The sequence below is a fragment of the Rhinolophus ferrumequinum genome, chromosome 21 (genome assembly GCF_004115265.2).
Source record: "Rhinolophus ferrumequinum isolate MPI-CBG mRhiFer1 chromosome 21, mRhiFer1_v1.p, whole genome shotgun sequence".
Lineage (NCBI taxonomy): Eukaryota > Metazoa > Chordata > Mammalia > Chiroptera > Rhinolophidae > Rhinolophus > Rhinolophus ferrumequinum.
The window spans coordinates 34996147-35274918 of record NC_046304.1 but is presented as its reverse complement, the minus strand read 5'-3'; the positions used below and the strand labels follow the sequence as shown (position 1 = coordinate 35274918).

The 278772-nt window shown below is 49.2% G+C and overlaps 12 protein-coding genes, 2 long non-coding RNA genes, 1 other non-coding gene and 1 pseudogene across 26 annotated transcripts; 9 read left to right on the top strand and 7 right to left on the bottom strand.

The window, feature by feature from the left end:
• Positions 1–19016: 19016 nt before the first annotated feature.
• KPNB1 (karyopherin subunit beta 1) lies at positions 19017–43907 on the top strand. Its single transcript, XM_033090047.1, has 22 exons — positions 19017–19398; positions 19498–19556; positions 21639–21821; positions 24882–25082; positions 25996–26148; positions 27841–27900; positions 28516–28605; positions 28958–29068; positions 29838–29939; positions 31437–31661; positions 32475–32666; positions 33426–33556; positions 34477–34624; positions 34969–35040; positions 36749–36893; positions 38055–38137; positions 39107–39214; positions 39637–39780; positions 39894–39999; positions 40675–40789; positions 41394–41555; positions 42700–43907. Coding segments are annotated over exons 1-22 (2631 nt in total). The 5' UTR covers positions 19017–19358; the 3' UTR covers positions 42701–43907.
• Positions 43908–51559: 7652 nt separating this feature from the next.
• On the top strand, positions 51560–68868 carry TBKBP1 (TBK1 binding protein 1). 4 transcript variants are annotated; one of them, XM_033091896.1, is made up of 11 exons: positions 51566–51690; positions 53056–53194; positions 53566–53824; positions 54244–54366; positions 54610–54714; positions 55748–55928; positions 56488–56663; positions 56862–56923; positions 65280–65398; positions 65634–66364; positions 67338–68868. In XM_033091896.1, exons 3-11 carry the CDS (start codon positions 53600–53602, stop codon positions 67464–67466), a joined length of 1851 nt encoding a protein of 616 aa, XP_032947787.1. In that variant the 5' UTR covers positions 51566–51690; positions 53056–53194; positions 53566–53599; the 3' UTR covers positions 67467–68868. The 4 variants fall into 4 exon arrangements, with proteins under 4 accessions (XP_032947789.1, XP_032947787.1, XP_032947786.1 ...); XM_033091898.1 differs by lacking the exon at positions 53056–53194 and having other exon boundaries at positions 51560–51654; XM_033091895.1 differs by lacking the exon at positions 53056–53194.
• A 19734-nt stretch (positions 68869–88602) lies between these two features.
• On the top strand, positions 88603–99298 carry TBX21 (T-box transcription factor 21). The gene is made up of 6 exons (XM_033090864.1): positions 88603–89295; positions 96198–96352; positions 96703–96824; positions 97365–97523; positions 97684–97745; positions 97975–99298. The coding sequence occupies exons 1-6, from the start codon at positions 88811–88813 to the stop codon at positions 98591–98593; spliced, it is 1602 nt and encodes a 533-aa protein (XP_032946755.1). The 5' UTR covers positions 88603–88810; the 3' UTR covers positions 98594–99298.
• Positions 99299–110162: 10864 nt separating this feature from the next.
• Positions 110163–110255, top strand: LOC117014179 (uncharacterized; annotated as a pseudogene).
• A 10515-nt stretch (positions 110256–120770) lies between these two features.
• Positions 120771–122982, bottom strand: LOC117012902 (uncharacterized). The gene is made up of 3 exons (XR_004421241.1): positions 122847–122982; positions 122265–122439; positions 120771–120897 (listed from the first exon to the last, which is right to left on the bottom strand). It is a non-coding gene; the product is annotated as an uncharacterized LOC117012902 (long non-coding RNA).
• A 7614-nt stretch (positions 122983–130596) lies between these two features.
• On the top strand, positions 130597–130704 carry LOC117014124 (small nucleolar RNA SNORA1). The gene has a single exon (XR_004421429.1). It is a non-coding gene; the product is annotated as a small nucleolar RNA SNORA1 (small nucleolar RNA).
• A 6754-nt stretch (positions 130705–137458) lies between these two features.
• On the bottom strand, positions 137459–149845 carry OSBPL7 (oxysterol binding protein like 7). Of its 2 annotated transcripts, XM_033091498.1 has the most exons (22): positions 149699–149845; positions 149484–149609; positions 149273–149326; positions 148575–148688; positions 148110–148220; positions 147879–147996; positions 147108–147211; positions 146651–146743; positions 146435–146567; positions 146257–146351; positions 145973–146068; positions 145138–145275; positions 144455–144548; positions 143593–143840; positions 143255–143392; positions 140686–140749; positions 140493–140571; positions 139435–139579; positions 139182–139326; positions 138970–139096; positions 138644–138766; positions 137459–138489 (listed from the first exon to the last, which is right to left on the bottom strand). In XM_033091498.1, exons 1-22 carry the CDS (start codon positions 149771–149773, stop codon positions 138381–138383), a joined length of 2529 nt encoding a protein of 842 aa, XP_032947389.1. In that variant the 5' UTR covers positions 149774–149845; the 3' UTR covers positions 137459–138380. The 2 variants fall into 2 exon arrangements, 1 of the variants encoding a protein (XP_032947389.1); XR_004421385.1 differs by lacking the exon at positions 137459–138489 and having other exon boundaries at positions 138970–139052.
• A 3152-nt stretch (positions 149846–152997) lies between these two features.
• Positions 152998–159561, bottom strand: MRPL10 (mitochondrial ribosomal protein L10). Of its 3 annotated transcripts, XM_033091045.1 has the most exons (6): positions 159453–159546; positions 158256–158368; positions 156978–157147; positions 155072–155236; positions 154690–154834; positions 152998–153925 (listed from the first exon to the last, which is right to left on the bottom strand). In XM_033091045.1, exons 3-6 carry the CDS (start codon positions 157080–157082, stop codon positions 153669–153671), a joined length of 672 nt encoding a protein of 223 aa, XP_032946936.1. In that variant the 5' UTR covers positions 157083–157147; positions 158256–158368; positions 159453–159546; the 3' UTR covers positions 152998–153668. The 3 variants fall into 3 exon arrangements, with proteins under 3 accessions (XP_032946936.1, XP_032946934.1, XP_032946935.1); XM_033091043.1 differs by lacking the exon at positions 158256–158368 and having other exon boundaries at positions 159453–159561; XM_033091044.1 differs by lacking the exons at positions 158256–158368; positions 159453–159546 and adding an exon at positions 159181–159380.
• A 118-nt stretch (positions 159562–159679) lies between these two features.
• LRRC46 (leucine rich repeat containing 46) lies at positions 159680–164306 on the top strand. Its single transcript, XM_033091046.1, has 8 exons — positions 159680–159960; positions 160061–160166; positions 161509–161617; positions 162413–162459; positions 162739–162848; positions 163023–163092; positions 163407–163546; positions 163800–164306. The coding sequence occupies exons 1-8, from the start codon at positions 159951–159953 to the stop codon at positions 164168–164170; spliced, it is 963 nt and encodes a 320-aa protein (XP_032946937.1). The 5' UTR covers positions 159680–159950; the 3' UTR covers positions 164171–164306.
• Positions 164307–164344: 38 nt separating this feature from the next.
• Positions 164345–167998, bottom strand: SCRN2 (secernin 2). The gene is made up of 8 exons (XM_033091041.1): positions 167922–167998; positions 167375–167548; positions 166905–167086; positions 166160–166359; positions 165491–165706; positions 165183–165348; positions 164914–165094; positions 164345–164656 (listed from the first exon to the last, which is right to left on the bottom strand). The coding sequence occupies exons 2-8, from the start codon at positions 167546–167548 to the stop codon at positions 164498–164500; spliced, it is 1278 nt and encodes a 425-aa protein (XP_032946932.1). The 5' UTR covers positions 167922–167998; the 3' UTR covers positions 164345–164497.
• A 3690-nt stretch (positions 167999–171688) lies between these two features.
• Positions 171689–213919, bottom strand: SP6 (Sp6 transcription factor). 2 transcript variants are annotated; one of them, XM_033089036.1, is made up of 2 exons: positions 213804–213919; positions 171689–175181 (listed from the first exon to the last, which is right to left on the bottom strand). In XM_033089036.1, the coding sequence occupies exon 2, from the start codon at positions 175121–175123 to the stop codon at positions 173993–173995; it is 1131 nt and encodes a 376-aa protein (XP_032944927.1). In that variant the 5' UTR covers positions 175124–175181; positions 213804–213919; the 3' UTR covers positions 171689–173992. The 2 variants fall into 2 exon arrangements, with proteins under 2 accessions (XP_032944927.1, XP_032944926.1); XM_033089035.1 differs by lacking the exon at positions 213804–213919 and adding an exon at positions 177606–177824.
• Positions 213822–239276, top strand: SP2 (Sp2 transcription factor). 2 transcript variants are annotated; one of them, XM_033089032.1, is made up of 7 exons: positions 213822–213936; positions 227949–228025; positions 228824–229798; positions 234669–234981; positions 236083–236257; positions 236488–236681; positions 238059–239276. In XM_033089032.1, exons 1-7 carry the CDS (start codon positions 213930–213932, stop codon positions 238157–238159), a joined length of 1842 nt encoding a protein of 613 aa, XP_032944923.1. In that variant the 5' UTR covers positions 213822–213929; the 3' UTR covers positions 238160–239276. The 2 variants fall into 2 exon arrangements, with proteins under 2 accessions (XP_032944923.1, XP_032944925.1); XM_033089034.1 differs by lacking the exon at positions 213822–213936 and adding an exon at positions 222856–222906 and having other exon boundaries at positions 238059–238987.
• LOC117012657 (uncharacterized) lies at positions 213943–246142 on the bottom strand. Of its 3 annotated transcripts, none has more exons than XR_004421214.1 (3): positions 246007–246142; positions 230818–230931; positions 213943–214732 (listed from the first exon to the last, which is right to left on the bottom strand). It is a non-coding gene; the product is annotated as an uncharacterized LOC117012657 (long non-coding RNA). The 3 variants fall into 3 exon arrangements; XR_004421216.1 differs by lacking the exon at positions 246007–246142 and adding an exon at positions 245112–245582 and having other exon boundaries at positions 230258–230931; XR_004421215.1 differs by lacking the exon at positions 246007–246142 and adding an exon at positions 245112–245582.
• A 149-nt stretch (positions 246143–246291) lies between these two features.
• PNPO (pyridoxamine 5'-phosphate oxidase) lies at positions 246292–252862 on the top strand. 2 transcript variants are annotated; one of them, XR_004421213.1, is made up of 8 exons: positions 246292–246464; positions 247407–247531; positions 248704–248803; positions 249674–249727; positions 249978–250106; positions 250430–250500; positions 250717–251096; positions 252305–252862. XR_004421213.1 is itself a non-coding variant. In XM_033089037.1 (7 exons), the coding sequence occupies exons 1-7, from the start codon at positions 246327–246329 to the stop codon at positions 250883–250885; spliced, it is 786 nt and encodes a 261-aa protein (XP_032944928.1). In that variant the 5' UTR covers positions 246292–246326; the 3' UTR covers positions 250886–252862. The 2 variants fall into 2 exon arrangements, 1 of the variants encoding a protein (XP_032944928.1); XM_033089037.1 differs by having other exon boundaries at positions 250717–252862.
• A 2150-nt stretch (positions 252863–255012) lies between these two features.
• PRR15L (proline rich 15 like) lies at positions 255013–259688 on the bottom strand. Its single transcript, XM_033089011.1, has 2 exons — positions 259454–259688; positions 255013–256164 (listed from the first exon to the last, which is right to left on the bottom strand). The coding sequence occupies exon 2, from the start codon at positions 256133–256135 to the stop codon at positions 255833–255835; it is 303 nt and encodes a 100-aa protein (XP_032944902.1). The 5' UTR covers positions 256136–256164; positions 259454–259688; the 3' UTR covers positions 255013–255832.
• A 9845-nt stretch (positions 259689–269533) lies between these two features.
• Positions 269534–278384, top strand: CDK5RAP3 (CDK5 regulatory subunit associated protein 3). The gene is made up of 14 exons (XM_033091749.1): positions 269534–269672; positions 269902–269947; positions 271681–271812; positions 272092–272192; positions 272533–272581; positions 273266–273444; positions 273670–273806; positions 274032–274176; positions 274572–274682; positions 275096–275174; positions 275751–275839; positions 277210–277415; positions 277766–277937; positions 278039–278384. Exons 1-14 carry the CDS (start codon positions 269667–269669, stop codon positions 278102–278104), a joined length of 1518 nt encoding a protein of 505 aa, XP_032947640.1. The 5' UTR covers positions 269534–269666; the 3' UTR covers positions 278105–278384.
• The last annotated feature ends 388 nt before the right edge of the window (positions 278385–278772 follow it).

The window sequence follows — 278772 nt, the reverse complement described above, 5'->3', positions numbered from 1 at the left end:
TTCTCTGTTTTCTATTAATATCTTGACTGATTTGAGTACCATTGTCCTGATCTTTAAAGATCTTAATCTAGGTTTTTTTTTTGTATCAGACATTTTAATTTATTGTCTTCCAAATAGCTCCCTATCGTAGGTAATATACTCATTTTATAGATGAGAAAGCAGGCTCAGAAAAATTAGGCAGCCATACTACAAATGACATTCAGAACCGATGGTTAACCCGAGCTTGACAATCTACCTGTGTCCTTCCAGGTAAATGTCATGTCTCCACAATTAGAAGATCATACAATCAGACTGGATCCAGGCAATAGCTTTAAAGATATTAAATGATTTTCCTTTTCCCTAATATTTCTTGGTTTAAATTTGTAGTGGATATCAGAAGGTTGGGAAGAAAGGTGAATGTGTTGATACTTCCTATAAAGAATTTTGTATTAATTTTTTATTAATGTGGAGCAGTAAACCCTTTTGGGAACAGTGGGTGGTGGATGAATTCTTAACTTGAAATTTCTAAGGGTGGGTTTCAGGGAGCAAGGAACCCTTTGAAATCACTTGTAAAGGATGTACAAGTATTTCTCTGTAGTATGCAGTTTGAAGGTATGATAGGAGTTCTGTTCTATTATCCAAACAGGTCCTAGAATTTTATCAGAATTTTGGAACCACATCTGTAGGGTTAGTGATTATTTTTTCTCAGCAAGTCAGAAAACAAAAAGACACTTTTGATAATAAAGTGCTGAATCTGTACTTACAGTCAGCATCATTTTTGACTAATAACTTCCATGATGAGAATTGAATCTCCTCTTACTTAGATAACTAGTTTTAGGATCTCAGAGTTGGGTTTTGTATAAGACTATCTTTTGTCTTAGACTGCAAAATACCCACCCAAGATGGGCCATGCCTTCTTGTACCAACCCTGGTGTATGCAAAGTGGTCAAGGTGTTTGATTTCAAATGCAAGAGTGAGAGGAGAACCTGATACTATTAATAAAACAGTGGGCCAAACAACGGCTTTCCCTGGGAAAGCAAATCAGAGAATTGGTAGTTCTACCAGTACATTTGATGGCAAACGTTGTGATAGATGGCAGTGTCAGAGGAAGGAAAGTTGATTAGGTTGTTAACTGCCGTTTGTAAAGATCTATGTTTGCTCCTGTGATGCTATTGCTGGCATCTGGCAGCTGTAGCTTTCACTATTGAACTTCTGGTTTCAACATTGGGGTGGAATTAGCAACAGAGAAGGAACATAGCTTACTATCATAATCTGTGCTTTCTCGGGGAAAGTTGCCAAGCAGCTGACAGCAGACATGCTATACACTAATTAAGACGACAACTGGGAAGAAAAATATAATTAAATCTTGCTATGGTTTCGCTGACCATACCAGTATGGTCCTCTGAGACATCTACCTATCCCCCAACTCCACAACCCCCTTAACCTTTATCATCCATTTGACAAATTGTGCAGGTATATTACACTACAATTTCAATCCACTCTATTAGGGGACTGATTATCTACCTTGTATTATATAATCTAATCTTACGGCTATTTTCTTAATGCTTGTTAGACTTGGACTTCTACTCCCCTTAAAGAAGTTAGGGTGTAGAAGAAAACAGTATACTGAATAGCTGATGGTTTAATGGGAGAAGTCTCAAGACAAGAACGTAGAACACAAGATAATGGAGGGGAGATGGAGAGAAACAATTTATAAGGAGTACAAAACATTTAAAGTATTTTAGATGAATGAGGATGGATGACATTGTTGCTTTTCTAATAGGTCAGTTCCCTCTTCTATCGGTGGAGCACTTAAAAGTCAGGAAACTGTAAAGGGGTGTTGTAAGATTACGTTAATGTCGCCTTTTCAAGCATAAAGGAGTGCCTCCTCTCACTTCATTCTTAAAACAGTAATAGAGTACAGAGACTGTCTCTACTGGAAAGACAACAAAACAGTTACTGACTTATGTAAATCTCTTGGCTTCAAAATCTGGTCTTCTCTCCCTGGCCTTGCTGCTACTTTTTTCTTATTCTCAGCAAATGGAAGGTTTTAGACCTGTATATCCAAATACAGTGTGTCTGTAACAGCCATGTGCAGCTATTTAAGTTTAAATAAAAATGAAGTTTCTCAGTTCACTAGCCACATTTCAAGGGCTCAGTAGCCATATATGGCTAGTGGCTACAACTGTGTTGGGTAGCACAGAAACAGATCATATCCGTCCCTGAAGAAAGTTCTATTGGACCACCCTGTTCTACATCTAGTATATGCAAGTGTATTTTTCTGTGTGTAGTAGAAAATTATTACATCATGTTTTCTTTACCAAACTCATTGTAACAATTTGCTCTTCAGCTAAGAACATTGTATCACTAACCCCAATCCACTTTTTTTTTTTATTGGGGAGGGGGAACAGGACTTTCTTGGGGAACAGTGTGTACTTCCAGGACTTTTTTCCAAGTCAAGTTGTTGTCCTTTCAATCTTAGTTGTGGAGGGTGCCATTCAGCTTCAAGTTGTTGTCTTTTCAGTCTTAGTTGTGGAGGGCGCAGCTCAGCTCCAGGTCCAGTTGCCGTTACTAGTTTCAGGGGGCACAGCCCACTATCCCTTGTGGGAGTGGAACCGGCAACCTTGTGGTTGAGAGGACACGCGCCAACCAACTGAGCCATCCGGGAGCTCAGCAGCAGCTCAGTTTAAGGTGCCGTGTTCAATCTTAGTTGCAGGGGGCACAGCCCACCATCCGTTGTGGGATCGAGGAATTGAACCGGCAACCTTGTGGTTGAGAGCCCACTGGCCCATGTGGGAATCAAACCGGCAGCCTTTGGAGTTAGGAGCCTGGAGCTCTAACCGCCTGAGCCACCGGGCCGGCCCCCCAATCCACTTTAAAATTCCTTTCTGTTCATAAATGTAATATACATTCATTTTCCAAAATTTGAAGGAAAACAAAAACATAGGCAATGATTATTCCTGCTTATAAACCCACCTCCCGGAGATAACCACAATTAACGGATAAGTGTGGGGCATATTCTTCCAGTTAGGTTTCTATATTGTATGCATTCAGTTATTTCTAGTAACGAAGACAGGTTGTGCCCTCTTGGCTTGTTCCTCTTTGTAACCAGCACCACACATTTTCAGTCGTTGCCTCATGAAGCTAAGTGTGCCAGGCTCAGACCTATGACCCTGAAGTCATGCTCTGTCATGAGACTAAATCACCAAAGAGGACTGGAGAACAAAGTAACAGTTGGCAATTGCATACCTGGAGAAGCATTTCTTCCTGGTTTAGATTCATCGGTTCGTGAATGTTTTCCAGCCTGACTGCCTGATGTTAAATACCCGTTTTGTGGAATGCACACCTTTGAGGAATGTGGGTTTAAGCTCCTGGCTCAGTTGAAATGGTTTGTGTAATTAATGAATTCGCTCAATGTTCTTTCCTCACTGGAGATGTGAACTGCACTGTTTTTGGAACATTTGCAAGCCTATCCAGTGCTGCCTGGGTGTTTAGCTACAAATTTTGATTATTATCACCATTAACTGGATTTAGGAAGTTCATATGGTTATGGATTTCACAAAGACTTTGGTGAGGAGAGATGTAGCTGGCTTGGGGGGAAAAAAAGTACCCTTTTCACAGATTGCAACCTGTAGGGACTTCAGCTTGCTGCAGTGGTTGAAGTGAGGCCACGAGTGCCTTCCCCTGGGCCCTGCTTACCTGCTGAACACCTGCTGCGTGAGCCTGAGTGAGCAACTGTGTTAGGTTCACTCCTATACATGCACCATTAATTTGGTGACTAGATGTCACCACTTCCAACAAATCTATGTGCCACCCATCTGTAAATGACCCAAGTGTGCACCAAACCAAGGAAAGACCTGAGACAGGAATAGTCTGAACAGCTTTAAAAGCCCCTCATCTGTGATCTACGCCCAACCAAATTAGATGCTGGGCAAAGGTTCTCACTGGTATGTGAGTCTCGCAGAGACCACAGGAAGGGTGAGAACACCAGGCTTTTCTAGTCGGTTATCAAATAATACACTCACAACCTGTGAGTGGCACTGTGCTCTCACCTCACAACCTGCTACGTGATGTGGGAGGCTTGTGTTTTGGTCACTAATCAAAGGACTTGGTTATTGAATTATCGGAAGAAGCTTGTCGGTAAAGCCCCTCAGCACTGGACTTGAGGTCAAGGTTCTGACACATTAGTTCCATGGCTGTGGAATCCGGACAGCAGATAGTGGTTATGAAAGCTTTCAGGGCAAAAGGCTATTGTACTAGGAACTGAGGTTACAGTGTCCAATTAGGCAGATTTTGGTCTTACGAGTACAGTCTAGCAGGAACAAGAAATACTGAATGAGTAAGTTTCACTATGTTGACTTTAGAATGGCAAGTGCACAGTGGTATAAGAGGATTTTACTAATGAGTCCAACGTAGCCTGAATGTGCAGGAAAGGCTCCCATGAAGAAATGATAGTAAACTGAGACCTGAAAGATGAGTAGTTGCTAGCCAGACACAGAAGAGATGGAAAAGTGGTCTAGGCAGAAGAAACAGCATGTGCAATGGGCCTGTGGCTGGAAAGAACCTGACCTGTTTAAGGAACCAAAAGAAATCCAGGATAGCTGGAACATAGAAAGGCTTGGGAAAGTGGTGAAAGAGGAATCTAGAGAGACAGGCAAGGGCCAGACTAGGGAGGGACTTAGGCCACGTTAAGAGTCTAAACTTTAGCTAAAGGACAATGGGAAACCATCAGTTTCCTCATTTGTAAAGTAAGAAGAATAATTGCTATCTCTTAAAGTTACCAGAAAAAGGATCAAATATATGGTGATGGAAGGAGAACTGAATCTGGGTGGTGAACACACAGTGGGATTTATAGATGATGTAATACAGAATTGTACACCTGAAATCTATGTAATTTTACTAACAATTGTCACCCCAATAAATTAAAAAAAAAAAACTATAAAAAAAAAAGTTACCAGAAAAAAAATGAGACTACAAGTGAAAGGTCTTGTCATAAAACATTATAGGAATATAGGAAGCTATGTTGCCTTCTTAAGTAATAGGAATAATAGTTCAAATCTTGTAAGTGGGAACATGAAATAGTATATTAAACCCTGACTTACTCAAGGTAGCTGATGGAAAGGTCAGAAGTTTATTTTAGTCGAAACTTCCCATGTGAGGTTCATGAAGCCGAGAGGTAAACTCAGATGTTTGGAGAAGCATCACACCAAGTGTGGGCGACTCCACACCGACTCCCAGCGCCACTTCCAAAGAAATCAGTGTTCTGCCTCCTCAAACCCACCAGAGCAGAACCACGAAGTTATTCTTTCCTCCTGATTTCTTCCAGCCAGAGCTTGGGCCCAGCATCTTTCCTACGTCAGCTTTTGTAGAAACTGTCATCATTCCAAAAACAATCTGAATTGTTCATGGCAAAATAATTACCGCAGTTAGCACCTGCATTACATTTTAGGAAAAATTCATCAGCTTTCCAAATCTGTGACATTTTGATCTTGCAATGATTCTGTGAAGGAGGCACAACCCAATCGCACAGAATGGATGAGAAAACGGGGGTCTACCTCCCCCAGTCTGACCAGCACTGATAGACTACCATGGAGAACCTGATGGTTCATTTGGGGCCATTTCCTCTCTGCCTGCAACGCATGAGACATTACCTAAATACAGAAGGGCAGAACTTTGGCAGGTGTAGGCATTGGATCACAGTCCCATCGCCACAGCCATCTTTCCAGCTCTGGTGAAGGAAACCAGACAAAATTCTCCAGAGGTCACTGACTATACCATCAACGGTACACACCCGGCAATACAAACTTGCATTTTCTCTTTGACCTACATAATGCTTTGTTCATCTTTTTGAAAATTGAAATGCCAACTTTTAAAAATCAAGACATTTCACATAAAAAATCCAGATATCCAACTTTTCTTGGAAAATCAGATCTGGCATAAATGTCTGGAGGTGAGTATGGTCTTATGATCAGCATATTATGCCACAGTCCCCACTCTTCCTAGATCCTTTACGGAGGTCCTGTGACAGGCCCAGAATATCTGCACTTGTACCCCTGCCCCCATGGATAGACCAAATCTTAGGAATACTGTATCCCTCCTTTGTGACCCTTTCAAATGTAGAGGGCTTATACACTGTTTGAATGAAACTTTGGGAATGTTTTGGAGATCTGTGTGTAGATAAGAAAACAAGGGTTGGCCATTCCAGTCTATCTCTGATGGATCTTAAGTTTATTTGCAGCTACTTCTCGAGGGTAAAAATGAAAAGCTTACTCCATCAAAGATGTCTGTTAGGTCTCTCCTTTCTATTGTCTCCTCCGTTCCATTCTGGCCCCTTTGTTCATTCGTTCATTCAAGATTCAGAACATTTTTTAAAATACTTATAAAGGTGCTGAGATAGTGGCCTCAAATAATTTTTGGAATTAGATGGAGAATTTAAATCCCACTTCTGGGCTCACACCCAAAAGAATTGAAAGGAAGGTCTTGAAGAGATGTTTGCACACACATGTTCACAGCAGTGTTATTCACAACAGCCAATAGGTAGAAACAACCCAAGTGTCCATTGACATGAATAGATAAATAAAATGTGGTACATACATACATGGACTATTATTCAGCCTTAAGAAGTAAGGAAATTCTGACACATGGATGAACCCTGAGGACACTACGCTAAGTGAAGTACGTCCATCACAAAAAGACATATACTGTAAGATTCATTCCACTTCCAGAAGGGACCTAGTGTAGTCAAATTTATAGAGACAGAAAGTAGAATGGTGGTTACCCAAGGCTGGAGTGAGAGGTAAACGGGGAGTTGTTCTTTTAATAGAGTTTTCAGTTTTGCAATATGAAAAAGGTCTGGAGCTCTGTTGTTGCACAATAATGTGAACATACTAACAACTAAGCTATACACTTTAAAAAGGTTAAAATGGTAATATTTTTAAACCTCGACTAAAATATAAAAATGCAGTACTGGGTGTCAGGAGACCTGGATTCTGCTAGAGGCTCCAGCACTGACATGTGCGACCTTGGGCAAGACACTCTTAGGAACTCAGGTCGTTTTCTGCAAAATGGGAGAGGAGAAGAGATGACAATACAAACACGAAGCTCAGCACAGGGCAGATGGACCGGATAGCACCAGGTGAATGACTGAACGCTCTGCAAATATCAGATGTGGTCATCATCTCAAACGGGGGTTTCTGTGGTGACTCAATAAATCTTAGATTTAAAAAAAAAAAAAGCCAAGGTCTATGTTAGGTGCCAGAATCTTACAGAGGAAAGAACAAAAGCCTGCCCTCAAATTGCTCACTGCCTAGTGGAAAAAATAAAAATAGAACTAGAAAAAAACCAACAAACAATATAATGCGTTAAGGGTCAGTCTAACATATGCTGGATTCAAGTATGTACAACGTAACTTCCCTATAAAGGGATGAAGGTTGGGTATAAATTGTGATATGTTATCTGGGTAAATCAAAGTTCTCAAATTGCTCAGCAGGACACAAGTTTAAAGCTTTAGAAAATCTTTTCCAGGTGTTTAGTCTAAAGGGGGGGGGTAGTGGGGGGGCCGGCCCGGTGGCTCAGGCGGTTAGAGCTCCATGCTCCTAACTCCGAAGGCTGCCAGTTCGATTCCCACATAGGCCAGTGGGCTCTCAACCACAAGGTTGCCAGTTCAATTCCTCGAGTCCCACAAGGGATGGTGGGCTGTGCCCCCTGCAACTAAGATTGAACACGGCACCTTGAGCTGAGCTGCCGCTGAGCTCCTGGATGGCTCAGTTGGTTGGAGCGCGTCCTCTCAACCACAAGGTTGCTGGGTTCGACTCCTGCACTCCTGCAAGGGATGGTGGGCTCTGCCCCCTGCAACTAGCAACGGCAACTGGACCTGGAGCTGAGCTGCACCCTCCACAACTAAGATTGAAAGGACAACAACTTGACTTGGAAAAAAGGCCTAGAAGTACACACTGTTCCCCAACAAAGTCCTGTTCCCCTTCCCCAATTAAAAAAAATAAAATAAAATAAATAAAAAGGGGGGGTGTACTTTCATCCACAGCCTTTTGCTTAGACCCATTTTTCTTATTAATATTTTAATTCAACAATTAATTTATTAATGCATTAATTTACCAGTTGAATTTAATTAACTCAATTCCTGCTTAACCAAAAGAAACCCAGGAGAACGGAACAGAGATCCCCTGCTGGCTGGCATGTAGTCTGCAGGAGGAAGCCAGTGTTGGGGCCGGTGATCAATACACTGTTTACACAATTATGCCTCCATAAATATTATTCACAGCCAAGCTGCTTGGTCTACAATGATTGAGCTTCTTTCTTCTTCAGTTTCTTTCTTTTTTAAAATTTTCCTGGAGTTAGTTATTAATAAAAACAATAGTTTTCCATGTCCCTATAATGAGTTTATTCTCTACTATCACCAAAAGTGTAACTTTTCCCTCTATTCATTTCACCTTATTTCTTGGAGACATCCCTTCTGGGCGTTTTTTCCTCCTGCCCCAATCTTGACTGACTCCTCTCTAGGCCTTCTGCCAAGCCATCTGTCACCCTAGGATTTCCCTTCATCATAGTCTTGGGGGTTCTCTTCATTTCTCACCTATGTTGAATATCCTGTTTCCAGGACCACATGTCTTCCTGTTTCTTGATGTATTTTCTCCTTTTGGTGTACCACATCCTCCAGTAGTTTCCTAAGGGAGGGTACATGGGTAGGAAGTAAACATTTTGAGATTTTATACATCTGAAAATGTGCTTACTTCACTGAATTCACAATTTGGTTAATTCCTAAAATTATTAGGTCATAAATAATTTGTCTTCCAGCATGGCTGATGAGAAGCATGGTGCCATTCTGATGGTTGTTCCTTTGAACGTGACCTGCTGTTTCTCTCTGGAAAGTTTTTGTAACCTTCCTATTTTCTCACTCATCTGAAATTCCATGATCTCTCTTTCATCCATTATGTTGGGCACTCAGTGGTCCTCTCACTGTGGATATCTAGGACATTTGGTTCTGAAATGATTTCTTGAATGATTCCTTCAATGGTTGCTTTTCCTCCATTATTCTTTCTACGTCTCTTTAACCTTTCTTAGTTAAATGTTAGTCCTCCTAGGCTACATGTAGGTATTTAAAAAATCTTTTCATGCCTATTTTCCAGCTTTCTTTTTTTTTAGGATAGTTCCTCAATTTTATCTTCCAACCCCTTTTATTGAAGTTTTATTCCCTGATGTTATTTTTATAACCTTCTGTTCTTGTTTCATGGGTGCAACATCTCCATATCATTCTGAGAATATCATCTTTTTTTTTTAAGTTTAGATTTTGTATTGTTCTGTTCTCTGTGCTGTTTCTGTATTCTCCGATTTTTTTTTCTTGTTTATTTGTTTGGTCTTTGTCTCTTATGTTAGAGACTTTCTTCAATTACCTGGTGATCCTTTATAGTCCATTCTTGGATAAGACTGAGGCAATAAAATTGTCTGGAAGCTCTGTTCTTGAAACAGGGCTTCTCAGTTGGTAGGCATTACTGGAGTGAGCTGACTTTCACTGAGGATTCTCAGCAATTAGTATCTTTAGTGGGTTGAATGCTGGCCCTCCCAACCCAAAATATGTCCACAACCTAATCTCCAGGACCTGTGAATGTGACCTTATTTGGAAATAGTGTCTTTGCAAAAGTAAGTTAAGAATTTTGAGATAAGACCATCCTGGATTATTTGGGTGGACCCTAAATCCTATAACAAATATCTGTATGAGACAGAGCGGAGACACACAGAGAGAAGAGGAGAACGTTAAGTAAAGATGGAGGCAGATTGGAGTAACTCTGCTACAAGCAAGGGATACCTGGAGCCACCGGAAGCTGGAAGAGGCAAGAAAAGGAATGCTTCCAAGCCTCTGGAGGGAACATGTCCTTTCACACCTTGATTTTGGACTTCTACCCTCCAGAACTGTGAGAGAATAAATGTATTCTGTTTTAAGCCACTAAGTTTCAGTAATTTGTTACAGCAGCCCTAGGAAACTAATACAGTATTCACAGGTATTTTCTCTTGGGCTGGTCAGTGTTCCCACAGGAGGATCCTCCAGCCTATTAATTGGAGGGTATTAGTCTGGCTATGAGAATCTTAGGGCCACATGTGGAAAGGGGTCCACATCCTGGGGCCTTGCTGATGCTGGAGAGACTGCCCATCTCAGGGTTATAGCCAATTCTTTTTTTTTTTTTTTTTAATTTATTGGGGTGACAATTGTTAGTAAAATTACATAGATTTCAGGTGTACAATTCTGTATTACATCATCTATAAATCCCATTGTGTGTTCACCACCCAGAGTCAGTTCTCCTTCCATCACCATATATTTGATCCCCCTTACCCTCATCTCCCACCCCCCAACCCCCTTACCCTCTGGTAACCACTAAACTATTGTCTGTGTCTATGAGTTTTTGTTTCTCATTTGTTTGTCTTGTTCTCTTGTTGTTTTTGGTTTATATACCACATATCAGTGAAATCATATGGTTCTCTGCTTTTTCTGTCTGACTTATTTCGCTTAGCATCATACTCTCAAGATCCATCCATGTTGTCACAAATGTTCCTATATCATCTTTTCTTACCGCCGAATAGTATTCCATTGTGTATATGGAATACTTCTTTATCCATTCATCTATCAAAGGACAATATAGCCAATTCTTAGGGATAATAAATTCTTCTCCTGCCGTGTACCTTTTATATACAAACCACCCAATCCAAAGCTCTTATTCCAACCATCTGCTTTATCAGGCTCTCACCCTTCAGTCACTGTTTCTCTGCCTTAATCACTCCAGGGCTAGGTACCAGACAACTAGAAACAGTCCCTATATCCCAGGGTCCAGTGAAATTATTAAACTAGCCAATCCTAAGCCTCACCTGTTCCTGCCTGTGGAAGCCACAATAAAGGCTGCAGCCACCTTGTATATCCACACAATGGAATACAGTACAGTACAGTTAAAAGGAATGAACTATTGATATGTGCCACAATGCTGACGAATCTCAGGAATATGCTGAGTAAAAGAAGCGAGGCACAACCGACCATATACTGCATGATTTTATTTATATAGAATTCTAAAAAACCCAAAATGTCAGAAAGCAGTCTGATTAGAGGATGGAGGGTTGACCACAAAGGAGTGTAAGTTGTGGTGCTGGTTCTCAAAAAAAAGGGGGCGGGGAAGCCCTGATTTGTGGCACTTTACCAATTTCTGTGGTGTAAATACTCCCATGGTGGCCAATTTTGAGCTGCTACATGCAGATTTGAGATGTACACAATTGCTTCTCCCAAGCTGGCACTCGGGTATTAGTCCACTTCAGCACACAACTACAGAAAGGAACAAAGGTGATGAAAATGTCCTATATCTTGATTGTGTTAGTGGTAGCATGGGTTTATACATCTGTCAAAACTTATCAAACTGTACCCGTAAAATGGGTGCACTTTATCGCGTGTAAATTCTACTTCAAAAATTGAGTATGATGTTTCAAATGAAATTTTGGGTACAAAAATGCCCAATAAGGGACTGATTTTGTTAGTTTATTGTCTATCCTCTCAATGGAATATGATGCAGCCATTCAAACAATTTAGAAGACTTTTGCAACATGGCAAAATGCTTTGCTATATCATGTTCTGTGAAAAAGGCAGAATAGGAAATTTTATTTTTACCATGTGTTTGTCTATGCAAATGTTGTAGGCAGATGGAGAATGTCTGACTTTTTTTATGTTGATTTTTTTTCTTTGTATTTGAAATCAGTAGATAGCAACATGATTGAGAGCCCTGAATCTGCAGCTGGACTGCCTGGTTAGGGTTCAAATTCTAGGTGTCTCTTCCCAATTAGGTGACCTTGAGTAACTAACCTAACCTCTTTGAGCCTTAGCTTCTTGACTGTAAACAGAGCATAAGAGTAGGACCTATCTCATAGGGTTGTTGTGAGGATTAAGTGAGTTAATATAGGTAAAAAGCTCAGAACAGTACAAAGAGTAAGGGCTTTATAAATATTAAATAGGTATCATAATATTTTCATGAAGCCATGATACTGTTTGGATAATAAAAAGGCTTATTATGTGCTATGCATTTTAGAGAATACAGGGATTTATAAGATATAGCCTCTGACTTCAAGGAACCACTGCAGTCGTTCTCTACCGCAAGGGATAGGGGAGTGATTTTTGCTACCAGAGACATTTAGCAAGGCCTGGAAGGAGACAGAAGGGTCTGGTACTGGTACCTAGTGGGTAGAGAGGCCAGGGATGCTGCTAAAAAATGCTGTAATGCACAGGACAGCCCCCAATAACAAAGAATTCTTTGATCCAAAATATCAAGAGCAAAGAAGCTGAGAAACCCTGAGTTATAGTCTAACAGGGGACAAAAGATACGTGTGCATAAAAAAATGTACAAATGTGAGATAATAGAAAATACATAAGTGGCCCCCAGTTCCTGGCACAGAGCTCCTAAAACCCTTGTAATTCCCTAAGTGATAGGGGCACTAGGGCATCTCTTGTTCTAATATTTGGTCTTTGACTCCATCCCTGACACTGGGCTCCTAAAACCCTTGTGCATCCCATGTGGTAAGAAACCTAAGATCACTTTCTGTTCTAATGAGGCAACTCTGGGCAGGCTCCTGGATGGGGGTTGGTCACAACGACCAAGCCATAATTAGAAGCGTGGAATTTTCAGCCCCCCTCCCCCGCAACTTCTTTAGAGGGGACGGGGGCTAGAAATTGAGTTAGTAATTGATCATGCCTACGTGAAGATGCTTTCAAGAAAAATCTCACTAGTAGGGGGTCTGGGGAGCTTCCAGTGGGTGAACACGACCATGAAGTGGAAGCATGATGCACTCCAACTCCACAGGGACAGAAGCTCCTGCGCTAGGGACCATCCCAGACCTCACCCCACATATCTCTTCATCTGGCTGTTCATCTGCATCCCTTATCATATCCTTTAATAACCTGGTAAATGTAGGTAAGTGCTTCCCTGAGTTCTGTCAGCTGCTCCAGCGGAACCCAAGGAGGGGGTCGTGGGATCCTCTGATATTGTAGCCAAGTCAGACAGAAGTGGTGGGTAATCGGGGCCCACTACTTGTGATTGGCACCCGAACCGGGGGTCAGTCTCATGGGACTGAGCCCTTATCCCGTGGGGTGGGAGCTGATGCTATCTTCAGGTGGTGTGAGAATTGAGTTAAACTGTAGGACACCCAGCTAGTATCAGAGAATTTCTTGATGGGGGCAAAGCCTACACATCTGGTGTCGAAAGTGTTGTGTGGTAGTAGTGTGAGAATAAAGGAGACACACAGGAAGAAAAGAGCTGGGGTTTCCCTAAAATAACAACGCAGATAATGGAAATTTAGTATGTATTCAATTAAAGAAAGAAGAAAACAGAAATATGAGAAGAGCCCTGGCCCAAAATATAAGATTCCCTGTAACACCTGGCCAGGGAGAGAAGCCTTAGTGAGCTTTATAGGGTTAGTGACTCAGCGGGCATACTTCAGTGATTTTTCAATTTTCAGCTTTTTCTATTGGTGCTTAAAAAAAAAAAAAAGTTTAAGATGAAATTAAAAGGCTTTATTTACTTCTGTGTTGCACTTTCAGAGCCAGTTCAAATATGTTTAGTTCATACTATTAATGCAACCCGATAAAGAGTTGAACCAATTTAAAATTCTTAAAAGTTACATTTAGGGGGTGACAAAAATGTTACATAGTAATACTTTGGTTTTCATTTACAATTGAACTTTTTGGGAAAAATATACCAATTATTTTAATAGATACAATTTGGGATTACAGGTGATTTCTGCTTACCCTTGATGCTTTTCAAAATTTACACAGTGAGGAGCATGTGTTACTTTGATAACCGGAAGGACAAAGGAAGAGAATAAAGAATTGAATAAATGAAAGGAGAGAGGCTGAGGGTGTTTGGTCTGTCTCCAGGCTCTCTGGCAAACACAGGAGGGGGTTTGGATTAAGACTCATTAAATAATTTGCTCCACTTCCCTCATGTCTCTCAGAGGCCCTCCTAACTCAGGAGTCAGGCTTCTATATTCTTGCTTTTCCCCCCTTCCTTCTGTCTATGTCCCCAGTACTAAGTCCCTTTCTTCTTTGGAGGAGGGGGATACAATAAAGACAATTATCACCTATGTTCAGAAAATTGTTTAAAAAGGTTTGGTTGTGCCAGGTGCCACAGGGTCCTCACCCCTGAGCTTACAAATCCTTCTAACTTTCTCCCTACCCCTTTTCCTGGATTTTAGAAAACTAAAAAAAATATTTTGCTGATCAAGAAAGTAATACCTGTTTATTGACCACTCCCATGTTATACTTGAAATGCTCTGGAGGGTGGGGGAGACAATCAATTAACGTAGCTGAATGGACGAGTTAACAAGAGGACAACCTTCAAGACAGAGGATGAGGAGGGAGTTTTAGGCAGGCGGCAGCCTAGCACAGCGCTGAGCACTGCTTTAGGATCAAGTGAGATGGTTGGCTTGATGGGAACCAAGGTCCATGTGGGGCAAGTACGGATAACTCTGGAAAAGAAGTGCCTTTCACAAAGTCACTTTTCATGGGCCATAAGGGATCGTTGCATGTTTAGTTACACACGCTTCATTCAGTTAACAAATATGTGAGCACCTGATATGTGAGGCACAATTTTAGCAACCAACGAGACAGACAAGATCCCTGCTCTCATGGAACTTGCATTCTAGTGGGGGTGGGGACTGACAGCAGAGAAAAGATAATTTCAGGTTTTGAGACATGTTCTGCAGACAATCAAATAGGGTCCTGTCCTAAGGAGTATCCACGGAACGCCCTTAGAGTAGCCAGGGAAGGCCTGAAGAAGTGACACCTGATATGCGACAGGAATAATGGGCTAGAACAGCAAATCACAAAATCAGGAGACTCACAGATCATGGTGTGTTAAAGGAAAAGAAGGCTAGAGCCTAGTGAGCACAGGCAAGGCCAGGGGAGACGAGAATTCTTTTATGATAATATTCTGCTTATGGGTATTGAAGATAATAGCAACGTCTTCTTGGCTCCTTTCTCTCCCTTGTCTGTTATTTAGAAGTGTGTGAAAAGTCAGGAAAATGGCTATGATGTTTGCCCCATCGTCACTAAGCAGAGGGACACTCAGCCTTGCGGATGTCATAGTCACCTCCATTCTTCCTCAGCGCTAATGAGGCCAAGGTTTAACCCCTCTCCAGGTCAGTCAGCTTTACGCAGGAGGAGAGAGCACCAGGTCTCAGCCTGACTGCTTCTCCTCTGGCAGTCTTCTCATATACGAGCTGTGGGTTGGGAGGCGGGGTGTGTGTGTGTGTGTGTGGGAGACCTGGGTGGGGAAACTGCAGCTGAGCTCGACCATTCACCAATTCACTTGCTTACCAGGTACTGGTGAGTACCTCCTGGCACAAGCACCTCACAGAGAGGCTCCTGGTTTTGTTTAGACCACCCAACAGTGCGGTGACATTCTCCCATTTCACAGATCCAAAATGTTAAGTAAATTATTCAGGATCTTACAGCAGGAAGTGACAGAGTAAAACGGAAACGAGTTATTCTCTTTAATTTCAGAATTTGTTTATTAGACATGAATATTCCTGACATTCAAAAGTTATAGAGTAACAACAAAACCCATTACTTCATAAATAGCTCAAGAAATACAACTCAAAGCCTCCTTTGTACTTCTCATTCTTAAACGATGTGGACTCCAATTCTTCCCACTTGAGAAACACTAAATGGCATCACCATCCATTTCATAATACAAACCAGAAATCCAAATAGGTACCAGTGACATTGACACTTCTTTCGATCAGTCACCAAGTTCAATTAACTTTGATATCTATCTCTGTTTCCACTATTCTTTCTACCCTTCTCCTTTCTACAAGTATGATCCCTTATTTGGTTACAATGGCCTCCTAACTGGTCTCCCTGCATCCCTGCATCTACAGGCATCCTTCTTAAAACCTTTCAATGGCTGCTCTTTGCTCTTAAGATATAGACAAAATAGGATACAAGGTCTCATATGGGCTTTCCCCTACTCAATAATCTGGCTTTATCTCAATCTCTTGTTCTGTATTTTGGAGGCCCTGGCCTTCTTCCAGTTCGTCCTTAGAATCCCCAAGCTCCCTTTTACCACAGGGCCTTTGCATATGCTGTTCCTCCCTTCTCTACCTGAATAACACTCTTCTATTTCTCAGCTAAGTTTTCCCTGAGCCCCCTAACTAGGTCAGTCCTTAGCATCTGTCACTTTTACAACTTAACATTTGTTTGTGAGATTAACTGATTAGACGATCTTCCTTAATGGGCCAAGGACCACGAACTACTTGCTTGGTGCAACATACATGCTAAATAGCCAATTTATATATAACATATAACACACCAGGCAGTGTTCCTAGCACTGAACATGTATTAACTCAGGACCTCCCAAAAACCCTGTATGAGGAAGGTATAATTAGCCCCATTTTACGTAGTAAGCAATTTAAGTCACATAAGCTAAGAAGTGGCAGAGCTGGAATATGAACTCAGGAAGTCAGTTTCTGGAGTCTGTGTGCTACATTCACACTTCGGTGACTCACTAGCATCTGCTGAAATGAAGAGTGTTGAGTGATTTGATAGAGACTAGACAGCACCATCAGTAACCTTAGTTGAACTAAAAAATCATTTCACTTGGGTTTTGGTAAGGATCTTATATTTGACTGGAACTTTGCTGCAAAGCATTTATCTTCCCAGCATTTTAGTCCAGCTGCTTTAAAAATCCACTTGCGGGCCAGCCCGGTGGCTCAGGTGGTTGGAGCGCTGTGCTCCTAACACCCAGGCAGAGGTCGCCAGTTCGATTCCCACAAGGGCCAGTGAGCTGCACCCTCTACAGCTAAGATTGTGACCAGCAGCTCGCCCTGGAACTAGGCTGCCGTGAGCAGCCGGAGCGTGGCATAAGCTGCCAAGTGGCCAGCAGCCATCGTGTGCAGCCATGAGCAGCTGGTGGCCTGCGTGAGTGGCCGGCAGCCAGCGTGAGTGGCCAGCAGACAGCTTGGGCTGCTGTGTGCTGCCATGAGCGGCTGGTGGCCAGCATGAGTGGCCGGCAGCCATCATGAGCGGCCGGCAGCCGGCGAGAGCTGCCATGAGCTGCTGTGAGCGGCCGGCCGACCAACGACTGGCAATCGACTGCCTCAGTGGGGGGGGGGGGGGGGGAGCGCAAGACTCATAATACCAGCATGGGCCAGGGACTGTGTCCTACACAACTAGACTGAGAAACAACGGCTTGAACCAGAGCGGGGGGGGGGGGGGGGGGGGGGGGGGAAGCGGAAGAAGGGTAAAAAAAACAATCCACTTGCCTTTACTGGTATTATGACTGATGTTGCGCAGAGGAGAAGGCTCAGCAAACTGCTAGAGGGCAGAAGGCTCGGAGTAAGACAAAATTGTGGATCATTTGGAGTATGGGTAATCCACATAAGGACAATTCAAAGATTTTCATGGATGTCATCTCACTTAACCTTCATTGATTCCTAATGAAGTTACACACACAGGGCAGTTCTTCCTCAGTTACTAGATGAAGCAAAGCCTGAGGTTAGGACTGCTAAGCCATAGGAAATCAACTAGTCACAGGATGGTGAGCCTCGCGTTCCCACACGTCAGCTTCAGAATTTCAAAGGTATCTCTAGCAGAGAAATAGCTTTTCCTCTTTTAAGGATTAAAGATAAATGGCCAAACTTGCCTAATTCTTGGGTGGAACCTCTCAGTAAGAACAGTTCCTCCTAGGTTTTCCCAGAATGGCTAGAGTAGGGCAATTACTCCACAAGCTCAAGCTGCATGATGAAGAGGTCTATAAGCTAGTATCTACATCCAATTAACCATGTATCATATGTAACAATTCAGGAAATTCTTCACGTGGAGTCCATGTACCAATGTCAGGGGAAGTCAAGAACTGTACTGTATGCACATTTTCTTTATGAGCATTTTGCTAAGGAAAGGCTTTCATTAGTTTCTTCCAGGGCTTAGAACTTAAAAAGGCTAAGAACCACGATCCTTTAAGCCTGTACAAGCATTCTTTCTGGTTCACGGTTGTGCCTTTAAAGGCACCTTTGCAGAATGAGACATTTTCATTCCTTCAAGTACCTGGTAGCTACAATGGGGGTCTATGAGGAAATCAAATGCCCACGCCACGTGAATTAGACCTTACAGCAGCACAGACCTCAAACCCCATAAATAGATCTGAGGGAAGTGATTAGCATTCACCTCCTTGGAGGGGGAAGCTGGGTGTAAAGCCAAGGGCACTCAGTGCGCTTGAGTCCAGTCCCCAGCAGGCCACTAACCAGCTGTGCAACCGTGCGCAAGTCGCGTACCCTCTCTGGGCTTCAGTTTCCACATCTGCAAATTGGAAATTAAACCGCATGGTCTTCAAGGTCCTAACCAGCCACAAGCCTGGTACCAATGAGGCTTAGCCATTAAAGCAGTTTCCTGTGGGAGCGGTGCAGGGCTTTAACGGTCTCCCCTCCCCCGCTCAAGCCCGCGAAACTGTTCAACACGCCCCTCCGAGTGACTGCGCTTTCCCAACCGCAGCCCGAACACAGCTCCGCCCCCTCCCGGGGGCGTCCCATCGTGCCCCGCGCTGGGCTCCTACAGCGGCGGGGCGCCTGCCGCCTTTCCGCGGCCCCGACCCCGAACTACTCTCCCCAATTCTCCCCGGTGCCCTATCCTATCAACGCCTAGTATCCCAACCAATCACGCAAGCCCGGAGTCTCGCCTTCGGTCCACTCTCCTCCCAACGTTCAGCCGGTCTGAGCGCAAGGACCTTACCAGGCCAATCCAATCAGCAGCCGGCTCTGGCCTGCCCCACCCCGATTTCACTCCCCTCGGCCAATCCATGTGCCCCATTCCGGAGCCCGCCCAGCCAACCCGGGCCTTGAAACCAGCGGGCGAATGGGTGCAGGGCAGCCCTGCAGCGCTGACCGCCTGGCCAATGGGAGATACCGCGTGGCCACGGCGGCAGCCAATCGATGTGGAGCGCGGTGCCGCCGCGGAGAGGTCCGGCCCGAATATCCCTCCGCCTTCCTCCCTCCCTCTCTCTCCCTCCCTGCGAGCCGCCGTTCACTTACCGCCTCCCTTCCTTCTTTCTCCCTCCGCCACCAGAGCACCAGCCGCGCTCTGAGCTGCCCCCGGGGTCCCTCCCCCGCCGCCAGAGGAGCAGCTGCCGCCGCCGCCAGCAGAAAATTGGGAGGGAGGAAGGAAGGAAAGGAGGAAGGAAGGGAAGCCGGAGCGACTACCAAGAGGGAGCCGGTGAATGGGCTGGTGGTGACCCCCGCCCCCCACCCCACCCTCCCTTCCCACCCGACCCCCAACCCCCATCCCCAGTTAGAGCCGCCGCCCGAGAGGCCGGGCCGACGTCTTAGGAGGAGTCGCCGCCGCCACCTCCGCCATGGAGCTGATCACCATCCTCGAGAAGACCGTGTCTCCCGGTAGGACGCGGGGGCCGGGGGTCGGGCTGAGGTGATTGGGTGGGGGGGAAGGGAAGCCCTGGTTCCTCTGACCCTGTCCCCTTTCCCACTTCTCCCCAGATCGGCTGGAACTGGAAGCGGCGCAGAAGTTCCTGGAACGTGCGGCCGTGGAGAACCTGGTGCGTGCCATCCCGCCGTCCCCCATCCCGCGGTCTCCCCATCCCCTGCGTGCGGGCCTTCCCGCCCTCCCGGAGGCCCAGGCCTCGGGAACCCACCCCGCCCCATCCCGTCCCCCTCCCCCCCACCCGGTCCAACCTAACCCCGCCATCGGGAAGCCGGTGGGTGTGTCCCGCCCCGAGCCCCTGCAGCTGGCCAATGGCGCGGCGCGCCGGGGTGACTGCTGTCCAATCGCCGCGCGGCCTGTGGGCGGCGGTGCAGCGGGAGGGAGAAAAAGGGAGGGAAGGGAAGTTAGGTTGCGCCGCGCTGCGTGTTCAGCAAGGGTGGGGGTGGGGGAGCCGGGCCTAGGGGCCATGTGGAAGCTCCGAGCCCAGCTGCCCTCCCTGTTCTGACTGGGGCCAGCTTCTCCTTCCTGTCCCGTGGCCCCTGTGATTTTTCTCCACCTACTTCTCAGAGTTCTACCCTTTCCTATCTCCCTTGGTCTCTGCTCATCGCCAGGCCTGGCACCCGAATGCCTCTTGACCCATTCCGACAATATTTCTCCTTTTCCTTCTTTTCCCGGGGTATTTTTTTTCTTTCTTTTACTTGGATGAGTAAAGACTTAATCTGTACCCACACAACACGCTGAGCTCATCCTTGAGATCGGAACTGTTTCCAGATGAAATCACAGAGAAAAGTTCCTCGTTTTAAATATTTTCAATTTAAGGGGTACAGAAAAAATGAAGCTAAGTCCACTAGAGACCGGACTTCTGCATAAAAATGTGGGATGGATTGGTTGAAATAACCTGTGTGCCAACAGTTTCTCTTTGGTGTTCCTCTCCTGTTGGGAGGATGGGGAGCAGAGGGAAGGGTGGATGTTTCTTGACATCTTTAAAGCTAATAGGTAGTAAGTCTAAATAACACTGTAACCAGATGTGTTCTTTTGTGTTACCTAGGCAAATAAGCAAAAAAAAAAAGGGACAGCATATTTTATACAAACTGTCTTTGATTTTTTCCCCCCTTTATGTGCTAGGTTTTACTAACCTTTTTTTCTTTAACTTTCCATAGAAAGGATTTTTTCGACTGAAAACATTTCCATTTAGGGTATATTCCTGTTTCTGCTTTTGCTAACTTGCAAGAAGCCTTTTACCTTATTCCTAACATTACTTAGTGGTACATAATTAATAAAACTTTTAAGATTTACCTTCTGTGATTGCAGAACTTGTTAATGGTAAGGAACTATCTGCTTTTGGTTTTCCTGATAACTTCAGGCAAAGCTTTTAGACAGCTTTTTGCAAGGTAGAGGAGTGTGTTACATTTTTTAATAATGGGAGTAGTTTTGGGGATCTGCATTACAAAAGATTATGCTGTTTAGAAATCCACTATTTTTAGTGGACAACTCAAGTAGAAAATGTATAGGAGACTTGAGTGTTAACTGGTGGCTCTTAAATATAAAACCATTTTCCTTGACATTTTTATCTTTTCAGTTTTCCCGTTTCTAAATGTTTGCCAGTTTTTTTCTTATGAATCTGCTTTATTCATTGTTCGCCTCTTGCTGAACACTCAACTGAAATACAGAGGACTGGCCTCCTAAGTCTATATTTTAGATTTATAAGTATTTCCCTCTCATACAAGAGTACCTGCTTTCATGAGATCAAAAGCCACCCTGAGTATCATTCCATTCGGACTTAAGTTTTTTTAATTTAGAAAAATTTTTCTACCCAATGGTAACGTAATTCATTCAACAAATATTTGTCGAGTACTGTTCTAGGGACATAGAAAAACCCTCTGACTACCAGATTGTCAAACTTGCTTTATTTCTAGGGGTGTTAATGTGAAGAATAGGGCACTAAGAATGATGATGGTAGGAAAATCTGTAATTACTTGTTAAATGCTGAGGCTCCTTGAGTAGATGGATGACTTCTTCAATGTATTAAGTAACATTTTTATAGGAGTCGTAAAGTTATTTTTGAGTTTTCTGAGTCGTTATGATACATTCTAAAAAATTTAGGTTTTCTCAGTGTTTTTGGTGTTCCATAAGCTATTCTCAGTTGGTGAAATTCTCAAGAGATATTTCCATTCATGGATGCTGCTTCTTTTAACAGCCCACTTTCCTTGTGGAACTGTCCAGAGTGCTAGCAAATCCAGGAAACAGTCAGGTTGCCAGAGTTGCAGCTGGTCTACAAATCAAGAACTCTTTGACATCTAAAGATCCAGATATCAAGGCACAATATCAGCAGAGATGGCTTGCTATTGATGCTAACGCTCGACGGGAAGTCAAGAATTACGTAAGTAACTTTGCTCTCTTTGGTCATATAGCCTAAGGAACAAGAAAAATCTTTTGTCAGCTTTTTTGTCGTTTGCACGGCATAGAGTTATAATACAGATTGCTGGGCTCAAACCTTCACTTGATAAAAATTGTATTTGATTTAAATCTTTCTCAGTTCAGCTTGTCTGTTCCCATTAATGGATCAGAATTGTTTTCAGATAACCGAGGTAGACTGTAGCAGTTTGGGAAACTTAATTAGATGCCAGATTTTGTAGAATGTCTGGAGAATTAGAATAGTATACAAATTGACAGTTCCCAGAGTTGGGTTATAAGAATCACTTAAGGAATTTGTTAATACGCATTTTCCAGTTCCCTCCAGAAATTCTGATTTGGAGTTTGAGGCTCAGGGATATTTTAAAAACTGTCTTCCCAAGCGATTCTCCCACAGTCAGCCAGCACCCCCAACTCTTGTTGAGCTTTTGCCGTAGATGATTCTCGTTGTTTGGTGGTTTAGGCATGGTCCTGTGTGTGGTCAGAAGGGGAATTAAATGATCTCTTGGGCTTTTCAAGCCTTAAGAGTTTGTGAAACAAGATTGGCGTTCATGGTGCTTTTATCTACTTAGCAAATTATGAAAAACTTTCTTTAGAAACATCTGGCTTTTGATCAAGGCATTTAGAGTGGGCTGGTGAATTTTGTGGAAGATTGAATGTCCCTTGTTGATCTGCATCATGGAGTTTCTGTGACTTTTTTTTTTTTGTTGAATTAGAAATCCATAATTGTAACTGCAGCAAAATACTCAAAATACATGGACTGATGTGCTTTGCTTTTTTTTTTTTTTAAATGAGATTTTTTTAATGGTCTGTCTTACATGGATATAAGGCACAAAGGGGGAGTAAGTCGAGCATCGGTGCAGTCATCATTGGTCCTTGGTATTTGAGGGGAAACCAGTGGGGGATTCCATGTATACTTGTACAGATAATGGTTATGCACATATTTGCTATTTCCTGATTCTGGTTGTGAACATTAGGTAAATGAGTGCCCCTTTAGGCAGTAATTTTTCTTTCTAGTTATGTACCTCCTCCTCTCTCCAGTTTTGCATGGAGGTATCCATGATGGGGGGAACGAGGTTATGCAGGCAACTTATTTTCAATCTTCTTTGGAATACATAGAGCTATTTCTGTCTATATTCTGTTTGCCTATGTAGTAACATTGTAATCCCCTCTTCAGTAGTGTGATATAAAGGAAGTTTTTTCCATCAATCACTGCAAATCCTGCTGGTTATACTGTAGTGCCCAAAATGAGATGGCGTGATTAGAATTGTAATTTGACTTTTTTTTTTGGGGCACATCACTCTTAACATCAAAATTTTTCTAAAATTTGAATAATTTGTATAGGCATTGTTGAGCCCTTGTGCATGAAGAAAAAATTAGCAGTTATTTGGGCCTTTTTCCCATTTGTAGCACACCTAGTAATTAATACTTTCTCAGTGCTAGTGGTTTTCTTTTTTGAAGTCTGAGTTGGATTGAGAGCTAGTTTCTTATTTATTTCAGGTCATTGAGTATTATTATTAGGATCAGCCCTAATTTTAAAAAAAATAACTCTCAGTACTTGGCAATTGTACATTTGTAGCCCCTAAATCACCTCAAGTAATATTAATTAAGGGTCTTCCAGAAGCAATTTATAGGAGGAAAGATGAAAGTAGATGGGATTCAGTGCTCGCCACATACGTCCTAGGAGATGTGCAGCGTGGTATAAAGGCCTCTGGGACCGTAATTCTTAGACGCGGGTAATAGCTGTGCAGCCCGTCATTTTGGACAATTCATCCTGACCCTCCCCCCGCCTTAGTCTTTTGACATACAGTTTTTATTAAAGTCCATTCTAGTTCTGGTAGCCCTAGAGAGCAAAACCTCCATTTAGAATCAGTCAGAACTGTTACTGGGTAGAGCTGTTGGGAGTGGGCGGGCCAGGATGATGATATTCTGTGTAAGGGGGTAAAATGGGGAGTTCATTATTACTAGCTACAAAGCAGGATGCTAAGTGACCTGACCAGTCAGCAGAGCTGCCCTGCATATCTGACAGCTACTCTCTGTTCTGTGTTCATGCCAGGACCGGTTAACTGTTTGCCTTTTAAGTGGACTGGTGATTCTTAGTTCATTGATTGAATTAGCTGATCATGGTAATGATTAACCCTGGGTCCATTGTGGCTTCATCCTTTATCTGTACCTGTGCCTTTACCATTTACATAAATGTGTGTATGAATATCATTTCAAACAAGACGTGTTTAACGATAAACGGATCTCATTTTAATTGGCATATCTGACTAGTCCTTGGTATCTGTTGATGCTGGACAGAACAGTTCTCTGATTCTTGGACAAACGGAACAAATCTTTTCAGGTTGGAAATTAAATAGGGATTACTTCTCAAATATTGGTAACATCAGTAACTTTGTATCTGCGTCTAGTGATACTACTTGACCAAGGCCTTGCTATGAAAGTCACCCAGAATGCTAAATTGTCAATGACAGAAGGAAGATTTGTTCCACGTTTCATGAGTGGGAATGTCTCTTCCTTCAATCAGGTTACAGTGATGTACTTGTGAATCAGACCCACTTGGATGTCCCAGAGATGGCCTCATTCTAAAATCCCACTTTTCTGTGCACAAAACATGGCTGTGAGCATCCTTCCATTATTATACAACAAGGAGCAGAGAAGGCGAATTTTGTCATCTCCTCCACCTTTTAATTAATGTTATCGCCCTTCTAACTGCTACTTTCCTACCTTGTGTTGAACATTGAAGTGAATTGAGGTGTCTGGTTTTGAAGAGTTCCATTTGAAAGTAGGGGAAGATTGGTTTTGTTCCTGGGGTCTGGGGCAAGGTTAATTGTTTTGGTGTTGGTATTGAGGCTGGCTCCTTTTCAACAGTTGACCTATACTGTATATGACTTTTTCTACTTATCTGTGTTATATAGAAAATTCAGAGACGGATATCAGAGGTGTTGTGGTAGGTAAAATGGGTTCAAATAGTATTAGAAATTGATATCTTTTATCTTGTTTTTTGTGTGTGTATGTGTGCCTGCAGGTTTTGCAGACTTTGGGCACAGAAACTTACCGACCTAGTTCCGCCTCGCAGTGTGTGGCTGGGATTGCTTGCGCAGAGATCCCAGTGAACCAATGGCCAGAACTCATTCCTCAGCTGGTGGCCAATGTCACAAACCCCAACAGCACAGAGCACATGAAAGAGTCAACATTGGAAGCTATTGGTTACATTTGCCAAGATATAGTAAGTGCTGCCTGATATTATATAACATATGATTCCATCTAACTATGGTCTGCATGGTATTAGGATTGTATTTACCAAACCAAGCTACTGCAGTGTGTTTTGAATATAGGACTGCTTTATTTGTTAGACTTCTATATTTGGATAGTTAACTTACTCTCTCACATTGCTAATCATGCCCTAAAATTAAGAGACTTGAGGATCACAAACTCAAAATGGAAGGCCATGTGTTTGGAGAGGCATAGATTCTAGACTTTTAAGGATACTCTCTGCCTTGGAGTACCCCTGACCTGATCCCCTTTCTCAAGATCTTCAGTGTACCATGGGTGCTGTTTTATATTTTCATTGACTTTTTTACAGAAACATTTTGCCAGCTCTTGCTGTAGTTGTTGGTTTAGTCACTAGAGCCACAACACAGTATGTTAAATGCACCCTTCCTAGGACTGTTGTTGTTGCTGAGGTTACCACTCTTGGTGTCTGTTTTGATACACAGACTTGAAGCAAAGAAGTCCATAGCACTTGACCTGGACTTGTACTCCAGATGTTCTGCCCAGGTGTTGATCGCTGGCCCTTAATGTTCTAAAGCTTTACTTCAGTTGGTACACATGGCCTGGGAAAAAACACCAGGCTTCCATCTTCATTTGCACAGAAGGGGGAAAAAGCCAGCATTACCTCTTGCTCAGAGTCACTATGCTAAGAAGTCGGAGTTGAATTTGATGTGTTTACCTTATTTCAGTTCAATTTTGGACTATCAGACCCTGGGATGTCTTGCAGGTGGTTTGTCCCTAGATGGAAATGTGTGGGAAAAGATCAGAGGAAGTCATTATCCTCACTCAAGTGGATTTTATACTTAAAAGGACTGCTGATTAGTCATGAGCTCATTATTATATTCACTGCACTTCTCTGCTCATTTCAGGACCCAGAGCAGCTACAGGATAAATCCAATGAGATTCTGACTGCCATAATCCAGGGGATGAGGAAAGAAGAGCCTAGTAATAATGTGAAACTGGCAGCTACTAATGCACTCCTGAACTCATTGGAGTTCACCAAAGCAAACTTTGACAAAGAGGTAAGTGCCTATTGACAAAAAGGTGTAGTAGGTTCAGGAGTGAGAATTAAAGGTTTTTTTTTTTTTTTTTTTTTTAAGTTTATGATTTAGAAAGGACTATCTTGTTTAGAAAGAACTTCTTGTTTAGAAGTGTTTGATTCCATTCTAGATAAGATTTGTGTGAGATTTAGCCCTGGAATAGGTGTTTGCCTTTTCTAATCAGGCTTTTGGGAATAATGTGAGCTAAAGGATTTCTAAGCTGAGGTTTTTCCTTTTGCTACCCAAAGTGTGGGTATGCTTGTGGGACTTTTTAAAACAAAAGTTACAGAAATTGGGCTGTTTTCATATACCTCCTGAGGAAGGTGCTTTTGAAAATTAATATAGAAACCGTTTGTTTTGCCTGACAGTATACCCCCCTTGTTACTTATTTTCAGTTGTTAAAATATATAGTAACATAAAATTGGAACCAATCTTTGGAACTTTCTCATATTGTGAAACTGAAACTATATCCATTAAACAACACCCCTTTTTCTCCTTCCCAATTCCTGGCAACAACCTTTCTGCTTCCTGTTTCTATGATTACTTTCTGTGTTTCTGTGATTATTCTAGATAGCTTATGTAAGTGTTTGTCTTTTTGTGGCTGGCTTAATTCACTTAATGTAATGTCTTGGGTTCATGTATGTTGTAGCATGTGTCAGAATTTCCTCTTTTAAGGGAGATTAATAATATCCCACTGTATGTATATACTACATTTTGTTTATCCATTTACTGTTAGTGGACATTTGGGTTGCTTCCTTCCACTTTCTATCTATTATGAACAGTGCTGCTACGAACATGGGTGTATAAGTACATCTTTGAGATTTTGCTTTCAATTCTTTTGGATATACAGAGGATGCCAAAAAAATTAGACACATTTTAAGAAAGGAAAAAACTATTAAAATTGTAATATTCAATATATACCAATAACAAGATGAATACAAGTCATGTGTGTACATTTTTTTTGGCACCTCCAGTATATTCAGAAGTGGAATTTCTGGATTATATATGATCTGAAAGTATTTTTTGGTATATATGTTTGTTGACACTTTAGCTGGGCTTTTTGCTATTTCTTGGCCTTATAGTGGACAAAGTAGGCTGGTCTAAGAAGCCAAAGCAAACTACAATTCTAATTGCTTACAAAATGGGTTTCTTTTAGATTTCAGAAGACTTAGGACAGTAGCAAATAAAGTTCATTATTCTGTTCTCCTGTATCTTACCACATTTATGTTTTTGCCACCTCCCAGGAAACCAATTTTCTTGGTTTATTTTATCTCTGAAATAAAGCAGATACTTTTATTTTTTAATTCTCTTAAGTTTTAAATACAAAGAAAAAGATTTTTCTAACGTAGGTGGGGTTGTTTGTTTTAACTAACCATCTTTAGTTAAACCCTGTTGCCCACATTTGCCTATCTACCTTCTCCCTAAAGTCTTGTAAGTGAGGGTCATTTTGGGGATTAAAAGATTAGGGACCTCCTTTGAGGGCAGGTCATATAGTAGACACTGGAGGCAAACTGTAGCACTTCCTAGTGCCATTACTATGTTAAGGAAAAGCTGCTTGATTGACTAGTCCAGGGTTATGTGGGTCTCTGAGGGAGTGAGAAGTTTTCTTGAAGGGATAGTCGAGCAGTCTTCATATGTATGATTTATACTCTTCTAATTCTCTTATTTTTGCAGTCCGAAAGGCACTTTATTATGCAGGTGGTCTGTGAAGCCACACAGTGTCCAGATACGAGGGTAAGTATGAGGTCACTTAAAAATCTGTCTTCATCATTCATAGGAAATGCCAACTCTAGCATGGTACTGAAATGTTGGAAATCAGGTAACTTCAGAAATTAGGTTTGACTAATAAGAATTTTCTCCAACAAATTGGAGAAAAGGGAAGAACAGGTATTAGAAAGTTAACATAGTGGAAAACTGTCCTCTTAAAAAAGGTTTTAGGGAGAAATAGTTTTTGATAAGCCTTGCTACTTAATTGCCGTAGTTTGTTATTCAAGTGATTCTTTTCCATTATAGTCATTGAAACAGTTTTGCTATTGCTGTAGCCTGAACCTTGACCCTTGAAACATGTGGGAGTAACATCTGCTCTTGAGTGGTATTGGTTTTGTCCTGCCATGGCTTCCACAGGCACCTTTAATGAAAAAAAGAGAGAGAAGGAAAAGAAAAATGGGGATAGTGAAAAAATTGAAGGTAGAGATTGATTTTAGGGGTATGGTAACATTACTCAAATGTACCTTGCTTGACCCTGTAGGTTATTTTAGACCCCTTTTGAGTGAAGTAGTTACTTACCTTTATCAAATTGCTTTGTTAGTAAACTGAATGGTAAACCATTTAATCTGCCCTTTGCAAAAGGTACGAGTGGCTGCCTTACAGAATCTGGTGAAGATAATGTCCTTGTATTATCAGTACATGGAGACATATATGGGTCCCGCTCTTTTTGCAGTAAGTATTTCTATTGTATGTATGTGAACATGCAGCTAATTGCAAAAAGCCCATCATTCTTATTTGCTGTTTTTGTCAGTTCTGTAATTTATTACTCAGTATGATGAGAACAGGACATTTCTTGAGTTCCAGTGTTACGTTTCATATATTCATCAGTAGCGTGCCAAGAAAGAAAACTGTGCTATCTCTGTGCTGGTAAAAAGAGTGTATTTTAAAAATTTGTTTCCTCTTTCTACCTTTCAGACCTAGCTTTCATAAATCTACATTTTTGAAACTTGAATGTGTTTAGAGGAAGGGTCTAACTTGAACCAGCACTTATTTGGGGCTTGGGGTGTCGTGTTTTTTTCTCAAGATCACAATTGAAGCAATGAAAAGTGACATTGATGAAGTGGCCCTACAAGGAATAGAATTCTGGTCCAATGTCTGTGATGAGGAAATGGATTTGGCCATTGAGGCTTCAGAGGTGAGCCTGGGAGAGTTGGTTTGAGGGGAGAGCTGTTCTGTGACTAGGCTTTGGGACGTATGTCCTTTATGGATATTATCCTCCTCTGGGAAAGCTTTGTTCTGACTGGACTTACAGGGTGTCTCCATTTGTAGAGATTTTGATTAGCCAAAGCCCCTCATGAGGGAGACGTATCAGTAATGTGGCATCTCATGTTTTTCCCAGTCAGGCATGATTCTTTGTAAATGTTGATATTAGCATTTGTAAACACAAGGGGGCAGCAGGCAGTCATAGTTCAAGGAGATGACATCTGATTCTGAGTTATTTTCTTTTGGAATCCTAGTACAAGCATGGGATGTAAAATTGATAGTTAACTAACTGGTGAAGGAATTAGATATGTAGAAAGGGGTTGTTAGTTCTGCACTTGGAATCTTTAGATTTAAGCTTTGTTTCCAACCTTGACTGTCTTTACTTTAAGACACAATCTTATTTTTGGCATTCTTATGTAAACTTAGTACATCTCTTGATCCAAAGGTCACTTAGATAACAGCTTGTTAATATGAATTGAGCTTGTGAAAAAAAGAGTAATTCTTAATGTTCCCTTGGTCCTTTAAGTCCTAAAAGAGTCTCATTGAAGTAGAGCAAAAAATGAGCGCCTCCCAACATCACAGTGAATGTCAGCGTTTGTTCCATATATTTCTGTACAGACTCCTGGGCAGCTCTCATTTTATGCCCTTAGTATCATAGCTTGTTTGCTGCTCTCCAGAATTTGCTTTATGTTTGTCCTCAGGCAGCAGAACAAGGACGCCCCCCTGAGCACACCAGCAAGTTTTATGCTAAGGGAGCACTACAGTACCTGGTTCCAATCCTCACACAGACACTAACTAAACAGGTGAGTTACCTTCCAAATCTAGCCAGGTAAGCTATGAAACCTTGTTAAGGGTTGGTTTGCTGGGGAGCCATTTCCTTGAAGGAACTCAGCAAGTCTTCAACTAGTTGATGTTCTTTTATAGATGACTCGGGAACAGCTGAGCTGGATCTGTAAGATACTCTAGACTCTGAGTTGTTTGTGAAGGAGAACTGGGTCTGAACATTTCAGTCTTGTTCGGGAATGAGCCGCACACACTGCTGATTACTGAGTGCTACATTGTTCAAACTAGCAGAAGAGACATGCGCAATAAAAGTTGCAGTAAGAGAGAAGTGCTGGTTTTAGGCCACTCAAATATTTGCTAATATCTGGGATATTTTCATGAGTTCATGGTATATGTATACTTTTAAAATACTGATGAGGTTAGATAAGAATTATTCAGATCCTAATGAGGGAGTCCAACCCATGAAAGAAATCCATGGTCCTTCATGATCATCAACGTCAATGAATCAGATTCAGGACAAAAGTAACGACTTCGTGAAGATGTGGGTCCAAGTAAATACAGAAATTCTTTTATAAGGAGTATATCTTGATTGCCATTGTTCCTTTTGACTTTGTGCATTATAGTCTTCCTTGGTGTGTTTGGAAAGATTCTTGCTTTCTGGTGCATGTAAAATATTACCAAAGAGCTGGCAGTGCTCTGAAGCAGCCATGCTATAACCTTGAGCACTGCAAAGTGTGTTTGTACACAGGAATGTAATTTGTTTTTAGGAAAGTATATGACTCTTTCAATATAGCAATCTCAAAAGATAAGTTGAGGTGTATTTGGTTTGAAATGGACTGGGTGTTCCCTTCAATTTTCATCTCATCTTTCAGTTTTACAGTTGCTATTTTTTATCTTTTGACCTTAGTATCTTTGCTTTTGCATATTTTGGGTTGTGCTTTTCTCATTTGGGAACAAATCATTCTTTAGGTATGTAACTATCTGAATACATCAGTATTCTGCATTAAATACTGTGTGTATGAGTGACCACAATAAGGAAAATTTACCTTGAATTCTAATTTTAGGGGAGCTCTCATTAGAATCGTTTGTTTAACTTTTGAAAATGTTTGTTTAATTTTTGAAATGACTAGCACATCAGAAGCCCCTCTCATGTCTTCCTAGTCTGTAACTCGATAGATTTTTTTTATTCGTTTTTTAACTTATAGCTAGAATGATACAGCATATACATTTTTGTTTCGCCTTTACTGTGTATGTCCAGATCATCCTTATTGCGTGCAGTTGAAATTTGTTCATCTCACTGTAGAGTATTAGAGAGGGCTCTTCCCTGCATCTGCATCCTTTCTAACAGAGGCTGTACTGTGATGTATCTTTTGAAAGAGATTAAAATACAAAGATTTCATGTTTTATTTACATCCCCAAAGTTTGAGTTCTAATTACATTTGGAATAGTTAGAACACTTTTTGAGTTAAAGTGATTCTTTGAACAAAAGAAAAACTAGTGCCACATTCTTTCTCCAGGATGAAAATGATGACGACGACGACTGGAACCCCTGCAAAGCAGCAGGGGTGTGCCTCATGCTTCTAGCCACCTGCTGTGAAGATGACATTGTCCCGCACGTCCTCCCCTTCATTAAAGAACACATCAAGAACCCTGATTGGCGGTACCGGGATGCGGCAGTGATGGCTTTTGGCTGTATCTTGGAAGGACCAGAGCCCAATCAGCTCAAACCACTAGTTATACAGGTGAAACAGAGAGTTTGAGGGTGGAAAGTGAGACATTTATTGTTTGTTAACGCTTTTTTTTTGAAAGTGTGCCTTTATTTTTAAAACACAAAGGTTATCCACAAAGGTTATTTCTAGATAGCTATTTGCTGCCAATGGATGGTAAATTAACTTTTTAATTACAAAAGTCACATAGGACTTTTGAAAATTGCAAAACAGGCCCCAAAAAGTCACCTATAATCCCATTGCCTGGTGATAACACTAACTCTTGGGATTTATTCTTGCATCCTTTTTCTGTGTGTGCATATGTGCAACAGGGTGGAGATCTTACTGTGCAGCAGCTTACAGTGGCCCATGCAGGGATCGAACCGGCAACCTTAGTGCTACCAGCACCACACTAACCAACTGAGCTAACTGGCCACCCCCTAACTTGTTTTTTCACTTACGCTGTATCATAAGCATTTCCTTACAATATTTAATTAAATGATTACTCTGTCCCTAGGATGAAAATGATACCTAATGAGAAATCTTATGGAAATACCGTACTTATTTTGCTATTAAAAATGACAGGAGTTGTTAAAACAGAGTTTAGTACATAACCTTTTAAGATATAACGAGATGCCATCACAGCTGCCTCCTGGGATCTCTAAGTACAGTAAAGACTGCTTGCTGAAAGCATTCATACAAACTCTTAATAAAACTACATTGGGATTTGGTGAAGAGAGGAGGACTTTTAGCAAAACCATCTTGATGCTTTGAGATAAAACCTAACCACCTGAAATTCCTCTTCTGAGGTATTGATCTTTGCTTTGCTAATACCCGTTGTATTTTCAGGCTATGCCCACCCTAATAGAATTAATGAAAGACCCCAGTGTAGTTGTTCGAGATACAACTGCATGGACTGTGGGCAGAATTTGTGAACTGCTCCCGGAAGCGGCCATCAATGATGTCTACTTGACTCCCTTGCTGCAGTGTCTGATCGAGGGCCTCAGTGCTGAACCCAGAGTGGCTTCAAATGTGTGCTGGGTAAGGGATTTTCTTCCTGGTGAGATAAGGGTCTTGCTGATCCATGGGCAAGGAAGTCAGAGATGTGGGAGAGAAATGGGTCTGCCTCACTGGAAGGTGTTTTTTCTGAATAGCATCTCCTTTCTAATTTCTTCAATTAAAATGTGGGGGAGATGTCAACTGCATGAGCCAGTGGGAGCTGTTGACTCATGGTGACTGGTTTCTGAACCATTTAGAACAGTCACGCTAACCCAGGGGGAAAATGGTCTGGACTCAGTTTTCTTTCTTCAGTTGCTTGGGGACAAGAAATTTTGATTAAGGTAGAGAGTTGCTGGCTACAAAAAGTACCATTGCTGAGAATGGGGCAAGCGGGAAGGAAGGTAGGTGGTCTTAAGGGCTGAGTCAGTATAGCCTGCATGGAGTGCATTAGGGACATTTGGGGGTGGGGGAGGAAGCTCAAATAAGGAAGGAGTGGGGCTTAAAGCCTCTCTGTGATTAGAAAGAGAAGTGAAGTAGCAGACATTTGTGGTAGGTGAAAGTACTCTGCTACTTAGAGAGTTGTGAGCAGATTTTTGGGCAGGATGAACAAAATATAAATTATTTAATTTTAAGGATCCTATAAAATTTGAAGTTGTCTTGAGATGACGTTCAGGATTTGCTAGCATTGATTTGTTCTTATATCAGTTGGAAAGGAACACTGCCTAAGGTATCTTAAGAAAAAATGAGGTAGTCCTTGGTTGGGGTTCTTTTCAGCACTAATATTAACTCTCTGGGTTTAAGGCTTTCTCTAGTCTGGCTGAAGCTGCTTATGAAGCTGCAGACGTAGCTGATGATCAGGAAGAACCAGCTACCTATTGCTTGTCGTCTTCTTTTGAACTCATAGTTCAAAAGCTCCTGGAGACCACAGACAGGTAAATGATACCACATAGAAATGGGTGGTATCTTCGCATCCAACTCCTTCTGCCTTCTGTGTGGGGGCTATCTAACCTACCATAGAAACGTTGCAACAGGAAGAATTAATCTTATAGTAGATTATTTGTTTAAAAAAGAAATGTAGATTAGAATTGTTCAGCTTACAATTAAAATTAGAAAATGGTCTAATTTCTCTACTTACAGAGAGTAATTGACCAAGAGAGTCCATTGATTTTGCAGTGTCTCTAGTTAACAGGAATATTTGATTATGGTATAAGAGAAATAGTAGCGCTTGTAATGAATTTAGTTGTCACATGAGATCATTAACTGCCATTTATGATATTGGAAGAAGAACTTGGCATTAGATCCAGTTGTTTTGTAAATGAGCTTTGAAATTTAGTTTTAAGGGGTTATAAATTGGGGACAGCCTTGAATTGTTTTGGTTTTGTGTGACCTATACGTAAAGCCATGCTCAAAAGAACCTTTAAAGAAGAAGGTTGGGTATAAATTCTTCCAAGCTTACCTAGTTCATTTCCACTTCTCTGTTTACGATTGTATGTAAAGGCATCTGTTGCAGATGAAGGAAATTGGGGTATCTTTTTCTTAACTGTTCAGGCAACCTTTTCAGTTCTCCACCTGCGTTCTTCATCATTTAAATCTAATTTTTCCATATAATTTTAGCCCATTTCCAAAAGGGCCATTCTAAAGTTTAAGCAGATTTGGAGACCATATGAACAAAGCCATTGGCTCAAAGGTTGAAAATTCAGTTCCTGGTTGTATTGTGTTGCCAAACTCAAACCAGGTCTGCAACCATTTCAGTTTCTGGGTTCTTATTTTTGGTGAGACGATGTCTACGTTATAACACCTTTGTCCTCTCTCAGATGGGACTTTTAAGATTTTTGCTGTGTGTGCCTTACAGACCTGATGGACACCAGAACAACCTGAGGAGTTCTGCATATGAATCTCTGATGGAAATTGTGAAAAACAGTGCCAAGGATTGTTACCCTGCGGTTCAGAAAACTACCCTAGTCATCATGGAACGACTTCAGCAAGTACTTCAGATGGAGGTGAGAATTAGGGTGTTTCTGGCTATATTGGTGGGCAGGGTGCAGTGCTTCTATCACTCTATTTTCAAGGTTAGTCTCTTTGGTTGTTTATATATTTTCTCAGAAAGATAAAAGGCTTATACAAAAAAAAAATGTTGCAACTTAAAGTTTGTGTTGCTTGTCAGTTTAGCCATACATTTGTTACACTATATACGTAAAAGTTTTTTATTTACTTTCCTACATTAGCATCTGTGAAGATTATTTAATAGTCCTGGCAAACCCAGCAAAAATGGAAGCATTGAAACGGTGTAGAGCCCTTTTAGAAGGTGTTCATTTAGAACATGATGATCTTCTTTGCTTTGTAGTCACATATCCAGAGCACATCGGACAGGATCCAGTTCAATGACCTTCAGTCTTTACTCTGCGCAACTCTTCAGGTATGATGGTGCCGTGTCACTTAATAGCTCCAGAGGAAAGAATCGTGTCCCAGGATGACAAGTTCATGTACACACAGAAATCTGAAATGGTGTAGACGATGCTGATCAGAAGCTCTTCTCAAAAGGCCTTGGTCTGGTCTGTGATTGATTGGGAGAGTAATTTCCCGTTTTCCTTTCTTCTCTGCCCATAAAGATCAAATTTGTCTTGCACAGTGTAGGGAAGGAAACTGGTTGGTTTGTGGTGGTTCTCCCAGCTGTACAACTGTTTTATGTTGGCAACTTTTGGTCTTTGGTTTTCATTGGGTTGTTCAGGTGTAGCCCATTCAGATTTGGTTCCCAGCTGTGGTTCACTGTACTAAAAATACAGCTTTTGAGTTTTACCATCATCTTTGAAAAAACAGTTAACTATTGGCCACTTTGTTATACTTGACATCATTTATAGTGCCTAGTCTTCATAGTAGACTTTCTCAGAGGCTGGGATAATTAAAATGTCACTCTTCACTCATACTGGAGTCATTCAGTGGCTGAGGAGGTAACTTCTTTTTTACCAAAGAACAGGAAAATCCTGGAACTTGTCTAAGACTTTGGTAGGTACTAGATTTTATTTAGTATTGAGTAATGCTAACTAGGTCATCTTACCTGTGAACTCCTCTTTCGCATTCCAAACTTAATTTTTAAAAACATGATGGTTAAGAGTGTTTCCTTATTCATCAGACAAATACAGAAATGATCCAGTAACATTAATTGAAACAAAGAGTAAAGAGGGAAGTTTAAGGAATGTTGAATTAGAAAAGTCAGATTGCTTCATTTTATCAAGACTTACTAATTTTTTTTTTAGATTTTATTGGGGGAGGGGAACAGGACTTTATTGGGGAACAGTGTGTACTTCCAGTACCTCTTTTCCAAGTCAAGTTGTTGTCCTTTCAGTCTTAGTTGTGGAGGGCGCAGCTCAGCTCCAGGTCCAGTTGCCGTTCTCTAGTTGCAGGGGGCACAGCCCACCATCCCTTGTGGGAGTCGAACCAGCAACCTTGTGGTTGAGAGGACGTGCTCCAACCATCTGGGCCATCTGGGAGCTCAGCGGCAGCTCAGCTCAGGGTGCCGTGTTCAATCTTAGTTGAAGGGGCGGAGCCCACCATCCCTTGTAGGACTTGAGTTGAACTGTCAACCTTGTGGTTGAGAGCCCACTGGCCCATGTGGGAATGGAACCGGCAGCCTTCGGAGTTAGGAGCATGGAGCTCCAACTGCCTGAGCCACCGGGCCGGCCCCAAGACTTATTTCTTGACCACCATCTGTAAATGAGTTAGGATATAGAAAGGGTTTTTTCATTTGTTGGTTGTTTGTTGTTCTGTTTTTTAATGAGTAAGAACTCTAATATCACAAGTCCTTTAAAGCTGAAATAATAAGACTGGAATATGGAGGCTGCTTGTCAGACATAGTGGAATGCAGAGGAGATGAATGTATGCACTAGGAAAGATTGTCTCGTGTTCTGAATTGGGAAACAGAAGGGATATTAAAATGTATTTTTTGTTGCAAATGATTTACACTGTCAAAGCTTTTGAACATAAAAAGGATGTTTGGCCTTTCCAAAAAAAAAAAAATTCAAGGGATTTCATTGATTTAAAGAAATAAAAAGGTATAATGTTCTGATTGGAGGGTTTGGAATCCACAGATGCTGAACCCTTCTCCTGTACATTTGTACATTTTATAGAATGTTCTCCGGAAAGTACAACATCAAGATGCTTTGCAGATCTCTGATGTCGTCATGGCCTCCCTCTTAAGGATGTTCCAAAGCACAGCTGGGTCTGGGGGAGTGCAAGAGGATGCCCTAATGGCAGTTAGCACATTGGTGGAAGGTTGGTGAGCCAAAATTGGGCAGGGACTGTCTTTAGAATGCAAGAGTTGCAATGGCTATGAAGAATTTTTGACTGCAGAAAGCTAGTCCTATTTTCTCATTTACTGGGGCACAAGTCAGTTTAAAGTTGGATTGAACATAAGTGTAAATTTGTGTATGACTGCCTTGCCATTCTTTAAAGTAAGTGGGGAGCCATTTTATAACTCAGATTGGCAACCTTTGGTGGGGGGAGAAACTGTTATCTACCTCATGTTTATCAGGTTTCTTTTTCCTCTGAAAGTCTACTTTGCTTTATTGAGGTTTGGCTCCTACCAAGGATGGAGGAAGCAAAGGTTTCTATTTTCTTTCCCGGCACTTTGATACCTCCTGGTTTGGGTTGTAATACATTGGACTCCGGTTGATACATGGTGCCTGCCTGGCATGGGATAGAATGAAACATTGAGGTGTAGGAATTCATTCTTTTCTGGTTGTTACATGTCTGACTATGCAAAATTACTTCGGGGAAGTCATGTCTGCCTTAAGACTCTTTGAAAGGTCATTAAAAGCACATTAAAGAGCACTTTAGAAACCTGGAATGCTTTTTCAGGGGTGGCCTGTAAGGTGTATTATTACTAAGGCCATTATCTGAGGACCACTCCCCTGAGGACAGACCTATTTCTGGCAACATGTGACCACCCTGATAAGGCACAGCAGTTCATTTTGGCTTCTGGAGTGGCTGCTTTGGATATGAAGCCCAGTGCGTTTCCTGACTGGCTTAAGCAAGTCCTTGATGGAATTATCTAGGGGCCCTGCTTTAAAACTGGCTTCCAAAGAGGACATGTTATAATCAGATGAAGATGAAGTAGACAAGAGGCAGTATTGCTAGCTCAGCCAGTTCACGTTAACCTTGGCATTCATTGAGGGCCATACCACTTGTTGTGTGAGCCAGAATGAACCACTCTGGAGGTGTGACATTGTCTTCAGGGCATAAAAGTTAGGCCCTCCTAACAGTTACGAATTTGGCTCATCCAAGGCAGCATTTAATGTCTTCATGATAGACTCAGTAATTAATGTGCTCCATCCAACCTGTTGAGTGGAGTGAGTACATTTTGGGACAGCTAGGATGGTTATTTTTGCTCATTTCTGCGATAACCTGTGGTGGTAATAGTTTGTTTCTTTACAGTGTTGGGTGGTGAATTCCTAAAATACATGGAGGCCTTTAAACCCTTCTTGGGCATTGGACTGAAAAATTATGCTGAGTACCAGGTAGGCTCTGCATTTCAAAATGAAGTTGACCCTTGAACAACATGGGTTTTAACTGTGCGGCTGCCCTTGGCAGAATTTTTTCAATTAATATATTGGAAAATTTTTTTGAGATTTGCAACAGTTTGAAAAAACTTGCAGGTAAAAAATGTAGCCTAGAAATATTAAGAGAAAGTTAAGTGTGTCATGAGTACATAAAATATGTAGATCATTTACTACCATAAAATATACGCAAATCTATTATAAAAGGTTAAAATGTATCAAAACTCACACACACAGACCATATACATTGCTCCATTCACATTGGAGAGAAATGTAAAGAAACGTAAAGATGCAGTATTAAATTCATAACTGCATGAAATTAACTGAAGCACAACCTGTACTACTGTAATAATTTCGTAGCCACCTCCCGTTGCCATTGCAGTGGTCTCAAGTGTTGGCGAAAAAGTTATACGTGGATTTTCAGCTGATCAGGGGCGTCACCCCAACCCCCACATCGTTCAAGGGTCAACTATAATACATTTATCTTCTCATTTATACCTGATATTCATTGTGGTATAAAGTCACTTTCCTGCAGCCCAGGTAGTTCTTCCCTGGTTTTGAGCTCTTTTATTTATTATCCTGAATTCGTGAACTAGAACTAGTCAGTGAGAAACAGGTTAGTAGATACTCCAGAGCAGAGTAGCACCCTGAAGGCAGGGCTTTTTTTTTTTTTTTTTTTTTTTAAACCACCTGTCTCAGCCACTACCGATCCCTGGTGAATAATGTCTTTTTTGTCCTTTCCTAATATCTCTGATAGTATGTCTTCCTGCCGTATTGGTTGTTAAAATAAACAAATTTCAGAGAGGTAAGATTTTTTTTTCTTTGTCTCTAAGTTCCAATGATAAAGGACCAGGAGCTAGGTAAAAATAATGCCTTGTTCCTGCAGGCAGCCTTTTCTGTTTAAGAGATCATTTCCTTGATTCTTTGCAGGTTTGTTTGGCAGCTGTGGGCCTAGTAGGAGACTTGTGCCGTGCCCTGCAATCCAACATCTTACCTTTCTGTGATGAGGTGATGCAGCTCCTCCTGGAGAACTTGGGGGTGAGTGTCTACACACACAATCTAGTTTACCAGTATTTGAAGAAATCGTCGGTTGGAAAGATGGTTAAACATCAAGATCCGTGACAGGGAGCTTTAAGTTCCCAGGATGTTGGCTGTGGGCTTACGAAGAAGGGATTGGTTCGTTTTCACAAGACAATTCTAAAGTAAGACTATAAAGTTAAAGGAATGCATGCTCAACGCACGGAACTTGGGGAGGAAACACCAATAAAATGCAAAGGAAAAATAAATATATAATCCCTAAATCCAGAGATAACCACTGTTAGTTTTTGTGTATGTCCTTAAGGTCTATACTCAGCATATTAGTAGTTGCTTATTATTTAAAAAAAAAAAAATGGAGTATTTGGACAGAACAGATTTTGACTTTTGTTAATAATGGGCTTTTCCTATTGTTTCTTTGTCAGAATGAAAATGTCCACAGGTCTGTGAAGCCACAGATTCTGTCTGTGTTTGGTGATATTGCCCTTGCTATTGGTGGAGAGTTTAAAAAATACCTAGAGGTTGTACTGAATACCCTTCAGCAGGCCTCCCAAGCGCAGGTGGACAAGGTAAGCTCAAAGCTATCTTTCAGTCCAGCCCTGACTGGAGGAATGGGACTTATGACAAACGTACAACTAAAGGTGACAGTATGATGGAGACTGTGTGCTTTTGTCTCTTACAGTCAGACTATGACATGGTGGATTATCTGAATGAGCTAAGGGAAGGCTGCTTGGAAGCCTATACCGGAATTGTCCAGGGATTGAAGGGAGACCAGGAGAACGTACACCGTTGAGTATAACAGCCAATTGATTGAGTCCATTGTGCACTTAGTGAAATGGGCTGTGTCTTTCATTCTGCAGCTTGCTTGCAAACTAACACCTATTGCTTAAAGAACGGGGGGAGGAGGAACAGTGAGCTAATGAAGAGAGAAGCTTTGGGGATGATACAGACTTTTATTATTTCTCCTCCTCCTTCCTCTGCTACTTTATCTCACGTTCCTTGAGCATTGCAAGGGATGGGATATAGCAAGGCTGTTGATGCTGTTTGCTTCTGCACCAACCATGACAGTGGCAGCTGTTGACCACCCGTACTCTCCCTAACCCCCCTCCCACGTTGTGCAACTAAATTGAAGGATTGGGGGATCACATTTCTTCTCACCTGATGTTTCAATTATTGATAGGGAAATATTTGTACTTTACCCCTTTGATATCACAGCCTCGGAGGAAAGTTTCCATTTGTTCCTTCTATGTTACATCTGCTTATAAGAAGAGGAATATCTGCCTCTTGTGTTGACTTGAGAAATGATATCTCAATCTGAGCAAAAATAATTTGGTATAACTCTATCCAGCTCCTTTCCCAGCCTGACACCTGCCTGATGGGGTAGACAATTTGGAACTTTTGAAATGGGGTATAGTCCTGCCAGATGTGGGACAAGTTCATCAGACCTTCTCTTTCTTTTATAGCGGATGTGATGCTGGTACAACCCAGAGTAGAATTTATTCTGTCTTTCATTGACCACATTGCTGGAGATGAGGATCATACAGACGGAGTAGTAGCTTGTGCTGCTGGACTGATAGGGTAGGTTATACCCTGCTTCCAACAGCTGAATAGAACTTCTCGTGGAAAGTGAAAAGATGTGTAATAAAGAATTTTTTAGAGTAGCCTGCATAATAGAACCCATGAGTGTCCTGTTTTGAGTTCTCACAAATAATTCATTCAAGACTATCTCTAGCCTCATTCCAGACCCTCCAGATTTCTAATTTCTTCCACCAAACTCTTTATGAAGTGAGTTCTCAGAGGTGTAGAAGCAGCGTCAGGTCTGTCCATCCTGTATTCTGATGTTGGTCAACAAGTTGCCTGTTTAGCCTTCTCCACTGAAGGTTTTTGAGGCATTATTAGAAGAAAGAACACTGGTCTTGAGCTCGAAGACCAACGTTATGGTTCTGATTTTACTGTGAATTAGCTATGGAAATACTTAGGTAAGTCATTCTGCTTCTTTAGACCTCATTTTTTTCCATCTGTTGAGGTCAAGTGTTAATTTTAGAGATAAATATCTAAAATTTTCTTTCAGTCTTTAAAAGGTGATACTAAGAAACCGATAGGTAGCTTAGCACTGGTTTGGAAGGCTCAGTACCTGGTACAGAGACAGGAGCTCATTTTCAGATGTGTTTGTTTTGCACAGGGACTTGTGTACAGCATTTGGGAAGGATGTACTGAAATTAGTAGAAGCTAGGCCAATGATCCATGAACTGTTAACTGAAGGACGGAGATCGAAGACTAACAAAGCAAAAACCCTTGCTACATGGGCAACAAAAGAACTGAGGAAACTGAAGAACCAAGCTTGGTAAGAGCTTGTCTCCACCACCTTCTTTCTTCTACTTTCTTGGGAAGGAGGGGCGTTTTGTTTAGACTTTTCTGACAAGGGCTGCCTGTCGATATTTTGTTATGTACTCTTTCCCATGTAAACGTTTCTGAGCCAGGCCTTTGTCCCTAAGACTTGTGCTAGTGGAAGGGTCAGGCAACCTCAGTCTTTCATGATGTAGAACAACTTACATAACTAGAATTCACTGAAGATTCCCCCCATCATTTTGGTCCCTAATAAAGTCATTGGGTAATGGCATTTTCTCATAATTTTCCACTCTCCCCCCCCTTCTTCCGCCTCCCCCCAACTCCGGTTCAAGCTGTTGTTTCTCAGTCTAGTTGTATAGGACACAGCTCCCGGGCCCCTGCTGGTTTTATGAGCCTTGCCCTCCCCCCGGCTGAGGCAGTCCGTCGCCAGTTGTGGGTCAACTCACGGCAGCTCTCGCCGGCCGCCGGCCGCTCACGATGGCTGCCGGCCACTCAGTGCTGGCTACCTGTCACTCATGGCAGCCCACGGCCGCTCACGCTAGCTGCCAGCTGCTCCTGGCTGCACACGTTAGCCCACGGCAGCACAGCAGCCCACACCGATCTCCAGCTGCTCACGGCAGCCCAACTCCAGGGAGAGCCATTGTTCATAATCTTAGCTGTAGGGGGTACAGCTCACTGGCCCATGTGGGAATCGAACCAGCAACCTTGGCGTTCCAACCACCTGAGCCACCAGGACGGCCCCAATTTTCCACTTTCTAGTCCCTTCTCCATGCCCTGTTTTCTTGTGCTTTTAGACATTGCATTAGCTCTACAGAAGATATCCAAAGTCAGAGTTGTCTGATCCCTGCTTGGAAATGTAGTTTTAATTTCTTCTCACATACTCAATTATCTTACTTCACAGATCTCAGTAAAATTGGCTATTTTGAGTTTTATTTTTTAACTTAGCCTCTCATCCTCTGATGTAGGTGCTAATGAGAGCAGGTAGATGGCACTTAGGAAGAGAAGATACATAATCAGTCCTTGAAGAGCTGACGAATTCAGTTCAGGCCGATGAACACTTAATTGTAGGAATCAGAGGTGTTTGGCTCTACTGGCTATATGTGATCTCAGAGATTGACCTTTTTTCCGTCTGTTTTTAGATCTGTTACCATTGGGATGATAACCTGAGACCCCCACTGGAAATCTCCAATCTTTTGAAAAACCCGGAAGTGAGGAGTGTGCACGGATGCTGAATGTTTGGGAATGAGAGGATGAGTGAGTGAGGCTTGAAAACACACCACATTGAAAATCCTGCCACAGCAGCAGCCGCAGCCGCCAACAGCAGCGCTGTTAGTGAGCTAAGTAAGCACTGACTTCGTAGAAAACCATAATGTCGGCCATCTTGGAAAAGAAAAATGATGGATTTACTTGCTTAAAAAAAGAAAGCTATCTCTTCCCAGGAGAGGCTAGAACTAGCTTTTCTGTCTTTTGGCCGGTGTCAAGTGGGATGACTAGTTTGGGAGAGGAGGAGGGACTGGGTTCAGCTGTGGTGCTTTGTTGTAAAAGGCAGCCTGGCCTTTGCTACTGATACGAAAGGAGGAGCCTGGGTCTCAAGCCCACCTTTGGTGTACCTTAGCCACACGGTACTGTACGCGGTACTGTATGCGTGCCGGCTAAAAGGAGGGTGAGGGATTCTTTACAGTCTGAGAATGAGTGTGTGTGAGTGAGGCGGTATCCACATTCTCAACTTCAAGTCACTGCAGTTTCTTTTTCCCAGAAAAAGCGAGGGTTAGACATTGCATTTCATAAAACTAACTGAAGTACCGAAGTTCTGTCTACTGATGCAGCACAAGAGATGTAAAAAAAAAAAAAAAAAAAAAAAAAAAAAGGAAAGACGTTCTTTAGGTTGTTTTGTTTTGTTTTGTTTTAATTATCTTCTAGGGAAAACACTGACGAATGTTCAGAGCTCCCATCCTGATCTTTTCATCAAGGCGCCTTTCCTAATAATATGGTTCAACTGTGAATGTAGAAGTGGGGGGGGAGGGGGGAGAAAAAGAAAACTCTGGAGTTAGAGCATATAGAAAAAATACAGTTGTTACAAGTAAAGAATGCAAACTTTGAAAACAAGAAAGCCACAACCCAAACCAAAATTTAAACGCTCAGAATTGGCAGCATAAAACTTCTTTTCTGACATGTATCGTGGCAGTCTGGACACCCCCAGAAAATTGTGCCAAAGAGTTTAGAAAACAAATATACAGTAAAAGTAAACATACACACACAGAACAAACTTCAGGTAACTATTTTGGATTACAAACAAGGGTAAATTTAATGTTTAAACAATCTGATAAAATTAACCATTTGGAAACTGCTTGGCCTTCTGTTCTCTTTTATTTGATTGACTACAATGTGGTATTGGTCTCTTGCTGCACTTCAAAATCAACCAACAAAACAAATATATATATATAGACTAGAACTCTTATGATGAAAGTGGCACTTGAAAAAGGTTATATTTTTCCACTGAAGTTGATGATTAATAAAATGGTGTCAAACATTCCTCTGGTCACACTCTTTAATATTTTTTTAAAAGTGTGATGTGCTGTGATAACCATAAATCAGACTTAACTAATTTCCCTTTTACGAGGGAACAGGGCACCCTGAATTTGGGTTTCAGAATCTTTCAGCAATAAGGAGGGATGTCAATAAGCTTTGATTCTCTTGGTTTTGCAGTTATTAGGAGTCTTTGCTGGCATTTTGAATATGCTGCTTTCAAAAACACCAAGGAAGATTTTTTTAAATGCTTCCTGGTATTTGGAGGATTAAAAAACAAGACCTTATATTCCCACTTTCATTTCCATTCTAGCAAAAAAAAATAATGGGCTTAAGTTTTTTTCTTTGCCATTTTCCCCTCCCTGTCCAAACAGCCTTCCATTCACAAGTGGGATTGGCTCGATTTTTGCCCATCCATATGGCAGCATCTCTAATAGCTCTTGTACAGGGTATCAGATATTGTGCCTTTTGGTGCCAGGTTCAAAGTCAAGTGCCGATCTATGAACCAGTGTACAAAAAAATCCAGGTGTTTGAAGGAAAGACGCTCCATTGTGTATAAAGAGTTTGCACCAGCTCTTAAGCCCTACTAAGAAGAGACATAGCCCTCTAATGCCTTGTTTAAATTTTAGTTGTTCCTTGAGGGAGAGGATGATATACTAACCATTCCTGGTAGATAGGGGTTGCTCAGGGCTTAGGGATGGGGCAGGAATATTGGGGAGAAAAAAAATCTGATCATTCCTCAGTGCTACCCATTTCTGTCCTGTGTGGGCTGCTTAGCTAGACAGCAGGAGAATAAAGTACACCAAGAACCATGATGAAAATAAAACCTTTGCGTGTTTTGTTCCAGGGAAGCAGTTGACAAGTGCTGTTATTAATGCTTTCTCCCAGATCCATTCAATGATGGAGAGGAGGAAAATGGGCAGGTTGGATTTGTGGTCTTGGTGCCTCGCAGTTATTCTGCACTGGTTATGCATTTAATCCTTTTTTCTAGTTACCTTTGGCTCGTGGGTTTTCCGTAGTCTGGGTATTTGTCCTTAATTGATTGTACCATCTAAGGCAACTGGATGCACAGTGCATTGTCCACTCTGTCTGGGCTTTTCCCACCCTAGTCTTGGCACATTACTTCAAGAATGTAGTTACCGTCTGCTTGGGAAGATGTCAGTGCAAATGTGAAGAAAATGGGCATCGGACTAGGCTTTGGTTTGCCACAAGTGGCAGCTGCCTATATAAATTACATTTATTAATTTTGCTTTTCATTTTTTCAGTTCCCCTCAGCTCCCTTCTGTTGAAATGTTGGCTGACAAGAGGCAACTGTAATATTGCCTTAGGGACTTGTGGAGAAAGGGGAATTGCTCAGTACAGTGTTTTCACTTTCAGAACCAAGTAATCTAATCACTCTTATATTTAAGAAGTGTGTTAGTCCGACTTTAAGAGATCCAAACTCCATCAGCTTTTGATAGCATCTTGGTTTTTGAAACAACTTCAGTCTGTAATTGGCATTCAGAATGCCCTTGGCATGCCAGTCTGTGATGGCATTAAAGACCTGTTAAAACACTTGAGCCCAACTTTATTAACCAAAACTGATACCACCACCTTTATCTTCTAAATAAAGTCCGCTTTATTTTTATTTTCAACCTTTTGCTGCTTCATTTTTGGTTCCAGATGGTGTCACCTCCTTGGAGGTGAAATGAATGGTTTGAAAGAAGCTGGAGTGTGTGGTGGCGGTGGTGGTAGATGTGTGTGTGAGTTGGGGAGAGGAAAGACAAACGGATTCTACACTGTAATGGGAAATAAATGAAAAACATTTCCTGCAAAAGTATTACACAGGAGATTTCCTATTTGAAGAGTGATTCTGAAGCTGCTGGAGATTGTCCCGTCTTGTGCATATTTTTCAGGCTTATGATCTGGGCTGTTTAATGGCTCATCCAAAGGTTGGCATTTTACCTAGTTTGCAGTGTGTATTTAATTTCTACTTCCACTTTTGCCCCCAGAAACTTGTGAGAACACTAACTTGGGATTTAAGAAATTGGGTCCTTTCCTTCACCATGCTCTTTATTAGCTTAGTGGCACCAGCAGGCTACTTGATGCACTTTTCTTAGTTTATGTTGGGCAAATGAAATGAGGGCTGACCTTAATTCTCCTGCCTTAGCCTCCATGTGGCCTTTTCACCTTTTCTGAATGCACACCCTTGTCAGTAAGAAATTTAATCATGCATCCCCCCATGTGTTTATAAATTATCTACCTGTACTACTGTACCTATATATTGTGTAATCATAAGACACAAAAATAGATATTAAAAAGCAATTATATGAAAAATATAAATAGAAGTTCTAATATTTTATTTCTATGCCAAATTTTGGAGATTACTGGGTTATATATAGAGGATAACTTGTAATTCTTACCAGACTGCATTAAATCGTGAATGCATTTGACCAAGAACATTTCTCCATTAAAGGTATACTTAGAGGAAAAGGTGATACCAGTTCATTATCAAATGGCAGGGAGGGACTGTTCCGCCCAATTTTTTTTTTTCCTTTTTGACAGTGCTCCAGGTAATAATGCCCCATTCCCATATACCTCCTCCCTAACAAACGCTCAAAAAGAACATAGGAAAAGGTTATAGTTCCACATGGCCTCGCAAGGCTTCTATCCTGAAGTGAAAAAGTAAACGTTAAGATTTTATATGTTCCATCCTCACAACAACCTTAACTGTTCCATTTACTGCTGAGGAAGGATGGGCAGAAAGATGGACTCATCAGACCAAGGTCACATGGAGCTCAAATTCAAACCCAGGTCTGGCAGATAGCAAAACCTGAGCTTTTCTCACGTTTGCCCTAGACAGATGCTGTCAGCATTTTAGCGATATAAACAAGGATTTGTTTTGTACCTATGTATGATAACACCATCCATTTCCTTTACAGCACTATCCAAAAAGTATGTTTGAAATTTGTTGTTTGCTTAGTTTTTGCTGATTTTCTCAACTTGATGTAAGCTTCCTAATGCAGTGACCTTGGATGTTTTATTTACCACTATCCTCAGCCTGGGGCAGCACCCGACGTATAGTAGACCTTCAATAAACATTTGTTGAACTAATGACAGTACAGTTCAGGGAGTTTCTGGAATCTGCCTTTGAAGGGCAGAGCATCCAGAAACCTGGGCCTCAGGACATGGGCTCCTAGCTCTTCTCCCTCATTTGCTGGATGTCTTCAGGCTAGCCTCTTAACCTTTGGTTAATTGGAGGGATGGGAACAGAATTCATCAATAGTCATTATCTAGTGTTCATTTTATGCAGATGGCAGGCTTGTAACAAGCAGAGTAATAAAAGTAATGTGCATCAACACTAACAAAAGTACCATTTTAGTCCCATTTTACAGATGAAACAAACACAGAGGGGCTAAGAACCTTGCCCAAAGTCATGCAGGCCAGCAAGCAGTGCTGCCTACACAGACGGCTTGTCCCACTGGGCTGTTGCATAGCCACATGGTTAGAGGAGGAGCAGATGGGTCTCTGCTCCCAGCGAGTATACGGTTAAGCGGAGCCCTGGATGAAGTGTTTTGGGAATTAAATAGCAAAGCCATTTTGTCTCTATTATGAGGTCCATTGTTAACATTTTGGCATCATCATTTAGGGATTAGGGGGCTGGTAACATTTTTTCCCTAAAGTCAACACTTTCCTCCCATTTGGAGTTTCAACCATCTTCCAGCACTTCTGCTAGGTTTTCCCTTTGAGTTGGTTTTCCGGAGCCAGGGCTGGGGGAGGGGAAGATGTTGGTGCCTGGTGGCCAGAAAGGCCACAGGGCTGCTGAGTAAGCTCCCCATCTGAAGTACCCCAGTGCTGTCAGCTGATCTTGGGCAGGGCAGTGCTGCCCTGCGAAGCCTGAGCTGTTCCCTCTCCCAGGTGTTCCTAGGCCCTAAGTTCCTGAGCTGAGTTCTCAGTGAAATAAATGCACCTTCTTGTCTGAAAGGAGAGTACATCTCAGCTTTGGCACCCGGCCTGAGATGTGGATGCAGAGGGGCAGCCTGTCAGTGCTGAGGGAAAGAATTAAGAAATGGCTCTATGAATAAGCTCTCCATAGCAATGAGCAATGCCTACTATTTTCTGAGCTCTGCCCTTCAAAATATTGTAGTCTTTTGAATATGACCTTGGGCAAATTCCTCAACTTTTCTGATTCTCAGTTTCCTCATCTGTAAAATAGGAATCCCAATCAAAGATAATACGTATAAAATTCTTAGCACAGGGCCTTACATGTGCATGAATTAAATTAATTGGTAAACAACTGTTGTGTGCCAGGCACTATTCAAGGTACTGGGAATATAGAGAGAATGAAGCAAATAAAATCTTATGGAGCTCACATTCTTATGGACAATGCACAGTAACTTCAAAATTGTAATACGATTTTTTTAAATTTTGTTTGGGAGATAGCAGAAATGAACATGGTTGTGGAGAATAGGAAGCAGTTAAAACAGTTTCCACCCAAACTTGGCTAACGTGATTAGAGGATTAGGGATTAGGGGACTGGTAACATTTTTTCCCTAAAGTCAACACTTTCCTCCCATTTGGAGTTTCAACCATCTTCCAGCACTTCTGCTAGGTTTTCCCTTTGAGTTGGTTTTCCGGAGCCAGGGCTGGGGGAGGCCAAAATTTCCCAAGAAATTTTGGGATTCGATGAAGGAATAAATGTCTTTATACCACCGCCCAAACCTCTACTTTGATGGAAGACCTACAGTTGGAGTCTTAGGGTTCTGCACAAACCCTAATTTTCTAAGGTCTAGAACTGGAGGGCTAAGGTGACACCTGGATCCTGCACTGTCACATGTCTAATCAATTTTCATGCCCGCCTGGTTCTATTTGAGTCATCTGGGTTTTACTTTGATTCAGTCTCTTTGCCAGCTGCTAACGCCACCTCCTCCTACTCTTTTCAGGCAAGAACAGGACAGGAAAGACAAAGTCTCCAGAGCAAAAGACCTAGAGTGGGAGACAGTCTCTCCCTGATGGTTCCCAAGGAGGAAACATGCAAGGGTGACTCAGGCCCTGCTTTTGCGCTGTCTCTACCAGTAACTACTGGAGGCGGGTCCTCTCTTACGGTGCCTGTGAATGCCATCTAGAAATGTTTACAACTCATGTGTGACCAGCTGTCCTCCACATTCCCACTTCTCCCACCTCTCCTACCTCACTTCCCCTTTACCATGGCCGTTTTTTCCCTTTTTCTGCGTCCACCGTAATGAGCCCTGATAATATCATGGGTTCTTGGGAGGAATTCAGACCAGTTTCCAGCTTTCTCAGATGATCTAATGCATAGAGAGGGGAAGTAATTAATCCAAAGTCACACTGCTTCATTCATTTATTCACTCAACCAAGAACACTCCTTCGTTTCATTTATTATTTTTTTTTGGTCTGACTCCTCTACTAGAATATAACCTCCATGAGGGCAAGAGACATATTTGTCCTTCAGAGACATGCTCATCACTGTATTCAGCACAGTATCCAGAACATAGTAGGTGTTCAAGAAATCTTTGCTGAATAAATATACAGTGAGCAGGAACCATCAAGGCACCTGGGGATATGAAGATGGATGGGATACAGCCCCTGCTCAGAACTGTCTTATGTGAGCAGTAAAACCAGAAACGGAGAATGCAATGAGATCAGTTCCAAATTGGGGGTGTGGGGAGGGTTACTTTAGGGGCACCTAAAACAGGCCTAATCTCTGTTGGGCTTTTGCCACCAACTACCTAGAACCCAGGATAAACCATTTGGCTGTGACTTAGACCTGTTCCCTGAGCAGCCCAACAGCAGCAGAGGTTGACGAGTCATACACTAGAGCACGTGCTCAGATCGGACCTGGACCTATTACCCTTTCCAGCGAGGAAGGGCTTGCCAGTCTGTTTCACAGGTCCAGTGGGTGGCCAAGTCCATGCTCATCAGGGCACAGAGACAGCCCCACACCTTCTAGCCTAGCTTCCAATCTTTTGCCTGGTCTGCTCCAGAAGAGAACTTGTGCAGCATTAAGGAAGGTGACACCTGCCTAGCCTTTGGGATTAGTGGGGTGACAGATGTCCCAGCCGGGTAGCCTTCATATCTAGAGGGCAGATGGGTTGTCCCACATGGCTCAGAGAAAGCTAGGGCCTGAGAGAGCAAGTGGCTGACCTGCCTTCCTGTTCTGGACTATAAAAGGAAACCAGCAGGAGGAGGAGGAAGGAAGCCAGAGAGAATCCCCTTCTTTGAAGAGAAAAAGTCCAAGGCCTCTGCTGGCTCTTCCTGGGAGGAGAAGCTCACCCCTCAGTCCAATCTCCCTGCAGTGGGGCAAGATGGCAGCTGCTGCTGCTTAAAGCTCACAGCAAGCGAGAAACCTTTCCTCCTCTCCCCCTTCCAGATTCATCCTCCACTCTCTAGGAGCCAGAAAGGTAGGCTCAGGTTCCCAGCAATTTGAACTCTCCTTCCAGATGGGAGGCCTCACAGCTAATGCTGAGCTTATCCAAAGCCCACCTCCTCAGCCTATATACCCTGCTTCCAGGGTTGGCTTGTCAGGGCTTATCCAGAGTCCTCCAGAGTTTCCCCCATCATTTCCTACCTGCAGTTAGGCTGATCAAAATGACTCGTTACTACCTGAAGTGTCACAGCACTTTTAGCTCTGATCTCCATTCTTCCTCCATGGTGGCAGGGGTTGGAAATTATCTCCAACTTTATTCAGAGAGGTTAAATAACTTGCCCAAGGTCACACAGTGGGAAAGTGGGAAAAACAAAACAAAAACCCTTGCGTCTCCTGCTCAGCAGTTTGTTTTGGCAGGTGCTCAAATAATCTTTGTGGAAAGGGTGAAATCTGTTGTTTCTTCATTTCAATGGTCTGCGCGTGCTTCTGTGTGTTGGGGAAGGGGACTGTGTAGGGAGGAGGAAAGCTGTTCCCAGTCCTAAATGAACCTTTGACCTCCCTAGTTCACTTGCACTTCCCAAGAAGTTACTGCTGTAATCTCTCCGACTGGATTCTATGATCAGTGTATTTATTACCAGAGCAATGCCCAAGAGCAATGAAGAGTAGGTCTATTTTCCTTCTCAAAGAGCAAAAACCAAAAAATAAAAATAAATTTAAAAATCCAAATAAATGGCCTCACTTGCCCCCAAAACATACAGCCCCAGAGCAAAAATCAAAGCAGCACCTGAGCCCTGGCACGGTCCGCAGACGGCCCCAACACACACCGCCCCCCGCCAAGCCACAGTGCGTTAGGGAGGCGTCGGGGAGGGGGCGCCGAGCGCTGGCCCCGCGCGGCAGGGAGCCGGTGGGCGCCGGGCACGCTGCCAGGCCGGGCCGCACGGCAGGGGCCGGCCGCCCCTCGCCACGTGGTGGTGGTCGCGACGGGGTCCCGGGCGACTTCCCAGCTGGAGAAACCCGGAGCAGCCGGGGACGAGGAGGAGGCGGCGGCGGAGGAGGAGCGGGGCGGGAGGGAGGGAGGGGGGCTGGGGGGAGGGATGGGGGGTGGGGAGAGACCCGGCGGCGGCGACAGGGCGAGAGCAGAGCGCGGTGCCAGGGGGGTGGGGGCACCGGTGCCCGTCTGGGGAGGGAGCAGGCGGAGGGGGTAAGCTGCGCTTACAAGCAGGAACCCGCGGCAGCTGTGAGTCCCCGGTGGGGCTGGGCGGGGGAGGGAAGCGGCGCCCCGGGCCGGGGGTCGCGGCGGGGGGATGAGGAGGTGGCGGGAGGTTGACCAGCAGTTGGCCCAGGATGGCGGGGAGGGGAAGGATCCGGCGTCGGCCGCCCTCATACCTCCCCTTTCTCCCTGCTCCGCCGCTCCTCAGGCCGCACCGCCTCCCGAACCCCTACCCCGGCCCGGGGATGGCGGACTCCAGGCCCGGCCAGCAGCGGGGGAGGGGGCTGCATGGTCTCGGTCCTCGAGAGGGGAGGGGCGACAATTTCTGTCGGCGGAGCTGAAGGGGTTTAAAGGGCGGCTCTTAAAGGGGCCGCAGAAGGGGCCGGGGCCCGAGGAAGCACCCCCACCCCCATCCGCCTTTCGTGGCTCTCACTCTGGGCCACTGGACGGAGGGGAAAATGCAGAGGAAGGAAACATTTGTCGGGGCGGCCCAGGGGACAGAGCCCCCGCTAGTGGGGTTGGGTCCGAGGTGACAAGCAGGGGGTCTGGGGGGGTGTGGTGAACACTGGCCAGCGAAGTTGGGGGTAGGGGACCGACCTGGGGAGGAAGGGGTTAAAGGTGGGGCCAGCCCTACAAACGCGCACACACTCCTTACTCAGACCTGGTCACACGCGTTTTTCCTGGCACTTAATGAGGGGGGCGGTATGGGGGCCTGGACTTGCGTCCACTTCACTCCAGGCTCTGCCGCCTGGCTTTGGGAGGTCGCGGACCCCACTGTCTCAACTCACAGCTCTAGAGCCCCCTCTCCTACGCGCTCACGGGCCCTGGCGCGCGCACATACACCTTGGACATTCCCATAGTGCCTCACGTGACAGCCGGCCCCGAACGTGCCCACCCTTCACACACGCTTACGCACGCGTGCACACACGCGCACACACAAACACACGGCCACTTCCCAACTCCATCTCGACCCCCACCCAAAGCCCTGAGAAGGCACTCATTGACTGTGACACACCTACACTCATTCACAGACACACACACTCCCCCACACATTCCAACTACAGACACATTCATAAACGGCCAGGAGAAGTACACATGCACCCCCTTGCCTAGCCTACTGTTTCAGGAGCCCTGAGTCATTCCTGCCCCCTCCCAGAGCTCCCCATTTCCCTGTGCGCAAGCCCACAGGCAGGCTTGAGAATTCTTGGACAGTCCTCTTCACCTGAGCCCTGGTCCTCTCCCAGTTCCCCCTTCCCCTCTGTGTACCCTGTGACACTCAGCGAGGACTTCCTGTGGGTCCCAGATCAGGGGTGAGGAGGGCCTGGAGGGTTGCCACAGCCCGGGTGTGAGTGGGGGAGGCATTTCCTTTAACTGAACTCTGGGATCCTGCAGGAGGAAGCCGGGAAGTTGGGCGGGGGCCCAGCAGAGGAAGTGCTGACAGTGGTGGGGCTGACCATCCTAGAAACACTGGGCCTTCCTCAGGGAGGAGCCAGGGGTGCCAGAGGCCTGGGATGAAGAGCTTGACAGAGAGGTATTTGGGGAAGTGAGACCTGGGGTGGAGAAGGGGCTGAGGAGTGAGTCAAGGCAGGCTGCGCTCCATGCTTGGAAGGCAGTTCTCTTCTGTCCACTCTCTGGGTTCTGGAAGGAGCCCTTCGCTGCTCTTCTCTGCTGCTAGCCTGGTTTACTTGTCCCTACTTGTCACTCCAAGTCTTCACCTGGTCCCAGTTCCTTCCCCCAAAGGCTGCAGAGAAGAGGAGATGGGGCTTGGTAGTCTGGGAGGGGTCTGTGGGAAATGGCAGGACCAGGCTGTCTCAGCAGGTCACAGGGTTCCTCAGCCTAGGATGAGTGGTATCAGGGACAAGCTTCAGGCCGCCCTCTACACTGTTGCTCCTGTTCTCCCAGGAGGCCCAGAGGGGCCGCAACCTGAGCCCTTACCATGGAGTCCATGTTTGAGGACGACATCAGCATCCTGACCCAGGAGGCCTTGGGGCCCAGTGAGGTGTGGCTGGATGCCCCTGGAGACCCCTCGCTGGGGGGAGACATGTGCTCCGCTTCCCACTTTGCCCTCATCACAGCTTATGGAGACATAAAGGAGCGGCTAGGGGGCCTCGAGAGGGAGAATGCCACCCTCCGCCACCGTCTGAAAGTCTACGAGATCAAGGTCAGAACCTGGAGATGATGGGGTTCTGGCTGTATGTATGGGGGTGCTGCTGGGTGGTAGGAATGGGGATCCAGCAGAGATTATAGGAATCCAAAAGAGGGGTCAGAGTACAGACTGTTAGAACGTGAGGGTCTCCCATGAGGGATATGGCCGCTCTGATGGGAACTCCAGAGAGCCCATTGCCAATCAGGAAGGGATCAGGAGGGATCCTCTTTGGAGAGGTGGGACCTTGGATCTAAAAAAGATCTGGTTAGTGGGTGACGCCTACAGGCCCATGGAATTGGGATGTACAGATCCCACTGGAGGGTGGAGGGAGAGGCAAGGACTCCAAGGCAGGTGGTGGGGTGGGGGCACAGTGAGGCTGAAGCCTGGGCAGGGAGCTGGGCACCAGCTCTCCTGAGGGCCTACCCTTCCCACAGTACCCGCTGATCAATGACTTTGGAGAGGAGCATGGCTTTTCTCTGTATGAAATCAAGGATGGCTCCCTGTTGGAGGTGGAGAAGGTCAGCCTGCAGCAACGGCTCAATCAGTTCCAGCATGAGGTGAGCCCCTTGCAGGCCTCTGGCCTTCCCTGAATTCCTGGCTCCAATAAATTTCTGGTACCTCCTCCAACCCCCCAGCTTCTGGCCTTTTGTCCCCTAGATCAGAGATGACCATAGTCCTCCCTAGACCTGGCTGCAGCCCTCCACTGGGTGCTGGGAGTGGGGGTGGGAAGCACAGGGAGCTGCTCAGCCCCCAAGTCAAGGGTGGACCTGACTGTGGCATGCACCCCACCCCTTCTTCAGTTGCAGAAGAATAAGGAGCAGGAAGAACAGCTCGGGGAGATGATCCAGGCTTATGAGAAACTCTGTGTGGAAAAGAGCGACCTGGAGACGGAGCTGGGGGAGATGGTGAGGCCCGGAGAGCCAGGGTGCTGGAGGGTATGACCCTGGTTGTGTGATTGTGTGCCACCCCGTGTGTGTGTGTGTGTGTGTGTGTGTGTGTGTGTGTGTGGTGTCACCAAGATGTGTTCGTGTGTGTCTGTGAGTGACTGTTTGGCCCCGTGAATGGGGCTGTATGTGTCGTACAGATGGTGACTGTACATCCTGGCCATGCAGTGACAGGAGATGATTATACGAGTGACCCTATAGAACATTGTGTCTCTATGTGTCTGTTTGGCTCTCCTGCTGGATTGACCCTATGCCTGTGGCAGTGTGCCTGGAATGCTGTGTAGGTGAGGGCAGAAGTGACCAGAGTGTCTGTGGATGCTGGGATAGGTCTTGGTATGTGTGTGATTCTGGATTGGGGTGGGCAGGCATCCGAATCAGGAGACATGGTCTCTGCCAACTCCTAGCTGTGACCTGGGTCCCTTAGCCTCAGTCCCGCCTCTGAAAAATGGGGCAAATAATAATAATCTTGTTGAGCTGTTGTGGGCATTCATGTAAAAATGCTTTGTTTTAATAATCGTAAACACTTACACAGCACTTGCTATGTGCCAGGTACCATTCTTATCTCTTTAGATAAAGTTACTCATTTTCATCCTCCTAACAAGCCTAAGCGATAGGTGTGGTTACCCCCATGTTAGAGATGAGGTAGATGAAGCCAAAGTGGTTGTCCGTATGCAAATGGAAGTTACTGTGCTCCTGGGGGGGGCAGGAGGCTGAGTGGTCTTATCAGTGTCGCTGTGTTAGTGACAGGGAAGAGGCATTAACTCCGACCTTGCACGGGGCAATAGCTGGCAACATCTGCATTGCAGTTGCTGGGAGAGGAGACCTCACACTAATGGCCACTTGGAGGGTAGAGTTGGGATGCATTTCCGGGGGCCTCTGCTCAGTTTGGGGGTGATGACTATCCAGATATGGCAAAGGCCTGGATTGGGGGGGGGCCGAGCACAGGGGCACCCTGGCCCAGTGCAGACCCTCACCCCTTTGTTTCCCCCTGTAGAGGGCCCTGGTAGAGACCCACCTGCGGCAGATCTGTGGTTTGGAGCAGCAGCTGCGGCAGCAACAGGGCCTCCGGGATGCAGCCTTCTCCAGTCTGAGCCCCCCACCTGCCCCTGCCCCACCCTGTGCTGATCTGGACCTGCACTATTTGGCTCTGAGAGGGGGATCTAGCATGAGTCATGGTAAAATCTCAGCAATCCCTGATTTCCCTGCCTCAAACTCCCCAAGCCAAACCCCTATTTCAACACCATTGGACACCTCCAGCTTCTTATAGAATGCCTTAAATTTTCCCCATAATCACCCATCCGTCCTTACCACCTGTTCCCTCACCTCATCCACTATTACCCCAATTTATGCCACTGACGTCTATCTCCCTCATCCCTGGTTACCCCCATGTAATTCCTGTAGCTGCCAGCAGAGGGCACCCCTACCTAGAGTCCCCCTGCCTGTCTTAGGTTTTGATTGGGAGAGGCCCCTGACAATGCTTGGAGACTTGAGTCTGGCCAAGGAAGCCCTTCAAGAAGCCATCTTATTTTTTCCCTGGCCTCTAGGAAGGTTTGAAAACGCAGCTCAGCCCCTCTTTCCTCACTGCCCTCACCCTGGGGTATCTGTCCTCTAGCTGTTTCTCTTTGATCCCTCATGCTGCAGTCCTCACCTCTTTCACTTTGTGCTAATCTGGGAGTCAGTGGAGGGTGCCCAGCAGCTGGACCAGCAGCCTGACACTGTCCTCTCCCCTGCTAGCAGGCTGGCCAGGCCCTACGCCGAGTGTGACTGAGCTAGAGCGGAGGCGCCTGGAAGAGGCTCTGGAGGCTGCCCAGGGAGAGGCCCGGGGGGCTCAGCTTCGGGAGGAGCAGCTCCAGGCTGAGTGTGAGCGGCTACAAGGGGAGCTGAAGCAGCTGCAGGAGACCCGGGCCCAGGTAAACGGCAGTGGGGCACCACCCCCAGGCCTCGACTCTGGCACCTCCGCAGCTCCACAGAGGTCTGGGGACTGCTGGAAACAGCCTTTTGGAGGTTCAGGACTTCCTCACTGGGTACAGACCAGCCCTGGGAATGGTAGAGAAGGGAAGTCAAGGCAAGGTGAGGTTGGCATCTGACTTCTCAATTTTCCCTTTTAGGATCTGGCCTCCAACCAGTCGGAGCGCGACATGGCGTGGGTGAAAAGAGTTGGGGATGATCAGTAAGTCATGTCTGTAATCCTCTCCCTCTTAACCTCTGTACCCCAGGAGTGACAATTCCCAGGTTCTCCCTTTGGTTGACTTCTCCCCCTTGGCGTTGTTTGAGGGACCTCTCTTCCAAGCCATCAGAGCTGTGGGGTTTGGGTTGCTTGTATGGCTCTGCATCCTTCACAGGAAGGAGGTGAGGTTCTTGGGTGCTCACGTTCTGACAGGTTCCCTTTGCTTTCCTCTGGCACCCAAGCCCGTATCTTCTCAAGGTATCAGGGGTTGAGAGAGGCTTCCTCGGTGGCTTTGCCGCTATGTTCTGTATCCCCAGGTAAGTTTTTGGGCCTCTCTGGGGCTGCATTTTCTGTCCCATTAACAAGGCTCAGCCGTTGGGTTAACCCTTCCCTCCCCACACAGAGGAAGGAGATGGTCTCTTTCAGGATTTGTGGTGCCTCATCTCCTATCTCAGGAGAGAGAAAGCAGAGACTTAGAGTTGATGGGGCTTTCTTCAGGGGAATCAGAACATACTCTGCTGGGGTGTCCCTTTGGAATTTTGCCTGGAAAGAGGGGCAGCAGAAAGTAGGGAGGGAGCTATGTCAGTGCGGAGCCTAATGGGGGCTTCTGGGGCAGCACTGGGCAGCAAGGGAGAGGGTGAGTGGTGCCCTGGCAACAGTGAGCCTGATGCCTTTCACATCCGCACCCAACTCATCCTCTCCCATTTTCTGAGAAATAGAACGAAAACCTCCTTCCGCCTAAGCCCTTTCCCCTGAGGTGAGGTATGTGGCACAGACTCCCTACTTTCATTGGAGGGGAAGACCAAGGCCCAGAGAGGGGCAGGAACTCACCCTCTGTCACACAGCATACCAACTATAAGACCCCAGGGGTCCTCCCCCCAGCAGGCTTCCTCCACCTTCCTCCCAGCTTCTGGCCAGTTGGGGATACTCCTCACCTCCCTCAACACCCTGGGGTGAGGGCCTGGGTGGAGCTGTGATAGCTGGGGGGTGACAACCCACTTTGTGGAACTAGTGGGTGGGACCCTTAGCTAGGCTGATGCAGGGTGTTCAGAGCCTCTGTGGAGAGGGTCCACCCTAGCTTGTGGCTGGGGCTCAGTGACAGTCCTCACCCGTGTGCCCGGACATGGAACATGAACACACACACACACACACACACACACACACACACACATTTAGAATCTTAGCTTGCCCCAAAAGTCACACAGGGCCCTTTATGGGTCACCGAGTCAAACCCCTCTTAGAAGTCCAGCAGTGAAGACTCCCCCAGTAGCTGGACTTTTGTGGCAGGGCGGATGTCTGAACAGCCAGGCTTCGAATCCAGGGATGCTGGGGTGCTGAGCGGCTTTGCTTTACTGACTTCAGCTCTCTGGCCCCATGTTGCCCTCATGGGCTCAGAGGTCAGTCATTGCTGAGAGATGTGAGAGGAAGGTGATGAGGGTGTGGGCAGAGGAGGGGTGATAGATCCCACAGGGCCAAGGCTGTGACTGAGTGAGTGACTGAAGGAGAACCCCTCCCATAAGGTGCTTTTGGAGATCGGATCCTCCATGCTGCTCTTCTGGCCTGAAGAGCCCCTTTCTCTCTCCACCCCAAGGCACCTGTCCCACCCAGTCCCGTTGGCCAGAGGGAGCTGGACTCTGCTCAGGGGCTGGCCTGAGCCTGTCTTACCTCCCTTACCTCCTGGCTCCTTCCTTCATCCCGGTGGTTCCCATTCTGCCTCAGGGCCTCCTTGACCTCTCCCTGGGGCCAGCCAGGCCCTGCCTGCCCAGCTTCACACTTCCTTTCAGGCCCAGCATCTCTGGACAGTCTCAGCTTGGCAAGAGTTAATTCTCAGAGGAAGTCCTTACTCCCCCGGTAGTTTTATTTTCTTATAAACTCAGCTCCTTTTGGTAATAGGCCAGTTCCCGAGTGCTGAGTATTCCCTCCCCTGTCCTCCCACCTGAGGAGACCTCAGTCACCTGCTGTCAGCTCACTTTGCCCCACCAGCTCCTCTTCTTCCTTCTACTTCTGCCTGACCCTCCAGGCTGGTGGGAATTTTATGTGTGGGTTTATGCAAGAGAGGAATGCACGGGCTGGATTGTCCAGATAGGGCAGCAAAAGCTGAAGAGAGGGCGATGGAAATTCCTGAGTCCAGCCTACTCTATGGGAATCTCCTGTGTCCCTGAAAGGTTCCCACCCATTCCCGGTTTGGACACCTCCAGAGCAGCCAGTTTTATTTTTGGAATCCTGGCTGTTAAGATACGCTTCACCCCCCATACTGCTCCTGCCTCTATTAATTCTGCTCCATGGGTCCTACCTATGCTGAGGGGCAGGCCTGAGAGGCAGCCTCAGCTCCAAGGTGTCCCCGTCCCTCCCGTCCCAGCCCTTGGCATACAAGCTCTGGTCATCAATATTCCTCAAAAAATAGGCATCCAGACCAGACCAGACTGCCGCCCTCCAGGTCTAACCTCTGGGCAAGATTTCCCTGCCGTTTGGTTAGCCTAGCACCTGGTGGCCAGTCCCCGGAGGGACAAATGGCCCTAGAAGAAGAGCTGCTGGGGGTCACTCAGGAGCCAAAGGCAGGTAGGAGTGGAGACCACTCTGCTCCTGAAGATGCACTGGGAGATAAAGACCCCACGAGGGTCCCAGCTGAGGTGGGAGGTGCAGAACCTGTGGCCCGTCCCTTCTGGACCCACCTCAGAGTCATAGGTCTTTCTGAGGGTGTGGCCAGTGCTGAGTGGAGGAGGGGCTCTTTCACAGGGCTGAGGGCTCCTAGTGGGCAGGGGCTCAGCGAAGAGAATGAGGGCCCAGTGAGGGAGGGGGCTCACCCATGAGAGATCCACATGAGAAGACGTGGAGCTTAGTATGAGTGATGAGGGGGAAAACTATAGGTCTTTCTTTTTCCCCAACGTGGGGGGCTCAGTGTTGCAGCCTGAGCCCTTTTCCGCCCACCCCCCATACCCCTCTCTCCGCCCACAAGCCTCTGCGTGGGCTGCGGTTAGTGGTGGGGGAGAAGTGTGAACTCGGAGAGAGAAGATGGAAACTCTGCACAGAGGTCAAGGGCAGTGTGGGGTGGGTCAGGACGGAAGTCGGAGACCCCCATGTACCCTGAGCTTAGCCTCATGCCCCAGAAGCAGCGGGCCCAGGGCCTCCCCCTTCACGCTTCTCACCCTCCCTACTTCCTTTATTTCAAGTCTCCTTCAGCCAGGGCACCCTGCGGCCCTCTCACAGGAATTAACCCCTGAGTACTTGCAGCCTTGGGGGCTCCCCGCAGGTGGGGAGGGGCTCTGAAATTGGGGCCCACCACTCCCACCTCATTGTGGTCTGAGGGATTGGTGGGCTTTGACTCTGTCTCTGGCCCTTTCCCTGCCAGGGAGGCAGAGAGCAGCTCTTACCGTGCTTTCTCCCTAGATGGGAAACTCCGCATCCTCCCTCCCCTCTTGTCTTCAACCAAAGTCATTGAGCCAGAGTCTCCAGAAAGTGTCAAAACAGTTTCCCCTCCCCCACGCATTGCCTAGGCACTCCCTTGATTCTTCATCCATGCCAGACACTAATGCTAGGCACTTTACCTATAAAATCTCATTTAATTCTCACAATAAACGTGGTGAAGGTATTATCCCCTTTTACAGCTGAGCAAACTGAGGTACAAAGAAGTAATCAGAGAAGTTAAGTGCAGATACCAAGCAGGTCCTGAGCAAGTGGGGCAAGAGTACCTCTGTGGTGTTTTTCTTGTTCAGGTTCTTCTTCAGGTAGGAGGCCCTTACAGGAGGGATGACTAGATGATTTGTTGACCAAACCTCATCACTTTTGAAAGTGAAATGGGGTACTATTACTAATTATGCTGGGGTGACTAGCATGAGTCAGGACAATCTTGGGCACACTGGGATGTGTGTTCCCTCACATAAATGAGGACTCTGGTTCCCGGCCTCTGTTGCGCTGCTCAGTTTGGCTGCATAGGGGATATCTAGACACAGTGAACATCTGGCTGTTCTGGAAGCCTGGCAAGGCTGCCATGAAGAACCAGGCTCTGTGGACCACAAGTCATAGCTGATTAGGGAGCGTGAAGGGGCTCAAGGCGCTTGAAAGGAAGTGGTGGAGCTTTGGGTTGTTGCAAAGCGACTTCCTCCTCTCCCCGGCCCGCAACCTCAAGTCCGCTCCACGGCCTGGTGCCTGTGGTCCCCTCCCCAAGGGTCGGGCTGGAAGACTGATGCTGGGCGTGCCTGTGGGTGGTGGAAAGTTTGGTCCCTAAATTTACCCACAGGGTGAGGTGGCTGGGGGCAGCTGAGGGCAGCTATGGGCAAGGATGGAAAGACTGGAAATGCTGGATTTCTGTTTTCCTCCTGATTTTGAGATAGCCGCTGATTTTGACACATGGCTGGCTCTGATCCTGACCCCAGTCCTAACCCTAATACTGATCCCACCCCAGACTCTAACCCTATCCTCATCCTAACCTGAACTCCATCCACAATCCTGACCAACATGAGCTATTAACCCCAGCCTCAATCCTGACCTCAAGCCTATCCCTAGTTCTAACTCACGCGCCAACTCTGGTCTAAATTTCAACCCTGCTGCATCCTCACTGTGGCTCCAGGGGGGCACAGGGCACCCAGTGAACTTCCCTGGGATAGACTCTCCACTTGGAAGCCCATGTGTCTACCAGTTTGGGGCAGAAAGAGGCCTTTTATAGAGGAGAATCCTTGGGACTCTGACCTTTCTCATCTCGGTAGCTTTATCAACAATAGTGAAGATTATTATTTCCAGAAGAATTTTTGAGATCCCTGAATTACTCGCGGAAAGAATGAATGAAAGGATAAGTCAATGGAGGGTGGAAAGATTTGCAGTGAACGCCTTCCTGCCAGCTCTGCCATTTGTACTCTGGCTCCTCTGAAGGTGCCAGCCAACTCAGCAGGCTGAGGTGCCAAGAGCATGTTTGAATTCGTGCTCTGTGTCACCACTGTTCTGTGACCTTGAGCCAGCCTCTCACTAGCTCTGATCTTCCATTTCCACATATGTCTGGCACCTTCCTCTCCCCTCCCAGGGCAGGTGTGGTGGTGCTCAGGGTTCCCAGGTCACTTTGGAGGTGCCCAGCCTCTTCTTCCTCCTCATCTTTTCCTTCTGCTGCCTTCCTATTTTTCCTTTACCCCTCTTTCCTGATGCTTTTGAAAGGCAGGACATATAGCTGAGTGGTCAGTAGCCTGGACTTTGGAGTCCAGAAGGCCAGAGCTCCTATTCCAGCAACTCCCCTACTACTAGGCTTTATGTCAGGTGACTTAACCTCTGGAAGCCTCAGTTTTCTCATCTGTAAAATGGAGATAATAGTGGCAACGCTGTAAGGTTGTTGTGAAGATTAAGTGAAGCTTTTATTAATAGCACAATGCCTGGCCTCTGATAAGTGCTTATACAGATTATCTGTGATCCTTTTCTCCCTGGGTCCCTCCCAGCTTCTGAAAGACACAGACAGAACTGTCCCCCATAGTTTAAGCAATAAAGAAGCACCAAAATGCAGCTATCTGCTACCGTTCACCTGACCCATTCTTCCTGAACAGTCGCAGGGGTGGAAAATAGCATTCAGGTGTGGGCCATGAAGCCAGGAAATGGAATGTGCATTCAGGTGCACGTGTGCGACTCTTGGTTGTGTTGTGAAGTTGAGATTTTTTTCCACTGAATTGGCAGTGTTTTCTAACGTGAGTCATTCAGGTCGTTAGTGTATTTTGCAGCCCGGGCCAGTGCATCTTGAGGTAGGGAGAGTCGCCTGATGAAGTGGGAGGTCCCAAAGGGCCGTGGGGCATCAAGAGGTCAGGTCCCACCATCTTGTTCAGTCTCAGGGGCTCTGTGCTGCCTGAGGCTCTATCAGGACAGTCACTGCTTGCCCCAGGCACCCAGTCAGAGCTGTGTGAGAGACCGGGCATTCTTGGCCAGGGGTTCCTTCCTTCCATGTCCTGCTGCCCTGTCTGTTTTGCTGAGAGGAGGGTGCCAGGAGCTGGGCAATTGAAACTAGGCTAGCTCCTGACAAGGGGAGGAAGGCCAGCAGGGGAGAGATAGGGACCTGGGAACTGAGTGTGGCAGGTGAGATCTGCGAGGTGGGGTGTGAAGGCAATGACCTGTATCTGTCACCTGAGATACAGCAGTGACTGCGAATAGGGAGAGAAAACGTGGCTGCTTGGTCAGAGGAGGACGCTCCATTATTAGTGCCCTGGCCAGAACCCCTCTAACCTTCACCACTGGGGGGTTAGCATGATACTCCAAAAGCCCCCAGTCTGATGGGAGACACAGCTCCCACCCTCAGATTGCCTAGGTTTGAAGTGGGGAGCCTTCCATTGGGGCGTCCCCAATTTAATGTGGGATACACAGACTGGACCTCCCTGGCTGATGGGGGAGGTGGCATTTCTTCCCATGAGATGAGAGTGGAGGAACAAAGGACACATTTAGCAAATGCAAGGCTGAGATGTACTGGGATTGAGGGCTGCCGGCACCCGGGCAAAGGTTCCCAAAAGGACTCCTTCCTCTTTGCTCCTGTCCACCATCAGATAGGTAGTGAGCACTCCCCCTTTAAAAAATAGGCATGTCCACCAGAATCCCAGCCTGTTTGCAATAATTTGGCTTTGGCTCAAATGGGTTAAAAATAGTTTTGCTGTGGGAGGGGCCATTGTCTCCCCCACCACCCAGCTCTGCCCCAGGATTAGTAAGAGAGAGCCAGCCAGTGAGGGGAGAGTGAGAGCGAGGGAGCTAAGTCACTATCTACCCTCTGCACCTCGGCTTTTCCTGCCCTCTGAAGCTCTAACCTCATGACTTCCCCTCCTCTCCTCTGGGGTCAGACACACTCACACTCACTCACTCACTCACTCACACTGTTCCCTCACACTCCTACTGGCCTCACTCCTACCTTCCCTCCCTCCTATCCACATACATCCTCTCTCACAAGTCTATTACCATGGGATGGGGCCGGGCCCTCAGGGCCTAGAGAACCCTGCACCCCATTCCTGCCCTAGGGCTAAAGGGCCTCCACTGTGAAGAGATCCATCCGGAGTGGCTGAGCCTCTGCCTGCCACTTCCCTCCAGCTCCCATTTCCACCAAGTTTCAGAGTCCCTTCTGGACTCGGAACCAAGAAAACCAAAACTTCCATCTCCCACGCTCTGTCCAAGCCCAGGACCAAGATAAAGGCAGTGACCCAAGGCCATCGTGGAGCACCTGTGAGGTCAGGAAGGGCTCTCTGGAGGTGTGCAGGCCAGGCTGAGAGAGAGGGGAAGGGCAATGCTGAGTGAGAACCTTCAGAGGTTCTGGGTCAAAGTGACCCAACGAGGAAGGAAAAGTAAGTGGGTGAAATCTTTGCCAAGCTCAGAATCTGTTCCAGCTCCAACACGGTAGGTGCCCAGGAGGTCTGAGCGGAAAGTAGAGAAAGAAAGGGAAGAAGAAAGAAAAATTCATTATTCACTTACTGAACATCTGCTGGGTACAGGCCCTGGACAAGGTGTTGGCAATAGAAATACAGTGATATAATCCTCACCTTTGAGGAACTACCAGTGAAATTCCAGAACGGGGCAACCTTTGATAAGTGTTCAATGTGAGTGGCGCCCCCTGGAGGTGTGTGGTCCACAGCAGCTATTCACAGAGATCTCTGCATAAAGGATTCCCTGGAGCTCCTGGGAATTGCAAGGTTGAAAGGAGCTCAGAGGCAGCTTTGAGGAGGAAGCAAGGACAGTGGATCTGGAACTGCGCAGACTTGGGTTCAAGTTTATCAGCTGGCACCTCTGGCAAGGCAGACGGCCATGTCTTCAGTTACAGAATGGGGCTTTTCATAGGCTGTGCAACAGAGGTCCCCAACCTTTCAAAGGTGAGGGTTCTTCACGGACCCCCTGCCCCCAACACACGGATTATGTTTCCACTTTTAGTATGTGCTCTTTGAGAAAATTCACACTGACAAAAGCTACTATAAATTCAGTGCAGCTTTTTGATGAATCTATTTTATTCGTCACCACAGCTTCTGCACAGATTAGAGACACATTCACACATATCTATATGAGATGTGTTTAGGCCACACACAGTGCTCTGTGACACCTGGATTCAGGGACCCCTGGGAATCACTGAGTTCCCCAGCCCACAGCCTGGGAACCCCTGCCCTAGCCCCAGGTACCTTTCACGGGGAGGAGTGAGAGTCTTCCTGGAAGAAGTGGCATTGAAGGTGGACCTTAAAGCCCAAGAGGATTTCTGCAGTGGGGCTAGGCGGGCCATGGCGGGGAGGAGATGCCTGGGCAGAGCCAGTTCTTGCTCCACAGCTGTTACAGTAAACCCATTTCCTTTCTCCTCTTTCCCACTCCCTGCCCTCTGACCCCAGTGTGGCAGGCTGGGTCAAGCTGTGACCTGGGGGTCTTGGCTGTCCTTCAGGGTGAATTTGGCGCTGGCTTACACAGAGCTGACGGAGGAGCTAGGCCGGCTGCGGGAGCTGAGTTCTCTGCAGGGTAGGATTTTGAGGACTCTGCTGCAGGAGCAGGCGCGGAGTAGCGGTGAGATGGGGCAGGGCAGGGGAGGGGACGCTGGAGCCCGCGGTGGGGGGACCGATGGCTGCCATCCTGCATCCTGGGGCCACCCTCCGCTTCCTTGCCGGTGCCTAGTCCTGTTTTCACTCACGCTAGGAGGAGAGTGGGTGGGCTTTGGTCGCAGGCAAACACCTGGCTCCCCAGTTCTGACGTTTCTTCCCACCGCTGTCTCCTGCCTGACCTGGTCCTACTTCTCTTCCAGGCCAAAGGCACTCGCCGCTGTCACAGCGCCACTCCCCGGCCCCCCAGTGCCCCTCACCATCCCCGCCTGCCCGAGCGGCGCCTGCGTGCCCCCCGTGCCAGTCCCCCGTCCCCCAGCGCCGCTCTCCCGGACCCCCTTGCCCCTCGCCCCAGCAGCGCCGCTCGCCGGCGTCGCCCTCCTGCCCGTCGCCCGGTCCTCAGCGCCGCTCGCCGGTGCCGCCGTCCTGCCAGTCCCCCAGCCCGCAGCGCCGCTCCCCGGGGCCGCCAGCCTGTCCGGCCCCGCAGCCCCGGCCGCCGCCGCCGCCGCCCCCGCCGGAGAGGACGCTGGCCGAGCGCGCCTACGCCAAGCCGCCCAGCCACCACGCGAAGGCTGGCTTCCAGGGCCGGCGCAGCTACTCCGAGCTGGCCGAGGGCGCGGGCTACGCGGGCGCCTCCCCGCCCTGGCTGCAGGCCGAGGCGGCCACGCTGCCCAAGCCGCGGGCCTATGGCGCCGCCGAGCTCTATGGCCCCGGCAGGCCGCTCAGCCCGCGGCGCGCCTTCGAGGGCATCCGCCTGCGCTTCGAGAAGCAGCCGTCGGAGGAGGAGGAGTGGGCCGTGCCCCCCAGCCCACCCAGCCCCGAAGCGGGTACCATCCGCTGCGCCTCGTTCTGTGCCAGCTTCCCCATCCCCGATTCCCCCACAGCCACCGCCTATGCCCACGCCGAGCACGCGCAGTCCTGGCCCTCAATCAACGTGAGTGGGACGCCCGCACGGGTAACAGCTGATGAGCTCGGCTCTCTTCCTCTGACCCCTCCCCCTGCTTCCCTGCTGCGTGGGTAGCCTAGCTCCTTCACCTCCCCCTCTCGTGCCCTTCTGTTGGCCTGAATCGGGGCCTGCACCAATAAAACTTGTTCAGGGCTGTGGTGAAGGGCATGGTCTTCAGTGACAGTCCTGGCTTTGATTCCAGACGCCACCATTGAGCAACTGTGGGAACTGGGACAAGTTACTTATCCTCTCTGATCCTGAGTTTTCTCATCTGCATAATCAGGACAATGATTACATTATCGAATTCCTTAAGTGGGAGGGTATGAGTCTATAGCCCTCTGCACAGGGCCCGAGTGGGGTGCTCAGTAGTGAGCATCTGTTATTACGAACGGTGGTGATGAAGGCCATGCTGACCCCGCAGGTCTTGGGCAACACAAGGACAGGCCTGCTCATCCATTCCCTCCATCAGGCCTCAGAGCCCCTGCTCTTTTCAGTCTGTCTTAGAAGACAACCCTATCTCAGGGCTCTATCCTTTCACTGAATAATGAGTTTCCTGAATGTCAGATCTAACCCTTGTCACCTGGAAGGACCAAAATATATTCCAAAGCCAGACAGAAAATTATTTTGGGGATGTACATTGTTTGGGATTATCCATTGCTTTGAGTTATCTGGCAGCAGTGTCTTAGTCACTCTGGGGGCATGTTTGGGTCTTGGCTTCCCTCATTACTGTACATGTCCAGGCAGGCTGAGCATATATACCTCCTCATACACACCTCCTGGGGACCCTATGCCCTGGGTCAGGGAGTGGATGCTGAGCTGACCCAGGTGGAAGGTGGGCAGGGAGCCGGGAGGAAGGAAGAGGTGCTGAACAAAGGGTGCTGCAGCCCTCCCTGCTCTGGGTCCCAGGGAAAGGGGAGGCTGAGATGTGGGGAACGTAAGTGACTTCTCTCTCTCCTCACAGCTGCTGATGGAGACAGTGGGCTCTGATATCCGAAGCTGCCCCCTCTGCCAGCTGGGTTTTCCTGTCGGGTACCCGGATGACGCCCTCATCAAACACATTGACTCCCACCTGGAGAACAGCAAGATCTAGGGTGCCTCCCCCACCCAATGGCTGTTTCTCTGCCCTCTCTCATCACTCCCAAACACTCACTCTGAATGCTGCATGAATCTCGTGGGGGGGCCCCTGCCCCTCGCGACCCCCAGATACCTCCACTAGCTACCGAGTCAACGTGTGTGCCATCTTCCCTGGTCCAGGCACCACTCAGCCCTGGCTCTTCCCAGGAGGTCAGTTGAGGCTCTCCCCAGCTCCCTGGCTTCTGCTAGGAGGTGGGGATCTAGGCTGGGACAGGGAGGGGCATACCCCACCCAGCCTCTCCCTCTGCCTTTCTGTTCTCAAACAGGGTTGGATCCAAGAGGGTGTCTAGTGCTTGGGCCTGGAGGAGGGGGAGAGTATCAGAGGACTCCAGGAGCTCCCCCAGCCTCTCCCCAGACACCCATCTTTCTCAGGCTGTGCTCTGCCCAGGGAACGCCTCCTTGGGGGATCCCAGAGCCTGCCCTGCACACTGATGGCCAGCTCAGGGCTTGGGACGTGGGCCCCCATTGGGGGAAGGAGGCATCTTGTTTCTTGCCATCCCCGGCAGGCTAGCCCTGTTCTCCCTTCTGCCCACCCTGGGGAATAAGGAGGGTGGGAGAAGAGAGGGAGGACCCTTAAGGACCCGAAGGATCCAACCTAAAGAGGATGCCCTATGGGCCAGGGGGCCCTGCACCATGACCCTCAGGTCAGGGGACTATCTGTGCCAACCTTCCAGGCCCATGCCCTCCCCCTGGAGCCCTTGACACCGAGGCACAGATTGTTAAGGCAGATCCTCCCATTCCCCTGTGCTCCACTTGAGCCCCTGACACCGCAGGTGCCCTGGAGCCCGTGTGTGACTCAGCCTCTGTTAGCTGAGTAGGTGTCATGAGCCCTGCTTCCCAGGCCAGAACCTGAGGATGGGCCCAGGGTGCTGTGGAGATCAACTTTAAAAGAGCTAACCCCCTTCCCACACCCCAGCGACCCACATTCCCTCTGTGAAATCTACCTCAGAGTTGTACCCTCAGAAGGACGGGTAAGCAGGAGGCCAGGGGGTCACCGGGGCTGAGGTGGGGAGCTTCCTACAGCAAGAGCCTACCGCCCACGATGAATCCAACCTCCACCCCCACTGCCAACCTCCGCTGGGTGGCAGTGGACGCTATTGTCAGTGCATGTACCATTTTGATCCAACTCTTCCAGGCCCCCCCACCTCCTCACGCTCCTCCCCTCTTCCTCAGTGCAGGGGAGTGAAGAGGTGTGTCAGGCAGGGAAGGGGCCAAGGACTCCAGGGACACATGGCATTGTACCTTGAGTGTTCCCTCGGGGAGGGGAAATGGGGAAGGGGGACCGGAGAGGGGAGGTGGGGGCCCCTGAGCTCTCTGAACAAGTTGGAAGTTCAAATAAAACGTACCTGTTCCATCTGTGCTCGGTCTGTGCCCTCCGTGGGTAGGGTGGGAGAGAACCCTTGGTAGCAGGAGGTCTTGGAAACTGTCTCAAGGATACACCACCATGGGCAAGCAGGGGACGCATGAGGGCACCCAGGTTGGAAGGTGATCCTGGAAATGTGGGTACACAAGTGGGCGCAGACGTCTTGTGATGTGGAGCTTATTTAGGACAGAGAGGGAGCGGCAGAGGGTGTCGTCATGACAAAGCATCCACCCCAACCCTGAGCAGGTGTCAGGGGCTCTTGATTTCTCCCTCACTGCAAGTCTGGCAGGTAGAGGTTCTGAAGCCCTGGGGCTCATTATTAGTAGCAGGTGTTTTCTTCCTCAGGTGATTGCTGCATGCCAGGAACCAGGCTGGGGCTTCAAAGAGGAAGAACATCCGTGTTCCATGTCCTCATGGGTCAGAGCAGGGGGGGGGCTGGGCTCCAGGCTCAGCAGCTGCCTCAGAAGTCTCACAGCCTGGGAGGTCAGAGCCAGGTCATGAACCCATGACTCCTGCCCCAGCCAGGGCTGCCCTTTGTCTGCAGAAAGGGCCTGAGGTCCTTATGCATCAACTCTGGATGTCTCTCATTTGCACATGTCCTTGTTAGCCAAGGATTCACTTAAAAACCAAAGGTTACTCATTGTAGGCCTGAGGTTCAGCTCCAGACCCAGGGCCAACATCCCTTCCTTTTCGGTGCCAAGGTCCAGACACCGCTAGGGAGGCTTCCCAGCCTCCCTTGCTCCTCTGTTGCAGTTAACAACTACAGCTGACCTCTGAAAGTTCATCCAGCCTTGATTCCATCTGCAGCCAAGTGTTGAGCACCAGGAAAGGTAAGAAAAGCCATCCCTATGGGACATGGCTTCACAAGCCATGGGAAAGAAAGTTCTGAAACCTCTGACCCGTGAATGCCCAGTGCCCCGTGGTACTCCTCCACCTCAGTCAACTCCCATGGAGGAAGGCAGCACCCAAGTTTTGCGTCTGGGACCTATTTGGGTCTCTGGAAGCATTTGCTAGAAGGACATGAATGAATGAGGGGTGATACAGGGACACTAGGCAAAGAGAAATCCTAGCCATTGAGAAAAGGGGCAAAGGATGACCTGGAGGCAGAGGCATGACCCAGCTAACCACTTCTGGTCCTTAATTGTGTCTGAAGGTGGGAGAGCACCCAGGGTATCCCACAACCTGGACATTCCCCCTGTCATCAGGCTGAGAGGAGCAAAGGGACATTGGATGCAGATTCTGGCGGCTTGTCTCCTTGATATCTGGAGACCAGGGAAAGGGCTCAGGTGCAGGGCGGAAAGTTGCTGGGGGCTGGAAGTGAGGGAAGTGAGGACGGGAGGAAAAACAAGGATGCCGCAGCCCAGGTCCTGCAGAACCATAGCCTTTCATTTAATGCCCCCCACGGCACACACACACATACCCACTGCCAAAGGACAGGACATTGGGGCTGGGGGACTGGAAGAAGGGCTGGCGAGCCCTGCCAACAGGGCTGTGACCAGATATAAGGACACTGGCTCCTCATTTCTTTATGGGGGGCACAAGCGTCTGAAAGTGTGGGGACAAAGGGGTCTAGATCTCTAGGCTCCTGGAAAGGTAAGGATGGTGGGACAGCTTCCATAGAAGCAAAGTGGAAGGAAGACTCCTATTGAGTCAGGAGAAGGTATACCTGGTGTGCGGGGGACCTTCTCACTCCCACCAGAACAGACAAGAGCCAGCCATAGTGGGGTGAAGGGGACGTGGCGGGGCTAGTGAGGGAGACTTCACAGACCCCAGCTGTCCGTGGTTTGTCTCCAAGTGCCCAGTGAAAGGCCAACACCCAACATTCTCTCCAGGTCTAGCTCCTCTGCCCTCAGTCTCTCCTTCAACCACCAGTTGTCCCTGCCTCATCTTTGGGGACCCTGCAGCCCTGCCCCTCTCCCCCCAGGATTTTCTCGGCCAGAACTACCATGGAGACCCTTGCCTGGCTCCTGGTCCCTGTGCAGGCTGTGTCAGGTGATCAGCTGAGAAGAGCAACAGCTCCTTTGAGAAGCTGGTGGTGTGTGTGTGTGTGTGTGTGTGTGTGTGTGTGTCAGGGAAGAAGCTGATTGCCAACAAAAGGGAGGAGAGTGTGTGAGTCAGCACATTAATGAGAAACACCTCAACCTGCTGATTAGGACTAATGAGGAAGAACAGAGGGGGTGGGGGTTTCACTCAGTGACATCGCTATAGAATGGGGTGGGGGTAGAACAGCTTCCCCAGTCCCATTTCTCCCTCAGCAAGGACAAGAACAGAGCAACTTTGATTACTGCAGGAAGAATTGAGGTCAGACACAAGAATGAAATGTCAAGGGCAAGGGGACTCTAACTGGGACAGGGTGGGCGAAGACATCTGGGGGCAGAGACCAGGTCATGTAGGCAGAGCGTGTGAGATCCTCTAGCACCCTGTCCCCTTTCCTGCCCTTCCCCAGATCTCTCTGTGTTAAGCAGAGAAATTCTTGGCACTCAGACTCCGTGCCCCCTGGTTGCCCAAGTGCCTTCTGAGATCTAACCGACATCTGCAGAGGGCTGTAAGGAGGCTGCTGAGAAAACTCCAGTTTGTGCCCAGTCTGCGAGAGGAGGCTCTGGTTTAGGGCATTGACTGTCTATGTAGATGTTAATGACCCAGGGAGACATGGTAGGGCTGAGGGCACAAGGGGGCTGGGGTAGGAGAGGACCTGAGCATCCACTGGGGCCCTCTCGGTGGCTGCCCGTCCTTGTGGCAGAAGCAGAAGTCCCTGAGAACCAGAAGATGTACCCCGCTCCATGCCAATTCAGCCAAGGGCAAGGATACCAGGCGCATCTCACAGATGTGCCAGTCAACTGTGTGAGTGTGCTCATGGGGGAGGGCGGGGAGGGGTTAGGAGGGGGACAGGATGGGTGTCGCCAGCACCTCCAACACCTCCTAATTTGCATTACCACTGACACCCTTCTTGACCAAGTAAATGGAGCCAGAAATAACAAGGGGGGAAGGTGGTTCCCTGAGGGGCCTTTGAGCCGTCTTTCCTTGCCTCCAATACTCCCACGGTGCTGGGGCCAATAGGTCAGGTCTTTGGCAGCCTCATGGAGGGCCCAGGGAGCGGGGATACACCCACTGTTTCTCCTCCCTCCTTGGACTGGGCAGACACCCCATCCTGGCCTCCCACTTCCCTCAGCCCCAGACACCCCAGCCCTGCCCTTTTCCTTTCTCAGAGCCTGCTCCACACACCCTTCCCTCTTCTGGAAACCTGGTCCCTGGGGTTCCTCTCATATCTGTGAGGACCCCAGCTCTGTGTCCACTGTCAGATGGGGCATTTCCCAGGGCACGGCCCTAACTGCCCCGACCAATCTTGGAGCTGCTCAAAGGGAAGGTTCTGATAAGACACAATAGCAGGGGAACTTGTGAGTAGGTTCTAGAACTGGCATGAGGTGGACCAGGGTCTAGTGTGAGACCTTAGCCCTAGGGCTATGGGGTGGAAGGGAGAGGGGACTCCTGGCTCTGTTAGAGGCCTCTGGTCCAGCTTCATTGGGAGGTAGTTCCTAGGAGTCAGGCCTTTCCCTTGTGAGCTCCTTGGAGAAAAGGACCAGGACTGCTCTATTTAGACATTTTTTTACCCCCGCCCTAGCTACTACCACACAGACTCCCCCAAAACACATTTGGTGCTCAATTTATGTGCATTGAATTTACTTCTGCCCTAAGGAGGGCAGGGAACAATGAAACTGCAGACACGGCTTGGAGGCAGGAGATGGTGGACATGGTGGGCCCCGGGAAAGGGAGGCTCCCTCTCTGCCAAAGGGGTCCTGAGACCTGAGAGGGGCAGGGGGCGAGGTTGGAGGCAGAACAGAAGGGCCTGGCAGGGAAACCAGGTCACGAGAGACAGCCAGAGGGCTGTGAACACACTGTGGAGAGGAGCAAAGGATGAGCTGAGAACTTGCCCCACTTTCCCCCTCCAGAGATGCTATTTTGGAGAGAGACAATATATGCAGTGCAGTGTGCAGGGTGAAGGGAGCACGCCACTTCCACAGGGGTCAGCTGGACCACCTGCTGCCTGCACTCTACCCCGCCAGCCATCTTCACTGGCTCGGCCACAGCACTTCCCTCCCCATTGGGAAAATCTTGCTTTTGAGCACAAGAGGAGAAAGAAGGAGCTAGGAGATTTGCAGCTGGCCTCTGGGCACCCCATTGAGGGCCCCCTGGGCCTCAGACCTAGGGAGAAGCTTCTATTTCCACTACTTCCTCGGAATGAAAATGTGCAGTGTCCTGTGGGGAGTGGGGGGGAGGCAGGTACCAGGTACAGTTCATCGGCCTGAGCACTCCTGGCCCCCAACTCCATGCTTAGGCACTCTGCATGGATTACCCTTGAGCGTGAAATGTCAGAGCGTACTGGGTATTAAAAGACGCCAGGACAGAAGGCACTTCCAGGGCTAGCTGGGTTGGCCGACCTGAGGTCCCAACCCTCCTGGTGGGGAAGCCTATCCTGCCACTTTGGGCCAAGGAGGCTGGACAGAGGTCAGCGTGAAGAGGAGCCCTTGCTTGGCATGAAGGGAAATTCCTGTGCCCTAGCTGAAACCCTCTGAGGAGCCCTGACTCATTTTGGGACGAAAGCTCCAATGCCCTGTGGGTTTCTGTGGTGGCTGGGGGCAGGGGAAGATAGGACGTGTAGATAGATGCAGATAGTACAGAGAGAGAGAGAGCGGGCTGGGGATGAGTGGAGACTTTTGTTTTCGTTTTTGGAGCTTGGCTCTTTTTATGTTGGAGTCCAGCTTCACCTGAAGGAGCAAGGTTGGCTGAGATGGGAAGAAGGCTCACCTTCTAGCCAGTAAGGAGCTGGGCATGGCGGCAGGAGAAGAAACACTAGGTTAGACTTTAGGAAGAACTTTCAGTGAAGACACTGGGGCACACTTCTGAGCTGAAGCAAAGCGTCCAGTTCCCTGGATGTTTCCCCGCAGGAGATCCCTCCCTCCCTCTAAGGCTGAGGAGTTTGGGCTGGCATTGGGGCAGTGCAGGACAGAGGCAAAGAGATGAGCAGAGTGACCCGTTGCAGGCGGTGGTCCTCTGAAGGCTCCAGGGCAGAGGGATGAGGGAGGCTTCAGGCCTCAGAAGACATATGTCCCCAAGCCAGACCGTGTGTAAGGGACTTGAGCTAGATGACCATAGGTGAGAAAGCCTGTCACTTATCTCAGTCCCTCTCCCAAGTCCTATCTTCATGCTTTTCTTTTTCTGGCCTTATAGACAATGCAGGGGACGGGAGGAGGGGAAACAGCTATGGTACAGGGGAGACTGTCTTCTTCCCCCTGTGCCTGGAGCCAGAGGCCTACAGGACTTCTTGGCAGGGGAAATGGGCTCGTGGAGACAAATTCCCTGGGGGGTGGCCAGAAGAGTGGCAGGCGGATGCAGGGAGTCCTCGGCCAGAGCCCCCTGCTCCAGAGGGATGCCCAGGCCAGGCTTGCGGCCCACAGGTGAGTGGGGATGATTGAATGACAATCATTTCACCCCCTTGCCCCCGCCCTCCTGGGGCCCTTGGCCTTGTGGGTGTTGCAGGAGTTGAACTGTCCAGCCCCCAGACAGTAAAAGAAAACTGTGGATGGGAGGTGGGAGGGAGAATCAGGAGATAGTGTAAAGGAGATAGTTCAGCCAGAGGCATGGGTGAGGGGCAGGGAAGAGGACAGTGCCCCCTGGTGCTGGCCTTTCTGGTGTGCCCAGTACACACAGAGAACACACCTGGGGGATCAGCGAGCCCCTTGCCTGCCTTGTCATCCCACAGCCCCCGGGACTGGCAGGTGGTTAAGCCTGAGGACAGAGGGGGGACAGAGGAGAGACTGAGTGGGACTTGGTATAGGGAGTCTCAGCCACCCACCCCCCTTAGTCATCAGAGCTCAGGGATTTGTCTCGGGTGTCAGGCACAGCCCTAGTCTGCTACAGTGGGCACACATGGGTTTCCTCTCACTCTCCTCCAGACTCACCTTGTCACACTTATCTCCTGATACATAAAGTCCACAGTCCCAGGTACACACACACACACCCTTCCTCACTTACCAGGCTCCTAATGACATTCACCTACAGATACACACCTCTTCCCAACACATACAGAGTCTCACATGACCAGGAGCACAGTGCCACACAGGTACGTCCCAGGTGCCACAGGGGCATAAGCACATACTGCCATGTATTCACACATGACCAACACATGTGAAGTCCCACATGCACACGCAGGCGTACGCTCCTGGCTTTGAAGCTGACCTCATTACCCAATGGTGTGCTGGTAAATGCTTAACAAGAGGTTCCCCCGTTTACACTGCCTCTATGACAGCACTGAGCGTTCGGAAAAGACACACATTATCAGCTCCAGCCCACCACTCCGTTATCCTTTATAGAAATCACATGATAAACCTTAAACACAGATGGGCAGCCCCCAGGAGGGCTGCACCTGGGCAGCTGTGACTCATTCGGGTAGCTTCTTTCCCCATGGGGGTGCCTCCTCTTCCCTATCTTCTTGCAATCCCCACTCCTGTCCAGACCCCACTTTGTGCCCCTCTCACTTCTCCTCCTTTCCTGTCACTTGGTGCTGTGAGCTGTGGCTGGTTCTCAGGCAAGTCTCTCACCCTTGCTCCCTCCTTTCTCTCCCTGCCATGGCCACAGATGTGGAGGGTAACAGGCCCACAGCTCATTCAGGCAGGCTTCCAGGAGGAAGAAGATAAGGCGGTGTCACGTGGTCCCAGAAAAATGCTGAACCTTTCTGTGCTCAGATGCGGAGGCCATGTATCTGTCTCCTTGTACCTGGCCCAGTCCTGGCTACCTTATTTGTCTCCCTGGTCATTGGGTCAAGGAGTCTGGTCAATACTAAAAACCACGAAGGGGAGAGAATGCACACCTTGCTGGTCAGTGAGGGGAGGTGGTTAGAGCCTGTTCTGAGAGTGAGGACTTCGTTCTAACCATGCTCTAGGAACATTGCATCACTTCTCAGAGCTTCCGTTCCTCAGTTTGAAAAAAAAAAAAAATGAAGGAACTAGACGAGGCTGTTTTAATTGCCTTCTTGGCTCTGACATTTTTGGCTTTCTGTGTTTCTGAAATTCTTCTAAAATCTACTCTGTGAGACGTAGCCCTTATTGCTAATCCTGATCTTTTCCCAGCTCACGAGGGAGGTGAGCACATGTGGCCTGGGGATTGAGGGGCCATGGGTGCCACAGCTGAAGGGGCTGGAGGCTGGGCCTGGTGTCTGTAGGTTTGGGTTTGGGGCCTGGTAGGCCACGTACATTTGGGGACCTTCCAGCAGCCTCGGTTCTCTTTGCTATGGCTCCTGCATTATTCCTGCCACACATAAATGAGAGGAAAAGCCAGGGGTGGGGGGGAGGGAGAGAGAGAGAGGAGCGAGAGAGGGAGGAGGGAGGAAGGAGGGAGGAAGGAAGGAAGAAAGGAAGGAAGAAAGGAAAGAAGGAAGGAAGGAAGGAAGGAAGGAAGGAAGGAAGGAAAGAAGGAAAGAAGGAAAGAAGGAAAGAAGGAAAGAAGGAAAGAAGGAAAGAAGGAAGGAAGAAGTAGAGGGAGAGAAAAACAGAAGAAAGGAAACATAAAGAAAATGAAATGAAACAAAAAGAAATGAGTTCACCTGGATCCAGGAAGCAGCCAGCCTAATCAGTGAAGTCGCCAGGGGGACATGGAAGGGATGTGGGGGAAGTATTCCTCGCGGTTACAGAAACTTCCATGTGAATCTGTGAAGTAGGGGCAGTTCCAGGCCCTCCTGGGCTTGGGCTGAGTCGTGCCAGGGCAGAGCTGAGTGCCCCTGGGCAGGGGTCCTGTGCTCAGGGACTTTAGCTCTGCTTTGCTGCTCCTGGAAACAACTGAAACCACAAAATTGGCTTGTGGTCGGGTGACTATCAGTCATTGCTACTCAGCTTGGCTTCCTAGGATGACTAAGGAGGTTGGAAACCCTCCTATTCGCCCCCCAAATTTTCAGAAGACTCAGAGACAGAGATGGAAAAGTGGCTTCTTTTGGAGGTTTTTGATGGCTGGCGAGCTCCCAGATGGCAGGGCGACAGGTACTGCATTTTAGCATGTCTGTGGGCCCAGGGGTCTGGACAGTCTTCAAGGTAGGGGTGACATTATTCCAGCGCTGCCTCATCGAATAGTTTGGAGGTGGGGAGGGGCTGAGAATGAGGACCCTTGGGTCCCCCAAAGAGTCACCTTTCAATCTGCCTCTTCCAGCTCCAATTCCCTAGGGAGTGGAGAGCCAAGTTGGTGCTGAGGGTGGGACAGGACACAGTGTGTCACACAAGCAGGGCCAGGGTATCCGCCTGGCAGTCCATTGGCATTCCCCCACCTCCCTCCCAGATGGATGTGTAATCTGGAGGCATCCCCTCCCCTCTCTGGGCCAAGCCCCCCTGCTAGTCTTTCAGGCAGGGGAGGTGCAGATGGAAGAAACCAAGCTGTGTACACGAAGGCCCGGCCACCTCCAAACTCCACGCCCACATCAATGTCACCTAGAGTTTGACAGGGCTACCTCTCCATTTTTCCTGGTCAGGAAGAGAGCACTCCGGTGATCATGAGACCAGGGTTGAATTGGGATGGGTAAAGGAGACTTTCTTTTTTTCTTCTGGATATTCAATGGCTGTGGGTCCCTTTTCCTACCTCCTCCTCCATGTGCATCCGTGGTACCAGCGCCAAGGGAGGAGGTCCCATCCCCGCATCTCAATGCTGTGTCAAGTAGGGTAAACGCATCCTTTAGAAAATTTTGCCATTTTTATTGGTTTGTAACATCTAAAAGGATGAAGTGCGCTTGCCATGCAACTACACATCAAGAGAAGTCTCCAGTCCCCTTCCCCAGGCCACCATCCCGGCCCACCCATAGAGGACACTGGAAGTGCCCAGCTGTGCCCGAGTATCCCAGCTGCCTGGTCCTCCCATTCTCTCTGGGCTGAGAAAATGAGCCTGTCGGGGAGGCAGGAGGCAGGGTCCTACCCTGGCTCAATTTTCCCTTTTGGTGACTCTATCACTCAGCCTCAATTTCCCCTTATTGAGATGAAAGACTTGGATTTTTTTCATCGCTGACCTTTCTAGTATCTGTGATGCTAGTGAAGAAAGGGAAAAGACAGCCATTCCCTGACCCCTTCTGCATGCACCCCCACATCATGGTTCTTACTCCCAAATGCCCGGCCACCCCCACTTCTGCCCTCTGCTCTCTTTTTGACTATCCATTGTCTCAGTTTCTCTCTCTTGCCTGCTTTCATTCTCTGCCTCTCCATCTCTCTTTCTCTTTCAGCTCCCTCACTCTCCTCGCCTTGCCCTCGCCTCCTCGCCTGGGGGTAGGCACACGTGAGTCTTTCAGATTGCTGACTCAGGTCTTTCTCACCACCCCCTCCCCAGGATTCAATTTCCCCGCAGAAGGAGACCCTCCCCAAATCTGCCTGCCCTCATCGAGGGTCTGGGTGTTGGATTCTGATGACTGGAGTTCACCTCTCTTTGAGCCTTTGAGCAGGTGGGAAAGTTGAGGATCTGAAAAACTTGTGACCTGCCCCCAAGCCGAGGGCTCAGAGTCCCCTGGCAGGAGGAAGAGGATCAGTTTTGTGAGATGGGGAGTACCTGCCTTCTCATAGTTGCTGAATCCCCTGATCTTTCGGGAGATGGGGGGTAGGCTTCTTCTCACTTAAGGACGAGGGGGATCTATTTAATGCCCCCAGAATGCAAGGTGGGAAGCTGGGTACCAACCAGACTTGTGATTCTGGGATGGATGGACAAGGAACACATGAAGAACATGTGTGTGGAAAAAATGTATGTCACTCAGAGGCACACCAGAGGCAAGACACCTCCCCTCCTCCACCCCACTCTCACCCTTGGGGGCTAGGGGGCCCACTCAGTATCAATCATACACGTGTGTTAAACACACACACACACACACACACACACACACACACACACACACCCCATGCTCTTGCTCTCTCGCACACATCGCAGGAGCCAGAAGAGCGGGACTGGGGAGCTGGGCTGAAAGCGGGGAGGGGGTGGGACAGGAAGGCAAGGTAGCCCCACCCCCACCCCGTGCCCGTGCCCACCCTCCGCCTCCCCTCCCGGTAGCTGGCGAAGTCTCTGCCCCCTTGACTTTTCCCAGCTTCGAGGAAATACCTCCCTTTAGGGGAAAGCGAGAGATTGTGAGGGGAAGCAGGGGAAGCACTGACTCCGGCAGGGGCATGAGCCTGATTTTCCAGTCTGGGGCGGGGCGAAGGGAGATGGCACTGGGGACGCCCAGCAAGGGGGCCTGACTCAGAGCCAGAACCACAGAGCTCCTCCGCTGTATTGTCGTCGGGGAACAAGAAGCCACCAGGTTTATAAGAAACTGCGATTCATTTCTGCTTCCTTCCACCCCTCTGCAAGAGATCAAGGTTAGACTCGAGGAAGAACTTACAGCCCAGGCAAGGCAGGGTCTCTGTCTCAGATTATCTTTTTGGAAGTCTTCCCTGGGTTTGTTAAAGAAGGATGGCAGGTTTAGGGGTTTTAGATCTTGAGAAGAGTCTGGGGCCAGAGGATGGGGCCCCATATAAGTTGTCAAAGAAAGTCCCATCTTCACTCCCCGCCCAGAACAAGAGCTCTTAAGCCCCATATGCTGTCCCCAGAGCTACTGCTGAGGCTGCAATAGGGGCACACAGGGGTCCCAGAATCACAGGCAGTCGGGTTGGCATGGAGAGGGGTGAGGCAGCTGGTAGCTCCAGCTGGCTCTGCTGTCCCCATCTTGGCCACTGGCTCCCAGGTCCCAAGGTGAGAAGCAAGAGGGAGGAGCATGCAGGTTCTAGTAGCTGAAGGTGTGATGAACCTCGGCGTGGGCAGAGAGAGGGAGGCAGCCCTGCCTGGCAGGGAGCGTGCCCAGTGGCGTCCTCCTCCCATTTCTAAGAGCTGCCGTGCCCCCTCCCCACTCAGACAGAAACACCTAACAGCTTGCATGTGTGGCAGTGGGCCCAGTTGCCACAGCATGGAGTTCAGAGAAGTGAGAAACGCCACTGCCCTCCAGCCCTGCACGACCACAAGTACAGGGTAATGCTCACTAGGTGACCTGGGAAGGCATTGGGGTCTTGCATTTCTCCAGAGCAAGGGGAAGGGCTCGGAGCCAGAATTGGGTTGGGTAGGACATCCTGTGAGGAGAGAGGGGTAGGGGATAAAAATACCAGACTATCAGTTTCCTCATCTTTAAAATGGGAAGCACAAGAGTCTCCTCTTTGCAGGTGGAGTCATGAGAAGGCATGCTGCAAGAGTAGGGGCTCTGCAGTGGGTCACCAGCTGTGCGACCTTGACAAAGTACTCCTCGGTACCTCGGTTTCTTTGTAAAACAGGGACAATGATCCCTGCCCAATTGACCTCAAAGCATTGTTAAGTCTAATGAAATCAAGAGGATGAATTGCCTGGGGTGGGGAAAGTGGGATAATCAGAAAGAACTCCTGTTTTTTCCAGTTACCAAACTCACTGGGAGTCAAGGATGAGACAAAATACAAGCTGGGCTTGGCAATATGTCCAGAATAGTAGGAGCCTGCAGCCCTGAGCCTTGGGTGGTGACCCCAAGTCATTGTGTGCGCGTGTGTATGTGCATGTGTGTGTGTGCGCGCGTGAGTATGTGCATGTGTGTGTGCGTGTGCATGTGCACGTGCGTGCGTGTGTGTGTGTGTATGTGTATGTGTGTAATGCAAAGACCATGGCCCAGTATCTTTATTCCCAGTCACTTCAGTTGCTAAAGTCTTTCCTGACCATAGCCACCCACACAGCACGTCAGGTTCTGGTGTGGGTGATTGGAAAGACATGGAGGCGGGCATGTGGAGGAAAGCAGTGGTGGGCAGCCACACCAGCTTCATGCCCCCTGCGGCTGGAGATACGGGTCTGAAGGCTGTCTCAGGGCCCTGCACAGAACGCCAGCTGCCCATGGCTCTGGTGGAAGGTGGTTGGCAGGACGCCTTGTGACACTTCCTGGGTAACTGAGGAGGGTGAGTAGGAGACAGCAGACTCCCGGGGAAATCTCAGACTTGCGTGTCAGAGCAGATCTGTGTCTGGGGTGGTAAGTGGGGTTAAACTCAAGGTCAGACCTAGTCAATCTATTTCCATACCAACATGGCCTTGGGTGCCATCCCTTGCAGTGGCTGGGCCCCAGGGGCGCCCTCAGTTGGAGATGGCACTGCTAATGCCTGGTCTGTCCCTCTGCTCTGAACACCTAGTTACCCATTTGCTTTCTGCCTGTGCCTGGGATTTATGAGGACTGAAGCGTGACATGGAGAACCTAGACGTCCTTTCCACTCCCAAATTACAGGGTTCAGGGATCTCAGAAAAGGAAATAAATGGGGCTGAGCTGCAGGATGAGCTGCTGTGGGAAGACACTGACAGAACTTCCTAACCTTAAGCGGATGAGGTAGGAGGTAGCTCTAAACTACTCAGATAGAGGGGACAGGACCAGGTGTGTCAGAGTTCTGTATAATCCAGGCAGTCACTTAGCCTCCATTTGATGTCCTGGCGCTCATCAGCCTGCCCCGGGCTTCTGGGTCTTCCACCTCATTCCTCCTTGCTCTCAGCCTTAGACCTTTCCCAGGCCAGTGTTGTGTTTCACGGCAGGAGTTAAGAAGGAGAAAAATGGGAGAAGGAGGGAAAAGGGATCTTTGAGAACATGCTGGACCACAGTGGACTCCAAGCAGGACGCAGTTGGCAAGATGCAGTGGTAGATGAATTTGTCCACCTGGGCAAAAAATGTAGGACAAGTCAGCAACCTTTGCATCAAGAGGACCTGAGGCTAGAAGATACGAGGGTCTTCCAGAAGGGGCAATACTCCTTGTTTCTGGAATAGAATTTGTATATATATTGTGGGTGGGGTGGGGTGGACAGAGGAAGAGCTGCGTCTTCCTGGCTTTGAGGAGGAAGATGATGCACCAAGGAGGTCAGAAGGTGGACTGCAGGGAGAATTCCTAAGTGTCCCCATGTGACAGGGCTGAGGGAGACAGAGAGCCAGCTACTGGGCCTGCAGCCTTCTTGTCCCTACTCCTGGCTCACCCGCCCCCTGCAAACACTCCTCGGCCCCCCCACCCCATTTTGCCCCGCAGCCCTAGGGAAGCTACATGCCATTCTCACTACAAACCCAATGCCGGCTGCGGCTTCTTCCCTCTGACCTATTTTTTAATCATCTGATGGGATTTTCACCCCTCCACACCAAAGCCCCGGCCCCCTGGGCCCGTCAGCTCCACGCGCGTCAAAACTGCCCCTGTCACTTTTCGTTGGTTTCTCAGTCCAGCCAGCCCCTCCCCCAGGGCCTGAGAGCAATGGCTAATTACCCAGCTGCTGAGCCCCCACCCCCATCCTACCCCTCCACCCTCAGCCCCAACAGAGAGGGCCCCAAGACTGCTGGGAGGAGAACCTGGGGCCTCCTCACCCTCCTGCGTGACAGGAAGTCCTTTCTGCTGTCTAATTTCCATTCTTCCCTCTGTCCTGCCCCTAGATGAATCACAGACACAGAGGATATTGGTACTAGAAGGGACTTCGGGATATTCCTCAAGGGAGAGAAAGGGGCAACCAGCCTCCTGCCTTGGGTTTAGGGAAGTCTTCCCTGCCAACCTGCTCTCACAGAATTCTAGAGGACAGTGTCTGCCAACTGTCTCATTTCATAGAGCAGAATCAATACTAAGGCACAGAGAGGGAAAGCGCCTAACCCAAGGTCATCAGGGGTTAGTGGTAGAGTTAGGAGCAGAACCCAGAGCTTCCCATCTGTCTTTCCATTTGCTTCTGGGTCCTCCCCATTTGACATCTGTTTCTGTGCAACTCTGCTCCCGCCCCTGACCATGTGTTCCCTGCCATGTCCCTGTCTCCGTTGCCCACGGGCCTGGCGAAGCTTCACCTTGGCATTTCAGGGCTGTCCCGCTTGCTTCAGGCACCATTTAGGAATGGGATTTGCCCCTCCACTTTTTCCCCCCACTATCCCCTGTGTCCCCCTTTTCCTTCCTTCTTTCATCCATCCCTGGTCCAGCCCATAAGTCTGTCCCCATCTCATCCCCGCCCTACAATGTTAACCAGATGGACAAGCCGAAGGACCTCAAGCCAGAGGCAGACAGGCCCAGGGCAGACTCACAGATGGAGGCCTAGTCCCAGACAGACAGACATGCAGTAGGCACACTGAGACCTGGATAAAGACATGGAGATACAGAGACATAAGCTGACTCAGAGCTCCAGAGAAAGCAGACGGACAGACACAGAGAGATAGGTACAGAATCTACACTCAGGACAAGCAGGCAGATTTCACAGAATCCCCAAGACTGTGATGATGTAAAGACTGTCCCCTGCACTGGGGACAGGCTGACACACAGGGGCCCTGAGAGACGCAGAATCAGACACACGGCAGAGAAGCAGGCTCAGAAGTACCGAGAGTCTAACCGAGTCACAGGGCAAACAGGAAGCTGGGAGAGGGCCTTGGAGTGAGAGGGGCTGAGCAGGGGCTGTTTTGCCGCCCTGTGGCCAAAGGCTGTGCGGGGAGGCCTTACCTGGGAGACCTGGCCCAGCACAGCCCGACTGTGCTAAAGCATTGATTGTTCTGTGTCCAAGAACACAGGATGGGGAGCAGAGAAGAGCCTGGCTGTGAAGGGGTTAATCCTGGGCCTGTAACCCACTCAGCTCTTCTTTTTTGTCCCTCTTTCCCCACCCCTTGCCCCCCCCACCCAGCTCCCTTTACCCAAAGCCCTGGGTATTCCCCCCCACTCCCCACTCCTGGTAACCGGACCCTGCTTCCTGCCTGAGCTTAAGGGCCTGTCTACTGAGATTCCCCAGGAAGGGGGGTGGGGGGAGAACCCAGCCTCTCCCCAGGGCCTCCCTGAAGCTCCAGCTTGCCCATCCCTAACCTGGCATGCCACATGATCACAGAGGTGCTCCAGTGCCCAACATCTTAACCTTGCTTCAGGAGGGTGCAGAAACCCTTGTCTGGGGGCACTGTGGGGGTGGGGTGCTGCATGGGTGTGTGTGTGTGTGGGGGTGTAAGTCTTGTGTGAAGAGCTGGGTCAAGAGTGAATATGTTTAGAGACAAGAGAGAAGAGATGATCCGAGGGGGAAGGACTGAAATGCAGAAGGACCCAAGCGTGGCCTGGAACCAAAGGCTGCCTAGCCTTGAGCGGTGGGTGTAGGGCAGGGGAGGGTGAGCCAGCCTGGGGGAGAGAGCCCAGAGCCCTTGACCTTGGGATGAGCTCACACTGACCACCTGGTGCTGGGTGCTGGGGACAGAGCTCCTGCAGCTGTCACGGGGGGAGGGGGTTCTACAGGTGCCTGTCACTCCCCTTCTGCCCTCCCTGCCTGTTAATCCGATGGTTCCGGCCATGCTCTCTGAAGGACTGGCAGTCTGGACCCAGAGAGGGAGGGAGTTCAGAGTGGGTGGAGGTGAGCCAAGCAGATGCCCAAGGACTCAGAGAGGCTGGATGTGGGACAGGAGAAGAGGGGACGGCTCACAGGGATTTGTCGAGCGTAGCTCCGTGGAGGGTACATGCGCGCACACTTGGGTGTTGTTGTACATGCACAGGCTGGTGTGTGCTGAGTCCGTACCTGAGGGCAAATGGGCTGAGAGGCTTGAGAACTCTAGTCCTTGGGGTCACCTTGCTAGGAGCTGTTGGGGAGCAGGGGCTAAGACTAATTTATCTCTGTGATCCCAGAGTCCCCAGGGTCTCGCTCATCCCAGCCCTCATTACATGAGCCTTCAAGAATGGTATGTAAGTGTTAGGAGGGGAAGCCAGTCCTTTCTGAGAGGGGGTCTTACAAACAGGTTCTCTTTTGGCCCAAGGCCCTTAGTGGAGGCTGTAGACAGGATCTGAAGGATGCTTTGTGGGGACTAATGGATGCCAAAGGAAGGAACGGGAAGATGCAGGCAGCTTGGAGGAGAGGAAAGAGGAGGTAATTCAGCCGCCCAGCCCCGTTCCTCGGTTCTGTTCCTGTCTTGTGGCAGAACCCCTCAGCCTTTACACTACCTCGCACATTACTTGAGACCCAGTTTGTCCTGGCAGAAGGTCTATTAGCTCCACGCACTGACAAAGAAACCAGAGATGTTAAGAGACCTGAACAGGGTTCCCAGCCAGCCACCGTCTCCCTCTGCCCCAGCCTCTGATACCCACAGGGCCCACAGGTGTCCCTGCCTCTGTACAGCTCCCTCTCACTGGCTCAACTCCCTCTCTTTTTCCTTCCTCTCTTGCCTGGCTGAGACTTTCTCACTGAGTCACGCTCTGGGTGTCTGACTTTGTGGTCCCTGTCCCTCTCCATCTCTAAACCTCTCTTTGAGAAATGCAGCCCAGGCCTCTCACTGTGCTCTCATTCCTTTCCTGCCACATCCCCAACATGCTACCCCCATGTCTTTCACTCATCTACCCTCTTACAGCTTCTTAGGCTGTGCCCAGAAGGGTAGAGGGCAGAAATCCTGGGTGCTGGTACCCCTGTGCTCTAAGCTGTCCACTCCCTGACTCTCCCACATACTTGCCGCTCAGCCCTCCCCACACCATGCGGTATGAGCCCTTTCAAGAGCCTTTTGGGTCCCTGGGGGAGCTCAGCACTCCACACATTTTAAGGAGAGGACCCAGGCGGCTGTTAGAGTCTAGGATGAGGACAATTCCTAGAATCTGCTCCTAGAGCTTCGCTGAGAAAGTTGTTTCAATGCCTGTAGCAGCTTTCTTCAGACACTAAAACTTCTCTGCAAGCAAGGTCGGGACTCAGTGACTTTCTTATGCTGGGACAGGTCTTGGAGGTAGAAGAGCAACATAGAAGGGGGCCTGAGAGTGGGATGTGTGGACTCCCTGGGGTCCAGCCTCACCCGGAGTCCTTCGTCAAGACAGATTTTGCCAGAGGCTTGGGAATCAAAATCTCTAGAGGCCGGTCCCAGGAATCCACATTGTAACAGCTTCCTGGCGCAGTCTGCAGCCCACAGGTGTGGTGGTGTGTGTGACATCATTTTGAGTCGATGGAAAATGGCTTGGAAAAAAGCCTTGAATACATGCAGAGGACAACAGAATAAAGAAAGCCGGTATCAAGGCTGGTGGGTTAGGGGCAATTTTCTGTTTTCCAAGCCTTTTCTAATGTGATCATGAGTTTTCATTTATTATTATTATTCTTCCTCAAGATGGGAAGGCAAACACTCTTGTGGGAAGAGCACTGGGTCAAGAGTCAAGAGACCGGAGTTCCAGCCTGGCTCTGTCACGAATGCGCTGTGTAAGTTTGGTAAATCATTCAGTTTCCCATATTTTGTATCCACCTGTGTCAATACTTTGATGTTTGTCAGAGACCGTGACTCTTTCATCCTGGACACACACCCTGTGCATCTTTGCTCCCTCCCCACCAGGACCAGCCTGCTGGATGCTCCTGTGGGTTGATAGGATGAGAGAGGGGCTGAGAGGGGCAGTGACAGGGAAGGGAGGGAATCCCAGGGGGCCTCATTTCCTGCTCCTCCTCTCCACTTCTCCAGCCCTGGGGCCTGGGAAAAGGAGGAGGAGGTGTCACTGCCAGGGTTCTTCTTCTCACCCAAGCTGGCAGAGGGGCGGAACTGGCAGTGGTGACACCAGGGCCACTTGGCCCCTGCTTTTCACAAGCACTTTCTTTTTTGGGTGAAAGAAATTGGAGGGAGGAGTGTGAGGAATCTGGGGTTGATGAGCCAGGCTGTAAGACCCTCTAACAGCCCATCCGGTTATAGAGAGACTGTCCTTAGCCACCTCTTCCTCCTGGGACATGTCCCCAGGTCTACCTGATTCTGAGGTTCCTAATCCCTCCTGCCCCAGAAAGCTGGGTGGCAGCTCGGGGTCACCTTGTTCAGAGGCAGAAGGATGGCTCACTTGACTTGAAGATTAGTGTGGAAAAGAGGAGGGGAGAGCTATGGAGGAACAAGATTCCATTTGGCCTTCCACAGCCAAGCACTTAGCAAAAATGTACCCCTGAAGAGGTGTCAGCATTCAACAGTCTCATGTCTCCTGGGGAAATCAGTCATTCAGGTAAGTCTTACTGAAATCTCGAACATTTCCCAAAAAGTAGCCAAGGTCACCCTCTCTTTCAAGCAATGCTGCTTGAAACAGCAGGCAGAAACTTCTGCCTTCCTTAAGGCAGGGGGAAATGGTGGGGAAAGGGGTGGCAGGAGGCCTGTCCTCCCTTCTGGTGCTATCATGTATCTGGTCTCCATCCTCAGGGGATGTGATGGTTTTCTCTCCCCCCACCCTCCCTGGGTCATGCCCGCCCCCTGGGGTCCCCAGCTTCGCCTTCGCCTGCCAACCTGCCTCTCGGTTCAGCTCTACTTGGGAGCAGAGAGTCCCCGTAGACCCCTAAGGGTGAAGCCCTGTTGGGCTGGGATGTAGAGATGGGGCAGCCCCCAGGGGAGAATTGAGTAGAGCTGGGGAGGTAGAAGTGAGGAGAGGTTAGCCTTTGAAAGATGAGTCTTTTTCAAAACACTCTTTTAAAATGTAAATCTTTATCTATATACTGATACGCAAAAAATTCCATGAGACCTTACTGAGTGAAAAAGAAAAACACATTATAAAGCAGCACATGTGGTCTTTACATAAAAGTGTGTGTGTGTGTGTGTGTGTGTGTGCAAAAGACAGAGACAGAGAGGCTGTGTGCCGGGAATGACATCTGGAAGGGTGTTCGTCGAAATTTTAATCCTAAATTTGGGGTGATTTATACAGTCCTGATTTTGCCTCTACTGCTTAAGTTTTCTAAATGTTTTACAAAGGAAAACTCCCAATGATACTATTTTCAATTGGGAGAGAAAGGATAGTTTTCATCCTAAAAGGACTAAAACTACATTAGTCAACAGAAAAGGGAAAATAGAGACAAAAAAGCCCCCATACTCCTATCAGCCAAGTAGCCCTTCAGAATATGTGGTGGATTTCCTTCGGGTCAGCCGTCTCCAATCTGTCCAAAGCAGCTTTTCCATCCGGGTATTGTACATTGGAAGGGGCTGCACAGGTACGTCCTCTCATGTAAGGCTCACAGCTGCTCTGAAAAGTACATCAGTTTCCCCCAGTCTATGGATGAGGCACTTGAGGCTGACTTTCAGGCCTGAGTGACAAGCAGAGCCAATCCTGAGACTCTGAGCACTGGCAACCCAGTGCCATTTCCAGTGTCCCTGGTGCCATGCTCAGGTGGAGGAACTTTTGTGGGTCCATCCCAGCCCAGGGCTTTCCAGGCCTGAGGCTGTTGTGGATGCAATCCCTTTCAAGGAGTTGTCCTGCTGCCCATCAGGTTTCAGGTCCGCCCTGAGTCTGGAGGAACAAGATGCATCCCACAGAGCCCACCTGGGCCCCTGGTCAGGAGAAAGAGCACAAACACTTCACGCAAAGCCACTTAGTCTGAGCACATAGTGGGCATCCATGAATATCTGATGAATGTTCATGGTCGAAGTGGCTCTGAGCCTACGAGTGCTGTGAGAAGGCCCCTTGAGTCCCACCTGGACCATCACTGAGGGCTTCCCGTAGGAGGAGGGCTTTGAGCTGAGCCTCCAAAGGTGGGTGGAATTTCCACGAGGGTCCAGGGAAGAGAAACAGGTTGGCGTTTCAGGTGGAGGGGTTGGCTCTCCCAGAAGGCAGTCTTTAAGCGCGAACAACAAGGCTCGGGGACTCGCTGTCTACATTGGGGGACCCTCCAGTCCTCGCCTCCCGCAAAGAATTTGCAAATATTAGCCATGAGGGGGCGGGGTGAGGCGGGGCGGGGCCGGCCGAGGTGGCGGGTGTGAGGGGGGGATTTGGAGAGCTTCATAAAGCCACAGCAAAGGCACCGTGAGGCTGGTGACAGCGGGCTGCTGGAGAGAGAGCCCAGGAGCTGCCGCGCTTGGCGGGCGCGCGACCTAGGCGTCCGATCCCGGGCTCCCGTGGGGCCCCCGCTCTCGGGGCCCCCGCCCCACCCCCGCCCCCGCAGCCCCAAACCCTCTGGGCCGCCCCAGCGCGGAGGGGGCTGGTCCTCGACGGCTGAGGGAAGGTGCCCGCCCGCCCCGGATGGGCATCGTGGAGCCGGGCTGCGGAGACATGCTGACGGGAACAGAGCCGATGCCGGCGAGCGACGAGGGCCGGGCGCCTGGCGCCGACCCGCAGAACCGCTACTTCTACCCGGAGCCGGGAGCGCAGGACGCAGCCGAGCGTCGTGGGGGCGCCAGTCTGGGGGCGCCCTATGCCGGGGGCGCCCTAGTGCCCGCCCCGCCTGGCCGATTCCTCGGAGCGTACGCCTACTCGTCCCGACCCCAGGCCGCCGGCTTTCCCGGGCCGGGTGAGCCCTTCCCGCCGACACCGGGCGCCGAGGGCTACCAGCCTGGGGACGGCTATGCGGCCCCGGACCCGCGCGCCGGGCTCTACCCGCGTGAGGACTATGCACTGCCGGCCGGGCTGGAGGTGTCCGGGAAGCTGAGAGTGGCGCTCAACAACCACCTGCTGTGGTCCAAGTTCAGTCAGCACCAGACCGAGATGATCATCACCAAGCAGGGCCGGTGAGTGAGACGCGCTGCAGCCCCCGCCGGTTCGCCTCTGTCCCTCCCGCCCGGAACTCCGACGAGTGCTCTCTCTCTTTTTCCCTCTCTCTCTCTCTCTCTCCTGTCTAGACATTGCTAGTGTCTCCGTGTCCCTCACTGTTTTGGTTTAGGCTTTGTGAGGAGGGACAGGGGCTGGTAGTGAGGACGGGAAAGTTCTGGGGGTTGTTTACTCCCGGGGCGATTACACCAACAGGTAGAACTCAAAAGGAAGATGGATGAGAGTGGGTGCAATGAAAAGTTATCTTGGTTTAGGGGAACGGTGTCTATGGGTTCATCCAGAATTGGTGTGTGCCCTGCTCTCTGCCTGAGTGGGGTTCACAGTGGGCAGAGGGGGAGTGAGTGGTGCTGGTCTGACAGGGCCAGACGCCTCTTAGCCCCTGTGTGTGGGGAAACAGAGAGGAGGGCAGAGTGTTGCAGTGTGGGGGACTCTAACCCAGCCCTCATCTTTGGAGCCCCTCGGTGCCCACCTCTCCCAGCCCCTTTGCTGGTGTTGTTCACAGGTCAGCTTTGGGAGGGGTGGTAAGACTGGGATTTGGTGACATGGAGACACGGTCGCCAAGTTTCCTTTCCGGTAGTACTTTGAGATCATATGTCGTGTGTGTGTGTGTGTGTGTGTGTGTGTGTTGGGAGGTGGTAAAGTGTGGGGGGCACATATCCCTTCCAGGCACAGGCCCCTGCTGCAGAGTACAAATGCCTATGGGTCTGAGCAGGTGAAGCTAACTGGGTCTCAGCTAGCATCCAGTCCCGCACTCTTCACACTTTGAGGTCTGTCCCCTGAAAGCCTGTCCACACCTGTCCAGATATTCACTGGTACAGCCTGGAGAACCCATGGTGCCATTGCTCAGGGTCCCCTGGGCTCAGTACATGCGGGGTAGGCTTTGGGGCCAAGAGTGCTACTTCCGGACAGAGCCTCCTGCATAGGGAAAGAAAGAGAAACTTGTGACTTGTGTGGTATTTGTTTAGTAAGCAACACTCTGAGCAGGCCCTGCCTGTGTCTGGAGTGTGAGTGTATCCACCCTTCCCAGTAGGGGCCGGTGTGGGCAGGAGACCAGCAAGGACCTGTGTGTGGAGGGGCTGTGTCATCAGTGGACCCGGGAAGTGTCGAAGGGTGTATACCAAGTATGGAGCTGGGGAGGAAAATGGGAGAGGCCATACTGGGCCTGGGGGTTGGCATTCAATCTGGGCATTGCTGGAACATTCTTCCCTCCTGATGATTTCTGTGGAGTGACCTAGGATTCAGGGACCTGTCCACCAACGACAATTGGCTTCAAGTTGCTGAGCTGTTCCTCTTTCCCTGGGTTGGACCCGGGGAAGTTGGCATTTTGTTTTATGGCACGACCTTCTTCTCCTAAGCCTTCTGATAATTCCTCTCTGCCTACCCCCCAGCCCTTTTGGGTACACCCAGGCACAGCCCAGGCTTCTAGTGCCATTGGATCTGAATTGGAGGGGACCCTGAAGATCCTGTCCAATCCCCTTCCTGCACAGACAGGGAGGGAAACGGGCCCAGAGACAGTAAGAGGCTCTTCTGAGGTACACAGAACATCCATCACTGGTAGAACTGGCTCTAGAACGCAGATGTTATCTGCCTCACTTTCTTTCTCCGGCCTCCCATGACCAAATAGTAAAAACAGCCGCCCACACTGTCCGAAGGCCTTGATGCATTCAGAGTGCTTTCACTTCCATTATTTCATTGTGCGCTAGGTAGGCCAAGCAGTCTCCCCTTTATACAGCTGAAGGCACTGAGGCACAGGGATAGCTAGTGGCTCTACATTTGGTCACACAGAGACCTGAACTTGGGCCTCCACCCTGTCTTGTGGTCAGGAAGCCTCCCTCCCTGGGGCCTGGCCGGAGTCTCCCCACAGCCTGCTGCCAGGCCCCGGCGCCTCCAGGCCTGAGGGATGGGGTGGATGGAGCAGCAGCCAGAACTTTAGGGACCTGATGGGAGCTGGGCTAGCTGCGGGTCTGCCCACAGGCTGTTTAGGAAGGTGGCTCAGGGGATGCATCTCTAGGTGTGGTCCCCACCTATCCTATCTACCCCTACGGCTTCCTTCTTTCCTGTATGTTCCTGCTGAATAATTTTCTCTTGACAAGTTTTATTGTCTCCTTTTCTGATCCATACACTTATTTTCTTTTATTATGAAATTTTTTCATAATTATGAAATTATTTCATAATTATTATGAAATTATTTATTATTTTCTTTTATTATGTATTCCAGTACAGTTGGCCGTTGAATAACGCCGGTTTGAACTGTGCGGGTCCATGTACATGCCTATTTTTTTCAATAAATACTGTAAATTTATTTTCCTAACGATTTTCTTAACATTTTCTTTTCTGTCTTACTTTATTGTAAGAATACATTACATAATACATATAACATACAAAATATGTGTTAATTGACTTTGTGTTATCGGTAAGGATTCTGGTCAATAGACTATTAGTAGTTATGTTTTTGGGGGAGTCAAAAGTCATACTCGTACATGGATTTTTCACTGCACAGGGGGTTGGTGTCCCTAACTCCTGTGTTGTTCAAAAGTGAAAAGAAAAGCAAACGGGCTTCCACCTATCCATACCCAGCTTCAACAGTTGTCAACACCTGTCCAATCTTATTTCTTCTTTATCTTCACTCACTTCACTTCCATCTCTCTGGTCTGCAACTATATTAGTGATAGTATGAAGAATTACAAAGTAAATCCTAGACATGATATTATTTTATCCTTAAATATTTCCCTATGCACCTCTGAAAAGGCTTTTTAAATATAAACACAATACCATTAGCAAACCTGAAAAGAAATTCCTAAATATCATCAAATTTCCCTGACTGTTTCATAAGTGTGTGTGTGTGTGTGTGTGTGTGTGTGTGATTATAATCCTCACGCTTTTGATCCATCTTGAGGGACTGCTTCAGATACTGCAGGCTCCCTGTTGGAAGGGGCAGTGGCCCCTCACCATTTTCTTTGATGTCTCCCCTTGGATCTGGTCTCGGGGGCCCCATGGTCGGATGGAAGGGACAGAGAACACACCACCCCAATTTAGTCCCATCAACCCTGAATCACCCCGTATCTGAGTTTGGGCTCCAGTGATCTGGGAAGTTGGCAGCCATTTTCTTCCATTACTGGCTTCTGAGAAGCAAGACTTGGGCTCAGAGAACAGCTCCCTTTCTGTCCTCCTGCTTTGGCGGGCTGGCCTGACCCTCTGTGGGTTCCAGTGACCTGTCAGTCACCACCACATCACCCACGGCCGTCTTCCTTTTTGAAAAATCCTTCCAGCCCAGGCCCACCCACAGCCGCACAGCCTTTCGCCTTGGGCTGACTCACTTGCTCACAGATCCTTCCTCTCCCACTCACTCTAGACCCATCCCTCAGAATGGACAAGTAGCACAGTCACGCTCTCCTCCATGGGTAGGAATGGGGTGAGGAGAAGGTGGGTCCAGAGACTGATCCAGGCAGCTCAGATGGGGCTATGAGGGGAAATTGAGGACAAAATGATGGACTGGCTAACTGGAGACTTTGGTGTTCAAGTCTCTGTTTGTGTGTTTGTGGAGATTTGGGGTGCCTGCTAGTGCCTACCCTGGACCTGTGTTATGTCTCTGTACAGCACTATGAATGTGTGCTATGAATGTGTTGGCGAGCGTATAATAGTCGACGGTAGACATTCTCAGTAGAGGAAGAGAGAGGCTGGTATTTGTGGGTGTGTGGGTGTACATTAATTGCTGGCAATCCCCACTTTTCTGGGTGTGATTAGTTGATTATTATAATTAAGATAACTTTTGGTAGGTCTGTTGTTAAGTAGTTCAATTTGAATTTGTGTATGTATATTTGAAATTAGGGCTTGATAAAACAATTTCAATCCTGCACGATCCTCCATCACTGGCCTCACAGCCATTGTGGTTTTGCCTTCTCTATATTCCCAACTCTAAGAACTTTGTAAATCGTTCAAAAATGTGTTTAGTTTTAAGGTGGCTTTCATTTGGGCTGACTGGCTTCACTTCTCTTGGGGCAGGTAAAAACAGCTTTGCTTTCAGTTTGGCTGTTTGCTAGTGGCCCCCTGATTTCTATTAATTGGGTCTAAGGTTGGTGGAAGTAGGAGACCCCCTTGATGGCCCAGTGCGTTTCACATTTTGGTAGGTACAAGGCATGGCCCTCCTGAAAGGTGGTACCAATTTGCTCACCCACCGTTAGTGTATGAAAGGATCCATTTTCCCGTAGGCTCCAGAGGACACACAGGCTCATCAGCATTAGATATTACAAATTTTGAAACATTTTGCCAACGTGACTGACAAAAACTGTCTTTTTTCAATTTGTACTTAATGGCGGTGAATTGGAGCATGTCAGAGGTGTTCAGCATGAGGGAGGGATATGATGACCCTGAAAATTATTTCAAGGCTGGGTGGTCCTTAGGGGCAGCAGAGGAATTTGGAGTCTTGGACCCTGTCCTACGAGAGTAGAATGGTCAGTGGTCTTTTTTTGGGGGGTCAGAGGGGCTCAGTTTGGCACCAGACCCATCTTCACTCCCTGTTCCTTCCCAGCAAAGTGTCATGTAAATCAGGGGCTATTTTGGGATTCCAGCTGGTGGTGATTCTAGACTTTTAGGGTGAAATTGAGACCTCCCTACTCCTCTCCTTTTTGTCCATCCTCTTCCTGTATGTCCTCCATTTCCTTCTACTAGTGATACGCAAGATGGAGGGACGGAGACCACGGCCTGTCCTTTGTGGTCACGAGACTCTGGCTCTGCTCTCCTACCAAGGAGCTGTCTGTCACCAAACCTCTCTAAGTCTCATTTTCTTCAAGTGTAAAATTGAAAATAACGTTTAATCTCTCAAAGGACTGGTTTAATGAACTGGCTGCTACATAAGTACTCAGTGAATATGTTCCCTTCTCTTCCTTGATTCCTTCTAGTTTGGATAGGAACTGGTGACAATATAGCAAACATGTGAGTAACCTGACCACTGTCGTATAATGAGTTGGTGGTAGGAATAGGTTGAAAATATTCTCCCACCCTCGATTGCTCATGGTCTCATTCTTAAACGATTTCGCAAGTCAACTGGCCTAGCAAGCCCCTGTGACCCAGGGCCTGGAACCGGAACTCTGGGCACTTGCTCAGGGTTCTTCAGCCTAGCCAGAGGGCTTTGACAACTCTGGGCCTGGGAGAAAGTGGGATGAGGGTGGGACAAGAGAACGGGTAAGCTGAGCTTCACGTCTTTGGAACTTCTTAACAGCTGTCAGAGGAAAGATGGATAGAAGTTATCATCTCCATTTACGGGTGAAGAAACTGAGGTTTGGTTTGGCAATTAACTTATCCAAGGTCATAGAACCAGTGAGTCTCTTGTTCTCAGCTCAGCAGAATCTGGGGAAGAGAGGAATGTGATAGCACCCTCCTGGAAGCCCTCCCCAAGGTTATTAAGGGTGTTTCTCTGGGACCCTTTGGGGACTAGGATCCACTCAATAGTGTTCTTAGGCCCCTGGGACTCTCCCTCCCTCAGGTTTCATGATTCGTGGGCTAGTTAGTGCCTTTCTTCCCATCCTATGGGACTTCTCATAGGAGATGGGGAGAAGTGTATGGGAATGAAAAGTAATGCTGACGAGGGTTGACTCTGCCATTCTGAAAACTCTGCTCTTCCTGCTTGGGTTAGAAGAGGAAGGCTATCCCATTGGAGATGGTGATGGAATTGGTGTTGGTAGAGGCGGTGGTTGTAGTGATGCTGTTGATTGGACTGGTGATAGTTATCGTGATGGTGGTGATGGTGGAGATGCTGGTTGTAGTGATGGTGGCGATGGGTGGCAGTGGTGGTTATAGGGATGGTGGTGATGGGGGTGGTGATGGTGGAGGTGATGGTCATAGGGATAGTGGTGATGGGGGTGGTGATGGTGGAGGTGATGGTTATAGGGATGGTGGTGATGGGGGTGGTGATGGTGGAGGTGGTGGAGATGGTTGTGTTATAGGAGTGCTTCTCTCTCTGAATTTATTACTCTGGCACAATACTGCAGCATCCCAACCCCAACTTCCTCCACTTTCCCTGGGAACCAGGACTTTGAGCATGAGGACTGTACTTGATAGAGTCCTGTTTCAGGTGGATGGGAAACTCCACCTAGGACTTTAGCTACTTCTCTGAAGTCCCAGGCCTAGGGCAGCCCATACCACAGACATCAGGCCCAGGAGGATGGGACAGGGAGACCCTATGGATGGGAGCCATGGGGCTAGGAGTGAGAGCCACAGTGGAAAGGATGAATGACAGACTGAAGTCAGACCAGGGCTTGGGGGACTGAGGCGTGCAGACCTACTAGGAACTACCTATGGGGGACTGGCTTGGGGCTTTGCTCTCTAGTGTGCTAGGAAGCAGACTAAGGTTAGAGACAATGGTGTTCAGCTAATGTCTAGCAACTGACCCTCTGAAAGAAAAGAATTTTAAAAAGCCCTGATTGTAATGTTTGCTGATTTCCGTGGCATAAATACTCCTATGATGGCTGATTTCAAGCTACCCACATGATATCACCGAACGCGGAGTTGAGAAGAGTCCTGCAGTAGTGCACGCTATCTAGTATTTCCACACACAGGTAAAATAGATGTAAATAACCTCAAGACCCGAGATAACAAGAAAATGTAGTGAAAGTATTGGGAAGTGATGTGGTTGAGTATTTATTGCCTTGGTTTATAATATAACGTGTTTCATTGTAATTTCATATAATTTAATTTTTAATTATGGCTGTTTAACAACTGGCTGGCAGACTTCCTGAACATTTCCAGTTGGCTTTCCTGAGGAGTGGAGGCCGGTTCCAGCACACCACATGACCTTTGCACAAGGGGTCACTGTTGGAGGGGTTGAGGGCTGATGGCTATTGGTGGGTCTCTCTGTTCTTCCCAGGCGGATGTTTCCATTCTTGTCATTCACTGTGGCTGGGCTGGAGCCCACCAGCCATTACCGGATGTTCGTGGACGTGGTCTTGGTGGACCAGCACCACTGGCGGTATCAGAGCGGCAAGTGGGTGCAGTGTGGAAAGGCCGAGGGCAGCATGCCAGGTACGCGCCCCCTTGGGAGCTGTTGGTACTCTTTTTCTCCAAGACTGGGCGCCCCCTGGTGGATCTAGGAGGAACCCCTAAACCTCTGCCCTGGATACCTAGAATTTAAGTCCCTATCCCACCCCTCCATCCCATGCTACCCCATCCTCTCCCACTTCTCTTTTCTGTTCTGTTTGTCATCCCTGTTTTGCTCTGGCCTGTATTCTGCTCTGTCCTATGCCCACATCTCCCCTTGCCCTGCCCTGTCTGTTCCCCCTGCATCCTTTTCGACATCCTGCTCAAACAAAGCCCCACAACACCGGGGATCTGGTGCTGGGGGGCTGCGTGCCAAAGAGGTTAACTGTCCACAGGAAACCGCCTGTACGTCCACCCAGATTCCCCCAATACTGGAGCCCACTGGATGCGCCAGGAAGTTTCATTTGGAAAACTAAAGCTTACGAATAACAAGGGGGCCTCCAACAATGCGACTCAGGTGGGACTCCTCCCCACGCACTAGTCCTGCCCCCGCCCCCACTCCCCGGACCTGGTCTCGAGGCCAGAGTGGGGTCCTGCAGGCTGATTCCGTTCTGGAGTTACTTTTCTTCCTCTCTAACTCTGTTTTTTTTTTTTCCCACCCACCTTGTGAGGAATATGATGTGGGAGGAAGCTGAATCTCAGGGCAGACAGGGCATCACATTCAGGCAGACACAGGCCAAGCCAGCTTGGGGGTTTCCCCACCGAACCCTGGGCTGCCATCATTCCTGTACCATGCTGGGCATAGATTCGGAACCCAGTGGTTCCAGGGAATGGATGCCCTGAAAAGCCCTGTTTGTGCTAATACCTTGGTCACAGTGGACATCTGGGAAGAAAGAAATGGGACAGGAGGGTAGAATTGGTGCCCCAAAGGGGCTGGGGACTGGAGTTGAAAGGCCTGGGAGAAGTTACATGATGGCAGGGCAAGGGAATGGACATGCTGACCTCAGGGTGGGGAGATCCTTCAACCCCACCCCCAAACCTTCTTGCTGTCTCTCAGATGATTGTGCTCCAGTCCCTCCATAAGTACCAGCCCCGGCTGCACATCGTTGAGGTGAATGATGGAGAGCCAGAGGCAGCCTGCAATGCTTCCAACACGCATATCTTTACTTTCCAAGAAACCCAGTTTATTGCTGTGACCGCCTACCAGAATGCCGAGGTGGGGGCTGCTCCTGGCAGCCGAGTGTGATCCTGAGCCTGAGCCTGGGAGGGGGCGGAGGACTGGGAGAGTGGGGCCCCCTGACCCCCTTGGGAAGGATTTTGGAGGTTTCCTAGCCTCAGATTCAGGATTCAGGTCACTCTGTTTCCCCTCTCTCTAGATCACTCAGCTGAAAATTGATAATAACCCTTTTGCCAAAGGATTCCGGGAGAACTTTGAGTCGTAAGTGCCACTGGGTTCAAGTCACCTTTGCAGAGGCCACCTGTTCCTTCTGAGACTGGGACTCCAGACATGTGCTCAGCACATTTCCCTCTCTGCCCCTGAGGATGAGAGAGGGTGGGGTGGGTGCTAGAGGGCAGGAGGGCCAGGGAAGGAGGGTCAGGGAGGGTTGTGCTCATAGATGACTGGGTCTGCTCCTGACCCCTGTCTTCTTGCCTCCTATATTTTTTAGCATATATGCATCTGTTGACACCAGTGTCCCCTCCCCACCTGGATCCAACTGTCAATTGCTTGGGGGAGACCACTACTCTTCTCTCCTACCCAACCAGTATCCTGTTCCCAGCCGTTTCTACCCCGACCTTCCTGGCCAGGCCAAGGATGTGGTTCCCCAGCCTTACTGGCTGGGAGCCCCCCGGGACCACAGCTACGAGGCTGAGTTTCGAGCAGTCAGCATGAAGCCTGCATTCCTGCCCTCAGCCCCGGGGCCCACCATGTCCTACTACCGAGGCCAGGAGGTCCTGGCGCCTGGAACTGGCTGGCCTGTGGCCCCCCAGTACCCTCCCAAGATGGGCCCAGCCAGCTGGTTCCGTCCCATGCGGACTCTGCCCATGGAGCCTGGCCCTGGATCTTCAGAGGGGCGGGGGCCAGAGGACCAGGGCTCCCCTTCAATGTGGACTGAGATCACCCCCATCCGGCCAGAATCCAGTGACTCAGGACTGGGCGAAGGAGACTCTAAGAGGAGGCGTGTGTCCCCTTATCCTTCCAGTGGTGACAGCTCCTCCCCTGCTGGGGCCCCTTCTCCTTTTGATAAGGAAACTGAAGGCCACTTTTATAACTATTTTCCCAATTGAGTAGATGACACCGTGAAAAGAGCAGAAACAGTATTATTAGGTTGGAGGACACCAGCTAATGTAAACAACAGACTCAGGACTGAGCAGTCCCCAGCTCCCTCTGTCCCTTCTCCTTTTGTAGTTGGTTAGGAAAGGGATTCTGGGGTTCACTGGCTGCTTCCTCGCTCACAGCGAAACCTGAGTAGAGTGTCCCTTCCCTTTCCTGTGCCCTAACTACAGTCATTTACCTGGTGCTGCTTCTGGCTGTGGGTTCCCAGGTGGAGAACCAAAAACAGAACAAGGAGTGTTTTCTCTTCTGGGGGGGGAGGGGTTTCAGGTGGGGAAGGTGGGGAACTGGAGACTGAACTCGCTTCCTCTGTAGAGGAAATTTCAGCATTTTTGTTTGCGTGTGTGTTAATCCCTGATCTGAAAATAAAGATACATGGATTTTAAAACAGCCAGCCGGGGTCAGGGAAAGGACTCAGGTGACTTTGGTCAGCTGGCCTGGACCTCACCCACTCAGAAACAGCGGGGTCCTGAGGGAGGGACTGGGAATGAGGGTGCATGTCTCAAGAAGAAGGTCTTGGGGGAGATTATGTGTGCGTGCGTGCTTTTCTTTTTTTTATTTTTTTTTTGGAACAGGTTGACTATTTATTGTACAGAGAGTGGTGTCTGGATATATTTCTTTTGTCTTCATCACTTTCTGAAAATAAACATGAAACTGTTGAATGTGTCCTGCTTTGGTGTCCTGGTGGGGTACATGGGGACTCTACTGGGAATTGTAAGTGCACCAAAGCTATTCTTTGGGCTCTTGAACAGTACCTGAAGTTCTGAAGGACCTGTACCATCTAGAAACACGAAGTGGCTTCATCCAGAGGATAAACTGAGTTAGAGCAAGAACACATGTCCTACCTTCCACGTAAGGCATTTTGGGATAGAGAACCATCCCTCTGCCTATGTGTACGCCTTGACCTGTGGAGGAGGGGTGTGAGGGCAAGGCCAGAGGACTGGTCTGGGTGAGGTGTGTGGGCTCCAAGGGAAAGGATGGCCTTCATTTCTCTGCATTTCTAGCAGCTTTGGTTCTCCATCTTCCTCTTAGGATTGTTCAAGGAGTAAGTGTAAATTGGACCACATGAAATTGCTGGTTTTGTAGGTCAAGAACAGCCAAATGTTGGCAATGTCATATGATTCAACCTATTTCATGTGAAGGGTTTTGAATAGTGCCTGATAAACAATAAGCAGTGTGCAAACTATTAGTGTTATTATTATCATTCTCTAGCTCTGTTTCTTTTTATATACACAGCTGAATTGTGTTTGATATATGCTTCTTTTAAGGATTTTAAGAAATGCAAAAAACTATAAAAACAGCAATAAATTATCCCGTCTTACCACCCATCAATAACTATTATTAATATTATATGATTAGATAGATAGACAGAAATACTTTTATAAAATTAGAATCATACTAATTCAACCTCAACACAATTGAATTTTGGTTAACAGAATTTATAAAAATGACAAAACCAAACTTATCAAAGAAACCATCAAAAAACCCCAAACTCTCAGGTGAATGAAGAGAATTGATGAACTCAAGACCAATTTTTCTTCATGATAACAAATGTTTCCTGAAAGAGCACTCTAAGGTTAAGAAAGGAGCTTATGGGAAACATTAAGAGGTTGGAGTTACTATGTTTGCCTCAGCCCATTCCAGGGTATTCCCATTCTAAGGGAAACGTCCTTATGGGCTATGATGTGTTCTCCCAATTGGAGCCTGGAAAACTTCACTTCTGTCACAATTGACATCTCTTCCTTTATTGGTCTCTGCCCAGAGGCTATTTTCATCACCATATAATCAGAAGAAGGAAAAGATAAGGAGACATATTTGGTTCCTTTCTCTCAGATTTGAGAGCTCAGAATTTTGTAAGTGACATCATGAGTTCCACCGCCCTGTACTCTGTGAGGGCAGATTATTCTTCTCCCTGCCCCACACTTTGGAGGTCACTCTCTGGTGGTAACTTATTAAATTGGGCCTATTTCCTGTCTTGGGGAACAGTTAATGACAAGTACAATACTCTTCTCCCCCACCGTTTTTAAATGGGTTTTGTTCACTTCATTAGATACGAGTTGAAGGAAGTTGTGATCAAGTCATACTCCACCATCTTTTTCCAGAAGTCTGACTGCATATGTTTTGATGCTGTGTCATAAAGTTTCATCACTATTATTTCTTCTCTATCAAATGTACCTTTAACTGAATATATATATATGTATATACATGTATATACATATATATATATGTATATGGCTGTAATATATGTATATACATGCACAGTCTTTAGTTAATGTAATGCATTTAACCTTAAATATTTTATGCACTGGCATTAATATTCCAATTTGTGCTTTGTTTTTATTTGAATTCGTCTGATAAATTTTCTCATATTTAGTTGATAATGACTGAGTTTCATATTTGTTGTAGTTATGTTCTTGTCAAGCAGCAAACTAATGGATTTAAAAACACATTTTAAGACTTTTTACTTAAAATATTTTCTGTTTATTTATAAATATAATAATCATTCATTAACCCACCACACAACTCAAAAACTAAAACACTAATAATATCATAGTAATAATAATTATTATTATTAATAAAATAATAATATCTCCTACCTTTCCTTTATAGATAACCAGTATCCTGAATTTTGTATTTCTCTTTTTCTTGGTTTTGAAATTATGGTTAACATTTTATATACTTAATTATTGCATTATTTAGTTTTAATTGTTTTGAATTTTATAAAAAATATATATACATGTATCTATATATATATAATTATTGTTATCTTTCTATGCAAGAACATGGAATAGTTCTTCATTTTATTTAGGTCAACCTTAAGGTCCTGCAGTAAAGTTTTACAATTTATAGGTATCGGTCTTATACGTCTTTTATTAGATTTATATTAGATTTATTCTTAGGTATTTTTTTCTATAAAAGCTATCTTTTAAAAATGTATTTCTAATTGTTTGTTGGTATATAGAATCACAATTGATTTTTGTGTATGCTGATCATAACATCTAGCCACCTTACTAAACGCTGTTATTATTTTTCACTGGTTTGCTATAAATTCATTATTTTCTCTATAGAAAGTCAGATTATTTCAAACAATGACAGTTTTATTTCTTCCTTTCTAATAATTATGCTTCTAATTTCTTCTTCCTATGTTATTGTGCTGCCCAGAACTTCAACTGCTAGTTTCTTGCCTTTTGAGGGGTGATTTCCCCCCTATTTATTTCACTTTTTCCCTTACGCTGGTTTGGCATTTCTGTAATCGATTTCCATTATTTTAGTGATTCTATACAATAATATGCACATTTAACCTAACAAACGTGAATGATATTTTGCCTTCCATTCTGGCCAATAAAACAATATTATTTTATTTTTTTATTATTAGTTTCAGGTATACAAAACAACATAGTGATTTGACATTTACACACGTCACAAAGTGATAACTCCAACAAGTCCACAACCCATCTCACACTGTATATAGCTAATACAATACCACTGACTGTATTCCCTATGCTGTACTTTACATCCTGTGATTATATATATATATATTTAATTATAGTTGACATTCAATATTACTTTATATTAGTTTCAGGTGTACAATGTTGTGATTAGGCATTTATATAATTTATGAAGTGATCCCCCTGATAAGTCTAGTACCCATCTGACACTGTACATAGTTTTTACAATATTATTGACTATATTCCCCATACTGTACTTCACATCTCCCTGACTTATTTTGTAACTACCAATTTGTACTTCCTAATCCCTTTACCTTTCTCATCCAATAAAAGAATTTTAGATCACTTTATTTCTGATCTTCTTCTTCCTGATTTACTATTGTTTTCTCTCCCAATTAACTGATTTTGAACATTTAAATTCTGTTTTTTCTTAACCCCCACAGATTAGATTTCTGTGTTACTTTACTGAGACAGTACTTGTTTTTACTTGGGTTTAGTTTGATGTTACCATTCTTTTTGTTCATTTTTCATTTTTGCATTTCTACCTCTTTTTCTGGGATCATTTTTCTACTTCTTGAACTAAATCCTTTATAAGTTCTTTCAGAAAAGGTCTCTTTGTAAACTCCTCATGTTCTTGTTTCTTATAAAGATTATTATTTTCCCCTCCATTATTAAATGATAGTTTTGCTAAGTACACAGTTTTAAGTGCACAGTACTTTTTAAAACATTTTATAGAAGTTATTCCACTGGCTTCCATTATTATTTGTGAAACCTACTGCTACTCTAATTATTCTTTTGTAGGTCATCTTTTTCTTTCTGCTTTCCAGGTCTTCTATTTATATTTGATATCGAACAGATTCACTATGACAAGGTATGAATTTATTTTTCTTATTATATTTGGGATATGTTGTGCTTCCTGGATTTGTGTATTCATGGTTTTCACCAGTTCTGAAAATTCTTAGTCATTTTTTCTTTAAATATTGCTTGTCTCCATTCTCTCTCATTTCACCCTTTGGGACTCCAATCAAATGGATATCAGGCATTCTCATTCTATTATTATTTATGTCTCACAACTTTCTATCATATTTATTTCGACTTGTCTCTCTTTGCTGCATTCTGGATAAATTCTTGGGATATATCTTTAATTCTACTTTCAACTGTATCTAATACTCTGATTAGCCCATCCACTGAGATTTTTTTCACAGTTTACAAAACACTTTTCATCAGTGTTTTAGATATCGTCACTGAATTTTATTTCAATGTTATGCCTTGTATTATATTTCTATAACTTCTATTTTTTTCCAGTTTGTAAAATCCTGGTGATTTCCTGTTGTATGTTTTCCCTTATAATTGCATTTTTTTGTTTGTTTCTATAAACATTCTATACACAGCCATTCTGTATTTTGTATTTGACATTTCTAACATTTGCTGTCTTTGTAGAGGGTGGTGGTAGGGGTATTGTCTAAATATGTTGTTTCTCCTGACTCTTACTTATAGTGAGTTTGCCTTCTTTCACACTTGCTGGTCTTTACTTGTAAGGTTATGTTTGACTTTTAGCCCATGGAAGTCCTGTCAGACTAACTTGGGGAAACGTTCTACCACAGATGTTGCCTCTGATTCAACAGATGTGGAACACCAAGTTGTGACTGTACTTTTCTCTTCAGCAGTATAGTTGATCTTCTTGGCTTCAGGCTCCAAATGAGTGAGACAGAAGCTTCCAGGCCTCTAAGGGCTAGGCCTGGTACTGGGACAGCATCACTCTTACTACAATCTACTGGTCAAAACATATACAAATGGAGGGGAGAAAATGTCTTCTCTGAATAGGAGGAGTGTCATGTGCTGTCTAGCCATTGTCTTGGGATCTTTCCTTTACCATCAGCCTGGGCATTGCCTTCACTTCTCTCTTGTGTTGGATCTTCTGTTTCCTGGGTCACATGTCTTTTTCTTTCTTTGTTTATTCTCTTATTTTTCTGAAGGACATCTTTTTCTTCTTTCTTTCTGTAGTTGTTTTCTGGTTCACAGGAGGTAAAACTTCTGGATTTTTAATATGTGTGAACATGTCTTGATTTCACTTACACATCTGAGTGATAGCTTGACTGGGTATAAAAGTCTACGTTGGAAATAATTTTCTCTTGGAATTTTCCTTGTCTCTTAGTTTTCAGCATTTTTCCTTGTCTCTTAGTTTTCAGTATTGCTTTTTTTCTTAAGATTTTTATTAAAATATAGCTAACATACAATATTGTATTAGTTTCAGGAATACATCATAGTTAGTCAACAGTACCCATCTGGCACTATACAAAGTTATTACCATATTATTGATTATATTCCCTACGCTAAAGAAGTGACCACCATGATAAGTCCAGCAACCATCTGAGACCATACCACACTATCACAATATTATTGACTATATTTTCTATGCTGTATATTACATCACCAAGAATTATTTGTTTTATACCTGGAATTATGAACCTCTTATTCCCTTTCATCTTCCCCCCACTTTTCTTATTTTTCAATTACAGTTGACATTCAATATTATTTTATATTAATTTCAGGTGTACAGCATAGTGGCTAGACATTTATATAATTTACAGTGATCCCCCTGACTAGTACCCACATAGCACTATACATAGTTATTACCATATTATTATGTTCCCTATGGTTTACTTTACATCCCCATGACTATAACTACAAATTTGTATTTCTTAATCCCTTCACCTTTTTCACCCTGCCCCCAAACCCCTTTCCATCTATCACCCCAACAGATCTAGTACCCATCTGACACCATACATAGTTATTACAATATTATTGACTGTATTCCTTATTATATACCCTACATCCCCATGACTACTATGTAACAACAAATTTGTACTTCTTAATCCCTTCCTCTTTTTCACCCACCCTCAAACTCCCTCCCATCTGGCAACCATCAAAATGTTCTCTGTATCTATGAGTTTGCTTCTGTTTTGTTTGATTGTTTATTTTGTTCTTTAGATTCCACTTATAAGTGAAATCAAATGACATTTGTTTTTTGCTGTCTGACTTACTATACTCAGCACAATACCCTCTAGGTCCATCTATGTTGTCTCAAATAGCAAGATTTCATTTTTTTTAATGGATGAGTAATATTCTATTTTATATATGTGTCACTTCTTCTTTATCCATTCATACATTCAGGGATAACCAGGTTGCCTTCATATCTTGGCTATTGTAAATAATGCTGCAATGAACATACAAAGTCTGACAATTAAGTTTGCGTACTTGTTGCAACATTGTTGCTAACCTTTTTTATATCAAAGGGATTATTCATTATGAATCTGTACCAACTGGACAGTTAACCAAGTTTACTATTTGGAAGTGCTGACAAGGCTGCATGCAAAAGTTAGACGACCTGAACTTTTCGCCAACAATTCATGGCTCTTGCATCATGACAATGCACCAGCTCACAAGGCACTGTCTGTGAGGGAGTTTTTAGCCAGCAAACAAATAACTGTATTGGAACACCCTCCCTACTAACCTGATCTGGCTCCCAATGACTTCTTTCTTTACCCAAAGATAAAGGGGATATTGAAAGGCAGACATTTTTATGACAGTCAGGACATAAAGGGTAATACAATGACAGCTCTGATGGCCATTCCAGAAAAAGAGTTCCAAAATTACTTTGAAGTGTGGACTAGGCACTGGCATTGGTGCATAACTTCCCAAGGGGAGTACTTCAAAGGGGAAAGCAGTGATATTCAGCAATGAGGTATGTAGCACTTTTTCTAGGATGTGTTCACAAACTTAATTGTCTGACCTCATATGGATGAGCACGTCCCCTCGAAGTAATATTTTGGGTTTCTTTGGATAAATACCCAGAAGTGGGATTACTAGGTCCTTCTTTGTCTCTTGTTATAGTCTTTGTTTTAAAGTCTATTTTGTCTGTTATAAGTATTGTTACCTCAGCTTTTTTGTTTGTTACCATTTTCATGAAATATCTTTTTCCATCCTTTCACTTTCAGTCTGTGTGTGTCTTTCGATTTGAAGTGAGTTTCTTGTAGGCACCATATGTAAGGCTCTTGTTTTCTTATTCATTCAGCCCCCATCTTTTGATTGGAACATTTAATCCACTTACATTGAAAGTAATTGTTGATAGGTATGTAGTTATTGCCATTTTATTATTCTTTTTTTTTTCATCTTAAAAAAGTCCCTCTAACATTCGTTGTAATACTGGTTTGGTGGTGATGAACTCCTTTACCTTTTTCTTCTCTGGGAAGCTCTTTATTTGTCCTTTGATTCTAAATAATAGCTTTGCTGGGTAGAGTAATCTTTTTTTTTATTATTGGGGAACATTGTGTCTCTCCAGGGCCCATCAGCTCCAAGTTGTTGTCCTTCAATCTAGTTGTGGAGGGTGCAGCTCAGCTCCAAGTCCAGTCACCATTTCCAATCTTTATTTGCAGGGGGTGCAGCCCACCATCCCATGAGGGAACTGAACCAGCAACCTTGTTGTTGAGAGCTCACACTCTAACCAACTGAGCCATCCTGCGGCCCCTCAGGAAGCTCAGCAGCAGCTCATTGTCTTCAATCTAGTTGTGGAGGGCACAGCTCACTGGCCCATGTGTGAATTGAATCAGCAACCCTATTATTCAGAGCTCGCACTCTAACCGAGTCATCCGGCTGCCCCTGGGTAGAGTAATCTTGATTGTAGCTCCTTACTTTTCATCACTTTGGATATTTCCTGCCAATCCCTTCTGGACTGCAAAGTTTCTGTTGAGAAATCAGTTGATAGTCTTATAGGAGCTCCTTTGTAGGTAATTTTCTCTTGCTGCTTTTAAGATCCTCTTTATCGTTAACCTTTGGCATTTTAATTAGGATGTGTCTTGGTGTTGGCCTCTTTGGGTTCATCTTCTTTGGGACTCTCTGTGCTTCCTGGGCCTGTATATCTATTTCCTTTGCCAGGTTAGGGAAGTTTTCTCTCATTATTTCTTCAAATAGGTTTCCAATTCCTCTTTTCTCCTTCTGGTACCCCTATAATGCAAATATTGGTACTCTTGAAGTTGTCCCAGAGGCCCATTAAATTCTCCTCAATTTTTTGGATTCTTTTTTCTTTCTGCTGTTCTGATTGAGTGTTTTATGCTACCTTATCTTTTAAATCACTGATTTGATCCTCTGCTTTGTCTAATCTGTTGATTCCCTGTAATGTATTCTTCATTTTCATTATTGTATTCTTTATTTCTGACTGGTTCTTTTTTATATTTTCTATCTCTATTTTCATGTTTCCTATCTCTTCATTGAACTTCTCCCTGAGATCATTGAGCACCCTTATAACAAGTGTTTGGAACTCTGAATCTGGTGGATTACTTGTCTCCATTCTCCATTTTGTTTAGTTCTTTTTCTGGAGCTTTTTTGTGTTCTTTTATTTGGGACATGTTTCTTTGTCTCCCCATTTTGGCTGCCTCCCTGTGCTTGTTTCTGTGTGTTAGGCAGGGCTGCTATATCTCCCAGTCTTAGTAGAGTGGCCTTATGTATTAGGTTGGTGCAAAAGTAATTGTAGTTTAAAAGGTTAAAAATAATTGCAAAAACCGCAATTACTTTTGCACCAATGTATTAGTGGGTGTGCTGTGGGGCTCAGTGGCAGTTTTCCTGGTCACTTGAGCTGTGCACTCCAGGTGTGTGTGTGTGTGTGTGTGCCCTCCTCTGGTAGCTGAGCCTTGGTTGCTGTTTGCATATCAGTGGAGGGATTCACCCTAGGGCTCATTGGTTGTGAGGCGTTTTGGTGCAGGAGCTGATCCTACAGAGCAAGATCTACCTCAGCAGCGTTCTGGTGCCTGCCCAATCTGCTCCTTGGGTGTGTTGTCCTTGGAGGTGGCTGGTTGATGCTCCAGCTCGTTTTGAAGCTGGCCACTGGGGGTGCCAGCCTCAGGGCTACCTGGGAGAGGACCTGCTGCAGGTCAAGTTCAGCTGCAGCCCGTGCCCCACTCAGGGCCTCCCAGCAGGAGCCACAAAGAAATCCGCAGATGACCACCACCTGTGCCATGCTTGGAATTGTCTTGAGAGGCCAAGCTGGGAACCAAGGCAGGCTGCTGCTAGTACCGGGCTTGGGGTTGCTCAGCCAGTGGTACAGGACACCCTCAAGCCAGATGCCGCTTGTCTGGGTTCCATGAACCTTTGAGAAACCCTAGGAAATTCTGCAGCATGAGCCAAGGCATGCGGTTTGTATGAAAAAGCCACTAGAGGCGGCTTGGGTGCGCCAGAAAGTTGTGCGGGGCAAGTGAACGGCTTTAGCCAGCTGGATTGAGATTCAGATATGGCGGCCACCTGCTTCTGCATGCTGGGAAGATGCAGGACTCAACAAAGAAACAATGGCCTCCACCAGCTCTTCCATCCAGGAGAAAGCTGCCCCTCCAGCCCCCGTCCTGAAGCCAGACAACTCAGTTCCCCACCATATGTCCCCGCCACCTCTCCAGCTGCTGTCCCAGTGCTGGAGCTCAGAGCCGCCAGTGATTATGACGGTAAGTCCTTGCGCGGTCCCTTTAAGAGGAGAACCTGGGACTCCAGCTGCCTTCTGTCTCACTCAGTCACAATCTCCGCTGGTTTTCACAGCCAGAAATTATGGAGACTTCCCTCTCCATCACTGGAACCCTGGGCTGGGCAAAGGCTGGGACCCCTCGGACCTCTGCAGCCGAGATATCCCTCCCAATTTTTAATAGTCACACGCGAGTGTGGGACCAGCCTCATTCGTGTCTCCGCCCCTCTTGCCAATCTCAAGGTGGCTTCTCCTGCATGTACTTAGTTGTAGGGCTTTGGTTCAGCAAGATTTTAGGTGATTCTCAATAATGGTTGTTTTGTAGTTCAGTTGTCATTTTGATGTGGTTGTGAGAGAAGGTAAGCACAGTGTTTGCCTACTACGCCATCTTGACTGGAAATCCCTTCTCATATCTTTAAATATACTCGTATTACTTGAAAAGGGAAGTTTTTCTTTTTCTTCTTGCAGTATCTGTTTTTTTCAAAGTTCCTTTTTTCACCTTGTTCATTTTGGATTCCTTTCACATTGGCATCTTTGCTCAAATATTTGGTGACTCTTGGAGGTTTGTTCATATTTAAGAATGAGGAATAATAATAATACACTAGAAGTCTACATAAGAGCTCTTGTGTGTATATTAGGGGAGGGTTAATTAACCAGGGGGGCCTCTTGTCAGGGTCATATGAAAGGATGATCAGATGGGAAAACTGGCAATGGTATATTAGAGCTTCCTCACACCAGCTTGCAAAAGCTGAATGTACACGTATTTCCTAACCCTGCATTCAGTGACATCATGGTGGTAGCTTGAAATTGTGGGAGTATTTACACCATGGAAATCAGCAAATGCCACAAGCAAGGGCACACTTCCTCTCAGATTGCTGGTTGTTAAACATTTAGTACCACACCACTGGGAACTGCCTTCTTAGGTTGGGGCCCCCACAATGTTAGTCTATAGAGAGCTTTTCTCCTGAGCTATCATTCAGTTCTGCTAAGGAGACTTACAAATCTCTCCCTGGCTGATGGCATTCTAGGATTGGGATATAAGAAGGGAAATTGGGGGTCTAGTTTTTGCTTTTACAAACTTTCACGTAAACTTTCTGCTTTCAGCTTTGCCTCAGCCCTCTCAGCCACTGTCTTTGGTATCCCCAAGTCCCATGTGTATTCTTCCTATTTTCTTCAGAGAATAATACTCTGTTCTTTTAGGTGGTGTTGGTAGTGAGATGATTGCTTAGCTACTCAGGGTCGGAAGCAGACATGAGCATCTTGATATCTCTGATTTCAGACTTTTAGCCAATCTGCCAATTTTCAGTAACATGCCTCAACTCTACCTTCCACTATGCCTGATACTCCCAGGCCTGAGCCTTTTAAGGGTTATTTGGTGGTAAGTCAGTCCACTCATTGTTAATCCTGTTTGTAGTAATTTCAGGCTGTTCCTGTTCCATCTTGCTTAATCAGATACTACTTCCCTATCTATCTGCTTTCTATATTCCAAAAATTTGTTGAAATTTATTGTCTGCCTTTTCCCCCTCTACTGTTCTCTTTGCTTCCGTGGTTCCGTATAGTAAGAAAATTCCTGTGCTCACTTCGGCAGCACATATACTAAAATTGGAATGATACAGAGAAGATTAGCATGGCCACAATAAAAAAAAAGAAAATTCCTATATTATTAAGTCTTACATTATTATTATTATTATTATTATTATATTCCTGTAATAATAATATTATTATTATTCTAGTAACCATTATACAAATTTTATTATTTTTTAATTTTTTTTATTGGGGAACAATGTGCTTCTCCAGGGCCCATCAGCTCCAAGTCGTTGTCCTTCAATCTAGCTGTGGAGGGCACAGCTCAGCTCCAAGTCCAGTCACTGTTTTCAATCTTTAGTTGCAGGGGGCACAGCCCACCATCCCATGCGGGAATTGAACCGGCAACTTTGTTGTTGAGAGCTCGTGCTCTAACCAGCTGAGCCATCCGGCCACCCCTCCGGAAGCTCAGTGGCAGCTCATTGTCTTCAATCTAGTTGTGGAGGGTGCAGCTCACTGGCCCATGTGGGAATCGAACCAGCAACCCTATTGTTCAGAGCTTGTGCTCTAACCAACTGAGCCATCCAGTCGCCCACAAATTTTAAACTAAATACCCTTCATCAATTCTGAATGAAACCTTGTAAATCTTTTTAACCTTCATAAGCTGGCCTCCACCCTCCACCCCCCCGACCCCCATTTTAGAAAAGTTTTATTTCATTTTGTCTTTGATTACTTCTCATCCAGTTACCGTTTATTTTGTTTTTCAGAGGCATCTGTAACTCTTTGACTTGATCACTACTCTCTATTTCTTTTCCTATTACTTTATGTTCATCTTTTAAAACTTGTATTCTGTATTCTGGGAGGGGTTTTCAAATTTATCTTAGTAATGGAGTATTAATTTGGGGGTGACTGAAAACTAACTTCTAAAGAGAGAATGATCCAGAAGCTTAAATACCTATATTTATGATTTACTTGAATGCCTTTGTGAATGTATTAGTTCTAGCTGTGTCTTAAAATGTTGTTTTATAAGAGTTAATAATAACAAGAGTTATACATAGCTGGGCATAAAAGTAACTATTGGGGTCAAGATGTGAAACCAGATTAAACACTAGTTTAATCTTTTCTCAGACTCAGCAAAACCCGGCCTGTTTGAGTTACTTTTATCTATTACCAGAGGTTCCTCCAAGCAGGGAAAAGTGACACAAGAATTGCTTCAGGAAATATCTGAAGAAACACAACTGCCTATGCTCATATCCTTAAGTGACAAATATCCTTATGAGATGAAAGAGAAATTGTGGCATAGATATATGGCTGAATCATGTCCAAACACACCAAATCATAATGGATTTTCACTACACTGATTTGGTTTTCCCTCAGTTCAGTTGCGCTCTTTAGAGACTTCATTGGAAGTTTAAATTCTGCCATTGAATTTTAATCTCCTTTTCAGTTTTGTCTTATCTCATCCTGACCTATTATTTTTATTTTATTTATTTATTTATTTATTTTAAGGAGGGCGCAGCTCACAGTGGCCCATATGGGGATCGAACCGGCAATCTTGGTGTTATCAGCACCACGTTCTAACCAACTGAGCTAACCGGCCACCCCCCTGACTTATTATTTTTGTATCTCAATTTTCTCCTAACATTTCTTTATTTCATTGAGGATGCTGAATAGTTCCCTGGAATTTTCTTTTGGATCTTGAAATGGCAAGATAATTGAGTGAGGCAACTTACTGTGTGGGGTTATTAGCTATAAATTAGTTAAATGAATAGTTGAACTATAGCAATTTTGGGCACAATAATTTTGTCTTCAGACCATACTACTTTATGAAAACTCTACCCACACCTTCTTCTTTCCAGGGATTAAGCCCCTGAAGGTCATCTTTATATGATATAACCCTGCTCCACCTCATACGTCATCATAGCTGATTGGAAAAGGGTTGACACGCAAAGGAATTGGGGTGGAGAGTCATTAGTTAGTTTGGGGTATTTCTTGAGTTTGGGTTGTATAAATTATGGTGCAACAGGGCAGCCAAGTATATGAAAATGGAAAGAATGCAGTTTGTGGAGAGAGGAACAGAAGAAGATGTGCAAAGAGATATAGATAAAATATAAGAGAGGGAGTGAGTGGTAGAGCAAGAATGAGAGTGAGAAAGAACTTTCTGGACCCAGTTCCTCTTGAGGTCCTACTGAACTTCCTCTCTTTGTCCTCTGAGCCACACCCATTGTGCTCACATTTTCCCTTTAGTTTGGAGTGGGAGCCTGGGACTACTACGAGAACCTTGATGAAGACATCCCTTCCCAGTCATAATAGGCAAATCACAACATTATGAGTAACAGGATGAAGACGATGCTGCACATTTTGTTCCTGTCGTGGGAGGACTTGTATCCAGCTCATCCCAAAGTAATATCAGATGATTAGGAAACAAAGTGAAAAGGTGTGGGGGTGGGTTTGGGTGGGGCACAGACACCACATCCTCATTTTACCCTTGTGGAAATTATTTTCTGATCCATCAGAAGGTTGACCCTGCCATTCCTAGGTCTTGCTGAAGTATTAAGGCGCAGGTTCTATATATGTAGCAAAAGCTCGAAAAGCTTAGCCGATGGCCAATTCCTGATGTGAAGTTAAAGGAGAGAGAGAGCAACCAAAGCTTCTGGCTTGGTGGTGAGGACCACCACCATAGTCTGAAATGAAGGGTCATATCTAAGACGTACCTACTCTTCATGTTCAATACCAGCCAGAGAAATCTAGGACTGCAAGTGTGTGAAAAACAGGTGGGCATTTGGATGGATGTTGTGACCTTGGGGGGACAGCAGGTTGCCTTTTAAAAAGGACAGGACTGAGTGAGATTCACCTAGTTCAGCCGGTGGGGATGACAGCAAGTTGACGGGGACCAGAGGCCACTCTCCAAGGTAGCCCTTGAATATCACCAGGGCCAGGGAGCTTTCCTGGATGCTATACCCAGTGACTTTATTCTTTTGAAACGTTATACTATGAAACTTTTCAAACATACAAAATATACCTCAGATTTAACAGCTAACATTACACCATGTTGCTTCATCTATTTTTTTCAGACATATTTTAAAGTAAATTATGAAGATCATGATATTTCACCTCCAAATATTTCAGTCTGCTTTTCTTAAAAATAAGGACACTTTCTTACATAACCGCTATGTCATCATCGCGCCTAACAAAATCAACAGCAATTGTTAATAAGTTCCCATACTAAGCCCTTATTCACATTAACCTAACTGTGCTCTAAATGTCTTTTACAATTGATTTGTTTACATGCTGCCCAAAGTCCACACCTTACATTGGTTGTTATTCCTTTTAAACATCTTTTAATATGGAATAGTACCCCTTCCTTTTCTCTCATGCTGTTGACTTTCTAAGAAGCCAGATCAACTGTTCTGTAGAGGACTACCCCATCTTCTGGATCTGGCCAATTGCTTTTTCATGGTGTCATTTGACTTGTTCTTCTATCTCATTCATTTCCAACAAATTATATATGTAAGAAATCACATCAGAATTAACAGTCTGATTGTCCTGCTAGAACTTTTTGACCAACTTTATAGTGAGAGGGATTATAAATGAAATTTAAGTAGGTACTGATGCCATATTTTCAAATGTGGGATTCCTATATAATATATAACCTCTCCTTGTGCTCACAGGTGGGCTATCTACTCACCCTACATTTAAAGGTCTACTAGGAAAAGAAAAACATTTTTTTTCTTTAAGCTACTCTACTTTGAGGTCTCTTTGGTACAGCAGCTTAACCTATTCTAGTCAATACACCCCGCTTCCCACTAAGTCATCAAGGAAAATATGTGCTTAAAAGATAATGGACATGGAGACAGTGGAAATGGGATGGTTCGGTGCGATGTCAGAGAGATAGTGGAAGGGGTGGGTGTCCACAGTGTGAGGGATATAAATGATAAACGTCTAAGTATTACTTTGTCTTGTGCACCTGAAACTAATAAAAAAAAAAAGCCCTACAAAAAAAAAAAAAGATAATGGATAGTCATTATCATAATGCCATTTGTTGACTAGTCCATCAATTCCCCACTTATTTGCAATGCCATCATTATCATATATGAAATTCCAAGGTACACATGTGTGTCTTTCTAGATATTTTCTTCCTCTTACAGTCTTGTGCCACATAATGATGTTTCAGTCAACGACAAACCACATATATGATGGTAGTCCCATGAGATTATAATGAAGCTGAAAAATTCCTATCACCTAGTGATGTCTGGTTGTAATGTCATAACCATCATAACATTGTAGTTATCAGCTATCATAATGTCGTAGTGCAACACATTACAAAACTACTGGCCATTGTGTTACAATTGCCTATGATATTCAGTACAGTAATATGCTGTACAGGTTTGTAGCCTAGGAGCTGTAGGGGAACAGAATGTGTCACCCTATAATATGTCTATTTGGCATAAGGATCATTTTAGGCTGGTTGATTTTAAGAAACAGCAGACACATTTACAATTCGTAAATTGTAAGGGAAAACTCCATTACAATTGTAAAGGTGTCACCCTCAGCTGTACCAGGAAGAGGGGGATGTCCTTATCTCTAGAAACTCTTATCAAAGGCAGAAGAGAATAACATCTTAAATCTGCATAACAACCTTACCCTTCTTTACTGTGCTGTTCCTGGTAACCTCCCATAACTGACTCCCTGCCCGCAATGTCTTCTTTTGTCTTCAGCTGAAGATGGTATTTAAAGTAGTGGCTTCGGCCATTTGGGGGAGTTACACAGTTTTCCTGGGTCTCTCCCATGTAAATGGGAGATATACACGTTATTAAACTTTTGTTTGTTTTTCTCTTGTTAATCTGTCCTTTATTACAGGTGGTCTCAGCCAAGAACCCAGAAGGGTAAAGGGCAAATTAATTTTCCTCCCATACAGAGCAATAGGCTATACCATATAATCTAGGTGTGTAGTAGGCTATATCACCTAGGTTTGGATAAGTGCACTCTATAATGTTCGCACAATGAGGAAATCACCTAATGGTGTGTTTTTCAGAACATATTCCCATCGTTAAGTAGCACATGATTGTATTCATCTATTTGTCTATTACTAGGCCAATAATATACTTTCTAAATGAAACATTTTACTTTGAGATAATTGTAGATTCACATGCAGTTGTAAGAAATAATACAGAGAGATCCCATGTACCCTTTACCCAGTTCTCCCAATGGTAACACTTGCAAAACTATGGTACAATATCACAACATGGATATCAACATTGACACAGTCAAGAGACAGACCATTTTTATCATCACAAGGATCCCTCATGATGTCCTTTTGTAGCCACACTCACTTCCCTCCAGACCCCATCCCCTCCTTACCCCCTGGGGGAATACCCACTACTCTGTACTCCATCAAGTTTTGCTTCATGTTTTGAGGGCTTTGTTATTAGGTGCATATATATTTGTAATTTTTTTTCAATATTTGTAATTGTTACAGAAACTTTTGTATAATGTCCTCCTTTGTCCCTTGAAAACTTTGAAAAAAATTAAAGTTTACTTTGACAATTATATAGCCACCCCAGCTCTTTTTTGGTTACTATTTGCATGGAATATCTTTTCCATCCTTACACCTCAACCTCTTTATGTCCTTATATCTACAATGAGTCTCTTGTAGACAGCATATAGATGGATCATATATTTTCACTCCCCCTGCCAATATCTGTCTTTTAATTGGTGTCTTTAGATCATTTAGACCATTTCCTCTTTTCTATAAATTTGTCTCTCAGCACTGCTTCATCCCATAAATTCTGAAATGTTATCTTTTGATTTTCATTTAGTTCAATGTATTTTTTAAATTTCATTTGACACCTGAAACTGATAAAAAATAATAATAATTACTTACAAAAATAAAATTTCCTTTGAGACTTCCTCTTTGACACATGGATTATTTAGACATGTGCTGTTGAGTTTTCAAGTGTTTGGAGATTTTCCTGTTTATCTTTATGTTATTGTTTTTTAGTTTGATCTCACTGTGGTCAGAGAACACATTTTATATGATTTCAATTCTTTTAAAATTGTTGAGTTTGTTTTATGACCCAGGATGTGGTCTATCTTGCTATATGTTTTGTGGGCACTTGAGAAGAACATGTCATCTGCTGTTGTCAGTGGAGAGTTCTGTAAATGTCAATTAGATCTTGTTGGTTGATGGTATTAAGTTCTTCTGTAAACTTGCTGATTTTCTGTCTAGTTGTTCTACCAATTGTTGAGAGAGGGATGTTGAAGTCTCCAATATTATTGTGGATTTGTCTATTCTTTTAGTTATATCAGTTTTTATTCACATATTTTGTAGTTCTGTCCTTTGGTGCATACACATTTAGGATTGTTATGTCGTCTTCATAGAATGACCTTTTCATCATCTCTGTTTCTGGTAATTTGCTTTGTGGTCTACTTTATATGATATTAATTTAGCTACTTCTACTTTCTTCTTTTTTAAAAGATTTTATTGGGGAAAGGGAACAGGACTTTATTGGGGAACAGTGTGTTCTTCCAGGCCTTTTTTCCAAGTCAAGTTGTTGTCCTTTCAATCTTAGTTGTGGAGGGTGCCGTTCAGCTCCAGGTCCAGTTGCTGTTGCTAGTTGTAGGGGGCACAGCCCACCATCCCTTGTGGGAGTCGAAGAACCGAACTGGCAACCTTGTATTTGAGAGCCTACTGGCCCATGTGAGAGTCGAACCAGCAGCCTTCGGAGTTAGGAGCATGGAGCTCTAACCGCCTAAGCCACCGGGCCGGCCCTACTTCTACTTTCTTTTGATGTTTACATGATATATTTTTTTCCATCTTTTTGCTTTCAATCTGTCTATAGTGTTATATTTGAAGTGAGTTTCCTGTAGACACCATATAGTTGGGTCATATTTTTTCATTCATACTGCCAATCTCTGTCTTTTAATTGGTAGATTTATACTATTTACATTTAATGTAATTACTGATATGTTATGGATTAAGCCTGCCATTACATTTTTTATTTTAAAATTGTTCTTTTTTTTTTATTTCTCTTGCTTTCTTTTTCCTGCCTTCCTGTGGCTTACTTGAACATATTTTAGAATTTCATTTTGATTTACTTATAGTGTTTCTGAGTATATCTCTTTGTATAGTTTATTTTAGTAGTCACTTTAGTTATATATATATATATAATCTTGTCACAGTCTACTAGTGCTGTCATTTTGCCAGTTAAAATATAGAAACTTTACCTCCTTATATGTCCATTTACCCTTCCCATTTTTAGTATAATTGTCTTAAATACTGGGGTTACCAAAAAAATATATACACATGACTTGTATTCATCTTTTTTTATTGGTATATATTGAGTATTACAATTTTAATCCCATTCTTTTCCTTTCTTAAAGTGTGTATACTTTTTTTGGTACCCTCTGTATTTCCTCCATATACACTTAGAACTATATCAGGCAGTGTTATAATTTTTGCTTCAACCATCAAATATAATTTAGAAAACTCAAGAGAAGAAGGAAAGCTTATTGAATTTACTCATATTTTTGTTTATCATGTTCTCCCTTCCTTCCTGACGTTCCAAGTTTCCTTCTTTTGTAGTATCCTTTCCTTTAGTTGTTTTTTAAAGAGTAGGTCTATTTTTATTCATCTGGGAATGTCTTGATTTCCCCCTCATTTCTGAAGGATATTTTTGCTAAATATACCAGGTGGCCAAAAAAATGTATACAAGGGGACATATTGGTCAACGTTGCTCAAGCAATAGTTCGCCATAATCAAAACTGTCTGGACACTGATGGTAACCACTTTGGGCACCTCTTGTAATTGCAGGAGTCAAACGTGATTTGTATTCATCTTTTGTTATCGTTATATATTGTTACAATTTTAATACAGTTTTCCTTTCATAAAAATGTGTATATATATATTTTTGGCACCCTCTGTAGAATTCTGGGCTGACAGTTCTTTCTTTCAACACTTGGAAAACATGTCACTTCCTTTTGGCCTCCGTGGTTCCTGATGAGAAATCCACTGTCATTTGAATTATTTTTCCCCTATAGGAAAGATGTTATTTCTTTCCCACTGCTTTCAACACTTTTTCTTTGTTTAGTTTTCAAAAATTTGACTATGATGTGTCTTGGTGTGGAACTCCCATTTGGAGTTCACTCAGCTTCTTGAATCTGTAGGTTTATGTCTTTTGCCAAATTTGCAACATTTTCAGCCATTATTTCTTTAAGTATTTTTTCAACCCTGTCTTTCTCCTCTCCTTCTGGGACTCCAATAACAGGAGTGTTAGATCTTTCATTATAGTCCTACAGGTCCCTGAGGCTCTGTTCATTTTTGTTTTCAGTCTATTTTCTCTCTGTTGTTCAGCTGGGTAATTTCTATCTTCTAGTACACTGATTCTTTTTCTCTTTCCCTTCTGTATTTTGCTAATGTATCGATTGAGGGATTTTTTATTTCAGTTATTATATTTCTCAGTTCTAAAATTTCCATTTGGTTCTTCTTTATGTCTTCTATTTCTTTGCTGAAAGTTTCTATTTTTTTTTGCTGAAAGTTTCTATTTCTTTGATGAATAGGCTTCCTGTTTTTTCATTTGTTTCAAGCATGTTTGTTGAAGCATTTTTATCATGGCTGCTTTAAAATCTGTGCCAGACAGTGTTAACATACTTGTCATCTGTATTAGCATCTATTCATTTTCTTTTTTCGTTCAGTTTGAGAACTTCCTGGTTCTTGATATGACAAGTGACTTTCAACTGAAATCTGTACATTTTGGGCATTATGTTATGATATTCTAGATCTTATTTAAACCTTCTGTTTTATCTGGCTGCTTCTGACACTGTTCAGGCAAAGGTTGACACTCTCTCATTCCTGCCAGGTAGAGGTGGAAGCCCAGGTTTTCCTCACCATCTCCTCTGACCCAGAGGGAGGTAGGACCTTACTCTTAGTGGGGATAAAATTCCTAACTCCTTATTCAGCCTTTTGTTGACAACAGTACAGTGGGTTGAAGGAAAGGAGGGTCAGTTGTCTCCTTACAGCCTGCCAAGGATGGATCTAGACTCCTCACTTGGTCTTTGATGGCAGATATTGGAGTTAGGCCATGGTTTTTTTGGTGGTGTTTGGCTCTAGTAAAGTGACTCACGTCCAAAAGTTTCCTGCATTGCTAAGCTCCCTTTTTTTCTGGTCTTTTAGCTCCTGGGGCTATAAGCTTTTTTGTTCAATATCATCATGAAAGAGCAAGCCCATGTCCCAGCATTTTCAGCAAAAGTCATGTGATTCACTCTGTTTGGGCTGCCATAGATCATGGGCTCATCCCTGAACAATCATTTTGGCCAAGGAGATGGGAACATGCTGATTGGCACACCCCTAGATTTGGGGGTAGAAAACAATCCCAGATTAAATCTTTTGGCTGAGAATGGGAGAAGGATGCTGGGCAGTGAACCCCAGATGTCTATATACAAAGGAAGAATCTTAACCTAAAGCCTAGATGGATAGTCAGAGCCCCCAAGCCTGTTGCTAAGAGACAAACCACAAGAACCAGGTTCAGAGTCAAGTTTCGTGACTGGGCAAGATTTCTGGCATTGGTTGCTTGCACATGGCATCCCTAGGAATTGAAATGGCAGACAGCCAACTAGGATTTAAAGGAGTTATGTCACCAAAGAAATCCCACGCCTGGCAAGCAGGGGCCTCTGATTGCTCAGCTCTTTGATAATTCCAACTCTAACTATGCCAGCAGGAAGTGGGACACTTGAGCAGGACACCTCCCGAGAGGGGAATTCTCTTTAAACTCCTCTCCGGTATGGCTGTGGAGGACAAGATAAATCTAGGCAGCGGCCAAACTCAGGGGCAATCAGACTCGCTAAGAGACATCTGATTTCACTGCCAGAGCAGTGAGTCCTTGCAGGTCCTATCCTTCTGCCTGTGGTATTTTTCAAACTGTAACCACATTGTGTGTTATTTTTCCCTTCCCCACTCTTTTAAAAAATACACGTTTAAATTTTTTTATAAAAATAATGAGCATTCATTTTCATAACACCAAATAATATAAAAAGTTATAAAGTGCAACCTTAGTCTTTTCCCAGACTCTTCCCCATTGGGTCCACTCCTGTCCCCGGAGGGTTACAGCATTGAGTTAGGTATGTATCCTTTAGAGCTTTTCCTACATACATACAAGTAAAAACATACATCTAAACTGTGCAAGAGAGTAAAATTGAAAAGGTAAAGTTTCCCCCATTAACTCTGAGGCCTATCCCTGAGAAGAAATTATTTTCAACCATTTCTCTTTTTAGCCCTCCTGATAGTATTTCCATAATGCCTGAAAATATTCTAATATCTTTGTACCTAATTCATGAAGTTTAAACAGTATCTCCTGATTCCTTGCAATGAAAGATGATGACTTTAAGTTGCTTTCACTGCTTCTCTTCTTTCCCTAATCCCTGCCATTCAGATATCTATGTCCTCCTCCTATTGTTTACTTGTAGGGCTTTAAATGATGTATTTAAACATCTACTTCCTGACTTTTTGCATTGTTTCCTGTACAAAAATGACTATTTTATTCTCATACTTGATTGATATTTTGGCTGGGTATAATTTCCCCTCAATATCAGTTAGGATTAAGCATAGCTGTAAATAAGAGACCCAAATTATCAATGGCTCAAATAAGTTGAAGTTTATCTTTTTCTCATGGAAAAGACTAGAGGGGACTCGGCTCCTCCCAGTGTTTTTACTCTGCCTCACATAAGATGTGGTTCTTCTTCTCATGGTCCAAGATGATGGCCTCATATCGGCTCTCCAGGCAGCAGGCTGGATAGAGAAAAGTGCAAAGAAAGAAAGGACAGACAGAACTCAGTCACATGGCCACACTTAGCTTCAAGGGAAGCTGGAGACGTAATCTTTATTCTGGATGGCTATTTGTCTGGCTAAAATCCCAAGTTTCTCTTACTAAGTAAGAATGGGGGCACAGATGCGGGGACAACTAACAGTCTTGCCAATCCCTCCCCAATTGCAGGCTTTGCTTAACCTTCTTCTTGCACCAGGGGTTGCTGATGAGATGTCTTACGACAATCTGATTTTCATTCCTTCGTAGGCAATCTGTTCTTTACCCTGAAAGATTTTAAATTACATATGCAAAGGCCTTGGGACCTGAGAGTACAAATCATTTTCTCACAATGAGCAGCTGACCTGCACCTGTTCTTTTCTCAGACTCCTTCCTGCCTGTGCCCTCTGTATTCACCACTCAGCCAATGTGGGTGTTCTCCAGCTTCGTATCTTTAGCTTTCCTGTCAATCCCTCTGAGTGGCAGCCTCCCCCTGTGGCTTTAACCACCACCCATTGGGATGATCTCAGATTTATCTCTACAGCTTAATCCTTTTTCTCAACCTCTGGATCCAAAACCATCCAGTCATCGACTGGTATCTACCAGGTTGACCCACAGCCCCCCACAAGCTCCTCGTGTGTCCGTCTGAATGCTGCAGTCCTTCTCACCTCACAGACATTCCCGTGTCCACTTCTCGAGACACTGCAAAACAGTTTGCCTTTTGCCCAAGCCAGAAACTTGCCATCTCTGCATGGCTTACACCTTTATATGTTACTCCCTCTCCCTGAACTTCCTTCTTCCTTTCTTCCCTTGGCTCATTCTCATTCATCTTTCATAACCCAGTCGAGGAGCAACATATTGGGGAACGTGGTTTCTTTCTGCCTCAGTCTGGGTTAGGGGCTCCTCTCTTGGATTCCCAAGGCATCTGGAAAATCCCCATATCCCATCATCACTGTGACAATTTCTAATCATTGAAACCCTCATTTGGACTGGGAACTATTTGATGGTAGAGATGGGATCTGATCTCTGACTCCCCAGCATCTAGTAGAACATTTGGCACACAGAAGTGGTAGCTTCCTTTTTAATATTATTTTCTGTTTGGCTCATTTCCCATGCACCTCCTGATAACTGCACCCCCTGTTCTATGGGGAACTCCCTCCTTCACTCCATGTGGTCCTAAGGAGCTGTGAGTCCAGGGTGCTCTCTCTGCTTATGCCTCCTCTACAGAGGTGGACTTGTGACTCAGGATGGGTTAATCTCAGTTTCCCTGGTCCCCAGCAACAGTGTTTAGACCAACAGGTATCACTAACAAAGCAGGACCAATCAGACCCTTCCTTGGGATTAATATACAAACATGGGAAGGAGGTCCTCTTCATGTTGGGACTGCTGCTTGAGATGATACAGGTGTAGCGTTGGGGGTGGCCACCTTCCCTCCATGTGAAGAAAGTCTCTTGCAGAACACAGCCAGGCAGAGATGAGTAGAAATAAGCCATGAGCAGGGATGGAGTTCTGGTGGCCTTGAGTCCCGACTAATAGAGAACCCCATTAAAGTTTAATGAAAACATTAATAAACTAAGTGAACTACCTCCAGTGCCTCTCTCTCCCCCACCCTTGCTCCCTCTGAGCATGGCAAGACACTTCCTCATCTAGGTTCTTTGTAGAAGTTGCACCATCCCTTGCCTGCACCTATGGTGTCCAGTCTGAACTCACTAGCCTGGCAAGTGAGAACTTTGCGATCTGACCCCAACTCCCTAGCCAGTCTCTGGTCCTATCCCCAGGCAGCCTCTGTGCCAGCCAGAAAAATGCTCACAGTTCCCTGCACTTGCCCTGTTGTCTCCCACCACTGCCTCTCTGCACTGACTTCATCCTGAAGTGCTCTTCTCCCCCACCAGGACTCCCAACCCACCCTCCAAGACCAATCGCAACTGACACCTACTTCAAAGTCTTCCTGCCCCACCAAGCAGAGTCCAGCCTCCTTTTCCACAGCAGTCACCTCCGTTGTACGCCTTCGTTGTACACTGAATTGCAATTATTGTTTACTCATGTGTCCTTCCTGTACTAGACAGAGTTCCTAAAGGGCAGAGAGCTGCTCTTTATCCACCTCTGTACTCCCTTCTCCCAACACCCACAGTAGATTGTCAACTGACATGTGAGTGAGTGACATCTTAGGAAGAGGCTCATTTCCTCGTCTGTAAAGTAGTGGAAAGGGCATCTTTTGACCACCCCCAGATTTCAGGTTTCAGAAGAGAGGCAAGTCTTGTGATTACTCACCAGAACCCCATTCATGCCAAGAGGGTGGAGAGTGGGAAGGCAGTGTAGATGCCACCTGACCAGCCTGTGTCTACACTGGTGTCTGGTTCAGTTAGTAATGGGACCAGGTTGCCTGAGATTCACAGGGCTTTGAGCAGCCCTGCTTCCTCCCTCACTCTCTACCTCCCAGAAGTGATTAAAACAAAAACAAAAACCAACAAGGTCAAAGAAGGGAGGTTCTTGGAAATCTCCTGACCCTCCCCATTCACATGGCAGGACAGATTCATCCCCGGGAGATTCAGAGTGAGCTTTGGGGGACTCAGAGAAGGGACCTGGGAAGATGCTGTTGCGTGTATGTCCTCTGGCTATGTATCTGTGTTGAACTATGAGGCTTCCTACACCAGTGAGAGGCAGCATGGTTGAGGGTCTGGCATCCAGAATGTCTGTGTGACCTTAGGCAAGTCACTTAACTTCTCTGTGCCATGATTTCCTCATCTCTTAAATAGGGATAATAGTACTTACCTCATAGGGTAACTGAGGAATAAATGAGTTGATATTTGGAAAGCACATAACAAGTATTATGTAAATGTTTGTTTAGACTATATTAGGATTTCATGTGTTGAAATCCAGACTTGGGATCACAGAAGCCTTTTTGTCCTTAATAAAGAGACCCCTCAAATGACTGAGTGGAGTGGGGGTGGTGGGATACGGGGTGGGGTGGAAATGGTCTTGGAACCCCTTGGAAGACAGACGATATAGGGAAATTCTTCAAGTGTCCACAAGAGGGCACCCAATTTCCCAACAGAGCCCACTTCAGAATGGAGAGCCAATGGGACTTACCGCCTACATTTACTTCCACGTGGGTATCTGTACCCCAATGCAGCTCAGTCAGAACCAGACCACAAAGTGTAATCATGGCTGAAGGTGCTGCTCAGTGATGATAAATGCATCTCCAAACTCAGGTTGTGTGCACCGCAACACACACCACCTCTTAATCCTCAGAGACTCAGATACCCTCAACCTTTTGCACCGTCCTCAAATCTGCTCCTCCCTGGGCTGGCTGGATATTTGGGAAAGGGAGTGTGGCCCAGGGCCACCTTTCCTGCAGCCAACTCTGTGGGTCCCAGATAGGGCAGAACCACTCCTGACCCCCTGGCCCCTTCACAATACCCCACATAGAGGGAGTCATAGGCAGAGGAAAGAGCACTGGACTCTATAGGAGACCTGGGTTCTATGCCTACCGCTGTCATCTAATGTTGTCACTTCTCTGAGTCTCAGTTACCTCATCTGTAAGGTGGAAGAACGATGCCACCCAGCTCAGGCAACGTGTGGCAGACTGGCTTCTGCAGATGGAATCTGAGCTTGGAAGGCTGAGTGTCATAGGGGTCCTGCCAACTATAGGTGGGACTCGAAAATAGTTCCTAAAATTACCTAACACTTTAGTTGTGGCAGGAACAGAGCAGATAGTGGAATTAAGGTCCCTCTCAAAAGATGGGATCCTTCATCTCTGTGGTCTCCTTCACCATCACTCCCTGAGACAGACATAGCATCTTTTTGTCCTTAGTTGTGGGATTCCCCTCTCCAATTAAGAAGCCTCCAGCTGTGGGGAGTTCCTGCCCCACCCACCTCAGACACACGCAGAAACCTGGCTAAAAGGGTCCAGAAAGTTCTGGAAGGGCAGGAATCCCAGGCTGGCAAAAAGAAAGATAGAGGGGGCAGAAATGGGCACCGGCCCCAGGCGTCATCTTCAGCGAGCGCTCTGGCACCAACACTGGGTGGCCCAGAATAGGAGGTGGCCGGGGTGCGTAGGGACAGCCCGCTTCGCAGGAGCCTAGAGGCAGAACTGCGCGCGCGGCCCAGCCAGGCCGCTCGGGTGCAGCTGGCCCAGGGGCCGCGGGGCGGAGCCGGAGGACCAGAGATGCCGAAGTGCGGGGTCGCCCTGGATCGCCTCCGTTTGGAACGGTGCTGGGGACCTGCTCCTTAGACCCCGCTGGGATGCAGGAGGGAGGGTAAGGGGGTTGGGGAGCGGGGTCTGGGCCAGGCAACGCTTCGGTGGAGTCTCCGTGTGTTCCCTCCACGCATACAAATTCGGGTCCCTCCCCCAACACCTGCCTCGGGCTGGAGCCAGAGCCGTGGCCCCCAGCCTGCAGCCCTCCCCCTGCAGAGAAGGTAGGCCCAGGGTGCCCCAGTATTGGTGGCCCTCTACCACTTACAGTTAATTACTAAGGGACGTGGGGAGGCTATAGGATGACGACGAAACAGATACTTCAGGTTCCATAAATTAAAGGATTGAGGGCGAAGAGGTAGTTGGATTAAGGGGCAGAGGAGTTGGAATGTAAAGGTGGGGTGGGGTTTGGAGACACAAGCCACTGCAGACATCATTTTCTGGGGGATGGGGTTGGAGGGACCGTCGACCCTTTCCAGGCTTAAATGCTCTTTGTATTTATTTAAATCACTGTTGTTGTTTTTTTTACAGATGAAATATTTACAACAAAATTAAGATAATTGTCAATTGTTCCTAATCTATTATATATATAATATATGTATATATATATAATATATATATTGCTGTATTTAAATTTGTATCCTGCTTTTAAAACTTAACATTATAGCAAGATCATTTTCCCATATCATCAAATAATTTTTAAAAAGCGTGATTTATATTTAATTGGCAGAGTAGATAACAACTTATTTAGCCAATTCTTTATTGATGTAAAGTTAGGTTGTCAATCTCTAAATAGTCTCTAAATCATGCGGCAGCCAACATCCTTGCACATGAATCTGTGCCAACATATGCTTGTTCTTCTTTTTTATTTCATATGCCTGTTCTTTTAGCATAAGAACTAAGAGTTGAAGCATTGAGTGAAATATACGAATACTTTTTCTCCAATTTATTTTAATTCTAAAAGAAGTATAAACTCCTTGCAAAATATATAAGCAATTCTAAAGGGTACAAAAGAGAACACTGAAGTCCAGCCCCTACTCTTTGCCCAACTCCTGGGAGGTGACACCATTCACACTTTCGTAAAATCTGTTCAAGATTTTCCTATATGCATTGACAGATACACATACCCTAAGGTGTATATTTGTATATGATGGGGGAACAGCAAAGCACACTTATAATCCTTTCTTCCTCTTTTCAAAATCAAATAAGTCATTGTAAGAAAAATTCACATTGTTAAAAATACAAAAAAACCAACCCACATTCATTGTAAAAACAACCACAACTAATCAAATAACATTAGGAAAGAAAGCAGAGTTGGGAAAGATGGGGCCTGAGTGTCTGTTCCTGCCTCCCAATGTTCCCATGTCTGCTTTGGTGGCCCACTCCCTGTGAGGGCCTGAAGCTGTGGTGCTGGAGGGGAGACCCCAGAGTGGGCTGGTGCAGATTGGCTGGAAGCTATCATCCCAGCACCATTACAGTTTGGAAAGACCCAAGGCCCTGGGGAAGGAATAGCCTCTTTGGTGGGACCTGGAACAAAGACTTGTAGGTCCTTGGCCTGCCTGGCGGGGGCCTGGCCTTCCAGAACTGAAGGGTCTTCCCTGCCAAGACATGGCTACACCTGATCCAAGTGGTGTTGTTTGGGCTGAATTGCTCTCCTCCATGAAGCTGGGAAGGAACTGCTCTTCTCACACCCTCCCGTAGGAGTCTCAGGGTCCAGAGGCTTACTTTACCCTCTTTAGGCCAAGACACACTCCTCTACTTCAACCCACAGAACAATGAAATTCCAGCCACCCGACCACAAGTTGAGAGAAACCACAGGGCTTGGCGTATGTGGGCAAAGAAAGGTTACAGGTCATTTAAGATGACTTAGTAGTCTGAATGACAGCTTGAATAACAGGGTCCTGGTGAAGGCTGCACCAATGCGCCATCAGTGAAGGGGACCCCCAGGCTATCAAACTCAGAACTGTCCTCAAGGAACTACATCAAGGACTGGGGACAGAAGGAGATACCCAGAGGGTCAGCCAGGGCCTCCCAGCCCTCTGAACTTGGTGTGTCAGTTCAGGTGGACCCCCCTTCTCACAGGCAAGTCTGGGCTTTCTGACATGTTTCGTGTGTGTGTGTGTGTGTCTGTATGTCTGTCTGTGTCTGTGTGTGTGTCTGTGTGTGTGTGTAAGGAATGCTCGGCTCTGGAAAGTTTGAGAGCTGAGCCTAGCATGGTCTCAGCATTACTGGCCCCTGAGGCCTCACTCCCTGTGCCAGTATCAAGGGCAGTGTCCTGTGAAGCTCTCTAAGCTCTGACCATGCCCTTCAGGCCAGAAATCCTTTTGGAAGCCTCCACTGAGTCACATTATCCACCATGTTCCAGATGCTCCCGCCCAGTCCTGGCTCAGGATGGGGGGTTTAGTAAGACTTCTGTCACTTAGAATCACAGCTGGGACAGCATCAGCTGTGGCCTCAGGGATGTCAGAGCCCTGACACCCGGGGGCTTGTATTCTGGTGAGGAGGCAAGATAGTTATCAATACAGAAAGATGAAGTAGTCCTGGGCTTGAGAAGAACATTGGCCTGGGAGTCAGGCGTCTTGATTTCTACTTTTCTCTCCTGTAATACGGGGCAGTAGTGTTCACCATATAGGCTGTTACAAGGATTAGAAACAAAAAGTCCTGTAAGGGGCCTGAGACCCCCTACGCCTGGGTACCCTTGCCCTCCCTCCCGCATCCCAGCGGGGTCTTCTCACCAGAGGGTGACCGGTTCTGAGGATGGCAGCGGACCCCGCACCTCCCTCGCGCTCCGGGAGCCGGGGGCCTTCGAGCCGCTCTGGGCAGAGGCGACCGAGGACGTGGAGTGCAGGGTCTCTCCCGCCCGGCAGAGGCCCGAGCTCCCGCATCTGTGGTCCTCGGGCTCCGCTCTGTGGCCACCGGGCCAGCTGCACCCTGGCTGGGCTGCGCGGCTCTGCCCCATGCTTCTGCGAAGCGGACTGTCCCTACGCGCCCGCCCCGGCCACCTCCCATCCCGAGCTACCCTGCGTTGGTGCCCGAGCGTGCGCTGAAGGTGATGCCTGGGGCTGGTGCCCATTTCTGCCTCCTCAACCTTCATTTTTGTCAGCCTGAGACTTCTTGCCCTTCTAGAACTACCTGGCCCCATTTAGTAAGGTTTCTCTGCATGTCTGAAGTGGGACTACCCACAGCCCGAGGCTCCCTAATTGGGGAGGGGATCAGACATAGGCTATTAGATATAAAGATGTTACAATGATATTGTGTTTTGTCTGTGGAGTACAGGGTGATGGAGCCAGGGTTGAGATCTCTGCCTGACCACCAGAGGGAATTGGAGCCTGAGCTGAGGTGTAGTAAAGAGCAGAGCTGAGAACAGCCCAGAATTGTAAACTTGAAATCCTCAACGCATCCAAACTAACGCTCAAGTGAGGAGGTGAAGGAAAGATTTTTAGATTTGCAAACCCTAAGAAAGTTTATCACCCACAGACTCTCTCTGAATGATTTGAGGATGTGTTCAGGAAGAAAAAATAGTGAAGCCACAAAAGGGCAAGATGTGGGTAAAGAGTAGAAGGCAAAGAAATGAGTATCCTTCTAGTTAAGTCTAAGTAATTGTTGGTAAGTAACAAGGGGAAAAAAGTAATGCCCTGGAGAACACCCCCCAGGTCGCAGTGTGGCAGTGGGCAGCAGCAATGGTCATGTCCTTGGCAGCGGATGACAGTGGCAGCTTCCGAGGGTCTTGTTCAGTGCCGGCCACATTTTCTGTAAATCCACGCAATGGAACATATTATGAATCTGTTAAGGTGAATGATGTAGTTCTATACATATGCAAATGAAAAGTACCCAAATATATTTTAGGTTCAAAAAGAAACAAAAGGGGGGAAAAGGAAACAAAAGGAAAGTCACAGAAGGATGTTTATACAATGCTCGCTGTTTTCGAATATATATATGTATACGTGTGTGTGTAGTTTGCACGTGCAAAAACATCTGGGTGATGCAACTAACATCGGATTCTGCAATTGCACTCCTGGGCATTTATCCTAAAGAAGTGAAAACATGTTCACAAAAAGTTTGATAATTGTTAATTCTAGGGGATGAGAATATAGGGGTTCATTGTATGTGCTCTTTACAGTGTCTTTTATATTTTCAGAATAAAAAGGGAAATTTCATACAATAGGTTGTTATATTGTGAAGATCATGAATAGCAAACGGGTAACTTGGGATAAAATTTCCAGGGACATAATCACACATGATGCAAAAATTTTTTATCCTCAAGTAGCTCAGATGGAAGTGCTCAAACAGTCCCATTAGTGAAAACAAGCATAAGATACCAAAGGAGCAATTTGGATCAAATAGTCTCATAAAGTGAAAGAGTGACAAAGCAGTATTTCTAAACTCATCTATAAAATATTGTATTATTTTACATAGTGTCATTTTCAATATAAAAATGTAGTAAGATTAACAATTCATATGTTTTCAATAGTAACAAACAATGTGGGAGATGAAAACCCAAAAACTTTCATTTCTTTGAGTGGCCCAATTCTTCCTGCAGCATATAAACACCTCCCTAGGCTTATCTCTTTTCAAGATTCCTTTAAGGAATCTTATTAATTTTCATGATCTTTTATATTGCATTTTTGGTGCATATAAAAATACATATGGCATATACCTATGATTTGAAGTGTAATATTGAAACAAATGCCTATGAATAAAACACAAATTAAGATCCAAACAATACCAATAATTTTGCATCTGTGTCCTCCTTCCCTATCCAGTTACCTTGGTCTCCCCCAGAGTTTACCATTATCCTGAGTTGTGAGTTTATTGCTATAACTCTTGGTTTAAAATTTTCAATCCAATGTTCATATACTCTTCTCCAAGGTATCATTTCGTTGTGCTTTATTTTGAGCTTTGTACCTCCTTTCAAGTTTCCTTGGGATTCTAATCTATTGGGTTCAAGACAGGATGTCCCTGACTTACTTTTCTCCAGGGTGAGGATGGGGAGAGAAGAGTCTGGATCCTCAGTTCTCCTCAAGGCTGGAAGCCATAAAGCCACTAGAGCTAATATCATAATTAGCATCAAATCTTTCCAACCTGTTTGGCAGGATGGCTTGTGAGTTATCAGCACCCTGGACAGATCAGGGTCATCTTAAGTGTTCTGCAGCCTTATAAAAATATAGAAGAAAATATTTCATTTTCTTTCAGTGTTGCCATTGTGATTTTCTAGTGTCTGAAACATATGTTTCCCCATGTAACATTCATATTTTTGGTAACAATGACCTCTTCAAAATACTGTGTAATTCCACCTATACACAGGTATTTGGAGTAGTCAAATTCATACAGACAGAAAATAGAATGGTAGTTGCCATGGGGTGGGGGAGAGGAGAATGGGGCATTATTGTTTAATGGGTACAGAATTATAGTTTGGAAAAATGAAAAAGGTTCTGGAGCTAAATAGTGGTGATGGCTGCACAAGTATACAACTTTTATGCTCTGTGTATTTTACCACAATTAAAAATAACATAATAATAATGTGGCTATTCTGAGACACAGGTTATGCTTCCATCACAGTAAGTTTATTGCAGTGGTGACAATGAGACCTGTAACATTTTTTGCTATGCTCAATGAGTAAAAATTGGATGTAATAAGACTTCAATATTAGAAACAATTAAGGAATAATATATTTTAGATCATTTGTCAAAATAGCAATGTACTTTTTACATTTTAACTTCTAGGACCCTAAAGTAAACTGCTTGAAGAAATTGGGTCCCAATGATTATGGCACTGATTGACTTGACAACTGGGGATTGAGCAAAAATTATTTTTAAAAGGGATTAAGACTCAAACTCAGAAGGAACTAAGGCAGTGAAAGGAACCCCAACATGAAAAATTCCTTAAATAAAAATTTATTAACTTAAAATAATTGTGCCTATGTTACACATAAAATACAACCAAAACTTTACGCTTTTTGTAGAAAGTCATCATGTATTTTTGGCTCAAAGTTTCTCTAGTGTTTTCTGTGGTGGGAATAAAAATAAAATTTAGCAGTTAACAGTTGTATTGTACCTTTGACATAAATAATTGTAGAAGACCCTACTCATCTGATGAAATCCTTTGCCCTTTCTCTGTTCTGGGCATAAGCACCTTGCTTTGCTTTCTCTTCCTTTTGCTGTTTTATTTCATTTAACTCACTGTGTAATCTGTAAGAAATCATATGAATTTCAGAAAAAAATAACATAAAATTACTATTTGCATTTTTCAAAACTTAGAGAGAAGGTTCATAATAATCCTCAAGTAATAGTTGAGAAAACCCTAGGAAAATCCAGCCGTGACAGTTCTGGGCAAACAGCACATGTGTTATTTAATTATGCTCACTCTAGAAATAATAAAGTTTGAAAAATAACCCAATGGTATCTATTAAAATATGAAACAAAAGGAAGGATATGAAGAGGTCACAAGAAAGGAAATTCACATTTGGGGAAAATACTGCAAAACAGAAGTACTTTTTTCCAAATTTTTCTTTTTTACTTTGTATTGAGGTAAAATTATACACAGTTAGGTGCACAAATCTTAAGTGTATAGACAGCTTGGTGAATTTAGAACATTTCCAGCACCCCTAGAAGGCTCCATTGGAACCCCTCTCAGACAATACCCCTCTATGTAAAGGTCACCATTAATTGGTTTTCTGTCACCATAGAACTTTCTATAGTTCTATGTCATTCATTATGTAGTATGGCTTTGCTCAATATTATGTCTGTGATATTCATTCATGTTGTTGTAAGTAGCAGTATTTTCTTTTTACGTTGCTCTATTGTTTTGTTTTGTTTTAAATGTTACTGGGTGATATGTTTTTTGTTTTGTTTTGTTTTTATTGGGGAAGGAGAACAGGACTTTATTGGGGAACAGTGTGTACTTCTAGGACTTTTTCCAAGTCAAGTTGTTGTCCTTTCAATCTTAGTTGTGGAGGGCGCAGCTCAGCTCCAGGTCCAGTTCCCATTGTTAGTTGCAGGGGGCAGAACCCACCATCCCTTGCAGGAGTGGAGGAGTCGAACCCAGCAACCTTGTGGTTGAGAGCCCACTGGCCCATGTGGGAATCAAACAGGCAGACTTCGGCATTAGGAGCACGAAGCTCCAACCATCTGAGCCACCAGGCCGGCCCTGCTCTATTGTTTTGATTTCCACTGTATAAACATACCACAATTTATTTATCCAGTCTCCTCTTGATGAATGTTTGGGATGTATCTAGTATTTTGGTAATAATGAATAATGAATGTCACAAGCATTCTTGTATATGTCCTTTGGGGAACACGTGCATTCATTTCTGTTGGGAATATGACTAGGAGTGGAACTGCTCATCCTAGGGTATATGAATTTTAGTTTTAAAAGGTATTGACAGCTTCCCACATGGTTGTACCAATTTACACTCCCACCAGCAAGGTATGAGAGATCTATTGTTCTATATCCTTTCCAACACTTCATATTATGTCTTTTTAATTTTAGCCTTCAGACAGAAATAAATTTTGAGAAATAAGAATGTGATATAATAACAGCTACTAGGTTAATGAAAATAATTATGAGTGAACAACACATACAACTACATACTGACTTGGAAATGTGGATTAAATGGGCAATTTTCTCAGAATACAGATGAGTAAAATCCACTAGAGAAGAAAGAAAAACAATTATTATTTGAGTAATATTGAACAAATAAAATTATTGTCAAATATGACGCAAGGTAGGTAGTCTGAGTGAGTAGATAGTTTGAGTGAGTCTGTTTCGGTTAGAAGGGTCTAGAAGTGTGTGGTGAAGGTTAGCAATAACTGCACCACAGGGCCCATGGTGTTTGGTAAAACTTCCCAGAGCAATAGAATGTGCCGCGGGGCTTGAAACCCACTGCATTAGATCTAATAATTTCATGTTTAGTAATTTAGCCTTAAAAAAAAAAAATCAGCTGTAGACGATGTTTCAAGGATTTCTGTTGCTGTGTTATGTCATGATGTGTTTTAAAGGTTATAAATCTAAACCTCCTATTCTACAATGGAATATTATGCATACTTTTAAAGTAATATGTGGTTTTTGTTGTTGTTTTTATTTGTCAATTTTCCAACAATGAACAATACGTTGTTCGAATAGGGGTAAAGAGGAGGTAAAACAAAAAGACTTGTGTTACGCTGTTGTCGTTTTAAAGAACTTCAAGGAGAAACAGACAACCTAGAAAGACAACCTAGAAAGAGAACTCGGTCACCACCTCCTTTCCATGACAAACGGGTTCTAAATTATTCTGCCTTCAGACATCCCTGCAGCCTCCCTCTTGTTCTCACCCTTTGTCACTCTTCCAGCCCATGCTGCCCTTTCTTCCATCCTTTTTTCGCTCGGGACATCCTTTTCCAGATGTTCATTCTGGGGCGACCTGACACCCATTGACATGGAGGGGGAGAGTGGTCGAGGCTGTTGCGAAAGGCCGTCCAGGTTTGGGGCGCCCTGGGCCTGCCCTCTCTTCAGGGGCTACAGGCTGGGGCCAAGGTCCCAGGTTGGGCAGCGCCCCGGTGTCCTTGTTGGGGAAGGGACCCGCATTCGTGTGCGCGGAGGGAGGGCTCAGGGACTCCAGCCGCCCCTCTGCCCGCCCTGGCGCCCGGGTCCCCGAGCCCTTCCTCCCGCATCCCAGCAGGGTTTCCCCACCAGTGGCTCACCCGGCCCCGCGCCGCTCCGGGCTGAGGCGCGCCAAGTCCCTCCTGCCCTACCAAGGCTCTCGCGCTCCGGCGTCTCCGGTCCTCGGGCTCCGCCCCGCGGCCACCCCGACAGCTGCACCTGAGCCGCCTGACTGGCCAGCGCGGCTCTGCTCCCGATGCTCCTGCGAAGCGGGATGTCCCCACGCGCCCCGGCCACCTCTCATCTCGGGCCACCTCGTGTCGGTGCCAGAGCGCGCGCTGAAGGTGACGCCTGGGACCGGTGCCCATTTCTGTCCCCACTACCCTCCTCTTTGCCAGCCTGGGATTCCTGCCCTTCCGGAAATTTCTGGCCTTTTTTTGGCCAGGTTTCTGTGTGTTTCAGGTGGGTGGGGCAGGAACTCTCAGTTGGGGAGGGAGGTCAGTCAGCTAAGGACATAAAGATGCTGTGTCTGTCTCAGGGATTGATGGGGAGAGGAACCACGGAGATGAGGCGGGCGGCCCCCTCCCCCTTGACCCGTGCCTGAGGCCCCCATGTTTTGTGAAGATGCTCTGTATCCTCCTTTTCCTGCCAAAAGCATTGGGACACTTAGGGCCCCAACTGTGTCTGCACATCCACCACGGAGCTCTGCTTCCCTCTCTCAGGGAGGACTTGCTGCTTTACTGGGAGGCCCCAGGTATGGGGACGGCAGAGCTGGGGGTGACTCTACCCAGGTCATGTGAAGCCACCCTTGTCTGATGCACCATTGCTTGGACAATGCCGAGTCCCACTATCTCCTTTGATAAAGGAGGTAAACTGTGAGGGAGCTGGGTGGTTATCACCACACCCACTCTACAGAGGCAAAACCAAAGGAAGGGAATAAACAGCAGCGCCAGGCCCAAAACTCATACTTCCTGGCTCTTAGTTCAGGGCCGGTCCCTGTCTACCCTGCCTCACAGGGGGTAGAGGGGAGTATGCTAGTCTCTGATGGCCTTGCTTGGAGGAGAGAGGTTGCCCTGAGTCCGGAGTACCTTGCTAAGTGGCAGAGAAGGGAAGGCAGGCAAATATGACCTGCTGTCCCCACCTCCCACCTTCTCTATCTCTCTCCGGGGGTCCTAGGTGAGATGGCTTCCCCCATCGGCCAAGATTTCTAGCTAAACTGGCACTGGCCTAGCTTCCTTCTCATCCCCATTCTCATCATCGCCAGGAGGGCACAATGCACGTCCCCTTGACACACACACAGGCAAACTCCCTTCAGAAGCACAATACAAGGAATCTTCTTGGGCCCCCCTAACAGTTAGAGGGCCCAGGAGTACAAACAGAGGCCCATACATATGTTAAATACTTAAATTATAAACCAAACTAACAACTTAAATAAGATGTTTTACCTTCCAGCCTTGACAAAATATAACTTTATAATGACCTGAAACACCAGGTTTGAATTTAGAATTCTCAGAATCCTTCGAGTTCTTCACCAGTGTGGGGAGACCTGGCCCTAGACCAATGGCTGACCCCCAGATCTGTCATGCACTGGGAGGGAGCACACATACTGGCTGGCACAGTCAACCCGCAACAAGGAGTGCCTGGGAAATACCTGCACAGTGGTCTAGAAGCCAATTGGTCAGGGATTCCAAGGTCCCAGTTACCCAAAATGTTCTGTGAGGGGTCAGATACCACATTTCCACAACCCCACCAATTTCTGGCCCTGTGAGGCGAGGCATTGTCAGAGGAAGGCTAGAAAAGAGACCTTTTAAAGCACAGGGTCCTGGCATGGGCACTTCTTGTCTGGACCTAAGGGTGGTCTTCTTCCTACTCTCCACTCCACCTGCCTTTTTCTTTGGAAGTTCAAAGTTAGGGTACAAGACAATATTCAGTGTTCCTCCCCCAGTGTGATAGCTAGGGGAGCAGTACACAAACAGGAGAGGTATTAGTGGAAACTTAGGGGAAGTTCTCTTATGAGAGCTCCATGTGTGTAAGTGTATGTGGGGGTCCTGGACCAGCTGTCCTCGGGGTGCTGTTGCCTGGCAGTGAGGAGACACCACTAAAGGGGGCCTGACCACTCTCTTCCAGAATACGTGGGCAGCTTCTGGGAGTAGTTGGGGACACCTGGGTCTCCCAGAGAAGGGCTTTCCTGACCCAGTGACTGCTCTGAAAAGTGAAGGTGGGCAAAAGTAGAGTACACTGGCAATCTACAGGAATGTGAGCTGATAAGTAGTGTCTGCTGCTGTCATTTATCACTACCGAGCTGGGCCCAAGCCACTGCCAGATTCTTGGGGGCCTGATAGGTTATTTCTGGCATGTGGTGCCAGAGCAAGCGTGTTCATTTTAACACTCTCTGTAAATAAAATGTGGAAATGTGGACCACCACCCCACCCCAGGGGCTGGGGGAGGGAGGAAAAGAAAAAGACTAGGATTAGAAGGGCTGCCATAGCTCAGGGGTCCCCTCTGTTCTTGCTACCTGCCCAGAGAAAGCACAACTTACTCCTGGGACATCCATCAAACCAGGGCCGGGTCTGGGGCTTGCTGTTGTGGTGGGGTGGAGTCAGGGGCTAAAAGACAACTAATGAATTCAGGAACCGGGGCCACTCCAGATATAGTCTCCTCTAAGACACAAAAGAAGCGAAATGAGAGAATGAATTCTCTGAACAAAGAGGTAAGGCACTTGAAGATCACACAGCTTTGGAATAACAGCTGGGCTCAGCCTAGGTGATGGGGGAGCAGGAGAAACTGCAACTCGCCCCGTTCTCCAGTGCCTTCTAGTCCCTCCCACCTTTTCCTGAACACTCACTCATCTAGGGGGTGGGGGTCGGGGCACAGACCTGACCAGGGAGGCTGGGTATAGGGGTCAGCGCTGCTAGAGCAGGACAGGGACTGTGGTGACAGAGCCAGGAGTGCAGTTTCCAGGCTCTCCCGCTCACGTGGAAAGGTGCTCACTTGGGTAGTAAATGGCCATTAACTGTGATTGGATGGCCATCAGCTGTGGTTAGTTGGCCGTCAGCTGTAACCAGTGAGCCATTGGCCACTAATATAACTGCCGTGGCTACGCTAACAGAAAATGGGGGCTAGCAAGCAGATGGTGGCTGAGTTGGCAAGCGCGGATTGCAGATAACACGGTGGATTGCAGCTAGCGAGGTTGGTTGGCAGAGAGAAGTGGACGGCAGGTTGCGGATCATGTGGCTCCTGCTTCCTGTGTCTCCAACCCAGCCGCCAGCGAGAATATAGTGGTATGACTCCCCTATCTATGGCTCCGTGGGTGTTCCTTTTTGGCCTCACCATGTCCTGCGTTCTTATGTGGGGAGCGGAACCAGAGAGTCCACATGACACCCTGCATGACAGGGACCAGACAGTTTTCTGTCTGGTTGAAGTGTTTGGGTTTTCCTTTAGGCACTCAGAGAGATGGATGTATTTGAAGTAGGCACAAGGTGCTCATCTTTTCTCTTTTAAAATCTCACCTTGAAAGCCAGCATTAAAATGGAGCAACTGGGGGCTTCAAAGCTACTGCAAGCATTGGACCCAAGCAAGGGTTGGTAAGTGCCCAGCCTAGGACAGGTACAGTCGAGAGAAGGGCCAGAGCTGCGGGGTACTTGAGGTAGTACTGACAGGATGTGAGGATTCTGGGAGAGAGACAATACCGGATTTTTAGCCCAGGTGAGTGGGTAGCTGTGCGCCTTTGAACTTGAGCACACATGTGTTTAAGTGAATAGTCACAGGCCAAAGTTTGGGACAGTCTTTATTGGAGCTTGGAATGTCAGCAATTCACCTTAGTCAGAGGCAGACTGTGTGAAAATGAGCAGCAACAGTGGTGGACACCCAGGTCCAGGCTACATTAGGAATCCTGCTCGCCTGCAAGCAGTACACAGGCGCACACACACACACACACACACACACACACACTTCTACACAAACTTACACTCTCACACGTGCTCACTCACTCCTGGTGGGTCTGAGGCCAGGCTCCCTGCCTGCTCAGTCTGCTCTCCATCTCTTGGAGAGGACTTATCTGCTCTGGGGGGATCCTGAAGGAAACCACTTGAGGACCAGGGCCAAAGGAGCTGGAAGCTGGAGGCGTTTTGCAGTTTGGGAGAAGAGGATCCAGGGGTATGGGAGAGATTGCCAGGGACCAAGCAAAGGAAGCCCTGCTGGACCAGGGCAGCGGGGAGAAGATGCTGGAGAGGGGCTTGGGAAGGACAGGGTGAAAGAAAAGGCTGTCTCCTCTCCTTCCCTCACCCCGTCCACACAGCTGGGGCCCGAGTCCTGGGCATAGGAAGCCTGGGGAGCATCAAGGGGTTCCCTGTGTCTTAGGAAGGCACTGAAATGGGGAGCAGATCCAGGAGAGCCTGGAATCTCCCCCAAGTACCCCCAGGGGGAAGGTAGGGGGTGAAAGAGCAAGAAGGGTCTTACATGCCGGTTATGGGGGCAACAAGACTGGGGAAGCACGAATCCTGCTTCTCACCCCAAACACAGGGTGGGTGATGCACTGAGATGTAGCCCCTCTGACCAGCAGAGAGGAAAGGGCTAGAGCCAGTGTTGCCCCTCTGGTCCCCAGGGCAGTAAGTTGGGGAGCCTGGCCTCACCCATGTGTCCGTGGCGGGGGTGGGGGCAGGATGGAGGAACTGGAGCCTACAGCCCCTGGGGCCAGGGCTACCAGAGCACAGCCCCATCCAGATTCCCATAGCCAGGCTCGGCCCGCAGCCGCCAGTACGTGTTGTTAGTCACCCACCACTCCTTCCCGCTGCCATCTGTCTGCCGCCTGAGGGAAGAGAACCATGGAGGGAGAAGGGTGAATATCCAGAATTAAGACTGATCCAGAGATGCTACCTCCTGCTGCTGGCGTCACTCAAAGCAGGAAGGGGAGGAGGGCTGGGGGCCTGCATTGCAGAGACCCAGGGCGAAGGCAAAGGCACCTGAAGAAGCGAGCCTGGTGGACGATATTGTTCTCCTCCATCACTTTGCGCCTGTCTCGCTGAAGCTGCTCAATCCTTCTCTTCTGGGCTTCAGCGGCCTGTACATTCCCCTCCTCCAGATACCTGGGCATCCAGACTGCCGTCAGTGGAACTGTCCCCTCAGGGACGCCCAAATCCAAGGCCTCTGTCCCCTGCCCTGCTCTACCCCAAACAGGCCCCATTTCCCTGAGGCAATGCAAGGAAGGAAGGACAGTCCCAGCTCTACACAGAAACCCACGTAGGGGAGAAGCCTGGCAGTTCTAGGGCAGCGCCCGCCTGGCACTGACCTCTGGTCTGGCCGGAGCCGTGTGTCTGTAGAAGGCAGTGACCGTTTCAGCTCTGCCGTCAGCTCATTCAGCTCCAAGGCAAACTGAGTGAAGCCGAAGTTTCGCTCATAGTCTGGGGGCATTGAGTCTGGGGGGAAGGCAGGGGCTGGGGCAGGTGGACTGTGCTGTAGCTGCCCTCACCCTGCCCAACCCTCCCTGACCACCCCACTTACTGGGTTTCCAGATGCACTGACCACCGGGTGGGGGTCCCCGGTACAGCCCTTCGTTCCACTTCCCAAAGAGACGGTGGAGAACACGACCACTGCGACTGAACACAGCCCCCTGCACCTCGTGGATGTTGGAACTCCAGTATTTGGCCTGTGGTGGAGGTGGGGGAGAGAGTGGGGGGCTTAGGGAGGTGTCCCCTCCCCTTCCGCAGGGTGAGTTGCTGGGGGCGGCTGGGCAGGGTCAGGGATGCACGCCCACCTTGCAGAAGGTTATCTTGCAGTGGCAGGAGCTGTCCTTTGTGTTCCGGATGAGCACCTCCCCATAGTGCTCGATCCAGCGCTGGCCACTCAGGATGTTGTGAATGCAGGATGTCACCTTGTTCCATTCAAAGTGGTCCCCAAACCTGAGAGAGACAGAGCATGGGAGGGCAGCTGGCTGGCCCTCGTACAATCCTGAGCCAGAGAGAGCCTGTCTCACTGGCACAGGTCACAGTGGTCCTGGTTCTGGCTATACCATGAAGGGTGACATGGTATACCATGTATATATACCATAAATGTTATATTTATATAATTATAAATGTTGTATTTATAACACACAGCAGCCTCCCCAGAAAGTACTCAGCTAACACAAGCTCCTAAGTGCCTAAGTCATGGGGATACAAAACACAAACAGGGCCCGTGCCTCGAGGGGCAGGACGGTGGTAGGCCTGTTCTATGACCGCATCCGTGTTACTCTTATTTTATAGAAGAGCAAACTTGAGGCTCTGAGGCATCAAGTCTTTTTGCCGCCTGCATAGCTATTAAGTGACAGAACCAGGACTCCCAGCCAGGACGTCTGACCCCAAAGCCCAGGCTCTCCCTGACCCTGACCCCTGCACTGGCCTCTGGCTAACTTCTGGACCACGCTGGGTAAGCCCCTCTTCCCTGGCTGCAGTCCCCCCTGTAAAGAGAGCTGGATGAAGGGGTTTCAAATGTGGTTTGTGACCAGTCCTGAGATCAATTTAGGGGTGTGTGTGTGTGTGTGCGCGCGCTGCCATGAAGTCTCAAATGCATTTCTTACTGTGAATCATGGTCAAAAAAGCATGAAAGTCACTGCACCAGATGAACTCAATGAGCCCTTCCAGCTCTACCATGCTAAGATTTTTCACCTTTCTTTATTGGCAACTGCTGCAAATATGGGTGCAAAGTGTACAGACACTGCCCACTCCAAGCAGCTTCAGGCAGGATCTTTCTCTCCTATCCCTCCCACCTCCCCGTCCCAGTCTGGAGGATGGCCTGTAGACTGGGCCCGGGGGCTGAGCGCTTAGGAACACTCACCTGGGTAGGCTGACATTGACTGTTCCCACAGGCACAATCTCCAGGGATTTGCCCCAGAACTTGTTCTTCCACTTCATGTCTGGAGTTAGGTTGGGAGAAGAGAGTGACAGCAGAGATAAGAGCAGAGAGTGTTCCAGCCCCTCCGCCATCTGCCCTTCACCCCCAGGCCCACCCCACCATGACCCTACCTCACCTTGCCAGAAGATGAAGTTCTCAGACTCTGCATGGCACGCCGAGATAGGGGGATGGTGGGAGACCTTGGTGAGCAAGGAAGTTCTCTTGAGGCTGCCCTTAAGGGCCATGAGGTCTGCTCCTGACCCCAGGGCCCCTCAGAGTCCCTTACCTCCAGCCCCAGTTCCCCTAAGAATCAGAAGATCAGTTAGTTCCAGGTCTCTTGTCCCTCTCATCCTTGGCCATCACCCAATTCCATCATTCTCTCTTTTTTCACAAGGTCCCTCTGTTCTCCCTTCTCACTCACTCGCCTCCTTGCCACCCCTGTCTATGGAGCCTTCCAGAGCCCTTGCTCAAGCCTTTGAAGTCCTCTGGCAGTGACAGGCGGGGTCCAACGCTCCCACGAGCACCCTCTTCTCTCACCTTCTCCCTGCAACCTCCTCACAAACCCTCGGAAAACCCTGGCCTTGTGCACTTTGAAACAAACGGCTCCACATCTGGACTCTTAAACTCCTGTGTCCCACAAGCCTGCCTGCCTTGCCTCTTTCTCCGTTCACTGTTGCCCGTGGCTCCTGCCAAGACTTCCAACTGCTCTGCTTTGCCATGGCCTGTTACCAGCTCCATCTCCTTCCCACCCAGCTGAGACTGCTCAGTCATGTCCAGCCCTCTCGCCCAGCACCCTCAACAACCTGCTGCCACCACTTGCCACGACTCCCAGCACTGACTGGCCGCCTCCATGCTGCCCCAACTCCACGCTCTTCAGAACCGTCCCCCTACCACCACCACCATCACCACCTCTCCATGTAGCAGAGACACAGCACACGCGGGGAAACTTCTAATTCTGCATCATGTCTGTCCTGGGCCCTCACATCACCTATAACCCTCCTCTGAGGGTTGATACCCAAGCCACCCTCTTAAACCAGAACCCTCCCTCGCACAGTCAGAGGGAGGACAGAGGCCAACTCCTTCCAGCAACTTATGGGCTCCCACCCCGACCTGCTGCCAGGCAAGGACCCCTTCCTCCTCCACGCTACCCGCCACCCCTTCCTGCAGGCCCCTCACTCCTCCCCCCACCCCCCTGCACTTTAGTCTTTCCCTCTACATTTCTCTTTCTCTCTGGATAGAAGTAGCTCCTGTTTCTTCCATCTTAACAAAGAGTAAAACAAACACTGGCAGCGGCTGTCCCCTCAGAGGAGTAAGGTGGAGGGTCGTTTTGTTTATTGTACACACTATTGGACTGTGTACACTTGTCACCATGTTTTCAAAAACATCTAAACAAACAAACAAAATGTCTCAACCCTTTATCTCCCCCTCTGGCTGCCACTCTCTCTCCCTCTTCTTTCCCTCATGGTAAAATTTTTTGGAAATAATCTGCATTTTTCTCTATTTTATTATTATTTGTTTTTTACTTCCAATTTACACCAACTGTAATCCAGCCTCAGCCCCCAGTCTTTGTCTGAAATCTTCCTTGGCAGGAAGCCAATGACACCCCACTAAGCGCCACCCCCCTTTGCCTCAGAGCTCCTCCACCTTTCCTGCCGGCCCTCCTCTCCAGACCGTCTCCTGGGAGCAGTCCATGACTTTCCCTGCCATCTACACTGGTGACTCCCCTATCTGTCAGCCCCACCCAGAGCTGTCCGGGGAGCTCCAGGCCCACATCCCCCAGGGCCTACTGGACATCTCTCCTTGGAAGTCAAGTCCCCATGACAAGGAGCCTCCCTAACTCAATGACCTTCCTCACATTCTCTCCATCTTGCTAACTGGCACCACCACACACCCACCAAATCCCCCAATCCAGAAATTCGAGGCCACCCCAGACTTCTCCCTCTCATCAACCACCTCCCCGACTCCTTACTTGTAAGAACATTCTGCTGACCACTGAGTTCTGTCAAGGGCAACACATAAATAGCTCTTGAATCCTCCGTCCACCCAATCCAGCTGCCACGGCCTAAATGCAGGTCCTCATCAGCTCTTAGGGAGGTGACTGAAATGGCCTCCTAATGGGCTTCTCTGACCTGTCCGTACACCACTGCCCGAGTGTTCTTTACAATTCTGAGCATGTCACTCTATTACTTAAAACCCTTCAATGACTCCCCGTAGCCTTCAGGATTTAAAACACAAACAAACTCCTCCTTACCGTTACCTACAGGGCTCCTCAGCGTCTGGCCCTGCCTTGCCTTCCAGCCGATGTCTAACTCCTCCCAAACACGTTCATCTGTTCGTTACACGGTCTGGGACATCACATTTTCCCCACCGCCTGGTACTCCTGGTGAACTCCAATTCAGCCTTCAAGACTTAGTTCAAGATCACCCTCTAGAGCATGCCTTCCCAGGGGAGCTGACTGGCCGCCTATAAGCCTCCATGATCCCAGCTCTAGAACATGGCACAGTAACTCCTTATTTCAAGTCCGTCTCCCACACTGAATGGGGAGCTCCTTCAAATAGAGCCCTCTGCACTTCCAGCATAGGGCCCAGTGTCTAGCACTGAGCCAACTATCCTGTGTTCTCTCCCATGCCCTGGCCCCTCTGGAGCCCAGATGCTATCCTGCCCCAGACACCCATGAGGCCAGCCCTGTTCTCCAGGGCCCACACCTGCTCACTGATGAAGCGGAAGCCTCGGTCAGGCCGCTCACACTCGTAGGTCTCCCCCAGGACAGGGTTGAAGGGTTTGCAGCCCGCTCGGTGGTACGTGGAGGAGTAGGCAGAGACAGCAAAGGCTGCAACGTACACCTGTGGGCGGAAGGGCAGGGAGACTGCTAACGGGGGTCGGAGGTAGGGATCAGAGAAGGAGATACTGTCCCGCCGCAAGCAAGGACTGGGGAACTGGGGAGGGACTTCAGCAGCTGCCCAGCCAGGATTTTCTGGGAGGCAGGGGCCCTCAGGAGGAAGAGGTAGCCTGGCTGGGCCCAAGGGTGGGTGGGGGCTGGTACCATGCGCTCGCAGGGGTCGGCGATGCGGCTGGCCTGGTCCAGGAGGCTGCTGTACTCAAGCTCCTCACAGAGCCGCTGCAGAGTGTTGAGTGGCTCGTTGAGCTGCACAGGCATTGACACCTTCGACAGGTCCTTGCCGATGTTGTTACGCAGTATGTTCCACAGGCTCACGTCAACCCCAGGCCCGCTGGCCGCAGGCAGGCAGCGGCGACGGGGTGGCCCCGGAGCTCTCCCTGGAACACACACCCCTGGGGCCCACCACAGCCGTCACTCTCCCAGCATCCAGACACAGCAGGCCCTCAGGCTGGCCCACAGCCCTATTGCCTCCCAGCCAAGACCCAGTCTCAACCCACTGCGGGGCAGGACAGCTGGGGATCTAATTCTTGATCAGCTCCCTGGTGGGCAGCAGGGTAACTGCACCCCAAAATCCCTTCCCTAGTCCCCACCCTTGCTTTCAGTTCCTTTCATAAACACAGAAACCAAAGTCAGGATGCAGATTATTCCATCCACTTTATAGATGAGGAAACAGGCTCCAAAAAGTAAAATGACTTGTCCAAAGCCACAATGCTAAAAAGTGGCAAAGTGGGATCTTTTCCCTCTCTATCAGGCCCTATGTGAGCCTTCTCAGAAGACCAGCTAGCCTCGAGGCCTGAGCCTGACCCACCTCCGCAGCCACTGCTGGAACATTCTGTAACTCACAGCTTAGCCTTCCTCACCTCCTGGGGTCACCTCTGGAGTCAGCATCCAAAGCCCTTACCCCACCAGTTACCACAAGGGACTGCCTCCCCAAAGGGCCTGGGCCGTGGACAACACTATCTCTCTACCACCTCCAGCCCCCCCCGCCCAAACACCTGGCTGGCACCTTTCTGATAGCGCTGAGCTCCCCTGAGGTCCAGCACCTCCTCGGACAAGCTGGTGGTGATTTCACTGGTGCACGACTCCTCTTCCTCTGAGCCCTGGGCCGGGAAGATGACAGGCCGGGCATACTGGGCCTTCCCCGGGCAGCTGGGCAGTGCCCAGGGCCTGGCAAGACTCTGCCCAGCTAGCCCTTTGGTGGGAAGGGGAAGAGAACATATTTGGGGGGGTCTGAGCCCTAAGACACTGCCCCAAAAGGCCTGGAACCACCTGCCACTTTGGGAGAAGGAGGGCCTGGCCCTACGACTGGGGCAGAAAGATCAGGGACTTGTTGAGACAAAGGAACGGGAAGTTGGGAGTTACCAAGATTCAGCAGGGATGGAGATTAGGGATCAAGGGAGATTTAGATCTGAAATGGGGTTGCAGGAAGATGGCTGGGGTGGAGCTGAGGCAGCAGTTTCAGGAGAACCCAACAAAGATAAAGCACGTTAAACTGGAAGAAGGGTCCCCAGCAGAGATTTCTGAGCAGGGCCGCTCAAACCCAGCAGGGTTAGACATGTTCCCAGAGAGAGCAGCGGAGGCAGATAGAAAGGATTGGGGAATCTACACATTGTAGTCTCTCTGAACCCCACCCCTACCCTATATTCACAGGGTTCTTCTCTCTCACTGCCAGCTTCCCTCCTCCCTCACCTCATTCTCAGAAGAGCTGGCGGACAGGAGAACCTCGCAGGCATCAAAGAACTCTGTGTGGGAATCAGCGAGAGACAAGACGCTGCTCTGGGAGAGCTGGGGGGTCAGCTCTCGCCCCTTCATGTACAGAGCTTCTTGCTGTGGAAGTAGGACAGGTCAGATCCCAGAGGCCAAGCCCGGAGAGTCAGGCAGGGCTCCCCTTGCCTGACAGCTCCCTTGAGAGGGAAGCATAACCAGGACTTTCACTGTCTGAGTCTGAAACCTGTTGAGCAGGAGAAGATGCAGGGGGGGCGAGCATAGTGGAATGAACACCAGCCTGTGAGTAAGGAGACACGGGTTCCACAGTAAGTGCTTACACTTCCTGAGTGCTGATTCTGAGCCCAGCTCCGAGCACTTTGCTTGCATTAACTCAATTAATCCTGCGACTCATCCTATGAAGTAGGTGTACTTACTACCCCCACTTTGCAGATTAGGCTCAGGGTCACAAAGTTGGCATGCAGTGAAGCCAAGTTCAAACCCATGGAGTAGGGCCCCCGAGTCTGTGCTCAGAATCCCTAAGTCCCAGTGCAGCCGGTCCACAAATGTGGGAGGCTGAGCCCAACAATTAGACTCTTTGAGTCTCTGTTTCCTGGTCTATGAACTTGAGGGTAGGAATCACTGTCCACAGGCCTCTGAATTAAAAGTAAAAGCAATCTGCACACTGTTAAGGAATGACCAAGCTGCAGCTGCTGCCAATGTTATGAGCTAGGATTTCTGGGCTCTGTTTCAGGTCTGAAAACCATGCCTTCACTCCTGCTAGGACAGAAATGGTCCCCACTGCCCACCCGGTTCCTACCTCCTCAGGGTTGAGGGAACTGAAAGAGTCTGCCGTAGTGTCTGAGGAGATGGACAGCGAATGGAGGCGTCTTGGGCCAGCTGAGGCCTCAGAGACCTGTAGGGGGAGGGGGAGGGGACAGGGTACCAGGAGGATGAAGCCCTTCCCTGCCCTGCCATGCAGAGGCTGCCTCTGTAAACCCCCCACCCCCCCCTTCCTGGCCCAGATCCACTATCACCCCCAGGCTTGCAGTACTCAACTTCCAGCCCTCTCCTCCCACCAGCCACCTTGTCCCCAGGCCTCACCCCCATCCTGGACAGCTCTGAATCCTGGTGCAGTTCCCTCAGTTGGTCCCGTTCAGCGGTGAGGGCAGCCAAGACGCTGCTGAGGGAGCTGTGCACTGTCGGGGCAGGGGCAGGCCATCAGACTCCTGTCCCTCCCCCTCCCCCTGCCTGCCCCTCATCTCCTCCCTCACACACTCACCCTTCTGGGCCAGGGCCCAGAAGTTGCGCTGCAGGTGGGCATAGTCTGGGGGTGGCAGCCCGCGGGATCCTGAGTGGTCCCGGGACTCCAGGTAGCGAGACAGGTTGGGAACAGAGCCATGGAGACGCCCAACCTGTGGGTAAAAGGGAGGGGTTGAAGGAGAAGCCTCCTTCAGTACGTCTCACCCCCGTCACTCGGGTCCACACCCCACCTCACCCGTCCAATGGTGTCATCCTTGGCAAAGCTCTGTGTGCACCACATGCGGCTGGTCCGTTTCCCCTTCTTGGGTCTCTCAGTTGTCACCGAGGCCTGGCAAGTCAAGGTGAGGGGAGTTTCACTCTTAGGGTGGGGAAAAGGGCAGCAACCATCAAAGCTGGAGAGAGGCAGATGGCCACAGAGGAGACACAGAGACAACTGACATCCCAGAGGAAGAAGACCAACCCCCGGCAGAAGCATGGGCACAGGACGAAGGGGTCATTCCAAAGGAGCGCAGAGACAACCCTGAGGCAGTCTGGACATGGAAAGAGAGGCAACTAGGAAGATATGTGGCTCTCCTGAAAACAGCAGTCACATAAGGGGGACTGGGGACCAGTCCCAGGAAAGTGATGGAATGAAGGCGGCAAGCAGGAGAGAGACCCCTGGACAGGAGCCTGCCTCCTCCCCTGGACCTCACCTGGTGTGTGGGGATAACGGGGGCTGAGGGGATTCGGTGCAGGGACTCCAGGCTCTGGAGGAGTCTGTGTAGTTCCTGGAGCTTCCCCTGACACTCAGAGAGCTCTGCGGGAAGAATGAATGAGGAAGACCCTATCCCAACACTGGCCGAGCACCCCAAAGTCTGTCCCCTAGCTTACCTTCCTCCAAGGGCTTCACCCAGCGGCCAGAGAAATCCTGATACTATCTCCCCGTCTCCCGCTTGTGAGCCCAAAGCAGTCCCCAGTTCCCACCTCTGGGTCTGGCCTCACACTGGTTTCCCAAGATGGCCAGCACCCCAGTCTCCACTCTGTCTCCAGACTACACCTTACCTCTGCTATCTCCCCACAGGCGGGGGAGGGGCCTCATTCTCTCTCAACGCTTGGTCTGCACTTCCCCCCAGCCAACATCACAGCCCCTACTCCAGGAACCCGATGCCAGAGCACCCTTCCCAGGCACTACTCCTCAGGACCCCTCCCTGCATTGGCATTCTGTGCTAAAGCCTGGCCCTGTGTCCGTGTCTATCCATGCGCCGAGGGCACGAGCCCAGTTGCCCTGTGTAAGATTAGGGCTCCCGGGACAGAGCCTGGGTAGACCCTATCAGCTTGGAGACAGAGGCTATCCCCCCCATCAGACTGGGGCACCCTGAGGCAGGGCTGAAGGTAACAATTTCTCCTCCTTGTGACTGCTGATGTCACCTAGACCTGACAACGTGGGCCCTACCCATCGAGGCTCAGTGCCAGGGGCCCCTCACCATGAGAGCAGCGGTCTAGGCCATCACTGCCCCTCAGCCAGGAAGACACCTTCTCACGAGGTCCAACCCCAGGAAGAGCTGAGGCATTAACCACTGTGGGAAGCTGGGCACCCGGAACCTGCGGGGTAAGTCAAGGGTCAAGAAGGATGGTACCCGCCTCCCCGGCTTTCACAGTTCCCTCAAGCCGCCAGCCCTGAATCCCCACATCTCCTGGCTCAGGACCCATCTTACCTTCTGGTGAGTGGTGCTAGGCAGTGGGCCGCGGGGCATGTCCAGGCGCTGGGCCAGGCGGTGGGCACGCAGCTGGGCCACCCAGCTCTGGAACAGGTCCTGGGATTTGATCTGCAGAAGTGATAGAGAGTAGGGGGAGGCTATATGAAAGGAGGACTGCTCTCCAGGGACAAGAAGTCGGGGCTCTGGTCCCCAGGCGAGCAGGCTCGCTCCCTTTAGCGCCCAGCTTGTGCAAAGGCTCCTGCGGGGAGGCAGAGCACAGCTTCCCCAAGTGTCTGAGCCCTTAGCGCTGCGCCTGTTCACATCAAAACCAACAGGGGCGGTTTGCCATTGGCTACTAGACACGATTCCCTTCTTGTCAAACTCAGGGATAAAGAGACCCTCAGCCCGTCCCCCTGTCTTGTGTGCCCCAGTGCCTCTGCCAGGCTGGGTGCCAAGCCACCACCTGGCTCCCAGGGATGTCACCTTGAGGTGGTAGATATTGTCTTCGGTGTCAAGGTCAATGCGCTGGGCCTTTTTGTTGATGGACATGACAGATAGTCGGACATCAATGGAGCCATGGAGCTTCCCCTTGGTGATCTAGGGTGGGGGGTCATGGGGAGGAGGAGGCTGCTTTTAGATCCCTGGGCCACAGAGCTACCATCTCCCTGAGGCCACTCTAGGCCCAGGGCCAAGCAATAGGTTCATCCTCATGCCCAAGTAACAGTATCTGCAGGGAGTTGTCAATTGTCCTCCTGTGCGCAGAATTCAGAAGTCACATTCTGAGCTTGAGGGAGTCACAGAGCAGGGAAAACTATCCCCACCCTCGGGCGTCCTTCAGGCTGAGGAAGAGAGAACCCAGGAGGCTAGGCCTTCGCTTTCTCATTCCCAGCATGAGAAGGGGACAAGGATAATAAAACTCCCCTTTGTGGACACTTTTGTGCCAGACACAGTCCTGAGGGCCCTTACCAAGAAAATGACCCTACAAGTGGGTGATGACACTCTCCTCAGCTTAGAGACGAGGGAGCTGAGGGCTAAGGAAGACACTTGCTCAAGACCCCACACCCAGGAATGGTTTGCTTGGGATTCAGGCCCTGCTCTGGAGGATTCCAGAAACCCCCTGCCTGCCCAGAGCATTCTGGGGCCAGACTCCTCCCACCACCCCACGCCAGGGCCTGACTCACATCTTGCTGAGTGGTTGCATAGCGAAGGATCCCGTCCTCGAGCACAAAGTATCTCTGTGACGTTGCCCAGGAGGTACAGGACCCGGATAGCCAAGAGGAAAGAGTGTGGGGAGAGAGCAACCACTCACATGGACTTTTCTTCTTCTCAACACACCCACCCACCCCACCCCATCCCCGTACTGCCCAACCCACCAGCATCTGCCCACCCTACCTTGTGCCAGCCCTTCAAAGGCCACTTTCTCTTCTTGAGCAGGTGGCCTTCCTGCCTCTCAGGCATGATACCCTCTGCACCCCTCCGGCCCCGAGGCTCCTCCATCACCTCCCACAGCTCGGAGGCCTGCAGTCCAGGACAGAGTTGGGGAGCCGCTGGTGAAGCCCCCTGGGGCCAAGTGAAGCCCACCCACTGCCTGCTTCCTACCCTCAGACCTGCTGAGCACCACTGGGCTTTGCAGATTGAGTTCTCTCCACCAGCGAGGGAGGGTCTCTCTCTTGGAAGTCCATGGAGAAGGGAGAGGCTACTCCCTCTGAGGACCAGAGCGAGGTGAAGCGGAAGGGTGTCGCCTTGTCCCGAAGGGGTTCTTAAAGCAAGAAAGAGACCCCATTAGCATAGACCCTGCTATCACCTTCTCCACCTCCATTCTCGGAGATGAGCTCACCAACCCATCTGCTCCCCGACCTGCCTCTCCTGGGTCTGTCCCTACCCCACCTTGGGTGGGCCTCCAAGTCTAGACCCTCCCACTGCAGCCACTGTGTGCTAGTTCACTGAAAGGCAGACCTGCGCCACAGGGAAAACCAAGAAAAGTCCACCCAGCCCCACCCTAAACACACATTCCTGGGCTCCAGGAAAAACTTGGTGTTATCTCGGGAGGATCCCCTGGGGGGTGATCAGAGGTGAGGCAGGGGAGTGAAGAGGCTCCAAAAAAGGCCAAAGGAATTCAGAGACTAGATAAAGCAAGATCTCAAACCAGCTCCTCTCACTTCAAGACCGTGTACCCCTACCACCATGGCTTGGAGACTCCCCTGTCATGACTCCCCTGCAGAACCTCCCAACCCCTTTATCCCAACTCCCCACCAGTTGGTCCCCATATCCTCCAGTTCTTGGGCTCCCATTTTCTACATAGGGAAACTGAGGGCTGAGACAGCCCCCATTTTTCCCTGTGCCTCCTCCCATCAAACATCCCCTTAGGATACCCACTTTGGACCCTCAGTGTCCCCCCAAAACCTCACCACTGCCTTTCTACCATCCCATTCCTTGGGGTACCCACCCAAAGAGGGCAGGGGACTAAGCTGATGGAGACACTGTGGGGGGGGGGGGAGGAGAAGTGGCTAAGAACATGCCGAGGTCCACACAGGTCCTGCAGCAGTGCCCACAGGCACCCTTGGCACCAGCCCTGGCCATCCTGGCTCCACAGGGAGATCAATAATGCATGAGACCGTGTGTGTGTGTGTGTGTGTGTGTGTGTGTGTGAGAGAGAGAGAGAGAGAGAGAGAGAGAGAGAGAGAGAGAGAGAGAGAGAGATGGGGGAGGGGACGGAAGGGGCAAGGTTAGCCGGAGCCTGGGGAAACAGCTCAGATCGTCCGAGGGAGCTTGTAAGCACCTGAGGAATTGAGGCTAGAGGGAACAGGGACTGGTGGGGCAGGGATGGCCAGGAGATCAGGGCAGAGGGGCCCATGCTGCCAGAAGCTGATCCAGGTGAGGAAACTCCTGCATTCAGCCATTGAAAGTTCCGAAACTCTCCTGGCGTTTGGGTATCCCTGTGCCCTTTTCCTGCCCTGTGGGACCTCGGCCTCCCACTGCTTGAGGGTAGAGGGGGAGGCTCTGTCATTAGAGGGTGCAGGGTCGAGATAAACCAGGTGGGTGCCCCCTCTCCACCTCCATTCCCGCCCCCCGTCTCCGGAGGAGCAGACCCGCCAGCTTCAGGTAGGAGGAAGCCCTCGCCAGGAATGTCAGCTGATGCCAGCGTGGCCCCCTTACCCCAGGGTCCATGGACGCCAATGCTCCTTGGCCCGCGCGCGCCGGTCTGCCTCTGAGTCACCCTCTCCGAGTCGCCCGCTCCCTCCTCACGGAGCTGAGCAGTGGCAGCAGCTGCTGCAGGAACCAGGAAGGAAGGAGACGGTGGAGCCTCCCCTCTAGCCGGATCTCCCCAACCTTCCCCTCCCCCGTCCCTCCTCCCGCCAAGCTCCAGGCGGCCGCTCAGCTCTGCCCCCCTGCTCCCCGGAGGACTCAGAGCTGAGTGACTCCCCAACGCCAAGGCTTGGGAATGGGGACAGAGTCCCCACTGGGCACAGTTCCAAAGGGATCACAGAGGACTGGGGAGCTGCTGGCCTCAAGCCAGTGACGGTAAAGCGTTTACTGACTAGCATGGCCTTGACCCCACTTAGTACCCAAGGCCACTTCCTTATTCACTCCCGCCTCTCGTTTTACATCTGAAAATAGATTGCAAAATTTGGAACCAGCATAGGTATCAAGTTGATGGGAAAGGATGGATGCCCCTTTGGGACCACAGTAGACAGTGCCAAGAGCAGTCAGCAGCGCAGTCAAGGCTTAAACGGGGCAGCTGGTGGCCCCCACAGAGGCTGTCACTGGTCAGGCTGATGGGGTGGAGGGGCTGGAAGCACCTGTGCAGTAAGACAAAACCCCAACCTGCTGAGTCTCTGCACCAGGAGCCGGCCTGGGGCAGGAAGCAGCTGGCTGTTAAAGGGCTAGCTGGAGCCAATTTGGGTACCCTCCCTTTTCTGAGCACTTCTGCCCTTCTGCTGGAATACTGTGTTCAGCTGCTCCATTCTCATTTTCAAAATCAGCTCTTGAGAAAGGTCTAAAATTCATTCAAACGAATGTGAAACAAAGAGCTTTAAGTGCCGTGAAGCCACTTTCTGGAAAAAAGGATTTTAGTGGTGGGGCCTCAAGCACCACCAGCAGGGAAGGGTGCAATGTGGGGTTTTTCCTTGATCCAGAAATGACTTAGGCTACTCCCCCCATCCATCTCATCCCCACATGGCTTTGGCTGACCCTCTGGGGTCTTACACATCTCTCAGGAGAACCTGCTTGCTCTCTCAGCACTGCTCTGACTACCCCAGGGGGATGCTGTCGGCACTGATGATTCTCGGGGTCAGGGAGAGCACCGGGAAGCACTGGCCACCCTGACTCTGGCATCTCAGGTGCCCTTTCAGATCACATTGGTTGAGCACCTCTGGGTGTCCGGCACAGAGCTGGGCACTGTGGGCGGCCGGTCCTGGACCAGGCCACAGAAGAGCTGCTGCAGGTCACCACTGCCAAGCAGGTGCCTGTCCCGGACTGAGGCACTGCTCCAAGTCCAGAAGGAATGCTCAACAGCCACTCTCCCCACATCACCCGTTCCCACCCAGAGCTGCTCCAAGGACGAGGGTTAAACACCCTCTCCTTCATTAGGAACTTTTGTTCCCCAACACTTGGATGAGGTCTTCTATTTGAGAGCCGTCAGACCCCCTCATTGATACAGAATCCCGGTTTTCCCCCAGCTCCTTTGCTCAGAACCAGCTGAGACATGTTAGCTACTGTGCAAAGCTGGCAGCTGCCTTCAAAAGGACATGCATGAAGAAATGTCACCTGTGAAAGTAGGGACAAGGAAGTAAAAGGATTGGACGTGGGAAGCAGGATTTTCTAAGAAGGGAAGTGAGAATCAGAGACGACCCTGAGAATAAGTCTACAGGGAGAATAAGCTGATAAACAGAAAAACAGACTAAAGTAACCTGCATTTTTTTTTATTATAAAGCAATGTTCCCAACGTTTCCACAACATGGCACACCCTCAGGGTGGAGAGCTTCCTCTAGTGTAGAAATCCAGGGCATGATCTTCAGAGCAGAGAGCAGGTTCAGGTCCTTGATCTGCCACTGACCAACTGTATGACCTTGGACAGGCTCTAACTTTTCTGCCTCTTAGTTTTCTTCTCTGTGAAATGGGGCTAAACTAACATGGTGAGAAAGAAAAGAACTAATATGGAAACTGGTTAGCAGGCAGCCTGCCACAATAGGCTCCCAAAAGAAGCCATTCTTAGCACAATTATTCAGTTTTGCTATTTTGACACGAGGGGACAGGCTGGGGAGACATGTGCAAGGGACAGTGAACACAGAGGCAGGGGGCAATGTCCTCATCTGTTCAGCTTCTCTGCCTTGGACATGGAGAGCTGAGACTGCTCTTGTCAGGTCCCAAGGTGGTAAGGACGGAGACAGTGATTAAAAGCCTCCAAGGAAATGGACTCTTTCTTTATCTCCAAGTGGCCCTGTGCCTGAAGAGGTCATCGTCAGTAGAAGCCAGGGAACACACGTCACCCCCACCCCAAGTTCTTCCACATCTCCGGAAGTACAGCACAGCCCATGGGGCAGGGTGTGTTTATGGGCAGGCTGGATACAAGGCTGGCTATGAGTCCGGAACAGGGTCGGAAGGGCTGGGCTGCCCACTGGCTGGCATGACGGGGTCCCCCTCGTGTTGCTGTCTGACGTACTGATCCAACAGGGCCGTCAGCTGGAGGGGCTGGTACTGAAGCAGGGAGTGGGTCTGGGCCATGAGGAGGCTGAGCCCTCCTACCAGCTCGCCCTGCACCAAGGCCAGGCTGGGAAGCTTGGAGTAAACGATGAAGCCCTGCCTGCTGAGGATGGTGTCATCGATGCAGCCACCTAGAAGAACACAGGGTCAGCTGGGCGCCCCGCAAATGCCCTTCTCTGAAAACAGCATTCCAACCCAGGGACCGTTGGCACTGCCCTTCTCTAGCTCCCCGCCTTCCCCCATCTCGTTCCCACAGTGCCCCGCCCCACGCCTACTCCAGGACTGATCCCATCCCCTTCTTCCTAACTCTTCCCTAGAACACCCTTACAGGAAGCATCTACCTGGGCTGACCCCCACTAAGTCACTGTTTCCTAAACTTTCGTGAAGAACCATGGAGTGTGTGTCTGTGTGTGTCTGGGAGGTCGGGGCGTTATAAACACAGATTCCTGCCGCCTCCCACAGAGACCTACAAAATCAGTCTTCTAGAGAGAAGCAGCACCTCTGGGGATTCTTAGAATCGGGGGGTTCTGGAGAACATTGCTCACTGTCCTTCAGCACCCTTTACTTGGGCTATCTGTTTTAAGTATCTCTGTGTGGGTTTCTGCACCTACTACCTCACTGCTAGCCTCAGAGTCTGAACTTCCTCCCCCGAGTACAGCCCTCCCTCCCTTTCCTAATCTTCCCTCCAGTGCAGAAGTGATGCCGGGCAGCTGAGCCCACACAGGTGTTAGAATGACAGGCCGCCCTAACAAATGGTGCTGTGGACTCAGGGCCCCTCTGTGAGAGGTTGTCCATGGTCTCACTCACTCACTCATGCCCAGCAGACGGTAGGCACCCGGCTCCTGTAGCACCTGCTCCCTTTACCTCACCAACCGGCGGCAGGGTGCTTACTCACCTAGCAGTGGCAGGAAAGGCACACCCTTCAAGATTCTCATCATCTCCTTGACCTTGGGCTCTTCACTGACCAGCAGCAGGTTGTGCCCCACAAAAAGGGGAAGCAGGTTTTGGTACTTGGAATTTTCCAAGAAGGGCTTCAGCACCTGGAAGGCCAGGAAAGCAGGGTTTACTGGGGATGAGTGGGAGGAAGAGCCGCCCACCATGGTCACAGACGGTATCAGGCTGAAGGTCTCCTCCCGGACTGCAGTTTAGGCCCCAGACTAGAGGTTTGCTGGTACAGTGGAGCAGTTGAAGTGTCCTATGGAGGGAGAGATGCTGGGGTCTGAGCTGGCGGGGGAGGGGGAACACAGGCAGGGCCCATGAGTAGGGCCGCTCCCTACCTGGTTAGGGAAGACCTTCATCAAGATCTTGTGTTTCCGTAGCCGGTGCCGCATAAGAAGCTTATCCTCTGCACTCAGGGCCACATTCTGGCAGACAGCTATCATTCGGTTGTCTCGGAAAACAGCTGCTATCTCCCGACGGAGGAGCCGGATGAGGCCAGTCTCCTGAAGTCAGGAAGGGATGACCAAGGGGACATAAGCTGCCTCTTCTCCTTGCACCCCTTACTCCCTCAGGGGTGGGTGCTGGACTTCCAGTGATGCCAAAATGTGGGGAAGATCAGGGTACAGGCAGGACAGTTGGGCCCCTGACTCTCAGAGACACGTTCCATCTCCCTCTCTATCCTTTCACTTTCGTTAGATAACTGCAGTCTTTAGAGTGGTGTTTCTCAAACTTGAGAATACTCAGTCCCCCGCAAACTGGTCAGCAGTCTGACCCAGTCAACATTATTTGACAATAATGTTGTCAAAATTACTTCAATTATCCCTCTGACACTATACTCATGTTGAATTGCTTTACCAACTATAAATACAAAATAACTCCTTTGCAGTGTTAATTCAAAATTGAGGCATTTTCACAGAACAAGACTTCATTTTCTTAAGACACTGTTTCTCAAAGTTGAGAACTTGTGAACCTGAGAATATATTCACAGATCTCCATAAACGCTGTGTAGGAGATTTTTATTTTTATATACCACAGCAATGGTTCTAAAATTTATTGAACTAGTGGAGTACCTGGAAGTCATGGTGCTCTTTGCAGAATTCCATGAAAATATTAATACATACAAGGTAAAATATGGAAGATTCACTATGGTGCTAAATCTAGATTCTAGATCTTCCCTGTCCGATACAGTAGCTGCTTGCCACATGTGGCTATTTACATTTAAATTAATTAAAATTAAATACAATTAAGAATTCAGATCCTCCGTCACACTAGCCTCATTTCAAGTGCTCAATAGACAGTCAAATGTAGAATATCATCCCAGAAAGTTCTACTGCATGGTGCTGTTCTAGTCTTCTATAATTATGAGGTAGCAAGCACTATTGGCTTAAGAAAAATTATGGGGGGATAAACTCGTGTAGGAAAATTCCATCTAATGACTCCACTGTTGTCTGAATTGGGGGCTATCAATCCATTTTTCTATCAGTCAATTCTGGTTGGGCAACAGCTAAATCCTGCTGAAAGAATTCCAGACATTAAAACATGGTTTGTCAAGCACTCTACAGGTTGACCTTTCAGGGCTCATTTCAGATAGCTCTTTGCTTTCACGGGGAGAAAACCCAGATGCGTGGTTTCTGGCCAACCATTAAGTCCTTGAGGAATCTCGGCCAAACAACTCATTAACCTCTTGCATCAGTGTTTGACATCTGACCTAAATCACTCAGGCTGCAGTTGCTGCTCACCTACCCACATCCCAGCCACTGCTGGAGAGGACAGCCAAATAGTCCTTCCGCAGCAGTAGCCAAACTAAAACTAGAATTTATTAGTTATTACAATAACAGGAAACACCATAAAGTCACAAATTCCCCACTGGTCTTTCTGTTCCATTATAAGAACAGAAAATCCCTATCATTCTTCTAGGAAAACATGGAAACTTCAAGTACTTCAAGACGGGAGAGAGATACTATCCCCTCCCTCCACCTGCTTGGATAGCTTTCACACACATATTTCTGGAGACAAGTAAAGACTGAAAGAAATTCAGGAGGCCCATCCAATCCACAGAGCCCAAAGACTAATGCCAAATCAAGTGCAGATTCCATTTTAAAGCATCTGGGTCACGGGGTCAAAGTAAGTAAGTAATGATGTGGATGATTGTGTCCTGGAGTCCTACTTCATTACGGCCACAGAAACAAGATCACTTTAATCCACCATCCCACCATCAAGTGACATGACCACTCTCCTCCTCACCTCCTGGGGGGGCCTGGAAGGACGTGTTAGGCATCTTGGATTGACAGCAGGTTTGGGGGGGATATACTCAGTCACAGCCATCAGCTTTTGCCGTTCAAAGTGCATCACACGACGGTGGCGGGTAACAGCCTTGGAGCCACAACGGACAGTCTGAAGGGTGGGCAGCCGACCTGGGAGGAGAAATGGTAGTGCAATGAGATCCAGTCTGCCCCAGATGGAGACAAAGCCCACCCTCTAGGCAGAAATAACCATGGCTCACAGAGCTAGACTCAGTGTAAGAGTGAGATGAAACATTTCCTGCCAGAAATCCTGAATCCCCAAACCTTCTCTTTTAATGGATGACCGTAGGTCAGTTGCTTGATCCTTTGAGGCTCCCATCACTCCAGTGCTTCTTTATGCACAGAGATGAGGAAAAAAGATGAGAACCAAAGAGAAAGTATTTGAACACATTAAAAAAAGGGAGATGGGGAGAGGGTTGAGCAAACTTTTTCTTAAATAGCCAAATAGCCAATATTTCAAGTTTAAGAGCCAAATAGTCTCTGTCACTACTACTCAACTCTGTTACTGTATCACAAAAGCAGCCATAGATAATATATAAACAAATAGATGTGGCTAAGTTCCAATAAAACTCTATTTATAAAACATGGACTAGGGCCGGCCCGGTGGCTCAGGCAGTTAAAGCTCCGTGCTCCTAACTCCGAAGGCTGCCGGTTGGATTCCCACATGGGCCAGTGGGCTCTGAACCACAAGGTTGCCGGTTCAACTCCTCGAGTCCTGCAAGGAATGGTGGGCAGCACTCCCTGCAACTAAGACTGAACATGGCACCTTGAGCTGAGCTGCCGCTGAGCTCCCGGATGGCTCAGTTGGTTGGAGCGCGTCCTCTCAACCATAAGGTTGCCGGTTCGACTCCCACAATGGATGGTGGGCTGCGCACCCTGCAACTAGCAATGGCAACTGGATCTGGAGCTGAGCTGCGTCCTCCACAACTAAGACTGAAAGGACAACAACTTGAAGCTGAACAGCACCCTCCACAACTAAGATTGACTTGGAAAAAAGTCCTGGAAGTACACACTGTTTCCCAATAAAGTCCTGTTCCCCTTCCCCAATAAAGTCTTTAAAAAACAAAAAAAAAACACATGGACTAGCCCTGCCATAATTTGCCAACCTCTGGTCTAAATCAGTGGTTCTCAAAGTGTGCCCCCACCCCCAACCAGCAACATCAGCAACCACCGGGAAATTCTTAGAAATACCAGTTCTCAGGCCCCATTCTAGACTTACTGAATCAGGAGCTCTGGAGTGGAGCCCGGCAAACAGTGTTTAAACAAGCCTTCCAGGTGATGCTGATGCATGCTGAAGTTTGACAAACACTTCTCTAAGCAATGCTCTGAAGTCTTCTCCCATGATTTGAAGCAAGAGGGAAAAAACGTTACACCGCCCTCACAGCTCCCCCAAACAAGTCTCCCTTCCCTCCACTCTACTTGTTTGCAGGCATTGCTGGAGAGCACCCTTCAAAAGACAAAGGAACCACTCCAAAGTACTGAGCCAAAGTGAACCCTTCATCCTCGACAAAAAAACCCAAGCTAGAGCTTCCCCCTTTCAGTCTTTCCCATCTAGGATGGGATCTCTGGGAAAAGTTCAGCTAGAAGGTGGCTCTAACAGTCAGACAGCCTGGAGAGTACCAGCGGTCACATAACCTAACTGTTAAGAGCACAGGCTCTAGATCAGATGGAACCATATTTTAATCTCTCTTCTGCCACTTACTAGCTGTGACCTTGACCAGTCACTTGAGGATGCCTTCTTCATAAGATGCTTAAGATTTAAATGAGATGATACATGTAAAGCGTTTATCACTATGCCTGGCCTGTAGTAAGTGCGCAGTATCATTCATTAGACAAATACCTATTGAATGCCAAATGTCAGGTACTAATACACCTGTTAGCTATGCTGAATGAACATGGTTCTGCCCTGATGGAGTTTAAATGCTAATGGAGAGATAACAAACAAATGCAAAATTATAGACTGTGATGGGCTAAGGCGTCAATAAACAGGGCACAAGGTAGATTTAACAGGGGAAACCTGCTTTGCAGAGGGTGGCGAGGGCAGGACTGAGGTGACATGTAGGCTGAGACCTTAAAAAGACAAGGTCGGGGCGGGGAGTGGTCTAAGCAAACTGGAAGCGAGCAAAACCTGGGTGGTGGATTACAGAAACCCAAAGAAGGCAGGGGGACTGCGGCGTAGAAAATGCGGTTGTCGACAAATGTGGTTGTTGTCGACGCTGCTGCTGTGTCGCGGTTATTACTAGAGTCTGTGGAATCACAGGGAATTAGATTGGGGAAGGAGGCCGGCGATCTAGCTGAGGTCATCGGGAGTTGTCTGGGGTCAGAGATTACGGAGGGGATCAGTCGTAGAGATGGGGAGACGAGGACTAGAGAGCACCGGCCGTAACGTGCCGTGATGACCTGGGCCGCTCCTTACCCGCCTGGGGCAGGAGACCCCCTCGCAGCATCCCAGCCACCGACGCAGCCATTGCCACCGGAAGGATAGACGGGACCCCAGCGAGACGGAAGGAGCTAAGGATTGTGGGGCCGGAAGCAGTGGGCGGACCCGCCGGCTGGAGCAGTAATCCGCATGCGCTGAGCCCCGCAACTGAGAGCCCTCCCCCCACGCCCCACCTGGCGTCCAGTCTCCTAGCAACGACGCCTGACTCCACTGAACTGGTCTCCGGCAACTGCATACACCGCCCTCCCCCAGTCTGCGGCCAGCAGAGCCCCTCTACACCCCTCAAACTCCAGACTCTCCACTTCGATTTACTTTTGTCTTCTACCCCACCTCAATAATTCGCTCTAAATCAACCCCTGTCCCCTAAGTTTCTGAGTTTCTCTCTTCACATCATCCTGGATTCCATCCTCAGGACTGTCCAAGCTGCTCTGCTCTTCGTTCCAATCCCGGCCCAGGCCCAGCAGCCTTTAGATCATGCCTGGAGGTGAGTAGGGAGGCGGGATGGTGAGTAGAACAGTTGGATAACAGTCGGGTCAGGTCTCCAAAAATAAGGAAATGTAACAGTTGGACCCATCTTTTCACAGCCAAGCTTGCCCAGGGTCCAGAGGAAGGGGGCATGTGCATTACTGAAGCCCTTATCACGAAACGTAACTTAACCTTCCCTGAGGATGAGGATCTGTCAGAGAAGATGTGAGTGCACGGGCGAGATAAGGGTGCTTGCTGTAAGATTGAAACACAGAACGACCAGTCCCCAGAGCTGTGCTGTCTCGTCAGCTAATCTTTGTCCCTCTCTTACTCCACATCTAATCAGTGGTAATGTCCAATTGATTTTCCCTCCTTAAAAATCGTTCTATTTCTTTTCCACCATGCCCACTCAACTGCCTTAAATAAGGCTGTCATCACCTCTGGAGAAACTCCTAATTAGCCTCCTGGAGCCCAGTCTAGGCTCCCCTCACTGTTGCCAAAGTGATCATTTCACATGACAAATCTGATCAGGCACTCCCTGATAGAAGCTTCCAGGATAAAATCCAAACACCTTAGCATGAGTTGACCCTGCTGCCCGTTCAGCCTTATTTCTTGCCATTCTCCACAAGTGTGCAATTCCTCTAAGACCCCATGTTCTCACACCTTAGTACCTTACTACTCAGAGTGGTGCTGGAGGGGAGGGAGGGAGGGGCACAGCAACATCAGCATCACCTGGGAGCTTGTTAGAAATGAAAACCCTCAGGCCTATCCCAGACCTACTGAATCAGAATTTGCATTTTAACAAGACCCCCAAGGGATTCATGGGCACATTAAAGTTCGAGAAGGGCTGGATTTGCACACACTATTCCTTCTGTTTGAAATGCTTTCTCCTCATCCCCCTCTCGTCTTGCTGGCTAACTCCTACTCATGTCACCTCCTCCAGGAAGTATTCCCTGATTCCCCTACTCTGGACTCAGTGTATGGACTATATATTACCTTAGTCTCTTGTATTTGGCTCTGTCATCCACTTGTCATAGATGTTTGGCCTGCTTCCCTAATAGTAATGGGCAAGGGCTCTCTCATTTATCTCTAGTGAGCACTCAGTAAATGTTGTAGAATTAATGAATGGGTGGATGGAACAACTGATTTTTCCCTCCATGGACCACTCAAAAGGGAGGTGAGAAAGGGTCTTCCTGCAAAGATTGTCTCATCTCATCCCAGCCCCTGCCTCCACCATCGAGGAAGGCTTCCTTTGCCTCCGAGTCTCTCCAGGAACTGTAAGCTGCCATCACCAAGGTTCCCAGTTAAAGGGCCCTGACTTCTCTCTCACTCTGATCCTTCCAGTGCTACTGACAGAGATCCAGGTCTCCAAGTCAATCCAATTTCATGATCTGGGTACCAGCTCATGAGTCAAGAAGGTGTTCCTGACATCTGATCAAAGTCACTTAGCCATCCAGTCCTTCTTGAAACACCTTTCTTTCCCTATTCTTCCCCTCTTCCCATCTTCCCTGCTAAGAGACCACACAAGTGGCACTCTGCTATATCACCCTACTGACCGTTCTCCCAGGTTTCACACACTCGCTGAACTACAGACTGTCCGCCTGGACCGGGAGGGGATTACCACTATCAGGAACCTAGAAGGCCTCCAGAATCTTCATAGCCTCTATCTGCAAGCGGTAATTTCTTGCCCCCTGCCCTTCCTCCCAACTTGCTCCCTGTGGTTCAAGTCTGTCTAATCTGAAAGGAGCCAACCAGGTCATCTTGCCCATTCCCTGGTGTTTGGACAGGCAGACTGTCATAGAAATCATTCCCAGATAAACGAGGAATTCTCCTGAATTGAAAGACCAATCCTCCCAAAAGAGATCTTGATCATGTTCTTGAATCACTGTTTTTTGTCAGACACTTTTCTTAGTCTAAAAGCTCTTTTTGGTATCTACCATAAATCTCTCATGTTATCTAGCTCAAGCCCATTTCCTATTTTGAAGAAGAGGGAACCAGAACCTTCAGAACCTTGAAGGCTGTTTGTCAGTGGGGAGGGGGCGGGGGTGTTGATTGACCTTTCTGCCTCACCCAGGTTGAATATACCCAGCTCCCTGAAACTTTCCGCAGAGAAACTTGACAAATCGAAATGTTGTATGTTCCTGTTCCCTCCATGTATGCAATCTTCCCCCTACCAAGGCCTTTTCCATTTCCCTGTGGAGCTTTGGTTTCCTTCTCTTATTTCCAGGTCACTCTCTGGTTGTGGGGTGAGCAGGGTATACTTTAATCAAGTTTAGCTAGCCCCAAGTTTACGCCCTTAACCATCCACCTGGAGAAAGCAAATCATATCGAAGCAGTGACAACCAGTTCAGGGACTGGGGTCATCATTCCCAAGTGCCAGAGTAGACATGGTCTTGGGGCTTTGTCCCTTTAAAGGTTCCCCCACCCAGCTAACCTCAGCTTGGTTTCCCCACCTTGGTTTCTTCTCGCAGAATAAGATCCAGCGAATTGAAAACCTGGCCTGCATCCCCTCCTTGCGGTATGTGGTGCCAGGGTTCAGGCAGGGTGGTGGGGAGAAGGGAGAGGGTGAAGGGGAAGAAACCTGGTAACACCCCCCATAACTGGTTCAAACCTCTCCAAGCCTAGCTTATCAGCTGAGGATCCAGTGAGCCTAGCTCTGCTTCTCATCCCAGAAGGCCATGTGCCCCACCTTGTCATCCAGCTGCCTACCCAGGGGCCCAAGTGCCTGGTGCCCTCTTCCTTTCCTCAGCTGTTCTGTGACTCAGCTCTTTCTCTGCACCCCTCCCTTCCCCTACAGCTTCCTGTCTCTGGCAGGAAACCAAATCAGGCAGGTGGAAAACCTCCGTGACCTGCTACACCTCCAGTTTCTGGACCTTTCTAAGAACCTGATAGAACAACTCAAGCTGGGTAGGAATGCCCTCACCCTGGCTCTGTGCACAGCCCTCCTTCTTCTCTGCCCCCATCTCCCTGTGCTTGCACTAATGGCACAATCTCCAGGGGTTCTGGGGGTTGTGCAGAGACAGTGGCTGTGGGCTGGAAGGTGGGTATGAGGACCTCATTCCCCCACTTTGGTGTGAGCAGATGAGTTCCCCCAGAGCCTTCTCATCCTCAACCTGGCTGGAAACTGCTGCACCAACCAGGATGGCTACAGGTGAGGAGGAATTGAAGGTGGGAAAAAAGCGGTGATGGCTGAACTCCTCTTACTATCTCTGTGGGGGCTGCTTCTCAGCCTACAAATGTGTAGTCTTGGCACATGGCACCTTCTCCTTCCCCACCCCAGCTCAAGTCAGCCACTTTTCCCCTTTCACCCTTGTAACTCCAAATGGAGCCAGCCCTTAGCTCTTTGGGGCTGACCACGGGCCCATCTTCCCTCTCACTGTGGGTGCTGTGACTGTGTCTGCGCATCCTCCCAGGCTCCACACCCAGTGGTGCCCTCCTGCGTAACCTCTGCTTTCTTCTCTGCAGGAAGCTGGTGACAAGAGCCCTGCCACTGCTCCTGGACCTGGATGGACAGCCTGTGTCGGAGCGCTGGACCTCGGACGAGGAGGATGAAGCCTCGGATGAGGAGTTCCCGGAGCTGAGTGGCCCATTCTGCTCAGAGCGAGGTGACCCTGATTTCTAAGGCTTGCAGCCCCCCAGAGCTCACCCCTGCCCTGCGGGGTCTGGGAAAGCGGCCCCAAGCCCAGATCAGCATCTGGGCTGCAGGAGGACAATGCAGCCAGGGCCACCCCAGCCTCAGGTGCCTTCCTGTTAGGGATGGCAGTTTGCTCAGCTCAGCCAGAGACCTTCTCCCTCAGCCCAGGGGCCCTCCCGCCAGGACCAGGCTCTATCTGACACCCACCATCCTGGCCCTCACAGGCTTCCTCAAGGAGCTAGAGCAGGACATGAGCAGGCACAAGGAACAGAGGCAGCAGGCAGCCCTGACGGAGCACCTCCTGAGGATGGAGACACAGCCTGTCCTCACTGAGCTCCCCCTGCTGCCCGGGAGGTCCATGGCTGGGGACAACAGCCCTATAGTCACTCCCAGGCAGAGGAAGGAGACATCCCATGAGCCCACCTCCTTGCCACAAGCCTCCTGTGCCACCAAGAAACTATGCCATCTGGTTTCTAGTGGGCCCCAAAGCACTGTCCAGGCAAGGAAGGGGGCCAGAGCAGCTGTAGCCCCCAAGGCCTCTCTGGCTGGGGCCCCCAGCACAACCAAAACTATGACCAGAAGAATCAAGAAATGAAGTGCAGCCACAGGAACAAACACGGGGCAAGAACAAGGAGCGGAGTGGGCCTTGCCGCCTCCTCAGAGCCCTCACCTGTGGCAGGAGCCTGTCCCAATAAAGTGTCTCCAGGCCCTGAAGATGTCTTTCACCTCACTGGGGCATCTCAGGGGGAGCAATCAGTAACACACGTCATAAATAAAACACATTTATTAAGGCAAAGGCCAAGCTGACCCCTCAGAAAAAGGCTGGGGGCGTGAAGACACAGCTCTGATCCCACTACCCCAGGGGACCGACGTTCACCCCCAGCCTGTACACCCCAGCCCAGGCTGGGAGGAACTGCAGTGCTCAGGCATACGCCTGACTCTCCCTCTCCACAAAGGCCTGGAAGAGGCCACCCAGTTCCTGGGGGGGTGGGGCCCACTCCCCAGCCAACAGACCCCGCACAGCCTCCAGGGCTTCCTGTTCCAGATCCTGCTGCTTCTGCCGCAGCTGCTGCCCCTGATCCTGCCCGGGAAAGGCAGAGATGAGGTCCAAGGACAGGTTTCCCTCCCAATTAAGGGAGGCATGTCTGCTGTCTCACACAGCTGGAGAAAGGACAGACCACTGGACATTCTCCCGGGCAGCTGGTTTTGAAGGGAGAGACCCCTCTCCCCAGCCTGGAGTCTCTCCATTTCCAGGTCCCTTCATATTTCCAGAGTCCCATTAGGGGGTGGGGAAGGTGAGTTATCCCTCCAGGGCAGCTCCTATTCCCTTGGGGTTACCTGGTCACGCTCCATCAGCCTCAGGGCCTCCTGGTGTCCACGGTAGAGAGTGTGCCGGCGATCCACCTGAGTCTGGAATCGGGGCATGGTCCGAACGGGGTCCTGTGCTCCAAAAGTGGGGGACAACACCTGGAGGGCCTGGGCCACTCCTACCCCGAAGATGAAAGGTTTGAAAACTGACCTAATTGGACACAGATGGAAGGATTGAGGGCTATCACATCCCTCCATCTCCCCTGCCTGGCATCCTCTCCCCAGCCTCATTCTCTCACCTGGATGGGTCCGGTGTGGCAGTGAGGAAATGGATGCAGGGCTGTATGGGATCCCGGGGCAGAATGGACACCATGCTGGCCGTGGTGCGGAAGCCCCCAGAGTCCATACAGATGCCACTCTCCTTGTTCCTGAGGATGCCCATCATCACCTCTGCCGTGATGCCCCCTACCAAGGAGGACAGGATAAGGGGGCCCCCAGGGCAGAAGGGGGACCTCCGGCCTCAGACCAAGCCCCCAGAATCTGTAGGAGGGGAGAGAGTCTGGCACTGCCATGGCCCTCCTGGCCCTCATCCCGTTCACTCTCTGACCTTGCTGTTGCTGAAGCAGCTCCTGTCCAGCCCGGAAGCGGGCCTTGGCAGCCTCCATGCGCACGGGCTGCTGGGTCAGGGAGAAGACCTGAGCGAAGTCAAATGTGCCCTGGCCACCCCACCAGCCCTGGGCCTTGGCATGGGTCCGAAGCTCCGAGTGTTCGGCTGAGATGTCTGTGCCAATGCTCAACTGGTTGGAGATGTTGCGAGCCCCCTCTGTGGAGTAGGTGGGGGTCACTCATTTATCGTTAAACACCTATTCTGTGCCAAGCACTCAGCGAAAAGCTGAGAACACAATGGTGAACAAACCTACCCTTGTGGAGGGGGAGACAGACAAAAGAATCACAGAAATAAATGTGAATTTGCAACTGTGGTAAGTGCGATGAAGAGGCCCTTGCTTGCATATAAGGGGGAAACTTTACCACAGGGGAGTCCAGGAAGGCTTCCCAGAGGAAGCGGCAGGCTGGAGCACAAGGAGACTTAACTAAGTGATGGGGGAGGGTAAGTTCCCCAGTGGGCTCATTTCCCATCTCCCTGGATGGCCCTGCCACCTGAGAGGTTTACACCTGGATTGGGCCTTCCCTGTCACCACCCTCTTTCCCACCCCCATCCCAAGGCTGGGAGAAGGGGACACCTCTGGGAGACAGACCCCAGCACTGGGCCCCTTACCCTGGATCCTCTGTGCAGCCCACAGCCTCCCCGCCGTCTCCAGCACCCATGCCTCAGTCCGGTCAGCCAGCAAGAAGGTGTTATGGTAGCAGAATGGCGTGGTGTCCTCCCGGCAGCTGCCCCCCTGTCCATAGTGTTCCAGCAAGCCTGTGATCACATGCAAGGCCTCCTGAGCTGAGCTGCTCCGTTCTAAAGCCAGCCTGACACAAAGAGAGGGCAGTGGGATATTAGTGGCTGGTGGCAGAAACTACAGTGGACCAAAGAGACCCAAAGAGATTTGGTGACAGACCCAAGTCACATAGAGAATTTGCCAACATTGCACAATTATTCCAATGGTTTTCAAGCTATTTCCGAGGGTTCCATGAAAAGGCCTGAAACAGTCTCAGAGAGAGAAGTGCCCCCCCAACCTGTCTTCATTCAGAGCTGCTCCACTTTTATTGGTTTTATAAATCTGGACTCTATGTGACAAACACTTTACTTCTATTGAGAAGAAATTTAAAACCACTGCCCTATTTCTGGGCCAAGAGAGGCCCAGAGGTGGCCACATTTGGGAGCTCCTTACTAGACTGTGGATGGGGCCAGGAGAGAGGAGGGACAGGGGCAGCCTTCCTGGCAATGACACCAAGGCAAGGTGGGCATAAAGGAGGCCCTTGTGAACCTGGCTTGGAGGAGAGAATAGCCTGGGTCAGTACTCAGCCCCAGATTTCTGGTGTGTCCACAGGATGAGGGAGGGCAGGGGCCACACCTGAGTAGATCCATGCCCAGCAGGGCTTCCCCCTCCCCAACTGGTTCCTTGGTCCACACAGCCTCGTTGCCAATGCAGACACCATGCTCATTGGCACCCATCTCAGCCCCCCACAGCCAAGAAGGGCGGCTCAGGATCACAGCATGGGTCTTCGACACCTGTTCCACCTCAATGTAGGTGCACTGCAAGTAAGGGAGGAGAAAGGGAGAGTCCACTTAGAAAGGAGGAGGTAACAACAAAGTGCTGGCCTACACAGCCCTTTAAGGAAGGTCTTATTATCCCCATTTTACAGATGAGGAAACTGAGGTTGACAAAAGTTAAATAATAGGCTAGGTCCAGGCTGGTAGACTTGAAGTTCATGCTCTTTCTACCACATCTGGCAGTTTCCCAGGTGTGGAAAGGAGAGGAGAAAGTTCTTAAAAGAATGCCTGTATCTGCCACCTCCTGGCACCCCATAAGGCCTAACCCACCTGGAGTCGGCTCCCAGGGGTGTGAGTGCCTGCTGGCACAAACACCACCTCCTGAACCTCGTCTCTGGGTCGGTCTGAGTTCTTAGCAAAAATCACAGCTGGGATGGCAGAGGCCGGAGGCACCGAGACAAAGCAGTCGCAGGAACATGGGGTGTCAGGGCTCCACAATGCCATCTGGGGAAAGATGGAGATGAGTGTGTCCCTTTCATGACACCTCTCCACCATCCTGGACAGGACTCAGTCCTAGAGGGCTCCTCTCCCAATATGTGCAAACAGACACTCAGGGAAGACACTCCCCTCAAGTTCTGGATGTTCAGCACCCCATGCACACTCGATGCGCCATGCGCTAACAAAGGCACCCACTTTCTCCCCAAACTCCAGACTTGGGAGTCAGCAGGAGGGCACAGACCCTGCAGGCTCCGGGGGCCGGCCCTACTGAGAGTCCTGGCCCTTCGTGGGATCTCCTAGCTATCACGCCCCTCTCCAAGAGTCCCACGCCCCCTTTCTGTACAATCCTCTGGCTTCCCGAACACTCTATGTTCCTCACCCTTTCTCCCTCCAAGATGCCCAGCTTAGTCCCGGGCTCCAATGCTTCCGTTTAGGGTCAGGTCCCTCCCATTGGACAGAGGCTCCCAGGTGACCTGGAAGGCCTTGACCCGCAGGGGCGGAGCCGGAACCGAGCACCTGAAGTTCCGCTGTCTTCCACCAGGGCGCACGCCAGCACCACTTCTTGGAGTGGAGCGGACTCCCAAGACCTGCCTGGCTGCCTGCCCTTCCAGGGCGCAGCTGTCGCGCCGGATAAAAGCTGCGAATCAGCGCCAGTGGGGATCACTGTAGGGAGTGGGAGCTGGAGGTAAAAGGGAGCCCACGTGAAAAGGGAGGAAAGAAAAACCGGCCTGATTTAATAGAGAGCTGGGACTGCTGGGGCACCTGGAGATTAAGAAAGAACCTCAGCTACTTGTGCCCTGGTTTGAATTCCAAAGGCACAATTCCAGGCTGGTGCCCACCCACCTCCTCAATAAGATCTATAAAAGTGATCAAGGGCCGGCCCGGTGGCTCAGGCAATTGGAGCTCCATGCTCCTAACTCCGAAGGCTGCCGGTTCGATTCCCACATGGGCCAGTGGGCTCTCAACCACAAGGTTGCCGGTTCAATTCCTGGAGTCCAGCAAGGGATGATGGGCTGCGCCCCCTGCAACTAGCAACTGCAACTGGACCTGGAGCTGAGCTGCGCCCGCCACAACTAAGACTGAAAGGACAACAACTTGAAGCTGAACGGCACCCTCCACAATTAAGATTGAAAGGACAACGACTTGACTTGGAAAAAAGTCCTGGAAGTACACACTGTTTCCCAATAAAGTCCTGTTCCCCTTCCCCAATAAAATCTTTAAAAAAAATAATAAGTGATCAGGCCAGGAGGCGTAGGTCATTTCCCTCTATAAACCATCTCCATAACCAGCATTTAAGCCAATGCATCTCACACCCTTTTGCTCTGTGGAGCCCTCCAGGAACTGCAGATTATCTACTTCTCCCACATCCATCTGCCAACAAATCTGGGCTGCTGTTCCGAGTCCTGGCCACAGCATCTGAGCTTGTGGTCACTCCTGGGATGGGAACGAAGGCAGAGGCCAAGGCTTTCCCAAGAGGCAGGCTGTAGGCTCAGTGATGGCTGGAGACCTGCCAGAGAAGGCTGTTGGGAGGTTCGGAAATCTGAGATATTTCCTAACTGAGTCCAGACATACACGGCTGAGTCCTGAGAGGATGCTGTCTCCAGGAATATGGGCTTCACTTTCACAAAGGGGACTGCCACTTGCAAAGAAAAATGACCTAGAAGCTGGGCTGGAGGCAGGGAGGAGCATTACCTAGAACTGCATACTGCCATCTCATCTTGCTTCTCTTACACATCTGTGGGGTCTCTTCAAGCAAGTCACTTCTCTGCGAGGGCCTCAGTTTTCCCAGTGGCAAATGAAGGCATTGGACTAGATCGGTGATTCTCAACCATGGGTGGAGTGAAGAAGGGTTATTTTTCAACCACACAACTCCCACTGCACAACACAATACTTTAATACTCTGCTATCAAAGTGTTTTCAGACTGCCATTATCAGCATCATCTGAAAGCTGGTGAAAATTGTAGAATCTCAGGCCCCATCTCAGACCTACTGAGTCAGAAGCTGCATGTTCACAAGACCCCGGTGTGAAGTTTAAGAAGCACTGCTCTAATACACCCCCAAGGGGCATGGCCAGGTGGGGTGTTGGGGAGGGAATTGGGATAGCTTGAAAACCTCCACAGGTGATTCTAATATGCCCTCTACTGGGTGGGAACAACTGGACTGTTTGGTTCCTGAGATTCTTTTCAAATTACACTGCTGGGATGCTGAACAGTCAGGCTCACTAAGATTAACAGGGAGGTGAAGACTGCTTGGGTGAGATGTTGGGGAGGGGTGGTGGGGTTGCCATTGGATGTCATCCCAGGAGCAAACATCAAGGCTGTGTGCTAACATGAGCACCGAAAGGGCCAGCAGGAAAGCCGGTTAACCTCCTGCACTTCCCCAGCCACCCGCTGTGGGGCATGGAAAGGCAGGAGGAGAGGCGTGGGTTGGCTGTCTGCTTCTCAGTCACTTTCCCATTCCTGATTTCACTCACCCACCCTAGAGGAATTCTACTCCCACTGTCCAGGAGAGGGGATGGCGGCCAGGAGATGTCGCCCAGAGGGTCAGTCCAGATGTTCTGATTTCCCTCCCTCCCTCCCAAACCCTCCAGGATTGTCCTGCGGGAGGCGCCAGATATGAGGGGTCAGAGGTGGCCCTGGGCTCCATCAGGGGGCCAGGCCAGCCAGGCAGCATTGCTGCCAAGGCAAAGAGCGTAAGTGAGCGTCAGAGCCCCACCAAAGGCCCCCGCTAAGAATGCAGGTCAGCGGGAGGAGCTGCAAGGGGAGGAGGGGCGGCCCCAACCCTGCCCAGACAGGCCCAGCAGGCCCCACAGCTGCCCTTCTGTCCCTGGGGGCAGTGATGGGGGAAAGGGAGGAAAGGACTCACCAGGTTCCTGGGGTCTAACTCCTCCAGAACCAGGAAGACAAAAGAGGCGCCCCAAGGAGTGGGGCAGGCATGAGGTCACAGGAAAACACGCCTGTCCCTCCTCCTCCCAGCCTTCTAAATGCAGCAGCAGATGGAAATAAGCATTTGGCCCCCAGACCAGTCTGGTTTCCTCTGACCCCTAAATCATTCTGATGCCCATCCCAAGGTGGACTTTGACCCGAAACTCTCCCAAACATGTGATGGGGTGAGCCACACTGGGTACCAAATTTGGCTCTGAGAAATTGGGTTAGGGTTAGAATGGGGGAAATAGAAATCCCACTAGGGGAAAAAGAATAATCTTGGCAAAAAGCAATGCAGGATAGGAAGGTAAAAGAACACAATAACCTACCCTGCCCCCTTGGAATCCCCAAATGATCCGCTGTCCACCTACCTAGCTTTAGGACTCTGGAGCTGAGATTTTTACTCATTTGACATGAATTAGGCACCAACTGCATACCAGGCATTGGGCAGCCTGGGAAAGTGCACAGATGGGCATTTCTGCACATCCAAGGGTGCTCCATGATCCCGTGAGGGCGCATTTGTGAACAGCGTGGTTGTGTAACTGTGGCGGGTCTCTAGTTGGGAGTTGCAGTAGGAGCCTTTCCCTCATACTTTCCAGCTGGGCGGGAGCCCATCAGATATCTTGGCTGCCTTTCATCGCCTTGTTCCTGATAGGGATCACTCCGAGTGAAGAAATCGCTGTCAGTCACCCCCACCTCATTCACAGCCAGAGGGACCAGTCGAAACACACACCCCCATGGGGGTGGGGTGAGGGTGCCAAGAGGCTGGCTATCTCTGGGAAGGCAGGGAACCAGCGTTCTTGGTAGGGGAGGGGAAAGAGGGGGCTTGTATGTGGAGGAGGAAGGAAACATCTAGAACCTCCTCATCCCCATAGCTGAAGACCGGGGAGGGACAGTCTGCACAGCTGCCAACCCAGTGGGAGCTCCTCCCTCCTTCTGCACCAACCACCTCGGGGGCAGGATCGGACCCTTCAATCAGCTCAGCTCTGCCCCAAACAAAGAGAGATGAGGTTGCCCAGGGCTGCAAGATCAAAGGGAAGTGTCCACCCCACCCTGCAGCCGGCCTGGTCCTCACTGCTGAGGGACACTGAGTCAAAAAGGAAACCCGAGCTGGAAGACAAATGAAGCAATGATGTGGTTGATGACTTTATTATGGCATAAAAAACACAGGCTGTTTCTTCCTCCTCCCCCCCTCCCCCCCCACAAAGTGGGTTCACAGCAGTTAAAGAAAAAATTCCTACATTTCTCCTCTAGGGGGCTGCCTAGAAGGGGGCAGACAGCCAAGCAACCTAGATCTATAAAAGGGGGAGCAGAAGAAAACCTAACCAAAGTCCACACCTGACACCTTAGAGCTCAGGGCCTCCACAGGGGGAACTCCATGTCCCCCCAGCACTAACACCCATTCAGGAGTTCCCCTTAGAATGGTCACTGAGAAAGGCGGTCCTGGTGGCACAGGGAGGGGGTGGCTGGTTTCGATGGGTGGAGGAGAAAGACATCCCACACCCAAGTACCCTCCCTCTCTCCCCCTCTCTCCACCTGGCCAGGCAACCTACAGGCACTGCCAACTCTCCTGCCCCCAACCCTCTCAGCAAGAAGAGGGACCTCTTATTGGGTTAGCAGGAGGTAGGGAAAAGAGGGAGCATAAAGAAAGAGCATTACTTCTTAAACTACCCCAGGCCCACGAGTCCTTCAGGGAGAGTCACCCTGTCCCTTTCAAGAAGGGCTCCCTTCTACACAAACACATATTCCCACCCAGATCCCAGCCCCATTTCCCGTAGAACTCCCAGTCCTTGGACTGGGCTCCAGCATCCCCAAGGGAGAAAGAGACACTGTGGGCCTAGGCCCCAGGATCTTGGATGGGGAAAACAAGATAGGGTCTCCCTGGCTAGAGACCCCAGGCTCAGTAGAGAAACACACGTGCACACACGTACGTACACCCAACATGCACACACACATGCCCTAATATTAAATAAAATACCCTTTGCTTATAACTTAAAAATCAATACACAACTAATCCTCACATAGGGCCCTGGGGGGAGAAAGAGGGCTGGGGAAGGGGAAGTCGGGGGGAACCTTATGGCCTCTGCCTCAAGCCTGGGAAAGCACACTAGCTCCAAACCCTTCCATCGGCTTCCTTCCCTTTGCTGGGCTCAGCCTTCTGCTGGGCTTCTCCCCTTCCCCTTTCCCCACTCATGATCACAATCAGGATGTATTTCTAGCATCTAAAGAAAGGAACAGAGATAGCCTCCTAGACATCACCTCAGAAGGCAGACCCCTTCCAGCGGAAGAACAACTCCTTCATATGGAAGGTGGGGACGAAGGAGCCTCTTAACACGCACTCCAAAGGAGGGTCAAGGCTTGCAAGTGGCAGGGAGGAGGGGAGGAAGGGGAGGGTCCAGCTAAAAGTGGGGCTTAAAAAGAGTGGAGCTTAACCTCAGGTGAACAGGAGATGACCAGGCAAAGACAGAGTCTTCCACTCTGAGTGGGAATCACCGGAGGTCCCTCTGCTGGGACACCCCCAGCAAACCAAGGTGACCCTCTTCCATCCCCAAGGGAAGGCAAATGATGGGGCACCTGGGATGAGGAATTACATCAGTTCTAGAGAGGAGGCTTCTGGCTGCCTTGAAAGCTTACATGGGATGGGGGGGGTAACAAATGGGGGGTGTGGACTACTGAACTTTATTTTTTATAAAGACAAAGAGTTAAGGACTGAATGCAAGTTCAAGAGGGAAGGGGTTAGTTCCTTCCATTTCCCCACCAAATCCCTTTCTCTCATTTTAGAAAAGGACTTCCTTGCTCAACCCCCTACAGCTAGCTCTCTCCTCCACCCCATAGTTCTGGCTGGGAAGCTGTCTCAGATTCTGGTCCTTTCCCCCTCTTCCTTCATGGCTCCATCAGACTGGATCTGGAAGGATTAATAAGGAGGTGCATCAAAGGAGTTATTTCTACAGCAACAACCATCCCAGCCCGATAGAGACCCCTCCCAAAGGGGGACCCCCCAGCCTTCCCTACTCCATCTCAGCTCTCCCTCTGGAAACCCTACAAGAAGTACTATGAGGGGGATGAAAGGGACCCAGGCCACTGGGCGGTTCCGGAGGTGCTTTTATGTCCGGGTTCCTAGGTGCTAAGGACGTGTCCAGACAGCTACCCCCAGCGCCCAGGGCGGCCCCATTCCTTTTTGCTGGGGGACGCATAGTCTCCTCCAGCGGGTCCCCCTCCACCCTCCTTGGGGGGACCCCACCCCAACGCCCAGCCCAGGGTCGTGAGTGAAATAGTGAAGCAACGGAAAACAGAGGTGTAGGCGCGGCTCCTCCCGGCCCAGCGAAACAGTCAAACGCGTCCGTCCAGCCCCAGAGACTAAATCACCCCCCAGTGCCCCTTCTCCCTGGCCCCCCCACCACTTTTCCTCCCTCTCAATAAATAACCACCTTCTCCTCTTACTTAAGCCTTTCCCCAAGGGCATCAGGCCAGAGAGCTCTCTTCTGATGCCCCCAGGGGAAATTAGGGGGAGGCAGTGCCGAGGAGCTCAATTGGAGGGAGCCGCACTGCCCTCAGCCTCTCGCTTGCCTTTGCCCCCGGGGGGCTCCACCGCTCCGCCGGCCTTGCCCTCTCCTGCGGCCGCCCCAGCAGCCTCTTCTTTGGCGCCCTCGTGGGTTTTCATGTGTTTGGCCAGGTGGTCGCTGCGCATGAAGACCCGGCTGCAGACGGCACAGGGAAACTTCTTGGTGCCTGTGTGGGTCTGGAGGTGGCGCTGCAGCTCATCTGAGCGTGTGAAGCGCTTGCCACAGAAGAGCCAGTTGCACACGAAGGGACGGTCGCCGCTGTGCCAGCGCAGGTGCGCCTTCAGGTGCGACGTCTTGGCGTAGGCTTTCCCGCAGCCAGGGATGTGGCAATTGTGCAAATGCTTCTTCTTGCCCCCATCGGGCCCGCACGGAGCCCCCAGTCGTTCCGCCTCTAGGCAGTTGGGGCAGCGGCACACGGTCTGGCCTGAGCTGCGGGGCACTGACCGCCGGGAACCTTTGGGCCGGGTTGCCCCGTCCAGACTGGAATCCAGCCCCTGGGACTCTGGGGCGGCAGCTTCCAAGGCCTTTGCCCCGTCGGGAGGCCCCAGGAGGTGCTGCCCTCCGGCAGCTGAGAGAAGGTGGTGCGGGTGTGGGTGGGGTGGCGGGGCACAAAGCTGGTGGTCTCCGACGTAGCCTCCCAAACCAGCCTGAAGCGCCCCCGGGTGGCCAGGTGAGGTCAGCGCGCCCTGAGTGTGGGGGAGGTCCATCCAGCTGGTGCCCGGATGAAGGTCCCACCACGAGCCATCCTCTGTACCTGGGTGAGTCGGCCGGAACCACGATTCATAATGGTGTGACATGTCCGGCTGCAGGAGCTTGGAAAAGGGTCCCGGGGCCAAGGGACTGTCGCTTTCCAGGTCCTCACAGGTTACCCGAGAGGAAGACCCCGGCAGCTCATAGCCCTGTGAGAAGTCCACCTCGGGGCCCAGCGGGAGGCTCTGCAGCTCTCCAGGCTGCAGCGGGGAGGGGTAGTCCCCGGCCTCCGGGCTCGTGTGGCCCTGGTATGTTTGGAGAGGCTGCAGGTCGAGACGCGGCGGGGAGGCGTGAGGGGCGTCCGTGTGCTGGCTGCCCAGAGAGCCACAGACAGCGGTTAGCATTGCCGGGATTCTGGGTGGGGTGGGGGACAGGGACGGTCAGGGGCACCTCAGGTGGGACCTAAAGGAGGAAAAGAAGAGGTGAAGTGAGGAATGTCAACAGCTAGCTCACTGACAGATTTCAACCTAGATCCTCTCCCTGCAAAGTGTCCCTCTCTGGCTCCCAGGTGAAAGAGAAATGCACCTCTGAGCGGGGACTAATCATCAGTTAAGAGAATTTGGAAGTGTTAGGAAGGGTTGAGGAAGGGAGGTTCTCAGCCAAGAGCAGAGGATGGTGGAAGTCTACCTTGCTCTAGTTATCCCTTCTATGGGACCCAGCTTATCCTGGGAGTTGGCTTGGTCCAAGGCTGGTAGGTTAGATATACCTACAGTAGTTTTTTTTGGGGTTTTTGTTTTTTAAAGGAGGGCACTTCAAATATATGGTTATGGAAGGAGAACTGACTCCGGGTGGTGAACACACAATGGGATTTATAGATGATGTAATACAGAATTGTACACCTGAAATCTATGTAATTTTACTAACAATTGTCACCCCAATAAATTAAAAAAAAAAAAAAAAAGGAGGGCACAGCTCGAAGTGGCCCATGCAGGAATGGAACCGGCAACCTTGGTGTTAGTAGCAACGCGCTCTAACCGACTGAGCTAACCCGCTGCCCTTACAGTATAGTTCTCAAACCATCCCACCCCAACTGCCCAGACCCAGGCAAGGAGCAGTGGCATTTCCCCCAGCAGATCTGCTGCCAGCCCAGATGGAGGATCTAGACCCATCTCAGCTTCCCTACTTTAATTCAGGACACACATGGGGGAAGCGAGGTGGTCTGTTTCTGAAACTCAAAGCTTAAGGAGACCTGACTTCCCAAAGCCCAAAGCAGATTCTGAGATTTTGGAAAAAGAGCCCTCATTCCATCCCGGAAGCATATTCAGTGAGGATGAGATTCTCACTGCTCTACTCCACTCCCGGTCAGCTCCCTGCCTGGCCCCCACCCCTTTCCCTCAGGCAGGGACTTCACCTCTCTGGGGGTGCAGCTGCAGCGCCAGTTTCTAGGACTTCTCACCACCAGAGTAAGTTAAGACCCCTTCCCGGTCCGGACCCACACTAGTGCCAGCCAACTCTCCGGCTGCTGCCCATGCCCTTCTCCAAGGGAGGGGAGACCCCGATGTGAAGCTAGGAGGGGTCGGCTTCCCCAGAGAAGCTGTCAGGGAGAGAAGAGCTTACCAGCAAGCTCAGGAAGGTACAATTGCCACCCCTTTAGAGATGCAGGGTCAGAATGGGGGAAGCAGAGGATACCAGGGAAAGCCAGAATCAGATATTAAAAGGAAGAATTGCCCAAAGAGATTATATAAGGGGATGCATTCTAAGCATGAATCATTTTTAAGAGCTCCAAAGATGATTCTAACATGCAGCCAAGTGTTGAGAACCACTGCTTCAAGCCAACCCTCTTATTTTAAAAAAGAGGAGACTGAGGCAGTATTTGGAGAAGTGACTTAACAAAGACATGCATTTATTCATTCAACCAACAAATATTTACTGTATGTACCTCTGTGAACCAGGTCTCCTCTCTCTTTCCCTGAATGACTGGGAACCTAAAGACCTCCACCCCTTTCTTGACCACGTATCTGTGACTTGCAGGCTCTCCTCTTATCGCCTCTCTCCCTAAGGCCTGGGAGCCCTGCTGCCCCAGGTGTGGACTTTGTGTCCCTGGGCCTCCTCTGATGGTGGAGGATGAGGCGCAGTAATTTAGGGCAGGGACTTCTTCCCACAGCTTCTTACCACCTTCTGCCTCTGGGACCCTGGAGGTGGCCCTGGTAGTCTGGCAGAGGGAGAAAGAGGGGGACTGGAGCGCCTACTCAGGCTCCTGCTGCCTCACCACAAGAAAGGAACAGGGTGAAGCAGCAGGAATGGAGCCTCAGGCCCAGGCGGGGCAGCCTAGAAGGGGCTGGGCGGGAGCAGTGAGGCCTGGGACCCTATAGCTTTTGGCTCCTGAGAACGGCCCCAGGGGCTACGGTGTGGGAAGGCTAACAAACCAGGCTCCACAAAGTGGCCTCTCCCGACACAGGAGAGGGAGCCCAGTCCTGGGACGCATGGCCTACCAACAAGGTTTCGGGAGGGAGACAGAAGAACGCGCACTCCCTGCTTCCCGCTCTCCAACGCGGGAAGGCGGCTTGAAACACCCTCCTTCCCCCTTCCGCCGGCTGCCTCTCCGGATCACCGGCGCTCAGGTGGTCAGGACTTCCGTACTCCCAGTCCTCGGGGTTCCAACGCTCCGGTTGTCCCAGTCGCTCCAGTTTCCCCAGTTTCCAGCCTCTTCGGTCCCTCCAGTCTGTCCCGTCCGCCCAGTTTTCACTCCGCCGGGGCTCTAAGCCCCTCGGATTACTTAGGATCACCTCCCCCGAAGCCATAGGAGGCTGTGGAGCGTTCCGTGCGCGCATTTCCGAGAGGATCCGAATAGCGCGTACCCCTCGCCGCCCCAACCCGGGCTCCTACCTCGAGGCTGCGCTCGGGCTCCGGGCACTGCTGGCTGGCGCGCTACCGGCGGGCACTGCTGGGCCCTAAGCGCCGGCGGGCTCTCCAGCGGCGAGGGTCAGGGGCCGAGGGCAAGCGGGGGACGCGATCCCACCCGGCGGCGGGTGGCGGAGGAGGGGCGGAGGGCTGGCAGGAGCCAGCCAGCGAGCGAGCGAGCGAGCGAGGCCAGCTCCGCCCGTGACTCACCCGCGCGCTCTGCCTTCATCCCCGGCCCTGCGCTCCTTTTTCCCCGAAATCGCGGCCCCGCCCACCTCACCTGCGGCCGCCTTTAACCCTTGCAGGCTCGGCAGGACCGGAGGCCCTGCCTAGCCCGGCCCGCAAGGAGGGGGCGGGCAGGGAGTGGGGGAGGGATCTCTAACTAGGTCGTCTCTCGCCCCCTCCCACGCTCCTCCCTTGTCTCTCCATTCTCTGGGCGAGGGGCCCAGGCGGAGTGTTTCCCAGGTTCCGAGACCCGCCCCACCCGGTGAAAAACTGCCCTTGAGATGGCTTGGTCTTGCGGAGACACTGGACTCAGACCCTCGGGGAACAGAGGAGGGAGCGGGGACTGGTGGTGATACCGAGCCCCCTCAGGGCGCCGTTTGCTTCGACGGCCCTCGGCCCACCAGCGCTGTCCCGGAACTGAGAGGAAAGAAGGGAACAGGACTGAGCGCCAAGTATGTGTCCGGTCTACCCCCAGGCCTAGGCCGTGAGAAATGTATCTTGGCGGCTGCCCTCCTTCCCCAGTACCCTCGCCCCGCCGCTTCTCTCCACCACCACCACCCTCCCCTGTCCTTTGCTTTCGGTCTCTTTCCGGTTCTCCCTCTCCAGCCACTTGCTTTTTTTTTTGAGTGACCTCTTCTCTCCCCACCCTCTCAACTCCCCACTTGCCGTCTTTGCCTGCTCCCACTCGTCTCCCAGGCCCCCTCAGCTCTCACTGTCCATCTTTCCTTAGGCAGCAGCCCCGGCGCCTCCTAAATCCACCCCTCAAATAGCCCCGCCACCTTCGCCCCCGCTCACCCGGCCCTGAAAGCTGGGGCAGGCGCCTGAATGGCCCTGAGAAGGGACACTTCTGTAAAGAATTGAGCAACCCCTGGCCACCATTTCTTCCCGATTCTCATCTGAATGTCTAACTAAATCCAAGAGTCTTAACTTTGGGGAAGGGTCTGGGATTCCTTTGGGAAAAACGAATGCGCATACACAGTGCAGCTTTCTGTCAAAATTTCAGGGCGTTCGCGGCGCCCCTAAAACCTCTCAAGATCCGAGTTGCGATACCCAGCGCCGGTGGGTAGGGGAGTCCCCCCATCCGCGCCCCACCCCAGCCTGGCTGGCTTCTGCTCCCCGGTAGTCAGATGCTCTTTTCCCGGTTGGTGTCTACCCGCCACGTTGACTCCCGAAGTGACCCTTGTCTTGTAGGGGAATTCTGATAAATTTTCGTGTTTTTTTCGTTGCGCCAGTTGGCTTTCCCTAAGCACTCTGCCACGCGCTTTATAAAATTTCGTTTTTGTCTTTACAGTTTATTTCGCACAGCCCAACTGAAATTTAGGCTGATTCAATCTCGCCTGTACAGCCCCGATTCCACCACCATTGGTTTACCCGTTCTGCATTCTCATTTGCGACACACTCGAGGTTCAACTATAAAACGGCTAAACTGAATCCACAAGCCAATTGAAAATTGATTTTTGTGTATGTTGTTTCCCCCGCCAAACACATCCGTTCTCCCATTCAGAGCCAGTATCTGATTAATCTGTGTATCTCACGCTTTTCTGTGACTCAGTTTCCTCATCTAGACAAACTGGGTACAAGTTGGGAGGGTTTCCCGGGGCTTAAAGTAATTGATGTACCAAAAATACTTAGTCCCGTGGGCGCCTGGTAGGCTCACAGAAAACAGAAGGTGTTGTTGTTGTTGTTGTTGTTGTTGTTATAATTATTTTAAAAGTCGGCTCCCAGCAGATGTTTGTTGGATTGAGGTATATTCACAAAGGTCTTTGGACTAGAAGTTGACAGACCTAAATTCTAGCCCTAGCCCCGTACTTGCTACGCTGATCTGGCGGCTCAGGTTGCTCTGAGCCTCAGCTTCCTCCTTGGTGAAATTCTGTTAGAGCGACTGCCCTGGGAGTAAAAGACAGGCGCTTGGGAAGCCGTGAGGTGTCTCCCGGACGTCAGGGCTATTCTTTCTGATTGGGTTTCCTTCTTTCTGACACTCAAGTCCCTGAGAGGTAGATTGTCAAGAACTGCTCTGGACCTTTGTGGCCACAACTACATTGACAGTCCTCTCTATCATCGGGGTTTTATCTCTTCTGTTTATTCCGCCTGCCAATTTTGGCTATTTGGGTTTGCATCTCAGTTCACAGCCATGTCCAGAACAGAGTTAGGAGCTCCTGTCACAGAGCCAGCTACCTGTATTCCTGAGTTAAGTCTGATTAGACCGCTAGGCATTCTTTGCCTCCTCCTCCCTGCTGTGGGACAGAGAGTGCCCCTCTCCCATTTATTTATAGGCACCAGACTGTCTTACTTTTCTGGCTTCTTCTATGTTTCCCTGGAAAGCAAGAGAGAAAGGAATCCATCCCCTGGATGGTAGACATCCCATCCCACTTTTACCCAGGCCCCCTTTAACCCGACCTCACTCAGACCCACAGACATCTGGGTTTCCCAGAAGCAAAGAAACTCCATCTGCCTGTGTCTCATCAGCATAGACTTCAACGGTAATACAGTTGTCTTGCAAAACTCAGCCATTCTGATTTCCTACCCTGCCTAGTTTTCTGCTCCTAACTCAGGGCACTATCTTCCTTCCAGATCTCCCCCTACTTGCGTGACTCTGATTCCATCCATGTCCGTTTCTATTGCCCACATGCTGGATGTTTTCCTACTAAACAGTGTCCCTGGTCTGATGTTGACATGACTGTCCAGTATTCTTTTCTCATCACAAAACTGAACAATGCTGCCCACCGCGTCTCCCACACAAACTGAGATCTGCCCAGGACTTGGGCCATTTCTCTCCTCTCCTTCATTCCCCCAAAGGGGTAAACAGATTTTGCCCCAAGTGCCCATCTCCCATTCCTGCTACTCCTCTTCTTCTCACACCTCGCTGATAATCGCAATCCATTTTGTATATGGAGCAGTCTCATCAGTCCCCACGTTCAGTGTTTATTTATTGAGCATCTACTATGTTCCAGGTGCTTTACCCAAATATGTCTAATTCTTATGAGCATGCAGCTAAGTAGTAGTTACTCCCATTGTACAGATGAGGAATTCTGCCAAGGATCAAAGAAGTTAAATGACCTGCCCAAGACTACACAGCCGTTAATAGACAGAGAAGGAAACCAAGTCCAGATCTGCCAGACTCCAAATCCTGCGTCCTGCCGGCTATTCCACGCAGCCTCGCTATGGCAGCAGTGTGGCCCTGGGAGTCTTGGCTCTCCTAAATCCTGAAAGTGGAAGGAACAGCATTCTCAAACTGATCCCTAGATCAAAGCCATCCATGACCCTGACTTTAATTGGACAAACTGGCCCTATCCTGGATTGCTGGGACAAGTCACAGCTACCTCTGTGGTCCCTTCCAAACCTCAATTGCCTTTCTGTGAAGATCGCACTATGAGAATATCTAAGCTGGTCTACCCATAAAAATTGTCTAGTGCAAGCCCTCATTTTATCGGTAGGAAAACAACCTCAGAACATAGAGGCCAGTTGCTCAAAGCCACACAGCTCAAAGCAGAGCGGGGCCAGAACCCAGGTCTCCTAATTCCTGGTTTCCTAGTTGCTCGCTCTTCTTCCCTACTCTCCACCCCAACCTCCAGGCCGTACTAGAAAGACTGCAAACTGGTGACCCCTGGACACCAACACAATCCTCCTTTCCTTTCTTCTTCCCACCCCACAGTCCCAGGCTCCTGGGAAACCGGACAGAGTCCAGAGCTGGGGCCAAATGTTTTGTTTTTCATTCATCCATTGTTCATTCAGCAAACATTTACTGAGAGTCTACCTAGGGTACAAGCACTAGGCTGGACACTAATTCATCAAAAATCCAAATATCACTAGCACCTACATCCATTTTCAGTCTGAAAGGTTAACTCAGCTGAGGACAGTGCATCTATATGTTGGGGAGCAGGGTGTATCTACAAATGTGTGTGTGCACATTTTGCCTGTGGGTACCCGTCGTGCCTTGTGGGTACCTTTGGGGCTTAAATGTGGGGTGTCTGTCCTCTCTCCTCCATGACAAACGGAGCTCCCCCCAGGACATGTAAAGTGGTTTCTCCCCTACTACTTCTGCAGGTGTTTATCATCCATGAACTTCTGTGTGGTGAGTGTGTACCCTGTATGTCTATTAATATTTGCCCAGTTTTTCTATCAGAATGAAGCCCCCAATCATCTATTAATGGGGGAACCCACTCCACTTTTCACCCAGATCTCAGTCCAGCCCAGTCCAAAGGAACCCTCTTTGGTTCTCCATACAGAGCCCTCCAAGATCTCCCTCTCATCTCCCCCTCCCCAACTCAGAGAGAATCAAGCCTTCCAAACCCTTCTCAACAATCCCCATTTAAGTGGAGACCTCTCGTCTCCTGAACTGGACAGGGAAGAGCCCCTCTTACCAGTCCATGGAGCCCAGAGCTGGCAGCGGCAGTGAGGGGCAAGTGGGGGTGATGGGAGAGCCGAGCTTTATAAAGGAAGCAATAGTCAGAGCCAGAGGGGGAGGTGAGAGACGTGGGCAGGGGTGCTGCCAAGTCCTCACGGCCTCGGAAGCTTTTAGGATAATCCAGGAAACAGTGTCCCCCCCCTCCTGGGGGAGTGGTAGGGGGTGAGATCTGAGTTTCTGAGGTGTGCCAGGAAAGGAGGATTTCAGCTGGAAGACACAGCTGGGGGTGGGTGGGGGAGCAGGACTTCCTTCCCTCCCCAGAGGTTGGACAGGTAGTAGGAAAGGGACAAAGTGGTTCTTGCAGGATGGAAGAAGTGAGAGCATCACCAGGGGAAAGAGCTGGGGTGGCTGGAACTCTCCAAATTCCAGCCCCCTATTTTTGAGGTTTCCTCCATGGACTGGGTGGGAATGAAAGAAGTACCACTTTTAGATCTCTCTGTCTCTCTCTCTGTCTCTCTCTCTGTCTCTCTCTCTGTCTCTCTCTCTCACACACACACACACACACACACACACACACACACACACACACTGACCCCAAGCCAGTCCCCGCTGCAGAGCTCCCCATCAGTGATACTGGCTACCCCAGTGGGTCTCTCCTGCTTCTGCTGGAGCATCATTCCTTCTTCTCCGTTTTCTTCATCCCCTTCCCAATTTTGATTCCCATGAGGATCCAGTGTAATCTACCTTTTTGATCTGGGATCTCTCTTTGTCAAATGGGGAGAGAAGACGCTCTCCCTGACTTAGGATAGGGTGGCGCAGCGTCACATAGACAAGAGGTCACCTGAGACCAGAGGCAAAGCCCTGCCGAGAACTTTTATAGACAATTCAGGAATCCTGGGACTCCAGGAGATTCCTGGAGTGAAGAGGCTGGGCACATGGCCTGCAAAGGGCGAAGGGGCCTGGAGGTGAATTTAGGTGGAACCCCCCCACAACCCCAACTATTTACATGAACTTAATTTTAGGGTTGTAAGGTTAGGCACGTTGGCTAAAGGAGCGTGTCCTGGAGCTGAGAGGGCCAAAAGACCAGGAAGGAGAAAGGGTATGAAACAGAATAAGGCCGGTTTCCCAAAGCTCTCTGAAGCTAGGATTTCTGACCCACATAGGATAGTGAGCTGCCTGGAAACTTTTTATGTGATCATGTCCTACTCTCGGCCATAGCTCAATGCCCTTGGAACTGAGGACAGGAGCTGCTGTGCACCCCCTCTACACATGCCCAGAATCCAGCAACCCAAGTCTTGCACGCCACCTCCCCCACTGAGTCCCCCACAGGCTGAGTCAGGCAATCTTCACCCTGAACTCTTGTCCTGCTCCTCCCCCTCCACCCCCAGAAACCTCTGGACTGGGGATTCCCAGTCCCTTCATTAGCTTTTCAGTAATTATCCTGTAAAGGCCCCAACAGGTCCTTCTTCTACCCATTTCAGAGATGAGAACATTAAGGCCCTTAAGAGAACTAAAAAGCTCAGTAGAAAGCCACCCATCAGGCAGGAGAGGGTAGAGCGGTAGGGGGCTTGGGAGGCAGAGCTGCACCCCTTCCTTCAATCCTCAGCAGAATTAAAAGGACAGGGCCAGTACCACTCCCTGAGGGCACGCAGGCGTCAGGACTGAGGCAGGCTCCAGGGAGGGGCTTCCCTGTCCCTCCCCACCTTCCAGCCCAGAAAGTTGAAGTGAGGGGGGAAACAAGGAGAAGACCACACAGGTGGAGTAAATAATGTTAATACGGGAGCATTATCACTAGGGCATTTCCTCATGGATAAATGTCTCAAATACCAAAGGATGCCTCCAAATTATAGTTAATTACAGAGTTGATTTGCATAAATTATAAGGTGAGCATACAAATTCTTTCAATCGGTTCCATATGCTTAGGTAGCAGGTCCAGTCCAAAAGATGGGAGAATCTTGAGGTGGGGGAAATGGGGGGGGAGGAAAAAAGACAGCTCTTGGGCTGGCCCTACTGGCCCACACCCCTTACCCCAGCTTTGGATCAGGAAAGGGTCTATGGAGACTCTGACTGGTTTGTGGAGAGGGGAGCTATTAACACAACCCGGACCCTATTTGGCAGGAGACCCCCTTTCCTCCTCCATTTGCACCTTGGAACGATATGCTTTCCCACCACCAATGATGAGGTAGGAAAGCCGGGGGTGGGTGCAGTGGGGCCTAGAGCAACACGTGGAGGGTGGGATTACATTACGGTGCTGGGTGAGGCTGAAGACCCAGCAGGGTTAATGGTACATTCAAGCCCCTCTCTTTTGCTCTCAGCTCCCCCTGGAGACACCCACCCCCCCTCCAACTCCAGCTCACTCCTAGAGCCAACCCTGGATCCCAAGTTTGATGTTGCCGCTGCCTGCACCTTCCAGGTGGCTCCTCAGAGGCTCAGACTCCCAGACTTTTGTCTCCAGTGCCTGGGCCCATTTCCTCTGCCCTCGCCTCCCAGTCCCCCACCTCTTCTCGCTGCTAAGACTCTACTTCCTTCTCCAGCTCTCTAATTTGTCCCTCCCTGTCTCCTGGCCCCCATCCTCACCCAGATGTCTCCTACTCTTCTCTCCATCTTTCTCCTCCTTCCTCAGCCTCCCTTCCCCCAGAGGATCCCAGGTCCCCCCTGTACTCAGCTGTCAGCTTTTCCCTCCCACCAATAGCTCTCTGCTGCCCAAGCTGCTTACCCTCCCTCTCAAATGTCCCTCCTTCATGCTATCCCTCAAATCCTTACTGAATAGGTTCTCTAATTTTTTCCCCCGTATACCTACTCCAAAGACAGAAGCTACTGGATTAGCTTGGGATGGGGCGGTGGGGGAAGACTGGGCTAAGGTCCTCAGGTGAGTGTGGGTAATTTACCTTTGTCTTCAAATCCAAAAATCAGCCGGGTGAGTTGGGGAATGAAAAAAGAACCTAACATGGTTCCTGGTACTTAGCAAGTGCTTAATAAATATCTGTTGAATGAATGAATTAGAAATGGGAACTGGTCTGTGAAAATCCTACAGAAGTGTCCACTTGGTGACAGGAATTACTTCTCGTCTAGATTATTTTTCAGATCTCCTCTAGGCTTTCTGCCACTTCTGTGCCCAGCCACCTAATCTGTCCTGCAGACCAATAACAGATTAGTCATCCTGAAATGCCGCTCCATCTTGGAACTCTCCATCTCACACACATCCAGTGACCACCCCACCCCCCTGCACTGCTAACCAGGGCATTCAAGACTCTCCTACTTGGCCTCCATCACCTCTGCAATCTTCACTTCCATTGGTCCTTGTACAAATCCTCCAACCCAGCCCAGCCCACTGGACTCAGTGTTCACCAAACATGTCTAGCCTTCTCACTTTCACTCCAAGTATTTCCACCCTGCCTCCCCATCTCTACCTCAGGAAAGTTTATCATCCTTCAAACTCCTGGCTCAAAGACTGCTTTCTCTATGAAGTCTTCTCTTATCAGCCCATCACTGGCTTGCTCCTTTGAACTTCCCTGTACTTATTGCTACGTGACCTGTTTCCATGGAGTTGTCTTCTTAGTTCCCTACTAGTCAGAAGGCTTCTGGAGGGCAGGGGCTATGTCTTTTGTCATGCCATACCATCCTCAGCCCAGTGACTTTCTTTGAGAAGGGGTTGGGTAAGCCACAGCTGAGAGAATTAGAAAAATGTTTTCCTAGAATCAAAGCTTCCAGAAGCTCCTCAGCTGGGGAGGGTAGCAGTGAAGGCAAAAGCCTAGGTCAGATGGGAGGACACAACAGAGGCCTTGAGACCCAAAGATCCATAAAGGGCCCAGCTTCCCTGCCACCCCTTCCCTGTCCACTCATCCCGCTGTCCCCCCACCTCCTACACTGGCCCTGGTTGTGTGATGAAGGTGGAAGGACCTACCAGGATACCTGGGAACTACAGGGTTGGGGTGAGAGCTGGGGAAGGGTGACACACTCTGCCCTGTTAGCTTGCCTGGAACAATGAGTTGGAGGTTTGGGACAAAAGGAGCAAGGGCAGTGAGTGGGAGCTGGGAGAAAGGGCTGGCTAGATAGCAGCCATGGAGAAAAGCAGAGGCAGAAAAAGCAGAATCCCCTTTGTTGCTCTCTGGGCAGTTAAAATTCTTCTTACCAAGGTGGCAGCATTCTGATCATGTCATGCCTCAGCTCAAAAACATTCAATAGGTCCCCATTACCTACAGGAGAAAATCCACACCATTTGGCCTATACCCCATCTGGTCTCAGCCTACCTTTCCCGTTTCATCCCTGTCACTCCCCAGGTTCCGGCCACTGGGGCTTCTACTCATCATTATCGTCCACACCTTTTCATGCCCCATACTGTTCCTGCTCTGACATGCTCTTCCCCGTTCTCTGCCGGTGAGCTTGTATTGATCCTTTGAAGCCCAACTCATATGCCCCCCTCCTCTGTGAAGCCTTCCCCAGTTCTCCAAGGAACCCTCTTCTGTGTTCCCAGAGTCTTAAAATGCAGAGGTTTTAACACTGTCTGATGGTGATATCGTTAGTTGTGTATGTGTCAGATCATGAGCTTCTTGAAAGATTGGAATTTTCTCTGTTCCTTTTTGTATCTCCCCAACATCTCATATGGTACTGAGTGTGCAATAAATATATGTTGCAATGGATTGAATTGCACCCTTTACAGAGGAGAAGGGGTTGCCAGGCCAGAGGATGGTGGGTTCTCTATAAATCCCTTTGTCACAGCCATCCAGAGTTTGCCTCGTGGGCATCAAGATGCTGCACTAGAAGCATGCCCTGTACTTCCTTTTTCACCCCCCTCTCCCGGTGCCCAGTGCCCTGTCAGGAATCCCAAGGTCAGCCTGGCAGATGAGGCTCCCTGAGAGGCCCAGTGTCCTGTGTCCTGGCCACCTGGACACTGCCAGCAACCTGCAGCCGGGTCAACCAGAGAACCTCTAGCTGGATCCCACGAGAAGGGAATTAGAAGGGAGGGCTGGGTACCAGGACCTGGCAGGCAAAATAGAGCGGGTGGGGGGTAAGGCGGCCAGTGCCCTGGAAAGGGGGCCGGTCTCATTGTTGTGGTCTGTCTGGGAGATTCCTCCCCTTTTTAATTTGCTTCCTGATTGAGGGGTTGGCTCTCCCTGCCCAGCTCCCCCGTCATTATCTGCTGCCGGTGGCTCAGGTGCTGGCGAGCCTGGCGTGGCCCCTAGGTTATTACCTGGAGTTCTGGGGGTGGCAGAGGCTGCCCCTCTGGCCAGGGTGGGGGCCTGTCTGGAATTTGCCCTGATCCTACCACCCACAGGGCAGCCATCTTGATGCCTAGCATGGTGGACACACTAACACAGTGGGGGGCTAGTTTTATGGGAGACAGCTGGTCCCAGGGGACTTCAAAGTCTAGAAGAAGCTTCATCTGTAAAGCACCTACAGTATTGATTCGGGAAACTAAGACAGATAAGACTTGGGAACTAAAGCACTCAAGGCTGGAGCCACTGCCCAACGGCTAGTGAAAGGTACTGAAGTTAGATATCAAGAAGAACTTCCCAGCCATTTGGGATTGAGAAAGGGAGAGAACAGTGAAGCTTGGTGATTCCCACCCTGAATTACGCTCTATTCTGCAGCCTTAGAAAACCAAGAGTCATAAAGGGGAAGGTGTGTCATTGATACAAGAACCTGCAATGACCAGAACCCAGAACATAGGAACTTCCTGTAGTTTGGGGCAGAGGGGCTCAGGCTCCTCACTGAGTGATCTGGAGCATTAGACCTCAGACTTCTGCCCAGTGCCCTTGGACAGAGCCAGGAAACCTACAGGAAAGGGCACCCTTGCCTCGCCCTCTCTCTGAATCCCCAAAGCTCCGACCCTGACCCTTTGCCCCATCTCTGATTGGGCCTGTGGGCTCCAAGGACAAGAGATAATATCAAGACAAACAGGAAGTACCCAATTAGAGACATAAGGTTTGTTGTTTTAGAGGGCGCCCAGCGCCAAGCAGCGGTGCCAGGTTGGCAGCCCTGGAGCCTGGCGTCTGCCTGCTTTCCATGCAGCCAGCTTCCCCTTCACACCCTCACTTAGGACCATGGCAGGAGAGTTCCCCGGAGAGGGAGGGAGGCAGGGTGGAGCATGGCAGGGAAGGCGTTAAGCAGGTGATTCTCTTTTTCCTTCACCAGTTAAATTTTTGTAGTATCACCTCTGATTCAGACTTGGCACTTAGTCACTCATTCAGCAAATATTTTTAAGTGCCTGCTCTATTCCAGGTACGTGCTAGGCATAGCCCTTTCCCCCTGTGGCTAACACTACCCACTGGACTGTAAGCTCCATGGAGGCAGGGTTTTTGTGCATTGCTCCACTCCCAGTGCTTGGAATGGTACCTGGCATTCAAGGGCTTTAGAATAGATGAATGGAAGACTGGCTAGGTGGAAGGGATGGAGGGAGGGGGAAGGGGCTTTTAGAATGGGCATAGGAGGGTCCCATGATTTTTCAGTCCACTGGACTTCTTAATGATAGCATTGATTATCCCCAGGTGCTTTTCTCCCCATCCTGTCCACCCCCAACGAATCTTTGAGTCTTGATACAAGTAGGTGGCTCATTTTCTTGTCTAGATGCCACCATGGAGTTCAGCTTCTAGGATGCTATCAGAGAGGATGAGGAAAGAGGGCTGATCAAGAAACATGGACCGTCCATGGAAGAAAGCACACGAGGCCATGACAGGCCTCTCCTGGGGCCTCAGGGAGCTAGTGGTCTCCCAAGTCTCCAGAGCTGACTGCTCTCCTGGGCCCTGATGAGTCGCCCTCTGCCCCGGCCCTCCTCCCTCCGTGATGGTGCCAAGTAAGGCTTCGGGTATGGCAGGGGCTGAACCAAGAGACACCCCACCTTGTTCCTGTGGCTCCATCCCCCCATCCACACCCAAGAGGTGAGATCCTGGGGCAGTTGGCATCTGACAGCCTGGCATCAACTCATGCCAACAGCTTGGAAGCTGCAGTAATTAGAAGGGAAGAGGGAGAGAGGGGGAGAGAAGGAGAGGGAAGGCAAGCTCAGGAGAGAAAGCTTCTCCTGCCAGCCGCAGGGCAAACTACTTCAAACGAATTCGTTTCACTCTTGTGAAACTGAAGACAATTTCCTTTTCTGTCATAAAACAAATTATTGCTCATCAGGAGTGCTGGGCTCCTCTCTCTCCTGAGGGTTTGCTTCTGCTCCGTGCAGGGCCCCATGTGGGCAGGGAGATGGGGAGGGTCAAGGGAGGAGGCTCAGGGCCCAGGAGGGGATTCACAGGAGGCAGCCTGAGGAGGGGTGGGGAAGCAGGAGTGCAGAGATTAGTGTTCCCCCAGGAGTGGAACAGCACTATATCAACCTCCTCCACTGACCAGAGAAAGGGTCTGGGACCAAACCACTGGCCGTGGCCACCAGCACCGAAAGGGCCTCTGCAGAGGTCATCTCATCCATCCTCCTGCCTCAGAGCCAGCCTAGAGGAGGCTCCACCTCCTCCCTCAGGCACCTGTTCATGGGGTGGAGGGGCGGGGACAGGAAAGGGAGGCCCAGAGAAGTTGAGGAACTTGCCAGAGATCACTCAGCAAATTAATTAACGGCAGATCCAGGATTAGAACCCAATGGGTTCTCTTCCAGGCCAAGACTGGAGGATGCCTGCGGGCTTTTGTTAGCACTTTTTATGACTTTGGATTGCTGCAGTGAGCCCACAGCACCCAAACACTACTGCGAGGAATGCGGGGCTCAAGAAAGAGGAGACCAATGGAACAGGTTCCCTCTGTCCTTAACAAATGGCCCCCAAAGCTGGCCTCCAACATGCCTGCCTGCCCCTATAGGAAGGACTGTCACCTCTCCCAGCCTTTGCTTTGGGAAACTCTTTTGTGGAACCTCCCAACAGACCCACCAGAGGAGCCATCAAGACTTTCTCTCTTCCTGCCCCACCCCTCCCCACTAAATTTTCATAACACTTCTTTTCTCTTCTCTGCCCTGCTCCCTGGGCCTGAGCTCAGGGGAGACACAGTTCTTATTTATGCTTCAACTTTTGCCAGTTCTTTCTCCTTACCTCCCCTGATAATTACCCTCATCCCCTCCCTCACTTCTTCGAGCTCTGTTTTCACGAGCTTTGCTGGGAATTGGGAAAATATAAAGGTTCCTATCCCTGGGGGTGATCCAGGTCCCATCCTCAGGGAATCCCTGGCTTACGAGAGACACTGGCAGACTCTGACTGAAGGAAGGGGGGTGGGCCTCAGGAGTGGGGAGATAGGGCAGGAAGGAAGAAGCAAGGCCAGGAGAGGGCTTCCTGGAGAAGGAGCCGGAGGGAGATGTAAGGAGGTGTTTGGAGTGGAAAATCCAAACCACAGAATTCTTGGAGATGAGAAGGAAGATTGGCCCAGGTCGGGGAGGCATTATGATGGCCGGGATGGGGTTGGGAGCCCAGACACAGGGTCAACCAGGCAACTGGGAGGGGTCGAGTGGAGCAGCCATTTCCAGTGATGTGGAAACCCAGTTCTAAGCCAGGATGAATGGAGAAATGTTTGGGGATTGGCTGCCAGACCGGAGCAGCCAGACATCTGTGGGGAACAAAGGGTTGGGGATGGCATCCGAGGACGGAAGGGAGACTGAAGAAGTCACTCTACCTACCTCTCTGCCCCCAGGCACACGTATTCCTTTCCCTCCCAAACTCTTTTGCTCCCAGGGGTAGTGGGGCCTACCACCTGCCCAAGTTCCTCACTTGATAACACCACTAAAAGTTCTTCCTTGTGTCCGACCACAGTTCCCTTGGTGGCCAGTGGCAGCTTGGCAAGGAGACGGCAGGAGGGAGACTGCAAGCAACTGCCCCTCCACCACCCGAAAGTGGTTTCACCAAGGCTGGGAGGGAGACAGGGAGGAGGAGATGAGCAGAGGGCAGGGCTGGGAGAAGATCGTGTCCGGGCGAAGCCTCTGGCTCATCGGACACGCCACGCTGGGAATCCGAGAATCCGTGGTGGGAATGGGCCGGGCTGGCAGGAACAAAGGATGAAAGGGAGGTTGTGCGGCTGGTTGGGACGTACACACCCACCGCTGACGTACTTCAGCGGCCGGTGACCTCAGCTGGGCTGTCAGACCCCATCTCATTGCACTGATCCAGTGGGGTCCCCTGCACCCAGCCCCCAAACAGGGCCTGAGAATATGAGGGAAGTCGGTTAGAGACTCCAGAAGGACCTGCTGTGAGGATGAGCTTGGGGAATGAGCTTTCCTGAGATGGACAGGGTCGGAGGAGGGATTATGGGAAGGTGAAGAGACATGATGAGGCGTAGAAGGAAAGTGGGGAAACCACGACATCAGCGCCCCCGACTTGAGGATTCAGGGTCCTCATGATGAATGGTTCATGTCTGTGTAAGGATTCTGACAATGGGAGGGCAGGGCCTCAGTTGGCCTGGAATATAGAGGATTTCGGTTAGACACCAAGAACTTTCTTGCTTTGGGGTGGAAGGACGATGAAGGGGCTGAGTGCAGAACCCCACAGCCAACACAGGAAGTGTGGAATCATGCCTTTTATTCAAGGGCGAATCACCACTTGCCTACAAAGCCAGTGTGTGTGTGTGTGTGTGTGTGTGTGTGTGTGTTGGAAGGGGGCGGGTCTGACCCTCCCCCCCCCAGCTTCCCTGGACCCACCAACTTCCTGTGCCTCCCAAAGAAACCCACTGCCAGCACCTCACCTGCTCCCTTGGACCAGGTGGGTGTGGAGGACGGTGTTGGGGTGACGGCTGCTTGCCACTTACCCACTCTGGGGAAGGAGTGGGCCCTTACTCTTTTTCTTTCCGGCCTTACGGTGAGGGGCCTGGGAAGGAAGAAGGCCCCTGGTTGGAGATCTTATTAGCTCCTCTAAAGAGCTCAGCACACTGGAAGCCCTGAACAGACCCTTAGGCACAGCCATGCTCGCATGTGCCCCACCCAGACACCCCAGACACAGATGGATTCAGCTCCTCCTGCTTAGTGTCACATGCAGTCATAGATCCTCTGCCATCTCACACACACACACACACACACACACACACACACACACACACCCTTTCACTCAGCCACACACCCTCATAAGTCATCATTTACTGAGAGGCTCCTTCAGACCTGAACTCAGACAGACGCTGCAGAGCCACTCTGCTCCTCATAAGCCCACAGTGACCACTTGTGCACACACACACACACACACGTTCCCCCTCTCACTGTGCTGCTCAGCAGCCACACACACTCTCATGCTGATCCGGAGACCCTCGCACACTCCAGAGGAGCCCTTCATTCCTGTGTCTCCATCGCACGCTCCACGGCCACACCAGCAGTCTGTGCAGTGAGCACCTGCCATGTTCTGGGCACTAGGCTGAAAACAGATACAACAGGGCACCTCAAGGAATTTGTTTGCAAGGTGATAGTAGACTCGGACTAATAAACAGTTTGTTGCAAAACAGTGTATTAAGGGCTGGAAGAGGAGTAAGCATGGAGTACCATGGTCAACCCAGTCTTGGGGGTCCAAAGGAGCCTTCCCACATAAAGTGGCATCTCTCCCATACTCAAATGAACCTCTGTTAAAGGCTAAGCCTTTTACATGCATTGTCTCATCTATTCTTCACAACCACCCCATGAGGTAGGCACTAATGTCCCCATTTTACAGGAGAGAAAACTCAGGCTCAAATAAGTGAGAAGCAGTCATGTAGCCAATAAAGTAATGAAACAGATTCCGACACAGCTGCCTAAATCAAAGTCCAAGTGCTCATGGCCCCCATTGAACTGCCTCCATCACAGACTTGAACTTTCACAGTAGGGGAGGCCCTTACCTACTCCCTAGTGCTTCTCAGAAACCCTCCTAATGCCACCCAGACCCTCCAAACCCGGAGCCTCATGTACATGTACAGGCCCACCTTCCAGCCCTCTGCTCTTACATGCTTCTCTCCCAGAAGACAGGGCCACTTGTCACTAGAGGAGCCATAATTGGCAGGTGCTGAGGCTGCCGCCAGAGCTTTAGAACAAGCAGAAAGGAGGGAGTAGAAGGGTTCCTGAGGCAGGGGGCTTGGGAGCTGGGACGGGGGAAGAGGGAGGGGGCTGGCTCCAGTGCCCTCTCCTCCGCTCTGCAGGTGTAATTAGCCCTGGCAGATGAAAGGGCGTCTTTGAAAGCGGGCGAGATCCTTGTCTGTCAGCAGGGCGCTCTGGGTGGCATCGGCAGCTTATCCTGAAACCACACACGGCACCAGAGCCTGGCTGTCTGGGTGCTGCCCGGGAGGTAGGGGGCAGACCCAGGGGCCTGGGCCCTTGACTCCCCACTCCCCAATATCGCAGGCCTGAGTTCCCCGCCTCTTTGGGCAGGAGTTTCTCAGAACCTCCTGAGTCTGGCAATCCCAATCACAATAGGCTGATGCCCATCCCTGGAGCCTGAGGGGGCAGGGTGCTCCCCTCCCCCGCCAAGCTGGACAGGAGTCCAAGGACAATGGCTCTAGGCAGTCCTTTCATCCTGAGATCTCAAAGCGCCATCTAATTGACCCCACCTAAGTCGGGGACTTCCTCTAGAGTCCCTTTGGAGGGGTGTGGTCTGGGACGAGCAGTTCCCAGATCCCAGCTGGATAGGAGCCCTGAGAGGACAAGGTCTTCCAGAATGCTCATCCTGCTTGGAAACTGGGAGTCTAAGAGAACCAGGAAAGTGGGGGTGCTGACACCAAACTCTGAAAGGGGGCTGAAAGGGATCTCAGGGGAGCTTGAGTTTGAGACCCAAAGGGGATAATTGATACATCCCATCCCTCCCCTCACAGATGGGTTCAAACTCAAGCAAAGGGTGAATCTCATGAACCTATGGAGTAAAAGAAGCTGGATACAAGAGTACACAGGATATGACTCCACTTATAGGAAAGTCGAAAACAGGCAAAAAAAGGTCTATGCCCTTTGAAGTCAGACTAGCAATTCCGTTACCCTTGGGGGGTTTAGTAACCAGAAGAGGGCACATGGAGGGCTTTGGGGTAGCATTATGTTCTGTTCCTTGAGCTGCGTGCTGGGCACCTGGGTGTGTTCACTTGGTGAAAACTCAGTCCATTTTTTACTTATGATTTACTTATGTCATATGCTTATGACACTTTTCAATATGTGTGTCATAGTTAATAAACACTTACATTAAAACATTTTTATATGTCAGGCCCAAACTTTGTTTTATAATTTCTTTAAGGGGCTCTCACATGTCTCTTTCCTTAGCTGGAAGATCACAGGGTCTCCAGAATGAAGACAAGGTAAGGCCAGATTCTAGAGAATTTCTTGACTGCGTGTGGGTAAGAAACGGGGTTATGAAGCTGTGCAGTAACACAGTATAGGATCCTGTACCCCATTCCCTACCATCACCACCCAATACTCAACACATACACATGAGTAGGTTCTACTTTGCTGAAACCAGTGGATGCTTTGGTGCCATCGGAACCAATGAGATTGCCAGAATCCCTGCTCTCCTCTTCCCCATCCTCTCTATCTGCTCCTGAAATCTTTCCCAGGCAGGTCCCACCTTCTCTTCCCCCCCAAGGTCAGCTCTGTCCCTTTCATCTCCCTCCTCTGCTTTAGGGCCTAAAAGAGGTAGCTGGGGAGAGGTGGAAAGGTGTTTGTGGAGGAGCCTTTGTTCTCCACCTCATCAAATGACATCTTTGCTTCTTTGTCCTTCCTCCACCCTGGAAAAGGGCAGGAGGCACTGCTTTCCTCCACTGCCACTGCGGGAGGGGGCTTTGTACTGGCTCTTTGGGACAGCTTCCTGATAGCTGGGGTGGCTAGAAGTCCTTGGAGATAGTGCGAAAATAAGCAGGAGGGCAATGAAGATTTCTTTGAAGACTGACCTTTCTAGAGACAGAGGGAGAAATGAGATCACCTCACACGGTCCTAAGCTTGCTGGGTTTCCACTGCAAGAATCTCCCCATGCAAGCATAACACAATGAATGGCCTTGCTCCTGACATCTCCTATCTGGCTGGGAAGAGATCCTCAATGTCTAGGTTTCCTATTTGGTACCTCAGAACCCACAGCCATACCAGACCCTGAAACTCTTCCTGTGCTGTGTTACCTCAGGAGACATCCACTCTTTCCTGCTCTAAGCTCATAGGTGGTACCCCTGGCATCCTGGCCTCTATTGGTGTGATGGTCTCTATAACCGGGAGCCTAGAGCTCCCCTTCCCTAGTTTTCTGGCAAATCCCACCACCCCCTGAGCACATCTTGCTTAAGTGGCATCCCTAAAACACACTGAGAAGAGGAATTTACTTTTCTGGCTTTTCCTTCCAGCAGGCAGAGTCCATAACTTTCTCAAGTATTCCCAAGGATCTTTGTTTTTGTTCACTAATTGTATCAGAAACACCCCAAATAGTGTCTGGCACATCGTAGGACCTCTGTATGTATTTGTTGGATGATGAATGGTTCTTATGCTTGGAAAGTCCCTCCTCCAGAAGTCCTTCCAACGTTCCTATTGCTGCCATTTACATTTTCAATTACTCTAGTCTCAGAAGAGAGGGGTCATCTGCCATCGGTTATGACTGATTGAATACCTACTCTGTGCAAAACTTTGTGATATGTGACTATATCTTCATAATTTAAGAGTCTTGGCTTATCCCAATGTCTCTCACTGTCCCCCTCGGTCTCCAAGTCCAGCCTTCATTCAACTTCCATGGTCTATTCTCCAAGAGTTACCCAAGATTTAATAAATATCTTGCTTTTCTAATTATATTTGTCCATTCTATTTCTTCTTTTGTCTCCATTTAAGAGAAGTGAAAACCTCTCCATTTCTCTGTCACTTTGTCTCTGTGCCTCTGGCTCTCCGTGTAGCCTTCTCTGTATCCCCTCTGTGTCTGTTTCCTTGCTGGAGTCTCTCTGTTTCTTCCTTGGTGGGTGAGTGTGTCTCAGGCACGCAGCACCCTCTCTCATTCTTTCTCTTCTTCCTTTCCTTTCCAACAAATGTGTAAACTTGTGATTGAGAAATGGGAAAAGGAAAAAAACAAAAGAAGAAGGTTGAGGGGAGTGTTTTCTCTCAGGTATCAGGGTCGCAGGTAGCTCCAGCCCTAACTGGAAACGAGTCTCTACAGGTGCCTGTCCTGTCCAGATGTTGCGCAATGAGAGGCACGTGCCCAGAGTCCCGTCCGGAGTGCAGTTCCCCGGGTCAGGAGCGGCGGGGGTGGGGGTGGGGTGGGGGGGCGGAGGGGGAGGGGGAATGTATTCAGACCAGAAATAGCCTTTCAGGTCCCTGTCCCAGCGACGGACCCGGCCGTGTCTGCTCCTCCTCACCCGGCTCCAGGGAGTAGGGGGGAGGCAGAGGTTGTTTGCCGGGAAAGGACAGCTCGGGACGGGGAGGGGAGTTCCCTGCGTCTGGGCCGTGGGGGGAGCTGCAGGCCGGCGGGGTGAGTAAGGCCCAGCGGACGCAGGAGGCTCAGCGGCGGCGGCGGCGATGGGGAGGAGGGTAATTACGCTGGGAGGCTCTCGCCACAGCACGTCCCCACAAATGAGAGGCCCCGGGCCCCAGACACCACACAACAAAGCAGGAGGCAATTATTTGGCTCCAGTGGGAGGGGACAGCCCTTTGCCGGCCCACTGCCGCTGAGGCCCCGGCCTCTGCTGAGGGCAGAAGGGTGGGGGTGCCCGGACCACTCTCACCAGCCCCAGCGGGCGAGGGAGGGCCCGAGGGACTCCCGCTGGGTTCCCCTCAGAGGGGGTCCCGGCTTGGGAAGGCAGAGCGGTGGGAGGCCCTCAGCCAGCCCGGAGCCTGCCACACGGCCTCAGGGGCGGCGTCCAGGGTACCCACAGGAGTGAGGCGATGAGGGCCTGGGGTGGGCTTGAAGGCCTTTTGTTGGTCTTGGGGAAGCCAGTGGCCAACATCTGAACGCCCCTTCCCCAGCTGTGGCCACACAACTGGCACCAGGACGCCCTCAGACAGGTGGGGAAACCACAGAGGAGGGAGCAGGAGCCAGGGAGATTCCAGAGCGCGGAGCGCGTGGCCGGGCCTGGAATTCACACAATTGATATGCAAATAAATGCAAATTTGTCGACTTTTATTCCCCTCAAAAATCAACAGTTCTGACCCTTTTGATACTAGAACTTGCCTGATCTGCTGGGGTTACCCCAGCCTCCGTTGGCCTCCTTCTCCTGCTCCGTTCATCCATGTTTGTTACAGGAAAACCGTTAGCAAGTCCTACGAAGAACTTGGATTCATTTGGGACCTTCCTGCAAAGGACTTTCCCCTTCTTAGATGAAAGAACCCAAAGTACAGACGGGGAAAAAGAGGCCTGAAGAAATTCAGGTACTTTCCCCTGTTCTAACAGCCCACCTGGAGGATGGCAGGGCTCTTCCTGGAGCCTTCTGACAACAACCCTAGGTTGTCAGCATGCCAGCCGGGGGAGGGGAAAGAATACAGGACTAAGAACCCTAAAATCTGGTCTCTGGTCTCAGCTTGGCCCCTAATCTTGATCAAGTCCCTCCTCTCTAAGCCTCAGCTTCGCTGAATGTCAAAAGACCATCTCTGAGAAAAAGACTCTTTTAGACCTGGAGTCCTCCCCTTACACCAGGCCATCAGAGTTGCTGTCCAGAGCCTTTGAGCCAACTGTCCCCCTCTTCACCCTCACTAGCTCTCACCCTTCCCTGCTCCAAGCGAATGGAGGATGAACCCCTAACCCCCGTCTTTTTCCATCTTCAAAACCACTCAAAATCCACTGCAGGAAGCCTCCCTTGATTAACCCTACTCAGCTGATTGCTACTTTATGTTGGGGTCCTTCCATCTGTGAAAGGCTCAATTTGTTCCCTTGCTTATATGTTGCTGAAAGAGCTCCTAAGTCATTTTGAGAATGTGTATAGTATCCCTTTGTGCCTCCACACCCCCACTCAGGGCTGTCTCCTCCGTTAGACCAGGGCTTCCCAAGGACTTGGGCTGTGTCCTTAGGACAGAGAGAGAGCCTCCATCAGGGTGGGACTGACTCCACCATCAGATCAGGACTTCCCTCTAAGATTGAGGACTCTGTCTCCTTGACCTAGTCCAAGCCTGGGTTCAGCAGGAGTCATTCTACAGGGGGAAGAGTCCTGGACAGCCAGCCTCTCCAGTCTTCACTGGCCGATTTCTCAGCTTCCCCTTCAACCCGCAGCCACAGCCAAGGTGGCAGCTTTTGCTGTCTCCCTTTCCTGCCCAGGAGTGATTCTGCCTCTTCCTTCCTCAGGAAACTCTGTCCTGGCATCTTCCTCTTCTTCCTACTCCTCCTTTCCAAGCCTCCAGCCTCCCTCACTCCTGTCTAGGGCCTCAGGGCAAGTATTTGCCACCTGCATTCCTGGGTCTGGCTCCCAAGGTCCCTGCTGCTCATGTGACCCTGGGACCCCTGCTTGGCGGCCCTCCTCCATCAGGGCTGCCCTCACCAGCCCCAGAACACGTGGGTTGCTTGCTCCCGCCTCTCCAAAGCTTTCTGGGGCCTGCAATGCCAGGGCTCCTAAAGTCCGAGACTGGCCACTCTGCTTGGAGCTGGAAAGGTTGTCAGAGTAGGCCTGGGGGTCCCATTATAGCTGCAAGGCACCTTCCTGTGCTTCCCTCCTCCACATCTTCTTTGTCTTCATCTCAGGGAGACTCCTTACCTTGGAACCCACCACTTTCTATTAATTTGCATACTACATTTATTGGTCCTGCCCAAGCAAATTAATGCAAATACAATGCAAACCAGATGCAGAGGCAGTGAGACTGGATGGCCCTGACACAAGGACAGGACTCCACATGTGCGTGCACGAGCCTCTGTTCTCTTTCCAGAGGTGGTAATTTGACATTCAGGAAAACTAAGGCTTTGAGAGGAAAAGTGACTGATTTCATGCATTCCTGGCTGGGATGCCTGGTCCTTTGGAAAATTCCAGGGGCCACTGACTTGAGTTGTGCAACAAATGTGCTCTTCTCTTCCTTAGACCTCATCCAGCTGTGGCTCTTTCACGCAGTTTTGATAATTTCCCTTCTCTATGATTCCCCCTTCCCAGGCTCCTGCCATTCCTTGCCTTGCACCCCACCACAGCTCCTTGTGGATGGATGGCAGAGGTGGTTCCTCCTGTGTAATCAGAGCAGAGCTGAGGGGCCTCACCTGCCCCAGGGAGAGCCGCCCACCAACCTGCCCTGGTACCTAAAATCCCTACCATTAGAGTGTTTCTGTGAGTGCCAGTGACGTATGCAGATGCCTTCTGTTTAAAGACATGTGATAGTGCGGGGGTCTGGCTGAGATATTCTGGCATTGCCGCCTCAGCAGAAAGCAAGAACTTGAGCCTCTCCCTCTCCATAGATTGGGGTTGTTGGAGAGGCCAGGGACGAAGGCCTGGGGAGAAAGGAGGGGCATTCACTGTCGAGAAATGCATTCAATCAACAGATGTTTATTGAACACTTACCATTAGGTTGGTACAAAAGTAATTGCGGTTTTTGCAATTGTTTTTAACCTTTTAAACCGCAATTACTTTTGCACCAACCTAATACGTTCCAGGCCTTGAGGATGTGGCGGGGACGAGAGCCTGCCCTCATACAGCACAGGGGGTGGTCTCTAGCTTGAATTACACCAGCATCACTTGGGATGCTCATTGAAATGAAAAGGCCCCAGCCCCTCTTGACTCAGTAAGTCTACGGGGCCCAGACAATCGTTCCCCCTTCCCTTTCCCAGTGATGGCCATGTAAGTGGTCTGGGGACCACGCTATAACAAGCTGAGAGTTTCAGGGCCCCAGAGAAGCAAAGAGAGAGGAGGAGGGTGCTGTGAGAAAGAGTCAGCTGGGGTAGGAGAGGAGAGGCAGGGTCTGCTCCCCAGGGCCACATCCTGGGAGAAGATGGGGCTCCACCAGGCTGGCTGTCTGCCTGATAGTCCTTCTCGTGGTGCCACTCTTTGCTCCAGCAGATGCTCAGGCTTCCGAGCACCCTGTGGATCCCTACCCTTCACTTCCCTCGGGACCCAGGGCACCTTCTCTGGAGTCCATGAAGGGTGAGCACCAATAGGAAGAGATGGCAGAGCGGTTTGACAGATACCAGGCCACACTCCCTACACTCCCTGCCCCTCCCCGCTGGCCCAGGAGTATCTCCTGGAATCAGTGACCCGGCTGAGGAGAGAGGGACTGAGAGGAAGAGATTTGAGGAAGCAGAAATAGAGGTTGAGAGCGGAGGCCAACAGAGGGAGGCTGCCCCGCCTCCCTCCCAGCGCCTGGCGTTTGATGCTGGGGGTTGCTGAGACATCTCCTCTCCCGGAAACGGGAGGCCAGACAGATAAACACAGATGGAGGGAGAGACTCAGCTGCTTTATTTATGGGCCTGGTGACAGGCCCTCTCCTGTCTCAGAGTCACTAATCTACCAGGCGGAAGAGACATCCCACCCCCTCGCCACCGCCACTGTCTTCCCTCCCTCCTAAGACTGGGGCTCAGCCAGGCTCTGAGCCTCCCCAGTCAGTCAGGCACAGGCCTGTGGTGCCAGTGTTTGTGGGCTCAGAGAGAGTGTCCAGGGGCTCAAGAGACACCCCCTCCATTCCTCTTCAACAAAATGGGCACCACACATCCTACTCCACGCCCCTCTCCCCATGTCCCACCTTGTCTTGAATGTCAAAGGCTATCAGAAGCTTTGGCTCTGCCAAGGAGACCCACCCCCATGGATGTGTTTGGGGACAGGAGGAGAGCCTAGGTCCTTTAGGTCCGTCCTACTGAGAGGTTGGACAGTTCCAGTGTCTTGACTTGGAAGTCCATGACTTGGACTGGCCGGGCATGGGCCTGTTGCAGAAGCTGATGAGGATTGATTCCCTGATGCCCCTCCAGGGTCAGACCCAGAGCTGAAGGGTCCTGTCCCCTGCAGAGTTTCCTTCTGACGAACTCCATTAAATGGCAATTAGCACCCACATAAAGGGGGCTCTGAGGACCCATGTTAATTCCTCCTCCTTTCCACCTTCGCCTTCTCCCCACCCCCCCACACTAAACATACCTACTCCTGGCAGACTCTCACAAAGTGTTAAATTCCACTGTGGCTAATGGCGTGGGGGCCAGCAGTGGCCAGACCTCCCAGCAGCTGGACAGCCTGGATTTCTCTGCCCCCCCTGCCCTGTGCCCAGCTGCACAGTCCCTTCATCCTGCCATTTTTGTCCAGGTCCACCCCAAACCTGGGTAGGGGGAGAGGTAACTCAGCCTTCCAGGGAAAATGGGTCTTTCAGGCCCTGGGGTTGGAGGTCAGAGAGCAGCAAAAGGGCAGGAGGAGGAGGTTCAGAGGGAGGGGGCAGAGCCCTACCTGGAGGTGGCCAAACACAAGGAGCCTTTAAGTCCTCAGAGATTCAGAGATTTGGCTCCTAGGATCAGACGCCGGCTCCCTGACTCACTGTGGCTACACCGGCCACCACCACCACCACCACCGGGACCTGTTCAACTGGCCTCTCTCCCCTTTTCATTTAAGTGATTTTGGGTCATCCATAGGCCAGGGAGGAACTTTACCAAAATGACAAGCTCCCCCTCCCACTCCCCCCTCCCTGCCTATCTTCCAACTCTCCCTGACTTCTCCTCCTTCTGCACCTTATTGTAGAGCTCTCCCGAAGCCTGAGGAAAGGGGGGGATTTGGACTCCTGGCTCAGATTTACTATCTCAGGCAGTTTCTTCTTGGGATAAATGGGCATAGCTTAAGGATAAATGGCATTTACTGGCCTCTCTCCTTAAATCTATTTCAAAAAAAAAAAAATCTATTTCACATTCTCCTCTAGGAAGCTTTCCCCAATGATTGCACTCAGCCCTGTCCCTAGATGTTTTTCCCTTTCTTCTAGCACCACCTCAAGAATTCCACTCATTTGCTATCTGTCCTTGTTTCTGGACTCTGATGATGAATCAGGAATGAATTCTGTCTTCCCCATCAGACTGGGAAATCTCTGTGGTCAAGAACTGTGTCTCTCCTATCTGACCAAGGGCTTCCTGAAAGGGTCTCCATCTGGACCTGCTCCCAGCTTGGGCACAGGACCCTAAGCACTGACAAGAGTAGCCAACAGCAAAGGAGAGGGGAAGCGGGGAGTAGGGGAGGCACATTCATTTCTCCACCTCTGTAAACAAATCCAAAGCTAAGCTCAGGGAGTGATGGGAGCATATGGAGAGGCTTCCCAGTGGAAGCAACTTTTAAGTTGAAACTGAAAAGAAGGGAGAAGAGAGAGCATTTTCCTTCAAGATCTTCCCAAGAGCGTCAGAGCCCCTCCTTCCACCCCACCTCCCATTCCAGCTTGCTTCTTCCTTGGCCGCCCAAGACAGAAGGCAGTGAGGTCTGTCCCATCTCTTTTGTAATGTCACGGTGCTCCCTCGGCCTCCCGGCCTTGCCTGCCCCACCCACCTGAGCGCCCTGGCTCCAGGCCAAGTGTCAATGTGTTCAGCCCCACCCAGGGTCCTTATTCAGGGCAGAACCCGCTGGGGAGGCAGTGCCTCTTCTTTCTCAAAGCAGCTGCCAAGCCTGAACCGCCCCCCCCCAACACCCCCCCTCGCCCAGGAGAGGCAGTGTGGATATGTGAAGCAGCTTGTGGACCACTCTGAACTCAGGGGTATGTCTCTAACCATGACAGAAGAGGTGGATGTGTGCTCTGCTTCCGTGTGTTTTCACCTCCTTCTGTCTGCCTCCCTCCTTCAGGAGATTTTGGAAAATCCCGGATCTGGGAGAGGTCGTTGTGTCTAGCCCCCTGCCCGTGCCCAACCCTCCATACATCTCTGTTGGGTTTGAGACCACTGCCACCCTGGTGAAGAAGCCACTATATTCCTTCCTGGTCTTTGAAGCAATGAAACTCACAGCCCTTTCTCTCCACTCTGCTGGGTCCTAACTTGATAAACATCTTCATTGCTGTACTCTCTGCTCCAGGCCTCTGAGGTGGCCCATGCGGATCACAGCTCTCCTTGCTCCCTCCTGGAGATGACGGACTTGATCGGTCCAGCCAGAGACCCGCACAGAGCCACCAGGCCAGCTGTCCTCCGCCACTCCCATTCTGAGGGTTATCCGGCTAGGCCTGGGATATTGGAGTCCCATCCTGATTTCTGATGGGCAGAAAGCTGCTGCCCAGGAAGGAGTCTCTTCCCTTTTGCCAGTTGCCCAAAAAGCTAATAAGAGCTCTCACTGAGCCCTTACTGTGGGCCAGACTTTATTTAATCTTCACAACAATCCCTGAGGTGGGTTCTATTACCATATTACCCCATTTTACAGATGAGGAAATGGAAACTCTGAAAAGCTGCAGTGGCACTTCCTAACCAGAATGCATCCCTTTTTGGGTCAAAGCCAGAATCACTGTTCTATGGACAGCAGCTGTGGACAAAGCTCTGCCCTGGGACACTGAGGGAAGGGACAGGGGACAAATGAGTCATGGCCCTCTTTTGGGAAGACACCTTCTCAAGGAGTGTTCAGTCTGATGGAGGAGTCAAGACCAGTGTCCTCTGGGAGCTATGGGTCTGAGAGAGAAGTCAGATTGTACTTGAAAAATCAGTAATTCCCTGACTCCTGAGCCAACACCCAGGGCATACCAACCAGAGGCCTCCACAACCGTGTTGGTGCCCTAGCTCCCTGCCAACCCTGTCCTGGGAACGAACAAACTCTTCCCTGAGTTGCTGGAGCAAAGGACTAGAGAAACCCCTTTCTGAGGCTGAAAGACTTGGGAGACCCAAAGACCTATCGATTCTAGGGCAGTGGCCTCACTTGGAGGAAAGTTCTCCTGGATGGCATTTGGCCTCTCCCATCCGGAAGTAGGGGGATGGCTGGGATGAACTCTGAAGGCATCTTGGAATTCCATATTATCCCACTTCCTCTTCATCCTGGCCAAGCTCTGAGGATTATGACGGTGTGGGCAATAAAAAGTGCCTAATTGGGTGTTGTCCAGCTGAGCCTGCTTCCCATTTCCCTAGGTGGGGGCAAGAAACCAGCTGAGTCAGTTTCACTTTTGGTATTGCCCTGTTTCCCGATGGCTGCTGGGCGCTAGCGGAAGCAGGGCACCCAGTAGGAGTCAGCAGGTAGTTCCTGATGCTGTTTCCGAGGTGGGTAATCCCCAGGAGGCAAAGAGCCCCCAGAGAGGATGAGAATGTTAGGCCACAGTGCTCCTTTCCTGAGGAAAGAGGACAATACCCCTGTTGGCCTCAGTGGGAGTCGGGAGTTGGTACAGAGTATGCTCTTGGCCCTGGCCTCAGCGATGGCACCACTTACTTCCACAGTAGAGGGCAGAGGTGAAGAACACTGGGCTCCAGAGCCAGCCTGCCTGGGTTGGGATCCTGACTGTGCCATTATCCAGCTGGGTGATTTTGGGCAAGTTACTTACGCTCACTGTGCCTCAACTTTCTCATCTGTAAAGTGGGGGTAAGTGTATGTAAAGTGCTTAGAGCAGTGCCTGGCAAGTGGTAAGTGCTCAATAAATGGTCGCCACTAGCACTCTCTTGGCCTGGCAGTGAGAGTGGGGAGATAGAATGTAAGTTTGGCTGAATCTGGACCTGGCAGGATGGGGGAGGGGTGGGTGAGATGACTTGCCTCACAGACAGCATGGGTTTCCCGATGTCCTCTCTTCTGGAAGCGAAAGCCAGGGGGGTCAGCCAACCCTGGAGTGGGAAGTTCTCCTGCCTGTGAGTCTGCGTTCCATTCTACGGTGGAGCCCTCTCCCCCACGGCCCACCTTGCCTCTCCCAACCTTCAGCTTCACCTCGATTCCAGAAGGGCAGAGCCAACCACAAGCTTCTCTCCTTCCTGGCAAACCTGCTCATTTCCCCCGCCTCGCCTGCATCCTCTCCCCCCTGGGAAACTTCGAACAGACTGTTCCCTCCACCGGAGACGCCCTGTCCTCTGCTGCTCTCACCTTGTCCTCTTTCCTGAACCAGTCCTGTGCTCCCTTCTCCATCCAGAGGTTCCCAGACATAAGCCCAAACCTCCTCCTCCTGCCCCAGCCCTGAGACTCACCTCAGGGCCTGCAAGCTGACCCCCTTCTCTCTGGCCTGGTCCAGGGTGAGTCCAATCTCCCCTATCAGATCGGGAAGTTAAGAACTGTGTTTTACCACTGAATCCACTGGACCCTAAAAGTGATCCATGACCCCTCCAGGTTTCAGCCACTATTTCCCCCATTCCCATTCCTCAGGCTCCCCATTTTCATCCAGGAAAGCAGCATAGTCACTGGGCTGCCTGCCACTCCTGATTGCACCTGGGGGCTTGGCAGACAGACAGCCACCTGTCTCAGGAGGCTCAGGTGGATGCTGGCAGGCCATGGAGGCCAAGGGCCTCCCAACCAGAGACCCCCCAGAAACCCCTCCAGCACTGGAAGCTGCTGCAGCAGAACTTTCAGTTACAGGGTCCAAACATAGCCAGGCAGTGGCTGATGGCAGAGGAATAAGGGCGAGGCAGGCCCCAGAAAACCCCCACCCAACTGCGGCCCTTCTCAGAAATCCTTTTGCTTCTGTTCTCTGCTACTGCTCTGCTATCTGCTGTTTCTTGGGGGGAGAGATGCTTATGGGTGGGAGGTGGAGTGGGAGGAACGCTGCTTGGCCCTTAGGGGGGCCGCCGAGATTTATGGGACTGGATTTTTACAGGCTGGGGAGGGGCCCCAGGCAGGAGCTGTGGAGCCTGACAGAGGAGCAAACGCATAAAACCTCCCGACATGAAAGTCAGGCAGCAGCCCCCCCAGGCCTGCGGGTGGTTAGAGATTTATAGCTCTTGCACAAGGCCTGGAAGGGGCCTGGGGAGCTGCAAGGACACTTCAGAGCCAGAATAACTCCCCACCAAGGCCTTCACCTTTCTCCTCTAGGAAAAAAAATTTACTCACCAATAGAACAGGTTGGAGCTGCCAGAAAGATGGTTATCTCTGTGGGGATCCAGCCCCACTTGGAAACTAGGTGACTCCCAACTCCCCCCCCCCCATTCTCCTCTCTGCCCCCAGGTCAGAGAGAAGTGCCTGGGGCAAGATAGGGGGAGTCGAGGGAGGAAACCTCCAGAAGTTCTCTTCTGGAGACAGTGGGGCTCTGCTCCTGTGGTCCGTTTTCCCAGACAAGGAAAGAGCAACAGTGGCCTGGGAGTGGGAACAGGAGTGTGGGTGGGTTCTGGCCAGTTCTGGAAGAGTTTCAATATTGAGGGAGTACTTTCAGAGTGTGTATGTAGGGTAGGAGTCTTACCTGAAGGGAGACAAAGATGGCACAATAAGGCTGCAGAAACACAGTAAGTCTCTGTGCTTGGTGGCCATCTCTCATTTCAGCCAATGAACCAAAAGGCTAAGCTGGGAATCTCAGGAGCCTCAGCTCTTGCCCACCAAACCAGCTGCCAGTTTTCCCTTGGGCAGGACCCCTGGCTCCTTCCCCACCCGTGGAAGGATTATCTAGTGGCCAATGTCTCGGGCTTGACATCTCTGGGGGCAGCTCAGCTGGTTTAAGGGTGTGTTTCTGCCTCCTCCCAGACTCTGGACTCTGCACCCCAGGTCCCCTACACCAGCATGGAGAAGCCCTGATCCTCAGCTGGGTGGGGGAGGGGTGTACTGCTAACCACTTAAAAGGGCCGGTAAGCATCTGGGACAGGTGAGGAGCCAGAGCCTTTGAACTGGGAGGGGGGCGGGGCTGCTGCCGGAAGATGGAAATCCTGGGCCAGGGCCTTGTAGCACCGTAGGGAGAGGGATAGGGAGGAAGCACCATAAAAGGCTGACCCACCCTCTCTCCAGCCTGACTTTCTCCTCCCCACCCCTTAGTCCAGCCTCCCAAGACCAGAGCTGGCACTGAGACAGCCAACTGAGTAATGTCTCTGGTGCCCAGCCAGGTGGGCACAGACTTGCCCATTGCCAGGCCCCACCCTGAGTGGTCGGTCAGGACTCCTCAGGAACAGGCCGGGGCACAGTGGGGAAGGGGACTGCGACACTGCCCTTCCAAGCAGGGCACTGCTCTAATCCAGCCTAATAGGCAAGAGGTTGGGGCGAGGAGCCCAGTATTGGGGAAGTTGGTCAGGGGAGCGGCTGTTCTGTCTGTCCTTTCATCCTTTCTCCTGCTGATTGACAGGTAGGGATGGAAGACTAACTTGAGGTCAGTGCTCTAGCAGGGAGGGGAGGAAGCCGGAGAGGAAAAATGGTTTTGCTTCCTTGGCCCCCAACCTTCCTGTCACCAGCTTCAGACTGCAGGCTCAAGGAAGAGTGGGCCGGGCTGGTCAGGACCTGCCTCCAGCCTGCTTTCCTCCCCAGCAGGTCGGGGAAAATTACTCTCCTGGTACTGCTTTTTATTTTTTGAAGCCAGATCAAAGGTGGGACCCAGCTGGGAGCCCTAGTAAAATCTCAGCAATGTGGAGCCTGGGAGTTTCAGCCAGGGAAACCAGGAGCTGGGGGAGGGACAGTCCCAGGCCCTGGCTTCAGGGGTCAGGGGTTCAGAGGCTTGAGAAGAGTCAGGAGTGGAGCTGGGGGTGGGGGCCAGTCAAGAAAGATCAGTGACTTGAAGAATCTAGTTAAGGCTGCCATAAGTTGGTTTCTACTGCTGTTCTCTCCAAACAAGGACCCACCCAAGTGTAACTCTTGCAATCCCAGTGTCCCAGCCAATTGGAAGAGGAGTCTACATTAGCTAAATGTCATCCCACCTTTACCTCGCAGGCCTGGGCTGTCACCTGCTCCAGGGCATTACTTTGTATAAGCAGGAAGCTCTTAGATTAGATAACTTTGCTCCCTCCTGCTGTAAACAAAAGCACATTCCCCCTTTCCATACCTGAGTGTAGACTAGAAAAAAGCTGCTCCTTGTTTTTGTTATACTTTCCCAGTGAAGACCGGAAGCTGAGATTGAGTCCTATGCCCCGGCACCATCTCTCCCCTCGTCCCCCTGCTCCTGTCCTCAGTGTCTTCTTGTGTAGGCCAAACAATTGCCATTCTCGCTCTGGGAGGCCCTCTCCTTCCTCACCAGGGCTGCCCCACCTCTTTTCCTGCTAGGAATCATATTGCTAATAGGGTTCTTCACACTGGTTGTCAGAATGAACATGGGTCTGGCACTATCAGTGGGGGACGTAGAGTATGAGGGCCCCAGACACCCCACATTTCTTTCCTCATGAGTCCTGAAGTCAGGAGAGGCTTAGTCCTGACTGGCACAGTGCCCGACATGAGTGTCCAACAGAACAGAGAGAGACTTCCCCGGAGTTTTGGCTGACCCTGAGAAGGCTTCCTCAGGGATAACTGGGAGGTCCCTCCCGGTAACACCAGGCAACCATCCTTTACCACAGTTCTAGCTTCTCCCAGATGTTGAGGTCCCTGGCAAGGTAGATTTGGGATGGGCAGGGAGCATGTACGTGTGTGCGCGAGTGTGTGTATGTCCGTGGTACACACACCTAGGTGGGTGGGTCTGGACAGAGAGGACAGGAAGGGGAGAATGCTACTCTACATTCTGCTGTCACTAATATTCCGTGTGACCTTAGCCAACTTGATCACCTTCTTGGGTTTCCCCAGGCCATAAAATATGGGGTTAATTGTCCCTCCTAGCGAAGCTGGGAGGGTTAATTGGGCAATGGCTCTGAAGTGTCTAGGAAGAGAAGGAGATCTATAAATATAAGGAATCATTATAGGGTATTTCACAGCTGTTTTGTGAGCCCCAATGTTATTATTAATATTATTATTATTATCGTTATCGCCACCATCACCCACTTCCTGAGTCTCTGCCAGCTGGGTTGGCGCTTCCAGGGGAAGAAGTTAGGCTCCTGAGCCCAGCATTCCAGCCAGTGGCCTCACTATATGCACACCCTCCACACTCAAGGAGTCTGGGGAACCCTCAGGAAACTTGTGATGGCAACAGACATGGGGCTTAGACAGAAGGGGGTCAGGGCCCCAGAAGAGAGAGGGAGACAGTGCCTGCTCAGGGAAATTCACAACCCCCCTTTCTCCCCAGGGACGTTTCCAGATTGCTGTGGGAAGCGTGGACTCAGAGAAGCAGACATGGAGCTGTGGCTGTAGGGGTCAGGAGGGGTGGAAAGGGCTGAGTGCAAGGGAGAGGCTGAAGTGGAGAGAGTATGTTGTTACCAGAATCAGTAAAATGAGCTGGTTAGGTAGGAAATGATTCCTTGAAGAGGCGAATGGCTCCTTACGAGGAGTCTTTGTAAAGGCTAGACCTGGCAAACAGTAGGCACTCAATGCATGCTTGTTAAGTGGAATTTCTATGCCTGCCTTTCCTTCCTGTAAGGTCAAAAACCCCTATGTATTTATTGATGTATTGCATATTTGAGAGTTGCTGGGAGAATGGATCTTGAAGGTTCTCATCACAAGAAAAAAAAGATAATTTTGTATGGTGACAGATGGCAACTAGACCTGTTGTGATGATCATTTTGCAATATATACAAATATCAAATCATTATGCTGTACACTGAAACTAATACAATGTTATATTTTAATTATACTTCCAAAAACAGAAACAAAACCCACACCGGCTTTTGGAAATGCCTTGGGCTCCCCCTGGTGGTGATACACAAACACCGAGGAGGCACCAGTGCTTTCCACCCTGAACGGCTCCTTCCCCCTTAGGTTAGGGGTGGGGGCTGCCCTTTCTTCCTTAGCTCCACAGACCTCATGCTCAGGGGACTGAGAGTAAGAAGAACCAGAGAAGAAGGAAGAACCCTGTGGGGAGGATGGGTGGAATGTTTTTGCTGAAAGATTCCATGGCAGTTGGACAGCCACCGGTCTGGGCAGGAGAACCAGTGGGTAGAGGGAGTTGATGAGTCAGGGTGTGTGGGTCTGGAGGGGCCTCTCTGGGCAGTGGAGAAAGAGGGGTGGCTATGTGTGTGCATCTGGGGTGTGGCGTTGGGTAGCTGCCCAAGTATAACAGGGAGATGCATTTTACAGCCTCTGTCCATTTTTCATGCTCACAGAAGACTGAGGAAACCTGGATAACTGAAATCATAGATGGACCTGGGAGGAAAAAAGTAGCCATGATTTATTTAAATTAGGTGTTTGTCCCATCAAATCTCTCTCTGGGCATGTGAATGCCAGGAATGGTTTGAAAAGTCTGCAACCTTGATTTCTCTGTAGGTGGAGAGGAGAATGTAGAAAACCAGAGGAGGTAAAGGAGAGAAGCAAAGGCTACTGGGAAACTCCTTAAGGCAGAATGAGCAGCCTTTAGAAGGCTGAGTTGGTTGTCACTCTTCAAAAATAAAGATTAAAGCTTGGGTTGTAGCTATGAGTGAGGACCAACAGATAGTCAAGGGCCGGGACATTGATATTCTTTTAGTTTCTGGACATCCAGCACCAGCTGGAACACGTGGTTTCTTTTATAGGAGGCCTCAGAGGAATTTGGAGTTTTTTAAGGGCAGAGACTGTGGTTCTGCATCCATTCATCTCTCCCTCTGGTGCCCTCAGCATCCTTGGGGATAGACATTCACTCTTTGGTACTAATGAATTAGATGGGGGCAGCCATATGCAGAAGAGAAGGACAAGAGGATGTCAGGAAGCAGGAAAAGTATGGGGAAATGAAGAAGAAAAGGGGTTAAAAAGCAGACAAGAAGGAAAAGTGAAACGGAGCTGGAGGAAGCTGGGTCTGGAACAGAAGGGCATAAATCCATGAAAAGTGTTAGGAGGATACAGTCAGTAAGTCAATCAACAAACATCTACTGTGCTCCCACTATATATCGAGCAATGTGCTGGGCATGAAAGGTGCAGTAGTGGACAAGAGAAACATGGGGCTCTTAAGGGTGGAGAATGGGTAGCTTTGTAAATTAGAAAAGGAGAGAAAGTGACAACTTAGAGCAGGAAGAGGCTGAAAAGAGTTGGAAACGAGAGGGAGAACATCACTGAGAACCTGCTCCAGATGCACTAGGGAAGAGAGATCTGACCGACTGATGTTGAGACACAGCAGGAACCACCTGTCAGCTCTGGCTCTGCAGACAGAGGCAGGTAGGGTGGGGAAGGGGAGAAATTCAGAAAGGGGAGGGACAGGAGTGGGTGGGCGTGGAGGATACAGTCTGTTCATAGTGTTTTTTACTAGGGCACCCCCAGTGGGAAGATATCTTGGGCTAAGGAGTGGTTCTCAACATTTGGCTGCCCTCTGGAATCACCTGAGGAACTTCTGAATGCTGTCATCAGGGTCCCAATCCTAGAGATTCTGATTTCCTTGGCCTGGGATGGGATTCAGACTGCAGAATTTATTAAAAGCTATTTGTTGAGTCTAAAGTGCAATCAGGAGAAAGCGAGCATTTAGAGGCTGCTGCCTGGCCTCCTTTCTCTCTGTTGAAGATGGGGTCATCTTGAAAGAAGCAATATGTGGGAATGGAAGTTGTGACGTGATTTTGGGGAGTTGTACATGAGGCTCAAAGACTCCAACGGTCCTGACAAAAGTATAAGGTGGTCCTCCCCTTAGAAAGTGCCCTCTTTCTTGGTTGTGACTGTAGTAAGAGTGGAGCTATATAGGCTAGAAATAAAGAAGAAAAAAAAAAACCACAAGAAAATGGCGGCCTTCAAGAGGGAAGAAACATTCAAGTTAACTCAAAACTGCTGCTAAATTCTAAGTTTTTGCACCCTGTCTTCCCACCTACACATATGCACACTTCCCCCCACCACCACACACTTTTGCTGACTTCATGATTGGGCGCCTAGGGTGAGAGAAGCACAGCTGCCCCCAGCTTTTGTACCACAAGAGGTTTGGCAGTGGCCCAGCAGGATATTCAACCCCACCTCCCCCCCAAATCCCTGAGTCACTGAACCTGGGTGGAGTTCTTAGCTTGACAGTGAAGCAATCTTAACTTGAAAAATGGCCTGGGAACAGAATGTATGGTCTATATAAACAAGTCATATGTAGATGTAATTGTATGCAAATGTTCATTCTTTAACTCAGCATACATTTCCTGCCAGTCCTCTGTGTACTCGCCTCACCCCAATCCTTCCACTGCAGCTTGGTCTAGCAGGGAATCAGAAGTAAAAATAACTGTGTAATTCATTCACACTTACGCAGTGAGTGAAGCCCTTTGCATGTTCCAAGAACAGTCCAGAGAAGGAAAAAACTATGGCTGGGTAGGAGTTTGGTGTTCAGACTTTGAGTAGGGTCTTGAAGGATGCAGAGGAGTTTACCAACAGAAAGATTAGGTAGGAAGGAAAATAGTAGAGGGAAGCATAAGTGTTCAGGAACTGTGAAATCCTTCCTTGAGGCAAAAGGAGAGGATTTATAGGAAGGGAATGGGGTGGAGGAGGGAGATAAAGCATGAAAGATACACAAATAAAGAGTGTGAAGGACCTTGTTTACCTAAAAAGGAGTTTGGACTTTTTACCCAGAAAGGCATAGGGAACTAATGAAGGATCTTAACTAGAAGAGTGGTATCTTTCTAAAGTCTTATTTTTCAAAGGCTAAGGCTGAGAGGCGTAGACTGGAAGAGACTATTAACATTTATTCAGCAATTACTGTGCATTGGGCATTCTGCTCAGTATTTTATATAATTTTTATCACACGAACCCTTTATGACAGTGTTTTTCAAACTGCCAGGAATGAAAGAAAAGGACAGAAAAAAGAAAGAGAAAAAAAGAGAGAAAGATTAGGGTAGGATAGAAAATATCTGTGCATCATAGGTAGTAAGGGTAAGTATTGTTTTCAGAAACTGTTATACACTCATAAGAGTGTAAGTGTACTGGGCCGGATGCAAATGTATTTCTCACTGTGGGTTATGGTTTAAAAAAAAAAAAGAAGAAAGGAAAGCCACTGTTCTAAGGTGTAGGTGTGATTAGCCTCGTTTCATAGATGAGGACACAGGCTCGGTTTCGGTACCTGCCTCTCTGCAAGTGGGATGTGTAAGTTTCGAGCCCAGGCTGGTCTGGAGCCAGAGTGGATTCCTTCTCACTAATGTCAGGTAGACTTCCCAAGTTATGCGTCTACAGGAAAGACCTGGGAGAGAAAGATAAACCAATACGGGTAGCACCTGCCACATGCTTTACTCACAGCACCTCTTTCAAACAGGGAAGTGGGGGCAGACACCAACTCTGTCCACTCGAGGTACTGGTTAGAATGCATATTCTAGGAGTGTCCCAGAAGTACACAACAGGATTAAGAGAGGCGGCACGGAAAATTTATTTTCAGAAAGCTTCAGGTGATTCTGATGCCCACGTTTGGGGACCATCAGTTAGGAGGTCACTGCAACAACCAGGTGAGGATTACAAGTCAGGGGCTTGAACTGAGACGGTGAAAACAATCCCTTCTCTTAGAAGTCACGTAGCCCCAACTCCCACTATCGTGTCGAACTCCAATGCCTCGTTGTACAAAGTAGCCTGGGGGCTCATTTCCCTCTCCCAGGGAGAAAGGCGAGGAACTTAATAAAAGGCTGGTGGCTCACCAGGTATGAGGTTGAGTGGCCGAAGAGGAGAAAGCCCCTGTCACACCAGGGCGACACTGGATTGAGGCGTAATGTATGTGCTATTTACAGGGCTTTTCATGGCCTCACCCTGAGGACTTCTGATTGGCTTTAGGGCAGATCTATCACTCATCTTCTGGGTTAGAGGTGGGTGGAAGGTCAAGCACGACCAATACAAAACCACTCCTTAGGTAAGACCCTGCCCATCTAGCTTCCTGTTGCTGTCCATCAACCAACTCGTGGGCGGGACTTTGCCTCCCGCCAGTTGGCTGGTGAACATGTCGTTCACTCTTCAATGGGTATCCGGTTGGTGCCCTCTACCGTCCATCAGTGACATTTCACAGACCTATTGGCCAAACCAACGTCGCTCTCGATACCTCTCTTTGATTGGTTAGTAGTGCTGTCGGTCCCCAATGTACAGACCTCTTATTGGTGAACGCTGCCGTCGCTCGGGCGGTGGCGGGCTCCGGGATTGGCGGGTGCTAGGCGGGCGGTGTCAGGCTCTCGGTGGCGGCGGAGGCGGCGGAGGCCAGGGAGGAAGATGTCGTAATGAGCGGTGGGTCTTGGCCGCTGCCGGCGGGGTCTTTCCGGCCCCCAAGGGTCGGGAAGACGGGCAGAGGCCGCAGGGAGGGGGAACTGGGGCCGGGGGTTGCCCTCTGGGGCCGGGCCTGGCGCCGGGGCCCGGCTCCGGGAGGGGCGGGGGAGGGAGGATTCCCGCCCGGAGGAGGAGCGGGGCTGGCCAGCCGGGCGGAGGCACCCGGAAGGGGGCGTTCGACTCCCCGCCCCCTCGGAGCCCGCTGGGCGGGAGGGCGGCGCTTCCGAGGGCTGGCGAGAGGAGCGGGCACCTGGGGCCGGCCTAGTACCCCCTCCGCCTGGTTGCCGACCTGTCTCAGCGCTGTCCGGCAGGTGGATGTTGCCTGGGTCTGCTCCGAAGAGGCGGCCGATGCCCCTGGCGCTCGCACTGTGTTCGGGCGACCTTCCTGCACTCTTAACTCTAGGTGCTCACCATCCATTCAGGGTTCTCCCGAGTGCAGAGAGGGGCAAGGGAATGCTTCAAATTCAGACAGCGCCAACCATGTGGGCACTGCTGGGCATAGAAGCCAACCTGCTAACCGATGTATCCCAATCTAGAGATGGTGTCAGGACACGAGGGCACTCCCTAGACCAATGACCTCTCGCCTTAGACTGCGAGTGGGCAAAACCTTTTAATGTGCTCACTTGGCTCCTTGAACTTCCAGCTAGATATCTGCAAGCTCTTAGCAGAATTGTGAGATGGTTAAGAACTTGTTGACAGAGCTTCTATTACAAGTCCTCTGGAGGGAACTGCTGAATCCCAAAGGCCAGGCACAAACCTAAGAATGAACAGAAGAAATAAAATGGATACTTAACTTTCAATCCACCCCGCCTCTATCCCCATTGCTGACTTAAGGATCTCCGCCTCTTACCCGTGCTTTTTGGCTTACGTTCTGGTGGCTTTCTAATTTTAGTTGAAAAAGAACTGTGTCTTTGGGCAATAGAGAAACCTGTCTTCGCTGCATTACTTAGTTTTGATTCCAATATACTGTCTTAATTGTTTCTTAATTAACTTTATCCAGAGGGATGCAGTCTGGCTTTTTTTAATGCACATTTTCCCAAACTTTGTTTCTTTTTCAGAGGTTACATGTTGCTCATTTATTTGTTTCCTAGAGAAAGGGAAGAGCCAGTAGATATACGAATCGGTCCATGGTCCATCATTAGACTGATTTCATTGCAGCTAGAAGGGTGAGAATTGTTTCAAGGTACACTAACATGCACTGTCTAAAATTCCCATGTTGTACCCCAGAAGGCATTAAGGATCCAGTGGAGGGCTAAGTATTGAGTTGGTATTTTGGATAAGATTTTTCGGGCTAGGAAGTTTAGGGTGTGGCCAGCTCACAGAGAGCCTGGGAAAGGAATGATGGTGGAGTCCACACCATAGGAGTAATTTTAATAACACAAAGAAACCTGTTGTCTGCAATAATGAATATAACTGTAGTGACTTGTTTTGTTTTAAACTCTTATGTGTGATGAAGGGGGCAAATCTGTCAACCTATCAGTTGGGCAGATGATGTCAGTGTTCCAGTGGTTTCTAACAGGCATTAATACTTGCTGGAAATGGATTCTCATTGGCTGGGACGATTGGTAAGTTTTCTGATTCTGGTTCTTCCACTTGGTTGTACAGAGGCTTAACCTCTTTGTTTAGAAGCAGCAGCAGCAACAACAAAAAAGCTAGTCTGACATAATTATGAACCCCCTGAGCTAGGCTTAAAGATACAGTCTCTTTGCCAAAGAGACCCAAGTGGTTAGCCAGTTCATAATCAGATCCTCACGTGACTGCCCAGGAGGGAGAACTGGCTCCAGAAGGAGAGTTTGGCATCACTGTTGATAGCACATAGACTGGCCAGCTTTTTTTCCCCTTAGATTCTATAAAAGTTTGGGCCCCTGGAGCCCTGTCAGGAGAAGCTGTAAGAAGATTTTGGCAAATGTCTGAGTAAAGGAACCTCATGGCGTAACAGCAGATAGGGTAGTTCATTTTGATATCTTGGCTTTGAACTTCCTCTTTCTCCTGCTGATTAACAGTAGCCTTTTGGAGAAGTTGCAATGTTCCTTATAGCCTGAACAGTCAGTTCTTTGCCATAGGTATGTGAAAATTCTCAAGCTTGCTTTAAGCAAGTATTGCCTGAGGGCTGTGTGAAGACTTCTAAGCTTGTTGCAGCCAACCAGTAGACCCTGGTATTGACTTGGGTTCAGCAGTCTTCAGACTTTGCTCACCCCCATTTCTGTGATGGAAACTAGCATGTTCTTCAAAGACTTATCTTCACTCCCTCTCTTCTCTGTATACACACAAATTGGAAGCCTCGCTTCCAAAGATTGAAAAGTTTAGGAATTATTTTGGAGGGAGTGGGCAATAGCCACAGAGTGAAAGATGCAGAGAAACGCTACTGTACAGTGTGTGTAGAATATTAAATTATAGAAATGTGGTGGTAGGAACACTTCTGGATTTAAACAGTTACATGGTTCAATCTGAAGCCTTGTGGGCTGCAGACTTGGCGTAAAATCTACTTGGAGAAGCTCTGATACTTTCTTAGGAGTTTTTTGGGAAGCTCTGGAGTGTCCCTTTGGATATCTTAACTGAGTTTGTGAACTTCTCAGCAAGTTCTAAACCAGGAACATTTTGGCTTACATGCTAGACCAAACTAGTGCAAGCTGGGCTGAGAAATGGACATCATTATGGAATGCATTTGTTGATGTTTTTGCTTATTTGGTTTTTGCTTGTTTTGGTTTGGATCCACATGCAACTCATTGCATGAATTCTAGGCCTGTTGAAGGAGTGGGGGAAAGGTTTCTCTTCTTTTCTTCAAAGAACCAGTGCTTAGATCTTTGTATTTCTGAAATGCAGTTGAAAGTCTCTCTCTTAAGAAGTTCATTTCTGAAATGCAGTTAAAAGTTATTCCTCAATTATCAGCAGGTCTTTTTTTTTGGCTGACAGCATTCTCTTAAGAGGCCTCAGGGTAGGGAGGTCTCACTTTTCTGTCAGTTGTCTGTTGGAGCTGGGGAAAAGGAAGAAGGTAAAAACTTGGGGCATTACTAACTCAAGGGCATTGTCAGCCTAAATAGGACAGGGATTAGAGCGTGCCCTTGAGGAATTGCTCCCAGGTAGTACTAATGGATCTGTGCCAGTTGACAGGATTCCAAAGTGGAAAACTGATTTTCTGCTGCTGAAGAGCGAGCCCAGAGTCAGTGCTCCCAGCCTGCGGGAAGCCGTGCCTCCCACTTGGGTCTAGGAAGCGCTCTTTCCAGATTCTCTGAAGCTGCCACTGGTACAGGGAATTACTGTGCTTCTCGTCAGGGTGGGCTTTGGACTGGCGTGTTCTAGATTGATGAGCTCTGCTCAGGAGCGATGGAGTATGAAAGGGCGAAGTGCCCAGTTTCAGATGTTTCTCATTTGGCCCCCCAGTGAGTAGCTCTGAGCAGTTGTTGACATGTCAAGGCTGTTTGTGTCACAGGAAGAGCATGCTTACAGACCAACTGTTTGAATTCTTTCTTTGGACATTTCGTTCCTTAGCTACAACATCAGAATTGCATGCTGTACCTGGCCAGAAGCCCCCACACATCACAATGCAGAGGTTTCGTGTGGATGACTGTTATTTTTGATGGCTAAGGGCTCTGAGATTCCGTTAAGTGGCCTGTTTCATTTCAGCCCCAGAGTGAAAATGGCTCAGGAACCAATAGGTACCGGGCTGCACATTTCCAAATGTCCTCTTTCTAGAGCTTCCTCTTGGGGTATTTATTACCTCTCCTATGGGACTTGGTGGAGTCACAGTGTCCTCTCAAAGAATGTGAATGATGAAAAGAGACAGCAGGCAGAAGCGTGTGATTGGGAGTATTTCTGCTCTTGGTCAGTCTCTAATTGGAAGTTTCAGATTAGCCTAAAAACAGACCAAAACATTTCCCAGCCTTCAAAAAAATAATTGGTAAACCAGTCCTCTCTTCCCAGGGGAAATGAAGTCACCACTGGTTTCACAAGCCGATCCCAGCCCAGGGATTGACTCACAAATAAAGGTGCCAAAGCAGAGAAAGCATGTGTTTTTTTACATAATCATATTCTTTAGGGGGAAAAGTATAATTTGGATTCTTTTTTTTCCTCCTGTTCTCCAAGACAGAATTCTGAGGCCCAGTCTTCTTTGCACCATTTCCTGGGACTGCTTCTTGCTTCTGTCTGAACGGAGAGTTCTCACCATCCCCTGCTGCCCCGTGTCCCCACTCATAGTGTGACCCACTAACCCAGGCAGCATGCAAACTAGCTAATGACACAGTCACATTTTGGGGAGAGGAATTCAGGGTAGAGACAGATAAGAGGTATTCATATAGCATGTACCCTCATGTTAACTCACTTGGAAAAGAACTCCCTTTAATATATGTTAATTGAAAGAGGCATGGCAATGTAGTGCCTGGGGTGTGGTGATGAGGTGTATGCTTTGTGATATTTGTCCAGCAGCACGACTGGACTGTGCCGGCCCACACACGGGTTTATCCAGTGTGAAGTGACTGGTGGGCTTGAGAGTTCCATCAGGGACTGGATCAGCTGAGCCGACCTGGCGAGCAGATCACAGATGAGCCCAGTGCCAGGATATGCAAATCTGCAGGTTTTCTCCTTTGGTTCTTGAATTCCATTTAGGCTCTCCCACTCTGCAGCCTCCAGGATTCATTCATTCATCCATTCAACAAATATGTATTAAGCACCTACTATGTGCTAGGTAGGGAGGAACATCAGTGGTTAAAGAAGTCCATGCCTTTAGGAAGCTTACATCATAGTGGGAGACAATAACTAATAGATATTAGACAATGAAAAGTGCTAAGGAGAAAAACAGATGAGAGGATGAGAAGAATGTGAGGGGGTGCAATTGATCCCGGGCTCTCGGGGAAGGTCTCCACGAGAAGGGGACGCTTGAGTAAAACCGTGAAGGAGGGGAGAGATTTGAGCCATGCTCAGCCTGGGGTGCGGGGCAGAGAGCAAGCTTTCAAGCAGAGAGAACCGCACATGCAAAGGCCCTGAGAAGGGGTCAGACCTGGTCTGTTCAGGAACACAGGCAGGCCCTGTGGTTGAAGCAGTGAGGGAGAGTTGAGAGGGGATAAGTCAGAGAGGTCATGGGAGACAAGTCACACAGGGCCCTATGTGTCTCTGTGGGGACTTCGGCTCTTACTTTGAATGGGAGATGGGATGCTACGGGGGCTCTGCGCAGAGAAGTAACATCATGACATAAGTGTGATGGGGCTCACTGGGTGCTTGTTGAGAAGAGGCTTCGCAGTTATCGAGGCAAGAGAAGATGGACCGCACCTGGGTGATACGAGGTGGCGGTGACAGCACTCAGATTCTGAGTATATTTTGAAGGTAGAGCTGAAAATGTTTGCTCATTCACAGGCAGAGTGTGGACAAAAAGAAGGGCTGAGGAAGACCCCTAAGGTTTTAGGGCTGAGCGGCTGGAGGGATGGAGCTCCATTCATTGCAGGGGGGAAGTCTGCAGGAGGCACAGAATTAGGGAGATACCGGTAGCCCTGTTTGGGCCCAGTTAGATTTCAGATGCTTATTAATACATCCAAGTGGAGACTCTTGTAGGCAGTCAGATATACAAGTCTGAAGATACAGATTTGACAGTCATCATTATATAGAACCTATGTTATTGGTTTTTAAAGTTACCCTGTTTCCCCGAAAATAAGACCTAGCCGGACAATCAGCTCTAATGCGTCTTTTGGAGCAAAAATTAATATAAGACCCAGTATTATATTATATTATACTATACCGGGTCTTATATTAATTTTTGCTCCAAAAGACGCATTAGAGGGCCGGCCCAGTGGCTCAGGCAGTTAGAGCTCCATGCTCCTAACTCCGAAGGCTGCCGGTTTGATTCTCACATGGGCCAGTGGGCTCTCAACCACAAGGTTGCCAGTTCAATTCTTCGAGTCCCATAAGGGATGGTGGGCTCTGCCCCCTGCAACTAAGATTGAACATGGCACCTTGAGCTGAGCTGCCGCTGAGCTCCCAGATGGCTCAGTTGGTTGGAGCACATCCTCTCAACCACAAGGTTGCCGGTTCGACTCCCACAGGGATGGTGGGCTGTGCCCCTGCAACTAGCAACAGCAACTGGACCTGGAGCTGAGCTGCGCCCTCCACAACTAAGATTAAAGGACAACTTGACTTGGAAAAAAAGTCCTAGAAGTACACACTGTTCCACAATAAAGTCCTGTTCCCCTTCCCCAATAAAATCTTTAAAAAAAGAAAAAAAGATGCATTAGAGCTGATTATCTGGTTAGGTCTCATTTTCGAGGAAACACGGTATGAGTCTAGATGAAATCACTCAGGAAATAGGTGTAGACAGAAGAAAAACAGGTCCCAAGACTGAGCCCTGGGGTGGCCCAACCATTTAGAATTTGAGAGGAGGGGAGGACCCAGCAAAGGAGTCTTAGAAGAGGTAGCCAGAGAGGTAAGGAGGCCAACCGGGAAGTGTGTCGTGGAGAAAGTTTCAAGGAGGAAGGGTTAACTGTCAGATCAACATAGAAGATGAGGTCTAGAATTAACTGGTAGCAAGTTGGTGGTCACTGGTGGCGTGAGCAGTTTTTTTTTTTAAACTTTTATTTACTTTAAGTGTGTTTTCCCAGGACCCATCACCTCCAAGTCAAGTAGTTATTTCAATTTAGTTGTGGAGGGCGCAGCTCACAGTGGCCCATGTGGGAATCGAACCGGCAACCTTATTGTTAAGAGCACCGCCCTCTAACCAGCTGAGCTAACCGGCTGCTCCCACGTGAGCAATTTTTGTGGCATAGATGGGGAGGGGGCAGCCTGGTTAGAACAGAATCAAGAAAGACTGGCAGGAGAGAAATTAGGGTCAGCAAAAATAGGTGACTCTTGAAAGTTGTGCTTGAAAAAAAAGAATAATGGATCTTAGCTCATGAAGGGAATTTTAATTTCTTGATGAAATTGTGGACACACATCAGGGTCATGGGCTGAGGCTGGGGTCCCAGCTGGGAGCAGGGAAGACTAGACGGCTTCTAGGGTGTCTGGGTGGAGCCAAGGTCTCCATTCTTCATTTACCTTCCTCTGGCATGTGGCAGCAAGCCATGGCCCAGAGGTGTTCTTAATCAAAGTCAAAGAAATTCCTTTCGTTGTTATTGAGATTTTTTATATGGTTATTATGATGGCTGGAGATTTACGTCTCAGCAGTGTTCAGTGCAATTTGAAGTCATTCACAAGCTGATTCTCTTAGCCCATTTATCAGCTCCCTTTGAGGTCCAACTTTGTTCTCTAAAACCAGCCTGGCTTGCTTTTCCCTTACCAGCTCTGAATTCTTCTAGGCTGGGCAACTGGGAAAGACTAGGCTTAGAAACTGTTTTATTGGCCTTAGGCCCAGCTAAGGCTGACCAAAATAGACAGCAGAAGGACTGTTTGTGCGGAGTGAAATTCCTCCGGGGAAAATACCACAGCAGGAGGCCAAGAAAACCATAGCTGGGATGGTAGGAACCCATGAGGCAAAAAAAAAACTCAGTCCCCACAAGGCCTGGCTGTGGAATTTGAGCCAAGTTCTTTCCCAGAGGGAAAAGAGCTTCCTCAAGCCTACTGTTGCGGTATTTCTGTGCGCTCATTTTCTCTCTCCTTCCCTGGGTCTCAAGAGTGGTGAAAGACCGTGGAACAGCTTGCCCCTAGTCTGATGGCCAGGGCTTGGGTCCCTCTGAGGCCTCTTCCTGTTATGCAGGGCTCCCTGATCTGCCTATGGAAAGACCCCGAGGACAGAGACACACTTCCTCCTGAGGTGGCGGGGGAAGGTGCTGTGAAAGGTGCTGTGGGGCCTACACACTGGCACATAGCGGGGCACTTGCCCCACACCTTGTGGGGTGGAAGGGAAGAGGTCAGGAAAGGCTTTCCCTGAGTAAGTGAATTATAAAGGAGCTCTGAGGCACGACGGGAAATAGACAAGTGGGAGAGAGCACACTTAGGCTCCAAGTGAGAGAGGGCGTGTTGTACTTCCAGAAACGGAGGAAACTGAAGTACATATGCGACTGGGAGAGCTGAAGGGTGACAGATAAAATAGGAGAGGTGGGGGGGAGGGGAGGGGAGGGACAGATTGTTTTGGCCTCTGTAAGCTTATCATAAGATCGACTGGAAGCTCTTGAAGGGTTTCGTCAGGGGAGTGGCTGGATGGGATTTGTATCATAGAAAATTCTTCTGACCAGATTGTGGAGGCTGCATAAGAGGGGCTGGAGCTGGGAGGTCAGTTTTGAAGGCTTTGGGCAGTATTCCAGGCTGAACTCAAGGTGCTGAATCCTGGGATAATGGTGATGGAGAGTAGGAGCAATGAGGAGACTGGAGAGGATTGATATCTAGGAGGTAGACTCATGAGGACTCGATGATTGACTGGCCCAGGTTTTGCTGTGAGTGGAAACACCAGAAGAGGGGCTGCTTTCACCAAAGACATTACTTAACCTGCAGGCACTGAAGGGTCGCTGTGCTCTGTACCAGGCTTGGTGTAGCGGTTCAGCAGTGAAAACAGACTGGCCCGTTAGGGGGCCCTCCTATGACTGAGAGGGAGACATTAGCCCATGATTATTTAAGGGTGATGAGTGTTACCAGAAAAATTAACATCATCTCAGGGGGCCTGGAAGGCCTCTCTGAGGAAATGACATGCCAGTTACATAGTGAGCCCTCAGGACATTTTGTTGAGGGAAAACCCAGGCTGAGACCTGAAGGCTGGTAGGTGTTAGCTAGCGATGAGAGAAGAGCTCTAAACAAGGAAAAGGCAGCAGCAGAGATGAAGGCTCGTCACGGATCTGGAAGAAGCCCCTGGTGCTGGGGATGAGAAAGCTGGGGAGAGAAGGGGCAAAGCTGACGGGTCAGTGTTGGAAGTTCTGTGGGCAGCCCAGTGGAGGGTCTGCGCTCAGAGGACAGACCTGGGCATCGTCAGCCTATGGAAGGTACCTGAAGCCACGTGAGTGGACACCGTCACCCATGGAACAGGTATTGGCTGAGAAGGACAGATGCTGAGAAACATCAGTATTTAAGGGGTGGCAAACAGAAGAGGAGCCCACAAGGGGAAGAGGTGGTCAGAGAGGTAGGAGAAAATCTGGGGATTTCAAGGAGGTGGGAATGGTCAAAGGTCAAGAACTGAAGAGGGTCTTTGGATTTAGCAGTGAGGAGGTCCTCGGTGACTTGGGCAAGGGCAGTGTCAGCAGAGAGCTGGGGTGGAAGTCCCGTGCCACTGCTAGGGAAATGAGCACGTGAGAAAGGAGGGGGACAGGGAGGTTTGGCCAAGGAGAGAGGAAAAGACGGCTGGAGCTGGAGGGGCCAGAGGTGGAGCTAAAGGATCTGATATCAAGACCTGGGATGCTCAGGGGATGCTTTTCTGCTGCTCTTGGAATTACATTGACTTCCATTATGGGGAAAGGAAAGTCAGGTGTGGGCCCATCGGGCACTGGATGCCTTGTTGGATGTCCTTGGAAGTTTTCCTTGGAGCCCAGGAGAGCGTGTATAATAAATACACTGCAAAACTTTACCAGACAAGGGACAAGTTTTAGCCAACCAGAACTAATGAAAAGTCTGAAAGACAGAACTCTGAATAAATGCAGCCTCTTCTTTCAAGAGTATGCAATAATCCCACTTACTAATGTTGCTAAATGTGGGTTTCAGTGATCGGATGTAAACTGCTGTTAAAAGCAAACAGCACGATTAAAATGGTGGGAATGCTATAAAATCACTACATAACTGCCTAAGTGTCCCTTTGCAGTCTTCATACATTATTTAGCCTCACTTTGAATGGTATGAAGGAAAGGTTAAGCACAAATTTATGTCCAAATTACACATTTTCAGTATAAGGTTCCAAATTAATGAGGTTCTAAAGTACTTTGATCATGGTCTTACAGTTATGCATCTACGCTATTTCTTAACCACTTCTCATTTCCAAACACCAACTGGAAATGCTTCTCTTTTCCCTTTCATGGTTAATCTCTGGATATAATTCTGCAATGGCAGGGAGATTGGTCTCTGTTTGGTTGCCCAGATCTGCAGGCAGAGGTCACTAAGCTCTGAACGATGCTTAGGAGAAACATTGGTTTGCATCTAGAGGAGTATTTCAAGAGCCAGCTGGGGAGGAAAATGAAACCAAACTGAAATGGTGCAACATCGTCAAGCACCAGCAGTCTGCAACTTGCTTCCATAGATTCTGATGCCGTTTCCTAGCTGAAGACTGACTCAGAGCCCTGCCTGGTGTCCAGACAGTTTGGGTCCAGGTTAATAATAACTGCAGAGGGAGAAAAGGAGACGAGTAGGAAGCATTAGGCCAGTTTTCATTTTGTTTGCACTCTGTCCATCCTGCTCTGCCGTCCTTCCGTTTCATAATAGAGGATGTCTCAGGGAGAGCCACTCACTAGTTTTAGCCAAGTGAACCTGAGTCCAGGGAGCCTCCTGGGAAAGCCCCTGCCTTCCCTTCCCAGCCCTGCCAGCAGCTAACTCATCTTGTGTTTTTATCAGCACCGTGGTTTGAGAATTACAAAAATCTTAAATGTTATTCAGTCCAACTTCCCACCCCATCTAGACATCCTGTCTCCGACAGAAACATCCTGCCTCTGGCTAAACCATTCCAGAGAAGGAAGATTCCACCTTTTGAAAGTTTTTCCATTCTATTAATCTGAAATCTGCCTTCTTGAAATTTCCACCCTGCAATCTTGGTTCCACCCTTTGAACCCACTGATGGAATAAATACCCTGGTGGGTATCGCTCCTCTGGCATCCTGGTCACAACCATTGCTGCTCTCCTCTGAACCAGCTCCCTTTGCAAATCCCCCTTTCAAAATGTCCCAGAGAATGAAACCTGACACTCCAGATGTGGCCCAAGTGGCAGAACACACTAGGACTATTATTTTTCTTCTATGATTGAACTTTTGGAAATGCAGTCCAAGTTGCAGTAGCTTTTTTGGCAACCGCATCTAGATTCTGTTGGCTCCCATTTAGCTTTGAGTCAAAAGTACTGGGGTTTTTCACGAGACCCACTATTAAGCTCTGTCTTCCTGTCCTGTATACATGTGATTTTTGTTTTTAACCTAAGTGCAGGATTTACTGAACTTCAACGTTTAAACCACCATTGATTACCCACTATGTGCTCAATGCTTTTCATATTAATCACTGACACCTCCCGGAATCCCGTGAGAATGACATCACCTCTGTTCTACAGAAGGCGCAGTGGTGCTGAGAGAGGAATGCCCCAGGCCCCCACTGATGGCAGCACAGTCCGAATTCTCATTTAGGGCTGGACCTCGTGCACAGACCAGTTTTTAAAGATCTCTTTAAAGAACTCTAATACTGACACCCATTGTGTTTACAGCCCTTTTCGGTCTTGTGACATCTGCAGGCTGAACTTGCCTTCTAGTTTTTTGCATGGTTTTCCAAGCTTGGGACATGGATAGGCTACTCTAAAGCCACGTCTACCAGCTTCTAAGGGCACAAAACCAATTTAATGAGTCACAATCAGTATGAAATAGAGTAGAAAAATATCAAAGTCTATCACATGTACTAAGGGCGGATTTTGTTTCTGGAAACTTATTGCGTGAGCACACGACAGGGAAGTGTGTGGGTGTATGTGTGTGTGCGGGTGCACATGCACACTGGGTCTTGATGTAAATTGTTTTGATAAATGTTTATGGTCTAAATAATTTGAACATCGCTGCTCTAAAGAAAAAATGTTTTGAGTCAACTTGGATTGTTTTCATGAGGCTACAACTTTAGTTAATCACACACACAAATCTGTGTATCAACTCATTGATCTAGCCCCTATAAAATTAATAACTACAGAAAAGTCAGTAAAATTCAAACCCACAACCTCATTCTGGGAGGACATTTGACTGAACCCGGATCAGCATAAGCTCGGCACAGACGACACCCAGCTGCCTGAGTTCCTCACGCCTACCTGCAGTGTCGAGTGCCGAGCGACAGTCCTCCCACGTTTCTGAAGAGCCGTTACCCCTCATTTTGCGCAAATGTATCCTGAGTTAAATGGGCAGAATTAAGTTGTCCTAATTAGCCCACGCAGTTAGTGGTGCCAAGTGGCACCACACAGTTGTAAACACAGGCCCTGAAATGTGCAAATCTTGGTTAAGCAGCAATCACCCAGCAGTCTGTAGTATTTGTTCATTTTAAAAAAGATGATCTTCTCAGTGAAAACATAGGAATAAAACATTGTGGTAGAGAAAGCATAAGCCTCCGAGGAAAAGCCTGCAGACCCCGGTCCGGGTCCCACCCCTAGTTTGAGACACCCCAGTTGACCTTGCAGCAGCCAACTGCTCAGGATAGTGTGGATCTCAGCACTTACATGGAGGCATGTTCAGCTTAGCCCCCAAACTAGACTATCATCCTGCCTGCAGTTTTTTCCCTTCTTGTTCATAAGAATGTTATGAAAATGTCAGTCAGATGCCTTGTTGAAAGAAAATGCACAGGGTTTTTACCATTCTCCTAGTGTATTCATCCAAAACCCCATAGAACAGGTTTGTTCAGCATGACATGTTGTTTTTGCAACCCTGTGCCTTTGCCTTCTGATCACTGCTTCCTTACCTCCGTAACTGTAGTACTGTCCAACCATTTATTTGTTCTAGGATTTTGCCAAGGATCAGTGTCTAATATTTCAGGATCTACCCATACTCTGCATTTTGCCCAGAGCGCTCACACAGTTTACAAGTGTGCTGCGAATTCTCTCCTATTCTGGAGTGCAGTTTGTGTGGCCTTTGGGTCTGGAAACCATTTAAGGCCTGGATTCAGTTCTTTCACCTTCTCTTTACCTTTTCCCATTAAGAATCTTTCTCCCAAAGAGAGAAGCCAGAGGCCAGACAAATTGAATGGTTCCACTTTCTCCCCAACCTCTGACCTCTTTTCCACAGATGCCCAACAGGGGCTCAGTGCCTCAGCCATTCTGCCTTTTGAAGTCTCTGAAGTAATACCCTTCTTGTTTCTGTACTCCCGAAATCTACTTTGCAAAGGTCTAGGATACAAGCCTGGCTCTGCCCAGTGTCCTTTCCCTCAATATTTATGAACTATGAGATTGCTTAGGTTCTTGTCCCCAAATTTCATGATTTCCATTTTACCTATCTTTCTCAATGCTCTTTATTTATTTTTTTAAAATATAGGCGAGTATATTTTATTGTGGGAAAATGACAAAACATAGCAAAACAAGGAGAAAAATTCTTGTAAGTCAAGCAAAATTCAACCACCAAGAGATAATGGCTTTTAACATTTTAGCATGTTTTTCAGACTTTTTCCTGCTACATTCATATGTAGAAATATGTACATTTAAACAAAAGTAGAATTTATTCTCATTATATTCAGTGATTAGCTTCCTAGTCTTGGTGCTACTTCTGAGGTTGGCTAGGTGATACCTAGTACGGGGCCATACCTATTGTCCTACGTAAAAGTGTAAATTCACTAAAGCTGTTCCCCATGTGCTGTAGATCAGTACCCGGACCACCGGGCCCTTGTGGTGAGGGCTGAGCACCCAAGGCTTTAGCATGGACCAGGTGTGTCCCTGTCAGGGATCCTGGCTGAGCAAAGCTTCTCTGCCAGGCTGGCTTGGCACCTGGCTATAGCAGCAGTGAACAGGAAGCGTGGAGGATTCGCTGGGGGAGTTCCCCCACCCACCATATGGGGGTTCCGATCTCGCTGGGGAGAGTCAGCAGTGCCCCCCAGAGAGGCCTCCGTTAGGTGGCACAGCTTATCACTGAAGCCACTCTTGGCATAGTCTCAGTACCTTCGTGTTTTCCTAGGCTTTATGGTGGCTGGAGGGGACAGTCAGGGGAGGTAGGATTAGCTGTCCTCACAGGCTTGGACGGCTGAGTCTGAGACGAGGGAGGGTTGTCTACTGAAAAGAGATGTAGGGTTGCTAACCTTGAGTGGGGAAGTTTAGGGAAAGGTCATGAACAGCTCTTGGACAAGCAGCAGCGAGTGGAGACCAAAAGAAAATCTGAGGCGAGGGGGCTTGGGTTCTTTATGGGCATCTTGTGCCTGACTCTTTTCTTCCACCAGATCCACAGACCAGCATGGCTGCCACTGCCGCTGTCAGCCCCAGCGACTACCTGCAGCCCGCTGCCTCCACCACCCAGGTGAGTGGGCAGTGGGCTCTGAGGGTGGGGGGCCACATCCGTCTGGAAGGACTCACTGACGCTGCCATTAAACCACAACTGAAAACACTGCACTGGCTCACTACAAATACCCGAGGGTAGGAGGCAGGGGAAGGTTCCGTCATCACTGTTTCTGAACTAAGAAACCACGGCCACTTAACCAGAGGTGCCATAGTTGGGTCAGGCAGAAAAGCAGGCTTAGACTCAAGGTCCTTCTGCCGGACCCCAGTGGTCATATGAGGAAAATAGAGACTGTGTCCCCCCACCCCAGAGGCTCTTTGCTTGTAGCCTCCAAAGAGCAGCTCTCCCCAGTAGAGGAAGTCATGTCTCACGCACTAGAAAAGACTTCACCAGACGGTTTATTCCTCCTGTTGCTCCTCCCTTTCTCATTCCCTCCCTCCCTTCTTTAATCCTTCCTCAGTTGAGGAATTGGGATCCCTACTCCCTGTGACCAACAGGAACTCCACCTAAGAGCAGAGGGTGGTTCCTTCCCCTGTAGAAACTGGCCAGTGGGGAGTAACTGGTCAGCTCACGCTGTTTGTTCACCCTGTCACCGAGTGCTTCTGGGCAGCTCCTTCCTGAAAAGACATTTCCCACCCTTTCTCCCTTACTTACTCAGTGGAGAAAGCAGCAGGGAAGGGGAGACAGAACCACTGCAGGAAGTGGATGCTGGCACCCTGCCTGCCACAGAGGCGGGGAGGAGTCTGCCAAGAGGAGAGGATCAAAACCGGCATCAGGCTCTCGTGTCTGATTCCTTTTCTCCACTTGGTTTTTTTGCAGGACTCCCAGCCATCTCCCTTGGCCCTGCTTGCTGCGACATGTAGCAAAATTGGCCCTCCAGCTGTTGAAGCTGCTGTGACGCCTCCTGCTCCTCCCCAGCCCACACCACGGAAACTCGTCCCTATCAAACCTGCCCCTCTCCCTCTCAGTCCCGGCAAGAATAGCTTTGGAATCCTGTCCTCCAAAGGAAACATACTTCAGATTCAGGGGTCACAACTGAGCACATCCTATCCTGGGGGGCAGCTGGTGTTCGCTATCCAGAATCCCACCATGATCAACAAAGGGACCCGATCAAACGCCAACATCCAGTACCAGGCAGTCCCTCAGATTCAGGCGAGCAGTTCCCAGACCATCCAAGTACAGCCCAGTCTCACCAACCAGATCCAGATCATCCCTGGTACCAACCAAGCCATCATCACCCCCTCACCGTCCAGTCACAAGCCTGTCCCCATCAAGCCAGCTCCCGTCCAGAAGTCGAGTACGACCACCACCCCAGTGCAGAGCGGAGCCAATGTGGTGAAGCTGACAGGTGGAGGCGGCAACGTGACCCTTACTCTGCCTGTCAACAACCTTGTGAACACCAGCGACACCGCTGCCCCCACTCAGCTCCTCACAGAGAACCCCCCCACCCCGCTGTCCAAGACTAATAAGAAAGCCAGGAAGAAGAGCCTTCCTGCCTCCCAGCCCTCTGTGGCCGTGGCTGAGCAGGTGGAGACGGTGCTGATTGAGACCACGGCAGACAACATCATCCAGGCAGGAAACAACTTGCTCATCGTTCAGAGCCCGGGCGGGGGCCAGCCGGCTGTGGTCCAGCAGGTCCAGGTGGTGCCACCCAAGGCCGAGCAGCAGCAGGTGGTGCAGATCCCCCAGCAGGCTCTGAGGGTGGTGCAGGCGGCATCTGCCACCCTCCCCACCGTCCCCCAGAAGCCTTCCCAGAACTTTCAGATCCAGGCAGCTGAGCCGACGTCTACTCAGGTACCACGCACACCCTCTGCACCTGCTTTCCTGTCCTTAGCACTACTTGGCTAGTGATCCATCCCTCTCAGCTTGCTTTCGAAAATGATGCTGACTCATCTCCTGATCTGATCTGAGTGTTGGGAGTCTATCGTTTGGGGTGGGCAGTAAGTGGCTACTTCCGCCTGACAGGCGGGCTCTCCTCAGTTCAGAGGGCCAAGTACAGCTTAGCTGTAGAAATCAGATGAAACATATCTATATACCTACATTTTGGCCCACTTTTTCTTTATGGGAGTCTTTTGTAGGGGATATGTAGGGGGCAAATACCTAATTTTTATTAATTTTTAAAAAAATTATAGAATTATATACTCAGAACAGTAGCAAGAATGAAACAATTCCGGTCAGAACCATAGCATTTGATACAAAGTAAGACAATTAATGAGAAAAATGACAAGAAAACACCAGGAAGCAGGTGCCTACCTTGATGTAGGAACACTTCGGCTAGATTCATCTGGGATGTTGATGTACTTGGCTCTGTGAGGCAGGTTTTATTCTTTGTGTATGCCTATTAAATGCCAGAGGTTATGCCCACGCTTCAGATGGAGCACCTGGCACTCAGAGAAGTTATAAAGTATCCAAATCTCATGGTACATAGATGACAAGAGCCAGGGTTCAACTCAAATGTCAAACCCCACGCTTTTCCGTTTTCCACCTGGACTCATGTTTTATGTGTGGCAGGTGCTTCAATTAAAATTCAGGACAAGGATTTCTTTTTTAATATTAAAAAAACCCTCTTTCTAGTAAGGAATTTATAATCTAGTTTTCTATAGAGGACCAAGGCATCACAGTGAGTGACAGTAGGAAGTTCGGCAATCTGCTGGGTGAAGTGCCCTTGAGTTTGAGCTGTGGACGTGTAAGTCATGAGGGCCTGCCCTCGAAGGCCTCCTCCCTGCTAGCATATTATGTATTGCCAAGTGATTTTCTCTAAATTGTTTCATTTATTTATTACAATATCTGTGAGGTTCCATTATCACTCCTACCTTAAAAGGTGAAGAACTGGGTGAAGATATCTGCACAGGTGCACACATCCTCAGCAGTGCCTCCCCTCCGTTCCCTGAGGTTCCATATCTTGAGATTGATGGAGGCAGGTCTTTCTAAGGAAATAATCATACATATGCAGAAAGATTCAGCTTTCTTAATAACAACGTATTTTTCCATTATCTGGAGGTGCTATCTATTATACAACTAATGCCCTGTTAACTATATATCTAGACTCTTTCCAACCTTAGAGCTAAATAAATTCCTAAAGTGGGTTAAAGGATATGCATATTTTCAAAAAATGTATTCTGTATGAGAGATTGTCAATCCATGGGCCTCTGGTCAAAGCTAGCCCACCCATCTGTTTTTGTAAATAAAGTTTAATTGGAACACAGACATGCCCATTTGTGCTGCATTTGCACTACAAGACAGAGACCTCGTGGTCTGCCTAGCTGAAAAATATTTAACATCTGCCCTTTACAGAAAAAGTTTGCTGATCCCTGCTCTACGTTATGAACAAAAAATGTTCTAGTAACAGAAAACTTCAGATGCACAGAAAATAGCAAGGATTTGCAAAAGGGACACATACCAGAAAACTGGAAGTGAAATTTGTGTGTTTATTAGGAGATGACATGAAGTTTGTTTGCTTCCCTTTAACTGAGAAACAGTCATAAGTAATCCAGGGGATCAAAAATAACCCCAGTCACGATCACAGCAGGACTTTTTTTTTTTTTACAAAGAATTTTTCCCCCTGAATCATTGGAGCATAAGTTGCCACCATGATCCCCTATCACTTCCAAATGCTTTATAGAAAGTGTGTAATTCATCCACACAAGGGCATTCTACATAACAAGGCAACCATCAAACTTAGGAAACCAGCAATGAAACACACTAATGTCTCATTCAGAGACCCTGTTCAAGTCTCACCACTTGCCCCAATAATTCCTTTGTGGCAAAAGGTTCTCATCCAGTATCATACATCGCGTTGAGTTGTCACGTCTCCCTAGTCTCTTTCACTATGGAACAGTGCCTCAGTCTTGATTTGACTTTTTTGAAGGCTACAGGCCATGTATTTTGTAGAATGTTCCTTAGTGTAGGTTTGTGTGATGTTTCCTCATGACTGTATGCCAAACAAATGTATACACATGATTTGTATTCATCTTTTGTTATCAGTATATATCGAGTATTACAATTTTAACACAGTTTTTTCCTTTCTCAAGATGTGTACATTTTGGGGGCACTCTCTGTATTTATAGAAAGTTTGCAAAGATAGTACAGTGCACTTCTTACCTGGCTTCCCCCATTATTAAACATTTTAATTACTAGGGTATATTTGTCAAAACTAAGAAACTGACATTGGTACATTACTGTTAACTAAAGTCCAGACTTGATTTGGATGTTACCAGTTTTTCCATGAATATCCTTTCTGTTTCAGGAATCAGTCCAGATGCCACATTACACGTGGGGTGCAAGTCTCCCTAGGCCCCTCTGGTCTGATAGCTTCTCAGTCTTTATTTTCCATGATCTGGTCAGTCTTGAGGCACGTTGGTCAGGTATCCTATCGAGTGTCCCCGTCTGGGGTTAGGGGTTTTTAGAAAGAATAGCACAGAGGCAAAATGCCCCTCTCATTACATTATACGAGGGGTACATGGTGTCCACACAGCACCCCTGAGGCTAACCTTTATCACTTGGTTAACGTGGTGTTTGCCAGGTTTCTTCATTGTAAGTTGCTGCTTTTTCCTTTCTCTATTCTTTGGAAACTAGTCGCTAAGTCTCCCACCTTCTTGGGTGGGAGTGGGGGCTGAGAATTAAGCTATACATCCTGGAAGGAAGTACCTGCATAATATTATTTGGAATTCTTCTGTAAGGCAGATTTGTCTCTTCTCCATGTATTTCTCTATTCAATCATTTATATCAGTATGGACTCATATATTTATTTTATACTAAAGGTTATAATTTAATACTGTGTTTATTTTGTTGCTCACGTTGTTCCAGCTTTGGCCATTTGGAGCTCTTTCAGTTTGGCTCCTGTATCTCTAGGACATACTCTCAGTCTCTCTTTTTTTTTTTTTTTTTTTTAAAAAAAAGCTTTATTGAGATACTCACATATCATGAAATTCGCCCTTTTAAAGTATACAACTCAGGGGTTTTTAGTATACTCACAGAGTGTGCAGCCATCACCACTATCTAATTTTAGAACATTTTCATCACCACAAAAAGAAACCTTGAATTTAATGGTCACTCCCTGTTTGCCCCTCTCCCCAACCCCTGGTACCCACTAATCCATTTTCTATTTCTATGGATTTGCATATTCTGGACATTTCATGTATGTAAATGGAATCATACAATAAGTAATCTCTTGTGTCTGGCTTCTTTCACTTAGTGTGATGTTTTTGAGGTTCATCCATGTTGTAGCATGTGTCAGTGCTTCATTCCTTGTATTTTCTATGTGTCTGCATTTTTCCAGCCCCAGTGTATTTTTCCAGCCCCAGCCCTGGGATCAACCACTTCTCCTCGGAGTCCTGGTTCATCTTATTGAAGGATGTGATAGCAGATTTTTAATTGTCATTCTCTTCTCCTCCATTTGTTTATTTATGTCTATATGGACTTACAGATTCCTATTTTATTCGATGGGCTAAAATCCATTTGTATTATTTTTTTTTTGATGTTCAAATTGTCCCATAATTGGCCAGTGGGAGCCCTTTCAAGTTGGCTCTTGTGTCCTTTTCACATGTCATCACCATTCTTTAAACACTTCCTTACTTTCTGGTACAACAGTTATTCCAAGCTCTTCTTTGCCCCCAATCCTGGACTTAGCTATTCTTCCAAGGAGACCTGGTTCCTTTAAGTAGAGCATGGGACCGGAAGCTAAAACCTGGGTGCTGGGTGAGCTCCTTGTTCCTGTAGTGTTGTTGCTCATAGTTGACAGAGCTAAGAAGTATCTACAAATATACAGACATATGTATACGTATGTACTACCTAAAGATATATGCATGCACATACGTGTATGCACACATACATTTACATTTATCTATGTATCTATTGATGTGAAAACCTGAGTTTCTACTAATACCTCTAATTCCCATAGGGTTCCTTCTAGTTTTCCCCCTTTCCATATTTATAACTCCCTTCTCTGACAGTGAGAATCCTCACTTCCATTATCCGTAATATATTTCCTGTCTGAGTCCATCCCGTGTACCTAACCGGTCTCCCACAGCTGTCTCAGGTTTCCTATGTGGACACCTCAGCCAGCTGGGGCTCTAACACCCAGACCAGGCTGCTACTGCCACTCGCCCTCAAGTGCCCTCCTCGTCCCATCAAGCTCTAACATGGGTATTTTTAAGCCTTTTTATACATATTCCCAAATTTCCCTCCAGCAAATCTAGACCACTTCACACTCTCAGTCATACTGTATGAGTGAGTGCCTATTTTCCTGCTGTCTCACCAGCAATGAGCATTGCCAATCTGAATTGGAAAAAAACTGTTCCTCATTAATTGTGCCTCCTTCGAGCTGTTTTCATTTGTTTGATGGTCATTCACACTGCATCTTTTGTGAGGTCACCATTTAGTTGCCTTCTAATTCTCCAGTTCTGAGAATTGGCAATTCTGTTTTTCCATTCGAAGTAAATTAAATGTTTGGTTTCAAACCAGCAGTCACCATTTACCAGTTTAGCAGCCCTATGGGTGTCAGCTGTGTCCGGAAGTAGGGTCCGGCTAGTTGGAGAAGAGTTGGGCGGAAGCACTCCCAGTTCTCAACGCAATCAGGCAGATGACACTGTCGTGAAAGCGGCAGGGAGTGCCGCTGGGTCGGTCTGTCCTGGGGCACTGACTTCTTCTCTCTGGCCCCTCCCAGGTCTACATCCGGACGCCTAACGGTGAGGTGCAGACAGTCCTTGTCCAGGACAGCACCCCAGCAACAGCTGCAACCACCGCTACCACCACTTGTAGCAGCCCTGCGTCCCGTGCTCCCCATCAGAGCGGAACCAGCAAAAAACACTCCGCCGCAATTCTCCGGAAAGAGCGGCCCCTGCCAAAGATCGCCCCTGCTGGGAGCATCATCAGCCTGAACGCAGCCCAGCTGGCCGCCGCCGCCCAGGCCATGCAGACCATTAATATCAATGGAGTCCAGGTCCAGGGTGTGCCCGTCACCATCACCAACACTGGAGGTGAGGAAAGGCCCCGGGGCCGGGACTGGGCAGTGCGCCTGTTCCCCTGCACGAGGGCACTGGGGGCCAGCCCCGGGCTTCCCAATAGCGACAGTGAGGATACTGCCCGGCGCTCACCTCGTCCCTTCCAGCTTAAAAGGTGTCCACTTGGTCCTTACAGCAGCCCTGTGAGATAGGTTAAGATGCATGCTGGCCCCACTGACAGCTGAAGACCTTGAATGTGGTGGAGAAAATAAGATCCACTCAGGAAAACTCCCCAGCTAACACAAACACAGCTTAGTTTTGTCCAGATCAAAGACAGATGTTCAAGAGAGGCCCCAGGTTAAGAAATTTGAAGGCTTCTAGAAAGGAAGAAAGCCTCGAGTTAAGGTGGGAAGGAGTGGCTTGTGCTGCACTTCTGTTGAGAGGAACTATTTGGTAATTACAGTGTGAAAGCCACCGTGCAAATCGTCAAAGGGACATTGTAGCTAGCTACCTAACAAAAATGATTCCTTGCCGCCTGTAGCTGGGTGAAGGGCTCTTTTCAGGGTGGTGGCACCTTAACACCAGCAATCAGCGACACTCCCCTGCTTTGACTGGCTTTCTGCAAGTCCTAGAACACTAGAACTGCTTCCTTACTCTTATTAACAAAAATCCCCGGACACTTTCGTGAGAGCAGAGTTGGTATCTCACAAAGGCCTAACGCTGGAGGAGATTCTGGAAGAAACACTCCAAGAGAAGACCCTTCCCAACTGAAATATGTGGGCAGTGTCTGGAAGTGGATTCGGCCTGTGGGGTGTAGTGGTCAGGGCATTGACTCTGAAGTTGACCACTGGGTTCAGATCCCAGTTGTCCCACTTACTAGCTGTGTGACCTTGATAGGTTACAGAGCCTCAGTTTCTTCAACTGTGAAAGGGGGATGATGTACCTACTTAGTAGGATTATGAAAGTTAAATGAGTTAATACATTTAAGGGTGTAAAATGGTATCTGGTATATAACAGGCTCTCGAAAATATTGCTGCTGTGATTATCTTATCGTGCAGAAGGGAAGAAGGGTGTCAGGCTTCCTCTTCTGCCCCTTCAGGCTTCCTCACCCTGAACCTTGCCCTCCTTCTCCCGTAGGGCAGCAGCAGCTGACAGTACAGAATGTTTCTGGGAACAACCTGACCATAAGTGGGCTGAGCCCCACCCAGATCCAGCTGCAGATGGAGCAGGCCCTGTCTGGAGAGGCCCAGCCTGGCGAGAAGCGGCGCCGCATGGCCTGCACATGTCCCAACTGCAAGGACGGGGACAAGAGGTAATGGGGGGGAGGAGCCAGACTGCCAGCCTGGCATGTGCCCTGTTCCCCAGGCCTCTTCCTGGGACATGGACCAAGAGGGTACCAGGTAGCGGCTCCATACCACCTGGCCCTCTCCCCTCTCCTGTGCTCTCTGACCGGACTCTTCCTCTCCATCCTGTCCTGCCCCCACCTTCTACCTCCTCCCTTACTCCTCTTCCCTTTCCCTCTACCGCACCCTCCATCCTCAGGTCTGGAGAGCAGGGCAAGAAGAAGCACGTGTGCCATATCCCCGACTGTGGCAAGACTTTCCGGAAGACGTCCTTGCTGCGGGCCCACGTGCGCCTGCACACCGGCGAGCGGCCCTTTGTCTGCAACTGGTTCTTCTGTGGGAAGAGGTTCACGCGGAGTGACGAACTCCAGCGGCATGCCCGTACCCACACAGGTCTGCTTCCCCTCCGCAGTGGTATACACCTGCCCACACGGGGCTCCTCACCCCCCGCCCCTCCCCTGGCACGCCTGCCCCCACAGAGGTCTGCCCCTGGCCTTGCACCCCCCACACTCCATGGCCCTCAGTGACATCAAGATTCCTGGCCCTGCCAAGGAACTGCCTCACTGAGCGAGAACTACAGACTGCCTGTAGCTCAGGGTTCTCAGGGTTCCAGGACTGCCCAGGAAATACCTGCAAGCCATTCTACCTACAGTGTTTCCGTAAGTGATGTATGTCCTTTGCATTACGTAGCCTTGCTAACTTCTGCCATAGCTGCATAGGTACTTATTTAACAAGCACTGACGTAGTGTGCCAGGCACTGGACTGCACACTTTGCAGACTGACTGATTTAATCCTCACAATGATTCTGTGGGAGGGAACTTGGATTATGGCCGTTTTACTGAGGCCAGGTCACGCAGCTAGTGACGGGTGGAGCTGGGTTCAGACGCAGGCCTTCTGACTCCCACTTCCACACTCTTAATCACTACCCCACACTGCCTTTCCTACAATTACTTACTGATTTTCCTGACATTGTTTTACTATTTTTACTCATTTATGTCCAATAACTATTATTTTTTTGACATTACAATGTTGATATCAAAGTTACATGTTTTAATGCACTGGCAAATAAATACAAAACTATAAAAGTGAAAAATGTTCATCCATCTACCACCTAAAATTGTCTTGGGTATCTCCAGTGGTCCACACATTGCATGTGCTTTGAGAACGGCTGCTATAGTGAATGCTCCCAGTGAGCTGACCCGTCCTGGAATGGGGGATGGGGACACGGGACCCAAAGCTCCAGTTCCTGGCCAGTGTGGCGGTGTGGGTCATGCCCACCCCTCAGAATAAATACTCTGAAGAATAAACACTCAGAACAGCAGCTGACCTAGCCCGGTCAGTGTGGTTTGGACTAAGTAAGTGCTGGGGGCTGGCAGGTCAGAGTGGAGAGGGGTTTTCCTGCCAGGGGGAAGACATTGAGCCAGAGGGAGTCAGAGGGACGAAGATCAAAAGAAAGCAGGTGACAGCTTACAAGGGAAGAGTCCTGGGTGCAGGGGCACAAGTACAGCGTTTCAGGCAAGGGATGAATGGGAACAAGTAGACTGGAGAGTGACGTCAAATGGGGGGTGGGGGCAAATGAGAACCCACCAGAGTTCAGATCAGCAGACCATAGGGAGCAAATATGTGAGCAGGAAGTGGGCCAAGTGTGGTGACAAGGTGACATCAGCTTTACAGGGTACCCCTCATATCTCACACGGGCTCCTCCTCTTTCGGGGCTGGGACAGTGTCTGCACGTGGGCTCTGTGAGTGATGGGCCTCTCCTCTTCCCAGGGGACAAACGCTTCGAGTGTGCCCAGTGTCAGAAGCGCTTCATGAGGAGTGACCATCTCACCAAGCATTACAAGACCCACCTGGTCACGAAGAACTTGTAAGGCCAACTGAGGCAGGAAGCCCTGAAGATGCAATCCCCCGTCTGTGTCCTGCCTGGGCCCCTGGTGGAAAAGAGGCCCATGGCTGTCCTGGGTCCTCCCCCAACCCCTCCCTCCTGTTCTGCGACTGTCCCCACAGGACGGGGCTCTGCTGCCCCATACTCGCCTCCTGAAGCCTGTTGGCTCTGCCCTGGCGCTTCCCTCTTACCAGACCGCGGACACTGGCCATGCCCAATGAGACGTTCTAACCCAGGACGAGTGGGAACCCTTATTTCCAAAGGAAAAACATAAATTTCACTCCGTCGAGGAGCAAAGTGAGCCCCCTCCACCCCCAACACTGCCGGAGTCGCATCATCGTGCCATGCCCCTCTCTCCTGCACCTCCTTGGCCCCCCGGCCACGTCGGACGCCCCAGGCCCTACACCCAGGGCACCACTGGCATCCACCTCCAGAGAGGCTCGAGAGGCCGCCTCTACTCCACACGCCCCAGCCCTGCCACAACTCTACTCCAGCACATTCCAACTTTCTATTTAAAAAGTAAAGCTACCCACAGACTCCTTGATCCCCCTTTTTCTAAGGAGAACGTTGCCTTATACTCTACTTCAGATGATGAACACTGTGTATTGTGTGTGCTTTAAAAGTTTTATTTAATTGCTCCCTTCTTCCTGTCCTTGTTACCCTCTCATGCCTGCTTTCAGTTTAGGGTTTTGGGGGGCAATGATGAGCATATTAATTTTTTTCTCACTCTAGCAATTCTCTTTTCTAAATGACACAGCATTTCAACTCGAATCTGGATTCAGATAAAAACGTCACAGCCTGAACCGCTCTCCTTTCCTCTCATCTCACCCACCCCTACCTGCCCACGCTCTACTATGTACAGTGTATATTGTATAATAGACAATTGTGTCTACTACATGTTTAAAAACATATTGCTTGTTATTTTTGAGGCTTTTAAATTAAACAAAATCCAACTTTATTTTTAGTTGTAACTGCTTGAGGTATGTTTTATGAATTAAGTGACGGATTTGTTATCCTTTATTAACGATGTACTTTGTTGCTCAGCACTGGGCTGATAAAAATTTTTCTCTTGCTAATAAATTTAGTTGCCTGAGGCAAAATCTGCAGCTTGGCAGTACAGCTTCCTTTGTCTTTCACCTCAGAGAGCTCAGAGAGGAGACTCACAGGAGGGACCCTGGGTCTCCCAGAGCACTCCACACTGGGACGAAGGTAGGACCTTGCTCTCCTGACTCGAAAAGGGCTGCGGCCACACAGACCTTGTGGCCCTGAGCACCTGGGTGGGACCTCCAGGGGGGCAGGACCTAGTGTAGGTGTTGCGCTTTCTTCTCTTCTATAAGCCAGTTTTGCCCAGATCAAAGCAGGCGCACTCTGTTCAGATTCAAGTCACAGCAATACCTTCCTTACCAGCACGCTACTTCGTCCCACTCAACTCTCTCACTCCCAGACAAAGGCTTTGGTCTCAGGGACTGCTAATAAGAATTGTGTGAGAGAGAGCCAAGAGGCCAGTCACTTCCAGAGGGCTAAGGAGTCTGGAGAAAACAATTCCCTAAGGCCAGGATCCCTTCCCAGGGTGGAGGACCATGCCAGAGCCCACCTCTGTCCAAGAGAGGACCAGGACCACAGATTCTGCTTTTCTTCTATCCCCTCACCCCAGCACCAAGGAGGGCAGTGAGCTTATTTTGGTTTTAGCAAGTGCTGCAGATCCGAAATTTTGGTGGGGGGTTTTGTGGGGAGCAGAGAGCTATTAAGGAGATGTGGGTTGTGAGGCTGTGCTGATTGAGACTGGAGCTAGCTCAGTGCACTGGCAGGGGCCTGAGAGCATCTGGGCTGAAGGCAGAGGCGAGTGGTTCTCAGAGAATAGTAATGCTCTCTCCTTATAAACGACGATGCCTTTTACTCACCCCTAAAGCACACAGCCAAGGTTGGTGAGTCTGTGCAGAGTGGCAAGGCTCCTTTAGAGCTATCCATTCCCCTACTAGACTCCTTTGTCTCCAGCGGCCTGCATTTGCAAGCAAACAGCTTTTCCTTAGAGCCAGTCCTTTCTGACTCACATCAGCCGGAGAAATAAAAGGGAGATGGCTCTCCAATGGATCACAGGTTCTCTCTCCCTGATCACTTCATTAACAGGCAGAGAGACCAGTCCTACTCATACCTAAGTCCTTTGGGCCATACGAGACCAACAACTGAATCTACTCTGGCACGGAAGCCTCTTAACGCGCCCATCAGCCCTACATCTTATCGCTGTACTGGCAGGAGGAAGTTGGAAGGTATTTTTCTCTCTTCTTCACGCATGGCTTGTACGGCTGGAAAACTGCCTTGCTGTGTTCTGAATCAGGATTGGTGGAGAGGAGAATATTAAGAAATTGACCTCTTTCTGCCACATGTTCCCTATTGGCTTTGCTCTCAGGCACAAATAATTATCCTTTCCTGAGAGCTGATTCCAAGTCATCTACTTTCCACTTCAAGTGCGGAAACTGACCTGACTCCTCTGCACCCTTTGGAAATGAGGGTGCCAGCTCCCAGCAGGCAGAACTGCATGCTGACACTTGGGATTTCCCTTCTCCAGGGAGACACCTGGGAGGCACTGGCCATCTGCCTCCCATGGGATGCCTGAGTTAGAAAGGGAGCAAGAGAATGTCTTCTGCCCAACCCAGGTGATGGCATGAGGACAGAATGGAGAGACCTGGTGGCAAATTAGTTCTCATCTGCTGTAACCCACCCCTTAATTACCTTCGAGTTGCAAGGGGTGGGGACTGCTGGTGTGATGCCGCCCTAGCTCACCCCAGGCTAGAGGCCTCCCCAGGACACCAGGTTGAAAACCTGGGGGCAGGCCATCCCCAGCAGCTCGAGAGTGGGGGCCATGCTGCCCAAGTTCCCTCCTCTGCCCCTTCCCTTTTTAGGGTCATCTGCACCACAGCCACCCTTCCCTGCCCCTTCCTGTCTGCTCAGTGATGCTCAACACAGCAGCTCTTTGATCTCAGATCCTAGGATTATAAGCCGGAAAGAAAAGGGGGTTGGGGAAGTTTCCCCCCATCCTGAAGGCAAATCCAGGCAAAGTACCTTTAAAAAAAAAAAAAATCAAACCAGCAAATAAAACCCAGGCTTCCTTCAAGCTACTCAGTCCACTTTCATGATCCTTTTGAGGGCCCTTTGAGGCCCCCCACTTGAGTTTGATGATGGGAGGGACCTGTAGCATCTCAGGGCCCTGCATCCACCCTGGCTGATATACGTGATGGTTGAGTCCAGGGAATCTAACGCCGGGTGAGACACTGTCTCAGGACAGAGACCTGACCATGGTCTTGGGGGCTGGGATGAAGCTACTAAAGTAACTATAGTAATCTCAGGACAGGTGGCAGCTGGGTTTCCTCAGAAGGGGTCTTCAGGGAGTAGAAGAGGCAGGAAGTGAGCCTGGGGAGATGGAATAAACAGCAGGGGTGTGGGTGAAAAGAAGCAAACCATGGTGGGAAATGGCAGAGAATAGGGGCTGGAGAGGAGAGTCAAACATCTGCTCCTGGGGATACCTGTCGAGAGGAAATGAGAAATGGCCACAGGGCAGGCCAAAAGCAAGGAGCAACCAGGATTTCTCAATGAAACTAAGAAGCCACCAGGTCATATCCTTTGGGCCGCCCTGGGAACCTGCCATCAGGCCTCCTCCCTCTACCTGTGGCCCACACTCTACTGACCAAGGCAGCCAGTGCCAGGCCTGAGACTGATACCCTACGACCTCACTCAGCCTGGGAAAACTTAACATCCCTCTAGCCAACAAAGACACTTGGCCTGGCTCCCCCCAGGTGCCAACCTCCCACCAAAGCCCCACTCACCGTGCCTAGCACCCAGGTACCGAGAGGCTTAACAAAACAGTTTATGCATAACTAGTAACAGCAACTGGACCTGGAGCTGAGCTGCGCCCTCCACAACTAAGACTGAAAGGACAACTTGAAGCTGAAGGGCATCCTCCACAACTAAGATTGAAAGGACAACACCTTGACTTGGGAAAAAGTCCTAGTACACACTGTTCCCAATAAAAGTCCTGTTCCCCTTCCCCAATAAAATAAAAACAAACAAACAAAAAACCAGTTTATGCATAAACATGACAGATTAGCATTTCCTGGCTGGCACTTGGAGAAGGAGCCAGAAAAAGGAAGTGACGCGGTCCATCCTATGAAGGAGCTTCTAAAGGGGAACACACACGAAAACTACTGGATGTATTTGGGAAGTGACCTGTGAGCACATTCAAGGACGGTGTGAGTCAACCACATAACACAGGCAGGAGTCTTGGGTGAGAGTCAGCCTGTTCTGTGTCCCACCACAAGTCTCCGAGGACCATACTGGGGGCATCTTGTAGCAGAGTACCAAGTACCCCCCCTTCTGTGTGTCCTGAGTTCACCACAAGGCTGGGCCCAAGAATCCCTGAGCTTAGGGCCCCCAATAGACACACCCTCAAGTGTGCCAACAGCCTCCTGCAAAGCTGGGCACTGTATTTCACCAGCATCATTTCCATCTTCCTGGGTCTCCTCCCTTACTGTCCTTAACCCTCGCTGGCTCTCTTTCCTTCTCAGACATTCTCATCCTCCCCAGGGCTTCAAGTGCCACCTTGGTGGCTCATGACACCTAAACCGGTCTCATCAGCCTAGACCTCTTCCCTAATCTCCAGACTTGATTATCCAACCCAACAGATGTGGGTGTCTGATAAACCCTCACACTCAACAGGTCTGATTTCTCCCCCGTACCTCCTCCTCCAACATGCGCCACTTCAATGAACAGCACCATCCGTGCCGCCTAAAGTCACCCTGGTGAGTCAATCCCCTCCTCTCCACCCCGCCCCCCACACTCAGGCACCAGGCTCCCGCTTCCGCTTAGACAACCCTGCAGAATCTTGACCTCCCTCACCCACCATCCACTTGATCACCGGAGCCAGGTCGCAAAACACAACCACTAAGCTATAATTAAAATTCATAATTCAAACAGACTAAAAGATGATTTCAGAACATAAATGCAAAAGCATCACAAGAAAACAGGCAAGGCATAGTCCCCAAACCCATATGTAGCCTTTCTGTTTCATGCGGAGAAAACAGTGTGCCTCTGTACAATGAAATATTGCTATATATATATATATATTTTTCTCCCCCCTTCTTCCGCCTGAGCCACCGGGCCGGTCCCAATATATTTTCTATTCATTTAAGACTCTCTTGAGAAAAGATTAATAAATTTACAAAGTTGGGGGGGAGGAGGGTGGCAAAGTATTTAATAAAAAGCAAAAAAGTAGTAGTACAGTAGTAGAGTAAGTAGTAGTAAGTAGAGTAGTAACAATAAAAAATTCATTTCTCCCACGCAGGCAAAACCCTTGCTGGCATTGCAGCAATAGAAGCACAGCCAGAGGGTGTGTTCCCCCCTCCTTTTTGCACGGCAGGGTTGCTTTGTGATCCAGACACCAAATCCCACAGGCAGAAAAGCACAACACAAGCCTATTTGTTATCTCAAGACAAAGGGGAAAATAGAAAAAGGCAACCAGTTGCGAGCTTCCTCACTCATCGCCAAGGGCGGGAGAGGCTGTTAGAATCTAGTACTTTTTCTCCCTACCTTGTCTTTAATTTAAAAAATAGGAATTAAATACTTTGGTTCGACAGCAGCACGGGATGAGAAAGAATCGTTGTCTAAAAGCCTGGCCTGCACCACCTGCCGGATCTGTAGGCACGCCGAGCCCCTGCCTGCCTGTGTGTGCAGCCCCGTGTTCTCACTACCCACTCGAGCAGGATCACACTGCTCCAAGTTTCCTCAGCGCACACAGTCTTTACTCATGTTGTTCCCTCTTCCTGGCATCCCCGTTCCATCGTCCATCTGGCACACACTTACTCATTAAGACAAATCAAATGTCTGCTCCCTTTACGAAACCTTTCCTGACTGTTGGACCCCTGGAAACCACTTCCTCCTTTTTGCTCCTTTCCTCACAGAAGTACCTGTACCTGTTCAGCTTACAGATCTGATTCCCCCTATAGACTACAAGCCCCTGTGGGCAGGAACCATGTTATGTTCATCTTAGTATGTTCAGACCTAGCTCAGTACCTGGTCCAAAGGGAGTCTTGAACAAATGTCTCCTGAATGAATATATATCTATACAGTTGACCCCTGAACAGCATGGCTTTGAACGGCGCGGGTCTATTTACACATGGATTTTTTTTCCAATAAATACTGTTGATTTTCCTATGATTTTTTTCAATAACACTCTCTTTTCTCTAGCTTTATTGTAAGAATACAGTATATAATACATATAACATACAAAATAGGTGTTAATTGACTATTTATGTTATTGGTAAGGTTTCCAGTCGATAGTTAAGTTTTTCGAGAGTCAAAAGCTGTATGTGGATTTTCAACTGTGCAGGGTAGGGTGGGGGCGGGGTGGGGGGTTGTCAGCAGTCCTAACCCCTGTGTTGTTCAAGGGTCAATTGTACTGAGCTCTTGGCTTTGAAGACTAGGATTTAAATGATCCTAGTCTTGGTGCCGTAGAATCCCAGATCCAGGATAGCATAACCCAGGAATGCTTAAGAGTATGGACCCATGAACAAAACGGTCTGAGTTGAAGGGCACTAATTACTGCTTATATGCGTTCACGTGCAGGTGCTTGGGAGGAGGGGAGGACAGCAACGTTCATATGTGGAAAGACAACCTCAACAAGAAAGAAAGTCCAGTCAACTCTCTCTCAATCATGTTGAGGGAGGAAAAATGATGTAGCAAAAAAAAAAATTCCAACCAGTGGAGAATCCATAGATCAACATCATTAAGCCTTGAGATATGTATTATTTCTTTGCAGCAAATTTGTCTTCCAGATTCTATTTGACTCAAGCTACATGCACATGATAAAGGATGATAGGTACCTATGTAGGGACTTATGAAGCTTGGCTGTAATGCAGACATCTGGGTAAGACAGGAAGTTCCCTTACCTGGCACATCCTGACGATGGTGGAAACCAGGACTACAGAGAGGCCTTGACCCAAGGCTGCCCTAGCCAGGTCAAAACTGGATGGGCACCAGCAGGTTTCCCATTTCTCAGCCCTGCGTCCACAGCCTGGAAGTGGCTTTGCACAGCCACCTGCTCTCCTGTGCTCTCAGCTATGGCTGGCATTGCCTAGGAGCCAGACTCCAACTACCTAAGACGGGCAAAATCTGAAAAGGGGGAAACTTGGCAAAGATGGGGGAGGCCCAGGAGAGGTCGGGCAGTGGCAACCTTTCCATCTACCTGAACACTGGCTAGTGTGAACTCCACTGCACCATGAAAGGGGATGCCATGAGCAAAGGGAGCAGCAGGCTCTGACCCAGGGTTAAAGAAATGGGGGGGGGGGGTGACGTGGAGGGGTGTAGGGGAGGGTTCAGAGTTGGACTGGAAAGATGGCTCTGGCCTGGGATGGCTTGATCCCAAATTTCCCTCTTCCCCTTTCCCATTTAGCTGTCTTTCTTCTCACCCCACAGTCTTTCTGCACCCCCCTCCGTATCCCCCCCACCCCAACAAAACATACACACTACCCAGCACCTATCTGGAACGATCACAAGTGACATCAACCTCCCACTCTCAAGCCCCAATTTCTTCCCTCAACCAGATGGCCCCTTTCTCAGTGTCTCGCCATTACCGTGCTTCAGGGTCTGACCCCTAATTCCATTTTTCCATTTGTCGTTTCCCCGGCCACCAGCCTCCCCCCAGGGGTTACTTCCTGCACTAAGCTCGCCTTCAGGCATCTACTAGGGGACAGTCACTTAATACTGACCACTCCCCTGAAGCCCCTAGCGGCTCATCGCCCGCCCCCGGCCCGGGCCACAGGAGTCCCTACATCTTTAACAAACCTCCACGTGCGTGTTAACGGCGGTGACAGCATTTCCTTGTCTCCCTGCTACCGCCCCCGGAGGCGCTGCCCATTGGTCGCTGGGATCCTCTCTTCTCGCTTTAATTGGCCTCGCTCCGTGTAACTCCGACCAATGGCCTCTCAGCGCCTGTCTCCCTCCTCCGACCCTGGGCTCCCATTGGCTCCAAGGACTTAAGGTAGCTGGGGTAAGCGACTGACAAATTATTCCCTCTCCGGGGTAGAATCCCGGGCAGAGAAAGTGGTTCCGAACCCAACGGAACCCCGCGCCGGGCGACGCCGGGTCACGTGGCCGGCGGCCCCATGACGTGCGGGCTGCGGGGCGTCACCGTGACGTTCGGGCGACCGGCCGAGTGGCCCCACTACCTTCGTCACCTGTGCGGCCGCGGTGCAGTCATGGACCTGGGACCGATGCGCAAGAGTTACCGCGGAGACCGAGAGGTGCTGTCCCCGGGAGGGGTCTCCCGCAGCGGCGGGGCAACAGGGGGTACTGAGTCATTTGTGGAGGAGAGGGGGAGTGGGAGGAACCCCACGGGGTTTCTGGGGCCACCCCGTGGGGCGAGAGGACTTGGCGGGGTCTCCCCGTGGGAGAAGAGGGTTTAAAATTAACCAACTGGGAAGAGGTTCTGAGGAAGCCAGAACGAAGATGGGTTCAGGAGGAAGCTTGTGGTAGTGGATAAGGGTACGGACTCTGGAGACTGTCTGGGCTGGAATCCTGCCATTCACGGGGTACATCACCTTAGGCAGTTTACTTAACCTCTCTGGGCTTCGGTTTCCTCACTTGTGAAGTGATAGGACAGACACAGATGTTTGTGAAGTGCTTAGAACAGTGATAATCGGTGCATAAATGTTTCATAAATAAGTAAAACATGGGGGAGAGGGATGCTCCTGACTCCTTACTGCCTTCAGTCCCTTCATTACCACTTGGAGTTCTTTTCCTTTTCCCTCCTCAGAAGAGGATTCAAGAGAACTGTTTTGGAATCGGGGCCCAGAGCCTCTGGTTGAATGTGAGCATTTCCAGGGAAATTCTTGTTATACGTTCAGTTTTTTCATTGAGCTTTAGTCCTACTGAGAATTTACAAGGGGGGAGCTCAGAATCTGTCTTTTTTTAAGCTTCCCCAAGTGATAGGTTTGACATCCATGACATGAAACCCTGATTGATCCATCACTAACTGTGGGACCCAGCAAGTTAAGCCACTTTTTTATGGCCATGTCCTCACCTGTAATATAGGGCTAACAGAACCTACTTCCTGGGTACTATTTTTTGTTATGAGATCGTTATGAGGACTAAGTGAGCTAATATTTGAAAAGTGCTTAGAACAGTATTTCGTACACAGTAAGCACTATATGTGTTTATTAAATAAAATGAAACTCCCTTCCCAGGCATTTGAGGAAGCTCAACTGTCCTCCTTGGACCCCATGAAGCAGTTTGCTGCCTGGTTCGAAGAGGCTGTTCAGTGTCCTGACATAGGGGAAGCGAATGCCATGTGTCTGGCTACCTGCACCAGGTAGGCATAGCTGTGGGCCCTTCTGTGGGTGGGTACAGATGAAATAGGAAACTTAGAAAGCTCTCAATTTGATGGATGACAACTTTATGGTTCTAGCTCTGTGATTAACATGCTGTGTGGCCTCAGGCAAGTTACTTGTCCTTTCTGGGTCTCAGAGCCCTTACCTGTAAACCAAAGATCAGACTTCACTCAATTCCATTTCAGTGATGAAATTCAATGCCTCATTCATCTGTGTCCTTGATATACCCCCACACGCCCGTTTGCCTCCCTTATTTCCCCATCTACCCTATTCCCAGCAGCCCTTTATGAGCTATATCTCCTGGGACCTCTCCATGATGCTCTCTCTCTCTTGAAATCTAGCACTGTGCTCGACTATACCATTCATTTGATAATCAATCGTATACTCCTTGAGACATTACTTGTATTAGCCTCTTATCTAGCTCTTCTTGTTCCCCCTCAGTAAAATGTAAGGCCTTGAAGGCAGGGCTCTTGTACTGTGCCCTCAGTATCCATCCCCCAGAGCCCTGAGCAGATGGTGTGATGTAACTACAACTTCTGTGATCTCTAAGCACTGGCCGATTGCATTGTTCTTGGTTGCTGCCCTTAGAGCCTTGTTACTTTGCTAGGGCTGCCAAAACAAAATACCACTGATGAGGTAGTTTGAACAACCGAAATTTATTTTCTCACAGTTGTGGAAGCTAGAAGTCCAAGATCAGGGTGCAGTCATGAGGCCTCTCTTCATGACTTGCAGACGGCTACCTTTTTTCTGTGTCCTCACATGGCCTTTCCTTTGTGCGTGCAGGGAGAGAGTGAGTGAGAGGTCTCTGGTGTCTCTTCCTCTCCTTATAAGGACACCAGTCCTTTTGGATTAGAGTCCCACCCTTATGACCTTATTTACCTTACTTACTTCCCTAAAGATCCTATCTCCAAGTACATTGGGAGTTAGGGCTTCACTATAGAATTTTAGGGGGACCCAGTTCATTCCCTAACGGCCCCAGGCAGCAATGTCATATTATACCTGCAGGACAAATCCCCAGGGGCAAGTGGGAATGGGTGGCCTGAGTGCCCAGACAGTGCAGAATAAAGGGGCCCAGCTGTAGGGTTGCTCAGACATCCTGTGGGGAGGGACAGCAGTGAGGACATTGACCTCAGCACTCTGCTCCTTGTCCCAGAGATGGGAAGCCCTCTGCCCGCATGGTGCTGCTAAAGGGCTTTGGCAAGGATGGCTTCCGCTTCTTCACTAACTTTGAGAGTCGAAAGGGAAAAGAGCTGGTGAGTAAATCCTTCCCAGGGCTGCAGAGTCCAGCCCTCGCTGCCTCGGTCTTCTTCTCATGCAATCCCCGGTCACCTTCTCATGCCACCCCACCCCAATCCACTTTTGATCTGTGCTCCGCTGCTGCCCTGCCTGTGGGCCTTTGCACTTGCATTTTCTTAGCTGTGAATGAGTGGTCTCTCCAACCACCGCCACCTCTGTCACCTGCTTACCTAAGTAACTCCTGTCCCTTCAGTTTCGGCTCCAGTGTTACCGCTGCAGGAAAGCCTTCCTCAGCTCCTACACTGAGTCAGCCACTCATGCTGTTCACTGTCATTATAATTTGCAACTTTCCTGTTTGCCAGTTTTCAGTTTCTAACTACATTTATGTATGTGATTATGTGGTTAATGTTTGTGTCCTCTGCTACATGGTAAGCTTTGTGGGGGCAGAGGCTGCATCTGTGGTATCTCTGTTATACCCCCAGGACCTCTCCTGGTGTCAAGCGCAGCGTTGGCACTTTGTACGCGTTCAATTCATAAATCCAAATGAGTAACCCTCCCTGAGTCCAGGTCAGCCAAACTTGCACTTCTGAGGACTTGCAAATCTTTGGATTTGAGAAATGGCAAGCCTCACTTTGGGGTCCAACTGGCTTAGGTTTCCAGCATAGCTCTGCCATTTGCTGTGTGAACTTGGGCACCTTACTTAACCTCTCTGAGCCTGTCTCCACACCTGTAAAAGTAGGCCTACCTTTGAGGGTTTAAATGAGATATTACATTGAATTCCTCTGCTGTGGGCCTGCACACTGCACACTTCCTGCCTTTCCCCTGAATGCCTGAGGCATCCTCCCCACTGTCCTGATGGCTCTCTATGGATTCTTTTTCATTTCCAGGACTCTAATCCCTTTGCTTCTCTTGTCTTCTACTGGGAGCCCCTAAACCGCCAGGTGAGTGAGCATTCCCAGGACAGCCTGGGGTGGACGGGGTTGGGAGAGGCCTGAGTGTATTGATGGGCCCAGTGGAGGTCCTCAGGCTGAGCAAACATCCTGCCTCTCAAATTGCTCTCAATTAGCTGGTCTAGTTGAAGCCAACAGTGGTGGGGCAGTGGATAAGGAGACAACAGAGAGGAGTGGTGCTTGTGCTGTGGGGAGGGCAGGTGGCATTGAATGCCATGTAGCCTGGGCCATCCTTGAGCAGGTGCGTGTGGAGGGTTCCGTGAAGAAGCTGCCAGAGGAGGAGAATGCATGCTACTTCCACTCCCGCCCCAAGAGCAGCCAGATTGGGGCTGTGGTCAGTCACCAGAGCTCTGTGATCCCCAATCGAGAGGTGAGTGGGTCTCCCTCTTAGTCCTCTAGGTGAGGAGGGCCTGGTCTTATCCCCAGAGGCTGTCTCCAGGGGATGCCAGGGCCTTCTCTCTCCAGCAAAGTGAAAAGGAGGGTCTCCCTGGGGGAATGGGGATGGGGAATGAGGATATGGGACTCCTGTGTCTATCTGACCCTCCCGTTGGACTGTGTTCCCGGAGATCAGAGGCCAGCCTGCCTTGGTCACCTGAGTCCCCGGCGCCTGGCTCAGCACATATGCTCAGTAAATCATTATTAAATGAATCATTGATTGGGTCTGGCCCTCCTCCATCTCCTTCCCCTGGACAGTATCTGAGAAAGAAAAATCAGGAACTGGAGAAGCTCTACCAGGAACAAGAGGTGCCAAAGCCAAAATACTGGTGAGTGATACCTAGTAGTCATCTAGAAAGGGACACCAGGACCCTCGTGTTTACTTGAAGGCACCCTGTCTATGGAATTACAGATCTCCTACTTGTCATTCCTCATCACATACATCCCAGCAACTTCCTTCAGGGGGCCCTGGGATGGTGGTTGGGGGTGGGGTGACATGGCTAGAAAAATGCATAGAGCACTGAAACCTCTGTTTGTCTTTGTAGGGGTGGCTATATTCTATACCCGCAGATGGTGGAGTTCTGGCAAGGCCAAACCAACCGCTTGCATGACCGGATCGTCTTTCGGCGGGGCCTCCCGACAGGAGACTCCCCTTTGGGACCTATGACCCACCGCGGGGAGGAAGACTGGCTCTATGAGAGACTTGCGCCCTGACTCCCAGTCTGTCGGAGTCCAGTGGAGCTGGGGCTAGGTGCTGAGAGAGGATATGGAATCCAGGCCCTTCTAAACTCAACCCATTTCCCTCCCCACCTCTTATATTAGGGTTCTTCAGAGTTCATCCTCCAGGTTCTCTCAGTTGGCTCTCAACAAGTTGTCTAGTGGACTGTAATGGTGGCATGGAGAATCACAAATGGAAAATAATCCCGTAATTATTTTCTTGATTTTAACAATTTATTGGAATAGCTCCCTCTAGGGGTAGCAGCGGGTATGAGTCCCTTTTCTGGTAACACAGGGTGGTTCCCCAGCAACCCTGTCTGTTACCACGTGACTGAGTCATTCTGGCCAAAGCTGATTGGTCCCAGCATAAGCTACTGAGCCAATCTAGCCAATCAGTTTTTCTTGCCAATGATTTCAAATTTGAAATGGAGAGACCCAGAGTGTGGGAGTCATGGTAGCCATGGTAGCCAAGTCATTAATGGCAGCCAAGAAGTAATAGCCCCTGGCTGCTGCTTGGAATTCCCTAAGTCGCCCTGGATCCCTCCTTTTCATAACTGGACTGTGCAATTCCTCTTCCTGCCTCAAACACCCACTGTCTCTAAAAAAAAATTTTTTTTTGACATGAACTAACAGAATCAGTTTCTGTTGCTCACAAATAAAAGAACCTTAACTAATTTATTAATAAATATTTTCATAGCTTTTAGTGTACTGATAGCTACCTTCCATTATCTGAAGCACAGCAATGTGAAAAAAGACATTAAATTTATTCTCTGTAGCTCCAAAAGACCCATAGGTGGATATTACACAGAAATTTCGATATGGGGAAATTTCATCTCGATATGGGGAAAGATTTCAAGCAATCGGGGCTGCCTAAAAGGGAGTGGGCTACCTGTTAGGTAGTAAGTGTTCTCTTACTGGAAGTATTCAATCCAGTCAGGAGTTTTGTAGAAGGGATTCGTTTGCTGGTACCTACAGGTCAGGAAAATTTTAATCAAGCTTTACTTTCCATGTTTATTTATGAACAGTATTTATTTATTTATTTATTTATTTCACTTTCTAGGTGTAAAATTAAATTTTTATAGAGACTATGCCTTTCTAACTACTCACACATCCCCTTCCCCTACTCCTTATCTCTACTGATTATGGCTCCTACATCAGTGGTTTTCATCCATGCTGGAATTATCTGGGGAGCCTTAAAAATCCTGATGCCTGGGTCCCACCCTTAGAGATGATTTAACACTTACGAGTGAAGCCTGGGCTTTAGGAAATTTAAAAGCTCCCCAGGGAACTCTGTGCAGTCAAGGTTGAGACCCCTTGGTCTAGATCTTTGCTTCTCATAGTGGCCTTAGGCGGGCAGCATTAGCATCACTCGGGAGCCCACCCCAGACCCACTGGATCTCATCCTGCATTTAACAGGACCCCCAGGTGACTGGATTCATTGGCCTCAACCTCTAAACCAATGGCCTCCCACCCTCACAATTGGATTCTTCAATAACCCTTGGCTGAGGCCTGTGTTGAACTGTGTTTGCTTTCCTTGAACACAAATCTGGTGACCGGAGACAGCCTGGATGAGTGGCCTACAGTCTGCAGAGAGGAGTCAGGCTGGGTAAATGTTTGCTGTGACTAAGCCAGGATCAGAGAACTTATTTGTGCACGTTGGCATTGAACTTTCCACTCTAAACTGTGATTCATTCCACTGTATTGGGTGTGTGCTTCAATGTCTCTATTATTGACCAATTCCCCCAAGGGCCACCTTCTTGGTGTTGATCCCCCATTAAGGCTGACTGCCAGAAGGCACAAAGCTAATCCTGCAGCCACCTACAGGAGAAAGTGGTCGAGTGCCTTCCCCTACCTTGTCCCGTTTGTGTTACCGGAAGCCGTGTATCCCCCAGCTTTGAGCCTGGTCTCAGCTGTTTCCTTCCTGTTCTGTCGGACAATCACTTTGCCAAGTCTGTAATAAAAACTCATCGGACATGTGTGGTGTTGATTTTCAGTCTGGCCTGGTCACCCCACCCCCTGGAGGGAGGGGAGTTGGGGAATATAAGCGACTATCCCACCTCGCTTCTCTTCTCTTGGGAGGTTGGGAGTCCAGCAGGGGGAGCCCGTTGCCCAGGGTTGGCCCCTTCTGGGAAGCGCAGGCCAGTTCTAGCCGGCCCTTCCTGCCTCCCCCTTCCCCCTTTGGGTAGCGTCCCAGTGAAACTGTGGTCGATAACCCGTAGCCTCTCCCGGCTCCTGCACATATTTGCACTCTCGGTTCCTCCTCCTCCGGCCTCGTGAAAACTTGCAGCTGCCGGGTCTCTGAATCCCTGGGCAGCCAGATCTCCCTAGGTACCCACGCTACCTCCTCACCCATCCACCAATACCCCGCTTAGGGGTATATAGTATTTCCCTGGAAGATTTCTGCAGGCATCACTTTGGGGCTGTGGCGTAGAGTAGCATGCATGGAGCAGAGGGGCCCGCAGACCCTCTCACCTAAGAGGAGTAATGGTGGTAATGGGGTGCCAGCATTGTTACCCTCTAGGTCAGCATTAGGCCACTGGTAGGGTCCCTGCCCCAGGGCCCAGCCTCATCCCTCACCTTAGCCTCAGGGAAGCTCAGGATGGGCTGAAGTGGGAGGTCCCTACGATATGGAGCCTCGGGGTACACTGAGCCTCAAAGCTGGTTGGCTTTTCCCCATTGGTCCCACAGTCTGCCCAGCACCCTCAAATGGTGCTCACTTCCCAGGATCCCAAGGTCCAGGCCTTGTCCTCTCTCACCCAGCGCCGCTTCAGCAGGTGTTCCTTTCTTTGTCCTGAGCCTCAGTTGCCCATCCCCCAAGCAGATGAAATTCAAGAGTGGAGGGGGCTGTGTGGTACGGTGGTCACATGCACAGGCCAGCTCTGGCTTCAGTCCCAGCTCGGCCACTGCAAGCACCTGACTTGTGGGAGTGACTTAACCTCTCTAAGCCTCAGCTAACTCACCTGGAAAATGGGGATAATGATAGTCCAAGTCTCTGGGGGATGAGAGGATTAAATGAGGACCCTCAGGGAGTACTTGCGATAGGGCCTGGCCCCTTGTAAACCCTCTGTCAACATCAGCTATTGACAATGGTTAGGGCTGGAGTATGGGGAAAGTCTGCTCCTCCATGGGAGGAGCTTTATGGACTGGGTAATTGTTGGGACCCTAGAAAGTTCTATGTGATAGGGAGGGATAAGGGGAAAAAAATCATTCTTCCCTCCCTCTGGCTTCTTGTCTCCCTCATTCATCCTCAGAGCTCCCCCTGGCCTGGGTGAGGCCACCTAACAAAGGCCCCCTTGTATGGTCTGTTTGTTTTGGTAGTAAATTTCCTGAGCAACAGCTCCCTGGGGTGGGGTGGCCCAGCAGCCTGCAAGGAGCTGACCTGGAAGCTGCTGGACCACATTGTTTAGTTGCCACCTTGGTCTGTTTCTCCCTGTTCCCACCATGAGCTCCAGAGATTTGGCCAATTTTTTCCAGTTCCCAGCTCCTGGGGCTTGAGAAAGATCTGGATCTAACAGCATAAGGAGCACACTCTCTTCTCTTCCTTAAATGGAAGTTATGGGCTACGGTGGAGTTCCTTAATAAAAGAAAGGGGGAAGGAAACCAATGTTAACTGAGCAACTTTCACAGGACTACTTATGGGCCACGTAATATTGACCAGTCCTTGTTCTCCGCCAGCGAGGCGGAGGTATCATTACGGCCCCTTTTATAGAAGACAAAACTGAGATTCAGAGGAGGGTTTTTGATTGTTTTTTTTTAATATTCCCCAAATCACCCAGTTACTAAGAGGTGGAATCAGAATTTGAATCCTGATCCCAGACCAAACCACTTCGACTTTGGGGTCAGTCACCAAAGAAAGGTCTGCTGCATTCTCTAGGGGCCCCAAATGGCCTCTCCATTGACCAGAAGAACTGAGGTTTCACTAGCTCCTTCTTTTGCTCTCTCCATCCTCAAATGCTAAGGGTGGCTTGGTGGTGAAATTAGTGTCCCAGTTACTACATTCTGACACCTGGGAACCCTACCTGAAGCTTGAAAAGAACAGTTTGAACACCAAGTTCCACTTTACTTACATGGAGATAAAGGCATGAAAAAGAGTCATCTCAATAAATGCGAGAAAAGAATATAGATAGGTTCTCTGCTTTTGCGGCATTGTTTATTACAAAGACAGAAACCTACAATTTTTTTTTTTTAAACAAAATTCAAGGCCCCAGGATTCATCTCTGGGGCTGATCCATCTTAAATACAAGTAGGGAAGGAGAGAAGAGAACGGGCTACTCTTAGCTCCTACTACAGCTTCCCCACCCCCGCCCCTAATTTGGACCCATGGGGTCCCTAACGTGGCCTTCTGCAGCATTCCCAGGGAGTGCCGGCGTTCTCCTCCCCCTCCCCCTGCACACCTGAGGGCAAAGTTCCAGGAAGTTTCCCATTTGTGTTAGGAGGTGAGCTCAAGTTCAGTCCACCTCCGGCTCCAGGAAACCACCTCCCATCACATGGCTTATGGAAAATGAGCTCTAAGAACTTGTCCAGGGAACAGTCATGGGTAGAGAAAGTAGAGGGAACAGCAATTCAAACTTACCCTTGACCCTGTGCCCTGGGAGGAGGTGAAATCTGCCCGGCCTCCTGTCTCCATCCCTTGTCATGCCCACCTCCCTGCTGGCCCTGACACCTCTTCAAGAAGGGCTGTCCTTCCTGGGTGAGAATTTTCATTCTTGAACTGGCATGCCTTTGTATGTGGTGGGGGCAGGTGGGAGGACCCTGGGATCTCCCAGGCCTTCCAGAAACCCGGGGCACATAAATATAAACCTAAAAACAGATATTTCCTGCCAGCAGGCATCAACTGCCCCCATGGCTTCAGCTGTGATCAAAAAGGCCAGCGTGACAAGCTCCTGTCCCAGATCCCTCTGATGGCAGGGAGCCGGGAGGTGCTAGTATCCTCCTTGGCTCCCGTCACTGTCCTTTGCCCTCCTTGTCGTCAAAGAGGTTGGGGTTCTCTGCCAGCGAGGCTCGGACTTTCTTCTTCTCCTTGAAACGGCCTGAATTGGAGACCTTGACATGCTTGCCCTTTGTGCTCTTGTCCACAATCTTCTCCAGGCGGGTGTCAAAGTCACTGTTGGGGACCCCGCCCTCAGGCCTCGGGGGCTCCGAGCTGCCCTCTGTTTGAGCATAGGTGTCCGGGATCTCATATAGCACCTTGGGGGTGGATTTCTTTTTCCGGAGGAAGGTCAGCTTCCACCAACCAACTTCAGTCATGGCGCTCCCTGAGCTGAGGGTGGGGCTTTCTGCAGGAGCAAGGTAGGGAGAAAGGGGTCAGTGGGGAGAAAGGGGGGTGCCTTGGAGCAGCCTTCTCTAGACTCCTAACCGTGGGCTATTGTAATAGCCCAGGCCTGAAAGAACTGAAGGTGGGGCTGAGTGAACTCAGGATTTGGGTAAATGATGCAATGAGTTTGGAGAGTATGAGAAGAGAGGGTCTGGGGAAGAACGGCCAAGGACACATCGACAGGGAAGCCATCTGAGCTATGAAGCTTTGGGATTCCAGGTCCCATGGGGCTGCAGGAAGGTGAACTGCTTGCTCAGGTCACATAGCATCCAGTCCTTTGACACCCTTTGGGCAGATGGTCAACTGGTATCAGACGGACAGAAACACCCCGTGCATTTTGCTTGGAATTCATTATAGAATTAAATAGGATTGTGATGTTTGGGGTAATTTGGACTTCCCAGTGGTGACCAGCAGGACTAAAGGAGCTGCTGGACTTTTTCCTAAGGGAGAAGAACCTCAGGCTGGCAGTGGGAAATCCTGGGAACTGTTACTGCCTTGTGATTTCTGGCAAGTTACTTCTCTGGATCTTACCATCCTCATCTATCCCTTTCAGCCCTAACATTTAGCTCTGACATTAATGCCTGCCCAGAGGCAAACATACTTTGCAAAGTACAACTTATGATAACGGTAATAATTATTGAGAGACAGCTCCCTTTCCCCACCCAGCTTCCACAAGGACAGGAGTTTGAAGGGAAGCTGAAAATGTGGAAGGAGGTTTGGTGGAGCCAAGAGATACATGTTAGATATATGGTTATCAGGCTGGACCCTCCCTCCATAAGGATACTCAGCAGAGATGGGGTGTGGGGGCTGAAATCCAGGCTTCTCCACTGACAAGCGATATGCCCTGGATGTGACCTCACCATTTACTAATTTCCACAAAGGTGCTGAGTTTGTGGAAGTTTTGGGAGATAAAGTTGTCTGGACATTGCCGACAGGTGGGGCATGTAAGATGGAAGGAAACAGTAGACCAGCGGAATTAAGATCAATGAAAGAGCAGGCAGAATGATGAGAAATCAAGGCATCCTCTGTGTCTGGAGAGGTTGGTGGTTTGAGCTCAGGACTCCTGAATGTGGCTGTGAAAGGTCCTGGGGAGGAAGGGCAATTAGCCACAGTACACCAAAAAGCTACATGGTCAGCCAACCCAAGTATAGGCAAATATATCACTTCCTTTTAAAAGCTGATGGCCTTAACTACCTTGTCTAAAAAAGACCAGAAAGAAATATGACAAACGATTAATAATGGTTTTCTTTATGTAGAAGGAATATGGAATGCTTTTTCCCCTCCATTTTTCTGATTTCCAGATTTTTCCGTAAGAAATATGGAGTTTGCTTTTATAGAGGAGGAGCATATCAAATTCAGGAAAAATGAAGGCAAGATGTTGGCCAAGGCTTGGAATGAGTTGAGTGCCTCCATCCATCGTCCTTCTTGCTGTTGTTGTCCCCTGTGCTTCCATGTACCCACCCCTTTGCCCAGAGCACATGCGCAATGGATTCCTTTCCACCTCTTGGTCCTGGAAGCAGATCCTACATTGCCGGCTCTGTCCCTCTAGCTGAGCTCAAGTAGCAAGAGAAGCCCAGGGGAGACCTGTGCAGCTTCCACTTAGAAAGTGGAGGGGGTGAGAGTGGTCAGATAAATACTTTTAGGGCACCCTGGAGAGGTGAGTGCACAAGGGGACAGCCTGAGAGGTTTGCTTTGGCAGCTTGCCCCACCTGGGCTTAGCACAGCCTTGCACAGAACTCAGTGTTCCAGAATGGGTTTCTGGAAGGAGTTGTGGGGAGGGCAGGGAAGGAGGGCTTTGCTTAGCCTGTGGGTGACCCAGTCACCACCAGGTCAAGGGCAAGGCCCATGACTCTACCACCATCCACCCAGAGTTGCCAAGGAACTTGGGGAATGAAGGATCCAGCTCCTGAACCAATAGTAACCACCAGACTGCCTAGGTCCATGAGAGGAAGTGGCTTCTGCCTGTGCCAGTCAAAATATACCTGCTTTAACGGGTATTTCAAGTTGGCATCTGCAGGGAGGGACAGATCACAAGGAACTTGTCAGAAAACCATAGGGAGAGTCAGGAATAGCCCTCGCACTTTGCCCTGGGACCTCCACCGCAGCACCAAGGCGGTGGTGCTCTTGTCTGCTGGACTGGGATTCTGGTCTCTAGGATGCTTTTGGCCAGGGCTTGCTGTCCCTCTGTCCAGGAGGACATGTGAGCACCAGTGAGCAGGAGTTCACCTCTTTAGGCAAGGCTGATCTATGGAAATCTGAATTTGCAGAACAGCTAAATTAGGTCTTTGTTTTACAGAATAACCCAGCTATAAGATTCTTGTACATAAACTTCCCAGCTATCCAAAGTAGCAAAGATACCAACAACCACACGCCTGTGCCTAATCACAGAAGGCCAGAGGGACTGGGGGTCAGGGTGTAATTGGGATTTTGAGCAGACCCAGCATTTGGTGACACAGAGTGGGCCCTGCAGTCTGCTTAAGCAGGGCCCTGAGCTGGCCAAGCTGAGGGCTGAGCCCTTGCCCTGGGGTCCTACAATCCGTGGAATAATAAAAATCTGCCCTGAGGAAACCAGCTACACCTCCACTGTTTGCGCAGCTTGAGAACCCACGGAGGGCCTCACGGGACAGCGGCCCCACCACCCCCTGCCATGGCAGCCAGCATGATGGTCTGCACATGAGCACCCAGGACAGGCCCCACTGCCCCTAATGAGTTCTTCTAGCTGCTCTAAGGGACCTGCCCAGACTGGGTAGAGGCCCTTCTGAGTTTTGGGCCAAGTTAACCATTGACTGGGGCAACGTGGAGGAATGGGTGAGTGTTAAGGGAGTAAGTCAGCTTCTGTGCTGTAAAAACAAATCCCAGAGCCCTTAGCCCCCAGCCTGCTGCAGGGCCCCTGTGGCACTCCTCTACTCTGGATAAGACTGGGGTACTGGATGGGAACAGGGAGAGGTTCATGCCAAACAGCTAGCAACATCCTCCAGGCTTGGGGGTAGGAGGTGGTAGGCTCCAGTTCAACAAGAATTAATAGAGAACTGTTCTGGGGTGAAACTTTCCCAAAAGGAGCTCTGCTGGAGGCCTGGATTGTCTCCAAGAAGCCAGTGAGATGAGTCTGAGTTCTGCCTGCTCACCTAGGCAGAGATGGGAGCCCGCATGTCTACATTCCCCTTCCCAGTTGAGCTTGACAGCCATAGACACAGGACAGGGGGGCCCTGACTGTGCCTTGATTTCCCCACATGCCCACCCTCTGCCTGTACCTGCAATCCAGTCTACTGCGGGCTGGAGGCTGAGACCTTCCCTAGAGAAGGAGCTGAGTGTAGGTGCTGCCCGGGAGGGAGGCCGGGGGAGCTGGGGGTGCCGCCAGGGTGCTGTGCCAGGCAAAGCTCAGGCCAGGTGAGCTGGGTAGGAGCAGCTGTGTGGCAGGTGCAAGAGAAACAGGTGCGAGAGCGGGTACCTGCTCACTACGCCACCAGGAGTCAAGGTGAACCTGAAACCCAGCCCCTCCCGGCTAAGTAAACAGAAGCAGAGGCTGGCTCGGGCTAATGAATATTCATCACCCCAGAAACCCAACCCTGGCCCCCCTGTACCCACCCAGAAGCCAAAGTCCTCCAGGGACTGCCTAGCCAGGAGGAGGAAATCCCAAGGGAAGTCTGGGCTAGGGGAAACAGGGGAGCCTCTCTCCTCAGTTTCCCCACTCTAGAGTGCCTGGTTGCTTCTCCAGCTGTAGCCAAGGTCACCCCCACCCGTTTCATGCCCCAAAGAGGCTCAGACCCCTCTCCAGCAGAGACCATCAATGGACATTGCCCCGGGCACAACCGGGAAAGGGTTAAGGGCCGCTGCTCCCGTTGGCTGACAGGGACCGGGTGCACCCAGCTCCTTTGAACTCCAGAGTCGAAACCAGTCCCTGGTGAAACTGGTTGGCAGACCGGTTCCCAGGCCGTCTGCTCCGCCCCAAGTTCAGCGCTCCTCAGGCAGGCGCTGGGTCGGGGGCTGCGGTTGGCTCCCTCCTGATCTGAAGGGTCCCTCCTCTAAATCTCCCTGGGTTGTTGTGGGAAGGGGGCCCAATTTGGCCAGGCTCTCCGGACCCACCACAACGACAACATCCTCCTACCCTCCTCCTTGGCTTAGAGGTGGGCTTCAGGAGTCTTGAAATCACTTGCAAAATCCTATGAGTGAAGGTAGAGGGACATTTCTTTTTCCTGCATACAGGATCTACTTTTGTGAGACTCTCAAAGAGAACTGTGATGCCTCCCCACCCCCAAAATGCCATTTCATTCAACTTCCTCCAAACGTCCAGCTGTCCCTTGGATGGGCCTCACTGGGTATTAGAATGTGGGCAAAAGCTGGGGTAAGTTCTCAGGGCAGGAGGGGGAAGGGGCCCTGGAGAGGCATGAAGAGAGGAAAGGCAAGAAGGCAGAGTGTGCACATAAGTGGTGACACCGTCACTGACCCCTAACTGATCTGCAACCACACCTCCTGCAAACCTCGATCAGCCAAGGTGGTTGCAGCCCTTAGCCAGGGCTACTCTTACAGATGGCGCCAGGCTTTGAAGGAGGTTATTTGCAGCCACTCTTAGGTGGCCTGTTTGTGTTTGCATTCGTTCTTCCCTCGGGTGGTGTAGCTGAAGAGAGGAAAACTGCTGCATGTTGAGTGTCCCTGCAGCTTCCTGTCCCAGTGCTGCCCAGCTTAGATGCTCAATCCACCCGCCCAGCTACCTTCCTCCAAGGACGGAGTGTGTACGTGCCAGGCTCCGAGGGACGCGCTGGGTAGAGAAAAGGTATACAATTCCCCCTATCCCCAGCTCCCACTCCAAGTTACATTTTAAATCCTAACTAACCGACTCGCAAACCTTCCCCACCGTCTCTAACCCTGCTTCTACTTGGTTCAGCTTCTCATGGCCTCGTGGATATGTTTTCCCCTCCATGTCAAACAGGTGCCCCTAGGCCTCAGGTGGACAGTCCTTCAAAGGCACCCCACGGCCCATAGTGGAACCCGCCTGGTTTAGTCCTCCCCGGAGAGGAGGCCTCTGCAACCTCCTCTCTCAACCCTCCCTGAATGTGCACACTAGGCCCTTTGTCTATCTTCCTGGGCTCAAAGGCTATCCTAGAAGGGTGAGATGAGGAATGCATGATGTGCTCTGGGCTAGGAATGGCCTCGCCGCCCCGTGTGTAAACCAAGACAAACTCCTATGCATCCCTCAAGACCCGAATTAACTATTTGCCTCCTACTTCACCAGGAATTTTCTTGTTCCTGCAGAGCTTGTTCATATGCTTCTATTTAACATGATATATACCACAATTAATTATATATATGTATATACACAGAGGCATATATAAAATATATAGTCAGTATCTATTCATGTGTTTGCCTCCCTTAAAGAATTTTAGCTCCTTGAGCTGAGAATTATCTATCACTGATACAGACCTGACATGTAATAGGTACTTAACTTTAAACCACAAATGAGAAACAGAAGCATTGTCTTCACCATAAGATATTCTTAATGTAGCCAGTTGCCTTCTTCCTCACTCTTCTTGGGGCAGGTAAATGTGAGAGAAAATCCATTTATTTCACTTCTTGCGGTTACAGCAACTGCAGGTTTGCTGGTAGGTTATCTTCCTGGGGGTTTATGTGAATTGAGGATATTATTTTTCAAGGTCCCCCTGCCTCTACTGAGAAATGTACAGTTGTCCCAGGAAGATACCCACAGCTTTCTAGCTCTGCCACTTTCTCTGAAATCCTGGTCTATTTGAGAGTGGATGTCCAGTCCAGAAGATACCAGAAGAGCCCCAGGCGTTGGGAAGAGACTGGAAGGATGGTGGGATGGAGACTAGCCTGGGGGACAGTAACCAAGAGACAGGGCACCATTTCCATCTGTACAGGAAGGGACTTCTACTGGAGGCACTTTCATCCCTGCCCCCGTACCCCCCATGACTCTGAAATCCAGGCCTCTTTGATGTCTGGGACTCAGGGGGGCAGATTTCCGTTCTCTCAGCCCCACATTGGAGGAGGAGCTCCAGCAAGAACTGCAGTGTGCAGGATCCAGTGGACGCCTGCCTGTGGCCTGCCCTTCAGAGAACGCCACCAGCCCATCCTCCTGGCAGGAACCAGCCTGGGAAGTCAGGCCCAACCCCTGGCCTTTGGGAGATTTATTTCTCCCAAATGAGAGAGGGAGGAGCAGGGTTGGGAGGGGAGTTTGAAATAAGGCTATAAACTATGAATATCCCTTTAACAGGTCACCCCCATACAGGCAGCTTTATTGCTTTATAAAATGTTCCACCTTTAAAAACACCTTCATAAAACTAGGTTCAAGTGTGATATCCCACATACAAACATGCGATGTGCACATTTTCAGAAATGTGTCCCTGTTGAGTGTAGCCAGTAAAATACACTAAGGGAGTTCCAAGGACCTTGGTGCCCCACTGGAGCATATAGATTCTGTCTGGCCCCATAGATGGTTCCTATCTTACTGACCTCTGTCCAGGGAGTAGATCCAGGCTCCAGGGATATTTCTGTCCCAAAGCAGGGAGAAGAGAGGAGCTGCCACTCTGTTCAGCACTCCCCCTTCTCGCCAGGAGACTGGAGATCCTAGGGGTACCTCACCTGGCCAAGGTGACAAGTGGGGCAAGGCCAAAGATGGGTGTCTGGTGGCTACACCGGCCACAGCTGGGAGGTGGGCAGAAGCTGCATTCTGCTACGAGGTGGGTGGTGGGCTTGCCATTGGAGAGGGCTCCCCTTCAGGGTAACCGGTGTGGGGCATGGGGGCATAGCAGCCAATGTTCCTGGGGACTGTGTTCCAGGCCCTGTTCCAAAAGCTTTGCCTGTGTGAACTCTTACTCCTCATCGCCACCCTGAAGTGGATCCTGTAAGTGGGCGCAGCGACTTGCACCCCCCACTCGCTATTTTCCCGTTACTCTTTGTAATAGTTTCCAGTGGCTGCTGTAACAAATGACCACCAACTTGATGGCTTTAAATAAACCAGAAATTTACTCTCTTAGTTCTGGAGGTCAGAAGTCCCACATCAGTTTCACTGGCCGAGACCAAGGTGGTGACAGGGCCGTGATCCCTCTGCTGGACCCAGGGACTGTCCGTCCTTACCTCCTCCAGGGTTTGGTGGCTGTCGTCATGCCTTGGCTTGTGGCTGCATCACTCCAATCTCTGCCTCCCGTCCTCACATCACCTCCTGCTCAGTGACTCTAATCTCCCTCTGCCTCTCTCTTATAAGAATCTTGTGATGGTGTTTGGGGCCCATCCAGATGATCTTCTCATCTCAAGATACTTAATCACACCTGCAAAGACTCTTTTTCCAAATAAGGTCACATTCACAGGGTCCAGAGATCTGACGTGGACATCTTGGCAGCGGGGTGTTTTGCTGCCTGCCACACTCTTCATTCTGGCCATCTCTACATTGTCAGACTGATAGGCAACTAGCACACCACTCAGACCCCCCCTTTGAGGAAGGACTTGCTGCCTTTCTCTGAAGTTGGCCTCCGTCTGTCACCTCAGCTCCGTCAGGATCTGCCTCAGCCGCAGAGACCATCTCAGCTGACGGCCTGCCCTTCGTGGGCAGCCTGCATCTGGAGATATAACGTCCAGCCATTCAGCCCCATGAAGGACACACGGAGGGACAATTCACTCCCTACCAAATTGCCTAAAGTTTTGTCAGGAATGAATTATTGTTGGATTTCTCCCTCTGTCCAGTCCTACTTCTGTCTGTTTCCTCCCACAGCCATTATCACTAATAAGCCTCTTGCCCCCACAAACCTGACCTACTTCTAGAGAACACAACCTGGGAAGAGACATTTTAATTTTTGCCAGTATGATGGAAGTGAGGTGGTCATTTTTGTGTCCTTTATATTTGTATTTCCCTAGTGTACTGGATTAAATAGTGTCCTCCAAAATTCATTTCCACCTAGAACCCCAGAAGATGGCCTTATTTGGAAATAGGGTCTTTGCGGATGAAATTAGTTAAGATAAGGTCATACTGGATTAGGGTGGGCACTTAATCCAAGAACTAGTGTCCGTATAAGAGGAGAGATGTGCAGGAAGATGGCCCATATGATGACAGAAGCAGAGATTGGAGACATACAGCTACAAACTAAGGAATACCAAGGCTTGCCTACCGCCACCAGAAGCTGGGTGAGAGGCATGGAACAGATTCTCCCTCAGAGCCACGGGAAGGAATCAACCTTGCTGACACCTTCATTTCAGACTCTGCCCTCCAGAACTGTGACAGAATATATTTCTGATGGTTTGAGGCACCCAGTTTGTGGTAATTTGTTACAGCAGCCCTGGTTAACTACACACCTGTTTCTAGTAATGTTGAGCATTTTTTCATACATATATTGTTTGAGTTTCCTGTTCTCTGAAAGGATCCTTTTTCAATATAGAAAAACTTCTCCACTTCCCCATCTGATTGTTGTCTTTCTACTACCTTTGCACAATTCTACAGCTTTCCAGGGATCTGCAGCCCACTGGTTGGGAACCCTGGTCTATAGGATTAAATTTCAACCCTTTGTCATGGACCCAAGGGTTCCTCATCATCTCCCCTCAATCTAATTTTTTTCCACTGTCCCCATAAACATCCTGTGCTCCCATTATAAACCTCTTCTTCTGGACCAGCCATGCTGTCGTCTCTTACCTTGTGCTTTATCTATGTTATTCCCTCTTCCTAGAATAACCCATCTAGGACACCCATCACTTCTGCTCCTCTCCCGTCTGTCACACTTCATTCCCATCCTGCACAACTCAGCTCAATGTTACTTCTCCCAAGAGACTGGCCTGGTGGTTTTCTGTCCCCATCCCATGCCTTTACCCCCAAGTTGAGTTGGATACCCTCTTTTCTGTTCCCTTAGCACTCTGAGCATCCCTCTTTTTTGGTTCATATGGATTTTTTAAGCACCTACGAAGCATGAGCACAGTGCCAGGCTCTGGGCATGCTGTTATGGGATTTAGCCCTTCACACATCATACCCTCACTTTCTTTGAGGGTTGGGACTCTGTCTTCGTGTTAAGGTCCCCAGCACGTTGGCAAATAGAAGTGCATGGGTAAAGAGGCTGATAACGGGGTGGTTTGGCAGTGGGCTTGGTTTTCCTTCCCTTAGAAGAGCAGATTGCCATGATGGGAATGATGAAATAATAAAATGCACTGGCATCCTTTGGAGATGACACTTTGGACCCAATTCATGAAGTCATCCAGGAAGTTGTTTTTCCCCAGAAAACTAACAAAGGGGAAAGGATGGGGAGGGCATGGCTAGCCAGGGTTTAGGGTGCATTCAGTGTTCTCAGAGCACGACCCAGATGGCTAGCCCCTCCTAGGCCTTCACTGGCCTGTGTGTAACTTGTGAAGCCAACCAGCCCTGATGTCTTCACCCTGATTTCCTCCTTCCGGTTCTAAGCAGTTCAGGGCGGTTGACTCCAAGTGCTGAGCTGTAGATAGAGGGATAAGGAAAAGAGCTGGGGAACACAAACCCCTCCACCCAGATCAAGTGACCACCCTGGTCCCCACTCATCACCAACTGCTTTCGTGCACATGCTACAGCTTCTCCTATTCCTTCTTTTATAAGCATCCATTAAGCATCTGACACTCAATGTCAGGTGTCATGACAGGTGCTGGGGTTAAAGAGGTGAAGCCTGTCCTCCCTGCCCACAGGGTGCTCATAGACTAGTTGGGGAGACAGACTGAAAAAAACTATACCGCGATTACACTGCAAACAGCAAGAGGCCCAACTGAGGCTGCTGAGTTTCCAGGACTTTCAGCCCAGCACCCCCCACACACACACCACAGTCCGGGGCTGTGAGTAACACAGAAGATATAGACCATAAAGTCATAAACAAATGGCAGATTAAAAAAATGAATTGTTTGAATGTCAAGGGTAAGCCTTTTTATAGATATTGCAGGAAGATAAGTAACGTCTGTTCTTGCTCGGGATGGAGTGGGGGAAGAACGAACTTTGGAAAGGGGCAGGGACTGCAGGGTGGGGGTTCTAAGTGTCTAGCACAACAACTGGAGAGAATGTGGGAATCTGGCTGAAGAGGAGGGAGGACGAGACCTGGGGCTGTGGTGGCTGAGCTGATGGAGGGGGCAGGCAGGGCTGCAGGAGAAGCCACATCCTAGAGAACAAGAATGCAGGCTGGGGAGCCAGACAGGCCTGGGGTTGAATCCCAGTCCCACCAACTCCCAGATGTATGACCCTGGGCAAGTTACTTAACTATCTAAGCTTTGGCTCCCTTGCCTTTAAAACCTGGCGAACAATAGTACCCACATTATAAGGTTGTTGGAAGGATAAAATGCGATAAGGCTTGTAAAACATTTAGCTTTACACTGGCCCGCGGCACATGGTTATCACTTAATAAGTAAGCTGACACCAGCAACAAAGGATGGCAAGGCAGCCTCACACAAAGCACCCTGGGGCTATGTGCTGTCCTGTCCAAAGCTGGCACAGGCCTGCTATGTTGTCCCCACCTCCCTACATGTGCTCCTTTCCCCCAGACAATGTCCCGCCTGCTAAATCAGCAGAGAATTGAGAGATTCACAGTTAGAAGCATCTCACATCCTCTCCCTGCCACTTTCCAGATGCTGGGAGCCCCGAGGAACTCAATGCTCCGGATGCTAGACCACGTATGTGCTCATCTTCCCATAGGTCCTGAGGTTCTCTAAGGCCTTGGAAAAGGACAAACAGTGTAGAATGCTGCCCAGAGCTCACTCCTATGCTCTCTGGGCAGACATTCTGAGGCCAGCAGCTAGGCAAAACTGTCCTCAAACATCCTTCTGTTCCTCCTGAGTCACCCAAGGAGCTGCAGGTGGGGTGGAGTGCTGGTGGTCTCTGTCTCCATGAACTCACCTGGGCTGGGCCTTCCAGACCCACCCCGCCCTGCTCTGGCCTGCCTGCTGATTCAAGGAGGAGAGATGCACCTTGAGGGCGAGGCAGGGCCATGCTTCCTGGGATGTCCCAGGGAGCCAGGAACACATAATTGGAGCCCAGTTAAGTGTTTGTTTAATCATGGGGGAGCCCCAGCAATTCCTATAGCCTGAGTCAGAACTCTGAGATGGGAGCCAAATTCCCATGAAAGAGCCCTGAAGAGGCCCTTAGTTCTGTCCTATAAGCTATTTCAGGGAAGTCTTTCAACCTAGTCTATAATAACGATTAACGTTTCTCTCTCTCTCTCTCTCTCTCTCTCTCTCTCTCTCTCTCTCTCTCTCTCTCTCACACACACACACACACACACACAGAGTTTACAAAGCATGAGAAACTATATCAAAGCATGTTGTACTGTAAAGAGTTATATATATCTAAGTATGTTTATTTATTTAAGTGTATGAACAGAAATACACTGAGGTAGTCAGAATAGGTGCTATCTCCATGTTAAGGAAACTGAGGCTGGCAGAGAGATTATAGAACTGGTCCAAGAACTCACTGGGCAGGACTTGAAGTCTTCTCACTACTGTATTGTACCACACAGTTCAATAAAAAATTTACTGAGCCCCAAGTGCTGTGCTGGGGAAGAGCTGGGGGTCATTTAGAAAGAACCAGGCAGAGCCTCCTACAGGAGCTAACAACCTAGAAGGGGAGGGGCGCAAAACGGCACACCCAGTCCTGTGAGATCCCAGGGGTCTGTCCTGGGCCCCCTCTCTCTCCTCACTCTGCCCACTTCTTGCCAATCTCATGCCCGCCTTCAGCTTCAGCCACTACGTAGACCACGGATCAGTCAGCCTATGGCTCTCCAAAGATGGATCCCCAGACTCATGGCTCTCCTGAACTCTAGAGCTATAAAACAAAGTGTCTCCTACCCACTTTCCAAGTGGGGGTCTCCCAGCACTACCAACCCCACAAGTTCAAAGCTGAGATACCCTCCTCCCCAACACCTACTCAGCATCCTGCATCCCTGTCCCATGCAACCACCTATATAGGTGTCATCCTTGCTGTCATACTCACCCTTCCCCCCACTCCCAGCATATAGCCAATTGATTGCAAGTCCTGTCCATTTTTCTCTGAAACATCTCTCAAATCCAGCCCTTCCCTACCTCCTCAAGCCTGTCTCCCATTTCAGGCCCTAATCTCTGCATAATAACCTCCTGACAGTCTCCCTGTCTCCAGTCTTATCTCCCACGAATTCATCCGTGTTGGAGGTAATCTGTTCAGGTCCCTCCCTGCCTCAAACCTTTAAAACCCTCCAGTGGTTCTTTGCAGGGATGAAGTCCAAGTTCTTTAGTTAGACTCTGTATGTGATCCTTCCACCCTCACAATCTCTTCTCTAGCCACTCCATCAAGCTTTTTCGTGCACAGAGGCTGGCCTGCCTGCAGGGTGGACCTCATGAATGTGAGACCTATTCAGTGACCACGGGAAATTCTTCATATTTTTTTTTCTAAAGATTTTATTGGGGAAGGGGAACAGGACTTCATTGGGGAACAGTGTGTACTTCCAGGACTTTTTTCCAAGTCAAGTTGTTGTCCTTTCAGTCTTAGTTGTGGAGGGCACAGCTCAGCTCCAGGTCCAGTTGCCGTTTTCTAGTTGCAGGGGGCGCAGCCCACCATCCCTTGCAGGACTCGAGGAGTTGAACTGAGGAGTTGAACCGGCAACCTTGTGGTTGAGAGCCCACTGGCCCATGTGGGAATCGAACTGCCTGCCTTCGAGTTAGGAGCATGGAGCTCCAACCGCCTGAGCCACCGGGCTGGCCCCTTCTTCATATTTTTTAACAAGGGGCCCCACATTTTCATTTTGCACTGAACTGCACCAATTAAGTTGCCAGTCTGTTGCTCCCTGCACCCCTCTTGCAGTTTGTGGCCTCCAAAGCTTTGTCTGTACAGTCTCCTCCACCCGGAACACCCCTCCACACATTACCCCTCTTCCTGCAGCTCTTCCTTTAAGACTCAATTTACATGTTATGCTGTGATGCCTCTTTTGACCCTCCTCCCTCCCCTTCCCTTCCTAATCACCCAGCACGCAGGAGGTGCTCAATACTTGTCTGTTAGATAAACGGAATGACAAGTGCCACAAGAAACCCACAAACTACGAGAGACGGTAGAGCAAGATAAAGCGGGAAGAGGGCATTTCTAATGGCCTCCAGGTTCACACAGATAGGCGCTAGTACCCTGCCAGCAAACGCGCTAATCCGTGCGCTGAAAGCCCCGCGCGGCTGGAATCGGCTCTCCGGCGCCGCCTGCCTCGATCGTGCCGCCGCTGCAGCCCTTTCCTGGCGCCCCGCCCCTCGCCGGCCCTGAGCCCGCCTCACATCTCCCATTGGCTGTCTGCTGTTCTCCCGCCCCTCCCGGGCTCAGCCATTCGGAGCCCGGGGGTGGTGGGGCTTGAGGCCAGGGGTGGAGCGCGCGGCCTGATTGGCTCTGAGGAAAGCAGCTACGTGGCCGGAGGAGGCCGGTTTGTACCTAAACTGAGGCTCCGCCACGCTAGTGCTGGATTGGTAGTAGGCGGGGCGGGCCTGGGTCGTCGGCCGGAAAAAGGAAGTAGAGGAAAGATGCAGGTGGGGGAATAGGAGCTGGGGAAATGGGGGGCTGGTCCGGGACCCCTGGATTGGGTTCAGCCCGTCCTCCCCTGATCCACTTCCTCGGCCTCCCTCCCGGGCAGGCGCAGCCCTCCCCGACTCGTCGTTCTGGCCCCGCGGGGTGGCGGTTGTGCGGGTGAAATGAGCGCGCGAGTGGCACGCCCCCTCCCCGCGTTCACTCCCCGATTTCTGTCGTGTTTCCCGCCAGGACCATCAGCACGTGCCCATCGACATCCAGACCAGCAAGCTGATCGGTAGGAAGGGGCGCTCCCGCGCCGCCTTGCTGTCAGGGGGAGGCCCGGCCCTTTGCCCTCTGTCACCAACAGCTGGGAGCCCTGATGCCCCAAGGCCTCTGTTGAGGAGCGGGAAGGAACTATACATGGAATCTGTACTTCACCCGCGTTTTCTTCTTTAACATTTATAACGTGTTGTCAGATCATATTCATTTAGAGAAGGTTATAATAGCTTACCTTAAAAACGATCATCTACTGAGTGGCAGATCTGAAATTATTCTCTAATGTCTATGCTTTTTGTATTATGCCAGAAAAGAACTCTCCCTCCTTTCTTTTTAAAAGCTTCCATCTCTTCTTGACTTTAGTAGGAGAAAAAGGGACACAGACCCAGTTAGAAATAAAGACCATTAAGTAGCCCGGCCATCTCCCTGCTGTTTGATCTACATACCTCCTCCCCAGTTCAGGGCCAGGAAAGGACTTCTTCATTCTGACCCCTTTGGGGCAAGTACACAGCTCCTGAGTTTTAAAGTGCTCATTGTATTAATCGACTTGATGCCAGTTTTGTCGTTAAGATGACATCTGTTAGACTACCTCATCCCTTTGCTTCTAGTTCCATGACAGCCACAGAATTTTTCTTTCTGAACACTTTAAAGGAATACAGCAGAGGGAGTATAATGATAACTGGTGTGGGACCCCAGTGTTTGACCAGTTGGCAGATTTATTAACAAGGGCAAGGTTCTGAATTCACTATTGTGGGCCATTTAGTTAGTCCTGTGCAGTGGCTACTCAGTGGAGCTTCTTTAGCTTCATTTCAGATTTGTCTCAGCTCTTCAGCACATATGCATTCTTGGTATATTAGCTTGTCATTGGTCATGAAAGGGACCAATAAAACAATAACTATTCATTGAGGGTTTGCTCTATATCAGGTGCTGTTTTAGGCACTTGATGTTATAAAAATAAAGATTACTAAGATTTATTGAGTCCTTGCCATGTTCCATGCGCAGTGCTGTGTTTTACCTGCATTCCCTCTTGTACTCAGTATCTTACTACCCCCATTTTACATTTGGGGCACATGAGAGCCTTGCCCAAGAAAGTTGATAATTAGAAACCAGGACCATTTGACCACAAAACCTAGCTCTTATCTCTCTCCTACTGAGGAAACATGCACGGCCCTCAGTTACCTACACCCTCTGCAAAAAACAAATCTGGGCCCAGACTCCAGGAAGTCAGTCACATTGGTGTTCACGTGTGCAGGGTCGTACTTCACTGGTAAGAATAGACCAGTATTATCTAGTCCTTAGGGTGCTGTAGGTATTAGAGGCTTTGCAGTTGTTCATTCATCCAGTACTTGGCATACCATCTTGTATTTTCCATTGTCGTGGTTAATCCCAGCCCTGAGGAAGTGGAAGTAGAACAGCATCCTCTGTCAGTAAGAAAGATATAATTACCCATGGAAGCAAAAAGATTATGGAGAATTCAGAGCGGTCAAAAGTGGTGCTTTGATGTCAAGGCCAGTTTAAAATTTTTCTTTATCTCTGTGTAGAGGCAATTGCTCTGCTAAGTAGGTTGTCAGAGTCTGTTTAGCCCCAAGCATCCTTTTGGACCTGTCTTTATTCCCAGCTTCCCACGACCCCCACACCTTAACCAATCTGAGTACATATTTCAGCCAATGTCTTAGCGTATTTTACTTGAATTAGTAATGGAATTTTGGCCATATGAATGGGAACGCTGTGATTTGGGTGTTTCTCACACAGACTGGCTGGTGGACAGAAGGCATTGTAACCTGAAATGGCAGAGTCTGGTGTTGACGATTCGCGAGAAGATCAATGCTGCCATCCAGGACATGCCCGAAAGTGAAGAGATCGCCCAGCTGCTCTCTGGATCCTGTGAGTGCTCTGGGGCTGCCTTCCTGGAGCCCCTTCTTTCCTGGAGCAATATATGTCAGCTGAGCTGCTCCCCTGTTGTTTAGCCACAAGGCTGATCCCTAGAGAAAGATTTTTGTTTGGGGTATATATAAATGCTGGTTTCTTCCAACACAGACTGATGAAGGGAAGAGCTATGCCTGCTAACACTATTAGCCTATACATGGGTTAGTCATGTGCGTTGGCCAGAGTAAGTGGGGAAAATACTGGAATTCTCAGTTTTTGCTCTCACTTGCTTTCCAGATATTCACTACTTCCATTGCCTAAGAATTGTGGACCTTCTCAAGGGCACTGAAGCTTCTACAAAAAATATTTTTGGCCGGTATTCTTCACAGCGAATGAAGGCAAGTGTGGGCGAGGGTGGTGACAGGATCAGAGCCTCTGTGAGCTCTCTGAGGGACGCCCACATGGAATGTTTCCCGAACTTTCTCTCTGTCCCATAGTTTATTCCAAAAGTACCTCCTCTCCTGGGTTTACATTTCAGACATGCTGCTTTGGGGATCTCTCATTGGCGCCACACTCTTAAAATCAAGTGGGTGGTCCAGCCCACCTCACGAAGGAGGATGAGGAGTTTGCTTTTGATGTGATGCAAAGACTGGAAGCGTTTCTCCTGTTTGAGGACTGAGCTGGGATGTGGCTGCGGAGCACTGTTCTGGCTCACTTCCTGTTTCTGTTCTTCCTCAGGATTGGCAGGAGATTGTAGCCCTGTATGAGAAGGACAACACCTACTTAGGTAGAGTGGCCCAGCCTGGGCATCCTGGCATCCACGGGGAAGCCCACTCCCAGAGTTCTGAGAAACGAGGCTTCTAGAAGGCACAGTCCATGGTGGGGAAGAGGCTGGGCTGTCTGTGTTTGCAAGGTGGGAAAATAAATTCCACAAAGAGTGTTGGGAGGAGGAAAACCAGGCAGGGAGCGGGCATTTGCCAGGCCTGACCCAGCAGGTGTGTGGGTCTTCCACCACTGACCTCTTGGTAAGGTGGAGTGTGGGGCCCCCATCCCCTCTGTACCTGCATTCTATACTGGGCAGAGAGGCATGAGTCGTCCTTGGGGCCATATCACGTGCTGAGAGAGTGACTAAAGGGCTGATTATAATTTGGGTGTGTTTTCTAATAGTATAAATAACAATAATAGCTAATATTTACCGAGCACCTACTAAATACCAGCAGTTGTCCTTGGTGTTTTATGTGGATTCTTTCTTTTTTTTTAATCCTCATGGTAAATATTGTCCCTGTGTTCCAGAGGAGGACTGGATTAGAGAGGTTCAATGACTGTCTTAGGTTCCACAGCTAGGAAGCAGAGAAGCAAGGAGGACACCCTCACGTTCTTGCCACCAAGCTAGGATACATGTGTGCATGTCCTGGTGCATGCTTGCCTGATGGTGCAGGTGTCTGAGGTCAATTTCCTGGGCCCTTCTTAGTGGAACTCTCTAGCCTCCTGGTTCGGAATGTCAACTATGAGATCCCCTCGCTGAAGAAGCAGATTGCCAAGTGCCAGCAGCTGCAGCAAGAATACAGCCGCAAGGAGGAGGAGGGCCAGGCGGGGGCTGCTGAGATGCGGGAGCAGTTCTACCACTCGTGCAAACAGTATGGCATCACGGTGAGCCACGGTGAAGGGTCTAGTCACAGTGGGAGGGCACTTGGGGTCTGTGTTTGTCTTCGTGGGCCCAACACCTTTGCATCTGGGAAAGGCTTCCTCCTCAGCCTGGCTGTGCCCTTTTGGGGCCCGTTTCTCTCCTGTCTCTAGTCTCCCCGTGTTTTCTTTAATCTATTGGATTCCGCTTCCCACCACTCTGCCTCAGCCTACCTCTTCGATCCTCTCTAGGGAGACAGTGTCCGAAGAGAACTGCTGGCCCTGGTGAAGGAGCTGCCGAGTCAATTGGCAGCGATTGGGGCTGGGGCTCAGTCCCTGGGGGAAGCCATTGACCTGTACCAGGCCTGTGTGGGGTTTGTGTGTGAAAGGTAAAGAGGACCTCGGTTTGTTTCCAGCAGGGGGAACAGTTTGCCTATTTTCCCTGGTGGTTCTCTCTTCTCCACTTGTATTTTTCCCACATGACATTTGAGTTTTGTTTGATACACTTGAACCCATGGGAGCCTTGCCCATCTGACCTTTTATGGCCCAGGCCGAAGCCCAGTGTTGGCTTCATGAGCGGGCAGCAGAAGGGTCAGTCATGTGCTCCGTTGCAGCCCTGAAGAGCAGGTGTTGCCGATGCTGCGATTTGTGCAGAAGCGGGGAAACTGCACAGTGTATGAGTGGAGGACAGGAACGGCGCCCTGCACGGTGGAGCGGCCACACCTCGAGGAGCCTCCTGAGCAGGTGGAAGAAGATACGGTAAGACGAGCTGAGGGAGAGCCTTCCCCCTCACACACACACACAGCCCAGCCCCGACAGCCTGAATGCAGAGTCCCAAAGAAAGAAAGGGGGATTTTGTGAGAGAGCATATGGGAGGAAGGGCCCAGAAGGCCCTACTCCTTTATTTTCTTGGCCTTCTTGAGATCAGAGTGTAGATGAGCGCTAAGGCACCCAGCAAGCCAGTCGGCGTTGAACTAGGACCCCTCCAGTCCCATGAGCTCTCCAAAGATGGGCTCATCTTTGGGGAGCTTGGAGGCCATTGCATTTAAACAGTGTGCTAGGGCTCCCGACAGAAGTAGCTGAGGCCTGTGGGGAGACAGGCCCCTTTTCTTTCACCCACCTTTTGCAAGCTAACACTTTTTTTCCCCTTCTAGATTGACTGGGGCGACTTTGGAGTGGAGGTGGCTTCTGAAGGGACTGACTCTGGCATCTCTGCCCAGGCTGCTGCAATTGACTGGGGCATCTCCCTGGAATCAGACTCGAAGGTGAGGATGCCCTCGCAGTCCATCTCAGAGGACTTTCTGTGATTGCTGCTTCAGCAGTAAGAATAATGGTGTCTGTGTCTTTAAACGCATCACTCGACGTTCATCGCTCTCAGACCAGTTGTAGTCCAGGGGGAGGCAGAGTTTCCAAAGTGACACATCAGAGTCTTGACCTCTTTTCTCCTGTTCAGGGCAAAGTGTGGGGGTGTCGGCAGTGGTTCACTCTACAAAGCAGGGTGAAGGTGGCAACATATATGGGCCCACACTGCCATCTTTGCCACCTACATCGGGGCTGCATGTCCTTCAGACAATTAAAATGTTCAGTCATTGAACTTACTGAGGGCTTTGGTTTATTCTGGATCCTTTTGCTGCGGAAAATTCTGCCAACACTGCTGGGTTCTTTGCTCTCCACCCAGGAACCTGGGGGTGATGGGATAGACTGGGGAGACGATGCTGCTGCTTTGCAGATCACAGTGCTGGAAGCTGGAACCCAGGGTAAGTGCACCATCCCCTGCAGCCCTGGCAGAAGCGGGTGCTCCCAGGCCCCCGTGTCTCTAGAAACAAAAAATGCACTGCTGAGTTTGTGGACTTCTTGCACATTTAACTGTCTTCGCAAAATTTTGATGAGGGTGTGAATACAGGGGGACAGAATTCTTAAAATTAAGTCTAGAAACTCAACTTTTTGGAGGTTAGCCATTCTGGTGGAGGTGGTTCCAGGAGGACTGTCAGGCTCTGAAGTCTGAGCTGACCCTCCTCCCCACCAGCTGAGAGGATGTAGCAGTGAGCTGAGCCACGAGAGGGCAGTGCAGGATGCAACTTCACCTCCACAGCCCATCAAAGCTGAGGGCTGGCCTTTCCAGTGCTCAGAACCCGCTCTGTGGTCCTCCTCACAGACTGGGGGGTGGCAGTAGTACCTGATTAGGGCTGAGGCAGGGGAAAGGGTTGGGACCGGAAGTGACTTTAGTGCAGTGAGTCTGTGTCCGTATTAACCCACCAGGGCTTCTCAAACTTGGGGGTCTCCTTTTCCTGTCCTCAGCTCCTTCATCCCTTCTCGGTCTCTTTTCCTGGCAGCTCCGGAGGGTGTTGCTAGGGGCTCAGATGCCCTGACACTTCTTGAATACCCTGAGACCCGGAATCAGTTCATCGATGAGCTCATGGAGGTACCTCCATCCTCTGGGAGAAGGGGGGAGGCCTGGCACCAGCACAGACGCCTGACCTGGTCCTTCCTGTTCATGTAAAGGGTGCTGAGTGCTTTCCTAGTTCTGGAGCAGGGGCTCACGTATTGGATAGCCGTTCATTCAACAAGTATTTATCACGCACCTTCTAAGCTCCTGGCACTGCCTGAGGTGCCAGAGATTGAGCAGGGAACAAGACAGTCAAAACTCTTGACCTCCTCGACCTGTATGTTCTAGTGGGGAAGGCAGACAGAAATGAGATAAAGTAAAATATGAAGTATGTTAAGTGTTAACGTAAGTGCCATGAAGGAAAAGAAAGCTGGAGAGGGAGATGGGGCTTGTTGGGAAGGGTTGCGGGCTTTTATATTGGGTGGTCAGGGAAGGCCTCGTTGCAAAGGTGACCAGTAAGTCAAGACCTGCAGGGCTACAGAGAGAACCATGCCAAAGTCTGGCTGAAGAGCTTTCCAGACAGAGGGAGCAACTACAAAAGCCCTGAGCTGGGAGTATAGCCTGCACATTGATGAAGAAGGAGGCTGGTGTGGCAGAGCAGGGAGCTGGGAGAAGTAAAGGAGAGCAGAGAGGTGACGAGTCTGAACCTTGCCTTTTACTTTGAATGAAGTGAGAAGCTGCTGGAGGTTTTGAGCAGGTTTGCAGCCATGGGATCTCATTTGCATTTCAATACCATCCCTTTGGCTAAGGTGTCCAGCAGACCAGAATAAGGAGCCAGTGTTCTTGGACCTTCACTGTGGTACTGGGACGCTCTGGGCCTGTCCTTGGTAATCTCTGGGTCTGTTCCCTTCCCAGTGGCCTGCTGCTTGAGGAGGGCTTCATGAAAGTTCTTGTTCTCACCAGTTCCTCTCTCTGCCCAGAGAGGTCCCTCCTAGTCTCCAGGGGAGAGTAGGACAAAAGCGATCAAGTTTCCATGGTTGAATAACAATGACAAGTAATGCGGCTGGTTCTCAGATTCTTCCTAGACATTTTATTCCAGGGCTTCTCTAACCTGGATTCCTATGCCCTGAGTCTCATTCCTTCCATGGAGAGAAAAGACCTTCATTGTGGCAGACAGAACCCTTTCGATCTGCATTCTTAGTTACCTGACCCATAGGCTAGGAGGAAGCAGGGGCGTCCAGGGCTAGGTAGGGTGTCAGATATCACTGGGGGACCAAAGACTGACAGCAGAGGCTGCCCCAAGCTCCCATGTTGTAGTTGGTGAGTTTCTAGCAATGAAAGTGTTCAAAGGAAAGAACGCCTCCTCACCCAGAGCCTAACCCTCACATGTCATTCTTCATTTTGATCAGTCTGAGGGTTAGCTTCTGAGTTCTCCTAATTTGAACCAAATCCTCTTTGGTCCTCAGCTCGAGATCTTCTTGTCCCAGAGAGCAGTGGAGATGAGTGAGGAGGCAGACATCCTGTCTGTGAGCCAGTTTCAGCTGGCTCCAGCCATCCTGCAGGGCCAGACCAAAGCAAAGATGGTTTCCATGGTGTCTGCACTACAGGATCTGATTGGCCGGCTCACCAGTCTTCGAATGCAACACCTGTTTATGATCCTGGCCTCACCAAGGTCTGGCTTTCCCCTTGAAGTTGGGCTGTTTGTGGGGTGGGGGCTGATGCAGGGCTCTGCCATCTTGAGCAGCCTTGACTCCTTGTATTCCTCTTCTCCATGACCCCTTAGACCTCATCCCTGCCTCCTGGGGGCAAGATGGGGTGGTTTGATGTATGTAGGTAGAAGCTGCTTCCCAGGAGGAAGGGGGAACGAGGAGTGGTATTCCTTACAAAGAAGGATGGAAGGATGTGGAGGCTAAGAGGCCACTTAAGGATTGGGTTTCCTGAGCCACGCCTTTCCCAGCAGTTGAATGAGGATGCCCGGGTTGCACAACCACACCAAACATTTAACCTGAATGCCGTGCCCAGGTATGTGGACCGAGTGACTGAGCTCCTCCAGCAAAAGCTGAAGCAGTCCCAGCTGCTGGCTTTGAAGAAAGAACTGATGGTACAGAAGCAGCAGGGAGCGCTTCAGGAGCAGGCAGCTCTGGAGCCAAAGCTGGACCTGCTGCTAGAGAAGACCAAGGAGCTGCAGAAGCTGGTAAGATGGGAACGGGAAACCTGCCAAGGGGGGTACAGACCCCAGTTTCAGCAGAATGAGACCCCTCTGCTTCCTGCCTGCTTGGTATTGCTGTCTTTCAGATTGAAGCTGACATTTCCAAGAGGTACAATGGGCGCCCTGTGAACCTGATGGGAACCTCTCTGTGACACCCTCCACGTTCTTCCTGCCCTTCTTCTCAGCCTTCAGGACAGAGGTGGGACAGCCACGCTGTTGTTGCGGGGACTTTCCCAGCAAGAGATCAGACTGACTGGAGGACAGAAAGCCATGTGCTGGAACCATCACCTACATGGTGACCTTGGCACTCGCCATCCTATCCGCAAGAAGCTGTCTTGATTGGCTTTGTGGCCTGTCAGCCTGAAACCACAGCTTCTGCTCCTTCTCATTACCTAGTTGGACTTAATAAAAGAAGAAGAGACTCTGGCTTCATTACTGACCATTACTGCTTCTCTAGACCTGGAGTTGAGGCTGTGAACCTATTTTCATGGGGTTCTTGATCCCTGTGGGCTCCCTGGGCTATCAGCTATTCTGTGGAGGCCGAGGTCAGGTAATTTCCCCCTTTTGGTGACAGGGAAGGCCCAGATTAGTATCTGCAAATGGTTTAGCAAGCGGCTCTTGGGTAACTGAGTCATCTGGGCCCCTTTCTCTCCATAGCTAGGCGCAGACTGCCCCCCTCAAGCCAGGAGCCCAAGGGGAGCAGTCAGATGGCAGCCTTGTTGGAGCCAGCAAAGCTGTATTTTCCTTTTAATCACAGCTTACCTCCAGGCAGAGGGGAAATGTGGTTTGGGGAGGAAGGGCCTGATGAACAAGGTGGAGA

Coding starts and splice junctions, on each gene's coding strand:
- KPNB1 (XM_033090047.1), top strand. CDS start 19,359: ATGGAGCTGATCACCATCCTCGAGAAGACCGTGTCTCCCG. Junction 32,667..33,425: donor TGGCTTCAAATGTGTGCTGG/GTAAGGGATTTT, acceptor TCTGGGTTTAAG/GCTTTCTCTAGTCTGGCTGA. Junction 40,000..40,674: donor AGACCAGGAGAACGTACACC/GTTGAGTATAAC, acceptor TTTCTTTTATAG/CGGATGTGATGCTGGTACAA.
- TBKBP1 (XM_033091898.1), top strand. CDS start 53,600: ATGGAGTCCATGTTTGAGGACGACATCAGCATCCTGACCCAGGAGGCC. Junction 53,825..54,243: donor TGAAAGTCTACGAGATCAAG/GTCAGAACCTGG, acceptor CCCTTCCCACAG/TACCCGCTGATCAATGACTT. Junction 56,664..56,861: donor TGCAGGAGACCCGGGCCCAG/GTAAACGGCAGT, acceptor TTTCCCTTTTAG/GATCTGGCCTCCAACCAGTC.
- TBX21 (XM_033090864.1), top strand. CDS start 88,811: ATGGGCATCGTGGAGCCGGGCTGCGGAGACATGCTGACGGGAACAGAG. Junction 96,825..97,364: donor CCTCCAACAATGCGACTCAG/GTGGGACTCCTC, acceptor GCTGTCTCTCAG/ATGATTGTGCTCCAGTCCCT. Junction 97,524..97,683: donor CCGCCTACCAGAATGCCGAG/GTGGGGGCTGCT, acceptor CCCTCTCTCTAG/ATCACTCAGCTGAAAATTGA.
- OSBPL7 (XM_033091498.1), bottom strand. CDS start 149,773: ATGGACTTCCAAGAGAGAGACCCTCCCTCGCTGGTGGAGAGAACTCAA. Junction 147,212..147,878: donor CCTAGACCGCTGCTCTCATG/GTGAGGGGCCCC, acceptor TTCTTCCCGCAG/AGCTCTCTGAGTGTCAGGGG. Junction 146,568..146,650: donor AGGATGACACCATTGGACGG/GTGAGGTGGGGT, acceptor TTTTACCCACAG/GTTGGGCGTCTCCATGGCTC.
- MRPL10 (XM_033091044.1), bottom strand. CDS start 159,340: ATGACCTCAGCTAGATCGCCGGCCTCCTTCCCCAATCTAATTCCCTGT. Junction 155,237..156,977: donor CTTCCAGGCCCCCCCAGGAG/GTGAGGAGGAGA, acceptor TCCTGACTTCAG/GAGACTGGCCTCATCCGGCT. Junction 153,926..154,689: donor GCCTTTCCTGCCACTGCTAG/GTGAGTAAGCAC, acceptor GTGTTCTTCTAG/GTGGCTGCATCGATGACACC.
- LRRC46 (XM_033091046.1), top strand. Junction 161,618..162,412: donor ATAGCCTCTATCTGCAAGCG/GTAATTTCTTGC, acceptor TTCTTCTCGCAG/AATAAGATCCAGCGAATTGA. Junction 162,849..163,022: donor GATAGAACAACTCAAGCTGG/GTAGGAATGCCC, acceptor TGGTGTGAGCAG/ATGAGTTCCCCCAGAGCCTT.
- SCRN2 (XM_033091041.1), bottom strand. CDS start 167,548: ATGGCATTGTGGAGCCCTGACACCCCATGTTCCTGCGACTGCTTTGTC. Junction 165,707..166,159: donor GGCTGCACAGAGGATCCAGG/GTAAGGGGCCCA, acceptor CCTACTCCACAG/AGGGGGCTCGCAACATCTCC. Junction 165,349..165,490: donor GCTGCTTCAGCAACAGCAAG/GTCAGAGAGTGA, acceptor CCTCCTTGGTAG/GGGGCATCACGGCAGAGGTG.
- SP6 (XM_033089036.1), bottom strand. CDS start 175,123: ATGCTAACCGCTGTCTGTGGCTCTCTGGGCAGCCAGCACACGGACGCC.
- SP2 (XM_033089032.1), top strand. Junction 229,799..234,668: donor CTGAGCCGACGTCTACTCAG/GTACCACGCACA, acceptor GGCCCCTCCCAG/GTCTACATCCGGACGCCTAA. Junction 236,682..238,058: donor GCATGCCCGTACCCACACAG/GTCTGCTTCCCC, acceptor TCCTCTTCCCAG/GGGACAAACGCTTCGAGTGT.
- PNPO (XM_033089037.1), top strand. CDS start 246,327: ATGACGTGCGGGCTGCGGGGCGTCACCGTGACGTTCGGGCGACCGGCC. Junction 247,532..248,703: donor TGTCTGGCTACCTGCACCAG/GTAGGCATAGCT, acceptor TCCTTGTCCCAG/AGATGGGAAGCCCTCTGCCC. Junction 248,804..249,673: donor GTCGAAAGGGAAAAGAGCTG/GTGAGTAAATCC, acceptor TTTCATTTCCAG/GACTCTAATCCCTTTGCTTC.
- PRR15L (XM_033089011.1), bottom strand. CDS start 256,135: ATGACTGAAGTTGGTTGGTGGAAGCTGACCTTCCTCCGGAAAAAGAAA.
- CDK5RAP3 (XM_033091749.1), top strand. Junction 269,948..271,680: donor CCAGACCAGCAAGCTGATCG/GTAGGAAGGGGC, acceptor TTTCTCACACAG/ACTGGCTGGTGGACAGAAGG. Junction 274,683..275,095: donor CCCTGGAATCAGACTCGAAG/GTGAGGATGCCC, acceptor CTCTCCACCCAG/GAACCTGGGGGTGATGGGAT.